Source organism: Carcharhinus amblyrhynchos, chromosome 12 (assembly GCF_965287045.1).
Source record: "Carcharhinus amblyrhynchos chromosome 12, sCarAmb.v2.hapA, whole genome shotgun sequence".
Classification (NCBI taxonomy): domain Eukaryota; kingdom Metazoa; phylum Chordata; class Chondrichthyes; order Carcharhiniformes; family Carcharhinidae; genus Carcharhinus; species Carcharhinus amblyrhynchos.
In genome coordinates this window covers 57,408,072-57,696,429 of record NC_137335.1, presented here as the reverse complement: position 1 = coordinate 57,696,429, position 288,358 = coordinate 57,408,072, and the positions used below count along the sequence as shown (strand labels likewise).

Genomic DNA, 288,358 nt, shown 5'->3' with positions numbered 1-288,358 from the left:
AATCTTCTTTTAGTCAATGTTCAATTCAAAGCATGTCTGTTCTCGCTGAGAAGTTAAGCAAAGTGGGCATGAGAAATCAGCTGATGAAAATTGAGTCCCTTCAGTCCAGCGATCAGCTCCCCTGTGTGTTACAATTACAGTCCTGGTCACCGAGAAACACTTAAGAAGCATGCCTAGTTGGATAACACGTCAAGTCTATAGGGTGTCCTGATTTGGTGGTAAAATGCTCACACACAAAGCAGTCACTATTAATCGACCGTGACCTGCCAGCATTATTCAGACACTTGAACCACTGTGAAACGACTCCTCTAAGCCTATAAATGCAACGCTATTGCTGTGATATTAATGCAAGAAGTGGGATTTTGTAATATCGTAAGGAAGCCATCCCTGGCTTCAACTGAAATAAAACTGTTTCTTAAATCAATGAAACCCTGGTATTAAAGCACAGAGCATGTGCTGGCAGCTTGAGGCTTTAGATTAAGGATGAGTGGACAGGGTGTCTGAACCGTATGGAACACGGTAGTGCCCTCATTGGGGGGGGGGCAAACTGTTTTTCTAGAAACTATTTAATTTTCAGAAACTGCATACCTGATTTTAATTGCAAGTGGATTGGTTTTGAGTGAATTAAAATCATAGAATCCTTCCAGTGCAGAAGCCCACCATCCTATTGAGTCTGCATCGACAAGAATCCCAACCCATACCCTCACATATTTATCATGCTAATCTCCTTGACACTAAGGGACAACTTAGCATGGCCAACCCACCTAATCTTTGGAGTGTGGGAGGAAACCAGAGCACCCAGAGGAAACCTACACAGACATGGGGAGAATGTGCAAGCACCACACGGAGAGTCACCCAAAGTAGGAATTGAACCTGTGGTTCCAGCACTGTGAGTCAGCAGTTCTAAACACTATGCCACTGTTCCATCCATTAAAACCCCACCCCCAGTGTTTCTAGCTCAGATCAAGCAATTCATTGATAATTTGTTCACATTGAGCAGAATTTGATGCCCGCTTCCATGGTGAGTTTGATGACAAGAGCACCTAATGCCAATTTCCACCTGCTGCCACTGCCCCGATTAAGTCCCTGGCAGGAAGGCCCATGGAGAGCCTTCCAGCTTCACTGCCAATTGAGGCCATTAAGTGAACAATTTTCACTTAAGGGCTTCATCCCACTGCCACTGGTATTCATTCAGCAGACTCACCAAGTCTACCCAAAGAGAAATCCCTGGCGTGTTTGCTGGCTTACATTTCTGGGGATGGGTGGGAATGGGTGAGGGGTGTGGGGTTGGGGGGTGTCCAACTTTCAAGGATACTGAGTACATGATCGAGGGACCCAACATTGCAAAGGGAGGGCCCACTGAGAGACATCCTGACCACCGCAACCCCCCCCCCCACCCGTGCTTCCCCTGTTGCCAATCTCCCCCCCTACTCCTTTCCTATGACTCCCATCCTGCGAGTCACTCACCTGTACCTGAGTCCATTCTAGGCTGAGGGTGGGCAAAGTACAGGCAGTTGTCACTGTCTCCCCAGTGGTGCTGGCCAATCAATGAGGGCTGCTGGCTGAGTATCTGACATCTCTTGGCGGAACATATTCCCCAAAGATCCCTTATCTGGGAAAGGGCTGCTGCCGCCCAGTTATGTGCCTAACAATGGGCTGAATGACCTCCATCTGCATTGTAAGGACTCTGTGATAAGTGAAGATTTATATAAGTTCAATATGATGATGAAACCATGGGAGACTTACTGTATAGGAGTTGTTTAGCAGAGTGGAACAAAGAAGACTTTATAAGCTAGATTGGCAGACCTTTTAAGAGATAGAAAATATTGCATATACAATAAATACTTCACTAAGGGATTACCTCTTTTTACAGGGTCCTGACATGTTCCAAATCATATTACAAGTTATTTATTTCATGTTTTTCAACGAGTTGCTTTGTAAATTCAACTGTAACAGATTTGATTTTCCAAATAAGCTGTGATTGACTAAGACTGGTTTGTACCAAAATATTTCAGTCCTGATCTCATCATTCCTGGACAAATGGCAAATGAAAACCAGATTAATACAGAGAGCATTCCTAAGAATTCTGTTTGTCTTAACATCCACAACAGTGAAAAAGAAAACATGCTGTGAATTCCCACTGAAAATAATGGAAATTCCTGAAAACATGTGGGTGGGAATGGGTTTTGAAAAGGGAACTTGTATTGAAATGGGCTGTGGATTTGTGATGTCATCAAAAGGGGTTCCTGCCATTTAATTGAATCAGTCGAATAAGTGACATTAAGAGGCAAAGCTGATCAGAAATCCATCATAGCTACTGTTGAATTCCACCTAAGAATCCATCTCGCTTCTAATTCAGCGAATTTAGTCTCCCCAATCCTGATACATGTGATAATCCATGCTTTTTAAGCTGTAATTATTATGGCTTTCCTTATTGTTCTACCCTAAACCAAGATCTTCCTTGTTCTAGATTTGAAGGTAATATCCTAACTGCAATGTTTAAGCAAAAGAGGAACTGAGAGCACCTAGCTGCTTTGCAGTTGCCTTCAGCTGTCTTAGAGGAACTGAGAGCACCTAACTGCTTTGCAGTTGCCTTCAGCTGTCTAGGGTCCACTACGCCATGTCCAGGATGCCCAGGACCAGCACCAAAGCCCACCTGGTGCAGATCCCAGTGGGGAGATGGGTGAATGATGAGAGGGCTTTGAATCAGGCTTCAAGCCGTTAATTACATTTAAATTGACAGTTCTGCGTAATCAATATGATCCCACCTGGTCTGTTTGGGAAACTGATCGGGGCTGGCGGGATGAAGATTTGACACCCGTCAGGAATCCTGTTTCAGCATCAATGCCCCATTCAGCAGGACATCAGGATTCCTGCCAGCGGTGAGCAGGGCCAGTGAATTTCACCACCCCCACCACCATCCCTCACCAACACCTTACACAATTGCAGCAAAGTATCCCTATCCCTATACTCAAATCCTCCTTGCTATGAAGGTCAACATACAATCTGCCTTCTTTACTGCCTGCTATACGTACGCACTTACTTTCTGACTCAGGGGTCAGTGTGCCGCTGACACTGGTGGAGCCACTGCTCCTGATACTGTTCTCAAGCTGGCATCTTCTCCTTTGTTAAGGGTTGGACATCAGTTCAGAGCAGGAACTCTGGTCAAAATGTGCGTTGCTAAGGGTCATTGGCATAAATGGTACAATTTTGTGATCTGTACAATCCCTAGCCACTGTGGCCTTGTCAAGAGCAGCTGAAGCAGAATGTGCTAAGTATTGAACCTGGAACTCCGCTACTGCGAATGATTCTGAATCACATTGAACCATCAAATTCCTACAGTGCAGCAGGAGACTATTCAGCCCATCAAGTCTGCATTGACTTTCCAAAAGAACATCTTACCCAGGCCCAACTCCCCACCCCATCACCATAACCTTGTGCATTTACCACGGCTAATCCAGCTAACCTGCATTTCTTTGGAGTGTGGGAGGAAACTGGAGCACCTGGAGGAAACCCTTGTGAGACACAGAGAGAACATGCAAACTCCATACCGACAGTCACCCAAGGCCAGAATTGAACTTGGGCCCCTAGCACCGCAAGGCTGCAGAGCTTCCCACTGTACCATCGTGCCACCCAAGTCAAGGTACCTTTTCTTTCTGAGTCTTTTGGGCAACTATCCACCCATTATTCTGCATCATTTAAACAGGTACAGTCAGTTACCATCAGTAGAAATAGAGGTTTGTGAGCGAAGCTGACATTTGGGTCACAACATTAAAAGTTGGGGTGGTGGGATTGTGTCCAGAAGCCCAATAATGGACAGCACACCAAGAAAGTTTGGAACAGTGGGGTGCTGCCAATCCTAATGGCAAGATCTCACTCAAATAGAAGTTCCAGTCATTGGATTTCACATTGAGCCAGAATCACTGCCTGGATAGCAGGTGGGGGCAAGAACATGACAGCAAGAAACTCTAGCCAGTGATACACAGGAACTGGGGTGGAAGGTACATTCTCACAAAATGCTATTGGATGAGCTGCTCTCAAAGAACTCTGGCAATGAGGGAGTCCAGCAATCAATGCTCTGATGTTTCAGGGAGAATCACAGCTCTCTGCAGCCTGAGTTCCTTGCAGGAGTATGCGTCAAATCTGAAGGAAGTTAAGCTGGGGTTGTTCTCCTTAGAGCAGAAAAGGCTGAGGTGTACAAAATTACAAGGGACATTAATAGGGTACATAAGAAGACACCTTTCTCCTTAGTAGAGGGGTCAATAACCACAGGGCATAGATTTAAGGTAAGGAGCAGAAGGTTTAGAGGGGATTGGAGGAAAAGTTTTTATCCAGAGACTGATGGGTGTCTGGAACTCAATGCCTAAAAGTGTGGTAGAGTCGGCAACCCTCGCAACATTTAAGAAGGATTTAGATGAGCACTTGAAACAGTACACAAGGCTGTGGGCACAGTGGCACAGTGGTTAGCACTGCTGCCTCACAGTGCCAAGAGTTCAATTCCAGCCCCAGGTCACTGTGTGGAGTTTGCACATTCTTCCTATGTCTGTGTGGGTTTCCTCCAGGTGCTCCGGTTTCCTACCACAGTCCAAAGATACACAGGTTGGGTGGATTGGCCATGCTAAATTGACTCTAGTGTCAGGGGATTAGCAGGCCAAATATGTGGGGTTATGGGGATAGGGCCTGGGTGCAGTTGTGGTCAGTGCAGACTCAATGAGCCAAGTGGCCTCCTTCTGCACTGTAGGGATTCTATGATTCTTCTATTCTAAGGCTACAGACCAAGTGCTGGATTAAGAGATAGGTGCTTGATGGCCAGCACAGGCAAGAGGGGCCAAAGGACCTCTTTTTCTGTTGCAAAATTCTGTGACTCTATGAGATAAATCTTGTCACCAGGTAATCTGTCTGTCTGTGGCTTGACAATCTGGTCAGAATACAGAGAGCATGGAGGGCTGTTAGAGGATGAATGAATGAATCATCACATTGCCAACAAATAGAGCAGCTTGATTAATGCCTACAGTCATTAACAAACTGCATGTTGAAGCGTGGAATCCATTTCTATTCAGAAAAATGCCAGTGCAGTAATGAGAAGCACACATTGCAAGGGGGCAGTATTCTAATGCATGTTAGACTCTGGGGAAATCTGCAGCACACTTAAAGCCAAAAGATCTCTCATCCTAATACTCTATTTGTTGGGAAAGCAATGTCCCTCTTATTACTAGCATCGAGAACCTTGGTTACATCCCTAATGCCACAGTGAACAGCAAATGGGGGGATGTCAGAGACAGCTTGTGACAGACACAGATATTACTATCAATGGGAATTCTGACAGAAAGCAGCTTTGTCCATCTGTTTTGAGGCTTCAGTTGTGGTTCTGCATCCAGTGGCATAGCCCAGTGATAGTCTCCAGTGGTGTAACTCTGTGACAACCTCCGTACTGGTGTGAAGGTATATCGCAATTCACTCCTTAGTAGAGCCAAGAGAGAAAAAATGCTCTCTGAAAATATACTGTGGGTCTGACATTCTGAGCCATGCCCCACTCCTGCCCGCTGTTCCCAATCACTGCTGTTTTCTTCTAATGTCCTGGCTTCATTCCCTCAAACTGCAGCCTGAACAACATTCAGGCCCCATCAGCTCACCTATGTGAAGGCAGACGAAAGCTGTCCTACAGCAGCAAAATGTTGTTGGCAGAAGTGGGGAATCAGTCGCAGAAAGCAGGAAATAGCACCCAGAAATTAGTCAGCATCCTAAAAAAGGACAAACCGACCTGCACATAGTGATCTCTTCAGATAGCTCTGCTTACTGATGCCATCACTTGCACATCGAGCTTGTACATGATGTGTTGGGCACTGGGATCAATTGATTTTACAAAATAGGCATAGTGTTTTTAATTTAGTAATTAAAGAATAAAGCTTTTTCATACTTAAGTTTAAATTTATTTATTTGTCACAAGTAGACTCATATTAACACTGCAATGAAGTTAATGTGAAAATGCTCTAGTTGCCACACTCTGGTGCCTGTTCAGATACACTGAGGGAGAATTTAGCATGGCCAATTCACCTAACTGGCACGTCTTTCAGTCTGTGGGAGGAAACCGGAGGAAACCTGTGGGAGGAAACCCGAGGAAACCCATTCTGACACAATGGGAAAAGGTGCAAACTCCACACAGACAGTGACCCAAGCCAGGAATCAGACCCAGGTCCCTGGTGCTGTGAGGCAGCAGTGCTAACCACTGTGCCACCCTGCCGCCCTACATAAGACATGTACTCTGAATGTCTATAGAGAAGCCCAACCAAGATGGTAGGCAATGCACATCCAGTATGGAATTAATCCACATACACCGTTTTGTAGCATTAGACACCTATCATTCACCTGAATTTCTAGGCTTGTGTCTCCAAGGTGGTGGGAATTACTTTGGAGAAAACTGACAGTCGTAGTTAATGCAGAAGATTTATATTTGCTGTAACAGGGAAAAAAAATGATTCATGGCCAGTTTTGGAAAGAAATTGTTTAAATTATTAAGGACACGTCGGGTTCCTATAAATATTGATCACCATCACTGATCAGATTTCACGGCTGCTAAAATGTTAAAAAGGATAACAGCAAACTCAAAGGGTGCTGTCCATCATGTGTTTAAATTTTTCAAACACTGGGTCACATAAATGAGATTTACAGTGATACCATTGCCCCCAGCTTTAGACTCGGTTTCCTGTGGAGACCGCAAGCTTTTTGAGTTACAAAGCTGATTATGCATAAACACATTCTTCAGATTTTTCTGATTTAATATTGGCCTTCATTTGGGTTAGATTAAAAAGCCAACCTACTGAAACAAATAACTAAATTAAAAAGGAGGATGCAGCGTTTGATGTCAAAGTGGCTCACATTTCTCAAATAATTAGCAACAGACAATTGCAATCTACTATTTATTTACACAGTACTTTGCCCTTTGAAAAGGCCCTTCAGATCTGGGTGTGCAGAAGGTTGAGTGGGTTTGGTTTATTTAATGCGAGCTCGTAGGTCTGTATGACTCAGATTGGATAGGTTATTACAGAGTTCACAAGGTTATCTTGTTTTCCCCCTTCTTTTCTCCCCAATCCCCAATTTAAATCTATAAACGCTCTCCTTTTTATTTATCCATCAATACCAAGCTCAGCGCCATCTAGAGAATTACTCAGGTGAGGGGAATCGATGTTCAGAGAACGCAAAATTCTGACTGAAAGCTTTTAATATTCAATCATGTTTGGTTACAAACAACTGTTTCCAGTTTTCCCAGACAACAGGAAGGCCAACCATTCCCAGCTTTGGTCACTCTTGGTGTGGAGTTTGCACATTCTCCCCGTGTCTGTGTGGGTTCCCTCCGGGTGCTCTGGTTTCCTCCCATAGTCCAAAGATGTGCAGGTTTGGTGAATTGGCCAAGCTAAATTCTCCCTCAGTGTACCCAAACAGGTGCTGGAGTGTGGCAACTAGCGGATTTTCACAATAACTTCATTGCAGTGTTAACGTAAGCCTACTTGTGATACTAATAAATGGACGTCACTTTTACTTAAGAACAGAGTATATCGCTTGCAGGGTATACAGCACCTTATCATGTCAAAGACATAATGAATGGCATTTAGAATGCAATCGCTATTGTTATTGGGACAAGCATACATGAGAGGGGAATTTGCAATTGTAAAAATTATATGGAAAAAATGCTTCACTCACACAATGAAGTGTTAGCAAGAATGTCTCAAGTAAGGTATTAGAAGGGAAAAATAACAGGCTTTCACAAATCACATTATAAATGCCATATTGGAATACTGGATGGATTCCAGGAAGGAATTTCCATGGGCCAAATCATTGCATCTCAGTCTGCAATGCCCTTTTTTTCAAAAGGCGAAGCCCATAGGTAATAAAAGGGCAATGTACAGGTGTTGGCCCATCAGATCTGAAAGTATGAATCCTATTTGAACAAACAATGGTGAATTGTTTGGTGAAGAAACCTTTTGGAGGTCAGTGCATCTATAAAGATTGGGAAAGAGAACAGAACAAGTGATGAATAGCATATTAAGTGGAAAGTCGGTGCTCTTCAGAATGCGTATAAAATTAGATTGCTGCTTAGGTACAAGTGTTAATATACATGTGCAGTGATAATACAATGCCTAAATAGACAAAATGTACATATGTACTCATGATGTGACATTAGCTATGCTTATAGACCACTGAGAACACAACAGAGCACCCGTCTCACCCACAAAAGACCACACAACTAAGGATCTTTTGTGACCACTGTTACTTAAGCAGGCACTAACATGTACTGCAGGGCATGAAACTATCAGTGAAGATTACAAAACATAGGACAAGGTAGTGAATGATGAATGGCCAGCTGACACAGGGGCAAAGGTTTGGAATACCATATGCTCCGGGAAAGGTGCATGGAAGTACAGATTTGCGTTCAGAGGGATTCTGTTATAGCTACAGCAGCAGATTCATATTCATGAGTTTCTTACATCCCTTGAGCATCCTTCGTTGGGCATCAGGAGGGTCAATTTAGGTAGGAACATGTAAGATAGTGGGGACTTATACTGTCATTGATAGTGCAAAGAGTTAGCTGTCTTTGCAAGTCCACATGGATAAGAGGATATAGTTCAGTGACAACTGCCTTGGTGAACACCAATATCACCAAGCATTGCTTGAATGCAAAGTAATTTATTCCAATGCAGCAGATTTGCTGAATAGCTTAGTGCATTTCGCCATTCATACTGTGCCCCATCTCCCTGAGTCGTCTTCTCTTCAATCACCACAGTCTGCTCAACAATGGTCACGATAATATAATTTTAGCAAAAATGTTCGGAGCATTGACCACTCATAACCTTTGTTACGCTCACCAATGGGGTTACGGGGTAGAGCCTGGGTGAGATTGTGGTTGGTGCAGACTCAATGGGCCCACTGGTCTCATTCTGCACTGTAGGAGTCTATGATTCTATAACCCCAGGGCTGATTTTAGGTTGCCTTTCAAGGCACAGCCAAGACTGAGGAAAACTGTGCAAATTCCTCATCGAAGTTTTAACATGTTACAGTGGTCTATTTTACTTCAGTTTTTGCTTATGTATTTTACCACTGTTTTTGAGTAATAGAAATGCCCAGAGAAAATCCATGGATGTTTAACACTTCTGTGCTTTGTCCCAACAATCTAAGGCCCTACTCACATTTCACCTTGCATTAAAATTCAAAAAAAAAGCTCCTCGAGTCATCAAAGTCATTGAGACTTTGGACACTGATGATTATCTTTAGAATTGTTAGTTAGTAAAGGGTGATTTGATTTTGATTTGATTTGATTTATTACTGTCACATGTATTAGTATATAGTGAAAAGTATTGTTTTGTGCATGCTATACAGACAAGGTAGGAAAGGAGAGAAGGAAAGGAGTGCAGAATGCAGTGTTACAGTCAAAGGTAGAATGTAGAGAAAGATCAATTTAGTACAAGGCAGATCCATTCAACCTAATGCAAAATTCAAAAGTCTGACAGCGGCAGGGAAGAAGCTGTTCTTGAGTCGGTTGGTACGTGACCTCAGACTTTTGTATCTTTTTCCCAACAGAAGAAGTTGGAAAAGAGAATGTCCAGGGAGTATGAGGTCCTTAATTATGCTGGCTGCTTTTCTGAGGCAATAGGAATGTAGACAGGGTCAATGGATGGGAGAATGGTTTATGTGATGGATTGGGCTTCGTTTGTGACCTTTTGTAGCTCCTTGCAGTCTAGGGCAGAGCAGGAGCCATACCAAGCTGTGATACAACCAAAAAGAATGCTTTCCATGGTGCATCTGTAGAAGTTGGTGAGAGTCATAGCTGACATGCCAAATTTCCTTAAGTTCACTGGGGCTGATGGGAGGGTGGCAGTGGTGCTGAAGAGGAAGCTGCCAACATCTTGATCTGACATGTGAAGAGTTGAAGCTGCCTTTATTGACAGGATTGGTTGTAAACAAAGCTTTGGGAGGTTCGACTGTATTTCTTCTTTCAGCAGAGGGAAACAACTCTGATAATAAACCTCCTGAATCAAGCTTAATGGTCAGTTTACCCCCAAGCTCCCATTAGTCCATCCTTTAGCCTGGCCAAGAATAGTTACAATTATTTGATCAGGATAGCCAAGTTCTAATTTGACCGAAAGCTGGGATTCTGATGGGGATTTGAATGCTCGACTGCTGCAATCACTGGACTCTCGTGCCCCCCTGTGTCCTGTGCAAGTACTGCTCTCAGCTGGCCATTCAATACCATATAACCGTCAATGTGTAATGTACAAGTTCAAAGCAGGATTGATGGCTTATTTGCTGACTAGCTTTTAAGACAATGTGTAAAACTAGTTCATTCTCAATCATCCCTTCTTCTTCAGCTAAAAATACTTAACATCACCCCTCTCTCACCATGACAGTAACAGCTCAGTTGGTAGCACTCTCACCTGAGGCACAAGGCGGTGGGTTCAAGTCTCACATTGGGACATGACCACAAAACTCAAGGCTGATGTTCCAATGCAGTACTGAGAGAATGCTGCCCTGTCAGAGGCTCCAAACTTTGGATGAAACCTTAAACCAATCTGTGGTCTCAGGTGGATGCAGAATATTCCATGGCACTATTTCAAAGAACAGTTGAGTTCTCCACAGTGTCCTGCCTGGCCAATATATATCCCTCAATTAACACCATAAAAATAGATAATCAGGCCATTGTCACATTCCTGCTGTGGGAGCTTGCTGCGTGCAAATTGGTTGCCTTGTTTTCTAAATTACAACAGTTACTACACTTCAAAAGTATTAAATTGACAGTAAAATGTATTGGAACATCTTAAGAGGCTCGATATCAGGTTATAAAGTTTATCTATTGATTGTTGTCACAAGCAGGCTTACTGTGAAAATCCCCTAGTCACCACACTCCGACGCCTCTTCGGATACACTGAGGGAGAATTTTGCATGGCCAACGTACCCAACCAGTACATCTTTTGGCTGTGGGAGGAAACTGGGACACGCGGAGGAAACCCACGCAGACACAGAGAGAATGTCCAAACTCCACACAGACAGTGACCCAAGTCAGGATTGAACCTGGGTTCCTGGCGCTGTGAGATAGCAGTGCTAGCTACTGTGCCGCCCTTAGGCAACTTAGGCTAGTGAGTCGGAATATGAATAAGATTGAATACACGCTGAATATTTCATAACGTTATGGAAAATGCTTAATCAGCCTAATGTTAATAGAAGTATCAACTCCAAGTTGTATAAACAAAATAAATACTTACTGTTTGGACACAGGAAGCACATGACTCTCACAGTCAATGTTGTGTACAATCAGTAAGCACCTCGCTTCATGCATCCTTTCTTTATGTGCCTATCACTTCAATCACACTGGTAGAAAAAATCTACGCAGACAGAAATTAGCGGATGTGGCAACTCTGCGCATGGACAACAGTCAACAAAATGTCTTGTAGGCCACACACAGAATCCAGATGGGCCACAGGTTGCCCACCACTGCTTTGTATAAATGCAAGTCTTTCTTTCTTTTCCTTGCCAGTCAATGCAACAGTATCACAAAACAGAAGGAAAGGTCATCCATCATTCCTGCTCGGAAGAAAAATCGGGAATTGACATAAGTCCAGGGATTTGAGTCGAGGCTTGAGGCCTGTCTTCCTGGAAACTTCAGAATATTGGAAATTAAATGTACAGAAACATTGGCCATTGGGTTTGGCTATTTTTGCCTCAGCTTCAGTTCATGATGCCTAAGGAGCAACTGCTCATCTGGACGGTGATTGTGAAACGGGAAGGAGAGGAAACAAATCGGTTCATTCGCCCACTTGAAACAAATGCCCATTTCTTTACCAGCAATAGCACCAAAGATGCACAGTGAAACATGTCATTGTATTTTGCCCATGCTGCACAGGGTTACTGTGGTAACAACACAGCGAAAGAGCCATCTCGTAGTTTGTGCTTCTGCAGCCAGTTTTGAAACCTCGGTAAAGGAACCTCAGTTTAAGCAGCCCTTCAGCTTTCAATCTTGATGGTGACTTATTGGCTTTTGTGTATCAACTTTCCCTGATAATCTGCCACAGTGATTAGCACTGCTGCCTCACAGCACCAGGGACCTAGGTTCGATTCCCAGTTTGGGTCTGTGTCTGTATGGAGTTTGCACATTCTCCCCGTGTCTGCATCAGTTTCCTCAGGGTGCTCCAGTTTCCTCCCACTGTCTGAAAGATGTGCTGGTTAGGTGCATTAGTCATACAAAAATTCTCCCTCAGTGAACCCAAACAGGTGCCACAATTTGGCGACTAGGGGAATTTCACAGTAACTTCATTACAGTGTTAAGCCTATTTGTGACTAATAAATAAAAACTTAAACTTAAGCTTGACGTAATCAGGGATTATGTCTTTATTCCAATTGCCCTGGCAATCAAGTCCATACCAAAATTGAAATGTCAGTTTAGTCTGATGTTCTTTGGCACTGTGCATGCAAAGTGTCCATACTAAATGCCATTGAGGAATCAATCCCAGTTCTCCTGTTAGTTGTTTGGTGATGATTTCAAGAAAAGGTAGTTGAAATTGGAATTCAGAAGTCACCTGAAGCCAAGGAATGAGATGAGATTGAGCTCAAATTCCAATAATTCTTTGGGAGATGATCCTCTTCCCCATTCCCTCCCCCCACCAATGCCACCCCATCCCCCACCAACCCTCCCCCACACTCATTCCCCCCTCCTTTACCCTACCACCCATCCTTCTCCATGTTCAAAATTGCTTTGCTCATAACAAGACCTAGAAAGACCTCAATTTCCTACCACATGCCATTTTCATGCCACAGGAATAATTCTGGCACCCCCTAGCAAAGCCCCACACCGGCCAAGAGGACAAGACAACGAGGTGCAGCTGCAGGCTTTGTAGGCCTGATGGAATTTGGCAGCCAAAATTCCGAATGATGATCCTGGTGGATATTTTCAGGATGGTGATTGCTACCGCTGACTCTCGAAAGCCCACCGTTACTGAACGGTCACTTGAGCATTGATTGGCAGTGGGTGAGACTTCCAATCAGATTAGCCAGTAGCTCTCCAACCCAGCCAGGTACAGTGCCACAGTGGCCAGAAGCGGTAATGCAGTGCTCCGCCTGGAATGAAGTCCGCGGACAATTACAAAGTTAAGTTCCTGGGGGTCCCGGGGACAGGAAGGGAGAGAATACCCTCGGACAGTGGCAGGGCTGGAGTTCCAATGTCCCGGTGGACAGGACAACCTAAATCTGAACGGGCCTTCAAATTGGTTCCCCTCCCCTGCCTGTCTGAGATGGAGGAAAGTTTTTTTTCTCTGTTTCCCACCCGACTCACACCCACTTCCACCAGCCTAAAACTTGAGGTGAAATTAATAGATGAAAGAACAGGTTTCCCACCTGGGGTCCCTGACTGCCCAACTGTGAAATTGCATCTGGGTTGAGGTGGGTGGGTGGGATTCCTGTTGAATTTTACACTTCCTCCCTGTCTCAGAACCTCCCTCCCGCTTGGGGAGAGCTTAAGATGCTGTCAAATGATGGTCGTATTTGAAGCTTTTTGCCTGACCTTGGGAGTCCCTGCGCAGATTGTCCAGTTAGCAAGATCCAGCCCAGGTGGCAGCACTTTGTCAGTGTACCTGTACCTTAGAGTGTCCATGTAATGACCTCAGTGAGGCCTAAGGCTGGGCTCTTGGAGTATGAGCTCTTGGAGTATTAGCTTTGCTAATTTATGTTAGATTTTCTACTTCTTCTAAGATGATTCTTCTTTTCGTTACCTCCATCCACATTCATTGGAATCTCTTGAGAAAACCTTTCTGCAGAGAATCTTTCATTGCCATTTCTGGTCTGTTTCTTCCCCTCCTTGCATGTGACAGCTCTGCTTTTCCTTTTGACAGCAATGCCACTAAACATGATGAATGGGCAACAATTAATGTGCATGAAAATCAACAACAGAAGCAAACACTGCTCAGCTACTGTCAGGCACCACTGGCTCAGTCCAGCCCCGACTCACAATTTATTCTGTGCCCATCGTGACGAACCACCTATAAGATGCACGTGAAACAATATTTAAAGTTTTGTCAAAAACAGCTTTTGCACTTTTGTTATTTTCCAATATGGGAGAACACACAGGGAATATTCCCATCCTGCCCACCACAGGAATCATAGCAGGCTGGACATGGATCATGCAACAGTCTGTGGACCTCAGGTGGGGTTTTCAGGTCTTGGGGTGAGTACAGCCAGAATATCCCACCCACAATCTCTGAACCATTGCTTCACTTCATTATTTACCTCATGATCTTTCCTCTCTTTTGTCAAGATCACTCGTTCGATTTCTTCCATCCCGTCATTTATAACGCGCATTGCTTGGCAAATGTTTATGCTTAGACATGGTGAAAGCCTACCTGTCAAAGAAATGGAGCTATCTATTGTACGAGACCAAATAACAAAGAACAGCACAGCATAGGAACAGGCTCTTGGGCCATCAAGTCTGTGCCTACACAGTTGCTCTCTAATATTTTCTTGCCTCTAAGTGGTTCATATCTCTGCTTCCACCACCTCCTCCGGCAGCACGTTCCAGGCATCCTCCACTGTCTCTGTGAAAAACTTGCTCCTCACGTCTCTTTTAAACTTCCCCCTTCTTATTTTCAATCTATACCCCCGAGTAATTGATTCTTCGACCCTGGGAAAAAGACTTTTACTGTCCATTCTATCCAAGCCTGTCATAATATTGTAAACCTTTATCAGATTCCCCCTCATCCTAAAACACTCCAATGAAAATAATGCAAGTTTGTTCAACCTTTCTTCATAGTCCATATCCTCCAAACCAGGCAACATCCTGGTGAATCTCTTCTGCATCCTTTCCAATGCCTCAACATCCTTCTGGTAATCCTTCTGCAACTTTATAAGACCCTTGTCAGGCCTCATTCGGAGTACTGTGTGCAGTTCTGGTCGCCTCACTATAGGAAAGACGTAGAAGTTATTGAAAGGGTACAGAGGAGATTTACAAGGATGTTGCCTGGACTGGGAGGCAGGCCTTATGAAGTTCGGCTGAGGGAGCTGGGACTCTTCTCCCTGGAGAGACGAAGGTTGAGAGGCGACCTGATAGAAGTTTATAAAATGTTGAGAGGAATAGATAGGGTGGATTCTCAGAGGCTATTTCCCCGGGTTGAAATGGTCGCTACGAGAGGACACAGATTTAAGGTGCGGGGAGGAAAGTACAGAAGTGATGTTAGGGGTAAGTTTTTCACTCAGAGGGTGGTGAGTGAATGGAATCGGCTGCCGTCAGTGGTGGTGGAGGCGAACTCGCTGGGGTCTTTTAAAAGACTTCTGGATGAGTATATGGGGTTTAATGGGATTGGGGGTTATAGATAGGTCTATAGATTGGTAGGTGTTGATGTGATCGGCGCAACTCGTGGGCCGAAGGGCCTGTTTGTGCTGTAGTGTTCTATGTTCTATGTTCTAATGTGGCTACCAGAATTGTACACAATACTCTAAATGTGGCCTAACCAAAGTCTTATACAGCTGCAACATGGTTTTCCATTTCCTATACTCAATGCCCCGACCGATAAAGGCCAGCATGACATATGCCTCCTTGACCTGGGTTGACACCTTCAGGGAACTGTGGATCTACACACCTAAATCTCTCTATATGCTCATATTTCTAAGGGCGCTACCATTTACTGTATACTTTCCTTCTGCAGTAGACCTTCCAAATTGCACACCCTCACATTTGTCCAGTTTAAGTTCCATCTGCCATCTTTTGGCCCAAGTCTCCACCCAATTCATATCCTGCTGTATCCTCTGACAATCCTCACCATCACCAAAGCTTTGACAAAGGGTTATCTGGATTCGAGACATCAGCTCTTTTCTCTCCTTACAGATGCTGCCAGATCTGCTGAGATTTTCCAGCATTTCCTCTTTTGGGCTCACTGCTGTAATTTGCAAAAGGCTGAACCAGCACAGCGGATCTGGTGTTGGACCTCCTGGTCACTGGTGGCTTTTTGAGGCAGATGGCTGCTGAAGTATAGGAAGTTCTCAACATAGTCCAAGTGTTTCCTTCAGAATCCATGGGAGCTGGAATGTTTGGCTGAGTGGGTTTCTGTTAATATGTGAGTTTTGTTTAATGAGGCAGCACACTGGAAGAGGAGGAAAGAATAGAAGGCAAATCCAACAATCTGGATCCCACCAACTCATGGGCTATGCTTTCGCAAAGGTCTGCAGACCAGGAATCGGCCTGTTCAGTCATGTGCGGACCCATGGCAAAGGCTCCAGAACCTAAGTAGACATCTTCCCCAAACTGCAGTACAGACACTTGCTCAATGCCTTCCCAGAATGGCACAGTTGAGATCAGCAACCATATGGTATGGCTGACAAAAGGCATGAACCTACATTTCACGACTTTGCGATGCTTCTAATAGCATCGAGAATGGAACAGTTGTGCAAAGCCTCTTTGTGATTTCTCCAGGTGGAAATGCCAATGTGATACCAAATAGTATCAAATAATGGACATATTCATGGGTGAGTCAATTGAAAATGTGCTTCAAACTTTGTCACTCTTTTCTCTTAAGGTTTTTGCAGCAAAGAAATGAAGTTTCCACTCCATCGAGATAATTATTTACTTTCTATCATGACCAATACTATTTTCAGCATTTAATGGTGATAGTCTTTACAGATGTCCCTTTGCCTAGGTTTGCATTTTTGTTCATGATGTATAACCAACTTGGGAAAACAGCTACACAGAGCACACTCCTCCGTGTAAAGGCCCATCTCCAAACTTCTGGGAACATAGCCAACGTTAACAGCAGGCCATATAATTTTAAAATGCATTATCTCTATAAAGTTTCATATTTCATATAAATATTACAGCTATTCCTGTTATACACATGGTCCTCTCTATGTTATGCAGACTAGGAGACTATTTTGCTGACTACTTCGGTTTTCATCGCATGTGCAAAGCCTTTGGTTCACCGCTATATTTCCCCCTTCCATTTCTACCCTAGCTTCCTTGTCATTAACCTCAGACAGAATATTACCGGCACACCTGCCCCTATTCCAAGGGTGGACAAGGCTCGGAGAACGACATTCTCCATTAGTCTCAGGCAGGATCATACGACCTTTGGGTGAACGTGCTGGTAAAATTCCACACTCAGTTCCAAAAATGTTAATGCAAACTTCAAGAAGTATCCTTCTCCTAGACACCATTCAACTCCTGAAAGATTTAATTTATAATTGACTAAATTCATGGACTAAATGTTTAATTACCTTGGACTGAGGAAATTGATAATTGCCATTTGTATGAAAGAGCTTAAAGGAGGAGGGATGTGGTAATTGTCCCTTTAAGAATCCATCTACAGGGTAAGGATCACATGACCCAGGGAACCAATCAGAGAGTAGGGAGTAGGATCATCCTGCTGAGCTTGGGTTTCTGTTCCAGAACCTTCTCGGGAGTTTCCTGGCAGCCATAGGGCTGCAAGCCTCTGTATTATGGCTAAGGTCTTGAATAACTTTTTTGTTTCTGTCTTCACGGAGGAGGACGTGAATAATTTGCCGGGTGTTAGCGATGGAAAGGTGGTAGGACTGGAGGGTCTTAATGACATTACTGTTACTAGAGAGGTGGTGCTCGACAGACTGGAGGGGCTGATTGTGGACAAGTCGCCAGGACCGGATGGAATGCATCCGAGGGTTCTGAAAGAAATGGCGGAGGTTATAGTGGATGCCTTGGTGGTTATTTTCCAGACGTCGCTGGATTCCGGGGAAGTGCCGGAAGATTGGAAAACGGCTAATGTTACACCGTTGTTTAAGAAGGGTGCCAGGCAAAAGGCGGGGAATTATAGGCCGGTTAGTTTAACGTCTGTGGTAGGTAAAATGTTAGAATCCGTCATTAAGGAGGAAATTGCGAGGCATCTTGAAGGGAATTGCTTGATAGGGCAGACGCAACACGGTTTCATTAAAGGGAAGTCGTGTCTGACAAATTTACTGGAGTTCTATGAGGATGTGTCTAGGGCAGTGGATAGAGGAGAGCCGGTGGATGTGGTCTTTCTGGATTTTCAGAAGGCGTTTGACAAGGTACCTCACAAGAGGTTATTGCAGAAGGTCAGGGGACATGGAGTTGGGGGTAGGGTGTTAGCGTGGATAGAGGATTGGTTGTCAAATAGGAGGCAGAGAGTGGGGGTCAATGGGTGCTATTCGGATTGGCGGTTGGTGACTAGTGGGGTGCCCCAGGGGTCGGTGCTGGGGCCTCAGCTATTTACCATTTATATAGATGATCTGGAGGAGGGAACCGAGTGTATGGTGTCGAAATTTGCTGATGACACCAAGATTGGGGGAACGGCAAATTGTGCGGAGGGTGTGGAGAGTCTGCAGAAGGATCTAGATAGGCTGGGCGAATGGGCCAGGAAATGGCAAATGGAATTTAATGTTGGCAAGTGTGAGGTGGTCCACTTTGGTAGGAAAAATGGTAGGAAGGACTATTGCTTACGAGGCGAAAAACTGCAGCAGGCGACGGTGCAGAGGGACCTCGGGGTCCTTGTGCATGAGTCGCAAAAACCCAGCTAGCAGGTGCAGCAGGTGGTCAGGAAGGTGAATGGGATGCTGGCCTTCATAGCGAGGGGGATTGAATATAAAAGTAGGGAGGTCTTGCTGCAGCTGTATAGGGCATTGGTGAGGCCGCAGCTGGAGTACTGTGTGCAGTTTTGGGCGCCGCACCTGCGCAAGGATATTTTGGCCCTGGAGGGAGTGCAGAGGAGGTTTACTAGGCTGATACCGGAGTTGAGGGGATTGAGCTATGAGGAGAGGCTGAATAAACTAGGCTTGTACTCGTTAGAGTTTAGAAGAATGAGGGGAGATCTCATTGAGACGTATAAGATGATGAATGGGATGGATAGGATAGAGGTGGAGAGACTCTTCCCGCTCAAAAAAGACAGTAGGACTAGGGGGCACAGACTCAAGATAAAGGGGAGGCGGTTTAGAACGGAGTTGAGGAGGAACTTCTTCACTCAAAGGGTGGTGAATCTCTGGAATTCTCTGCCCGTTGAAGTGGTGGAGGCTGCCTCGCTAAATATTTTTAAGAAGCGGGTTGATGGGTTCTTGATAAGAGAGGGGATTAAGGGTTATGGGGAGAGGGCGGGAAAGTGGAACTGAGCCATGACAGATCAGCCATGATCTTATTGAATGGCGGGGCAGGCTCGAGGGGCTGGATGGCCTACTCCTGCTCCTATTTCTTATGTTCTTATGTTCTTATATTATAATTATATATATATAAACATTGCAGTTGTTATTTAACCTAACAAGTGAACAAGAATTATAACACCATGTACATTATAACGAGGGAGGCAGTGGCACAGTGGAATTATCACGAGAGACCCAGGGTAATGCCCTGGCAACCTGGGTTTGAATCTCACCACAACAGATGGTGAAATTCGAATTCAATGAAAATCTGGAAGTAAAAGTCCAATGATGACCATGAAACCATTGTTGATTATACAAAAAGTAACCCAATTGGTTCACTAATGTCCATTCGGGAAGGAAATCTGCTGTCCATACCTGGTCTGGCCAACATGTGACTCCAGACCCAGAGCAATGTGGTTGACTCTCAGATGCCCTCTGAAATGGAGGGCAGTTAAGAATGGGCAATAAATGCTGGTCTAGCCAGTGAAGCCCAAATCCCTTAAAAATGAATGAAACAAAATGTAAGCCTGGGGATATATTTTTTAAGATTTTTCATCTCATCAGGGCTTCAATCTCATTTCTGTTCATATTTTGATTTGTGTCTTGGTGCTGTTTTTGTGGGCGGGCATTTGCTTACATCCTTGGAAGACACAAATCAAAATATGAATAGATTGAAGTCCTGACAAGCTGAAAGAACTTAAAAAATATATCCCCAGGCTTACATTTTTTTAAGTTCACTTATCTGTAAATGTTCCAAATGTTTACTATTTTGGGCTAGTTCTCAGTTTCAAGACATATTAATTTTTGAGCGTTCTTATCTCTTTGTCAGTCTATTATAGGACTGAAAACAATATTTTTTTTCTGATTATATTTTACCTCTGCAGATCAGCTTGTTTGTATCTTCCTGCAGGATTTGTGGAGGGAATCTGTTTCTCTTTGTGTCACGTTTATATGTTTGTTAACCTAAATATTTGATTCGATTTATTATTGTCACATGTATTAATATACAGTGAAAATTATTGTCTCTTGCATGCTATACAGACAAAGCATAACGTTCATCGAGAAGGAAAGGAGACCGTGCAAAATGTAGTGTTACAGTCATAGCTAGGGCACAGAGAAAGATCAACTTAATGCAAGGTAGTCCATTCAAAAGTCTGATGGCAGCAGGAAAGCATTGTTAGAGAGTTTAAAAGAGTTAGAGTGAAGTTTTAGAAGCATTGAACAAGAGTAAAAGATAGAATTAGAATGTATGCTGGGCACAGCTCACAAGAAGGCAACTTGCTCCAGTGCCACATAGTTAATTAAGGTCCATTTTGAGGAGATGATGCTGGCCTTCATTGGGATGCCTGTCATGATGAACAGAGTGCCAAAGATTGGGAAGTTGGGAATTTGAAAATGCCATCGTAAGTAAATTGGGAGAATTTTTTTCTCCAGGAAAAAATGCAGAAAGAAAGAGAATTAGGAGGAAAGGGCGCAGGAATGCGATTGTGGCTGCATAACAACAGAAGCAAATGATCAGACAGGGCCGTATCTATGATTGATGTAATGGTAGTATCAAGAAAACGTGAGAACGGAAGGTCCAGGTGTGTCTGTGGATATGCAGAGAGAGAGATTAAGCAGGCTAATGGAGCAATGAAGTCAGAGGAGAGAGAAGATGATGCATTAAGGTGGAGGTTGTAATGACTGCGGATGAGATATCACTGGGTGCAGACACTGAGGGAGTAAAGCAGTGAAGGTACCTCGGACAGAAGACTGGCATGGTGTTTGGATGGAGTTGTGGGGAAGGAGCGGCGGGTTAGAGAACAAGGATTTTAAATAAGAGACGAGGGGGTGGAACAAGGTGATATGCCAAAAGAGGAGAACATGCCAGGTGTGTAAGGGGACAGCTAGGTGAGATTTGGAGAGGAGATTGGCAAATTTAGCCCCCATTCTTGCACTGGGCAGGAAGGGCAGTGAAAGAGAGTGGGAGGTGTATTGGGATTGCTGCTGATCAAGAGAAAGTGACAAGTGCCTGGATGGAGGATACCAAGAGAGGCACTGAGGCAAGCTGTCAGCTTATATCAGAGGGAATCAAAATGGGAAGGCAATAGGAGTAAAGGATGGCTCATCAGTGCAGAAGGGTTAAGGTATGGCTTTGAGGCAGCAGACTGGCTTTGAGAAAAGACATGAAAAGTAAACATGGCTAACAGACAGAGACACCAAAGAGGCTGAAAAGAAGTAACAAAAGGGAGGCAGAAACTGGAAATGGATATGATGAGCTTGGCTCTGGACAGGCAGTCAAAATGTGACTGTAAATGGATTCAGTGAAAACTCAAGTTACATAGGCCTGATTACACAGCAATTATTAGGATGCACGTAAAAACTCTTGGTCGTAAACATAGAAAAGTTCATCCCCACAGTCACTTTCACAGACACTGGCAGTGCAGTCCTGCCCTAAGGTAGCTATTGTGGCTGAAGCAGGCAGCAGATTTCAGTGAGAATGTCCTTCTTAAGTGCGGACATCTGATGCACTGTTTCTCCCTGAGGTCAGGCTGGAGAAATCCTCCCTGAAGACCTGTAGGTATGGATGGCCTCCTGCTCAGAGCCCATCTCCCCTTTTTCCTTCTTCTTCTTTCAGCTGTTTGTCCTGCTCTATGAAGCCTCTGCTCATTCACTCTAAATCACGCGATATTTCAAGAAAAATGCTGGCTAATGCAGCCATAACTGAGAGAAACTGGCTTGCACCAAAACCTTGAAGTCAGCAAAAAACAGTCCGTCAGCACCTACCACACCATTTCCTGTAGACTTGTAAATTGGAACAACTTTAGAAAAACACTGTAAGAATTGTAGAAAGGCAGAGAAAATGAACCAGCAACTAACTTCTAGATAGTTAATGATCCTGTAAATAGTACGAATGCAAGGGTAGAGTGAGTCTTTCCAGTCCCTGAATACTTGTTCAATTGTGCGAGGTTAAGGAGTGGCACTAGTGAAGTACTGAGCTCCAAAATGACAGCATTGGTGTTAAATTAGCATTGCATAACGATGGCGGTCATAATCCACCTGCCCTGCATGTTTCCAGTGGATGTTCATATACGGGTATGGTGTCTGACACGATTCATCTCACAAGTATACACACACACCATGTACGCCATTATGGAACTCACACTGGCACTCACGAAACAGATGACAACTCTTCCTTTATACCTTTTAAATGAATTATAGAAATCCAGACAAATTACATGAAGGTTGATTTGTGATATTGCTTTCAGACAGGAGTCATATGACACCTAGTGGCGATTGAAGGTAGTACCATGCAGTGACTTCTTCCCAAGTTAACAAATGAGTCAGGTTTTGTTTACACTCAATTCTTAAATCAGCGGCAAAAGTGTTGTTCAATTCAGAATACACCACACGGAAATGTTTCCTAATTTGCAAGGTACATTTTATGATTTGCCCTAAAAATAATACTAATGGTTAAGGCATTCACTGTTATTTATTTATGAGCAAGTGCAAGGACAAGAACAGTAGATGCATGGGAACATTCACCACCTGCAGGTTTTTCTCCAAGTCACACACCATCCTAACTTGGAAGGATATTGCTTTTCCATCAATGTCTCCTCTATGGGTTAAAATCCTAGAATTCTGTTCCTAACATTGTTACCTGCACAACAAAGACTGCAGCAGTTCAAATAGATGGATCATTGCTATTTTCTCATGGGCAATTAGGGATATACAATAAATGCTGCTATTACTAGAAATGCTCACATCCCTTGAATGAGCAAAAATTATCTCTGAGACAAGAGAACCAAGAAGCTCAAAGGGAGACCCACTGAGCTTATCTTGTGGGAAATAGCATATCAGCAGATTCAGGTTAATAACCGAATACTTATGCTTTGCATCCCTGCCAACCACATCAGATACCATCTTCTTGAACCACTGCAGTCTTTGTTTCCACAGGGATCTTAGTCCTCCATAAGCAGCCAAATACTTCTAGCAATTCTGTACCTATAAGAGTACGAGGTGACAGAAACATGTTATCACCCGAGGAAAGTGTTAGGAAAGTGTAGGCTCACTTTGTACTGCTATCACAATATATTCCAATGTTAACTGATGTTGCACCACTATTCTTAGATATTAAGAGTCATATAGGCAAGGGTGACTTATTCAATCAAGTGCTAACTATTAGCCAACTATTGGCTCAATCGTGTACATAAGAACGTAAGAAATAGGAGCAGGAGTAGGCCATCTAGCCCTTCGAGCCTGCCCCGCCATTCAATAAGATCATGGCTGATCTGTCATGGCTCAGTTCCACATTCCCGCCCTCTCCCCATAACCCTTAATCCCCTCGCTTATCAAAAACCCATCAACCCGCGTCTTCAAAATATTTAGCGAGGCAGCCTCCACCACCTCAACGGGCAGAGAATTCCAGAGATTCACCACCCTTTGAGTGAAGAAGTTCCTCCTCAACTCCGTTCTAAACCGCCCCCCCTTTATCTTGAGGCTATGCCCCCTCGTCCTACTGTCCTTTCTGAGCAGGAAGACTCTCTCCACCTCTATCCTATCCATCCCATTCATCATCTTATATGTCTCAATGAGATCTCCTCTCATTCTTCTAAACTCTAACGAGTACAAGCCTAGTTTATTCAGCCTCTCCTCATAGCTCAATCCCCTCAACTCCGGCATCAGCCTAGTAAACCTCCTCTGCACTCCCTCCAAGGCCAAAATATCCTTACGTAAGTGCGGCGACCAAAACTGCACACAGTACTCCAGCTGCGGCCTCACCAGTGCCCTACACAGCTGCAGCAAGACCTCCCTACTTTTATATTCAATCCCCCTCGCTATGAAGGCCAGCATCCCATTAGCCTTCCTGACCACCTGCTGCACCTGCAGGCTGGGTTTTTGCGACTCATGCACAAGGACCCCGAGGTCCCTCTGCACCGTCGCCTGCTGCAGTTTTTCGCCACGTAATAGTCCTTCCTACCATTATTCCTACCAAAGTGGACCACCTCGCATTTGCCAACATTAAATTCCATTTGCCAGCTCCTGGCCCATTTGCCCAGCCTATCTAGATCCTTCTGCAGACTCTCCACACCCTCCGCACAATTTGCCGTTCCACCAATCTTGGTGTCATCAGCAAATTTCGACACCATACACTCGGTTCCCTCCTCCAGATCATCTATATAAATGGTAAATAGCTGAGGCCCCAGCATTGACCCCTGGGGCACTCCACTAGTCACCAACTGCCAATCCGAATAGCACCCATTGACCCCCACTCTCTGCCTCCTATTAGACAGCCAATCCTCTATCCATGCTAACACCCTACCCCCAACTCCATGCCCCCTTACCTTCTGCAATAACTTCTTGTGAGGTACCTTGTCAAATGCCTTCTGAAAATTAAGAAATACCACATCCACCAGCTCTCCTCTATCCACCACCCTAGACACATCCTCATAGAACTCCAATAAATTCGTCAGACACGACTTCCCCTTAATGAAACCATGCTGCGTCTGCTCTATCAAGCAATTCCCCTCAAGATGCCTCGCTATTTCCTCCTTGATGACGGATTCTAACATTTTACCTACAACAGACGTTAAACTAACCGGCCTATGATTCCCTGCCTTTTGCCTGCCACCCTTCTTAAACAATGGCGTAACATTAGCAGTTTTCCAATCTTCCGGCACTTCCCTGGAATCCAGCAACGTTTGGAAAATAACCACCCAGGCATCCACTATCATCTCCGCCATTTCTTTCAGAACCCTTGGATGCATTCCATCCGGTCCTGGGGACTTGTCCACAATCAGTCCCTCCAGTCTGTCGAGCACCACCTCTCTAGTAACAATAATGTCATTGAGACCCTCCAGTCCTACCATCTTTCCATCGCTAACACCTGGCAAATTATTCACGTCCTCCTCCGTGAAGACCGAAACAAAAAAGTTATTCAAGGCCTCAGCCATTTCCCCATCCCCTACCACTAAATCCCCCCTCTCATGCTCTAAGGGTCCAACGTTCACCCTAGCCAGTCTCTTCCTTTTTATATATTTATAAAAACTCTTGCTATCCTTTTTTATATTAAGCGCTAGCCCAGCTTCATAGTTTATCCTACCCTTGTTTATCTCTTTGTCAATCTTTGTTGATCCTTCCTAAACACTTGGATACCCCTGGACATTCAGCTCCCAGTCCCTGTCACCTTGCAGCCACATCTCTGTAATGGCCACCAGATCATATCCATTTGTGCTGATCTGCGCCACCAGCTCATCCACTTTATTCCGAATGCTTCGTGCATTTAGATAAAGTGCCTTCATCCCAGCCTTCACCTGGACCCTATTTGCCAGAACGCCACCAACCATACTCACGCCCCCTACTCCCTTTATTATTGGGACATCCTCGGCCTCTTCCCTTACCTGTACCCTCTCCTTAACTTTAGGCCCCGTAATGTCACCTACTCTCGCACCCTCCCCCCCCTAATTAGTTTAAAGCCCTACCTACAGTCCTATTTACACGATTCGCCAGGACTCTGGTCCCAGCACAGTTCAGACCAACCCCATCCCACCCGAACAGGTCCCACCTACCCCAATACTGATGCCAATGCCCCATAAATTCAAACTCATTCCTCCCACACCAATCCCTGAGCCACCCATTCACTTCCTTAATCTTATCAACCCTACGCCCGTCTGCACACGGTTCAGGTAGTAATCCAGAGATAACCACCTTGTCGGTTCTACTTTTTAATTCCATTCCCAGCTTTTCATACTCCCTCCCCAGATCCTCAGTTTGCATTTTGCCTACGTCGTTGGCACCCACATGTACTACAACGACCGGATTCTCACCCTCCCACTCCAGGTTCCTCTGCAGCCCGGATGTGACATCCTGGACCCGAGCACCAGGCAGACAACACACCCTTCTGTGCACTTTGTCATTGTGACACAGGACAGTGTCAATACCCTTAACTCCACTTTCCCCAATTACGACTATGTTCCTTATCACCTTCTCTTTGCCTATATCCTGCGTCTGCATCACTGTACTGTGTGCAGTTTGCTCACCAACCTCACCTCCCTCGTTCTCGTCCAGATTGGAAGCAAGAATCTCAAACCTGTTATGTAGATTGAGAGGCTGAGGCATCCAGTCCCCACCCTCCTTCCTCCTCTCAGCAGCCCCCTCTTGTTCCTGACCCTTAGAGTTAGCCAGTCTAGGGGGGGTGGATGTCTCTTGCACCCCATTGACAATGGCACCCTCTCTCCCCCTGATGAGCTCAGTGTCTGAAGCTCAGACGCCAGCTCATCTACCTTGAGCTGGAGCTCCTCCAGCAACCTGCACTTACTGCAGACATGGTCACTGGGAAGGTAGAAAGAGGCTGATGCAGGAGCACCCAGAAGACCTAACAGTGATTCTAAATGGTGATTAGGCTTACTTTCTTGCACACTCTAGCCCACCTTTGGGTGAGTGCTGCCTGGCTGTGAGGAGTGCTTTTGGAATTGGGTGAAAACAGAGTTAGGTGAAATAGACAGCAGAGGCCACAAGGGAGAGTGCTGATTGGTCAGTAAGAGTGTGCTGATTGGTCAGTAATGGAGAGTGCTGATTGGTCAGTAGTGGAGAGTGCTGATTGGTCAGTAGAGTGCTGATTGGTCAGTAAGTGTTATTCTTGATTCTCTGAAACTGACAGCAAATTCGGACTAAAAAAAACTAAAATTGACATCACTGGAGAGCTATGATTTGATTGGCTAATAGGGAGCTAAATTTGAAAATCCATTTAAATTACTGGTTGGAAATTGTGTTGAGACTGAGGTAATAAGATATATAACAAAAAAAAGTAAATTTTAAAAATTAAAAATTCATTATAATAGAGATGGAGTGTCAGGTGATGTGTTGTTCATGCATGATACGGGATCTAGTGGACTCCATTGTAGTTTCCAGTGAGCATGTCTGTGTTGGTTGCTTGAGGAATTCCGGCTCAGAGTGGATGAGCTGGATTCTGAGCTTCGGATGCTAAGACACATCAGGGAGGCAGGAAGATACCTGGACACTACGGGCAGTCACACCCCTCAGATTAAATATCTTGAATTCGGCCAGTGGACAGGGACAGGAGGTTGTGGCTGCAAGAGAAGTAGAGGGATCCAAGAGTTGCACGAGCCTCAGTCCCTGAACTTGTCCAATAGGTTCAAGATTCTTGCTCCCTGTGTGGACAGGAACAGATACTGTAGGGAGGATGAGCAAACTGACCACGATGCCAAGGTATAGGGAGCCATTCAAGTGGAGGGAGAAAAAAGAAATGTAGTCATAATTGGGGATAGTATAGTTACGGGCAATGGATCAAGAATCCCGAAAATTGTGTTGCCTGCCTGGTGGTCAGTTTTGGGATATTTCATCTGGGCTGCAAAGGAACTTGGAGTGGGAGGGTAAAGACCCAGCTGTCGTGGTCCACATAGGTACCAATGACATAGGCAGAAAAGGGACAAAGGTTCTGTTACGGGAGTATGAACAGTTAGGAGCTAAATTAAAAAGCAGAACCAAAAAAGACAATAATCTCTGGGTTACTACCTGAGCTACGGACTAATTGGAATAGGGTCAATAAGATTAAGGAGGTAGCATGGCTCAAAGATTGGTGTGGGAGGAATGAGTTTGAATTCATGGGACACTGGCACCAGTATTGGGGAAAAGGGGACCTGTTCTGATGGTACAGTCTTCATCTGAATAACGTTGGGACTAGATTCCAGCAAATCATATAACGAGGGTTGTAGATAGGGCTTTAAATTAAATAGTGGGGGGTGGGGTTCAATTGTATGGGGAATTAGAAAATCAAGTTAAAGGAGAAGTGCAGATTAATGATGAGGACTTTCAACTAGTTAAAGGAGCTGAGGGCTCAGGAGAGGTAAGTAAAGTTTCCAGACCACATAATAGAACAGAGAGTATAAAAGATGGCAGGAATCTAAATGCGGGCAGAGCAAAAAGGGTGACAAATATGAGATGGGAGGTGGTCAATGCAGGACTGAGGGTGTTATACCTAAATGCGCGGAATACAGAACAAGGTAAATGAGTTTGTTGCACACATTGAAATTGGCCAGTACGATGTTGTGGGCATCACAGAGACATGGCTGCAAGGGAATCATGGCTGGTATCTAAATATACAAGGATGGTAGGTTGATACTGCATGGTAGCTTGCTGCATAAGGTTAAATCTCACGGAATCTAGGGTGAGGTAGCTAAATGGATAGAAAATTGGCTTGATGACAGAAGACAGAGGGTGGTTGTAGAGGGTTCTTTTTCAAACTGGAGGGCTGTGACCAGCAGTATGCCTCAAGAATCAGTGTTGGGTCCACTGTTATTTATCATTTATATTAATGATTTGGACGAGAATATAGGAGAAATGGTTAGTAAGTTTGCAAATGACACCAAGATTGATGACATTGAGTACTGTGAAGAAGGTTATCTCAGATTGCAATGGGATCTTGGTCAATTGGGCCAGTGGGCTGATGAATGGCAGATGGAGTTTAATTTAGATAAATGCGAGGTGATGCATTTTGGTAGATTGAACCAGGGGCAGGACTTACTCAGTTAATGATAAGGCATTGGGGAGAGTTACAGAATAAAGAGATCTAGGGGTACGGGTTCATAGCTCCTTGAAAGTGGAGTCACAGGTAGACAGAGTAGACTATCTCATCTGTGCCCCTTACTATTTTATAGACTTCTATAAGATCACCCCTCAGCCTTCTACACTCCAGAGAAAAAAGTCCCAGTCTATCCAGCCTCTCCGTATAACTGAATCCATCAAGTCCCAATAGCACCCTAGTAAATCTCTTCTGCGCTCTTTCTAGTTTAATAATATCCTTTTTATAATAGGATGACCAGAACTGTACACAGTATTCCAAGTGTGACCTTACTAATGTCTCGTACAACTTCAACAAGATGTCCCAACTCCTGCATTCAATGTTCTGATCAATGAAACCAAGCATGCTCTATGTTTTCTTCACCACTCTGTCCACTTTTGACTCCACTTTCAAGGAGCTATAAATCTGTACCCCTAGATCTCTTTGTTCTGTAACTTCCCCCAACACCTTACCATTAACTGTGTAAGTCCTGCCCTGGTTCAATCTACTGAAATGCATCACCTCACATTTATCTTAATTAAACTCCATCTGCCATTTGTCAGCCCACTGGTCAGTTCTGCTCCTGTCTTAAAGCATGCTTTCCAGGTCAGTATTCATTTTGCAGCAGTTTCTGCTGCAATACAGTACAAAGTGGGTGCTGCAATGTCATAGCATGTTTTTAGATGAGGTACTAAATGAAACCTAATTTGTTTCTTCAAATGGATGTAAAATTTCCTAATGCACCACTCAAAGAACAGAGGGTGGCTTCTGGTTCACAGTTATCAAGCAAACCACACCAGCAAAACAAATTCACTGATCATTTATCTCACTGTTCTTTTGAAACTGATGTTTGTGCTTCACAATATAGAAACATGCACAGTACCCGTCACAAGTCTGCAGAATTTAAATTGTAGAAAATATATTAGACTTACTTCTAGAAAGCACCAGCAATTAAGAGACCATGCAGCAAAACATGATATGCATCAGGAATCGGTAACCTGTACAAGCAAAATCTTGCCATTCAATGTGATTTTTACAAAATGAAAAATGTTGATCCATAATAGTTCATTTGCCAATTTAATTAATGGTTTGTAGTTGTTTATAAGCAGAAGAAAGATTCAAAGTGAGTTGATTGACTAATAAAAAGAATTAATTCCATCTGGCAGGCAGATTGACTATATTATGAAAACAGAGGCAGGTTAAAAATACCAATAAAGAAACTGAGGAGAAAAATTAAAAGCAAATTGACTGATAAATAAAGAGGATTATTAGACAGGATTAATGAATTTGCAGCACAGAATAGACCTTTTTTTATTCATTTGTGGGACATGGGCATCACTGGCTGGCCAGCATTTATTGCCCATACCTAATTGCCCTTGAGAAGGTGGTGGTGAGCTGCCTTCTTGAATCGCCGGAGTCCACGTGGTATGGGCTGACCAACAATGCAGTTAGGGAGAGAATTCCAAGATTTCAACTCAGGGAATGGCAATATATTTTCAATTCAGAATGGTGAGTGGCTCGGAAGAGAAGTTGCAGGTGATGGTGTTCCCATGTATCTGCCACTCTTTGACCTTCTAAATGGAAGGGTTGTGGGTTTGGAAGGTGCCGTCTCAGGATTTTTGGTGAATTATTGCATTGCATTATGTAGATAGTATACACTGCTGCTACTGAGCATCAGTAGTGGAAGAAATGGATGTTTGTGGATGTGGTGCCAATCAAGCAGGCTGCTTTGTCCTGGATGGTGTCAAGCTTCTTGAGTACTGTTGGAGCTACATTTGTCCAGGCAAAAACAATAGTTATGCTCAACACGCTTCCTCTCACCCTATGTCATCTAACTCTATCAGCATATCTTTCTGTTCAGTTACCTCTCATGTATTATCTTGCTTTCTCTTACATGCATCAAGAGCAACTCACCTCAAGTATTCCATGTGGGAGTACCACTATTAGGGTAAATAAAATTCTCCTGAATTTCTTCCTGGATTTATTAGTGACTATCTTATATTTCTGACACCTAACTATCTTTTCCAAGTTTATGCCATCAAAGCTCTTCAAAATTTTAAATATTTTCACTGGCATGAAGATATTGTAGGCATGGAGCCTAGGTGTGATAGGTGAGCACTGCCATCTTCTACTTCTGAATCTCCGTTGTTATATAAAAATATGAACTTGGTTTACTTTCAAAGAAAATAATCTTTACTCCCTTGGCCAGTAGCATAGGCCTTCTGGTTCCTCAGTTAAGTATATTACTGTACTAAAAAAAGTCTGTAGCAACAGAGCACTGGAATTAATCAGTCATTATAGTGCGTTTGGATTGTAAATTGTTGGTTGATATTTGTTTAAGACTCTTAATGCATGCAACTGTAAAATTAAGCAGGAGTTCAGAGCTACTGGAGCATTAATCTTGAAGTGACCCCTGGATTGGTATGGCTTCTGTAAGTGGAATTTATGCAACTATACAAATTGCAACACTCGTGAACAAGGCTATTAATTTACATTGTTAAATGTCTCACTTTATTCTAATCTGAGAAAAACATTTCAGTGTTTGCTTTTTTGTTGACAGCTGGTTGCAAAAACTCTAGTTTATTATTAGAATATTTAAGTCACTAAATAATGCTTATTAGTTTTTATATCATGCAGCATAAAATGGAATAAAGAACTAAGCTCCTGCCAAAGCCAATTGTGGTATTAAGTTGCTCAAGGGTGAAAGGTACATCTAATCAGATTACTTCCCTTATGTCCAATAACACTTTGACAGATAGTGCAGGGATGTAGCTGTTAAAGGAAAACGTGCTGTCGTGTCCACCAACCGTGAAGCTATCATTGGAATCTTTAGGATAGGCCTGCATTTGGGTAAAACACTGGATGTCCAATTCTGATTTAAGCTAATTAAATGTGCTCTTTCATGTTTGGCATTTACATAATGTATCTATGGAGTAAATCAGATAATAACTTAGTTGTACATTTTGCTTTTTCAGTTCAAATTAAAAATCAGGAGGAAATCACTTGCTATTTACACATTAAACTATTGCATAAAGACCTGTTCCCCTGTGACTCGCTCAACTGACAATTTAAAATTTGAGATTAATAGCTTTTTGTTTGGCAAAAGTACTAAGCCTTAATAATTAAGGGTTGCAGAACCAAGGCAGGTAGATGAAATTAAGATATAAATCAGCCATGATGTAACTGAATGGTGGAATAGGCTTGAGGGGCTGACTCATCCACTCCTTTTCTGTTAAGTTGTACATAAGAACTTGTATTCATATACAGCTTTTCACAGCCTCAGGTTGTCTCAAAGTACTTTACAACCAACACAGCATTTTTGAAGTGTAAAGTTGTATGCTGAAAACCTCTGATCTTGTCCACAGCTGGGGGTTCTCCGACGCCACTGCAGTGAATGGAGTTTTGGCTAAGCACCAAATTTTCCATTCTCGCTGGCAGTGCAGATAGTACGGATGAGATCGGAGAATCCGCCCAAATTGTGGAAAACACAGCAACCAATTAGAACACAGTAAGGTCTCATAAACAGCAGAGACAGTGATCAGATAATAACTATGTTGATTAAAGGATAGATGTCAGCAGGAAAACACCTTTACTTCAAAGAGTGCCACAAGGTTTTTTATATCTGCTTAGAAAAATTGGAAGTTTTCATCTTATCCATAAGGCATCATCTGCAACAGTGCAACGCTCCTTCAATACTGCACCAAAACATTTGCTTGGATTTAGGCTGGAGCGGAATTTGAACTCATTACCCTTTGAATCAGTCAAGAACGTTATTGCTGAAACAAGTCTACACCACGGTTTGCATTTCCAAATATATTGGAGCGGGATTGGAGGTTGGTCGGAGAGCAATTTCATGCCACCAGCCTCTCTGCTGGTTCCGCACCACTCTCCTGCTTTAAATCATTTTCAATGTGGGGTTTCTGGGTCAGATAGTCCTGCCAGGAAATGGTTGGCAGTCAATTTGGAGTGAGGAAGTTGTCCTGACCAATAATTATCTCTTATGCAACAGTTATCTGGTCACTGTCTCTATTAGATATGAGATTTTACTGCATACAAATTGGTTGCTATGAAATACTTTAACACATCCTGGGACTGAAAAGCTGTATGTAAATGTTCTAGTCAGGCTAATTAATCTTAATTATAGAGCCTATTAAGGTCCCAACTTAAGATTTATCGTCAGCAATGTGGGCACTCTGTATGTCAGACCAAGGGTTTATGGTAAGAAATGAAGTGTTGGCCTATTGGAGTATGAACTCCCTGATTAAGGATCCAATTGATGGGCCAATCAGGGAGTGTTTGCCTTGTATTTAACCAGGAGTGTCAATTCTTCTGACACCCCTGGAGTAGACTGCTAATAGCACTCAGTGTACTGCTGTTAGAGTGGTGAATAAAGGGATTTTGTTGAAGGGACTTCTGCCTCCGGAGACTTATTGGAAGAGGGGGGGGGGGCGGCGCAATGGATCCCTTCTCCTCTCCATAGTGAATCTGCAGCTCTCCCCTCAGTTAGTGGGGCTGTTGAAGTGTCATAACGACATGGTCTCCCACTGGCCCTCCAGTCTCTGGAGCCCACCCACCATCCTTAATTGGACCATGAGCTAATCCTTTAAATATCCTGGTGGGCAAGTCTAAAACACATTTTTGGGTCCCTAAAATCTTGGTCCACAATGCAGTCTATGCTGTAATTTGAAGGCAACATGATTCTTGCCCCTTTAAGTTGCTGTAAACATTTGAATTCTGCAACAGCACATAATTTTTCCTCCCCCAGAGCACACCCATATTTTAAATAAATTGCACTCAGCATTGACACTGTCTGCCTCATCATGGGCAAAAATCACATACCTTGGATAATAACCAGTTGCAAAATTTAGGCTAGGAATTAGAAAGCAACAGCTGCTTTCTATCCCATTCACTGTTAATGGGCAGTTACTACTTCTGAAAAAAGTAGTCTTTGCACTCTTCAGGACAATTCACAATACCATGAGAAGAGGAAACCAACGATTTATAATATATGAAAAGAGAATGCTGATTGGTTGGTAAGTGGATTCTGATTTGTAGAGGCATTGCCATGGAGAATGTGCCAGTTGATAGTGACTGACAGTTAACTGCCAAGCACTGTTTGAAATTTAAACTAGACAGCTTGACCTTGATTGGTCAAGGCATTGCCCTGGCGAACGTATCAGCAAATGGCTGTCACTTATTTTATTTAGCTGAAACAGGCACAACGTGTGTACATTTTTTTTCCAGCTGCAAAGAACATGGCTGTGTGTATTAATATATAAGAACATAAGAACATAAGAAATAGGAGCAGGAGTAGGCCATCTAGCCCTTCGAGCCTGCCCCGCCATTCAATAAGATCATGGCTGATCTGTCGTGGCTCAGTTCCACTTTCCCGCCCTCTCCCCATAACCCTTAATCCCCTCTCTTATCAAGAACCCATCAACCTGCTTCTTAAAAATATTTAGCAAGGCAGCCTCCACCACTTCAACGGGCAGAGAATTCCAGAGATTCACCACCCTTTGAGTGAAGAAGTTCCTCCTCAACTCCGTTCTAAACCGCCTCCCCTTTATCTTGAGGCTGTGCCCCCTAGTCCTACTGTCTTTTTTGAGCGGGAAGAGTCTCTCCACCTCTATCCTATCCATCCCATTCATCATCTTATACGTCTCAATGAGATCTCCCCTCATTCTTCTAAACTCTAACGAGTACAAGCCTAGTTTATTCAGCCTCTCCTCATAGCTCAATCCCCTCAACTCCGGTATCAGCCTAGTAAACCTCCTCTGCACTCCCTCCAGGGCCAAAATATCCTTGCGCAGGTGTGGCGCCCAAAACTGCACACAGTACTCCAGCTGCGGCCTCACCAATGCCCTATACAGCTGCAGCAAGACCTCCCTACTTTTATATTCAATCCCCCTCGCTATGAAGGCCAGCATCCCATTCGCCTTCCTGACCACCTGCTGCACCTGCAAGCTGGGTTTTTGCGACTCATGCGCAAGGACCCCGAGGTAGCTTGCAGTAGACACAAATGTGCCACACTGTGATCATAAACCAGTTGTCATCCTCAGTACACTGAAGGCTATTTAGAAAATGTTGTCCTATCACTGAATTGCATTTAATGTATGACACTGTGTTTTGTGTTTTGCAAGCATAGGCTAGTTGGGTATTTTGCCCTTTGCAAACAGCAGATGGGTCATATTGTTTGATACAATCTGGCAATATTTGGGATGCATACATAGCATCACACTGCACTGAATATACTACATTACTTAATTAGTGTGATGGGCAGAATATCTTTTTGCCTTGATGGCAGCATCCTGTTAATGGAAAATACCTCATATGTTGCTGCTGTATAGCAGCAGCAGCATGAAACAACAAGCTTCACCAGTTGCTGGAAGGACAAGGTATCTCACAAATTTGTGCAAAGAGTGAGCTAACTGTTTTACATTACTATCGCTAATTAATCTATTTGCTGATTCATTCCCTGGGGCAATGCTTTGACCAATCAGGGGCAAAGTCTTGACCAATCAAGGTCAAACTGCCTGGTTTAAATTTCAAAAGATGCTTGGCAGTTATCTGCAAGTTACCATCAACTGGTGCATTCTCCATGGAAAAACCTTTACCAGTCACAGTCCACCTGCCAACCAATCTGCATTCTCTTCTCATGCAATATAAATTGTTTTCCTCTTACACTAGTATTCTTGTGAAGAGCCCTGATGAGCACAAGACGAAAAGCCCCAACCTTTTTTCAGCAATGACTAGTTATTACTTCCCTGTGCCCTCATTCTATTTTCATACACCTTACAGATGGTATAAGAGCATAAGCAACTTAAAAATCCATCACAGAAATTCAAATCATGATAATGAAATGTGTACTATATTTTGTTATCTGCAATTAATAAAAACTTAAGAAATAGAAGTGAATCACACAGCCTTGGAGCCTGTTTTACCATCCAAAAGACATTTGATAAGGTGTCATGCAGTTGGGAGTAATGTATTAGCATGGATAGAGGATTGATTAACAGATTGAAAACAGAGTATGCATAAATGGAGCTTTTCATTGGCAGGCAGTAAATAGTGGACTGCCACAGGGATTAGTGCTGGGGCCTAAGTTATTTACAATCTTTATTAGTAATTTAGATGAAGAGAGAATAACATATCTAAATTTGCTGATGAGACCAAGCAAGGTGGAAAAGTAAACTGCAGGGAGGACACAGAGACTGCAAAGATATATAGACACATTAGATGAGTGGGCAACAAGATGGCAGAAGGGGGAATTATTCACTTTGGTTGTAAGAATAAAAAAGTGAACATTTTAGAAAAGGTGAGAAACTTGTGTTTATATTCAAAGAGACTTGGGTGTGCTTATACAAGGAACAAAAAGTTAATATGCAGATGCAGCAAAGAGTATGGAAGATGAATAAAATGTTGGCCTCTGTTGCAAAGGGATTGGAGTACAATAATAAATTAGGCTTGCTAGTTGCAAAGGGTTTTGGTGAGACCATATCTGGAGTACTGCATGCAGTTTTGGTTTAAGAAAGAAAGAGACGGTACAATAAAATTGGTGTCAGGGATGAGGGGATTGCCCTATTTTTTTTTAGCTCATTCATCAGATCTGGACATTACTCTCTGGCTCAGTATTTACTGCCCATCCCTAATTCCCTTGAACTGAGTGGATTTCAGAGAACACTTAAGAATCAACCATATTGCTGTCGATATGGAATCACATGTAGGTCAAACCAGGTAAGAATGGCAAATCTTCCTTCCCTGAAAGATGAGTGAATCAAATGGGTTTTTACAATGTTGTTGGTATAATAAAATAACACAAAGGACAGCGGCTTTAATACAAAAGCTTTTAGGAGAAGCCGGTTCCTAAAGGGATCTGCCAGACTTCTCCCCAAATTCAAGTAAGTGTGGATACTTATACATTATGGTTCCCAGTCCCACTCACAACGCAGTCCCCAGCTCCAGTCACAATCGCAGTTCTTCCGACTCTAGTCACAATCGCAGTTCCTGGGTCCAGTCATGATTGCAGTTCTTCCAGCTGTGTAACTTGTGTGGTCGCAGGCTTTCTCAGTACTGTTCCTCCTTTCAACTAACCGTTATTACATTTCAACATCTGCAATTGTTTAGCTATGTTTAGCTAGCACACAAGCCTGCACAAAGATAAGGTTTGCAGTGCTCTTGCACAAAATTCATTAACTCTTTCCCTTCTTCAACAATAATGATTATCATTAAATTTTTTTATTCCAGATTTTTACTGACTTCAAATTTCTCCATCTGCTGTGGCAGGATTCGAATCGCAGTTCCCAGAGCATTACCTTGCATCTCTAGGTTATTGATCAAGTGACAATACCACTCCACCATCACCTTCCCAGGGAAGTTGAATAAATTGAGCTTTGGAGCTCAGAAGAATGAGAGGTGATCTCATTGCAACCTACAGAAGTCTGAAGGGGCTTGATAGGGTGGAAGCTGAGAGATTTGATTCCATTGTCAGGAAATCCAAAATACAGGAGCACAATCCCAGGATAAGAGGTGAATCATTTAGGACTGACTACTTGACTCAAGAAGATAATAATCTTTGAAATTCTCGATCCCAGAGGGTTGTGGATGCTCCAAAATTGAATTCTTTTAAGGCTGGAATAGACGGATTTTTGATCTCTGAGGCAATCAAAGTTTATAAGGAGCAGGCAGGAAAAAGGAGTTGAAGCTCAAAATCATCCATGATTGTACTGAAACACGGTTTGATATCCATTTGTTGCATATATCTTCACCCATTTCTTGTGTTGTTATATAATCATGGCTGAACGTCTGCCCCAAATCCACTTTCCCCATGTGCTACCTACAATCCTTTGATTCGTGACATACCAAAGTCTGCCCTGTCAAGTCCCTTCAGATTCTTGGATGATTCAATTAGATCACTTCTCATTTTTCTAAGCTCCCTAGAGGCCCAATTTATTCGGCCTCTCATTGCAGGAAACTCATCCCAGGAAGCAACTTAGTTGTTCTCCCTGTGTCTGTGTGGGTTTCCTCCAAGTGCTCCTGTTTCCTCCCAGTCCAAAGATGTGCAGGTTATGTGGCTTAGTCACGTTATCTGCACAGGGTTACAGGGATAGGGCTCAGAATTAGTGCAAGCTCTATAGGCTGAATGGCTTCCTTCTCCACTGTAAGAATTCTATAGTTCTGAGGGTTGTCAATGCTGTGCAGCAACATTTTAGTACAATGATATCTTTGTGGCCTTGCTGAATTTCTGTTGCTATTCTACTCTACTATGAATTAGAATATCATAAAATATTTTTTCATTGAAACTTCACTTGACATTAAAGTTCCATAAATGAAGTGTTCTTCATAAATGAATTTATAAATAAAGTGTTCCATAAATGAATTGTCTACCTGATACGCTGCAGGAAAGGATGTCCCAAAGCATGGTACATTGGGGAGACCATGCAGACGCTTCGACAACGGATGAATGAACACCACTCGAAAATCACCAGGCAAGACTGTTCTCTTCCTGTTGGTGAACACTTCAGCGGTCACGGGCATTCGGCATCTGATCTTCAGGCAGCCTTCACGACACACGACAGCACAGAGTCGCTGAGCAGAGACTGATAGCAAGTTCGGCACACATGAGGATGGCCTCAACCGGGATCTTGGGTTCATGTCACACTATTTGTAATTCCCATGACTTGCCTGGGCTTACAACATCTCACTTGTTGTCCTGTCTGGAGACAACACACATCTCTTTAACCAATGCTTAATGCTATCTCCACTCACATTGTCTGCACCTTTAAGACTTGATTAGCTGTAAAGACTCGCATTCTAATCAGTATTTTGTAAACTGCGTGTGCACTTTTATATGCCCTGCTTATGATCAGAACTCCCCACTCACCTGATGAAGGAGCAGCGCTCCGAAAGCTAGTGGCATTTGCTACAAAATAAATCTGTTGGACTCTAACCTGGTGTTGTGAGACTTCTTACACTGATCCAGTATACCAGTGGTTTACCTTAATTCTAATCTAAAATTGTTTTCAACAGCAAATATTACAAAACATAATTCAAATTTCTCCCCTCTCCTCCAAGGAAAGTGAATCAGGCTATCCACATATATTGGCCAGTCACCAGTAGTCAATTTTCACACCAAACCTGGAAAGCAATGATTGGAAGGTTGTTCAAATTAGAAGATGAACTCGGTCTCTACAGCCACAGCATACTTTCCAGCAACAGTTATCAGATACATTCAAGTATGGAAACCTGCTGGATTTTATTACTCTCCTTAGTATGAAAGAACTGAAGCCACTTATAAAATGCTTGTCGTCAACACAGTGGAGAATCATTTCTGATCTGTGCTGCATTAACCAAACTCGGGAATGTCCTGGTCTGCATGGTTCAGGAGAACAAATCAGGAATGTAATTACCCACTGAACCATTAGGCAGCCTAGCCGTAGCTGAAGTGTCATTCTTTAGATTTCAAGTTGCTTTCTCAACAGTGTTCTTACATTAACTCCAAAAATATTTAACATTTCCAAACAAAATTCACATGAATGGGGATTTTATCAATTTAATAATCAATGAAGCATGCCTTTTTCTTAGTTTATTGTCTTTAAGGCTGGGGATTCAACTCAAGGACTCTTGTTACTTCGTGTTTACAAATCTTCAATTTGCTAACCTTAAAAATACATGACAAAAATTAAGAAGGTTTCATCTTTGGCAGGACAGCAGTTAAATAACTGTTCACAAAGCATACTTCCTTTTATCAGAAATAAACCCCACATCTCAAAACATTTTATGCCAATCTTCTGCCATCATTTAAGAATTCAAAGATTCTTACTGTTACCGTCTAGGAATATCTATCACAGACTCAGTTACTTCTCGTGCAAAGAATATCAAAATAAATAATTACAACACAATATTCAAATAAACTGTAATATTGAGAAATGGTGGCCACTAGCCTGCAGTGCTACAAATTTGAATACACAGATAATCTTCAATAAATTAAAAGAAAAGTTCAACACAAATTGGTTTTGTTGAATTCTTTGGCTCATTTGACAAGTTGATTCAGTGTTTTGTTAGCATCCAACTAAAATACCTTTTAATAATTCATTCAGATCACGTTTTACCATGCTTTATATATCGGTACTGAACCAACATAACAAAAATAACTTTGACATTTCCTTTTTCTTTTTTTTACAAAAAATCTTTATAAATATTTTAAAAATGTGTACAAAGCATTTCTAAGGAGGACCAAAGCTGGACGCTACACAAATCAGAAAATTTAAAGCAAAAAACGCTGTACCATTTAATCCATAAGTGACATTTTCTTCTTGTGAAGTCAGTTTGTAAGGCCTCACTGATCTAATGGTGTACTTTGTGCTCCTCACTTATGCACAAAAGCTTACTGCTGCGTGTGCAAGACAAAATAATAAGTCTGCAAAATGGGAATGCAATCATCATTTCTTAGATCTAGAATCTAATGGATCACAATATGGCCATCCACACTGTGCCTTCTACTTAGGCCTTTAAGACCTAAAGCAGCCTTCCTTAAATAATCATACTTAGTGGTATTAAAAATGGAAAATGAATAATGAAGTGGTTTTCACTTCAAACTGTTCCAGTTTTAAATTTTGATTTAAATGGGAATGTTGCTCATCACCTATTCAAAAATTAACTTATTGGCACTCGATTTTCAAAAAGTCTTACATAAAATGAAAGACAAAAGGAACCAAAAAAATAACACTTACACATTAAAGTATGAATAAAAACATGAATTACTACCACAAACTGAAAAGCACTCTTGAAATTGAAGAGTACATTTTACATGAAATTAGAGCTTTCAAAACAAAACTCAATAAAATTAAATATATCTTAACAACTTTTAAACAAAAGACTTAATGTGCACCTTGTGCCACCATAATTATTTTCAAAGTACAAACTACAATGGACCTTCCTAAGCTCAAACTAGTTTGCTTCAAAATAAATCTATATCCTAGTTTCTACTCCATTTATCCTCTTTCCAGGAACACTAACTGTGCCTGTTCTCAATACCGAGGAACATGTTACTTTATCCCTATAAATTGTCAACACAGCTGACAATCATTTCTGTTCCTTCATGGTCACATTATCAACATTCCAGTATGCTATTTACTGCTGCTTCTAAGATGGAGTCTGTTTCTCTGATGCCCTCATTATGATCTGGGATACATTTTTCTATATAGTTCTCCACAGGAGCTAAGGCTGAAAAATGAGGAGTTTCAACTTCAGGCGGGTTATTTTTGATGACAGCACTATCAGAAGGTTTCTGAGCCTGTTGTAAATCCAAAATGCTATTGATTGCACTCTCCAAATGTTCATGGAGTGATGTGTCACAATGTGCTTCTTTTGCATCTTTAGTCTGCATACATGCAAAGTCTTGCTGTTGAGAATTTTTAGCACTTTTCTCTTGTGACTGGTCATGCCAAGGCAACTGTGAGTCATTCTCCTTATGTTCCAATTTAATGGGATTACTAATTTGATTCAATGCTTCCTTCATTAGGCCTTCAACAGTGACTTTATCACAAGAATTACGGTGCATTTCTTCAACATTAGACATACTTTCTTCTCCTTCACATCCATGGACAGTTCCAACAACAGGTTCACAAACATTTGTGCTTTGAATCTGTACGTAACCAGATGTGGGACCAGTAGTAATTTTACCACCTTGGTTTCCAGTATCTGACTGATCTTGAGTTTTTGAAGATTTACTTTGTGTTCCAGCTCCATAAGCCGTCTCCGGATGGATCGTTAGTTTGAGCCCTTTGCTGCTGCTGTAGGATTTAGCCGTGCATGGGCTGGTCGTGGAAGAGTTTGTGGTTGCTTTGACTCCACTTGCCACAGATGAAGATAAATGAACCAATTTTGACGATTCGTTTTTCTGGTTGATAGTACTTGCTGGTGCAGACTCCTTGCTACTACTTCCTGCAGTCTTATGTGGCATCATATCTGTAGTTAGTGGCTGTGTTTCAGCTACTTGTTTTGCAAAAACAATTGAGGAACAACAAAACTTTGCCAAATAGCCATCTAAATAAAAGGAAAAAATAAAGAATGATGTGGATTACTGCAGAATAAAATTTAATTGTCACTGGATGGTAATGCACAACATTACAACCCATTTACCGATAGAGCCTTTTAGATTGTTTAATAAAAGATAAAAATGTGCATGACTTTGATTTATAGTGTTAAATCAGCCATTCCTAAGTAACACTAAAATTAGAATAGCATGGCGAATAGCCTCTGGAAATGGCCCTACATTTTTTTAAAAACTGAAAAGATTATCTTAGTCTATATAAGCAAATTGCTTTACAATTGTTTAGCCCATGGTGGCTTCTTAAATGTTCAATACTACCCTTACTGCCATTGCAATCCTAAACATCAAAAATACATTCTTAGTGTCCAGTGTTATTAGAATGCATATGACAGGAAGGATGTCATATGATAATAAATTGTCACTTATGATTAGTGTAAATATATTTGCCCATGTAACACACACATATACACACTTCACTCCTGATAAGAAATCCAGATGTAATCCAGAGGGAAGTGGCAGGGAGTCAACTTATCACCCTTGTCTGCCAAAATAGGCTCAACTTTCTAATTTTTCATTAAACTAATCTATCCATTAAATTTGTACTTAATTTCATAAAGGAAACATAATATTATAATAAACTGATAAAATGGTTAATTAGAAAGTCTAATAAAAATACATTGTTCTATTTATCAAGTCATCTTAACTACACCCCGGTAAATGGCTACTAATGTTTTTAGAGTTGGAATATCTAGGTCTGTGTTGTTAATTATACATTCACTTGTTCCCCAAGATCTTCATTATGATTTTCTACTAACATACTTTCTTTATAGATGAGGAATGTTTTGCCTCTCTTCAGTAATTCTCAGTTAAAAAGGACTAGCCAGATACTTAGCAGAATTTTACAAATTGAGAATGCTATGATATATATCATAAAATATATGAACTTGCAGGAAAATTGACAAATTTATTGTTAAAAAATTATCAGATCTGAGTATGTTAAAAATGATTTTTATTTCAGATCATTTTACGAAAATCTAGTGATCAAGACTATTATAGTACTCACCAGAATCCTCCAAAGAAAAGCGCTTGTCCTGGATAAGGGTTGCTTTCTCATCCTGATTGAATACTCGGTCAATCATCACCATTTCAGCAGAAGGATTTACTCGCTAAAGCCAAACAAATTAAGATTACTGCAATTTATCAAAAATATGCTCACCTTCTCATTTATCAGCACACTAAAAAGTATGTCTTCGATATGATTACATTCATTTCAAAGCTAATTATAATACAATTTATATTTCCTATGATTTACGCATCCAATTGCGGAAATCTATTATTTTCCACATGCTTATAGATTACATATGTAGTGTAACCACATGTGTGTGTTAAGTTTCTAAATTCTCAAATGTCTCCTTATGACAGTTAACTACTCATTAGATGCTTACCATTGCATCGTCCAATAACAGTCTTCTATACTTGCTGAGCATCATCTGAGTGCGTTTTAGCAACTGCACTGAGACAGTTTCAAACTCATTATCCACTAGTTTTAAAAAAAATAGAATTAGTATCAAATGCCAACATTAAAGCATTGCAAATAACAAAATATTGATTATTATTCTGTCTTTCAAAATTATTGCTAGAACCAATCCCCATATACAGGTTTTGTTTTTGTGTAGCCTGAGATGTGCACAATTGGACCAACCTGATGCATATAATTAATAGGTTAATCATTTCTACTCTCTCCTTCAGGCTTGCAGAGAATTTTTGCAGTATCACCTGCTGACCTGAAATATCTGGATATGGAGATACATAAAACTACATTGCTAATGTTACTGAAAGCATCTTGAAAACATTTTGGGCCTATTCACCAAACTCCTCAGACAGCCAGTAGGAATCCCAATGTCCCTTTAAAAATGGTGCCCCAATCTCAGGACAGCGAGGCTAGTGGGTTTCCCAAAATTATCTCATTAGCATATTTCAGATGGGTGAATTCCACCTGACAGATGCTCCCAGTGCCAGCAAGAAAGCCTTCTTTTCTCCCCACCCCTTATGTGGCTCTGCCTTGTTAATATTTGACTTTCCACTAATTGAAAGTGCCCATTTCAATATCGGTGAAATGTCTGCTCCATAAAACAAACCACTGACCGACAATGAAAAAGATACACAGTCATATTTCCAGCATAGAGTTGTAGAGGTTTACAGCATGGAAACAGGCCCTTCGGCCCAACTTGTCCATGCCACGCTTTTTTTTAAAACCCTTAAGTGAATCCCAATTGCCCGCATTTGGCCCATATCCCTCAACACCCATCATACCCACGTAACTATCTAAATGCTTTTTAAAAGACAAAATTGTACCCGCCTTTACTTCTACCTCTGGCAGCTTGTTCCAGACACTCATCACCCTCAGTGTGAAACAATTACTCCTCTGACACGTTTGTATCTCTCCCCTCTCACTTTAAACCTATGCACTCTAGTTTTAGACTTCCCTACCTTTGGGAAAAGATATTGACTAGCTGATCTGTGTCCCTCATTATTTTATAGACCTCTATAAGAACATCTGACCATTTTCCAAAGAAAGGAATTCAGGTTTTACAATAATATTTGTTAACACTTGTTTAAAAGCATATTGTATTTACACAAGTTTTTTTAATAGTTATTTCACATCTCAGATTTAAGGTATGCAGTCATGGGAGCATCATTATGAAGTAAATGCCTTCATTGAGCTACAGCGAGAAAGTTTCTCCCCACCCCTTATGTGGCTCTGCCTTGTTACTTTTTGACTTTCCACTAATTGAAAGTGCCCATTTTAACGTCAGTGAAATGTCTGCTCCATAAAATAAATCACTGACTGAGGATGAAAAAGATAAACAGTCATATTTCCAGCATGGAGGTTTACAGCATGGCTCTCATAGGGTTAAATTCAAAGAAAGCTAGATAGTAAGTACTGATTAAATTTCAGATAAGGTGCTTCAACCAGTGTGGCAGAGAATGAAACGGTTTCACAGCTCCAGGGACCTGGGTTTGATTTCCAGCTTGGGTCACTGTCTGTGTGGAGTTTGCACATTTTCCTCATGTCTGCATGTGTTTCCTCCGGGTACTCTGGTTTCCTCCCACAGTCCAAAGATATGCGGGTTAGGTTGATTGGCCATGCTAAAATTACCCCTTAGTGTCCTGAGATGCATCGGTTAGAGGGATTAGTGGGTGAATATGTAGGGATATGGGGGTAGGGCCTGGGTGGGATTGTAGTCGGTGCAGACTCGATGGGCCAAATGGCCTCTTTCTGCACTATAGGGGTTCTATGGTTATCATTAACACTCTCCTACAACAATGCTTCATTTGAATTCAGAAGTCATTACCAATTTGGTCTGATGGATTGCTCCATATGAGGTTGAAGGAGTGGTGGAGCATAAAGAGGATGACACTGAATTTAGGTTTTTTTAAAACAGAAAGCTGTGGAAGCATGTGGTCAATCAGCAAAGGAAGAAAGATGTCTTGCAAGAAAAAGGAATTTGAAAATGAGTTTTTGTGTCATTCACCAAGACAAGTTATGCTGTAAACCTCTATGACTATTAAAAAGCATTATATAGTTACATGGGTATGATGGATATGGAGGCATATGGGCCAAATGCGTGCAACTGGGATTAGTTCAGAGGTTATAAAAAAAGGGCAGCATGGACAGGTTGGGCTGAAAGGCCTGTTTCCATGCTGTAAGCCTCTATGACTCTAAGTTACATTTGATAGAAATAATTAATTCAATCAGAAGTTTTGTTCTGTGAGTACAATTGTTAGAAAATAAAGCAATTTAATGATTTGTATGAAGTCTCTTCTCACCAATAGTCCAGTCAGTCTGCCTTCAGACAAGAAATACACATATGTGAACCATCAGTATTTGGTTCAGATCACATGAACCTTATTACCTTACAAGGTTAAGCTGGATACAGGTTGTAGAGGCCAATGTGAATTATCACCCATAAAAGATGCTCAAAACATTTAGGGAGTGACTGAACCTGAGAGAGACTACTACTGAACAACTGAATTTTCAACAGTAAAATTTATTTATTAATGTCACAAGTATGCTTACATTAACATTGCAATTAAGTTGCTGTGAAAATCCCCTAGTCGCCACACTCTGGCACCTGTTCGGGTACACTGAGGAAGAATATAGCACGGCCAATGCATGTAACCAGCGTGTCTTTCGGACTGTAGGATGAAACCAGAGAACCTGGAGGAAACCCACGCAGACTCCACATAGACAGTGTGGCTGGGAATCAAACCCGGGTCCCTGGCGCTGTGAGGCGACAGTGCTAACCAATGTGCCACTGTGCCCCCCTCAGATCCTGAAGATCTAGGCCATGATTTAGCAGCAGCATTAGCCATGGGCTCAAATGACCATTAAATCTCGCGAGAGGGCCAAAAACAGGATTTAAGTCAGTGTGATTTCAGAATGTGATCATCCCAGCTCCCCAGGAAGGGTGCAAATCTATTAAGACCAGAGCTGCTGAAGGTTACAGTGCAAGACTTTCTGCAGCATCTCCTACTGGCAAGGCCATCCGCAGGCTCTCCTATTGAAAGCAGCTGTCTTCCACCAGCCATGCTGCAGTTACAGAGGTCTTACAGTATCAGAGTCCTCAGGCAAAGGCATATAGAAGACTAAAGGAATGCAGAAGGGTAATTAGTTTATGTTTGTTGCAATATGGCAAAGCTTGATAGATAAATTTGTTTGGAATGTTTATTTTGTGGTGGTTTTTATTTTTTCATTGCCACAAAGCGAACACTGTGATGGCCAACATTTCCTCCTCACTTTCTCCTCCTCCTCCTTGCCACAGCTGGTTGCCATGTAGCTGGTGACAAGGGCTGTCTCCTCATAATGCAAGAGGATGATACATGCAGCAGATCACCACAAATCCTGCCACCTGCTCTACTATTGCAGTGTTTCACTCCAAAGTCTGGAGATATGTTGTTAAAGAATAGGCTTTTTCTCCCAGTAGCTAATCTCTGGTTTGCCATGGTGGGCTCAGATGCAGATGTTTGGCAGACTGCCATAGAATAATAGCATCATGGCTGTTTCCAGGATACCTGATATTAACTTGTGTTGTATACAGTTGCACAACAGTTGAACATTAAGGGAGTTGAAGCCCTTCTGAATAGGGGACATCTCAGAGTTAACATGCAGTGCTTGGAAAGATGAAAGTGCAGTGACACCTTGCACCATGGGTGCATTTCAATCTTTGCGAAGCTAGGTGTTCAGTCCACCTGCTTTTCTGTGGCAAAAGAAAATGGAATGTACTCAGCTCTCTTGCAACACAGAGCCTCAGTGACTTAGAACATAGAATATTACAGCGCCCCTTCGGCCCTCGATGTTGCGCTGACCTGTGAAACCAATCTAAAGCCCATCTAACCAACACTATTCCAATATCATCCATATGTTTATCCAATGGCCATTTAAATGCCCTTAATGTTGGTGAATCCACTACAGTTGCAGGCAGGGCATTCCACACTCTGAGTAAAGAATCTACCTCTGACATCTGTCCTATATCTATCACCCTCAATTTAAAGCTATGTCCTCTTGTGTTAGCCATCTCCATCCAAGGAAAAAGGCTCTTACTGTCCATTTTATCTAATCCTCTGATCATCATATATGCCTCTATTAAGTCACCTTTTAACCTCCTTCTCTCTAACGAAAACAGCCTCAAGTTCCTCAGCCTTTCCTCATAAGACCTTCCCACCATACCAGGCAACATCTTAGTAAATCTCCTCTGCGCCCTTTACAACGCTTCCACATCCTTCCTATAATGCAGCGACCAAAACTGTATGCAATACTCCAACTGCGACTACACCAGAGTTTTGTACAGCTGCAACATGACCTCATGGCTCCTGAACTCAATCCTTCTACCAATAAAAGCTAACACACAATACGCCTTCTTAACAACCCTATCAACCTGGGTGCCAACTTTCAGGGACCTATGCATATGGACACCGAGATCTCTCTGCTCAACCACACTACAAAGTAACTTAACATTAGCCCAGTACTCTGTATTCTTGTTACTCCTTCCAAAGTGAATCATCTCACACTTTTCCACATTAAACTCCATTTGCCACCTCTCAGCCCATCACTGCAGCTTATCTACGTCCCTCTGTAACCTGCAACATCGTTCCACACTGTCCACAACTCCACCGATTTTAGTGTCATCCGCAAATTTACTAACCCATCCTCCTACGCCCTCATCCAGGTTATTTATAAAAATGACAAACAGCAGTGGCCCAAAACAGATCCTTGCGGTACACCATTAGTAATTGAACTCCAGGATGAACATTTCCCATCAACCACCACTCTCTGTCTTCTTGTAGTTAGCCAATTTCTGATCCAAATCACTAAATCACCCTCAATCCCATGCCTCCGTATCTTCTGCAATAGCTTACCGTGGGAAACCTTATCAAATGCTTTACTGAAATCCATGTACACCATATCAACTGCTTTACCCTATTCCACCTCTTTGGTCACCATCTCAAAGAACGCAATAAGGTTTGTGACGCACGACCTACCATACACAAAACCGTGCTGACTATCCCTAATCAGATTATTCCTTTCTCGATTATAAATCCCTTTCCAAAACTTTGCCCACAACAGAAGTAAGGCTCACTGTTCTATAATTACCAGGGTTGTCTCTACCCCCTTTCTTGAACAAGGGGACAACATTTGCTATCCTCCAGACTTCTGGCACTGTTCCTATAGACAATGACAACTTAAAGATCAAAGCCAAAGGCTCTGCAATCTCCTCCCAAGCCTCCCTGAAAACCCTTGGGTAAATCCCACCCAGCCCAGGGGACTTATCTATTTTCATACTTTCCAGAATTGCTAACTCTGTCTCCTTATGAATCTCAATCCCGTCTAGTCTAATAGCCTGTATCTCAGTATTCTCCTCAACAACACTGTCTTTTTCTTGTGTGAACACTGACGAAAAATATTCATTTAGCGCCTCTCCAATGTTTTCTGACTCCATGCACAACTTCCCACTACAGTCCTTGACTGCCCCTAATCTTACCCTAGTCATTCTCTTATTCCTGACATACCTATAGAAAGCTTTAGGGTTTTCCTTGATCCTACCTGCCAAAGACTTCTCATGTCCCGTCCTGGCTCTTCTTAGCTCTCTCTTTAGGGCCTTTTCGGAGACATGGATAGAGCAAGGACAGGAATGCCACATCTCCCCCTCTTTTACCACTTTCTCTGATCTTACTGAAGCATGTAAACCACAGAAGCTGCAACAACCATTCCTGTCCCTGCTCTATCCATGTCTCCGAAATGGCCACAACATCGAAGTCACAGGCTGCAAGTTCACCCACCTTATTCCAGATGCTCCTGGCATTGAAGTAGACACATCTCAAACCACCTTCCTGCTTGCCTGTACACTCCTGCGACCTTGAAACCTTATTCATGACCTCACCACTCTCAACCTCCTGTATACTGGAGCTACAATTCAGGCTCCCATCCCCCTGCTGAATTAGTTTAAACCCTCCCGAAGAGCTTTAGCAAATTTCACCCCCCCTCCCCCAGGGTATCGGTATCTCTCAGGTTCAGGTGTAGACCGTCCCGTTTGTAGAGATCCCACCTACCCTAGAATGACCCCCAAGGTGGATGACAACAGGGAGATATTGCAATATCACCTGCTCCAGTCTAGAATGAGCCAAACATATAAAAGTTCACTGAACAGCTGTCGCCACAGATACTGAGAGTGCTGTCCTTGCCCTGTTCTAAGACTGCAACAGATGGCAGATTTCAGCGAGGACATCCTTAGAGGAAGCATCAGACACCTCATTCCCCTCTGAGGTTGAAGTAAAAGATTGTCTTCTTGCCAGAGCCCTCAGAAACACAGAATTCCTACAGTATAGAAGGAGGCCATTTGGCCATCATGTCCGCACCGATAGTCCGACAGAGCAGCTCCGAAGTGGCTAAGAGTAAATAATTTCCAATGATTGCACATTACAATATTGTTGAAGTTTTATATGAAACTAGATAAAAAATATAGCTTAATACATCTGATACAAGAATGTTAAATACCTTTCCGAAATTCCTCTTGGGAAGGCAGATTCCCTTGAAACACGTGATATGGAAGAAGCCGTTGCATGGCATCATCCAGTGAACTGAAGGGTGTTTTATAGTCAGGTTGCAGAACATTTCTTTGTTCTTCTTGCAATTGTTGAAGAATCCTTACACAGAAACATAAAAAGGAATTATCAAGATAAGGCTACTTGTCAATCATGCAGTTTTTAAAAACTTGCTCATTTTAAACAGTTAATATAAAACAATAACTAGAATAATCCTATGTGCTTTAGCTGTTCAGATGGCAACTATATGCCTACAAAACAACTATTAGAAATGCATTTTACTCACAGGCTGGGGAGAGGGGCAATAGAGGTTAAAATAGGCCCCTTAGCTTTTTATACAATACATATTGAAGAGATACATGACATATTAAAGATATACATCTGTATACTCAAGCCATACTTCTTGGAAAAGGATTGTCACAGCATAATGAATCAAATTATTAAAAGGTGGTGGCATTGAATAGCACAATGTTAACACTATGCCCCTGTTACCTCTGAGACATGTGTCTGAATTCAACTATACTGATTGACTGAAGGTCCCATCTATCTCTTGTGGGCATTGTTCTATAAAGAATCCCATGATTAATCTGACCAAGTTCTGTAACCATGGACCCATAACAGAAAATCTTAAATCTCAAAAGTTTCATCCATAATTAAGGCTGATACAGAAAGTGAAACACTAAGAGACTGTTGTATGAGGAATTTTCAGTACTATTGATACGCACTGCATAAAATATTTGAACAGTAATTTCTTGATTAGTCCTCCTCAACCAAAACTGTGGTGACACCAAGAGCAAGCACAGATAGGGTTAGAGTTACATAGTATATACAGTGCTAAAGGCAAGTTGGAAATCAAAGCAAAGTCATTCAAATGGCAAGTGGCTAAAGAGGTGGGCACTGAAATAACTTCACAATATTTTGAGGGATCTTAGAAAAGCTGAGTTTACAGGTGGAAGTTGAGCGGTGAGAGGATGGAAGACTTGAGTGGGTTTTTTCAAGTGGGATGATGAAAGCATTTTTGAAAGAGGGGCACAAGGTCTGAAGTAAGGAAAGATTAAGCAAGTATTGATGCAACAAATAATAGTAGGCTGTGAGGATCTGGGACAGGACAGAAAGGTGCTGGGACATTACAGTAGACAAGCAGCCAACGAAAGAAGGAAGAGGCTGAAGCTGTGCAACAGTGGAGAAGGGAAGTTTGCAAGAATGAAACTGGATTTAACCACAAAACATGAGAAGCAATGTAGCTTGAACTAGTTTAGTCAAATCTGGAACGGACAACCAGACTGATCATGTGGTAGGTGCACACGAGCCTGATGTTCATATTTGAAAATGTAAAGGTACCAAACTGCATTTGATCATTTGGGAGAAATAAGTTCCATGAAGGATCTGATGTAGCTAAAGGTATCAAAAGCAGAGGCAAAATAGTAATGGAGCAAAGCAATAGAAGCAATTGTGGGTGATGGTGGTCCAGTGGAAAGGCAGTTAGAGAAAATATTAGTTGGGGAAAGACATCAAAATTCTTAAAACATGGTACACAGCTCAACAAATATACATACAAACTTTCTTTAGTAAGTTGCTTTGGTGCAGGTCTCTTCTGTCCCACATTTTGGCCTTCGAACTAGAATGAAATAAACTAATGATATAAAACTATATACATATACATTAGAAATAATACAGGTACTATACAGCAACTTTACCAACATGTCTACAGATGTGGGCCTTACCTATCTAGCAGATCAGAATATTAATGGCAGGTGTGGCATTGTGGAACAGTTCACACTAATTTGTTTGCATAATGCCACGCCAAGTGACATTATTCCAAACTACTGGTAACAAATGAGAAATAACCAAATTGCAGTTTCCCAAACAATAACAAAATGACCAAGACGGTGCTCAATGCAAAGAAAAACTTGCTCTCTAATATTTGAATGTTTACCAAGTTTGACTGAACTAGCAAAGAACCTATTCATTCCCCTGCTAGCAATACCAAATTTTAGACCTGGTCAGTTTTACAGTGTTGCGCAAAACTCAGCCTTTTGGCTAAGATCAAGCGTAACATTGGCATACCATGCTTGGTTGAAGTCATTAGGTTACATTTCAGCTTCATTTGAAACAATTTTTAAAAGCAGCATCTTGGCCTTTTGGCTAAGATGCAAATGAGATCAAACTTAGGAGGAGGAGCTATCCTAATCCAATCAGCTTGGATCATGTAGATCAAGCCCAAGGCAGGAGGTAAGATTCAAGTCTTGTCAGCTTGGATCAGGAATGTCTCAACTTGTTGAGACTCTGAATGGGACTTGATTGGATTGAATTGGAATAAAAACAAAAAAAAAACAATTTATGCCAACATACTACTACTTGAAGGTGCTCCACTGGAGCAAATGAGTATTTGCATATTGCATGCTACATTAGAAAATATTTATCTTAAATAGCTCAAATGGTTTGCAAATTCACAATCATTCTAAATATATTTGTTTCACATTCTCATTGATTTTTTCAATATACTTTGTAGTCATCAAAATAAGTATACTTTTACTACACATCTTGTACAGAAATTTTTTTTCAGATTTCTTGATCCAATCTTGCAAAACAGATACACAGAAAAAACATTCACTGAGTTACATTTTTGAAATATGAGAAGGATCCCTTCAATGTAACATTGTCATATAAAATTGAAGCATGAATATATTGCAGGATCTTATTTAGGATATATAGAATCTATTTTACTGATTGTGGCTTTGTAAAAATTGACATTTACTTTTTGAAGTAAAAATTTAAGTTTAAAATAATATTAACTACATTTTAAGTTCTAATATTCATACAACAAATTCATCATAACCTTACTGCATCCCCTGGAATAGTTGTTTACAATTTCTTTAATTATTAAAATTCATAATTGAGAGCCACACTAGAAGTTACTTTGGTAAACTAAATGGCAAAGCATTTTAATTAGAACTTTATTTTGGACAGGAAACCACAGACACCATAAAAGCAGCAAACCTACATGAGAAGTTTTCTGTATCTCTGGCTGTCCTATCATTTTATCCTGCAGTCCCATGTGATGTTGTGAAGTACCAACATTTTTGTGAAGTTGACTGTCGCTCATTTGCACAGCTGCAATATACAAATGTAAAGAACATAACTTTATAAAAGATATTAAAGAAATAGATTCATTTAAACGTTAAGATAAAATTTTATCATTTAAAGCAGGTTAAATTTGATTGTTTACTAAAGAAATAGCAAGTGTGTCTTTAATTAGCTGTTCAACTTTTAACTAATTTAATTCCAGGGAATTGTATTTTTCTTGAGTTGGTAAAATCTGTACACTGTTGCAGAAAATCTCTAAGACATTTAGCACGTTGGGTGCTTAACATATTTTTTCATGTAGCTAATTTTTTAAAAAGTAACAAAAAGCTTTCATGTCTCCGGATCACATTGTTCATTAAAAAAATATATATTGTGAATTGTTATGTCAATCTGTCTCAACTCAGCTGAAATTCAGCATCTTGAGTTAAGAGGCAACAGCAATATCATGTAACCTTCATATTTATTCCTATTACATCTTCTGCCACAATTCTCAAATCACAGCCAAAGTGCCCCCCATGCCAGCAGAAAAACTGCAATGCTTCCCGCTGACACTGGCAGTGCCTGTGAGAATGTAACTTTATAATGGATGTAATATGGCCAATGGGAACAAGATGTAAGTGTCAGCTGACCCATCAAACCATAGAATCAATTGACCAGCTGATTCACTATAAATAAGGAACTATGTAGAATTGTGGGGAGCTTGGAGTGGCCCAAGGTGTGGCCCCAAGTTTGGAGTAATGATGTTTCTTTATTAAACCCTTTCTTTGATTTATAAGTTGGAATAAGTTTTGTTGTATTTTCATTAGCTACATTTTGAAGAGTTCCTTGTCAGGTAGGATTCACCCACCTGATAGATGTAAATTCATGCATCTCAGGAAACCCACTGGCCAGCTTGGGCTGTCGATAGTAGTCATGATGTGGGTATGCCGGCGTTGGACTGGCGTAAAATATCGACACCGCAAACTGCCGGATCCAAGTGGAGAGGATCTCCAAGAAGATTGCGCATATCGACACAGACATCAAGTTTTTACAGAGATGTAAGAAAGCAGACAAGATACCAAAAGGACTACAGGTCACGAACCCACTCAGGGCAACCTATAACACAGACTACGCTGAGAGACTTTGCCGTCGCACCTCTCTCACACTTCTCTCTGTAACCTGTGATCAGTGCTCCTTCCACTCACATTGTCAGCCACTTCAGGTCTTGAACAGCAGGTTAGGTGTAAGGATTCGCATTCTAATCAGTAATCTCTAAACTGTCTGTGCTTTATATGCTCTGTCTGAGGCCAGAACTCTCCATTCACCTGACGAAGGGACTAACCCCGAAAGCTTGTGCGTTTACTATCAAATAAATCGGTTGGACTAAAACCTGGTGTTGTCAGACTTTTTACTGAGCTTGGGCTGCTCAGAGATCGGGCACCATTTTTAAAGAGCACCCTAATCTCCACATTGGCAGATAGCACCCCCCCCCCCCTCACCGATGCTGACAAAGGGAGCACCATCAATTCCTCAGCAAAGAGGTGCATCCACCTGCCCCATCATTGAAATAACAGGTCATCCCCCCCCACCCTACTCCCCAGGAGGGAATGAAAGTGACCGCCTAGCTTCCCCACCCCCTCAGAGAGCTTGTGGTCATAGCTACAAGAAACTTCAAAGCAGCTAAATGCTTTTTCATTCCTCTCTTGCACAAACATTCCAGTTACGAACTGAATTGGGAGGGGGGGTACTTGGGATGCATTCAAGCATGAAGAGAAAGGTAAATAAACACAGTTGACGGCATGCTGAGTAAAAGCCATTAAGCTGTATATCAAAAGAGAATTAAAAAGACTGGACAGCAATTAAATGGAAACAAAGGTTTTCAAAGGGTTTGAATATATATGAAGGCTCAGAGACATGAAATAAATGCTGTGTCAAAACAATGGATCTGAGTAAACAGCTGTAAAGAAGAGTAATCCGCCCTTGTGGAAATGTGACTTCTGTCAGTCTAAGGACTTGAAAGAGATCTTCTCACAGCTTCCTAGAGAGAAAAAGGTGAATCCCTTCTGCTGAATGGAGTGCTGCAGTGTTTTGGAAGCCTTCCAGCTATCCAGGGCGCACGAAGATTGGAGTGACCAGGGATATTTCAAAGCTTTTAGAGGACAGAGACAATAGGCCTGATTTTACAATCAAGTTGCACCCGTTTTCGGGTGCGAAAACTTGGTAAAGTCCAGCTTAAGGCGAGTAGCGCAATCCGCATGCCTCTGCGCCGGTTCCCCCTTTACAAAGACCTGAAAATGGCCACGATCGGGACCTCACCCAAAAAAATTGACTTAATTGGTTGTACGCCCATTACCAGCACGTTCCCCTTTACCACTGCATTCACCCATCCACAATCATCGCGAAAAGTCTGATTCAGGTGCTCCCGTTCAAGACGCATTAAGAGACGAGTGTCCGACAGCTCTTTGCCTGAGATCGAGGGGAGGGGGTCTGATGGCTCTCTGCCCAAGATAGAGAAGAAGGGGTTTGACGGCTCTCTGCTCAAGATCGAGGGAAGGAGATCTGACAATCTGACAGCTCTCTGCTTGAGATTGTGGGGTGGGGGCAGGGCAGAAGAAGGCGTATCTGTTACCACTCTTCCTGAGATCAGTGAGAGGAAAGAGGGGAATCCATTGCCATTCTGCCTGAGATCAGTGAGGGGAAGGGGAGATCTGCTGCCACTCTGCCTGAGATTAGTGAGGGGGAAGGGGGGTTCCACTACCAGTCTGCTTGAGATCAATGAGGTGGAAAAGGGGTTCCACTGCCACTCTGCCTGAGATAAGGGGATCAGTAATATTGTGGGGGTGGGGTAGTGTCTGTGGGGCCAGGAGGAGGCATTATCTGGCCCAGGAGCAACGTGGCAGGGGAGCCACATTCTATCATTTTTATTTCTGCACATGCACGATTGGAGGCCCTCCATTCCCGCCCCCCCCCATCCTAGGGAAGAGTGGTGAGGTCAACCCCATGCCCCCAGCCCAAGCTCACCCTGCAGGAGTTCAGGTGTGTTAAGCTCCGCCCACAAGCATCTGCAGCGCTATTCGGAATTGCTGATAATTTTTCAGGCAGAGTGCATGTGGAGGCACCTGAGAATGGATCTAAAAGTTGAATCTGAAACACTCCCAGTTTCACTGTCCACCCAGTCCTTAGAATCAAAATGGCAAAATAGGGCCCAATGAGTATTTTATCCCAGGATGGTGTCCAAATTCACCACCCAGAAATTGAAGAGCACCTTTCCCAGGCCTAAAAGGGGCACTCCAGACATGAGATCCCCCTCCATCCTCCCCCATCCTAGGGAAGAGTGGTGAGGTCAACCCCATGCCCCCAGCCCATGCTCACCCAACCACTAGGACACTTGGAGGACCCACCCTCTGCAGCCTGGCAGCAGCACTTGGGCACTGTACCCACCTTCTTTCCCTCTCTCAGGGTCCAACACGGCAGGTCCACATTGGTCATGACCAACACCAAAGAACACCCGGTGCAGTTACCTCTGGAGAGGTGGGGTAATAGTGTGAGACCACTGAATAGGCCACCCAGCCCACTAATTATATTTAAACAAGGAGTTTTACATAATTATCAGTTCCAGCCTGTTCTGGGCGGAAATCCAATTGGGGCCAGTGGGGCGAGCCGAGTGAATTCGAAATGCATTCATGACTGGTGGGAATCCCATTTTTGGTCCAACACCCCATTCAGCAGGCGATCGGGATTTCCCTCAGCAATGAACAGGGGCAGTGAATCCACCCCCCCTTCCCCCATCTATGAAATTGTGTTATTGTTTAAGTGGGTTAAAATAAACAGCTACAATTCATTCTGTTCACCTACGTCAAAAAGCATTCCTATGCTTCCAGAAATGATTGAATAAGTTAGATACATGTATATTGTAAATTGGAAGACGTTACTGCTATAAATTGCTATGCCGATAGATTTTTATTAATGCACACTACAATCAGAAAGAAAGAAAACATGTAACTAGAAAAAGCCATTTGGTACAGCAAACTTTTCTTCCCACACAGCAGGTAAAGTAGATTAACAAGTGAAGTATTTTTCCCTAATCCGCCCTGCAACAAAGGGAAGTAAAAATCCAGAATGCCTAATTAGTCTTACAACAAGTTGTGTTCATAAAAGAAACCTTTAACATAATACAGGTTCCAAGGTATCATAGAAGAAATGGAATCTTACACTACATAGCCTAGACAACTGCCTTTCTTGTCATTTTCAGTAAATCAAAAGCCAAGATATTCCACATAAATACAATTACTGTATATGCTTGTGTAAAAGCCAAGTTTCTAAGATTACATTTTTAGCCAAAAAGTAGGAGTCAACTTTTTCATGTTGAAATCCATCATCACTATGACAGGATTGCCAGATCAGAGACTGTTCCCACCAATCCCGCCTACAAAAGGAGGCAAGAAGTATTTTTATTATTGAATATTTATTTATTAAAAATAAACCTCCAAGGAGACGGATGTTAAATGTATAACTACATTCATCAAATGTGTCAGGTCATCAAAAATAAAAACCATATATATAAAAATTTATACAATTTCATTCAGTTTTCTCATGGCCAATTGTCTTCCTTAAAACGGTTTTGTCTCCAATCTTGCTCAGCGTTTGACCGGCAAATTCTTGGGAGTCTCATGCATGTTCCCAATACAGGCATTCTTTTGTTGATGTTTTATTATAAATTGCTGAAATGTGAAAAGCCTGTCACACCAAGTTCTGCTGGAAAATGTTGTGAAATTTTGGGCCAGAATTTTCTTGTCACCAAGGTCTTTTGGATCCACCAAAAGTCAAACTTTTGGCTTGCCCGCCACATCCCCCACAGCAGGGCCAGTCATGGCAGGGCAGGTAAATTCCAGCCTGGGTCTTCTGGCACAGTACAAATTTGTTTATCCTCGTAAACCTGCTACACCATCCAAGACTGGCTCTGAAATCTGAGTGCCTAATTTTATTACTTGACTCAAAGCAAAAATTACGACAGATTCACAAGAAATTGAGATTCCATTCTGGCAAGTTTCATTGAAGTGTTTTGTAACTTAATTTTCCAACCATAGCAACATGCCAAGATGTGTTTGCACATTTATTCTTCGGCATTTGCTAAGCTGTGTTCAGAGCTTCTCTCAAATTCTAATGTTCTTCTTCAGTATCTTGAATTTTCAAACTGCCATACGATTATTTGTCTATTCTACCTCATCCACATCAAATTTGAACTGGGCTGTGCATTTGCTTTCCTTCCAGTTTCCAGATTAGAAGGCTGGACTGCGGGAACGCAGCACAAACCAGTGAGGTGGTAGCCTTGACAGCATGTGTTGAAGTGCATAGACACAAGGAACTGAACAACCAACTTTGATGGTGCGACATTCTATGATTCCATCACTGAGGAGGTTTGCATGAGGGCAGGTTTGACTTCAGTGGCGTGCAGTACAAAGAGTTTGGAGTTTTCGCCAAAAGTCAGGGATCAAATTATACATGAGGTATATGATAAATAAATGATTTTTTTCACAAAGGTTCAGGTATTGACCTTTACGTGAGATCAACCATTACTTGAGTACATACGGTATTTGTTTATGTGCATTTTTACAAATCTCAATTTGCTTTGAACTAGATATTGATCAGCGCCTGTTCATTTAAAAAGTATCAATTATTTATATGCAACTATTGCTTTGAACCACAAGTCCTTAGGATTCTTAATTTTATCCTCATGTCTGAACTTGCAAATTAAATAATTGCTTCAATTTACATGTTCAATTTAAAGGTAGGTATTGTCAGTTTACATTTTTTTTAAAGTTCTTGCATATGTTGTTTGCCCTTGGTTTTACTTCAGTATTATTGAAAAACGTAGCCAATTTGAGTTCTCATGCAGGCTTCACGCCGGAAACATAGTTCCAAATCTTCCAATCAGGATTGCTGACCCTGATCAGACAAAAAAAATACACATTTACCTTCCTCCATTTTTTTTGGCCAATCTTCCAATGGAGGATCCTTCCAAACTGACTCAGCGCAGGAAACGTTGGTAGGAGCAGCAGACAGAAGCGACGCACAAGCCACAGAGCCCTTTCTATAGCACTAGCTGCCATGTTCTGATAAGTAGAGTTTAAATGTCCCAAAGCTTCTTTGAAAAGCTACAGAGAGAATGTTAATACAAGGATGTAAGGGGTTAGGATGAGTAAGGTACATGGCCACTTTCAGGGCTAAGGTTTTAGGGTGAATAAGGAGGCAAAGTAAATAGTTATGGTAAGTGGGTTAAGAGGGTGGATAAAATAAGTGGATTAGAGCAACTAGAGCAAACTTGTTCCAACATTTCCTGGGTAACTATCTAGGTAAGTCAGAACCACCCAAAGTCTCTGATTAACTCACTGTAGGAGACCTTTTCAGAGGATCCAGAGGGATTGGACGTTCAAACTTACTGGGCAATTTCCACGGAATCATTATGTTGGGACTTCTAGGGGATTCTGTAGCACATCTTTGGGATTGGGGACGGGGGACGGGGGGACCTACGTCTCGTCTCTGACTATCCACACTCATGTTTTCTCTATTCAGGCACTCCATAGGATATACACTGTTTGCAGATTTGAAGCATTTTTATTTCTTTTACATCTACTTAATTTCTAGGTGACTCACTACAACACTACTACAATACATTTGATACACATGGGTACACCGTATGCAAATATTTCAAGACCCATTCCTAACACAGTAGAAATACAAGAATGAATACACTGAAAAATTACCTTACCCAGACATGTAGCTTTGCCCAGAATTCCTCCACTGTTCAATATGCTTGGTATATGGGGCTGTCGTACACCATCAGCAGAATGAGCCTTTGGAACAGAAGTGGACAGAGTCTGACTACCAAAGAGAGAAGCCGAAACTTGATTGGAGAGTTGTCCCAAGCTAGCCAAAGAGTGACTAGTGACCGGTTGGTGCTTACTTGTTGTCATAATCTTCTTTGGAGCCTACAATCATGTTATTTTATGAATAAAATTACACAATGAATTCATCTAAGTAGCCAACTGAACAATTTACACAATTACACAATGGCTTAAGTTGGCCCACTTTGGAAATTTAATCAATTTATCAATTAATAGAACTACAATTCTGATATACTAGTTTACAAATATATATTTTAATAAATTTGAAAAAAGTAAATGTTTGAAACAAATTCTGGAATAGTTAGTGAAAATTCTTTGTAACGAATTAGATAATATTTGTGGTCTTGTTATGGCTTAACTGCAATAATTATTAATTCCAGTGCGCTGAGTATCAACATACCACAAATAAACTTGACTTTGAAATTAAAAGGTCAATTTTCCACAGCAATTTATCATTAAAAATATATTTTGTTGGCTTGTAAAATGCAGTTTGAAAATGAGTATCAGCACCACAAGACATGTTGGCTGAGAAATTCGATGACTTCCTGAAACAGGGGCAGAAATCACGTGCTTGATTAATCTCTGCCCATTGCTTCCCATGCATATGGAGACCCAACTTCATGCTGCCTATTCATTACTATGATTGCAGCCTGCACCAATTGTGCTGTTGAGTAGCTGCATGTCTCAGCAGGGGTCCTAAAATTGTGAGAGGCTAGCACAAATTAAATTTAGTCCACACTTCTTAAACAGGAGGTGCACTGTGGCTGCAGCCGGTGCTGGATATTATTTCACAACTGATTTTGACCAAGGAAGAAGCATGGCATGACATTCAAAAGAGCAGGGTGCCAGAATTCCAGATCTTGTACTAGAAGCCTTGGTAGAGGAGGAATGTGACCTATTTGCTGGGTTCAAGAGATTCTCAAGGCAAACTATGAAACAGCAAAGGCAGCAATGCAAAGTGATATGGAAGAGTCCAGCACCAAATTGGCACAGGATTTTAAATGGAGCTTGAAGTCCTTCCTTACCAACATGAACATGGCAGCCAACCATATTAGCACATTGCTAAATTCAACCATGCAATATTAGATAGCCAATACCGCAGCTTTATTACAGCACCTGCAGCGAACAGTCGACATGTTGAACTGCCATAAAAGCTCAGACTTCTGCCATCATTACTATTCAGAGAAACTTGCAGGGTGCCACAGGCATCTAGCATTCCATTCTCTAGAATTGTAAATTATTATAATTGTTGAGAATCTGCCTGGGGGAGTGGCAGTGGTTCTTGAAGCACAAACTTATCTTCACTCAGGAACAGTATTCGTCATTTCAGCACTGTGGCCCCTGCTGTTGAATATCAGCCAATCAGCTCAAATAGCTGCCACCCATGCTGACGTGGTACGGGACTTTCCAGTCCATTTAGTCTCCCTTACTGAAAGCATTTTAAAGTTTATTCATTAGTCACAAGTAAGGCTCACGTTAACATTGCACTGAAGTCACTGTGAAATTCCGAGTCCAGTTCATACTGCAGCCACTGGTATATATTATATACATATATAATATCGAAGGATGATTAGTTGAATTCTGTGTCATATGGCATGGTTTGAATCATTAATTTGGTTTTAAATATTTATATTGTAGTGCCATTTATTTTTGCATTATAACCAACTCGACGCTGAGATGGTTAGCGATAGAGGGAATGGAAGGTGTAGGACTACTGTTGAATGAGAAATTGGGTTGCACTAACTGGTATTGCAATTGGAAGAGATGTTCGTGTTCAGCCAACCAAAAAGAGGCTATGTATGTTCCATCCTACTCCTCCTATCTTCAGCTGCTCAAAGTATAGATGAGCCCTTACCATGATGAGTTTGTGCAGCATACATAAGGCTACCTCGAATTTTGATCGGTAGTCTGCCAAGAACTGCGGGGGTCTTCCAAGGCTTTCATTGTATGCATACCGTCTACTTATAAATGAGCTGTGCATCAATCATTGAAGTCATGTCAACAGCGGAAAGCCCTGGATTTATCATGGTGACTCAAATGCAGTAAGAATAGCAGATTGCCACAAAATTAAGTATCATGACTGTTGCCAGGATATTGGGCCATCGACCAGCACAATTTGCTGCATAGGGGCACATACCAACACGAGGGAATGGGATCTCATTCAGTTGCAGTATATACCTCAGAGTTGGCATGTGATGTCCATAAAGTGACATGCTTGTAGTCAATGATACCTTACACCAGGGAGGTCTGCAATCCTAATTTGCTGTTGTTTGGCAAGAGAGAATAAAAATGAAGTCAGCTCTGTTTGCTTAGAGAGTGCCAGTGACCTCCAGTACACAGCAGTGGACAACAAATTGTAATGTTGCAAATATCTTTTGATTCAGCCTGGAAGAAGCCAGAAACAATCACCTGCACAGTCAGTGGCAATGCAGTACTTGTCCAGCTCTAAGGTGCAGTTGTGGCTGCAACAGTTGGCAGATTTCAGTGTGGAAGCCATTAGTGAGGCACAGGTATTTCACACGTGCTCCTCTCTGAAATTCACATAGATTGCCCTGGGGAGCTGTCCTCCCTTTCCAAACAGATTGCTTGCTTTGTGTTTCTCTGTTCATTCTCCAAGTCAAGCAGTATTGCAATGAAAATGTCAAGAACTGCACTCGTGTGGGAACAACTGGTTTGTGCAGAAGCCTTACAGTCAAGACCAACTCCATCGTCACATGCCACATTACCTCCTCTAGACTCTAAGAACTTACTGAACAAAACACTTGCACAATCACAGCAAGTCTATAGAAATCAATCCAAAATAAACCTGCAAGTAGTTTCCCTTAAAATAGTGTTGGTGGGGCTTGCCAAAGGATGTTTTTTGCTGCTGAATGCATGTTCAATCATATATGATTAAGAGATAGAATTAGCTCAAGTATTGAGCTATAAGTTGACAGCTCTGGCATCAAATCAACATTATACACCAACTGATATCATCACCTGTCCATCTGTGTACTTTCAGCTGATACTCATTGTACACACACTAACACCTCCTCAATCTGGCATTCAGCATGACTGTCACTAGAATTGCAGTGTGTTGTATTTTAGAGCTTTAAGGCCACTTATCACCCAAAATATGTGCAGTTCACATCAATTTTGTGCATTTTATGCAAACCTAATGGCAAAATTCAACTTTAACTGGAACACAAAATGAGAAGTAGGAAATCAATCGTCCATTATACATCCGCTGTTTCATTACCAGCTGCGTTGCACCCTCACCGACATTGAATTTTACCTCCCTTTCTTTTTAGATCTATTTGCATCCAACAAGAGTAAATTACCTGCTTTAGATAATGGAGTCAGGCAAATGAATTCTTGGTTAAGCATAATTACATTATCACAATTCTGTCAGAGAATTGCATGGAACAGTCAGGTGTCAGATTGGTTAGGCACAAGTTGAAACTTGGAAAAACTAAAAAGAAAATGTGAAGAAAAACTCCAGAAACAAATTTTAGAAAAGAAGTAAGAAGTGGTTTCCATGTGAAAGACAACAGTATATAGTAAAAATTAAGTTGGTATAAAGCTGAGCAACAATATAATAAAAACAGCACATTAAAAAGGTCTATGTTATTCTCACTCGTAAGATACAGTCAATGTGAAAATAGAAATACTGGTTGAAATTCCCAAAAAACAACTAAGTGTCAAAATGGTGAGAAATCTGCACCCCCTCCCTCCCCCTACAGACATCGCCCCACCTCCCCCGCCCCCATTGGCGGCATGTTCTCCCACTGGGTTGCCAGCAACGGGCCCTTCCGATGAGGCCCCCCCCCACCAACCCCCAACAGGCTCCTCCCATCGCGACCTCCAACATGCCCCCCCCACATTGTGGTCCCTCAACATGTCCTCCCTGTCATGACTCCCATTGTGACCCCTGACATGCGCCGCATAACCTGTGACTTCCCCCTCCCCATCATGACCTCCACCCGAAATGATCCACCCACACCTTGGCCCCCACTCAGACCCCGCTCCTTTGGCCCCAGCACACTGGCACTGTAAAACTGGCACTGCCAGGGTGCCTGATGGACACTGCCGGGGTGTCCAGTGGGCACTACGCAGCCATGCCTCCGACCACTCAAGAGCTTCAATGGCCTATAAGACCCCGTGCTTTTCACACCAGGTCTCCACCAAAGATGACCAGTAGTGATTCTCGCCGTTCTTGCACTGCGCCCATAGGTCCCACATGATGGGAGTTGAATAGGCTATGCACATTTAAATACTATTTTAAATATGCTTATCGGCCTCGCACCCTTTTTGGGCATGATCCAGTTTGCGCCATTGGAAAGGGACCGAGACAATTCCAAACTGTTTTGAACAGGGTACAAAGCCGATTTTTTAGGTACATATGCTATTTCCAGGATTGGCATGATCTGCGCCAGGCATGGCGAGGTCGGAAAATCACCCCCATTAAATTGTTCTAATTTATATTGAAAGACAATATATAATATATTTCAGAAGTGGGGTCCAGTTAAAGGCATGTTGCGAATACTCCGTGTTTACAGTAAATGACCCATATTTATCATGTAGTCTAATAAGTAAAGATTTCACAGACTTGGTTGGAGTCATCTGGTAAGGTGAGATTTGAATTTATCGGAAGTCCAGAAAGTAATCAAGCCTTGAAAAATATTTCCGTTTATACTCATTTTGGGTCAAATAATTTATTAAAATGTTCCTTAGATCTTCCCTATTTCTAGTTTTAAAAGTGTATGTGTATGGAACTTTGAACAATTATAGTCAACAAATTATCGTATACACTTTTCAATGCTGTACTATAGAATACCTCAGACAATATGATGACAAGGACTTTTATTTTATATAACATTCTACTTCTTTGAACTTTATCATTAACAAATTTTGTACATTGATTCATCACTTACTTGCGAGTACAGAAATTGCTGTTGATTGCTGGTCTGCGTTACTGGCATCTCCATCCGGTTAAATACGACCTGTCGTGAGGGTTGCATTACACTTGCATTTTGGTGATAAGGATTGGAAATCCGGTAAATTTGATTCATACCCAATTGTTGCTGGCAATGTGGTTGCTGCTGTGCAGACTGTACGGTCACAAGAGACTGCTCTCCCTGACAAACCATTACAATGTTACTGCTAGAACAGGTTTGTGTGACATGGTCACCAGTGCTTGCTGATGATATTATAGGTTGTACTGTAGACACGTAGTTGGAGCACATTGAATTAGGCGTATTTGAAACAGTAAGCTGGTTTTGCATTGACCTTCCTCGGGCTGCATTATGCCCAGATTGTTTAAATATGCCTGCATTAGTGCTTGAGCCAGCACTGGGTTGCAAGCCTTGACTGGTTGGAAGATTAAAAACCATCTGTGAAGCCTGATGGAGTGGAACCTGCCCTGTAACTAGCTGTGGTGAACCATGGTTTGTTAGTAGCTGTCCTCCTGAAGAATTAACAACTTGCTCCATGCTACCCTGACCAGAAACCAACTGTCCAGCAGAGTTCTGATTATTTAAGAATTGTCCTGAAAAAGACTGGGTAGCCAGCATTGTACCAGAAGAATTCTGATTTGTTAAAACACATTCAGAACCTACTTGGCTAGAGACCAATTGGGTGGGTACTGTTCGATTTTGAAGAATCTGTCCATTTGCAGTCTGAAGGTGTTGAACAGATGAATTCATATTTAATGCTAGGCTCGTAGGAATGAAAAACTGGTTCTGGGATACAAGAGGTTCATGCTGCCCAATAGGAGGACGAATTACGATGCTGCTTCCAGTTTGATTTAAAACTTGTGGTCTACCTGACTTTCTAGGTACCTGCTGTTTTGCAATATTGACACCCAGTGCTGGACCCACTGATGAACTCTGAGAAGAGTTTGTGGAGCAAAATGGAAGGCCGTGCTGCATTTGCTGTTGTTGTAATGCAACTTCATTTTGGAGTTTGAATGCTGTCTGCAATTCCAAGTTGTTGACATTGTAAACTGTTTGTTGCTGATTTATCTGTGCAGGCTTGGGTTGAATGCTAAGTGAAATTTTAGGCTGGCTTGGTACAGGCCCTCTTTGAATGATAATATTATGCAAAGGCAGTGCTGTTTGAATATTATTACCACTGAAGTGAACAGACATAGGTTGTGGTACCTGACCAATGTTAGAGGTTCCATAGTAAGTGTTTCCATTAAGTGCTGTCACTCGTCTCTGAAGCAACAATCCACCAGTCTCATTTAAGCCAGATGAACTTAAAGACATTTGTTGCTGATTGGGAAGAGATGACATATTATAACCACCTAGAGGCACTGAGTTTAGAGCAGTTGGCTGTCCGCTGCTCTTTGATATAAACTGAGACCCTTCAAGGTGATTAAGAGTCATTACAGGCTGCTGAGCATCTAATGAGCTAATCAGTTGAATTGGTCCAATACCACCAGCTTGGTTGCTACTGGGTACATGCTGAATGGCAACACTGTTGATGCCCATTTGTTGGAAAAATCCAGGTTGTACATTAGCTTCATTATTTACAAAGGGAGTTCGCAAAACCTGCTGCAAAATGGGAGCCGGTGTTACATTCATCTGCTGCTGTGTCAGGCCTCTTACTGCTGAAGTGCCAGAAGATAACTGTGAAACCTGAGAAAAGGAAGCAGCATGAAGCTGAGTTTGAGAACACTCCTGGGTGGAAGTAATACCGGCTGCCAAATCTGCTTCCTCCTGTAAGGTTTGTTGAGTGATATTGGCCTCCTGAAGAGACTTCTGCAGAATATCAAAAGGCTGGTCCCCATTTAAGTTTGAAAGAGGTGAAGAGGTATCCAGTTCCTCCAAAACATTAAGACCACTTGCTAATTGCAGTCTCGAGTTGGATTCTTCTCCAATATGGTTATGTGTATCTTTAGTAGAAGAGGTAGGGTCAGCACTCTGAAAAATAAAAGTTGAAACATAACATTAGATGTCCATCAAACTGATATAATCTTGGATGAAACAAACAATTGGGCTAATTTTTCTTTTGAGAAATTGAGTTTTGGACAGAATTAGAAACGTTTCACAAATAGTTGTTAGCAAAAGTTAGCATGAGATGTCATTCTAAGGTTCTAGATCTACCTATGGTACAGTGGACTTCCCAGGGTATGCACCCAAAACTACATCTCACATCATAAGGTTGTTATCCATGCCATAATTTAGAGTTCAGGAGCAAATGGGGGTGGGCCACCCGCACCTAAAGGTACTCTTTAGAAGCATTTGCATGGCTTTGCCAATGGAAGTCAGAATGGTTCTTATGCACTCTACAATACTTCAAAGTGTGGGAAGGAACAAAGAACCAAGTGAGCTTATTTTTGTTAAGATCTTTAAAAAGTAAAATACAATATTCTTAAAGATAATCAGTCCAATTCTTTGCTTTGGCAGTCACTGAATCATTAATAACAATCTCAAAGGAACTCATGGCAGTTCTCTTCAGTTGGGTCAAATAAGAGCATAATTAGCAGAATTCCTGGCATAACACAGGAATATTTCCAGTTACGCTCCCAAACTAGTAATCCTTCAACTGGAATAGACGAGAAAAAGGGCAGAAATATAGATCTGTCCCACCCCAAATTCCTGCTCCCAAGATAGAATTCTTATTTTCTGTCTAGTCCCAGTTCAAAAACTTAGGTACCATATTATTTATGTAACACCGTCTGGGAATTTCCTTGAAGCTATTTCCATTGGGCTTCCATCAAACAGATCACCAGGGGTCCAGAAAGCCCAAGGAATTTTTCTTTGAGATACAGGGCTTTACTGGCTTCCTGACAGCTTCATAAATGCATGATAGATGTAACATTATTAACATACAACTCTTGAATCTTCCAGGGCATTGCTCATGCAATGAAATATCAGTGCCAAACTAATGTTTTTACTACTAGCATTTGTTCCATGTTATTCAGGTTTGGTTGAATGATATGCTGCTTTCTCAACGCAATGTTTAAGGCCAGAAAGTATAATTTCTATTGAGGAAATCTTCGGTCTTCAATTTATCACTCTGCCTTTCTTCTTTTTACTAGCAGAGGTTACAAACACTCAGAATCCCATGCCAAACAATATTTTATTCTTCACACATTCCTTCATATGTAACACAGGAATTTTAGTTTGAGGTATGGCAGACAAGAAATGTGCACAAGGTGCACCTTATGTATCTCTTATTATTGACAGTAGAAGACATTGGGATTTGGAAATGAGGGGAGGCACATTCAACTGAAAAAAAACTGGAAATAAAAAAAAGTAAGAAATCATCCCAAAAATTGTGACGTAAATGTTCTTTCAACATGAAGTAAATAAAAATTGTTCCTCACATATTACAGTAAAACAAATACATTTCTGCACACAATTTGGAGAAGCAGCTCTTTATTGATACTGCCATTTATTTAGGATATGGCTTTTTGTAGCAAAACTGTAAAATTGATCAAGTTCAGTGTTCTTATTTGCACGTTTTCTGCTTTACTGATTAGCTCTGATACAATACTTAATGCACTTAAACAGAAACTCTTGATAAAAATATCTTAAATTCAAGATTTCTATTCATTATCTCCCTGTAAATGTAAATAATTATTGGCAGAAACTCTGGATTATTACATTAGAATGCTGTGTCAAAGGATGGGTTGGAACTTATTTACAATTACGCTGCAAAAAAGACTATGAAAAGTTTTTTCAAAAAAATGCAATTTAAACAGTTTCCAACACACTACCCCTATACTTTACTCTCACAACTCTCTCTCCCCTTCACACTCTCAAATCCATCCTTGATTCCTCCCACCTTTCACTAGTCTACTTCCCTTGCCCTCCTTTCACTCTGGGGAATACAGCAACTTTTATGCTTCAAAATGGGATCACAGCAGGAAGGGTCTAGGAGGCATTGTTTTAGATTGCACATAGTGCAACCCAAGTGTGCTGATGGATGCAGTCACAAGGATGTGTCTATGTCCTGGATATGTCAAGCTTCTTCAATATTTTTGGCACTGTGCCCATTTAGAAAACTGTCTATTCCAGAACTTTGAACTTCAGCTTTGCAGATGGTAATTAAGTTTTTTTCGGTATGGTGATAAACTATTTGTCACAGAATAGTCAATCTATCTTTAATCATTTCAGCTGTCTGGTCAACAATCTTCCTGCTTTCTTTCCTCAATCAAATAACTTTTGCCTATCCTGAAGCAACACAAATTCCATTTGCTCTGTCAACACAAAATTGGGATTGCATTTTTTTTAATGCCAGCACTGGTTCAGTGGAAGTTGGGTTGGCACTTCCGTGCAGAACTGAGGGAAAGCTGCACTATTCTAAGTATCATGTTTTGAATGAGGTATTAAGGCAGGGCCCAGCTGCCCACTCTAATGAATATAAGATAACCCACGGCACTAATCAACCATTGCATTATATTTTCTCAGGCCAGCACTTGTTTTCTATAAATATTTTTTAATTATTATCTCTAGCTTTGGAATGGCAGTGAAGTTGAACTTATTCTTCAATTGTCATGGTGAAAACTTCCTAATCTCAGAAAAAGGACTAATTGTGAGGGAGACTGCATGAAGCTCTTAGAACACTGTAGGATCAACATCTGCAGCTACTGATGGCTCAATTAACTTATGATCCCCAAAAGTTCATTCTTAAGCATACTTCTTCACATGGAGAATGCTAGATGTAATCCCAAGTGGAATGGGGTTTAGTCTCCACACATGTAGGCCTATTTTGCTGCCAAATATTAAGAACATGCCTTGGCACCAAGTACTTATCCATCTTCCAAGGACGATGACTAGCTTATCTGAAAAAGATTCAAATTATGACCTATAGTCAAAAGAAGCTAAAGTTACTCTGCAACTTAAGAAAAAAAATTTCCACAAGGTGTGTCTGATATATGACAAACAGGATAACCTAGCTATTGGTAAGCAAACTTAAAACAACTTGTAACTATTCAGTGCCTTTAGCACAAAATAACAACATACCAAGCTGATTCACAGAGACATAATCAAGACAAAGAAGGATGGGTAATTAAAGGGTTGGTCAAAGAAGTGAGCTCTCCAAAATAAGAAGACAAATATAATATAAAACTGACATTGAAGTGACTGGTCTTTTTTTAAAAAATTGCAACATGTCACATTTATAGTAATCTTACTGTGAATATAACCTTTTTAAATTTGATACTTCTTTCGAATTTCAGTACTTACAATGGCATCGGCAAAAAGTGAATTAGAGTTGTCAATAGTGCAGGCTGAACCGAGCAAATCATCCTCATCTATCTGTGAAAACCAAAGATCCAAGATCGAATTGTACTAAATAACATAAATGGCATTTATAAAGCACCTATAATTTATCATGATGCACCAAAGTGTTTCACAGGAGCAATTATCAAAGAAAATTTGATGTTAAGCCACATGGAGAGATGGCCAAACGTTTTCTTTTATTCACTGACAGAATGTAGGCACTTTGTCAAATACAAACCTCAGAATGTTGACAATGGAGGCTTCGACAATGATAATGCCATTGATTGTCATGAGGAGGTGATTAGGTACTCTTGTTGGAGATGATCACTCGATGGTGCGTGGCACAAATGTTACTTAGCCACTTATCAGTCCAAGCCTAGATACTGTGCAAGTCGTTCTGCATGTGGGCATGGACCACTTCATTTTCTGAGGAATTGAGAACGAAACTGATCAAAAAGGTAGTTTCAAGGAGGATCCTAAACCAGAAAATGAGTTTTTCATTTCTGCTTGCACCATTGGAAGAATGCCCTTTCAAACGGCCAGCCTCTTAAAAAATTAATTTGTGGGTAGTGAATTTGTGGAATTATTTATCAGAGGGCTGTAGAGGCTGAGTCGTTAAATATGTTCAAGACTGAGATAGACAGATTTTTAATCAGTATGAGAACAAAATATTATGGGGATAAGGCAGGAATGTGAATTGAGGATTATCATATCAGATCAATCATGATCTCACTGAATGGTGGAGCAGGCTCAATGGGCCGAATGTTCGACTTCTGTTCCTACGTCTTACAGAACGTGGACGTCACTGGCTAGGCCAGTATTTATTGCCCACTCCTAAGAACCCTTGAGAAGGTGGTCGTGAGCCACTTTCTTGAGCCACTGCAGTCCTTGTGGTGCAGGTACACCCACAACGCTATTAAAAAGGGAGTTCCTGGATCTTAACCCAGCGACCATGAAGAAACTGCAATATGATTGCAAGTCATGATGACGTGTGACTTGGAATGGAACCTGCAGGTAGTGGTATTTCCATGCATCTGCTGTCCTTACCCTTCTAGATGGTACAGGCTGCAAGTTTCGAAGGTGCTGTCAAAGGAGCCATGGTGAGTTGCTGCATTGCATCTTGCAGCAGGTACACACTGCTGCCACTGTGCATCAGTGGTGGTGGAAGTGAATGTTTTATGTAGTTGATGAGTTCCAATCAAGTGAGCTACTTTGTCCTAGATGGTGTTAAGTTTCTTGAGTGTAGTTGGAGTTGACATGTTATCAAATGGCCCTTACTCAGCAATAGCTTGCTCACTGATGCTCAGCTTGGGTTCTGCCAGGGCAACTCAGCTCCTGACCTCATTAGCCTTAGTCCAAACATGGACAAAAGAGCAGATCTCCAGAGATGAGCAGAGAGTGATTGCCCTTGACACCAAAGCCGCACTTGGTCGAGTGTAATATCAAGGAAGAAGGGGCAAATTCTCCACTACTTGGGAGTCATATCTAGCACAAAGGAAGATGGTATGGTTGTTGGATTTCAATCATCTTAGTGCAGGACATCACTAAAGGAGTTCCTCTGGATAGTGTCCTAGGCCCAGTCATTTTCAACTGCTTCAAAAATGAGCTTCCCTCCTTCGTAAGGTTAGAAGTGGGAATGTTTGCTGATGATTGCACAAGGTTCAGCACTATTCAGCACTCCTCAGATATTGAAGCAGTCCATGCCCATATGCAGCATGACTTGGACAACATTCAAGTATGGGCTGCCAAGTGACAAGTAATACTCACAGCATACAAATGTCAGGTAATGGCCATCTCCAACAAAAGAGAATCCAATTATCTCCCCATGACATTCATCTCCCCATGCCACTGCTGACTCCCCCACGATCAATACCTTGGGAACTACCTTTGACCAGAAACCAAACTGACTATAAATATTGTAACTTCTCAAAGGCTGAGATTTCTGCTGCAAGTGTCTCACCTCCTAAAGTCTCAAAGCCTGGGCAATATCTACAAGGCACAAATCAGGATTGTGATAGTACTCTCCAATTGCCTGGATGAGTGTAGGTTAAGGCTGTCAGCATCATCTCCCAGCTGTCAGCATCATTGCACACCATCTTCATGTCTCACTTGCAAATGACCTTGTAGTAGAGATATGGATGTCCAGGAGGTCCAGATCCAGTGGCCAGTTCACAGTACAGAAGGTCTTTGGATGCACAGTTGTTACCGATCCAATGATTGTGGTTGAGACAGCGCAGACATCATTCATTTAGTTACAAGTGTATGTTGCATAATCCAGAACCTCCAAATTAGTGATCCAGTCTGGCCAAGACATGTGAAGGATAAACCAGGAAAGTGAAGATGAAAATTTCAACCTTTTCTCCTGCCTAGCATATGTCATCTATATATCAGTACTGGAGACAGGTGCAGTGAGAATGCAGGCTTTGTTGGCACACAGTTTGGTATTTTCATCAGATTGTTGTCGTCCCACACTCTTACTTTGCTTGGGCATGACAGCTGCAGCTTTTGCAATGCCTGTATTGATTTCAGCATCAAATGACAGAGTTCTGCTAACAGTGTCACATTAACAATGCTGACTGATAGTGGTAGGACAACCATACAATAGACATGACTAGGCCCATGATATTTGTCTTCCTGATACTGATGGTCGAATCAAATTCTTTAAATATGAATCTGTTCATTTGCTGCTGAAGGTGCTCCTCAGTATGGAACGCTGACGCAAACGTCAGAGTAGAGCAACTGTCTAATGAAGACTTGGCACACTTTTTTCTTGGATCGCAGGGCAATTTGGTTGAACAGCTTTCCATCAGTTCTGGTATGTAAGCAGACAGCTTCTGTAGGTGACCTGAAGACATATGACAACGGCAAAGAGAAGAGAATGTGTCAAAAAATGCCAGTTCCAGAACACAATCCTGTTTGACCCTACTATAGAACTCAAAAGGTTCAGATGCTGTTCAGTCCTTACCAATAATATTGGTATGGAAAGACAAGATCATACTGAGTAGCTTCAGCAGGCAGCCAGTTTTCCCAGCAGCTTTAATAGATCCCTGCTTACATGGTGAAATGTGTTGGTGGAATCAAAGAAGGCAATACATAGTGCTTTCCTTTGTTCTCTTGCAGCTGCCAGACTGAGAAGATCATGTCAATTGTATATCTTCCGGTTCTGAAACCGCATGAATTTAGGACTCAGCCAGGATTTGCAGTCTGAGAAGAGTAACATGGGCAAATACTTCTCCCACACTGCTCAACAGAGAGATGCCATGATAGCTGTTGCAATTGTTGTGGTGGTCTTGATTCTTGGACTAGGTCATGATCTTTGCATCATGCAAATCTGAGGCAATGCCCCCTTTCTCCAGAAGAGACAGAAGTTTGTGCACATGCTGCAGGGATGCCAATTTCTCATACTTGATCAGTTCAGTATGTATAACGCAAGCTTTCCCCATTACAGATGAATTAATAGCTTTTCTAAGTTTCTCCACTGTGAACTTGAAATCCAGCTCTGCCATGACAGATGGGCTTTCTAAGATGTTTAGAGCTTCCTCCATAACAGTGTTCTCTCTAGAGTTCAAATCAAGATAGTGTTTCATACATCTCTCCTACTGTTTACTGCAATCAGTGATGACCCTGCATTTGTTCCCAACTGAACCATTTTCTTTGCTGATTACCTATTTTTTTTGATCCCTTCATACATTTCTCTAGCATTCCATGTGTCAAAAGGTATCTGGATATTCATGCAAAGTTGCAACCAGTAGTTAGTTATGCATCATCTGTTAGACTCTACCTCGAGACTGTTACTGCATTCAGGGTCGTCTTGCTCGATCGCTCGTGTAATTAATGAGAACATTAGCCTCAAAGCAGTCAGCAATTCTATCTGTTGATACTGCAGTATTGTGAATGCTTCTCAAAATATGTTCCATTTTGCTTCTGCACTCTCTGTGGGAATGCCAGCCACATTGAGGAACTGTTGCTTTTTTTATCTGGGTAGGTAGTATAGTTAACACTGATACAAGGACAGCATTTATGCTTTGAATGAAAATCTTTAATCTGCTCTGGTGCACACAAAGATATGATCCGTATCACAGACGGTGTTCCCACACGTAAATGTGATGTGTCTAGTGTGTAGACAAAGAGAGTTAGCATGCTTTTTTTGTATGCTTGGCTGTGCTTCTCATTCTCAACCTACACCACCATACACTGCTGCCTAGCAACAATGCAAAAAAGAGAGCCGAATGTGTAAGTCTTTCCCTGTCAGTACAAAACCTCTCCATTGGCAAGTCATCAGCTGTGCCTCCTCATGGTGCCACATGGAAAATGACCCTTGTGACCCTTGGCTCCCAAATATGCAGTGTGAAAGCTCATCAGCATTTGGACATGCCCTGGCATCCATGAACCAAACTTCCAAGTATGGGCAAAAAGCTCCAGCACCTTACAGATACCTTGGGAAAGTTGAAGGCCAAGGGATTGAACCCCTACAAAAAATCCCAACTGGAGCTCAAAGGCAGAATGACGTCCAAATGTGTTTTCTTTCCAACTTTTGCAAGTAAGCTGGTACCAAAGGCAATGCTTTGCATTCCTCTGGGTTCATCTGGGGAGGCCAAGAGGGGGACCTCGACATTTGGGCAGTCCTGGGTTTCCATAAATTTTCCCCAGGTTTGCATCCTGCAGAGGGCACTGCAGTTTCATGGCAAAGCATTAACACAATATAGGAGACAGCAGTTACAAGTGCTAAGTCCAACTTGACTAGGTTGGAGAACATGTGCCTGGGCAGTTTCCAACAGTAGAAGGGACAATGTATCCTACTAGTGAGCCATCGCCCACCTCAAGTCAGAAAGCTTCCAAAAAAATGGCTTGGGGGTATGATGATGCCAGCAAACTAAGCAATGAAGCAAAGTTACACCTCTGCCCATCTCACTAGTAAGGTGCTGATCTGCCACGGTCCAACTGCTTCAAATGGAGCTTGGAGCTTGAGTCTCTGCTCAACACATGGGTAGAATCCATTGCATCAGACAAACTAACAAAACAAAAATAAAGATAACAACTCTTCAGTTGACAAGCTGGAGCATCAAGATCACGACAGACAGCTTGAAGCTGGCTGATAACATGTGCAAGACAGTTGTAATCAACATGGAACTTCATAGGCTAACAGAGTTTCCCTACTAGAGACCTGGCTCACTGAGAGTAGATCACTGAAAGAAAAACATTACATGCCCATTTGGCAGGGGGAGAATTCAGAGGAAACATGAGCATAGTGTAGACTGGGTATGATGCTCTTTCTGAGAGTCGTTGCAGACTCAATGGACCAAATGGGCTCTTTCTGTCCTGCAGACATTTAATGGCTCTATTCTAACTATCTATGCGCCAACACTATGCTTCAAAGTAGGGGGCCAACATTTCGACAGTTGGGAATGTGAAAATGCAGTTGTAAGTAACTTGGGAGACAGTTAATGCCAAAGAGCAACCAGTAGATAAAAGATTCCCACTGAACACAAGTGTAAGTCAGCACTGAGTTATTTACAGTTATTATGTATACCCTATGGTTGAGAGCTGTCTGTACTGTTTTGGATGTTAAAGCTCTCAAAAACTTAGGAAATCTTTGCTAGAGACTTTGCTGAACTGAAATGAAATCTGCCACTTATTAAAATACAGAACAGCTTTGAATTGCTGTACAAATTGCACTGGCTATTTGAACAGCCTACTAGATACTGCTTCCTTTTGAAACATGGCAACATATTGTTATCATTTCATCTTTAATCCTGTTACTATTAAATTATCCTATTGATCAGAAAAAAAACACATAGACATAACAAGTTGTCAATTCTGCTTGGTCCAGGATTACTTTCGCTTTGAAATTTTATGTTAGGTACGTTTAATATAAGTCTATTTGATAAAGAAATCAATAAAATTGCCATTGATGTATTGTTAATTTAGAAGCATTAAGATTTAAGCAGTAATACCTACTTCTTGACTAGCAGGTCCATGAAGAAAATCATTCAATGCCTGTACATCACTATAAAAAGAAATAGTAATCAATGAAATCATATTAATTCTTTAAGCACAATGCAAATTACAAACAATTTGCAGAATGAAAAAAGTTGATGTTTAAAATTACAAAGCTGACTAAAAGTTTTTTTTCAAATCAACTATAGCACGAATTGTAATTAACCACTAACTGCACAATGTACATACAGTGTCACAATGTGAACTGCAATGTTTATCCTGTTACTACTGAAGATCTAAGTATAGTAGTTTATTTTTGTTTTGAAGTAGATTGCCAATTTAATGTAAAGTTTTCTGCATAAGTGGTCCGATAAACCCCATACTAACACCAGAGTCAAGGCTTTCATCAAAGAATTACTAACAGGAAATCTGAAGTCTGAACCAGGCTGTAGTGCGACTACTTTGGTAGCTGCAGTTACAAAAACCAGCACTTTGACTACGTTTGAGATCAGCAGCAGGGCTCCATGTTTTGGGTCAGGACCCCGATGTTGGGGCCAAATATAGGTCTATGGGTCCTGAACTGCACTGTGTCAGAAACAGCAGTCCAACAGCCATTTTGCCAAAGTTGTCCAATTATTGACCAAAGAGTATACTCACTTTCAAATCAAGATTCTGTAAGGTAGAGACCCAATAGGAGGTCCTCCAGCATGGCGCTGTCATTGTCTTTTAATTAACTCAACTTGCTATCCACCACTTGTGGACAGGTAGAAGTACTGCCTCCAATCAAGCTTCCAAGAAAATGGCTTGGGGGTATGATGATGCCAGCAAACTGAGCAATGAAGCAAAGTTACACCTCTGCCCATCTCAATTTCTGCCCCCACATCAGGGCCAAAATCCTATCCAGGGTTAAGAGACCAGAATGATTGTTTGGATTCACTGCAAAATGGATGGTTATATTGCAACTGAATGCAGGTCTACCTCAAATAAGTCAGAAATGTGACACAAGTAAGACCAAATGGTCTTTAAATATTCAGGCTACTTCATAGAAATTGCATTCAAAGGAAGCTTAAAACAAAGAAAACAAAGGGCAAAAAAGAGTTTAATTTTGTTTTTCAAAAAAAAATTTCTCATAACATACATTGGTGATAAAGGCCATGAAGGCATGATGGTATACCAGTTACAAGCCTTTAAATAGGGTACTGAATAATTAGCTACTATAAGTTTGGAAGAACAAAATTGGGATGCCTTCCAATTTTCCCCACATTTTGTGCAAAAATTCTCACCTCTACTGAATAACACCCACCCACCTCTCCCCTTACTTTTACGTCTCAGAAATCAGGAACACCTTGGGGAATTTCACAAGTACAAACCCTTATTGTGACATGGTATAATGGTACAGTAATCTACTGTCATCAAGATTCCAAGAAACAAAGATCCGAAACACACAGAAAGGAATTAAGGGTGTGAGGAATAGGACACAAAAAGAATTGCAGATGATAAAGAGACAAACAGACACAAGTAGAAAAAGTTACAGAAAAAGATAAAAAGAATAATTGAATTACAGAGCTGTTACAGCAGAAAAGGAGCCCGTTTAACCTACCATGTCCGTGCGGCAAGAGCAACTCATATAGTCCCACTATCTTGCAAATCTTTTTTCTCCAAATTATTGTCCAATACTCTTGAAAACTGAGACTGAATTTGAATTGACTCAGCAGTGCATTCCAATCCTAACCACTCACCACATAAAATTGCCTTCCCTCGTGTCATCTCTGGTTCTCATCCATGACCCAGGCAAATCACCTTTACTGGTGGAGAGAACTAACCTAACTAAATTTTGAAACTTAAGCCCCTCCCCATCATTTAAGTGCCTGCTAGTAAATAGAAAATTTGACCTGATGATGGAGCAGTGCTACAAAAGTGCATGAATCCAAATAAACCTGTTGGACTTTAACCTGGTGTTGTGAGACTTCTTACTGTAAATAGAAAAGGCAGACTGGGGGCAAAGCTTTTGTAGGTGAGAACAGATGCAGGTGGACACGTAATTTGGTATCAGTTTGCCGACACCATCCCACCTTCAGCTGTTTTCCTGCAAGCCAGTTCCAAAACGGAATAGTCACCCACAAGTGGCAGATCCAAAACAGAACAGTTACCTACAAGTGGCAGATAATGTAACATAATTCAGAGGCCAATGATCAGAGACAGGCTAGAATTTCAGTCACAGGCCACCATACCCCTCCCTCCTCCACACTTATGGTTGCCATTTTTTATTAAAAGGGTTTAAAAAGTGCTCAGAGGATGCTTTGTAAAAGTGACATTTGAAATGTAATTACTCATTTTTATAATACTGCTACTGTACCACACTAGAAAGAATATGTATTTATCTAGCATTTTTCATGTCCAATGAGGATCTTGGCACATTCACAGCTATATGCTCCCAATGCAATTACGCAACAAAGAGGTGGACAATTGCTTCTAGTCAGGACCCACAAACAGTGAATGAATGTGTGCATGTACACAATGTGCAAATGAACAAACGAATATTAAATATTGGTAGTTGTTGAGGTGACAAATGCTGGCTAGGCACAAGGGAGAAACCCATCTTCCTCAAAACATGCTATGGGAATCTTTAACATCCATCTAACTGGATGAACTTTCAGCTTAACATATCATCAAACAGATATCACCTCCAACATTATAGTGCTCCCTCAGTTTTGCACTGGAGGTTATATATTCAATTGCTGCAGTGGTCTTTAAACCGTAAAACCTTCTGGACCAAGCAGACACATTATATATAAATTAAATTACAAATTGATTTGTATAATTTTACAAAGAGAATACTTACCCTATAACATCTCGCAGATCACGGTCATCATCATCATCCATGACAACTGCAAAAGACAAGATTAGAATAATACTTTTGCCTTCTACTAGCAATTACCAAATTAGAATTCAGAATTTTACATTACCATAAATAAGCAAACAAAACAGGCTGAATATAAATCCTGCTATCGCGGCTTCCACAGGATCAGCAATTTCTAGGGTTAATAATTTTCTCTGAAACTATTTGATACTGTTTATGTCAAGCACTTCAATTCAAGGCTGCTACTATCAGGTAAGTTGACTTAGAGGATTGTGACTCTTGGGAATTTTCAACAGAAGATGGCTGTGGATGCACCACGGAGTATATTAAGAGTTTGGACAGATATATTTTTCTATCTCTCAGCAAATGAAGCGACAAGAGAATAAGGTGAGAATGTGGAATTGAGGCCATAAAAGCTATCAAAATATCCCCAGCCCTGAAAGTGACTGTAATTATGCATAATAATTTTGTTAAATGTAGAAATGAGGTGCTGAAGGCTAGAATACTGATCCAATACTAGTTTGTGCAGTCACAATATGTATATGTGTAGTCACAAGATGTAAAAGCTATAGTGTTGTGCAAGAATTACCAATCAACACATGAAAGCTGATTGGCTTAATGATCAACCACATATAACAAATTGTATATGGTGAGATTGCCTTACTTGCAGGTAAATACATGCTTAATCAGGCTATAGTCCTACTCAACCTCTTACAAAGAGCTTCTAATAGCAGATGGTAGGATTTAAATAGAAGTATTTATTCTTAAAGAGTTCCAAACCGTAAAAATAATTAGGATTTATTTTTGGGCCCCATAACATCAGGAACAGAGGCACACAGGCCCGAATGTTATGAGACCGACCAGCATGCCAGATTCCCGACCCTATCCTAATGTTGGTCATTTTGACTCTGAAGCCTGAAGGTTGCTCACTTCCACAAGTTAGCAATTAAGTTAATTAAGAACCATGTGATATGTAAGTTGACTCGGACTTTTCAGTCAGCCTTCATCTTGGCTAAGATGAAGCATTAGATCAAGCCCAGGAGGTGGTGCAATGCCTCTTCCTGTCAGCTTGGAGCTTGTTTGATCGAGCCTGAGATGGGATGCAATGTCTTGACAACTTGGATCTTGTTGTCCCTCATGTGGACACCATGATTGGACTTAATTTGAATTGTTTCTTTTTTGATTAGAAATAAAGTACTGAAAGGTACCAAAAGAAAATTCAGTTTTCCAACAGGCTAGAGTACCAGCACTCTTGGTAGGTCTACAGGGTAAGGTACAATCATTCCGTCGAGAGGCTTCACCACAGCCATTCCCTCCCCTGACAGTGGTGGCCTGGTTGCCTTTTGTTTTTTTTTAATTAACTTTTTGCCAAAACCTTCAAAGATTATAAATTGAAAGTCTGAGGTGGAGTTGAGATTTTTCTTTGCAGGTACAAGCACAAACATTGATCTGGATTTGTTCCATGACACATTGTTTTTCATTTTTAAAATGCTTCCTTACTTTATTTTTTTTAAAATGCAATTCCACTGCACTCTTACTTTTTCCAATCATGCCACTTTCACTTATTAGTTTATCTTTAAAAATTTATAGAACATATTCCCTAATCCACCAGGCAGGATGTTGCTATTATTATGACTGCACTGATACATGCAGAGGCAGCCAGGGTAAAATGGAACAAGAAGTTGACAAGAAAAACTGTCGTGGAACAATGGATGTTCTTCAAGGAAAAGACACTAGCTGCATTCCAACAAGGGTGAAAGGGAAGGGAGCGAAAAACATGGATGATGAGGGTAATAGAGATCATGATGGAACAAAAAAGAGGATGCACATTGCATGTCAGGTGAGAGAGAAAACCAAGTCAAATACAACTGTGGGGGGGAGGTGAACAGGAAAATAAGGCTAGCAAAGAGATCTTACGAAAATAGAAATTCAGATAACATAAAAGGGAACCCAAAATTCTTCTACCAGCATGTAAATAATAAACTGGCAGAAAGAGCTGGAGTGGTTCCTTTAAGGGAGTGATATATACTTAGAGGTGCAAGGCAAGGCTAGAAAACTTAAGTTATTTGTATGTATGTGTACAAAGGAGCAGGAATCTGACAAAATATCTGTAGAAACGGAGATTGTGAAGACTATGGATGGTACGAAAATTGAAAGGGAGCAGGTAGCGAAAAGGTCGACAATGCTTAAGGTAGATTTGTCATCTGGTCAGGGTGGTCTGCATCCCAGGTTGCTAAAAGAAATCAGAGTGGAGATAATGGAAAGGCTTGCCTTAATTTGTCAAGCTTCCCTAGATATGGGGAAGGTGCCAAAGGATTTAAGCATGGCAAACGTGATACCCTTCTTCAAAAAAGGTGTACAAGGTCAGTCCGAGCATCCACTGGCCAATTAGTCTGACATCAATAATGGATAAGGTTTGGGGGGAAAAAACTGGCAAAAATCAATCAACAAGCACTTGTAGAGATTTAAGAAATTAAAGAGAGCGAGCATGGATTTGTAAAACACAGGCTGTGCTTGACTAATTTAATTGAACTATTTGATTAAGTAACAGAAGGCTGATGAAGGGAATGCAGCGAATGTTGTTTATGTGGATTTTAAAGAAAGCATTTGATAAGGTATCATAAAAAAGGCTGGTGAACAACATTGAAGCTTTAAAAAAGGAAGGTCAGTGTGTAATCAAATGAAATAAAAATCAAATGAAGTATAGAGAGCAGTAAGACATGGTGGATGGTTGTTTTTCAGGTTAGAGGGTGGCTGACAGTGGTTTCCCCAAGGATCACTGTTACAATCACTGCTTCTTTTACAATATATAAATTACTTGGATCTTGAAATATGGAGTTAAATTTCAAAATTTACCAACTACACCAAACTTGGAGAAGGGACAATCAGTGATATTGATATGAATATTGATAGGCTTAGCAGAATGGGCAAATGGAAGGTGCAGTCTAATGCAGAGAAGTGTGAAGTGTTGCACTTTGGCAGATAGGATAGGGAGAGGTAATGTAGACTTAATAGCATAATTCTAAAGTTTGTGCAAAAACAAAGGGACCTGAGGGTGCAAATGTATCGATCTTAGCAAGTGGCAGGACATACTGAGAGAGTGGTTAGTAAAGCATATGGGATTAAAGCAAATTACTTTGGACAAAGGGTCATCTGGACTCGAAATGTCAGCTCTTTTCTCTCTTACAGGTACTGCCAGACCTGCTGAGATTTTCCAGCATTTTCTCTTTTGGAAGCATATGGGATGTTGGGCTTCATAAATACAGGCATCGAGTATAGAAGCAGGAAAGGCATGCTGAACCTATATAAATCTTTGGTTAGGCCCCAAATAAGAGTATTGCATGCAGTTCTAATCACCGTACTTTTAAATAATAAGAGGAGTATCACTGAGAGTGCAGAGATTTATAAGAATGGCTTGAGGATGGAGTTAAGTTACAAGGTTAGGATGAGGTTAAGTTACAAGGTTAGGTTGGAAAGGTGGGTGTTGTTCTCCTTGGAGAAAAGGAGATTGAGGGGAGATTTAATAGAGATATGCAAGATAATGACAGGCTTAGTTATGGCAGACAAGGAAAATCTCTTCCCATTAGTTGATTGTACAAGGGCAAGGGGACACAGAATTTAAGATTTTTGGAAAGAGATATAAGGGAATATGAGAAAGAACTACTTAATGCTGCGAATGGTAATAACCTAGAATTCACTGCCCATGAGGGTGATGGTTCCAAAAACAATTAATGATTTCAGAAGGAAGTTAGATGAGATTTGAAGGAAATAAACTTGCAGGACTATGAGGACCAGGCAAGGGAATGGGATTAACTGGATTGCTTTGTGGAGATACAGCATGGACTTATGGACCGAATTCCCCTTGTTCTGAGCAGTAAATAGCTCCATAACTCTATCAACTCCCTCTGGTTTTGCAGCATCAACAGATGCTGCCAAAGTCGAAAAAAACGTTTGTGCAGTCATTTCTCTAGAGACCTTGCAAAAAGCTTATATGGCCATCAATGCACAAATATGGTTAGAATAGCAAAAACAATAAAATCCTGGACCCAATTGCCTATAATGAAGTATTAACTGCAAGTTAAGGACATCTTCTTTGTCTTTCCAAATGGCTACACGAAAATGGAGCTTCTTAAAGTCCATGGCTATTATGAAAGGATGTCAGCTTGGTTACTCTGTGCCCTCAAACCGGCACCCGCATACTTGCAAATTCAAACAAAGGGAATGTAATTTACAAAGAAAATTACAGCACAGGAACAGGCCCTTTAGCCCACAAAGTCTGCACCGACCATGCTGCCCAACTGAACTAAAACCCTTTACCCTTCCATGGACCATATCCCTCTAGTCCTATCCTATTCATATATTTGTCAAGACGCCCCTTAGAAGTCACTATGTATCTGTTTTCTCTACCACCCCCAGCAGCGAGGTCCAGGAACCCATCACCCTGTCTGTAAAAAACTTGCCTTGTACATCTCCTTTAAACCTCGCCACTCGCACCTTAAACCTATGTCCCCTAGTAAATGATTCTTCCACTCTGGGAAAAAGTAGCTGACTTTCCACTCTGTCCACGTCCCTCAAAATGTTGTAGACTTCTATCAGGTCGCCCCTTAACCTCTGTCGTTCCAGTGAGAACAAACCAAGTTTCTTGAACCTCTCCTCATAGCTAATGCCATCCATACCAGGCAACATCCTGGTAAATCTTGCCTGTACCCTCTCCAAAGCCTTCACATTCTTCTGGTACTGCGACCAAAATTGAATACTATATTCCAAGTGGGGCAACTAAGGTTCTACAAAGCTGCAACATGACTTTCCAATTTTTAAACACAGTGCCCCAGCCGACGAAGGCAAGCATGCCATATGCCTTTGTGATTACCTTCTCCACCTGTATTGCCACCTTCAGTGACCTGTGTACCTGTACACCCAGATCTCTATGCCTATCAATACTCTTAAGGGTTCTGCCATTCCTGCATATTTTCCATCTGTATTGGACCTTCCAAAATGCATTATCTCACATTTGTCTGGATTAAACTCCATCTGCCATCTCTCTGCCCAAGTCTCCAACTAATCTATATGCTGCTGTATACTCTGACAGTCCTCATCGCTACCTACAATTCCACTAACCTTTGTGCCATCCACAAACTTACCAATCAAACCAGTTACATTTTCCTCCAAATCATTTATATACATTAGAAACAGCAGAGGATCCAGTACTAATATCTGACGAACACCACTTGTCACAGCCTTCCATTCAGAAACGCACCCTTCCACTGCTACCCTCAGTCTTCTATGACCGAGCCAGCTCACCTCTGATCCCGTGCGACTTCACCTTCTGTACCAGTCTGCCACAAGGGACCTTGTCAAAGGCCTTACTGAAGTCCATGTAAACAACATCCACTGCCTTACTCTCAACAATCGTCTCTGTCACTTCCTCGCAAAACTCGATCAAGTTAATGAGACACAACCTCCCTTTCACAAAACCATGTTGCCTCACGCTAAAATGTCTACTTATTTCCAAATGGGAGTAAATCTTGCCTTGAAGAATCCTCTCCAATAATTTCCCTACCACTGATGTAAGGCTCACCGACCTTGGCAGGCAAATATTAAAGCTGGATGCTCTTCTTCTCATAAGAAATGGGGACAACAGACCTGACATTCTGCTATCAGTGACACAGCATGAAAGAAAGCATGCAGGAAGACCAACAATAGGGTCTCTTGACCAGTCATTCTCATCAAATTGGCACCATTTTGCAGGGCTTGGCACACTGAATGACGTTACATCATCTTCTCAGGATCTGATCAGCAGAGAGGTAGATGCAGAGTTGTAGCACAGCAGTGCTGTGAAACTTGGCTCCACCTCCTTGCAAACATACTACAACGCTGATTAATGGAGATGGAGCACAATGTTCTACATGCAGCCACTTCATGCAACTATTGATCTAACTAATTTAATATCTGCTGAAATTGAGATGATTTTGAGGTGTTCAGTCACAAACCTGTAGATTCATGTTGGGTTCCTTTTCTGTTCATTTTTGCATGTCTCTTCTTAGTCCCCTACTTCTTCAGCCTTTACAAAGACTGGTAATGGATTGAAATGCTTCTTAGGGCTCTCCATAACATTAAAATATTCTTCTTTGTCACCTGCCAATTACTTTATATGCAATTTTTAAATTGCACATGAGTATGCTCCCTAGACTCATCATTTGAAGTTCTGCTAATTAAGTGACCTCAAGGGACTATGTACAAAAAGTGCACTTCCACTTGACTCTACTTAAAATTCATTTTGACATAATAATGACAATACTGGAAGATCTGGGCTGTGATTTCTTAAAACTTAGCTGAGAACAAGTGTTTTCTGGAGGCATCTAGTACTACTCTTGCATATGTTTTAGATAATAACATAGCAACATAAGAAATAGCAGGAATAGGCCATTCAGTCTCTTGAACCAGCTCTGCCATACAACAGAGCAGAGGCCTCATGGCTTCAACTCCACTTTCCTGTCAGCTCCCCATAACTCACTCCTGTGTAAATCAAATATCTATTAGTCTCAGCTTTGAATATATTGAATGGCCCAGCATCCACTGCTCTTTATAGAAAAGACGCCTAAGATTAGCAACTCTCCAAGGAATTCAATGGGCAGAATTGGGTGGAGGCTGCAGGGATCTCTACCACCTACTGGAGAACCAGCAAGAACCCCATGTTACCTCTTTTAAGGAAGGTCTGCCTCAGGCATTGAACAGGCCAGCAGCAGACTTTCCCCTAGGATCACGGGCTGGGAGAAGGGGAGCCCCACCTTCTGAGAGATGACTGCCAATCAGGGGCTCACAGTTCTTCAGCACTCAGTAATGCCATCAGGGAGGTAGGTGGTGGCTGCTGTCAGTATTATATCCTCTGAAAGCCTTGGATCAATGAGGGGCCCAGATACAGGTGAGTGATGTCAGGAAGAGGGTAGCAGCAATGGCATGGGGATGATTATCAGCAACACCCCTCATCCCTCTCTTAATACCAGATCACTTGATCAGACAAAGAGCACTGGATGCTGTATCATTCAATATATTCAAAGCTGAGATTAATAGATGTTTGATCTAAAAGGGAGTGAGTTATGAGGAGCAGATAGGAAAGTAGAGTTGAGGCCATAATCACGTTGAATGGCAGAGCAGGTTCAAGAGACTGAATGGCCTACTCCTGCTCCTATTTATGTTGCTATGTTATTATGTAAAACAGATGTGAGAGTAGTACTAGGTGCTTTGTTGCAGAAAACACTTGTTCTCAGCTAAGTTTTAAGAAATCACAGCCCAGATCTTCCAGTATTGTCATTATTATGTCAAAATGAATTTTAAGTAGAGTCAAGTGGAAGTGCACTTTTTGTACATAGTCCCTTGAGGTCACTTAATTAGCAGAACTTCAAATGATGAGTCTAGGGAGCGTACTCATGTGCAATTTAAAAATTGCATATAAAGTAATTGGCAGGTGACAAAGAAGAATATTTTAATGTTATGGAGAGCCCTAAGAGGCATCTCAGTCCATTACCAGATCAAATGTCTTTGAATAAGGGGCTTGGTGGGTTAGGACTAGCGGTGCCAGTTGCAGAGATGATGACATTGTGGTAATGTCACTGGACTAGTAATCCAAAAATTTAAGCTCATACTCTGGGGTCAATGATTCAAATCCACTATGGCAAATGGTAGAATTTAAATTCAATGATAAATATGGAATATAAAGTTTGCTCAATAATGCTGGCCATGACAGCTAATATTGATTGTCATAAAAACCCATCTCATTCATTAATTCCCCTTATCTGTTCTGGCTTATGTGAGACTCAGATCCTCAGCAATGTGGTTGAATCTTAGCTGCTGGCCTTGTAGATAATGTCCAAATCCCATGAAAGAAAATAAAAGTGCGATGAGGCCCTTAAGTGGACATTAATTTCCCACTTTAAGGCCTCAGCTGATGGTGAGACTGGAAGGACATCCAAGTGCACCAGACTTAAATGGGATGGAAGGGATAAGAGTTCCCTACCTGCCATCTTCTCACATATTAAATGCCCCTCCCACGACCATATGCACTACAGGGGAAGGCACAAGATTCCACCTCTCATCTTCATCTTAAATACGAGATCCTTTATTAAGAAACTGTGCCCTAGTGCTAGATTCCCCCATGAGAGGAAACATCTTCTCAGTATCTACCCTATCAAGCTCCCTCAGTATAAGATCACGTCCCATTCTTCTAAACTCCTATAAGCATAGGTCCAAACTGTTCAATCTTTCCTCATAAAGCAACCCATTCATACCAAGACCTTCGCTAAACTGCTTCCAAGGCAAATAAGGAAACCAAAACTGTATGCTGTACTCTGTGTGTCACAATGCCATACACAATTGCACCTTGACTTCCCTACTTTTATATTCCATTCCCCTTACAATAAAGGCCAAAATTACATCTGCCTTCCGAATTTCTTGCAAGCTAACTTTTTGTAATTCATGTACAGAAACCCAGATTCCTCTGTATCACAGCATTCTGCAGTCATTCTCCATTTAAATAAACTCTGCTTCTCTAATCTTCCTACCAAAATGAATACTCCCAACATTTTCTTCATTAAACTCCATATGCCACATTTTGCCCACATTTAACCTAACTATATCACTGCACACTTTTGTGTCTCACTCACAAATTGCTTTCCACTATGCTTTGTATCATCAGCAAATTTAGCTACAATACATTCCATCCTTTCATCCAAGTCATTAATATAAATTGTAAATAGTTCAGACCCTTGCAGCACTCCACTAGCTACTGTACCAACCTGAAAACCCTTTGCTTCCTGCTAGTTAGCGAATGCTCTACCCATACTAATAATGCTAAAGTACTCTTTCCTATACTAAGCCCTAATGTTATGACCTTTTGTCTTGTGACACCTTATCAAATGCCTTTTGGAAAACGAAATACACTGCATCTATTGTTTCCCTTTACCCGTCATGCTTATTACATCCTCAAAGAATTCTATTAAATTTGTCAAACACAATTTTCCCTCCATAAAACCATGTTGACACTGCTGATTGTACTACATAAGACCATACGACATAGGAGCAGAATTAGGCCACTCAACCCATTGAGTCTGTTCCACCATTTAATCATGACTGATTATTTTTTCCTCATCCCCATTCTCCTGCCTTTTCCCCATAACCCCTGATCCCCTACATGTCCGACTACTTCTTCCTTAATAATGTCCCTGTGATGCAGCGGCAGAGTGTATTGTAGCCAAATTTACTGACGATACAAAAATTAGTGAGAAACAATTTGTGAAGAAAACACAAAGATGTTGCAAAGGAATATAGATAGGTTAAGTGAGTGGGTACAAATATGGCAAATAGAGTATAATGAAGGAAAATGACAGATACTAGCTAATTGGCCTCGAGTTTTCTGCTTTCCGGTTCCTTTTTTTGAATCGGGTTTTTCAATCTACTGGGATTTATGCAGAACCCAAGAAATTTTGGAAGATTGCAAGCCAAACATCCACCACCTCTGCAGCCACTTATTTTAAGATCCTAGAATGAAAGCCATCAGATCAGAAGCTGGTTTAGAACTCTCAGGTTTGTTTTTCTAAAGGAGATGAGATGACTGAAACTAATGGATGAATTTACAACATCTAGAGAGTATTGCTGTGAGGCCACTTAGTATCCAGCTTGACTTGCTGGGTCTGGAGTCACACATAGGCCAGATGTGACTTGCTAAACCACTCCTTCTACCCACACAGTACAAAAGGGCAACAGGAGATATGCTGCTTCCACCTTAGGTTGTGGCTCATCCAAGGAGTTACTACTGTTTGAAGTAATCCATGAGTTGCAGGACTGACTTCAACCTACTGACCACAACATTTCTTAATTTGTGTTAGAATTGTACAAATGGGCAGGTTTGATCTAATTGTCATTACAAGACATGGCTGTAGGGTGACCAGGGCTGGCAACTGAAAGTTCAAGGGTATTCAGCATTTAGAAAGATAGGGAAAGAGGAAAAGAAGATGGATCGCACTGTTAATAGAGGATGGAATCAGTACATTAGTGAGATGGGAACCTAGGTTGAAAAATCGTAGTGTTCAGTTTAGGTGGAGTTATCAAATAGCAAGGGACAGCAAACTTTGGAAGGAGTTGTTTATAGGCCACCAGATAGTAAAGCTAAGGTAGGGTATAATATAAATCAGGCAATTATAGATGCATGTCATAGGAGTAATACAGTAATCATGACGGTCTTCAATTTACATATAGTCCATAATAAACATAATTTGGACTGATGCTGTGGAGGACAAATTCCTAGAATGTATATAAGATGCTTTTCTAGAACAGTATGTTGAGGAACCAACCAGGGAATGGGCTATTTTAGATCCAGTATTGTGCAATGAGAAAAGTCTTATTAATAATCTTGTGAAGAAACCTGCAGAGAAGAGTGATCATAATATGATAGAATTTTGAAATATGAGTGGAATTTTAAGAGATTTTTTTCTAAGTGTTGGCTGGTCTGAAAATGGGAGAGTTCCAGATCCATTTTTTGGGCGAGTCCTATGCACTCTGTCGCTTCTCGGCCTTTTGGCTAAGATCAAGTGTAGTATTGACATGCTGTGCTTGGTTGAAGTCATTAGGTTACATTTCAGCTTTATTTGAAGCAATTTTTAAAAGAAGCACCTCAGCCTTTTGGCTAAGATGCAAATGAGATCAAGCCTTAGAGGAGGAGCTATGCCTACTCCAATCAGTTTGGATCATGTAGATCAAGCCCAAGACAGGAGGTGAGAGCCCTGTCTTGTCAGCTTGGATTGGGAATGTCTCAACTTGTTGAGACTCTGAATTGGACTTGATTTGATTGAATTGGAATAAAAAAAACAAAAAAAAACTATCATTGAAAAGATGGGCTAGTCAATTTCCAAAGAGACTGTGGGTGGGGCTTAACTCACCAAACAACCTGCAGAAGGAGGTACTGCAGATGTGCAAACCTCTGATGCTGCACACGCACATTATCAGTAACAGAGGTCTGACAGAGAGAGAGCTTTCAGGCCCCTGCTACCACAGGCAGCCTCAACCAGTTGCTCCCACCCACAATTGCGGGGGCCTGTTGCCTGGGATGCAGGCCCCCCCCCCCCCCCACCCACCCACCCACCCCCGCCCCCACCCCCGGCATGAAAATAGGCGCCATTCTTGCTAGTCACCTCATGCCCTATTTTACAACATTTTCCTGCCTTTTACGACATTTTCCCATTGCAAAATCAGTATAAACTGGTCATAAAATTCCGCTCATGAAGATTGAAAGTGATGTAGTTTAAATAGAAATGTGGGTCTTTAATCTAAACAAAGGAAAACTATAAAAGGTATGAGGGGCAAGTTGGCAGAGGTAAACACAAGAACTATATTAAGAGGTATGATGGTAGACAGGAATTCTACAGGTTCTGGAATTGTGCCTATAGATTGGAAGGTAGTAAATGTAACCCTGCTGTAATGATGCACACTTACATACTTTGTCAGGAACATTTATTTAAGAACATAAGAACATAAGAAATAGGAGCAGGAGTAGGCCATCTGGCCCTTCGAGCCTGCCCCGCCATTCAATAAGATCATGGCTGATCTGTCGTGGCTCAGTTCCACTTTCCCGCCCTCTCCCCATAACCCTTAATCCCCTCTCTTATCAAAAACCCATCAACCCGCTTCTTAAAAATATTTAGCGAGGCAGCCTCCACCACTTCAACGGGCAGAGAATTCCAGAGATTCACCACCCTTTGAGTGAAGAAGTTCCTCCTCAACTCCGTTCTGAACTGCCCCCCCTTTATCTTGAGGCTGTGCCCCCTAGTCCTACTGTCTTTTTTGAGCGGGAAGAGTCTTTCCACCTCTATCCTATCCATCCCATTCATCATCTTATACGTCTCAATGAGATCTCCCCTCATTCTTCTAAACTCTAACGAGTACAAGCCTAGTTTATTCAGCCTCTCCTCATAGCTCAACCCCCTCAACTCCGGTATCAGCCTAGTAAACCTCCTCTGCACTCCCTCCAAGGCCAAAATATCCTTGCGCAGGTGCGGCGCCCAAAACTGCACACAGTACTCCAGCTGCGGCCTCACCAATGCCCTATACAGCTGCAGCAAGACCTCCCTACTTTTATATTCAATCCCCCTCGCTATGAAGGCCAGCATCCCATTCGCCTTCCTGACCACCTGCTGCACCTGCAGGCTGGGTTTTTGCGACTCATGCACAAGGACCCCGAGGTCCCTCTGCACCGTCGCCTGCTGCAGTTTTTCGCCACGTAAGTAATAGTCCTTCCTACCATTCTTCCTACCAAAGTGGACCACCTCACACTTGCCAACATTAAATTCCATTTGCCATTTCCTGGCCCATTCGCCCAGCCTATCTAGATCCTTCTGCAGACTCTCCACACCCTCCGCACAATTTGCCTTTCCCCCAATCTTGGTGTCATCAGCAAATTTCGACACCCTACACTCGGTTCCCTCCTCCAGATCATCTATATAAATGGTAAATGGTGTCATCTATATAAATGGTAAATGGTAAATTTATTTTTCAAACAGTACAGAGGTTAGCAGTGCCCCTTTCCCAGCTGTCCTAGGGTAGCCCACCAGCTGCCCCAATTCCTACATGTCTTCTTCATGTATTCCACCCAAGATAGGGCTCTACCCCTTGAGGTGATTACCCACTCTCAGTCCCAACAAGTCCCTCAGGCCAGGTGATCCTCTTCTGCTGCATTGCCCTGAAATACATAATCACCACATTCCTCCCCATTTAACAACTTAATGCAATCTTCAATCGCCAAGTTACTTAGTTTTAAACCCTAAGTTAACATTATATTCATGAGTTGGACAATTATAAATCAACTTTTTAAGGGGGTTTTCTGTTTCTTGTAGAGAAGTGTAATTTTGTAATCTGAAATGCTTCCACCAGATCAACATTAACAGGAACTGCAAATAATGGGTACTTCTTCTGACACAGGCATTTCATTACTACTTGCTTCTGACTGTACTGACCAATCCAGGCTCATTCTACATCCATCCTTCAAGATCTGGCAATATCTTAACATCTCACTGGATCTTTTAGCTCAAAGACAGGCATACAGGTGAATACTTCTTCAGACTTTCATTAAAACAGGATACTCACAGGCTTTGGACACAGGCAGTGTCACCAATAGTCAATCTCACCCTTGTCACCAATGGAATGATGCGTACACAAACTTCATCAGGAACACAAGGAGTATTTATTAATAAGGAAAAACTGTACAGATCTAGAATCAAGGGGCACAGTCTCAGAATAAGAGTTAGGCCATTTCAAATTGACAGGAGGAGGAATTTCTTCAGAAGGTGATTAATCTTTGGAATTCTCTATTCTAGAGACTCACTCATAGAGTATATTCAAAGGAGAGGTCAATAGACTTCGAGAAACCAATGATATCAAGGGATAGGAAGATAGGCAAGAAGATAACATTGAGTTAGAAGGTAAGCCATGATCAAAATGGCAGAGTGGCCTTGAAGAGCCAAATGGCCCATTCCTGGCCCTGCATTCCTACTTGTTGGTGTAGTACATTGCAAGATCTGAGCATTTTGTTTTATTGCCTCTGTTGGGGAGGCATACATAAGTTATTCAATGATGGTTACCCGCATATGCGTTAGTCTTAGAAAGGTGGCGATGAAGCTAGGATAGAAATTTCTCAAATGAAACGTAAAAGAAAATCAGGACTGAAGAGCATTGTAACACATTTTGGAGCTCGTGAAGTTGAATTTGAGGAACTTTGAGCAATTTAAAAGATTGTTCCATACACACAGCATATGAGTTAGCACCTTATCCAACTGAAAAAATGGTACTGAAGGCACATTTGAGGACAATGATGGAATCCAACCCCAACTAACAAAGAGGATTGGTATAATTACAAACTAAGGTTACTCATTTGGCTGAAAGTGAACAAAATAAGAAAGAGAATAAATGTTTTCCTCCTCATGATGGGGCCAGATGCTCCTGAGATGGTGTCTAACCAATGTTCTCCTCAAGACTCCAGTACTGTGGACTATTCTGAAATTAGTGAGATTCTGCACTCATATTACGGCACAACTAAGGATGATATTGCAGTCAGACTGGCATTCTATGAATGGAAGCAGTTGGCAAATGTGACCTTTGTTGATTCCATTCTCAAAATAAATAAACTTATCACTATGGGTATTGTGTGAACCTCACAGACATGTTTGCAGGAGGCCTAAAAACAATAAAATCCAAGCAAAGTTTTTGAAGCAAAGGCAATAAGCTAATACAAAAGGAGGCCTATGATGAGGCTACAGCACAGAAATGGCAGAAAAAGATGCAGATTGCATGCAAGTTATTTTCCTGAGCTGGCGGCGATTCAGTGAGATCCAGGCAATGGGAAGCGAAGTTCAAAGTCTCAGAGTCAGAAATTTAGATGCTGTTGCCACGCTAGCCACCAACCATTTAAATGTCCACTTTCCAGTCAAAGTGCTGTGCCTGTGGGAACATTGATCATATCTAGAAGGCACCAGTAATACTCCAGGTTGCAATAAAACACCAAGTTACTGCCATGCACCAAGTCGAGGATGTGGCATATCTAAAGCTCATACAGGAGTCTGGAAGTTCTTGAATGAACATATGATTAACATGGAAACAGAAATTGGTGTAATTGAACAAGAAGATCAAGAGTTGTACTCAAAGCAGGAAAAACAGTATGTACAGCTCAAAGTAAAAGAGTTGATTCCAGCACCTAGAGTAAAAACAAATGTCAGAGATCCATGTTTTCTGCATTGATAGAGCTGTAGCAGGTATCTGTTATCTTAGAAAGACAGTACAAGATATCCTTAAGACAAATTCCCTCACACAAAACTGGCATGAAAGTGACTACTTATTAAAATAATTGTATTCCAATGTTGGAAGTAGTTAGTGTCAGAGTGGAATACAATGATCAATCTAATTACTCACTAATAGGAGAAGGGAACAAAGTCCTGATAAGAAGGATTTGGTTAAAGAAAATAGGGTTAAGGTGGTCTGAGTTATCACCAGCAGGGATCAGCAAGATGAAGGCACTGGTGAAGTGCTAAAAGAGCACAAAATGACCGATGAACAAGGAGGCCCAGAAGATAAACATAGGAATGACAAGATGGGGAGGCATGGTGTTACAGTGGTTACCACTGCTGCCTTAAAATGCCAGGGACTTGGGTTCAATTCCAGCTTTGGGTGACAGTGTAGAGTTTGCACATTCTTCCCGTGTCTGCATGGGTTTCCTCTGGGTGCTCCGGTTTCCTCCCACAGACCAAAAATGTGCAGGTTAGATGGATTGACCATGCTAAATTGTCCCCAAGATGTGTTGTTTAGGGGAATTAGTCATGGTAAATGCACGGGGTTACAGGCTGGGAGTGGGCCTGGGTAAGATATTCTATCGGACCATCGGATAGATTAGAAAGAACGAGGATAATTAAGAAGAGTGCTGAGTGGGCCACACCCATTGTGGTAGTTCAAATAATAGATGGATCCATTCAACTTTGTGCAGGCTAAAGTGAGAGAGAATTATACATACTCACTGCCTATCAGTGACTACCTGTTTTCCAACTTAGGCAATGGAAAGGTTTTTAGTAAAGTGGATTTTCAAATGCATATTGTGATTAGAACTAACAGACAAGAACAAGAACCACTTACCATTCATACACACAAAATGTGTTACTATTAAATATGAAGTGGTAGAATGGCTCCCCTCTTTTTCCACTCCTTGATTACATGCAACGTGTTTTTTTTTGCTTACCAATACATTGAGTGTTTACATGATTAAGTGCCGTGACTAAATTTCTCTTTTCCCAATACAGAGTTCACACACTGGACTCTGTCTTTGTTGGGTGTGCTTGGTCCAGTAGATATAGGAACCCCAGACATCAGGATTCCCTCCGCAGTGCCTAGAGTTTTAATTCCACAATGTTAGTGAGACGTTGCCAAATATTTCCGCACCCCAAAACCCAGCCTGACTAATGGGCTTGCCTTCCAGTCGGGCAGGGAGCTCGTCTGTGAAGGCCACAGACCAGCTAACTCCATGGGGGTGGGGGGTGCTCTGTATTGGATGGGTGGCCAAATGCTCGGGAGAAATTGGAATCCTCCTGGGTCCCAACACTCAGGAAACCTGGCCAACCTGGGACAAAGTTGAAAAATTGATTGATAGAGTGGCTGGCAGCTTCATTATCATTTTTAACATTCCAACCCACCTCCTTGGAACGGGGTAATTGGTCACCTACCCACTCCCAATCTCGTTAAAACCAGAATTAGGAAGATTTGGGTTATGAATAGATTTTTCAGACTTTAACCTCACCAGCCAGACCCATACCACCTCTTTCTTAGGTTAACATTCAACTCATTCTTCCTCTCTCTAATTATAGGCACACCCCATTTATGTCCATCCAGAGAGTTTATATGGAAATTGGAAATAAACTGTCCACATTGGTTCCACTGGTTGGCACAACATCGAGGGCCGAAGGGCCTGTACTGCGCTGTAACGTTCTATGTTTTAAATGACACAAGAAAACCTGTGAGAGCTTTTAAAAGAACAAGGAATAGTATTTATTGTACTTTAAAACTCAATCTAAATAAAGCAAACATTCTCACACACACATACATTCAAGAGCACACAAACACAGGTAAATTACAACATACAAAGATGAGTTAAATGGTTTAAGAGTCAAAGAAGTGGATTGTATACAGATCCTGTACATTGATGACTCGAATGGTTCGATGATTTTTCTAGATTCTGCATCAGGATGATTTGAAGATGTTGACAGAAGATTTATCTCTTTTGTTCTGGGGTCAGCAGCGGTTCGGTTCATTTTTGACAATGCTGTCCGCAATATGTGACTGGGTAAACAACAGACAAGAACCAAGCTTGCAGGATGGCTGGAGAGACTGCCCTAACAAGATTTTCCTGTTTTCACATTCTAGATTGCCTCTCTTCTTCTGATTGAGGCTGGAGAAAAGCAGTTCTTTAACACAAAAAGGGGCAACTGGTTCGTCACATGATTTCCCCTTGCAAACTTACCAGTTATCCAAACATGATCATGGCAAGTCGAAGAGTGCAGGTTGGCATGCCAGGCGTACCTCAGAGTGAGGTGTCAACTGGTGAAGCTACAGGACTATTGAATGCCGAACAGCGTAAGCAGCAAGTGATAGACAGAGTTAAGTGATTCCACAACCAACAGATCAAATCTAATCTCTGCAGTCCTGCCACATCCAGTTATGAGACAATTAAACAACTCACTGCAGCAGGAGGCTCCACAAATGCCCCGATTCAGATCAGTGCAAAAGGCTGAAGTATTTGCAACCATCTTCAGCCAGATGTGCCAACTGGATGGTCCATCTTTGCCTCCTCTGGAGATTGCCAGCATCACAGATGTCTGTCTTCAGCCAATTTTATTCATTTTACATGATATCAAAAAACAGCTGGAGGCACTTAATACTGCAAAGGCTATGGGCCCTGACAATGTTCCAGCAACAGTACTGAAGACTTGTGCTCCAGAACTTGCAGCACCTCTCATCAAGCTGTTCCAGGACAGCGACACCACTGGCATCTAAGTATCAAAATGGGAAATTGCCCAAATATGTTCTGTACACAAAAAGCAGGACCAATCCAACCCAGCCAATTATCGCCCCATCACTATGCTCTCAATCTTCACTAAAGTGATAGAGGGGTTATCAATAGTGCTATCAAGCAGTATTTGCTTAGCAATAGCCTACTCACTGTTTAGGTTCCGCCAGGATCGCTCAGCTCCTAACCTTATTACAGCCTTCGTTCATACATGGACAAAAGAACTGAATTCGAGAGGCAAGGTGAGTGACTGTCCTTGACATCAAGGCAGCTTTTTCTCCCCATCTGGATCAAGATTGTAACAAAGATTGGAGCTGAGTAGCCCTGATGAAATCCAAACTGAGCACTAGTGAGCAAATTCCACTTGTAATATTGTCAATGACCCCTTCTACCACTTCATTGATGATTGAGAATTGGTTGATGGGTGGTAATTGATCAAGTTGGATTTATTCTGCTTTTTATGGATGACACGTATCTGGCCAATTTTCCACATTTTTGAATAGATATCAGTGTTGTAATTATATTGGGACAGCTTGAACATAAGGATACATTAAGTGCACTCTCCATGTTATCTATCAAACTATCTCCGCCTCTCCTTCAGTCTCTAATTGGTGATCCCAACAATTTCAATTTGAGTACACATCTATCCCAGCACTAAAATTAGGGCCCTCCTTCAAGTATTTCTAGATCTGTAATTCTGTTTCTATAACCCATGTTGTCCTGTACTCACTGCTCCCTACAGTACTCCAAAATACCCAACTTCACTACTCCTACAACTCAGTATCATGTTCTTTGCATTGCCAAATACAGAACCATCCTACTGTTGCCATACCCTAACAAACTATTCCCACTGGACTCAGGCCACACAAATACCTTCTCACTGTTCACAACTTCTTGACATCCTCATTTTAAGACCACAGTTCCCAAGCCCTAGAACTGCAAAGCATATGACAGAACTTTTATTTCTCCCCACTCCTCCCACCCATTTACTCGTACTGAATATCCTCACTGACTTGCAATCTGAACGATCTTCATACGTATTTTGGCTTTAAAAAAAGTATAACTCCCGACATAACTGATTCCCAATCTTGGTCCTCCAAGTTCTTATTATACTTGAACTATACCTGCAACAGACCACAAAATTAACAGAAAAAGGAGCTTCTATTTACATGGCACCTTTCATAGCCTTGGGACAGCACTTAAGAATTTCGAATCAGGAAATCATTTCCATTTTTAATATGATTTATAAAATGGAAGAAACTGAAAATAGACTGTGATTTTCTTTTAAATGTTAAGTAAAATTTCACCAGAAAAATTACGGCTTCCAACTGCACCCGAAAACATGCCCTTAATTGAAAGAGCTTAGGAGTAAAGTGCACTCTCAGGAATCTTGCTTAAAAGGTTCTGTAACCTGTGTTAGGATCATAATTATGGAGAAGCATTAGACAATTACAAAAAAGGAAATTCAGGGGGAATGCATAACGTATTAACTCTCAAAATTCTGCAATTCTTAACAGTGATTCTCCCATTTAATTTTTTGGCGGGTCGGGCTGGGAGATTCAAGCCTGAGCCAATTTGCGGGATTCACGCATGTGTTTCTGACGTGCACGCATCTCCCAACGACAGATATCTGGCGTGGTTGAGGCCACACAGGAAACCGGCAGAAACAGCAGGTAAGTAATTTTAATTTTTTTTAATGTGAGTTGAATGTGATTATCAGGCTCGGGACTGAATTCTCTGGGACCGATAACATTTCCCAGCCCACCAGCACAATTTCATTCTGGCAGGGTTTAGAGTAGCTCCCCACTTTCGGGAACTAGCGGGAGACCCCGCTGGAGTGAAAGGGAGGAAGGGGCAATCAGGGCCCCCCAGGGGTTCGGATAGTGGGGGGTGGTGTTCATCGTCATCCTGGCAGTGCCAGCCTGTGCCCCCAGTTTTGCCCAAGGGGCAAAATGCCCATGCCAAGGGGGCATCTTGGCATTGGCCACAGGGCATCGTGCAGTGCCAAGACAGCAGAGCCTATTGAGGGCAGGGCTTATGGGGCGGGGCCGAGTGGGCGACTGGTGGGGATAGGAGGGTCCCGTTGTCATTCTGCCATTTTGATCAATTGGGGCTGGAGGATGGCCAGTAAACGGAGTGGTCTGCCTTGTGGGACAGCTCTACCGAGGCAGGGCAAGGGGGAATGGAGGGTCTGCCGGGGTGACGGTGGGTCTGCAGGGCAAGGTGGTCTGCCCGTGGGGGGGGGGGGGGTTGTCACTGCTGGAGCGTGAGGAGGGAGGGTTGCTAGTGATCGGGGTGCTCCTGGACAGGGGGGGGAGGTTTGGGGCTGGCCCCGAAATGCTCATAGGGACTGTGATCGGGCCATGGACGCAGTGGGTAGGGATGGATGCTGGAGGGGCAGTACTGCAAGTGTTCCAGGCTGGCAGTGATCAAGCTCGGCTAGCAAAATGCAGGCTGACAGTTCGAGGCCATTGCGCATGGCAGAGTTCCAGAACTATCAGACTCTGGTGTGAATGCCTACACCAACCAGCGCCCCCCAACCCCCCACCCTCCTGAGTTTTTAATGATATTTGCGATTGTGACCTCTGCAGTGTACAGAGTGTGGGAGCTTTGAGTGTGAATTCCCATTGAAAAAGTAATCTTGATTTACACAACTTTTTCCCACGAATTCAGCACTTACAACTTTTTTGTACGTTTGTACCCAGTACGTTTGAATTGCATTCATAGTGCAAATCTTTAGGTGCAAAAGTGAGCAACCTTCAAGTCCAAGAATCCACATGTACAATTTGTAGCCTTTTATGGTAGATTGCTCCTTTGCTGTCTCCGATTCATCACAATCAATATCACAGGAAAGTCACTGAAATACTTATTAAATAATAGTACACATAACACGCACATCCTTTCCATCATCTATCAAACGACATACTTGCAAAAGACAGTACTATATAAACAAAAGAACTAATTTGCAATGTATAAAGATTCTTAGCAATTGAATACACTTTAATTGACACAACTACATATGTGACCCCTGACCAATTTTACCAATCTCGCTTTTTAAAAATGTGCATTATTCAGAGTATGATACAAACAGAATAGATGAACAGAACTAATGTGTATGTAATCATATGGTCTTTTTATGTTACACACTATGAAATACACTCTTGCACACCATGTAAAAGTGATTTTTCCCTTTTAATTGTAATTGAACAACTTCAATGAAAATCTGCAAGAGAAGTTGTGGATATCACTTATATTTCACTTGTAACTTTATCATCACAATTGGTTTGCAGCTTGTAAAAACAGTGCTACTAACAAAGCAAGATCAGTGGAAATCCAGTCAGCGCCATATCACATTGCTGTTGCTTTTAACTTGCAGTAAAATGTTGTACTTTATAACATGATGAATTTAACCTCCACCTACTCTGTAAAGCTTCTGCCATACAAATTCAGAGGCCACTGCATACATTGTTGGAGCTGCATAATGTATATACTATAACGAAACAAATAAAGCCACAAATGAACAAGACTTAATACTTCAGCTGATGAACGTATTTCAGATTTGTGCTTCTTTAAATGATTACTGAATATAACATTGCTCTTGGACTATTGTATCTGTTTCAGAAGGAGTGTTTGACTTTGTTTCAGAAGGAATGTTTGATTATGTATGTTTCAGTCACCTTTTCATATCATTAAGGATTTTGCTGTTCACTTCGCTATTTCCACATACTTAACTTTTATGTAAATAAAGCAAGGTATGGAGACAGATCTATATTTTTTATACATCTACCACACCAACAACATGCATATATAGTGCCTTTACCATAGTAAAATTTCCCACACTATTTCATAGAAACATTATCAAACAAACTTGACACCAAAAAACATAAGATGTGAGGACAGATAAGAAAAAGGCTTTAAGGCCTTAAAGAGGTACATCAGGCAGCGAGGTTTAGGGACTGAATTTCAGAACTTACTGCCTCAGCAGCTATAGGCACAGCAGTCAATGATGGATTAATCTAAATTGGGTGTGTTAAAAGCCCAGAATCGCAGAAGGTTCAAGGTATGCTGGAATGAGTACAATGGGATATTGGGTGAACAGGAACGACACAGTGCACAGAAAGTGATAGGCCTGCTAAACAAACACTAGGATAACATAGTCTGGAGATCTGAAGCCCAAAAAAGAATTTAAACAGCCTACGGGTCAAGGCAAGGCTGAGACTGACAATGTAATAGAGTCACAGAGATTTACAGCATGGATGAAGGTGGAGATGTGTGATCTTGATGACGGAGACAGTATGGAACTAGAAGTTCTGTTCAGGATCAGACTGGATGCCATGGTTGCCAATACTCTGGTTCAATGTCAATGTCATTTGTGCCTTTGATAAGGGTTGATTCATTGTGTTAGGAGCAGAAACTTGAGTGTCAGTTTATACAACTTAGAAAATTTATAATATTTGCTTCCCACTTGGTCACATGTTAGTCCATAACTCATTTATAAATGACAATAATTTAATCATACAGTTTTGCATAATTTTTGAAAATGCTAGGTGCAAAATAATAAAATCCTACCCTAATTCAACATTTGATAACTGATTTTTTAAAAAAATATACAACACTGGAACTCCATACAAATTTGAGCATTAATTCTAAAAATGGACCTATTCAACATGAAGATATATTCTGTTCTCGAGGTCTGTTTGTCATTTGAGCCCTGAATTCATAGAACATAGAACATAGAACATAGAACATTACAGCGCGGAACAGGCCCTTCGGCCCACAATGTTGCGCCGACCAGTCTTATTTTTAAAAAAAACATTGACCCACTAATCTAAACCACTCCTTTTTCGTCCATAAACCTATCCACCAATCTCTTAAACGCCCCCAAACTAGGCGCATTTACAACTGCAGCAGGCAGGGCATTCCAGTCCCTCACCACCCTCTGGGTAAAGAACCTGCCCCTGACATCCGTCCTATAACTACCCCCCCTTAATTTAAAGCCATGCCCCCTCGTGCTAGATTTCTCCATCCGAGGAAACAGGCTATCACCATCCACCCTATCTAAACCTCTAATCATCTTATATGTTTCTATAAGATCCCCTCTTAGCCGCCTTCTTTCCAGTGAAAACAACCCCAAATCCCTCAGTCTCTCCTCATAGGACCTCCCCTGCATACCAGGCAACATCCTGGTAAACCTCCTCTGCACCCTCTCCAAAGCCTCCACATCCTTCCTGTAATGTGGGGACCAGAACTGCACACAGTACTCCAAGTGCGGCCGCACCAGAGTTGTGTACAGTTGCAACATGACGCTGCGACTCCTAAATTCAATCCCCCTACCAATAAACGCCAAGACACCGTATGCCTTCTTAACAACCTTATCTACTTGATTCCCAACTTTCAGGGATCTATGTACACATACACCTAGATCCCTCTGCTCCTCCACTCTATTCAAAGTCCTCCCGTTAGCCCTATACTCAACACATCTGTTATTCCTACCGAAATGGATTACCTCACACTTCTCCGCATTAAACTCCATCCGCCACCTCGCGGCCCAGCTCTGCAACCTGTCCAAGTCACCCTGCAAACTTCGACACCCTTCCTCACAATCTACCACACCTCCGACTTTGGTGTCATCAGCAAACTTACTAATCCACCCAACTATACCCTCATCCAGATCATTAATAAAGATTACGAACAGCAGTGGCCCCAAAACAGATCCCTGAGGCACACCACTCGTAACCGAACTCCATGATGAATAATTACCATCAACCACCACCCTCCGTCTCCTATCTGCTAACCAATTCCTGATCCAAGTACCTAAATTACCACCAATCCCATACATCTGCATTTTCTGCAGAAGCATACCATGGTGAACCTTATCAAACGCCTTACTAAAATCCATATATACCACATCTACTGCCTTACCCCTATCCACCTCTTTGGTCACCTTCTCAAAGAACTCAATAAGGTTAGTAAGGCACGACCTTCCCGCTACAAAACCATGCTGACTATCTCTAATCAATTCATTACTCTCCAAATAACTATAAATCCTATCCCTAATAATTCTTTCTAAAACCTTGCCCACTACAGAAGTAAGACTCACTGGTCTATAATTCCCAGGGAAGTCTCTGCTCCCCTTCTTAAACAATGGGACAACATTCGCTGTCCTCCAATCATCCGGTACTATACCAGAGACCAACGACGACCTGAAGATCAGAGCCAGTGGCTCTGCAATCACCTCTCTTGCCTCCCATAGAATCCTAGGGTAAATCCCGTCAGGACCAGGGGACTTATCTATTTTCAACCCTTCTAGAATATCCAACACATCCTCTGTATCAACTACAATACTTTCTATTTTACACCCCTTCACCCCAGTGACCTCCTCAGCTACATTCATATCGTCCTGTGTGAACACCGAAGAGAAATAATGGTTCAATGCCTCTCCAATCTCTTCCGGTTCCACACACAACTTCCCCCTACTGTCTGTAACTGGCCCTAATCTTGCCCTGACCAACCTTCTATTCTTGACATACCTATAGAACGCCTTAGGATTCTCCTTAATCCTATCAGCCAAAGTCATCTCATGCCCTCTTCTAGCCCTTCTTAACTCCCTCTTCAACTCCCTCCTAGCCAATCTAAAGCTTTCTACTGCACTACCCGAGCCCTCAAGCCTCATCCGAACATAAGCCTCCTTCTTCTTCCTAACCAACAAATCAACTTTTTTCGTGCACCACGGTTCCCTAGCCCTACCAATTCCTCCTTGCCTGACAGGGACATACCTATCACAGACCCACAGTAGCTGCTCCTTGAACAAACTCCACATTTCAGACGTTCCTAGTCCCTGTAATCTCCTAGTCCAACCAATGCTTCCTAATTCTCTCCTAATGGCCTCATAGTTACCCTTCCCCCAGCTAAAACTACTGACCCGAGGTTCATGCCTATCCCTTTCCATCACTAAGGTGAACGTAACCGAATTGTGGTCACTATCACCAAAAAGCACACCAACTTCCAAGTCTAGCACCTGGTCTGGCTCATTTCCCAGCACCAAGTCCAATATAGCCTCACCTCTAGTTGGCCTATCTACATATTGAGTTAAAAAACCTTCCTGCACACTTTGAACAAAAACTGACCCCTCTAACGAGCTAGAGCTATAGCTATTCCAATCAATGTTAGTAAAGTTAAAATCCCCCATAACAATTACCCTATTACTTTCACTCCTAACCAGGATCGTCTCTGCAATCCTTTCCTCAACCTCTCTAGAACTTTTTGGAGGTCTATAAAAGACTCCCAACAGGGTGACCTCTCCTCTCCTATTTCTAATTTCTGCCCATACTACCTCAACAGACAAATCCTCATTAAACTTCCTCTCTGACACTGTGATATAGTCCTTGACCAATAATGCTACTCCACCCCCCCTTCTACCTCCTTCTCTACTCCGACTAAAGCACTTGTACCCTGGCACCTGCAACATCCATTCCTGACCCTGCTCTATCCACGTCTCTGAAATGGCCACAACATCAAAGTCCCAGGTACTGGTCCACGCTGCAAGTTCATCCACCTTATTGCGAATACTCCTCGCGTTAAAGTATATACATTTCAAACCTCGCTCCGCCCCACCCTCACAATGCCGTGCAATGCCATCCTCTTCTATGCCCCCCTCACTTTCACCCCCTCTACCCAGGATCCCACCCCCCCTCTGAATCAGTTTAAACCACTCCGCATAGCCTTCACAAATTTACCCCCCAGGATATTTGTTCCCCTCTGGTTCAGATGTATACCATCACTCTTATAGAGATCCCATCTTCCCCAGAATGTGCCCCAATTGCTCAAGTAATTAAACCCCTCCCTCCTGCACCATCCCCTCAGCCACAAGTTCAAACTTTCCCTCTCCCTATTCCTCTCTAAACTATCCCGTGGCACAGGCAAGAGTCCAGAGATAACCACTCTGTTTGACTTGGCCTTTAGTTTCCATCCCAACTCCATGAAACTCTGCTTAATATCCCCTTCCCTTAGCCTCCCTTCATTCCAATCTAAGATCACAATTTTACTGGAATGATGACGATCTTCCTCTAGCACAAGAATATATGTAAATTACAGAACGACTGTTGTTTCACGCTCCAGACTTTGCATAATCTCTGTATATCAAGCAAACTTTTAACAGTTAAATATATACTTCTGACACTTCCCTTCCCTTCCTTGACCGCTCTGTCTCCAGAGGGTGGCGAACCTGTAGAACTCATTGCCACAGAGGGCTGTGGAAGCCAGGTCATTGAGCGTCTTTAAGTCAGAGACAGATAGTTCTTGACCAATAAGGTGATCAAGGGTTGCTGGTAGGAGAATCATATCAGCCATGAGTGAATGACAGAGCAGACTCAATGGGCTGAGTGGCCTAATTCTGCACCTATAGCTTATGGTCTCCATTTTTGGTGATAAACTGTCCACAAGTATCCATTACAAGCCCACCGACTCCCACAACTACCTGACTACAGCTCTTCACGCCCCAAATCCTGTAAGAACTCCACCCCATTCTCTCAATTCCTTTGCTTCTGCCGCATCTGATGATGCCACTTTCCAAAACAGTGCTGCCGATGTGTCTTCCTTCATCCTCAATTGTGGTTTTCCACCCACAATGGTTGACAGGTCAACCGCATCCAATCCATCTCCCGGCACCTGCTCTCTCCCGCTCCCTCCTTTCCAGAACCAGGATAGGGTCCCCCTTGTCCTCACTTTTCTTCTCACCAGTCTCTAAGTTCAAAGGATCATCGTCCACTATTTCTGTCAGCTCCAGCACGATGCCACTACTCAACACATCTCATCCCCCAGCCCGTCAGCGTTCTGCAGGGACCGTTCCCTCCCGGACACCATGGTCCACTCCTCCATCATAAAATCCCTACAGTGCAGGAGGCGGCCATTCGGCTCATCAAGTCTGCACCAATCACAATCCCACCCAGACCCTATTCCTGTACCCCACATATTTACCCTGTTAATCCCGACACTAGGGTCAATTTAGCACAGCAAATCAACCTAACCCGCACATCTTTGGACTGTGGGAGGAAACCAAAGCACTGCAGACACATGCAAACGCCACAGAGACAGTCACTCAAGCCAGTAATTGAAGCCGGGTCCCTGGCGCTGTGAAGCAGCAGTGCTAACCACCGTGCTGCCCATCATTCAACACCTCACCTCCTGCTACAGCACCTTCCCATGCAATCATAGAAAGTGCAACACCTTGCCTCTTTACCTCCTCCCTGCTCACTGCCCCAGGTCCTAAACACCCCTTTCAGGTGAAGCAGCGCTTCACATGCACCTCCTTCAATCTGGTCTATTGCATTTGTTGCTCCCAATGTGATATAATCTATATCGGAGAGACCAAATGCAGACTGAGTGACCACTTTGCTGAACACCTTCGGTACATCCACAAGCAGGACCTAGACCTTTCTGTCGCTTGCCACTTCAACACACCACCCTGCTCTCCTATCCCATATGTCCGTCCTTGGCCTTTCACAATGTTCTAGCGAACCCCAACGCAAACTGCAGAAATAGCACCTCATCTCCCGATTGAGCACTTTACAGCCTTCTGGACTGAACATTGAGTTCATCAACTTCAGAGCATGAACTCTTTCCTCCACCTTCACCCCATTTCCATTTATTTAATCTCATTCATCCATTTTATCATCCTTCTTTCTCACTTTAATTTTTCCACTTCTCCGTTTCAGCTCTCCCTCTTACCCCCTTCCCCAGCCTCAGCGAAACTACCATAACCCTCAGGCAATGCCTTAACCATCTGTACCTGTTCTGCCATTCACACATTCTGATCATTTAATGGACACTTTTAGCACCTCCTCTGCCTTTTTATCCTTATTTATATTCCCTCCACCACTCCACACTCATAATATACACCTCTGCTAGTTCTCTTTGCTCTGAGGAAAGATCATATGGACTTGAAGCGTTGGCTCTATTCTCTCCCCAGATGCTGTCAGAGCTATGAGATTTTTCGGCATTTTCCAGTTTTTGTTTCAGATTCTAGCATCCGTTTAGATACCTGTTACTATATATCTATACGTATATACACACTATCAGGAAAATTTTTAGTATATACTCTGAAATACTGGCAGCAACTTCCAAAATGTTGGTGCATCAAATAAATGTAGGCCAATTAATTATTAGTTGGCCAACTTACTTTTATTTGCGCTTTAATAAAATCCTCGCAATTCCCATAAAATCTTATTCTGGACAGTATTAAAACTGCAACTAAGAGATAAAGTACTTTAAGGGACCTCACTGCATTCAGATTTCAAGCAAATTTAATGGTTGCAATACCCAACAAAGGCACACAAGTACTTACGTTGTTTTATTATATTAATAATGTGCAGAGTGCAAGATACCATGCTAGATTTGTTGTTAGAAAAGTACATTTTATCAGACCGCATTATGATCTTGCAAATAGAACGAAATTCTAACTTATAAAATGTTTGTAAAAAAGAAATGCTCGGCAGCTACAAGCAGCTAAAATGGCGCCGCCACAGCGATTTTAAACTGCGCAACCAGTGTTGGCACAACGCCAGCACGACCAACTCCCGGAGTGGAGCGACACAACACACCATTTCCTACTCGAAAATTTAGCCGTTTATTGCATACATGGTCGGTAGAAAGAAATATTGATTTTTAAAAACTTTTTCAGTGAAAACAAGCAAATGGAGATGGGTAGGGAGAGAAAGAGACGCTTTGAGGCCTGTAAAATAAAGGGTCAGAAAACTGCCACAACCACGAAGGCCAAGGAAAAAAGACGTTTTTTAAAAAAGAAAAAAAACGAAGGCCGGTCAACCAGTTTTGTTGATTTATTTTTTTAAAAAAAATTGGGTTGAAACCGAACTAAAAATGTCTTCAAAATCCCGCCCACAGATGCAGCAGTTAAAACATTTTCCACAAGTAAAAAAAATCGAACCGTGTTATTTTTCACCCCCACCCCCCCATCAACTTTAGTAGTTGGGCGTCGAATAGAATAGAAGGAAAGAAAAGATTTCTCTCTTTGAAGGAAGAACAGCTCCAGCAAGATAGTAGATGGAAGGAAAACTGCAAAGCTGGAAAAAGGACATCAACACCGAACTGATAACCCGATGCTGGGGTTCTGAAATGCGTCTTAAATAGAGGTTGTGTTTGTTTTTTTTAATGTGGAATCGCAATCAAACCAGTAAAAGTTTTTTTTTTGTAATTTACTTAGTATTTCCTTTCCGTCCAACTAAGATCATATTGTTTTGCGAAAACAGCAACCATATATTCCTTTTTATTTTATAGAAGTTTTAGTTAGGAAAAACCTCGAAAATCAGATGAAAATGAGTCAAACGCTAGCAGGAGGGGAAGAGAGAGAAACTAAAAGTCTGAAAATAAAACCAAAGATCGACCTCCAATCCCGCCCATCGCCATGAACGGGAGGAGCGGAACAAACGGTTTCTTAAGTTTTTTTTCTAGCGGCGTCGGGTTTAAGGTTTATTTTATTTTAAGCCGCTGAGGGGGAAGCATCTGCTTGGGATAACGCTGGTGATCGGCGGATTGGTGGGGTTTTTTAACGGAGAAAAACCTAAAGCGCCGGGAGTGAGTGCTGAACCTGACTTCATCCATCTTTGGTCGGATTTTTTCCCCCACCACACCCGGCCTCCCTCTCTCCCTTCGTCGACGACAAAAGTGGGGGAGAGAAAGAAAAGCGGGCAGGGAAAATCGACCGAGAGAATCTAGAACCGCCGCTTTAAAAAAAACCCTGTGAGGGTCCATTTGCCAAATGGCGCTGGCAAACAGCCGCCCGCCACTTCAGACAAAACCGCTTAGAAAGCAGGGGAAAAAAAAGAGGGAGGGATCTGGGACGATTATTTCTCTCCCTCTCCCTGGGTCTATTTTTTTGCGTTGTGTGTGTCTGTGAGGGTGTGTGAGGAGAGGGAGGGGGGTAAAAAAAACACTCGTGGTGATCACGGGGGCGGAAAGAAAAACTATATTTTCCAACAGTTTTCTCTCTCGGTACACCATCAATGACTCATTTAGTTTGCGGGGTGAGGCTGGAGATGAAAGAGGAGGGCGGTGGAGTTTTGGGTTGGGGGGTGGAAGAGAGGGGGAAAAGACAGAAGAGTATATTTTCTAAAGAAGTGGCCGCTGAATTAGTTTGTTTTTCCTTTGGTGGTGGTGGTGGTGATGGGTGATTATTTTTTTCTTCTCCCATCCGCTTTCTGCTGCTGTTGCTAAAAGACGTGGTACTGGGGGGGAGGAGGAGGAGGTGACTTTTTTTTCGATTCCCCCAAAAAATATATATTTTCCCTTGGACCCTATTTTTTTTCCTTTCTCTCTTCTCTTCCCCCCCACCACCACCCCACCCCTCCCTCCCCGAAGGAGTTGTTTTTTTTCCTTGAAAATTTTATCACAAAATTATAATACACTGAAGGAACTCACCGTCATGAAGCGTGCCTTGTCAACGGGGTTTCCTCGCCATCAAATCAGGGGCGAGATGACCAAAGAGACAAAAAAAAATTCCCAACTCCACACACACTGAAAAGTAAGAGCTGTTCAGGGCATTTTCCTGTAAGGAAAAAGTACACTCTTTTTACACACATGCAATAAATTAACGTTTTTTATTTTAAAATCGCCGTCTTTATATTCTTTTTTTAAAAAAACTTTTAAAAACTCGTAGCTTTCAATTTTATTTGAACCTGTTTATTTCGTGTTTTTTTAAATTTGTCTGGAAGGCGAACATGTTTGAAACTACTTATTTAAAAAAATGTCAGAACGGGGTTTTTTTCCCCTCCCCCTTCAAGAGTTTTACCCCCTTAAAAAAAATTAAAGTGTGCTTTTGGTTGAGTAAGACCTGCCATTGTGGAAGGGGTTTTTCTTTTGTTTTTTTGTAAAGTAGGTTGCCCTCCGCCACACCCGGGGGGAGGAACTAGAGAAGTTGATTTTAAAATCGATTTAAATGTTTTGTCATTGGGGTTTAATGGCATGGTGTTGTTGTTCTGGTGCCCCCCATCACATGACACAACCGTTTTCTAAAGAGTAAATAATTGACTGACAGGGGTTTGAAGATTTAAGTCTCGGTTTTCCTCACATATGATGTAGCTATGTTTTATTTTTAAAAAATAAGAAAATGCTGTCTTCGGACATTTTTGAGAAAGATGAAGTGAAATGGTTTCCAGGGGTCCCCCCCCCCCAGGAGCCGCACCGCCTGAGCCGGGGTCCTTGCCCTGAACAAACAGACGCGCGTACGGCCAACCGCCCCCCACAGCCCATTGGCTCACAGGAAAGGCCCCGCCCATGGAATGCACCAGTCTTATTGGTGGCTACTCTGTCCCCTCCCCTTCCCCGCAATCAGCCTTTGGGGGGTGGCGGGAGGCGGCTGATGTGACCCAGGTCGCTGCAGTTTCACAGCTCCGGGTGGACTTGTGTGTGTTATATCTTGAATGAGACCGATCTTTTTGAAAATAGCTCTTTTACATACATGTATGGGGAAAGGAAATTTGCAACACCGATCTTTCCCTGAGTGCATTAGAGTGATGCAAATTTAGTCTGAACTTCTTGTATTGGAATTGCTGAATTCTACTTTTATACGACCGAGCGTATCTACGACATGGAGTAGAACATCCTAGTGTGTAGAAAATAGTTTACTGTAACTTATTTTGACATTAGAACTCTCCCATTTAATTACTGTTCAGAAATCAACTTTGCTGTTGATATAGCAGTCCACGTTTTGATACGCACAAATATTTGATACGATTCTTTTAAAAATTGTATTGAACCCCACTTTGAATAATTGCGTGAACTGTACAATAATTTTAAATAGGAGTAACTAATTCAGCGACGCTATTTTAGTTTGTTTAATCTGGAAACCACCAATTTCTGCAACAGTCTGAAACTTAATTTCCTGTTTCTGTGTAAAGACCTATTATATTTTAGAGGTTAGATGAATATAGTAGTGTTGATGCTAAGAACTTTATGAGGCACTTCTGTGACAAGCGAAATATCAAATTCAGTTGTAACTTTCTGCATACAGTTCAATTTAAATTCAAAATATTGTTCTTTCAATTATACTCGAGTCCACTCCCTCAACTTTTATATCTGTATGTGAATGTTATGTTGTCAAATAACCGCTTATTATGAACGAAGTGTATAACAAGTACTCTTTCTTGTAAATGTCTGTTGATTGTAAACATAAATGTATTTTTTCCGATGTACTTAAACATTTTTTAAAATCCATAAAGGTATTGTATATTCTGCTATTTCACAATTTGTTCACTTCAGAAAACATGGAATTGTGTCTTGAAACAAAATTTGTTTTATTGAAAGAGCAATTCAGATAACTATATTTTATGTTTAATGTTTAGAAAAGAGATATAGTAACAATCTTTTCCCTAACCAATGTATTTTAAACATCTGCCCAGTCATTCAATCTATCCTCGCCCATACAGAAACTTTTAGAAGAATAATAACAGACTTGTACGATTTTCGATACACCGACGTCCATAGAAAGTACAACGGCCTCAGTGTTTCAGTTGCAGTGGTCTCATAAGATTTTGATGTTTAATCTAAGGATAACTTTGGTAAATGACAATAACTATTAGAGGGAATGTGCACGCCATTATTAACAGTACATGAAAAGTGCAATTATTTCCATTTCCTGGTTATCAAATACCTTTGGGTATATTTGTACTATCTTAAATTTCAAGTAAAATTTGCACCACTTTAGTTGGGAAGTAATAATTATAATTGTGAGGAGTTCATGTATGGAACAAAACTTGTCTTATTGAAAGTGATTAGTGTTAGATTTAATGTTTAAAAAATATAGTAACAATCTTATAATTTTGACTAAGCAAGGTATGGTACACATTATCTGCCTAGTCATGTTCAAAATTTATACCTTTAAAGATTAAGAAATTACAGATTTGTTACTATGGATATTTCTGCTTTGGTATATTTTATTTCAACCCTTTGGCGTGGCTGGAAGTTGTCCTAGAATATATGCATCACTTGACATAAATGTTTCTTCAACTGGCTTTAGTTTGCAGACTTTGCTTCAGCCTCACTTATTGAAGTACCTGGGCCATGGACTAGAAATTATAATAGGCTCTGTTGATGACTAAGTCCACAAACCCACCCCCTGTGATCTATAAATGATTTCCTGACTGATCCAGGATCTCAACTTTCAACAATAACCCTTGTCCAAATTTTAACTCCGATTCTGAAAATGGTATGTCCAAGTCCTTTAATTATTAATTCAAAGACTTTGCAAGAATAAGTTGGAATGCAATCATAAACTAAAATTGGACTACTATTTTTGGAGAATAACTATTTACTTTGGAATTTGGCCTGCTTTTGAATAGTCACCTACTGTCAGCTTCATTATTTCCCAGCACATATACAACTATCTACCGAATAAATTGGTATGCATGCATTTGTTAATACTGTGTGACTTATTTGAAAATATATAATGGAGAACATTTTCAGAGAAACTGTAACTCTGTCTCATTAGAATGGTCTAACACAATTTACTGCTTCTTCATTCCAACTGGAACGGTAAGATATGCTTTATCCCTTTACACTGTAGAAATTTGACATAGTTTGGAGATGTAAAGCGAAGACCATTGCCTAAAATTAGTTCTGGTAAAGAGTGATGTTGAAAAAATTCTTTGTGTACTCAACACATTATTTTGGATGGTACATTATTGTTACTCAGCTCCAGTATCCAGCTAAACATCACAACCAGACCCCAGAATACTTAATCAATGCTTTGGAGATTTGTAGAAATAAGAACATTTCATAAGTGGAACAATAACCAATGTCAGTCTATTTCTATGGTATTGAAAATCAAACCCAATGACTAGCAGTTAGATTATCTTGAGAAAATGGATAATCACATAGCACTTGGTCACTGTGTATCTTGGTGAGGGTTTTCAAGTATACAGTACTAACATGGGTTTCATTAGAAGCATGCAGTACTTCATCTTGATAACTGATAATTATTTGGAATACTTCATATCAAGTAGGCTTCTTCCAGATTATTTCATCCTTTTTCCTGAGTTCATTCTGATTTGTCAAGTTTTGCAATATGAAATGCAAGTCTTGCGATAAATATTTCTTTAAGTGTACATTCACAGATTTGTTCTTGATGTTCCTGGAAGATTTCATAAACTGAGTTATATTTAACTGCCTTCATGTGTCAAAAGGATAGTAACTATGATACTGTTCTCAGATTTTCTACCCTTCAGGTATAAACCATCAGCATTTTACTTGCTAGATTTATACATTTTATCACAATAATAAACTGACTACAACCCTCTTTGCAGTGTGGAACAGCTACAACTCGAATCCCTCTTTTTGGCTCCAGTATGTGTGTGGCCTACTATTACTGGCTTCCTGCCCTATAGATCTTGGTAAAATCTGCATAGACCAGTTCTGATAACTGATGCTGTCTTTCCTATCTCTTTTCATATATGTCGATGACCAATATGCATATCCTACTAGAATTTCTGCTACCCCTTGAAAAAAACATATGTTAGACATCTAACAGCCGCATGACCATTTTGGTAGAAACATTGACAGTTACAACTACAGAAACACTGCCCTTACAACAAAGTAGTTTCATTCCAAAGTATACCTTTAAAGGTAACAAATTCAAAATGAACTTTCACCTCAAAGTTAGTAGTTCAAAAAAGACATCTCTCTTATTTCCACAAGATGCGTCCAAGATGACAATTTATTGCAACATAATAGACATCTATGAATCTGAAGCAAGTCTCAGAAGAAAGGTCATATATTGTTTTCTTTCATAAGTCATAGAAATCTAACAGCTGAAGAACAATTTGAAGGGCAGCCTGGTGGCACAGTGGTTAGCGCTACCTCACAGCACTGGGGACTCGGGTTCAATTCCCAGCTTGGGTCACTGTTTGTGTGGAGTTTGCACATTCTTCTGTGTCTGCATGGGTTTCCTCCGGGTGCTCCGGTTTCCTCCCACAGTCCAAAGATGTGTGGGTTAGGTGGATTGGCCACACTAAATTGCCCCTTCGTATCAGGGGGATTAGTTAGGGTAAATGCATGGGGTTGTTGGGAAAGGGCCTGGGCGGGATTGTGGTCGGTGCAGATTTGATGGGCCAAAAGGCCTTCTGTACTGTAGGATTCTATATGTACAGAATTATGCATTTATCTGTACCCACCTTCCTGGTCATCCACATAACATCCCTGTATGCACTAATCATTATAAAACATAGGGTTTTGGAATTTATGAGGAGGTGATTTTAAATTTTTTTTATAGTTGGCTTAAAGTTGCTTAATTTGAGTTTTTTAAATTATATGCTTGAACCAAACTTCTCCAAATTCATTGATGTGATTTCAAATGAGTGAATCATAATTTTTTTATGAAAAACAATTTCAAGTTATCAGGAGTAAACTACTGGTGCCATCCTTAAGACACAACTGATGGAGTCTGTCTTATGTGGCTCTTCAGGCTTGGGTATCAGATATTGAATATCAAAACCATGATATAATTACATCAGAATCTTAGCTTACTCTGAGTATGCTACCTCTTTGATTATTCTATACATTTTCTCAGTTTATCAAAATTTTTGATTTATAAAGCATATATGATACATTTTGAATTAAAGAATTTTTAGTGTCTGGTCCTTTATTATTAATTTAACCTCTGACACATAGAACATACAACATTACAGCGCAGAACAGGCCCTTCGGCCCACGATGTTGCGCCGACCAGTTAAAAAACAATGACCGTCTAACCTAAACCAATTCCTTTCCATCCATAAACCTATCCTTATGTTCTTATCCACGGATCTCTTAAACGCCCCCAAACTAGGCGCATTTACAACTGCAGCAGGCAGGGCATTCCAATCCCTCACCACCCTCTGGGTAAAGAACCTACCCCTGACATCCGTCCTATAACTACCCCCCCTTAATTTAAAGCCATGCCCCCTCGTGCTAGCTTTCTCCATCCGAGGAAAAAGGCTATCACTGTCCACCCTATCTAAACCTCTAATCATCTTATATGCTTCAATAAGATCCCCTCTTAGCCACCTTCTTTCTAATGAAAACAACCCCAAATCCCTCAGTCTCTCCTCATAGGACCTCCCCTCCATACCAGGCAACATCCTGGTAAACCTCCTCTGCACCCTCTCCAAAGCCTCCACATCCTTCCTATAATGTGGGGACCAGAACTGCACACAGTACTCCAAGTGCGGCCGCACCAGAGTTGTGTACAGTTGCAACATGACGCTGCGACTCCTAAATTCAATCCCCCTACCAATAAACGCCAAGACACTTGTATGCCTTCTTAACAACCTTATCTACTTGATTCCCAACTTGCAGGGATCTATGTACACATACACCTAGATCCCTCTGTTCATCCACACTATTCAGAGTCCTCCCATTAGCCCTATACTCGACACATCTGTTATTCCTGCCAAAGTGAATTACCTCACGTTTCTCCGTATTAAACTCCATCCGCCACCTCTCGGCCCAGCTCTGCAACCTGTCCAAGTCTCCCTGCAAACTATGACACCCTTCCTCACTATCTACCACACCTCCGACTTTGGTGTCATCAGCAAATTTACTAATCCACCCAACTATACCCTCATCCAGATCATTAATAAAAATTACAAACAGCAGTGGCCCCAAAACAGATCCCTGAGGCACACCACTTGTAACTGAACTCCATGACGAATACTTACCATCAACCACCACCCTCTGTGTCCTATCTGCTAGCCAATTCCTGATCCAATTACCTAGATTACCCCCAATCCCATACATCTGCATTTTCTGCAGAAGCCTTCCATGGTGAACCTTATCAAACGCCTTACTAAAGTCCATATATACGTCAACTGCCTTACCCCCATCCACCTCTTTGGTCACTTTCTCAAAAAACTCAATAAGGTTAGTAAGGCACGACCTACCCATTACAAAACCATGCTGACTATCTCCAATCAATTCATTACTCTCCAAATAACTATAAATCCTATCCCTAATAATTTTTTCTAAAACCTTGCCCACAACAGAAGTAAGATTCACCGGTCTATAATTCCCGGGGAAGTCTCTGTTCCCCTTCTTAAACAATGGGACAACATTCGCTATCCTCCAATCTTCCAGCACTATACCTGAGACCAATGACGACCTGAAGATCAGAGCCAGAGGCTCTGCAATCACCTCTCTTGCCTCCCAGAGAATCCTAGGATAAATCCCATCCGGCCCAGGGGACTTATCTATTTTCAAACCCTCAAGAATATCCAGCACATCCCCCCTATCAACTGCAATACTGTCTAGTTTACACCCCTGTAACCCAGTGTTCTCCTCAGCTACATTTATGTCCCCCTGCGTGAACACCGAAGAGAAATATTGGTTCAATGCCTCTCCAATCTCTTCCGGTTCCACACACAACTTCCCTCTGCTGTCTGTAACTGGCCCTAATCTTGCCCTAACCAACCTTCTGTTCTTAATATATCTATAGAACGCCTTAGGATTCTCCTTAATCCTATCAGCCAAAGTCTTCTCATGTCCTCTTTTAGCCGTTCTTAACTCACTCTTCAACTCCCTCCTAGCCAATCTAAAGCTTTCTAGTGCACTACCTGAGCCCTCAAGTCTCATCCAAACATAAGCCTCCTTTTTCTTTTTAACCAGCGAATCAACTTTTTTAGTGCACCACGGTTCCCTAGCTCGACCAATTCCTCCTTGCCTGACAGGGACATACCTATCAAGGACTCGCAGTAGCTGCTCCTTGAAAAAACTCCACATTTCGGACGTTCCCAGTCCCTGTAGTCTCCTAGTCCAACCTATGCTTCCTAATTCTCTCCTAATAGCCTCATAATTACCCTTCCCCCAGCTAAAACTACTGACCCGAGGTTCATGCCTATCCCTTTCCATCACTAACCGAACGTAACCGAATTGTGGTCACTATCACCAAAATGCACACCAACTTCCAAGTCTAGCACCTGGTCCGGCTCATTTCCCAGCACCAAATCCAATATAGCCTCACCTCTAGTTGGCCTATCTACATAGTCTGTATTATCAAGAAAAGCATACTTACATAATAGTTCTGTAATGATAGGGCAGGATTTTGCAGTCCCACTGAAAATCAGTGGACTCATCTAATTTTCAGGTTCTAAATTGACATTCAATATATGCTATTCATCTATGTGCAGATCCACAAGAGACGAGTGAGATCCTAAATGAATATTTCTCATCAGTATTTACTGTTGAGAAAGGTATGGATGTTAGGGGAACTTTCTGAAATAAATAGTTATGGTTGAGGTGTGTACATGTTACAGACAAGGAGGTGCTGGAAGTTTTGAAGTGTATCAAAGTAGATAAATCCCCAGGACCTGGTGAAGTGTATCCCAGGATGTTGTAGGAGGCTAGGGAAGAAATTGTGGCTCCCCTAACAGATATTTGGAACATCGACAGCTCCAGGTGAGGTGCCTAAAGACTGGAAGGTGGCAAATGTTGTGCCTTTGTTTGAGGGCTTCAGGGAAAAGCCTGGGAACTATAGGCCAGTGAGCCTGACATCTGTAGTGGGTAAGTTGTTGGAAGATATTCTGAGACCAAATCTACAGGCATTTAGAGAGGCAAGGACTGATTTGGGACAGCATAGCTTTGTGAGTGGAAAATCATGTCTCACAAATTTAATTGAGTTTTTTGAAGGGGTAGCCAAGAAGGTCGATTAGGGCAGTGCAGTCAACGTTGTTTACATGGACGTGAACTCAAGATCCCGGTTGAAGTCATCCTCGTGTGCGGAACTTGGCTATCACGTAACCCCCATCACACCAACTGGGTTTGCAAAATCCTACAAACTCTCCTGGCTTGGGAGAATTCACACCTCTCTAACCAGTGATTATCCCTCTGTCCACGCACACTGTTTGTACCTGTAGACTCGTATTCCAACCATTCTTCACACTCCAATCTGTAATTATCTTGCAATTGTGTCTTTGCCAATATATACCATGTTTGTGAACCTACTTCCACTGATCTGATGAAGGAGCAGCCTTCCGAAAGCTCATGATTCCAAATAAACCTGTTGAACTTTAACCAGGTGTTATGAAATTTCTTACTGTTTTCACTAGAAAGATGGAGGCAGGGGGGAGATGTGATTGAGGTCTACAAAATTATGAGAAGCATAGACAGGGTGGATAGTGTGAGGCTTTTTCCCAGGGTGGAAGTGTCAATTACAAGGAGGCACAGGTTCAAGGTGAGAGGGGGAAGTTTTTCAAGCAGATGGTAGGTGCCTGGAACGTGCTGCCATAAGGTGTGGTGGAAGCAGGCATATTAGTAATATTTAAGAGGTATCTGGATGGGTACAAGTACAGGGAGGAAATAGAGGGATATGGACCAAGTAAGGGCGGAAGGCACAGGCTTGGAGGGCTGAAGGGCCTGTTCCTGTGCTGTACTTTTCTTTGTTCTTTGAATGTTGGGCTCATTAAACCAATAAAATTGGGGGCACTGGAAGTAGAACCCCTTTGAGGGAATGGTGTTGGGGAGCATTTGATTCAATCATTCTTAAGCCCACCAAAAAAGAAAACGTGGCACACACAGGAAGCAGACTGAAGAACGTAGCTCTATCTCTATACTGAGATAAGTGTCTCAGTAAATATTATTGGCTGCAAGGGAACTTGGATCCATGACTTGATGAATTGACAAAAGTCTTTAATACTACGTAGTTTTGCAGAGCTGATTTTTTTGATTCAGCTGTATTCTGACACTTCGGCTTTCCATCCAGACCTGACTGTACCCAGAGTATTGAGAAAATATGAGAATTTGGCTGGGATTTCAATGAGACTGGCACACCAGGGGAGCAACAGCAAAAGAAAGCATAGCATCACAAACCTGCAGATTCGCAAAAGAAAATGAGCGACGGAAGTATCTCATATGTATATACCTCAGTTATCACTCTGCTGTAGCTTACCTGGATAGTTTTCTGTCACTCAGGTATCAGTTACATTTTCAAATGTCATTGTAGTCTCTGGAATGCACCACACCTCTGTCCCAACAAATGGTCCCTTTGGAGCAAGGGGGTAAGGAATTGATGGTTACAATGGTAGATTTCGATGGAAAAAGATAAGACCGCGTGTAGCCTGTAATGTTTCCAATCCTATGTAAAAATAATAAGACATGGCCACTGAAGCAACAAATATAAATTAAATTGTAAGATCATGAGTGTCCAAAATACATTCCCTGCCCTGTGGTGCCCATCAATTATAGTATCAAGCACATTTATAACAGGTGATGGGTGTATTCATTTCAGTACTTTATTTACAATACAGTAATGCAATTATTTTAATATAGAATTATAGAATGATATTGCACAAATGGAGACCATTTGGCCCATTGCAGCTGTATCAGCTCTTTATCAGCAATCCAATTAGTATTGCTTCTGCTCACCCATCCTTTCCCAACCCCATCACTGCTCTTTCTCTATACCACTCCAATTTTTCCCACCAATCTATTTCCCTTTTTGAAAGTTATTATTGAATCTGCTTGCATCATCCTTCCAACAATGCATTCCAAATCATAAGTATTTGTTGTAGAAAAAATGTTTCTCTCACATCACAATTGGTTCCTTTGCCAATTTAACTGTTCCCTAGTTACTGACCCTTCTGTGACTTCCAACAGTTTCTCCTATTTAATCTTAAAATCATTCATGGTTTTGAACAGCACAATCAAACCTTTATTTCAGCTTCTTTGCTGTGAGGAGAATAATACCAGTCTTTCTACTCATTATATAACTGAAAATTTTCATCCTTGTTATTTATGATCTTAGTAAATCTCCTCTTCCCCCTCTCTAAGACCGTGACAGTCTTCCTGAGGTATGGTGTCCGGAATGGGACACAGCAAGCCAGCTGGGTCCAGCCAGAATTCACAAAATATATCCAAACTTAATAGGTCTACCACCTCTTAGAGTATAACAAGTTGGAAAATCATAGGCTACGGCCAGAATTTTCCAGCCATTCACACCAGTGGGATTCTTTGGTCCCACTGCAGTCTATAGAGATTTGGCTGAGCGCTAAATTCTCCATCCTTGTTCGCAGCATTGGTGGAATACGAACAGCCAGAAAATTCCAGCCTGTGATTGCTTTGCAGATGTTGAAAATCCCATTATCTGCAACTTACATTCATGGCTAAGGTGGTGCTTAGACATGGTGCTGCAGCTATTGTGTTCAGCTAGCTGGATGACATGGGTGGCAAGTTCCTGCTTGCTGGATGTAGGAGTTATGGGCACTACAGCAACATCAATTTGTGTTAACTTCAATGTAATAAAACATCCCAAGGGGCTTCTGACAACTTATAAAGCAAAATTAGACACAAAATATCTGTGGCAGATGGCCAAAAGTTTACTCAGAGAGGCAGGTTTTAAGTAGTGTCTTAAAGGAGGGAAGAGAGGAAGGGATTCCAAAGCTTAAACTCTAGACAATAAAGACACTGTCACCTGACACTGTCATTTATGATGGAGTCATTGAAATTGGGGACATGCAAGAAGCCAGGATTTGATAAATGCAAATATCTTGGAGAATTGTGGAGCTGGCAAAGTTTACAGAGACATCAAGGGACTTGAAAAGGAGGATCAGCCATCTAAAATCAAAGTATTGCATGACCAAGAGTCAAGATTAGTCAGCAAGCACAGGGTTGATGAGTGAATGGTTTATCCCAGAGTTAGAAGAAGTTAGACGTGTTGGCTTGGGTCACTGCGTATGCAGAGTCTGCACATTCTCCCCATATTGCATGGGTTCTCTCAGAGTGCTGAAGACACGAAGATAAGTGGAAAAGCAAATTGTGCGGAGGGTGTGGAAAGTCTGCAGAGGGATCTAGATAGGCTGACCGAGTGGGCGAGGACCTGGCAGATGGAGTACAATGTTAGCAAGTGTGAGGTTATCCACTTTGGCAGGAATAATAGTAGGAGGGATTACTATTTAAAGGGCGAAAAGCTGCAGCATGCTACGGTGCAGAGGGACCTGGGGGTCCTTGTGCATGAGTCGCAAAAACCCAGTCTGCAGGTGCAGCAGGTGATCAGGAAGGCGAATGGGATGCTGGCCTTTATAGCGAAGGGGATAGAATATAAAAGCCGGGAGGACTTGCTGCGACTGTACAGGGCACTGGTGAGGCCGCAGCTGGAGTACTGTGTGCAGTTTTGGTCGCCGCACTTGCGCAAGGATATTTTGGCCTTGGAGGGAGTGAAGAGGAGGTTCACTAGGCTGATACCGGAGATGAGGGGGTTGGACTATGAAGAGAGGCTGAATAGACTGGGTCTGTACTCGTTGGAGTTTAGAAGGATGAGGGGGGATCTTATAGAGGCGTGTAAGATAATGAAGGGGATGGATAGGGTAGAGGTCAAGAGATTCTTCCCACTCAGAAAGGACAGCAGGACTAGAGGGCACAGCCTCAAGATAAAGGGGGAGCAGTTTAGAACGGAGTTGAGGAGGAACTTCTTCACTCAAAAGGTGGTGAATCTCTGGAATTCTCTGCCCGTTGAAGTGGTGGAGGCTACCTCGCTAAATATATTTAAGACACGGGTAGATAGGTTTTTGGTAGGCAAGGGAATTAAGGGTTATGAGGAGAAAGCGGGAAACTGGAACTGAGCCACTACAGATCAACCATGATCTTATTTAATGGTGGGGCAGGCTCGAACGGCTAGATGGCCCACTCCTGCTCCTATTTCTTATGTGCTCTGGTTTCCTTCCACAGTCCAAAAGACATGCTGGTTAGGTGCATTGGCTATGCTAAATTCTCCCTCAGTGTACCTGAACAGGCCAGTGTGTGGTAACTAGTGATTGGCACAGCAAGTTCATTGCAGTGTTAATGTAAGCCCTCTTGTGCAGTGTTATTGTAAGCTATGTTGTGACACGAGTAAATAAACCTTTCTTCCTTCAGTTCCAATGTCCTCAGTTCTCAACTCATCAATCTGCAACGTTAGGTCTATATGGAACTCCCACCCACCTGACGAAGGAACAGCCAGTTCCGAAAGCTAGTGGCGTCTGCTACAAATAAACCTGTTGGACTTTAACCTGGTGTTGTGAGACTTTTTACTGTGTCTATTCTCTCCCCACAGATGCTGTGGGACCTGATGCGTTTTCCAAGCATTTTCTGTGTTGGTTACAAAATCCAGCATTCACGGTATTTTGCCTTCAAGGCTGAATTGTTCACTGGTTTTTCTCTCTCTCTATAGACACAGACTTCGTACTGTTGCCACCATTTTCTATCTCCACCTCACACCCTACACTGGAACTCTGCAGTATACAATGTCCCTATTGGTCAGATTCCAGCTTATTACCTGCAGAGCCCCACCCCCTCGGCCTCTGAACCAAGATATCGCCCAATCAGAATGCACGGTACAAGGGGGCACCTGCTCGAGTCCAGACCAATAGAGTGGCCGCTTGTTGAGTGTTCGGTTGGAAACGGTTCAAGATGGCGCTGGTGGGGGAGAGCGAGAATCTAACGGAAGAAATCCCCGAATATGACCGGCGGAAAGAGAAGATGGTGGAGATCCTGCAGCGCCGAGACCTGGAGAGGCAGCAGGGGGTGGAGAGGAGGAAAATGGCCAAAGATGTGACCAGCGTTAAGGAGGAAAAGGCCAACTTCTTCACCGCCGCCTTTTCTGAGGAGAAGGCGGAGATCGAGGCGCTGCTGGAGAGCTGCGGCGGCAGCGACAGGATCGCGCTGAGCAGCCGTTTCGAGGAGATCTCGCTGAAGATGCAGCAGCTGCAGAAGTTCGTGAACGACAGCATGATGTTCCTGTCGGCCTACGAGCTGCGCCAGGCCCAGGACGCCGTGCAGAGGCTGCAGGGAGCGGTGGTGGAGAAGAGGGAGGAGTATCTGCCCAAGAAGAAATTCGCTTTCAAATCCCGCAAAAAGGAAGGTGCCGGCCCGAAAGAAGTCAAACCCGCCGATTCCCCGTCGGAGAAGAAATCCAGCGATCCTATCGTAATCGAGGAAAATCTCTGCGGCTTTTCGGACGTTGACTCTCAGGTGTTGGTCCGGCGGGCGGACGAGATCACCGGGAAAGATGTGTTGTTGACCAGGTTGTCCAACTGCGTGGTGAAGCTACTAGGTTCACCCAACACACTCCATGTCAAGGATGTCACCAACTCCAAGGTGTTGTGCGGACCTGTGTCTACCTCCGTGTTCATCGATCAGTCTATCGGCTGTACTTTTGCCTTCGCTTGTCAGCAACTGCGAACCCATAATACTAAGGATGCAAATGTGTATTTGCATGTGACCAGTAGAGCCATCGTCGAAGATTGTACTGGCGTTTCCTTTGCCCCCTTTAACTGGAAGTACGAAGGCATTGAGAAGGATTTTGAGCTAGCAGGCTTAGACAAAACGAAAAACAATTGGAACATTATTGACGATTTCAATTGGCTCGCGTCTGATCATTCTCCTAACTGGAGTATTTTGGCTGAAGAATCTCGAATAACTGACTGGGATGAAATCTTAGCGCCATAAATGTATCAGATATGCAATCGCAAGATACCGTGACTTAATTGCAACTGTTCCTATACTTGAATATGAAAATAGAATAAACTTCATGGACTGAAAGAAAGTCAACTCATTTAATTTTTGGTTTTATTTATTTGTAGGACAGTCCTTGGAATGCGTTAAGGTTCAACTGGTCACGTTTGCATGTTCTATTGTGAAGTGTCTTGTATGTGACAATTGTCAACATTTTCTTAAGTGTTTGCGTTTCTATTAACGTGTTCTAATTGAAATTAAAGTCTTCTGTCATTTAGTGTTTCTGGCCATCTTTAACTAGCTTGTTTTGAATTTTCTATTGGGTCCATATTTACTTAAATCTGAAATCGTCCCTTGCTGACTCAAACTTACAAGGGTTTAAATTTGTGCTTATTCCCCATCTGCATGACGAGGAAACCAATCTGAATAAGTGAAAGTGGTCGAACACTCTTTTATGTTCTATATGTTTTTCTGCCAATATCCTAATAAAAAGCCAAAGATTGGCAGAGTTGTGCCATGCAAGCTCTGACTGGTTTTGTATTTCCAGTTCTACAACAGTCTAACACATTGCACTTTAAAGGAACTGGCAGATGTGATTTCAACAGTAAGATTGTTTTCATGTAGAACTGAGATTAGGAGCAGTGGTTAGGCCACTAGCAGCATTGCTCTGCTTTCTCCAGGCCCACCTGGGAGCTTGGCTATCACAGTAGCCTGAAATTGATCTCTTGTCAGAGTTAATAAAATAAGGCTCAATATCACTCACTGAAGGTGACCAGTTCAGGTATGAGGCCCTGTGTTCACTGTGACTGGTTCACTTTGCCTTACGAGTATGAATGAATTCTATTGCATTTTAGTTTCTACTTGAGAGAAGCTCTCTAACTAGTTTTCACCTACTATGGTGAAATTGTGATGGGGAAAGGTGACGAGGAAGGAGGGAAATATTAATTTCATCCTATGAGGCTCCTTTGCATTTGGTATTGTAAATACAATAATTCTAAACTATGAAAGCTAAATAGCTAATAATTTTATATCAAATGTCATCAAATTATCATCTTTTGAATCTATTTAAATTTCATCACTTTATTTCTGCTTTACTGATCTCTTCCATTTAAGTCAGCTCTGCAATTTCTTTTAATCAGTCAAATGGTAAACAACTGCCTGAAATCCTTTGACAGATGCACCATAGAAAGCATTCTTATGTCACAGCTTGGTATGACTTCTCTTCTGCCCAACACTGCAAGAAACTACAAATGGTTGAGAATGAAGCCCAGTCCATCGTGCAATCCAGCATCCCATCCATTAATACTGACGACACTGCTCTGGAAAAGCAGCCAGCATAATGAAGGACCCCCCACACATTCTTCCATTGGGAAAAAGATACAAAAGTTTGCAGTCGCGTACCAACCAACTCAAGAACATCTTCCCTGCAACCATCAGACTTTCGAATGGACCTACTTGCACTAAATTGATCTGCACCTTAGCTATGACTGTAACATTAGATTTTGCACTCTCTCCTCTATGAATGGTATGCTTTGTCTATATAGCATACAAAAAACAATACTTCTCCCTGTACACTAATACACATGACATTAAATCAAAACTGACATATAGGAAAGTTTTAAAGCTCTTAAAGCAGAAACTGTTTACTTTTACTGTCTCTCAAACTAACTCTACTTTGTTGTTTTGGTTTGGATCTGTTCTGAACCTATACAGTCCTCAATAGTGCAATGCTCAGATGACCTGGAATAGTCAATATGAATAAAAATGCTTCATACTTGATTTTCACACTTGCCTTTACTGGATGCTATTTGCTGGATTGTTTAGACATTCTGAAAGGTGGGGCAAGGGGGTGAAGAAGAATCAAAGAACAAATAGGCCCTTCAGCCCTCCAAGCCTGCACCAACCATGCTGTCCGACTGAACTAAAACCTCCTTCTGTTCCAGGAACTGTATCCCTCTATTCCCATGCTATTTATGTATTCATCAAGATGCTCCTTAAAAGTCACTACCGTATCTGCTTCCATTATCTCCCTTAGCAGTGAGTTCCAGATACCCACCACCTGCGTAAAAAACATGCCTCGTAAATCTTTAAACCTTGCCCCTTGCACCTTACATCTATGCCCCCTATAATTGATTCTTCCACCCTTTGAAAAAGCTGCTATCTGTCCATGCTTCTCATAATCTTTTAGATTTCTATCAGGTCACCCCTCAACCTCCATTGTTCTAGTGATAACAAACCAAGTTTCTCCACCTTCTCATAGCTGATGGTCTCCATACCAGGCAACATCCTGGTAAATCTTTTCTGTAGCCTCTCCAAAACCACCACATCCTTCTGGTAGTGTGGTGACCAGAACTGAATATTCCAAGTGTGGCCTAACTAAAGGTTCTATAAATTTGCAACATGACTGGCCAATTGTTAAACTCAATACCTCAGCCAATGAAAACAAGCATGCCATATGCCTTCTTAACTCCTGAATTGTGTACTTGTACCTAGATCCCTCTGCCTATCAATACTCTTAAGGTTTCTGCCATTTACTGTATGGAAAGAGTTTCCCATTTGAACTTAACACAAGTGAGGTCTGTCTGCAAAGATGTGGGATGACTGAAGTGAATCTTATTTGGGAAGAATAAAAGAACAAAAATGTGAAATCTATATGTACAGGGTGAAACCAGTCAGAATTGTGCCTAGAGTTTTGGTCTGCTTATTTAAGGAGAGCTGTACTTACGTTGGAGATAATTTGAAGGAAGTTTTCTTGGCTGATTCCTGGGACGAGGGTCTTATACTCATTGAAGTTTAGAAGAATGAGAGATGATTTTGAAACATAAGATTTTGAGAGGGCTTGGAAGGGAGATGTTGAGAGGATGTTTCACCTCGTGAGGGAACCTAGAATTATGGCCACAATTTCAAAATAAGGGATCTCACATTTAAAATGGAGATGAGGTTTTCATTCCTCAGGGGTTACTAATCTTTGGAATTCTTTATCCCAGGACAGCAACAACTGGTTCATTGAATATATACAGTAAGAAGTCTCACAGCACCAGGTTAAAGTCCAACAGGTCATCTGATGAAGGGGCAGCACTTTGAAAATTAGTGGATTTTGCTACCAGATAAACCTATTGGATTTTAACCTTGTGTTTTGAGACTTCTTACTGTGTTCAGCCCAGTCTAACGCTGGCATCTCTACATCATTGAATATATTCCAGGCTGAGTTGAATTTTAAGAGTTATGGAGGACAGACAGGAAAGGGTTACAGTCATGTTCAGATCAGATGTTGTCTTACTGAATGGAGGAACAGGCGGTGTGAGCTGAATGGTCCATTCCTGTTCTTGTATATTGTTTGTGTTTAGAAATAACCAATCATAATCATGGTCAAAATAAAATCTGTTTTCATTGATTTACTTCACTTAAATTTGAGGACACACCCATTTATTTCCCATTCTGATTGCTTTTTAATAATTAATAAAGTAAAAAGGTGTGTATAAATCCACATAGCATCTTCATCAGATAACAAACAACAAGTTAATTTTACTAAAGGAGAATGGAAATTTAGATTTATGAACAGTGACATAATTTTCAGTCAGCTGTTACAACAGGGGGCTAGATTTTCCCGACCCTTTGGAGGTGGGATTTTGAGGCAGGGAACTGGAATAATAGTGGGGCGTTATATCGGGCAGGTTTCCCAATGTGTTCTCGCCCCTAGGGGAACTTCCTAGACACAGATTGGGAAAGAAATTGTCTCTCCACCCCACAGAGGCAGACAGCAGATCAGAGTAATTAGGGGCATTGCTGGGTATGGCTCACCAGTAAAGCAGTCTTCTGCCAAGTGTGAAGGCCATCAGCTCACTGGGGGCTGCAGGCGAAACCAGGCCAGCGAAACCATGTTGAAGCTCCTTCGTGGAACCCTGTGGGCCTTCAAACTTGGGTGCTTGCCACTGTCTTTTATAAGTATTTTACCCATCTTGTTCAGCACAAATATGTGTAGGTTTTCAAAATATCTTAGTTATGTAGCTATCCCCCTTTAAAAAAAATCAAAGTTCTGCAGATCTAGTTAAAACACTTAGTAGGGTAGGCAGCATCTGTGGAGAAAGAAGACCGAGTTGACTTTCCCATATCATATTCTTTTGTCAGAGTCATAACCCACTTAACCTTGCTGTTTCAGGAGAGGAAACCAAAGAGAGACTGGACGATAAAAAGAAATTTGCAAATGTCAAAGAATCCTATAACACATTGGTTTACTAGTAGTGTAAATGAACTACTGATACCTCACTAAAGTGGTGATAAAAATAGGATATCGAAGATGACAGCCAATCGACAAGTGCTATTTTCATGATTGTTCAATACATGCTATCATAGAACAGTGCTGCATTCACTCATTTTCAGTCTGATCTCAATTAAAAGCTTGTGGAGACGTCATAAACATTCTAAAATGATCCCATACCAATAGGGAATTTCAAAGAAAAGTCATCCCCAGTATATTTTTGCAAAGGTCCAAGCCACTGGTTCAAGGTGGAACAGTGGCACAGTGGTTATTAGTGCCACCTTACAGCACCAATCACCTGAGTCAATTCCGGTCTTGGGTGAGTGTCTGTGTGGAGTTTGCACGTTCTCCCCATTTCTGCAAGGGTTTCCTCTAGGTGCTCTGGTTTCCTCCCACAGATGTGGATGTGCCGGCATTGGACTGGGGTAAACACAGTAAAAAGTCTAACAACACCAGGTTTTAGTCGGTTGGACTAAAACCTGGTGTTGTCAGACTTTTTACTGTGTTCCTCCCACAGTCCAAAGATCTGCAGGTTAGGTGGATTGGTCATGTTAACTTATCCCTTTGTGTCCCGAGGTGTGTAGGTTAGGAGGATTAGCAAGGTAAATACATGGGTTATGACAATAGGGCCTGGTTGGGATGATCTGGTGGAGAGTTGCTGCAGATCCAATGGACTGAATGGTTTCCTTCTGCACTGTAGGGATTCTATGATTCTAAGGTAGCTTTAGTGGGGGGGTCTCTCTGCTACATTAATATCATTAGCAAGTTTGGGCAGCTTCACTAAAGCAGATAGTCTGCCCTGCAATTTTCTGCTTTAGTGCAGTGGTCCTTGAATAAATTGACAATACTGCATTCCCCTACTCACTGAAGCATAATTATTAATTAAAGGGTTCAAATTTCTAGGTATTCGGGGCCAGGATGGATAAACTTGCCCTAGAAGGATTACAAAATATTAATTCGATTAGTTCCTAGGTAGGGGGAATTGTCTGATCGAGGAGAGATCTTGTAGACCAGGTCTATATCCCCTGGAGCTTCGAAGAGAGGGTATCTAACTGAAACAGAAAATTCTTAAGCAGTTTGTCGGAGTAGTTGCTGAGAAAAAATTTCCCCTAGGTGGGCCAGATAGAGAACAGATTCACTGAATCAGAATAAGGAGTCAGCCAATTAGGCCTGAGATGAAAAGAAACTTCTTTACTTAAAGAGTTGTAAATCTTTAAAAATCACTATCTACAATGAGTGTGATGTTTAATCATTGAGTATCAGTATCTGTCATTTGTGGGCAGGATGTTACTTGCTACTTACGAGCCTAAGCCTAAATGTTGTCCAGGCTTTACTTCTTGGGGGTACAAACTGCTTAAATATTTGAGAAGACACAAATGTATTAAACACCATGCAATTATCAATGAACATCCCCAGCTCTGACCTTGCAATGGAGCCAAGGTGATTGATGAAGCAGCTGAAGATGATTGAGCCCAGGATGCTACCTTGAAGAACTCCTGCAGCAATGTCTCAAGGCTGAGAAGATTGGCCTCCAATAATCATAATCATCTTTCTTTGAGCTAAGTATGAATCCAACCAGTGGAGAGGTTTCCCCCTGAATCCCATTCACTTCAAATTTTCTAAGGCTCATTGATACCTCACTTGGTCAAATTCTACCTTGATGTTAAGCACAGTCACTCTCACTTCACAACTGGAATTCAGTTCATTTGTCCATCACTGAACCAGTATTATAGTGAGATCTGGAGCTGAGTGGTCCTGGCAGATCCCAAATTGAGCATATGTGGACTGGCTATTGTTGTTTAAGTGCCACTTGATAGCAATGTCAATGACAATCAGTTTGATGATAGGTGAGAGTAGACTGATGGGGCAGTAATAGGCGGTAAATGATTTGTCCTGTCTTTTTTGGACAGGGCATACCTGGGCAATTTTCCACATTGTCAGGTAGATGCCAATGTTATAGCACTACTGGGACAAATTGTTTGGGGACATGGCTGCTTCTGGAGTACAAGACTGGCCTGCAGACCTTGAAATTTGAACCCTCCAAACCTACAGCAATTATGTGGTCATGCATCTAGCTTCCCTAATCTGATCATTTGGTTAAATCTAGATGTGCGAGAGGTTCAAACTCTTACTCTTGTTACAGCATCAGCTCTGGATTTTAAGACTGTGTTAGCTTAACACAAAGGTTAGCACTGTTTTCTCACAGCAGCAGGGACATAGGTTCAATTCCACCCTTGGGTAACTGTCTGTGTGGAGTTTGCAAGTTGTCTGAGTGGGTTTCCTCCAACACTCCAAAGATGTGCAGGTTAGGTGCATTGGCCATGTTAAATTGTCCCTTAGCATCCAAAGGTCAGGTGGATTAACCACGGTAATTGTGCAGGGTTATGGGGATAGGAAGGAGAGGAGGGCTTGAGTGGAATTCTCTTTCAGAGAGTTGGTGCAAACTTGATGGGCTGAATGGTCTTTTTCTGCACTTTAGGGATTGTATGATTCTGTGCTAATATTCCATTTGACTCTTTTACAGACTTTCTTCTTAATCTGCCTCCTTACTCATGGAATTTGTTTTGCAAGATCTGAATCTTACTTATTTTAAAATCATTGGCGCTGACATAAACTGCAACTTTTGCCTAATGTCTGTCTTTCTCCAAGAATTTCTGCACCAGTTCCATTGTGTTTCTTATGTTGGCACCAGGAAGACAACTCACCATTTCAGGTTGGATATGATAGTAAAAGGCTGCCAGCTGAAAAATGTGCATACCTTCGCTAGGTGAGGTAAAGTTATAACTGACCTTCACTTCCAGTGATATGGTTCAGCAATGCACATATCACCTGATAAATCAGTTATGGCTCCTTTGATCACTCCAACCGTTACTCAGATAACTGTGGTAATTCTAGATCTAATATATGCAAACAAGTGTTGACCCATGCTGGGGATGCATGCATTTATCAAACCAAAATCAATCCGGGCTCACCTGGCAGCTTTGGTGACTCTGGATAATCTCAGGCCAATTGCATATCCTCGTGATGGTGACAACTCATTCGAATGCCTATTAACTTTTGATGGTACTATCTGTGCCTACCATGGTGGCCACAGGTAGCAGGGAATCAGGGTTCTAATTCAGAGAGGGAGTCTGAGAAACAGCTGCCACATCCAAGGAAAGCAGTAGGTGCACAAATTACTGATTCGGGGAGGTAATGATGTAAAATAACAATGCAGGACACTTTTGAGGAGAAAAAAATGGACAGCACGGTGGTATAATGGTTAGCACCACTGCCTCCCAGCACTAGGGACCCAGGCTGGAGCCGTGGGTGACGGTCTGTGTGAAGTTTGCATGTTCTCCCCAAGTCTGTGTGAGTTTCCTCTGGATGCTCCAGTTTCCTCCCGCAGTCCTAAGATGTGTGAGTTAGGTGGATTGGTGGGGCTAAATTGCCCCTTAGTATCCTAAGATATGTAGGTTAGATGGATGATCCATGGTGAATGTGTGGGGTCATGGGGACAGGGCGGGGAAAATGGCCTAGGTAAGATACTCTGTCAGAGATAAGGTGCAGGCTCACTGGGCTGAAAGGCTTTCTTCTGCACTGTAGGGATTCTATGATTCAAGGGGATCTCTGCCTCAGCTCTAATCTCAGCCTAAGGTCAGGGCAGATCAATAAAAGACCGACACCACCCATGCCCAGTACTCCCATGGAGTCCGAGGTCCCACCATTATGTTAAGTAGCATGTTCTATGTTATTAAAATCTTAATAGGGATAGTAGGTCATGCTGGTTGCAGTCTTTTCAATATACTGTATTGAGGGATAAAGAGAGATAAGGTCATTATTAATACTGAGTGCTCCCCCACCGATTACTCCTGAGGACTAATATTTCACTGTGCCTTGGGAAGATTTACTAATACCAAGGCGTTATATAAATATTGTGCATCACTGTTTTGGAGAGGGGAGTGGAAATTGAAGCTAAAACTCTAGAAGTATAAGGATTGAGAAATTAACATATCCTGAACCTTAAACCCAACATCAACCCCCTCCAAGCATAACATTTCGTGTGGAACATAATCCGCAGCACAGCTTTATAAAGAGGCGGACTGGTATATATCTATTTATGTTTGATCTCAATGTTCATTCCAGGGCATTGACCTATATTTAAGCTTACTTAGCCTATTAAGTTGGAGCTGTTTTGCTTTGCTTTCATTATATTGCACAGGACTAACCCTGAGGCACACGAGGATAATCACTCGGTAACAAACAATCCATCAAGTTTCGAAACAATTTTTAGTGAACACCGTGGCCCCGCTTTCAAACGCAGGGAAAGTTCCAGGTGAAGGTGCAACCACTGAGAAGTTGAGGGCAAAGCAATTACACGGTAAAAATACGGATTAATTTCAATCGCTCATCTGGGGCAGAGCTTTCTCTGAATGATTAGTGATAAAACCTATTACTGCTTTCAAGGTGACGTCTCTTAGCCTCAGATTTTCTCTAGTGCATTCTGGAAGAGGCATCGCCCGCGCTTGGGGACAGGAGCTGAAAGGTTAGGTTTAGACAGGGACCGTTACCCCCACCCCCCTTCCTCTCCCCTCCCTCCCCCTCCACTCTGGCTTTGGCACATAGTTGTGTGTCAATTTGTAGATCTGTTTTTTTTTTAAATTTAGGGCTGGTCAGTATGGAGGGGCACAAGGTTGAGTTAATCTCAGGCGAACTGTCTCCTGTCCTTTCTGCTCCCATGCCCAAATCTTACTGAATCACCCACTCTTCCAATTCCAACCCAGTTGTGATAGAAAGCAAAAAAAAAAAACCATGGCCATTCTGAAAATCAAGTTCAACTTGCAGAAACGGGTCAAGTTGGCTCAGGGACTGTGGCTCCTAAACTGGTTCTGTGTCCTGGCTGGGATCATTGTCTTTGGGATGGGGTTGTTCCTGAAGGTCGAGCTCAGGAAACGCAGCGAGGTGATGGATAACGAGGAGAGCCACTTGGTACCCAATTCCCTGATCCTGGTGGGAGTCCTGGCTTGTGCCATCAACTGCTTCGGAGGCAAGTTTAGCTACGATTCCCTGGACCCGGCTAAATATGCCCGCTGGAAATCCCTGCTCAAGTTCTACCTGGCCGCCTGCCTCTTCTTCACTTTCCTGACCTTCCTCACCGTGGTGTTGTGTTTCGTGATGAGGATTTACCTGGAGGACACTCTGGCCAAGGGGCTGAAGAACGGGATGAAATATTACCGAGACACCGACACCCCGGGTCGGTGCTTTATGAAAAAAACCATGGACCATCTCCAGATCGAATTTCGCTGCTGCGGAAACAATGGATTCCGAGACTGGTTTGAGATCCAGTGGATCAGCAACAGATACCTGGACTTCAGCTCCAAGGAGGTGAAAGAGTAAGTAGGAAAAGGGGGCCAGAACACTAGGGTTGTGGCGGGACGGTGGATCAGATGAAATGTGCAAGGTATGGCATGTCTTAACCTTAGCCTTAAGTCATGTTTCTTTTTGCCTTTTTGTGTTAAGGACCTTATAGAATGTCCCTGGTTTTGCTGTACAGGTTGAGTTTTAAACCCTAAACGCCGTTCCACCATCTCTTGGGCGGCACAGTGGTTAGCACTGCTGCCCAGTGGCTTTAATTCCCGGCTTGGGTGACTGTCTGTGTGGAGTTTGCACAGTCTCCCTGTGTCTGCATGGGTTTCCTTTGGCTGCTCCGGTTTTCTCCCACAGTCTGAAAGACGTGCTGGTTAGGTGCATTGACCCGAACATGTGCCCGAATGTGGCGACTAGGTGAATTTCACAGTAACTTCACTGCAGTGTTAAAGTAAGCCTTACTAGTGACTAATAAATAAACTTTTCCCCCCCTCACAGCCGCATTAGGAGCAATGTTGATGGAAAGTACCTGACGGATGGGGTCCCATTTAGTTGCTGCAATCCAGCCTCTCCACGACCCTGTATCCAGCACCAGATCACCAACAACTCAGCCCATTACAGCTACGAATTCCAGACTGAAGAGCTGAACCTGTGGACCCGGGGCTGTAGGCAAGCCCTCCTCAATTATTACACCAACATGATGCATTCCATGGGAGGACTGGTGTTATTTGTTTGGGTGTTAGAGGTAAGAAAGCCAATGATTACAACAAGCTCAAACAAAAACTGCAGCCGGTTTGTAAACGTGACAAAGGATAAAATGTTCTTGCCAAATGCTTCCTGTAAATGTTTTTGCTTAACTGTGAAGATGTGTCTATCAAGCAATAAATAGGGGATAGTTATTACATATGTTTAATGATAAATGACAAAAATCCTTTTGCCATATAAACTTGTTGGATTTTAATCCTGTTGTTATGAGACATCTTACTTTGTGACCAGAGCTCACTGTGGGCAAAGCTATCATTTTCCATTAGGAGAATTCTTTCTGAAAGGTAGAAACATCAACATGAATGAAGACAGCATTTTCTGTTTGTATTTCAGACTTCCAGCATCCGCAGTATTTTGCTTTTGTATTACTGATGTTTTGAATATTTCAAAATGGCCAATGAACTCGACTCCTCTGTATAATGTATGCATAAGGCCTTTAAGTCAGAAAATATTTCTGAGATTCAGCACAGATATTAAATGAACAAACAACTTAAGAGCAAAAGCAAGCTTTTAGTTCTGATGAGTTTATGGTGGCAGCCCACATGTGGCATATTGATTTAAGTGGCTAGAGGGTTTCAATTGTTACCTCTATATTACTTATTACATTCATTACATACAATCACAACTTAACCCGCAGCATCGATATGGATTGGATTATGTTATACAAATTGCAGTAATAGGCTCTGCATAATAGAAATTCTATGGAAGCTGGAAATCAGAAATAAAATTAGATAATGCTGAATACACTCAGCAGGCCAGGCAACATCTGATTGGAGAGAAAGTTAACCCTTTCCTCTCTCAACAGATGCTGCCTGACCTGCATTACCTTTGTACCATCAAGTCCAGTTCACACTTCGAGGATGAATTGATATTGTTTCTCGGTGGCTGTCAATGAATTGTTGAATAGTTTTGTGGGGTTTTATTGCATTAAAGTAAACTTGTTTCACAAATGGCATACATGTTTGATCTTAAACATCTGTTTTCTAAAGCACGGTTGTTAGGTGGAATTAGCTGTGGAGTATATGTGGTTTTTATACTCACCTGTCTCCATAACATGCTGATGTTGAGTTATTCACATTGAAGTAGACTGCTGGTGCAAAATCCTTCTGGGGCAGGCTGAAATCCACATCTACCTAAGGTCCCTGAGCATCTGTATTCTAGTCAATAGTTTAAGAAATGCGCTTTATTAATGTAATAGGGTAAACTATTCGATTTTCTTGGATGTTATGCTTTGGGGAGTAACTTTATTTGGTAGTTACAAAAAAGTTATTTAAACATATTTTGTTGCATTTGAAAACAACAGATATGTGAGCTTTTTTAAATAAAAGTAATCTATACTAAGACAAGATGAGGTTATTCTACCTTCAGTCAGCATAAGTAAGTGCTGAGATGCAATATTAAAACAAATCTTGACAAAAGTTTTCTTTGGATTATTGTTGCTGGCTTGGGATGGATCATGTCTTAATGTCTTGATAGATTTGAGCTTTTGTAATCTTTAAACAGTGCCAGTCTTTGCTCAGTTGGTAGCACTCTTGCCTTTGAATCAGAAAATCCTGGTTGCATGTTCCACCTTAGAGTCTGGAAGATACAATCTAATCTGATACTTCAGTTGCAGTACTGAAGAAGCAATGCACTGTCAAAAGTGTCATCTTTCAGATGCCACATTAAATCAAGGTGTAACTCCTCAGATAGACATTAAAGTTTCCGTACCAATGGTAACAGCAGGAAAGCTTTCGTGGCTATTATCTGTTCCTCAACTAACACCACAGAAACAAGTATCTGGCCCTTTTGTCTCAACTATTTATGGGTCTTGATTTATGTAAGCTACTGCCATGTTTTCCTGTAGAACAACAAAGAGTTAATGAAGCTCTTCTCAATAGTAAAGTGTTTTTGGATGTCTTAAGTTGTAAAAGTTGCACTATAAATGTGAGCTTCTCCTCCATTATACGCTATGATTATACACCTTTGAAGGATTCAGGTTGTATTCAGTACTTCTGGATAACCTGTATGAGACTCCATACACAAACTCAGATCCCAATATGTACATGTGCTGGGCGGGGAGAGGGAAAACATAAAGAATAGAAACACAAGTAGGCCATTCATTCTCCCCGCGTCTGCGTGGGTTTCCTTTGGGTGCTTCAGTTTCCTCCCACAGACCAAAGATGTGCAGGTTAGGTGTATTGGCCGTGCTAAATTGCCCCTTAGTGTCAGGGGCATTAGCTAGAGTAAATGTATGGGGTTATGAGTATAGGGGAGGGTGGAATTGTGTTTGGTGCAGACTTGATGGACCAAAATGACCTACTTCTGCACTATAGGGATTCTATGACCCATCGAGACATCCAATATGGCAATGGTTGATATTTGATTATGGCCTTTTACTCCAATTTCCTGCCTGTCTCTCATAACCTTTTACTCTATTGTAGATCAAAACTCCATCAAACTCAGTCTTGAATATATCAGCCTCCGTTTACTGGGGAAGATTACCAACCCTCAGAAAGAAAATTCCTCTTCAACTAAATGGAAGATCCCTTATTTTTAAAACTATGCCTCCTAGTTCCAGCCTCTCAGTATCTACCCTGTCAAGCCCCCAGATCAACACTCATTTTTCTAGACACCAATATATATATAGGCCCAACTCCATGCAACCATTCCTCATTAGACATCCCCTTCATCCCAGAAGAAAGACAGCATTCCTTGTAATCCACGCAGAGAAGCGGGGAGAATGGAGAGGGAAATCATTGGCAAAGATGTAGAAAGACTATGAAAGGATAATCATACATGAACTTTGGATGAGGCTCATTTGGTGGGCCATGTTGCCTTTTCTTACTTGATGTGTATGATTGTCAGATAATTTAAGCAAAGTAAACTGATGTCACAGTTACAAGTAGTTCCACATATTGTTGCATTGCCCTAAGATCCAGATCATCTGCTATCACAAAGTAAACCCAGTATGGAGATATCTTTCCTACCTTCCCACCCAGATAATATTATGCTCTGATATCCACGTGCTAGAGGAACCTCAAAAGCAAATACAAATAAAGCAAAGAGGTAAAAATTGAACCAGTTAAATATTGTGTTGCCCTGTAATCACAGAATCCCTGCAGTGCAGAATGAGACCATTCAGGTCATCAAGCCTGCACTGACAACTATCCCTCCAGGCCCTATCCCTGTAACTCCAAGTATTTACCCTGCTAATCCCCCTGACACTAAGGGTCAATTTAGCACGATCAACCAACCTAACCCACACATCTCTGGACTCAGAGAATCATAGAAACCCTACAGTGCAGAAAGAGGGCATTTGGCCCATTGAATCTGCACTGACCACAATCCCACCCGGGCCCTACCCTCATATCCCTACATATTTACCCACTAATCCCTCTAACTGTGCATCTCAGGACACTAAGGGACAGTTTAGCATGGCCAATCAACCTAACCCGCACATCTTTGGAGTGTGGGAGGATACCGGAGCACCCGGAGGAAATCCATGCAGACAGTCACCCAAGGCTGGAATTGAATCCAGGTCCCTGGCACTATGAGGCAGCAGTGCTAACCACTGTGCCACCCTTTAATGTGTAAATGATACACCAAAGATACTTATCATGGCCATACAGTCATGGTTACAATCTCATCTGAATCAGAGGGGGTGATTTTCTGGCCTCACCATACCTGCACAGATCACACTAATCCAGGGAAATTGCGTGCAGGCCTAGAAACGGATTTTGCGCCCAACGCCAATTGGTTTGTAATTGTCACAGTCTCTTGCTACTGGCGCAAACCAGATCTCACCCAGAAAAGGCTTGAAGCTGATTAGCATATTTAAAGTAGCATTTAATACGCTTAGCCCGTTCGATGCTGGATTCTCTCAGCTCCTGGGATTTTCTGACCCTCGGGCATGGCATGAACCCAGTGAGAATCACTGGAGAACAGCTGTGATGGCCATGCCAGTGACCTTGGAGGCCATTGAAGTCCCTGGGTGGTTGGTGACATGGCTGCGTAATACCCATTTGGCAGTGCCAACCTGGTACATTGGCACTGCCAGATGGCCATTGCCATGGGATACTACCAGGGCCAGTGCCAAGGAAGCAGGGCCTAAGTGGGCATGGGGCCTGAGTTGGGGGAGCATGTCAGGGGTTAAGGGAAACCCAATAGGAGGGCCCAATGCCCCAGTGCCACTGATCCTTGTTGGGGAGGGTGTGGGGAAACATGCTGCCAATGAGAGGGAGATCCCAATGTCTGTGTGGGGGAGGGTGGGGGTCTTTCAGTGCACTGCGAGATCAGGGTGTCCTTTCAAAATGGCACCTAATCACTTTGCAGCCAGGCTCACCAATGTGTTCAGACCCCATCATTCCCAGGACTGGTGCACAACTCACCACTCTCCCAAAAAAAAGACTAAGTGTGGGACAATTGCGGTGTACAACTGGTGCAGTTCAGTCAGGTTTTCTCGCCCTATGACACTTAATCATTTTTTGGGGGGAATTACCACCCAGAATGTTATGAGATCAAGTGCCACTTTACAGACACAAGCTTAAAATGTAGGTTGACACTCCTAAGCAATACTGAGGAGCGCTGCATGATCTGAGTTGGCAACTTTCAGTTAAGTTGTTAAACCTAAGTTGTGTCGACCCATTCAAATGAATATTAAAGATGTGACGATACTATTCAAAAATGTGCAGAGTAGTCCTCCCTGATATTAAACAATAAAAATATTAAAAATACTTGAGGTTTGGAAATACGTATGGAGAGAAAAATACAGTTAAAGTTTCATGTGGATGACCATTCATCAGAAATCAGTCTGATAAAAGATCATTGACTTGAAATATGTACTCTGCTTCTTTCTCAACAGATGCTGCCAGACCTGCTGAGAATTTCCAGCATTTTCTGACTTAATATCAGATTTCCAGCATTTTCTGACTTAATATCGGATTTCCAGCATCTGCTTAGCTTTTGTGCTACTTTTCACTGATGTCGTGGCTGATATCTAGCTTACAACCAGAGCCAGTAAAACCAGATTCCTGTCAGTATCCCCAGTCCTAAAAGTGGGACCTCAGTGTGTGTGCAAGTTGATAAGCACGTTTCTGCAAGTATTTAACTGGCTAGAAAGTGCTTTGGATTGTCTGGAAGTTGAAAAGGGAGCTAAATAAATGCAAGTCTTTCATTCTGTGCTTAAAAATTGCAATTACATACAGTTTTGAATAAGCTTTTGGAACTAATTTTTATAAAAAAAACGTAAGAACATAAGAACTAGGAGCAGGAATAGGCCATCTGGCCCCTCGAGCCTGCTCCGCCATTCAATAAAATTGTGGCTGATCTTTTTGTGGACTCAGCTCCACTTATCCGCCCGCTCACCATAACCCTTAATTCCTTTACTGTTCAAAAATTTATCTATCCTTGCCTTAAAAACATTCAACTGCTTCACTGGGCAGGAAAATTCCACAGAATCACAATCCTGTGAAGAAATTCCTCCTCAACTCAGTCTTAAATCTGCTTCCCCTTATTTTGAGGCCATGCCACTCGTTCTAGTTTCAGCTGCCAGTGGAAACAAGTTCCCTGTTTCTATCTTATCTGTTCCCTTCATAATATGTTTCTATAAGATCCCCCTCATATCTCTGATGATCTCCTGAATAGGAACAACAGTAATGAGGGTAACATGATGCCTTCATAGAAGTTAACGAGTGGGGAGATGTGGGGGCGTGGGAGCGCGGGGGGTGGGGGTGGTGTGCGAGGAAGGAAGAAAAACTCTTCAACCAAAGTCAGTGCCAATATTTTGTTTTTAAACATTGAAATCAATTATAATGGGAAAACTTAATATGCCAATAAGTGTAGAAAACTTATAATATTAAAAAGTTACGGAGCAATTTATTGGAATACACTTATCCTTCAAGAGACCATAAATCCTACACTTCAGTTGTACAAAGCTTCCTGAACTGAATGTTATTGTGTGAGATAATGAGTTGTAGCAGTTTATCCACATGTTTGCCCATTTCAGAGCTTGAACATTAATCCTTGGAAGCGATCATGGTGAGTCAATGTCTGACTTTGAATTTGGAAAAAAATTTGGTGCAGTTACAGCTGTGTTGACATGCCATTATAACAGGAGTTTCAGATAATGGCAGAAACCAAGACAATGAGATGGTGTATTTATTATCTTCTGTGTTCAGGGAGATTGGCACCAAAGCAATCTAATTCTCAATACTGATTGAACTATACTGCTGCCTTGTTCTGGTTTCCTTCCTGGCCTTTTGGAGGCTGTTGCAGGGCAGATCTGTCAAATCAGGTTGTGTGATAATTGCAAGCAGTGAACAAGTCAGGGAGCTTCACATTTTCAATCTGTTACTACAGTTGTTACATAGCGAGGGCATTGTTCCTGGAGCTTACATGTGCCGACAAAGAGCATTTTTAAGTTTCTTGCTGTGTGTCCAACCAGAACTACTTCACAGAATTGGTATAGTGCAAAAGCAGGACGTTTGGCCCATCATGTCTGCACCTGCTCTCCGAATGAGCAACTTTCTAGTTCCATTGTCCAATCTTCTCCACATAACCCTGCACATGCTCTCTTTTCAAATAACAGTCTAATTCCCTCTTGAGTGTTTCAATTGAGTCTGCCACCACCATGCTCTCAGGCAGAGCATTCCAGACCCAAACCATTCACTGTGTGAAAATATTTTCCCTCATATCATGATTGTTCCTTTTACTAATTACTTTGAACCTGTGCCCTCTCATCTCACTCATTTCACAAGTGGAAACAGCTTCTCCCTATCTACTCTTTCCAGACCCCTCATGATTTTGAATACCTCGATCAAATCTCCTCCCAGCCTTCTTTTCTCCAAGGAAAACAGTCTCAATCCAATCTGTCTTCATAACTGAAGTTCCTCAGGAACCATTCTTGTGAATCTTTTCTGCATGCTGTCTACTGCCTTCACATTCTTCCTGAAATGCAGCACCCAGAACTGGACACAACTCTCCAGCTGAGGCTGAACAAATGGCTTGTACAAGTTCAACATAACCTCCTTACTCTTGTACTCTATGCCCCCATTAATAAAGCCCAGGATGCTGTATGCTTTATTAACCATTCTATTTGTACACAGATACATTCATGCCCCTCTGCTCCTGCATCCCCTTTGCCCATAAATCTGTCATGTAGCACTGCACCAAATACCTTTAGTGAGTCTATGTACACCAGATGAACAGCATTGCCCTCACCAACCCTATTATCTCCTCAGAAAACTCCAGTGAGTTAGATAACCATGATTTTCCCTTAAGAAATCCATGCTGGCTTTCCTTAATTAACCTGCATTTGTCCATGTGACTATTAACTTTGTATCAAATTATTGTTTCTCTAAGTTTCCCCAACATTACACTCATTGGCCCATAGTTGCTGGGCATATCCCGACAATTTTTTTGAACAAGTGTGTAATATTTGCAATTCTCCAGTCCTCTGGCACTACCCAAGTTGAAGGACGTCTGAAAGATTATGACCAACGCCGCCGCAATTTCCACACTCGCTTGCGGTAGCATCCTTGGGTGCGTCTCATTCAGCCCTGGTACCTTACTAACCTTAAGCACATTTAATCTATCTAATACCTCCACTTTTTCAATTTAAAACTCTTCCAGTGGTGGCACCGTGACACCGTGGTTAGCACGGCTGCCTCACTGCGCCAGGGTTTGATTCCCAACTTGGGTCACTGTCTGTGTGTGGAGTTTGCACATTCTCCCTGTGTCTGCATGGATCTCCTCCAGGTGCTTCAGTTTCCTCCCACATTCAAAGATATGTGGATTGGATGGGTTGGCCACTCTAAATTGCGCCTTAGTGTCGGGGGACTAATTAGGGGTTATGGGGAAAAGGCCTGGGTGGGAACGTGGTCACTGTAGACTCGATGGGCTGAATGGCCTCCTTCTGCACTGTAGGATTCTATGATTTTAGCGTTTGAAATACCTCCGCTTTTACCATGGCCTGGGTCACATCTTCTTCCTGTTCAAACATGGACCTGATTATCCTGAACCAAGGGAGAAGACCAATCCAATCCCAGTGACATAATTATCCCTCAAGGCTGTCTGATCATTCACTAGGTGCCTCGATTATCAAGGGCCATCTGGCTCAGATATCAAAATGCAAGGTTCCATTCATCTATCAACAGATATGTCTCATGTTGGAATTAACAGAATTTCAGAGCAGCGTTTACCTATGGAGGAAGTTTGCTAGTTGACTATTAGACAAATGGCAATGAGGTAATGTTCCTCTCAAAAGCAACTCTTGTTTCCCATTTGCAGCAAATATAATTCGCAAAATACATTGGCAGACCACTTTCTATTAATAAACCAAGTTGCTTACTTGAACAAAGGCTTTCCTGTGTGTGAATACCACTGATCCGGGTAACTGGCTCACTGTTTTCTACCTGTTCTTTAGGTGGCTGTGATGGTTGGTGTCCAATATTTGCATACATCCCTGGATAGCATTGCAAATCCTGAAGATCCTGAGTGCGAGAGTGAGGGTTGGTTATTGGAGAAAAGCGTGAAGGAAACATTTAAATCCCTGCTGGAAAGCATTAAAGAGCTGGGTAAGTTCAATCAGGTAGCTACAGCCGAAGAGGGGCAAACTGAAGAGGGGAAAGCTGAAGAGGGCAAGACCGTCGCCACAGTCAGCTGAGGAGACTGCAAAAACCACTGGGGGTGGTGGGTGGGTAAGGGGAGTAACAATTTGGGACTCTGAAGGAAATGAAAACGAAAGAAATGTACAATACAAAACCAGATAAATAATTCCTTTATTGTATAATATATATCACATGTACCCAAAGAAGGATTTTATTCTCCTGTATTTTGTATTTGTACTCCATCATGTGATGTAAGCCATCTACCACCAACCATATTATGTAATTCACCTATTTACACCTGGATTGTCAATTTATATTATGTTAAATTGATTTTGACAATTTGTGCACTACTCAATCAGCAGGAATCTCTTCCATGCTTTGTACTATATAAAGTGGTAAATATAACCAACGTGTCTGACTCTGGAAATATGGATTGTGTGACAACGGTACTTATGTAAAACACTCCTGCCATCTTTAATGTAGCTTAAATGCTATGTGAAGTTATATAGTATATATGCTGTTACAACATAGGGTTCAATATTAAAAGCATCTTCCAAGAAAAAGGACATTTTTCATTAAGTGAAGATTTCCATTCATATTTCAGGTACTTCAAAACTTCACCTAGGGAATCCAAAACAAGATCAAATAAATGTAACAACTCTAACTTACGGATAGAACTAGAATGTTCTCTCTTACAAGCAGGGCTGCTATTAAAAGCAAATAACATGGATGGGAAATTCAAGATGAAAGTTGGTTCAGATTTTAGAAAACACACATGATGTACAAACTTAGGCAATATGGTATTCCCCAATAGTTCCTAAAATCAGCTTCACAAACATGAGGAAATCCTTGTCTGACCCGTAAAGCCCCCCAACAATTGTCTGCAGTGATTCAGTTGGGTAGGAGATGCAGTTAAAAATTAACAACCCCTCAAGTGTACAAAGAGTTATTTTTCAAGATTTTGTACAGCAATTACTTTTTCATATCCAATTGAAGCTAAACCGTGGCATGGTTTGTTCATTAAATGTGATTTTTAAAAATAAATAGCTTTGCAGTCGCTGCCGAAATGTTAGTTTTATTTAGGATAGACTCTGTGTAATTGAATCGCTTATAATATACTAGTTGAAAATTGCTACATAGCCTTTCAATTCAGGCAGTCTGAAATCCTTTTGAAGATGCAGTGTAATTTGAAACAGCTTCAAAAGAAGTCTCATAAACCAATGTCCTTCTTGATTACTTGAAGCATTTCTCTGTGTTAGCAGTTTGACATGCAACTGTCCACTGCAGCTTGAAGGATAAAAGTGCTTAACACCAGTTTACAGGATTAACTTCTGTAATTCTTTTCAAAGGAAAGACAACTAATTCATCCTGACATCTAAATGCACACAGGAATGTAATAAATACAAGAGGACATTGTCCCGTATGGTGCCATAGGCAGCACGGTGGCACAATGGTTAGCACTGCTATCTCACAGCACCAGGGACCTGGTTTCACTTCCTAACTTGGGTTTAGTGTCTGTGTGCGGTCTGCTCGTTCCCCTAGTGTCTGCGTGGGTTTCCTCCGGGTGTTCCAGGTTCCTCCCACAGTCCAGAAGATGTGCTGGTTAGGTGAATTGGCTATGCTAAATTCTCCCTCATTGTACCCAAACAGATGCCAGAGTGTGGTGACTATGGGATTTTCACAGTAACTTCATTGCAGTGTTAATGTAAGCCTACTTGTAACACTAGTAAATAAACTTAAAACATAAATGTACAATGCTCAACATAGTGTGTAGAAAGTTGACATGAATTGTGATGGAGGCATCACTGGTAAATTAGCATTTATTGTTTATCCCTTATTTCCCTGGAGATGATGATGGTGTCTTGCTGAGATACAACCACAACGCTGGTTGTCTCATACAAGCCAGTAGATCCTCTTCTTTATAACACATTATAGTACTGGAAGTGTTTTTAGTGACGATTGGTAATTACTTGGTCTTTTGTTCCAGAATTATGTAAGCAATTGAATTTAAATTTCCCAGCTACTGAGGTGGGATTTGAACGGAAGACTCCAGATCATTAGTAGCTGGATTATCAGCCCAGGAACATAACCACTTGGCTACTCTTCCTAAACTAGCAATAATTCCTTGCACCAGCAGAATATCTTGTCATGAAATATCTCAGGACACTTCACAAGGAAACAGATGAAATAGAATCAGGACAGTGAAAAGGATACATTCAGAGAAAGCTTTCAGAGGCAAAGAACAAAACAGTGAAGTAAAGCAAAGGCATTTAGTGAGCAAGTTCTCATTGGACACCTGCATGGAAGCTTCGGATGAATTATAAGCAGTTGGGAAGAGAAGGAGGATAGACAGCAAGTCAGAGTCAAGTCTCTCAACCTTCTCATTGAGAATTTTATTTATTCGTTCATGGGTTGTGGGCATCGCTACCTAGGCCAGCATCTATTGCCCTTAAGGTGCAGTGAGTTTCCTCGTATTTTGTTCCGTGATTTTGACCCAGTGACAGTCCAAATCAGGTTGGTGTGTGGCTTGGAGAGCGTCTTCTCATGCATCTGCTGCCCTTGTCCTTCTCTAGGGGGTAGTGGTCAAAAGCTCATCCAATACGGAGTGTTTTTCCCTGCAGAAACCCTTATCCATCCTTTTGTTGCTTTATAGCTTAACTTTCTTCACCGGTGTTCAAAACTCATTAATACACAAATTCAAACTTGAGAGTATTATTAGAATTTCGGGCTGTGTGACAATCTCTGCTTCCCTTTCCAAATTCCATCAGTTTTTGTTTCCTAAAGCACTGAATTGAAAATCCTAGTGTGGATTTATCAATGTCTTTGTGGCCTTATGCCACGTTACTTCTACAAAATCTTCCAGCCTGTGCTTTAAAGACATTGGATTTCAAATTCAGTGCATCAGGAAACCACTGGAAGTCATCTCAACAGTAATGATTGTCAAGCAGACTTAGTATGGGCATTAGTGTTGGGTTCCACAGCAGTTTGGAAGGGGCTGACGAAAGTTAGCCATGAGGTAACAGAAATATTGATAACAGATTCAGCAGGAGGAAGTACTCAGATGATGGACAGACTTATCAGTTGAAAGATTGGGAGAGCCCAGGACATGAATGCATTGATTACAATTGATGCAACTCCTCGATAAATCTAGCAATAGACAGAGTGGCCATTGTGAACGTCCCTCCTCACTTCTTCAGATACTTCTAACAAGGCATGCATTCTCCAGTGCAAAGCTTGATTTTGTTAGTGATAAACATTTATCTTAATTTCCTGGATGTGAGTGAAAGGTTTTAGTATTGCTTTTATGCTTTGCTCAGTTTCTGTTTCATGATGTTGAATCCTCAAATGAATTTTGACAAAAGTGAAGTGTTGTATTTTGTTGAAATGTTAATTTGGAGGCAGTGACGTATTTTGAAAGGATTGACAAGCTAAGTGTTAAAACACAATCCTTCTCAGAAAATAATAAACATACTCAAATTGTAATATCTCTTGAATGGAAAATACTTCTCTAGCATGTACTGCTGCACGTGACTACAAATTCACATTTTGTTAAAGACTTGCACTCAAGGTCCATAAGCAGTGGTTGCTCTAATGAGTTAGATGAACTTAAGGTTTTTCAGAAGAGACTTGTTCCTGGCCCTTCGAATCTCAAACCTTTTCTTTGAACTTAAATAGCAATTCTCATAACACTTGTATTCCACACGTGCTTTTCCATGACATAACACGTGAGGGGTCTGTATGTGCAAGGGTAGATACGCATAATTGAATAAGGGAGTATGCATGGAAGGCAAGCTGGCTGCAAATTAGTATTTGAACACTGGCGCCGAGAGTGAAGATAAAGACAGACAAACTAATGGATTGTGTTGTGAAAACAATTAAAATGTTGAACACATTTTTTTAAAATGCAGTGATTGCTAGTGCATGAACAAACTTCAGCTATATACCAACAATCAAATAAAGTTTAGAATTAACAGGTATAAGAAGTTAAATGCTAACAGACTCTACTATGGATATTAATCATGCATCTGGCTTCACTAGCACAAGTTGATGACATTTTATGGACTTCCCAGTTAGACAGAGTGAAGATCATCTCCCACAGGTGAGTTCCGACTGCGAACTGAGGGAAAGTTTTCATTTTAAAACAGAGGCAGAACTCTAAGAAAATGAGAAATTCAGAAAATGTATCACAGAAAAGAGAACAGATCAGTTGATTCTTGATTTTCCAAATGTAATTTATTTTAAAACTGGAAGAATGGAAAATAATCCATATAATTTACAAGCTGTAAATACGCAGTATTGAAAATTCCTTGTTCTTCTCACTGGCTAGAATAATCTGCACCATCAATTTTTCTAACTAGCCCTTTGTCAACATAAAATAGGTGATTTTAGGGTGTTTGTGTTTTTCTTAAAAAATAGAGCTGTTCTTAACATGTATTCTGGCCCAATTTCATAAAATATTGTGAGCAGTGAATATCCTTAAACACGGAAAGCAGGCACAGTTATTAGTCCAACAGGTTTATTTGGTCACACAAGCTTTTGGATAACTGCTCCTTCATCAGGTGAGTCTCACCTGAGGAAGGAACAGCACTCTGAAAGCTTGTGCTACCAAATAAACCTGTTGGACTTTAACCTGGTGTTGTGAGACTTCTTACTGTGCCTACCCCAGTTCAACGCTGGCATCTCCACACTAGAGAGAGGGTGAGGTGACGGTGTTTGGAGCAGGTTGAGGGGGGGGGGGGGGGGGGGGGGGGGGTGGGGGAGGTGCACAACACCCAGGAACATTACAAACAGATCACTGATTGGTGTTGTATGTTTTACTTCCATCTGGGATTTTGGTAAAAGCTTGTCAATGATTTATGTAGCCAGGCTTATTCACAACAATATAAAGGCAACAAACTCCAACAAACTTCCTTTCAGGGAAGGGCGATTAACTCATGCTGCAATGCTTTCAGTGAAAGAATAACACATCAATGTCATCTACCTCTCAACTTCTGGCCAACAAATTGAGTAAAACCACAATCGGAACAGTTACTGAGATTACACTTCTTCATGTATACCAAAGCCCGAGATGGAATTGTGCAGTTTTTGCCAAATTACAATGGGATCTCTCTACAATTGGTCTTTTTTTCAACGACCAATACTATCAATCAATAACTGGTTAATAGATTACTGATAAAGATAGATTATTGATAAAGAAGGGTAGGAGAAACTATGCAGCTGGGCTAGCGCTTAATATAAAAAAGGACAGCAAGAGTTTTTATAAATATATAAAAAGGAAGAGGCTGGCTAGGGTGAACGTTGGACCCTTAGAGGATGAGAGGGGGGACTTAGTGGTAGGGGATGGGGAAATGGCTGAGGTCTTGAATAACTTTTTTGTTTCGGTCTTCACGGAGGAAGACGTGAATAATTTGCCGGGTGTTAGCGATGGAAAGGTGGTAGGACTGGAGGGTCTCAATGACATTATTGTTACTAGAGAGGCGGTGCTCGACAGACTAGAGGGACTGATAGTGGACAAGTCCCCAGGACCGGATGGAATGCATCCGAGGGTTCTGAAAGAAATGGCGGAGGTGATAGTGGATGCCTTGGTGGTTATTTTCCAAACGTCGCTGGATTCCGGGAAGTGCCGGAAGACTGGAAAACGGCTAATGTTACGCCGTTGTTTAAGAAGGGTGGCAGGCAAAAGACAGGGAATTATAGGCCGGTTAGTTTAACGTCTGTTGTGGGTAAAATGTTAGAATCCGTTATCAAGGAGGAAATAGCGAGGCATCTTGAGGGGAATTGCTTGATAGAGCAGACGCAGCACGGTTTCGTTAAGGGGAAGTCGTGTCTGACAAATTTATTGGAGTTCTATGAGGATGTGTCTAGGGCGGTGGATAGAGGAGAGCCGGTGGATGTGGTCTTTCTTGATTTTCAGAAGGCGTTTGACAAGGTGCCTCACAAGAGGTTATTGCAGAAGGTAAGGGGGCATGGAGTTGGGGGTAGGGTGTTAGCGTGGATAGAGGATTGGTTGTTAAATAGGAGGCAGAGAGTGGGGGTTAATGGGTGCTATTCGGATTGGCGGTTGGTGACTAGTGGAGTGCCCCAGGGGTTGGTGCTGGGGCCTCAGCTATTTACCATTTATATAGATGATCTGGAGGAGGGAACCGAGTGTATGGTGTCGAAATTTGCTGATGACACCAAGATTGGTGGAACGGCAAATTGGGCGGAGGGTGTGGAGAGTCTGCAGAAGGATCTAGATAGGCTGGGCGAATGGGCCAGGAAATGGCAAATGGAATTTAATGTTGGCAAGTGCGAGGTGGTCCACTTTGGTAGGAATAATGGTAGGAAGGACTATTACTTACGTGGCGAAAAACTGCAGCAGGTGACGGTGCAGAGGGACCTTGGGGTCCTTGTGCATGAGTCGCAAAAACCCAGCCTGCAGGTGCAGCAGGTGGTCAGGAAGGCTAATGGGATGCTGGCCTTCATAGCGAGGGGGATTGAATATAAAAGTAGGGAGGTCTTGCTGCGGCTGTATAGGGCATTGGTGAGACCGCAGCTGGAGTACTGTGTGCAGCTTTGGTCGCCGTACTTACGCAAGGATATTTTGGCCTTGGAGGGAGTGCAGAGGAGGTTTACTAGGCTGATACCGGAGTTGAGGGGGTTGAGCTATGAGGAGAGGCTGAATAAACTAGGCTTGTACTCGTTAGAGTTTAGAAGAACGAGGGGAGATCTCATTGAGACATATATGATGATGAATGGGATGGATAGGATAGAGGTGGAGAGACTCTTCCCGCTCAGAAAGGACAGTAAGACTAGGGGGCACAGCCTCAAGATAAAGGGGGGGCGGTTTAGAATGGAGTTGAGGAGGAACTTCTTCACTCAAAGGGTGGTGAATCTCTGGAATTCTCTGCCCGTTGAGGTGGTGGAGGCTGCCTCGCTAAATATTTTTAAGATGCGGGTTGATGGGTTTTTGATAAGTGAGGGGATTAAGGGTTACGGGGAGAGGGCGGGAATGTGGAACTGAGCCACGACAGATCAGCCATGATCTTATTGAATGGCGGGGCGGGCTCGAAGGGCTAGATGGCCTACTCCTGCTCCTATTTCTTATGTTCTTATTATGATATACATTCAGTATCCTTCACGTATTTGCTTAACTCAGCAAAAAAAAAGGTAGCTTTTCTTTCCACTTCTCTGTATCTCTGTTGTGAAAATACTGGCCAGAGACTGATGTATAGAAGTACTGTGCTAATAATGAACAGAGCATATACTATGATTTTAACAAAAATGACTCACAAGGAGAACACCTATGAAAACAAAAGGGTTGAATGGGGAAGTTTTGCAAGCTCTCAAGCTCTTCCCTCCTTTACGTTGCTTTTTTAATAAAAACGTTACTTCAATTTTCCCTCTCTTAAAGAGAACTCATACCAAGGAACTCCATAGGAGGAACAGCCCTGCTATACTCAGTTTGAATGGCTTTTCTTGAGTGAGAGAGAACCTGATTCTGAGTAGGTGATTTCTATCATTGACACAATCACATCTAAACTTTACCTATCCTCATCAGCATCCACATGTACTTTCAGTAGAGGTTCTCAGAGAAAGACCATACAAGAACAGCATGATTAGTTTTTGATTTGTAGCTCAAGAAATTAAGAATAGCCACAGAATTCTTGTACTGTTGCAGTTGAGAAGCTAAACTCAGGGCAACCCAGAAATCAAAACAAAAGTTATTTTAACATGAAAGACTCGACCCATACCATATATTTTACACATTGGAATGACTATTTTATGATTAGATTTGACCAGACAAATCAAACTATATTTGTACTAAATACCAAAATGGATAAATTTGTAGTGCCCCTTGTGTCAAGAGTGCACATCTATGTATCCAATTGAGAAAAATATTTGGAAAGGATAAAGTTAATACCGCCAAATGCTCAGAACATGGATTCTATAATGCAATAAATACTAGCGAAAGTTAATCCACAGGATGGAGTAAGTGGTGGTTTTTTAACAAGTGATACAATCTTTCTAGTTACAAGATGCTTTTAATCAAAAAAAAACACATGCATATTACAAACTAATTTGAAGCAGTCTCCAAATTACTAAATATATGCAGCTCAGTTATTTTATTAATGCCACAGAATTTTCATTTACTTTCTGTACCTTGTAACGTCTTCAAATGTTACTTCAAGGTGGAGTAAATAGGATTAAAGGCTAATAAGATAATCATCTTAATCTCAAGATATCATTAAAAACTGCAGCTGCAAGCTATCCAGGAATTACAGAAATATGGTAAGCTTACAACTGACAGATCTGGGCCACTAAAGGACAAGGGACTTCGGTTATGTGGAGCAACTAGAGGTAATGAGGTTGTTCTCCTCAGAGCAGGGAAGGTTAAAGGAAGATCTAAATTGGAGGCACTCAAGATTGAGGGATTTTCTGATGAGTAAAAAAGGGGAAACTGTTTTTATTGGTAGGAGGGAAACCAGAAAATACTGATTTATAAATAGCAATAAGGAAAATGTTTTTTTAATGCAATGAGTTAATGATCTGAAATGCACTTACAAAAGGGAAAGCAGATTCAACAGCAACTTGCAAAGCGTAATTAGAAATGTACTTTAAAAAGAAAAAGTTGCAGCACAATGGGTAAAAAAATACAGGGGCTATACTAATTGAATATCACATTCAAAGAACTGACATAGGCTGGGTGCACAAATAGTCTCTTTCTGTCCTGTGAATAAAGCTTGGAGTAAGATTTTTTTTCCCCCACAGGTTGCAGACGAGAAATGTCTCTGAACCCTAATTCTCCTTCAAAAGGAAGTTCTTGCGTTCTCTAAAAATCAATTAGAAAATGGTTTCTCTGATTAATAGCTGCTAAAATATGAGGGACCTCAGTAATGTGGAGCAACAAAAAAGCGCTACAGTAAGTTTGGGGAACTGTTTTTAAGGATAAGTGTAAAGTTCTGTCAATGACCTTAGAGTTAAATGCACACTCTATTCAAAAAACTAAATTTGGCGCCTATTCTGTGCTAAATTACCTTTGCACATGTATGTGTTCCCTTTGGTTTCAGTGACCCTGGAAAGGAGATAGTGATGCAGTTCTTCAGAGTTATCCAGCATGACTATCAGCTGAGGGCACAATCAGTCTCAGGTTTTATGCCTCCCAAAACCAACACTGCCCAAATCAATGGAAATGTGCCTCAATGCTGGTCACCACCTCAGATAAAAGGGAATATGAAATAGATGTAGGGGTGTGGGAATTTTGAAAAATAGCTACAGATTTTGTTTCAATGAACTGTAGATTATACATTTTTGTTGATACAGTAATACATAAAACTATTAGAAGTTGAATGAACTCTCCATTAAGAAAAATACTGCATGGCACCACAATTTAGAGATCACATTCAGAAAATATTTGAAGCAATAGCTCCTCAAGAGCATACATTGAAAATGTTTTCAATGATCTGCTATTTTGCAGGCATTTTCAGGGTTTTCTTCATTTGAATGAATCCAACAGTAGCTTAAGGAACAATAGATTTTGCAAGAAAATTGGGGGGGGGGGGCAGGGGCGGGTCAGCTTAGGGCTAATGGGTCAATCATTCCAAATGTGCCAAATAATTTCTAGCTTTTAGCTTTGGCTGCATCCATTTCCTTCAATGTTGGGCTTCAGTAACATCCAATCATGTTTCTAGTGTTTCCTTGCTATTAAACAAACATGCTTAAATTCCTTTCCCCCTCATGGAATCTTAAAAGTTATTAATTAGAATCCACTCCCTCATCTCCATTTGATGTCCTTAACTGCAGTAAAACTTTTACTTCCCTCCACTCTGACTGTGCACTATATTGTTGCTCCCTCAAGTCCAACAGATGCAATCTAGAGTATATGCAATGCACAACTGATTGAGCCATCCATCACCAGATCTAGCAGATCACATCAGGTCTCAATATGTCAAAACCGTCCATTTCTCCAACACTTTGTAATGCAAAAATAACAACTTCTCCACTGCAAACATCTCCTCTCCTCAACTTATTCTACTCTCCTTTGCAACAAATGTGAAGAGTTTATGAATTCCTTAATCACCAAGATTAAAACAATCAATAGCTGCTGCAGCTTCTCCTCCACATCCCCCCCCCACCCCGCCTCTCCCACCACCGCGGCCAACCCCAAAGCAAAAGCTCCCCAGATATTATCCTCTTGCTTCACTATTTCCCTCCGTCTCAATCTGTCTAAACTCATCTCATTCCTGAGACTCAGGCACCTGCTACATTGGTACCATTCCCACTAAGTCGGCTGTTGACCTAACTTCCTTTTTTGACCCATTCTAGCTAAATTGTAAATAACTCCTAATCCTGAGGTACTATTCTCACCCCTTAAGGTAGCATCAGTACCTACCCCCTCAAAAACTATACCTTTGATCCCTGTCCTTGCAAACCACATCCATCTCCCCCAAATTCCTTTTCCTCTCCAAAATGTCCAAAGATGTGCCAGTTAGGATGATTGGCCAAGCTAAATTTCCCCTTAGTGTCCCAGGATGTGTAGGTTAGGGGGATTAGTGGGTAAATATGGAGGGATACAGGGATAGGGCCTGGGTGGGATTGTTGTCGGTGCAGACTCAATGGGCCAAATGGCCTCTTTCTGCACTGTAGGGTTTCTATGGTGGTTTCTAAAATACTTTAAACACAATTGTTTCTCAAATCCGTCACCAACCTTTCCACAAGCTGTCCGGTTGGGTTTGTCTCTATCCCACAGGACTGGAGTAACTCTAACTGAAGTAGTTTAGTAATGCAGAACCAGAACTTGAGTATTGCTGAAAAATGAAATATGTCACAGATTCTGGTCTTGCACTCATCAGGAAGCTTCACAAGAACTCCAGTATAAGGGGAAAACAGCAATTTATACCCTATAAGAGAATGCTAATTGTTTGGCAAATGGGTTGATTGGGAGAGGCATTGCCATGGAAAATGCACCAGTTGATGGCAACTGATAGATAACTGCCAAGCATTGTTTGGAATTTAAATCTGGCAACCTGACCCTAATTGGTCAAGGCATTGACCTGGAGAATAAATCAGCAAATGGCTGTCACTTATTTTGTTTAGCTGCAACAAGGGTAACATGTACACATATTTGTTCTGCCTGCAGAGAACAGGGCACTATATATGTAGCTTCCAGTACATGCAAACGTACCACACTGAGCCTGACTGACAACCCTAAATTGGTTGTCAGCACAATTCTTAACACAGAGGATTATTCAACAAATATTTCCAACCATGGAATCACATTTAATGTTCATCACTGTTTTACAAGTATGGGCTCTTTGGGTGCAATCTGTTTCTTGCCTGTTGTAGCAGCAGCTGGGACATGCTGATTGATTGGGACATACAGTCTACATACCTAGTGTCACACTGGCACTTGAATTAATATACAATACTCATCTGCGAGAGAGGTAAGATGTCTTTTTCGCTTGACGGTAGCATCCTGTTAGTGGTGAATACCACTCGTGTTGCTACTGCACAGTAGCAGTGCAAAACAGCTGATTACACCTGTTGTTAAAATTGAGAAACTTTGCCCTTCCAGGGTAATCCAAGGTAGACTGGGTACTTTCCAGGCCAAAAGTGATGGCTTTAGGCCCGTTATGATTGTGTGATATACAGCACTAAGTGATTTGTTCAGGGTAGCCATTCCCTGCAGAATGTTTTGGCAATGCCTCTATCAGACTCCACATGCCAATCACTCAGCATTCTTTTCTCATACAGTATAAATTGTTGTCTTCTCTTGTACTGGTATTCTTACAATGTGTCCTAATGAGAACAAGACCAAAAGCTTTGACATGTTTCTTATTTCAGCAATACTAATCGAACTAAAGCTACAAACAGCATTTGCACGTTTTGGCTTACCTCCATGCTTGAAAATATCCTCCTTCAATGCTTCTGTTGTGTACCTCAATGGGCTGTCTTTCATTGGTTTCACAATTGTATCATGTTTAGTTGTAGCAGTTAATTTCCAGTAATGGCTTCACTTTCTATCTTGCAGTTCTACTCTCAAGCCTCCATGGATCTATCTTTGGCATTTCTCACCAACACGCCATCCCTCATTAACATCCAAAAAGATGGGGTTAGCTTTCACATGTATACACACAGACACAAAGCTTTAACTCTCCACCACCTTTGTCAGTTCAACTGTTTCAGTGTTGTCACTCTCCTCGTTCAGACTTGGACAAGCTACAATTTCCTTCCGTGATATATTGGGAAAACCAAAGAGTTTGTCCTCAGCCATAGTCAAATATTGAAACATTTATTCCTAATCTTAGCATACTATTCAACCCAGAATTGAGGCTCCAACCCCATATGCTCATCATAACAACGGCCTATTTCTCCAGGGAAGGCAGAGGCATTGTGGTATTGTCATTGGACTAGTAATCCAGAGACCCAAGGTAATGCACTGGGGACCCAGGCTCAAATCTCACCACAGCAGATGAATTCAATTAAAAAATCTGGAATTAAAAGTCTAACGATGATGATGAAACCATTGTCAAATGTCGTAAAAATCCGATCTGGTTCACTTTTTTTTTTAGGGAAGTAAATCTGCCATCCTTACCTGGTCTGGTCTACATGTGACTCCAGACCAAGAATAATGTGGTTGACTCTTAAAGTCCTGTCAGGAATGGATAATAAATGCTGGCCTAGCCAACGATGCCCACTTCCAATGAACAAATAAAAAACATCACTTAGTGAAACTGTCATCCATGCTTTTGCCACCTCCAGAGAAATCCAGTGGTGCTTGGCATTGTGGACATCTGGCAGCAACACTGCAGGCTGGATAATTTTATCAGAAAATGCATTAGTAACAGGAAAGAAATGCATTTGACTATGGGAAGAAATACTATTACACAACTTCTCTGACTGAAAATTGACATTATTTCCAAGACTTTCCTTGCACAATGACAAACTCCAAATGCTCCAAAATTCAAACAATGACTCTTGTTACTGAAGGCACTGAAGTTCTCTATGCATTCTGTTTTGGATGACACGCTTCTGTTAAAATATGTTGGCCTTCCAGAAGACGCAGTCCAGATTCATCAGCATGCCAGCATTAAAGGATTAAAATATCACATGTGTAAATTAGGCTTGCATTCCCTTGAGGTTGGAAAGTCTGGGGTAAGCTCACCAAGGATTTAAAATGATCAAAGGAGTCAATATGGTAGATAGAGAAATTATTTGTTTCGGCAAGGAATTCCGGAACAAGAAAAGAATCTTAAAATTACAGCAAGGCCGTTTAGGAATAAAATCCCAAAGTTTTGTTGCACATAAAGTCAAGTGGAAAATTGGGTCAGAATTGTCAGGTAAAGATATCACATGACATGGAACAAAAGCAGATAAATAGAGCCATGATACAAATTAGCCATAAACTAATTAAATATCTGGACAGAGTTAGAGTTAAATTAACTGCTCCCACTCCAAAAACAGCAAGTACAAAGTCACGAGCACACAACGACAGGGGATCCAATTTTTACCATGCCATTTGCAAACTGTGGACAATGCTGTGTTAATCAGATGTCATGTAATTAGATGTCGCGTGATGAACTCTCCAAAAGTCGGTCAAACAAGAGCTGGCAAATCTGCCATGTAATGGAAAGCAAATCAGGATAACCTACCAACAGGTTTCCTAAATGTCCCTCTGGCAAACAATCCAGTCTCTCCTCAGCTACTCCCCTGAAAAAAAATGCTAAGCTATGACCTGCATGTTTAAGCCCTCAGAAATGGGCAATAAATGCTATCTTACTACAAAAGTAACATCTGGTTTGAATTGCTATGGCCAACCAATTGGACATGGTACTTCACAATCAGGACTAATTCTTGTACAATTTCCACATGTTCTTTTCTCACTGACCAGCCTAAATAATGCAGAGAAAATTAATTTCACCAGAATGATCTAAAAGAAAGTCTCTATAGATTAAAAAGATCTCCAGAAACATCAAAAATCTCATGTGACAAATACTCATTTGGCATGACATACATTATGAAGGATGAACAAAAAAGTTCAACACCAAAAGCATTTATTTTTAATCTGGAGCGGTTTTGTTTTTACATATAGTACATAGTACCAATTATACATGAATTCAACATATATTAACAGCCCATTTATTACAAGTATTCTCCCAAATACCGAAAGTATTCCTGTTTTATAAACATTTCTACAATGAATGCAAATACATGCTAAATAGTTTCATGAAAGGAGATTGCACAATACAAGAGAATGTGGTTAATTTAAGGTATCAACAGGACAAGTATAAGGAAAAGAAGTGGGTGTGCTCTCCATTTCAGCAATATGTACATTAGTTCAAAACTAAAGATTATGAGTTTATTCAGCCTTGTCAGGCTTTTCATTTATATCCATAAACTGGGTCAGCCAACAGTGGGAAAACAGAACAGCCTCACTTTCACAACAAACTGTAGTTAACTGAAAAGAAAATTATCTGGAAGACCCAGTGTAATCTAATGTTATATTCAAGTTGCAGCACCTGTGAATTTTCATGTTTATTCAAGCATTAAAAAATTCTTCCTCGACACTTATGTAAAATAGAAAAAAAATCCCCCAAAACGGACCTTCCATTTTAAATGGGTGCAGTACTGTACATGGGGTTGTATCTACTATTGTACCAATACACAAATCTAGTTTATTTACTTCATATACCAGTAACATGAGCTCTGTTCAACATCAAATTCTTTTGTAGCCTGCTAATCTTTACATGGAAATAATATTAAATTGTGTTTGCTAATCTCAACAAAACATGGTCAAAGCAACACAAGCAGAGTGAAAAATCTTTTCCAACAAGAGAATATATTGTAAGTATTATTAATTATAACACAACAAGTGTGTTCAGGTGTTGATGGAACAGTAATGTTGCTAGAGAATGAAATGGCATAATCTCAAGCTTAATTTAACTTAGTTTAAAAAAAAACAAATGGTGTGTTAGGTTTATATGGTAATCTCCAACTTGAGTTTAACATTTTAATAGACAGCTTCATTCCAAGCACTGTAAAATATTCCAATTTAGTCAATTAATACATAAAATATTTGACTGATAAGAAACGCATGTTTCAAGTTATTATCCATATTGGAGGGCAAACAACAATGGCTATGCTCTAAAATCAACTTAGAAACCAAAATGTTGCAGTGCTACTTGCAATAAAGCAAATTACTGGAGAATCAGGAGTTGACTCTCTCATTCTCGCCAACAGAGACCATTAAAAAAGATGAACTAGAGATGTCCTCATGCTCATTTCCAACCATGAGGACTTGAGGCTCAAGACAATGCAGCAAAAGAGTAGTTTTAAGTTATAGGTAAAGACTTTGCTTTTCAAGACAGAAGAAGTTAACTGAGAGGGAATATTGGCTAATTGGTATTGAAAAGATAGCTCTAGAATACTACCTCAAAATAAAGCACAACAATTGGACTTTGGGCATATGGTCAGACTGATAAGAAGCAAATTTGTTGTCAAGAAGTCTGTAAGAAGCAAATACCAAAATTGAATGGATTACTAGTTAGAGGATGCAAAAATATTGAATTCATTTGAGAAACATTTGGATGCTGTGATGCAAGAACAGTAGAATCTTTCTAGAATGGTTTTCTTCATCTGTATCTATCATCTGTGATGAACATAATCAGGATGAAAGGGAACTGGAACTAGTATTGTAGCTTGAAATCAAGTTATCAGCATTGAATATAACTGACAATAGAAATAAACAAACATTCCCTCATCAGACATGTAGGAAAGTTAATAAAGGCAGAAAATGTTGGAAAAACTCAGCAGATCTGGCAGCATTGGAGGAGAGAGAAAACAGAATTAATGCTTCATGTCCTTGTAACATTTCTTCAGAGTGCAGAAAGAGTCCTCTGGACTCAAAACATTAACTCCACAAATGCTGTCAAATCTACTGAGTTTTTTCAGCATTTTGTTATTAGTTTAAATTTCCAGCATCCAGAGTAATTTGCTTTGACTGTGTTGGAAAGTTATCTTCCTTAGAGATTAACTTTAAGTTTTGGCAAATCTATCACTGAAGTTAGTTAAAATTCAGTAAAATATTTATTATTTTTATTCACTAGATCCAACTGTTATATTGCGCTCAGCGTTACATGTCCAGAATTGTCTTTTTATCTTATTTAATTCCAGACAGTTACAAACAGAATTGTTAAAAATCATTCACAGTATGTTTTGTGCTGAAAAATGCAATCATGCCATGTGGATCAACAGTTCCCTTTTAAATAAATGAGTATTAACATTTGCTCAGTAGTACAGAACTCAATATTGCAAAAAAAAACACATGCTGCCAAAGTCCTGCTCATCAGAACACAGTAAGAAGTCTGCATCAGAACAGACAAGAATGCCAAAGTCCAAAGGCCACAACAAATTATACTATGAGAAAAGGTACTATTTATTTGGCAAGTTGTCTCTGATTAGTTAAGGCATCGTCATAGAGAATGCACCAGGAACTCTGTGTCCCATGCATTTGTTTAAATTTTAGGTGCAATGTCTAGACATGCTATTTTTGCCTCCAGAGCAGAGGTCTCTCTGCACTTGAATATATACATATATAGCTTAAAGCAGGAGCCATATATCAAACTTTTAAATTGGCAATTAATGTAATTCTGAGCAGACTCAGGATTGTTCAGCAAATGATGTCCAATTGTATAATCACATCTAATGGGAGACATGATGTTCTGAGTTTTGCAATCATGGGCTAGCACTTTCTACCTCCCACCCAAACAAATTTTAGTGCCGATGTAATGCCAAGTATGTAAGCCATTAATCCCAACAGCTGGCAAATCGTATCAAAAAGCATGTCCCTTTGACTGTTCATAACAAACAGAGTGCTGACCATACCCAACCAGCCCATGCTTGCAAAATTCAGAACATATGATTACGTGAGCGAATGGCATTTGTTGAACAACCTGGGTGTACTCAGAATTACGTTAAAAAACAATTTAATATGAACAGTTGGGATTACAATGTGATTCATTAATGCTTAGTAGAAGCTATATATATTCATATGCTGGTGTAGGCATTTTACTTTTTTCTGAATTAAAATTAAGTGCATGGGACAATAATTTCCTGGTGCACTCTCCAAGGCAATGCCTCCATCAATCAGCATCAACTTACCAGCCAAAGAGCACCCTTTTTTCATGTAGTATAAACTGTTGCTCCCTTTAAATTAGGCATTCTTGCAACTAACCTGATGAGTACAAGATGAAAATCTTCAACATGTCTCTTCTCAGCAATACGATATAGCAATAGTCTCCACCCCACCCCCACCTCTGCTTTATTTAAATTCACCACATCTCAATTTTTATGGATTGAGTGAAAATCCTAAGAAAAGAATTACTGTAGCACAAGTCAAGCATTTTCATATAATGACTGCTCCATTGTCACCCTGAACTGGAAAGATGTCAGCCAGAATCCTCAACTTTCCCATATAATTGAAGGTAATACTTGAAGGTCTTCCTCTCTGTGATCAATTTGCTTATTTTTTGTACATAAAGCTCTACAGTTAAGAACTTGTTAATAACATGACACAGCACATTTGTATATTAAAATCTTATACTGCAACTGCAACAGAAGCAGAAGACTCCACTGATGTTTAGCAAACGTAGTTACAAAGTGCATTTGCTCCTTTTTGTAAGCAAAATTACTTTAAAGCCAGGTTAGTCTGGCCATTGAAATTAATCAACTCTAGTACCACATATTCACAAAATAAAGATAGGAACTGAATTGAATCCATATTTTGCCACATTGTATGAAGACCAAACATAGTTATTCAAAAGTATTAACATTCCATTAGCTCATTTTACCATACCCTCAACAAAAACAAAAACAAATATGGGTTATTGATGGATATGGGGCAAGATGCTCAAGAATGCTGTGCAGACTATTTTCCCTAAGACATGACTTCAGTCATCCTACTCATTTTCATATTGTTTCAGAGAGCTTTCTTCGTTGACCTCCCTAAAACAATATCTGAAACAATCCATGATCAACTCCAGCCAGAGAACAACAGAAGTTTTGAATTTTGCATGGTAGGTGTTAAGAAGTATGCTGACAGGAAAGTCAGAACTCAAATTTTAAGTGAATAATGGAATGCTTCAGATAAGCGAATACAAGAAAATGAAAACTAAAAGCATTTCCTCTTTGCCTACCGTCATTCCTATGATCAGTATATTTCAAGAAGAAACTTCTTGCCAATTCTTGCTGTTAAAAAAAATCAAGTTAACTGCCCTGATTACAGCCATTGTTTGCATCGTATAGCTGTTTTGTTTAAAAATAATTTTATAATAAACTGCTAGTTATAAAATAGCTTTATATATCCTTTAAATGCATTTTACAATATATTTTCTTACAAAGCACAAATAGTAAGATTTTTAACACAAATAGAACAGTGACGAACTGCTTTTTTAGTCAAGGGAATCTTTTCTTGTATCAGTGACCACTGAACTCAATTTCTGATTAGCTGACTGAAACCAGATGCACACCTTAAGGAATCACATTCACAAATCGGTGTAAAGTTAGTTAAACTACTAAAGGAAACGAGGGAAAGCAAGAATTAAAAATAAAATGCTTCCATCCGAAGACCAGCAAACTTTAACATATTTGACCCAAACTTGTTCATTAGACATCACTAACTAGAGCACAGAAACACACTTTGGATGTCCATATCGTATTAGTCCAACACCTGATAAATAATTCAGATTCAAAGAAAGATCAGCTACTTTGAAGATGTGGGTTTTATTATCCCAAAATGTTCCATCTTTGTGGAGAAGATTTCAAGTGCAAATAAAGTGAAATAACATCTCCTTAAAATATGCACTTCACATGCAATCCACATTTTCTTAATGACAGGTGAACAGTTGTACAACCTTTCTTTTTAAATTACTGTAATTCAGGAGCAAGTGTTCCAAAATGGATAGCCTGAGGTGTATTTCATTTAACCTGATCCTCTGACTTCCCTCAAGAGGATATTTTTTGCTTCAGGATGAGGCGAGTGTCTACAGTTCTATTAGAAACTAATCACAAGTGCTGCCAGTCGATGCCAACTAGCGTCTGATTTGCTTCTTGCGCGTGGCCAATCTCCTCTGTGATGCTATGTTGCTGCCACAGTTTCTGCAGCTTCCTGTATCGCTCTTTGCAGAGATGAAGGGGGTTCCCTCGTCTGAAAAATGCAATTCAATAAGATTACCAATGTCAATTGTTTATCTTTGTATATCAACTTTCTTCACCACAAGAAGAAATACAAACATAACGACCAAGAGATGAGCAGCTATCAATAGAGTACAGTATCAGCAAATTCATTCAAGTTAAAACTGGTGTGGAGCGAAATCCATAAATTAATATAACTATTCTACAAAATATTATTCCAGCTCTATGTACTATGTTAAATACAGTTGAAGCTAACTTCTCAGAACGGGCAAGAACTTCCAACATTCAATGCAGCTATATCTGATACTTCCAAGACTGTTGCAATCCACACAAAGGGGCACGTATAGTGAGAGAAAAAATATTTTTTCTGGCACTATGATCAGAAAACTGATAGCCTAAACAAAATAATTCACAAGAAATAACAGTTACACAAATAATCACAAAATAAATGCAGGGAACCTTCAGAACAATGAATATAAAATATCAACTTGTGCTTATTCTTTGACTGAAATGCAGTCTAAATATATGAAATATTTTAATTTGTTACCTCAGTCCCTGATCTGTCTCCCCATAGTCATCAAGATAGGGTGGTGGATAAAAGCATCCTTTTGTCTTTCCAGCCAGGAACAATACTTGACTTTCTCGAACTCTGAAAATGTACAATGACCATAAGAATGAATATTTACATGCTTATTTTAAAAAGCACTGAATTAAGGGTCAATTTCTCGTGCACCCCCCTCCCCCAGAGAACAGAAAATCAAATAATCAGATATTCTTATAATTTAGCTGTCTGAACAAAATTGATGAAATGATGCCACTTGAGATGAGCGTCAGAAGTCAGCTAGGATTCAAGTGCCATCTTGAAGCAAAAGATTTCAGGCTCCACACTCTATAGTCACCAGCCATGCTCAATTCTGAGTTAACTTCCACCATAATTACAATGATTCGTACCTTAATGTGACTGTTATTTGTGGACCTAACTAACATGGAAGTGGCTACAAAGGGTTGCAGTAATAAGATAAAGGTTTTAACTCACCGCAGAAAAATTCCAACTCCACACCCACACGTATAGGTATGAGCAGTGCAAGCCCCAACATCTTTTCCTTCCAGCTCTGTCTGACAGCAATAGCTCTGAGAACACAGCATTCCCCCACACACCAAACAGAGAGTTGGTGCTCGACTTTTATCCCCACCTGATTTTGGACATCTATTTCAAAATACGAAGAAAAAAGTAAACTGTTTCATTCAAAATACATGAAACTCACTTATTACAAATTTGATGAGGCCTGCAAAATGTTATTTGCTCCTTATAAAAGGAGGTATCTGCAGTTTCAGTACTATTTTATGATTCCCTACTTAGGGTAACAAATTGGTCTGGTGTTAATTCCCACTGCTTATAACAAGCATTTTACCATGATTGCAATTAGCGTGCTACAAGCCGTGGATGATGCGTTGCCTCTTAGGAACACCCTGAGAAGAAGGAAGAAAGAAAGAAGAAAATGGTTGACAAGATCCAAATCTGTTCACATATTCAGTAGATTGTTTGCCTGACATCTAATCCAAAGATTTTCCAATGTTTCTAAATTGCCAGCTGAAGAATGAGAAGCTGGTAAAATCCAGAAGGGACAAAATTTGTTCAATTTCACCATCAAATTCTAATAAATGAGCAACAGATGAGGATCTAGATCAGGATAAATGATTAACAGACACAAAAATGATCTACAAAGGTTTTGAAATATAAGTGTGATATTGAGATGCAAAGAACTTATTGAACAGCCCAATATTGCTGTAAGAATTAACAGCAACTATTTGTAACTGAGTCCAGAATTTATTGCCCATTTCTATTTGCCCTTAAAATGATGATTGTGATCCATTATCTGAACCACTGCAGTCAGGCAGTAAAGTTATTTCCACAGAGCTGTTAGACAGGCAGTACCAGGATTTTGCACCAGCAATGATGAATAGCAATATATTACTAAGTTAGGATGAAGTGAGATTCGTACAGGAAATAGATGTTGCTTCCTGTTGCCTTTTCCTGTTAGGTGACAGAGGTCTTGGGTTTAGGAGATGCTGTCAAAGAAGCCTTGGTGAACTGCAGCAATGAATTTTGTTGATGGTATGCAAAGGAAGTGAATGTTGAAGGTGGTGGATGCTAGGCTAATCAAGCAGGGGTTTTGTCCTGGAAAACTTAAGCTTCTTGAGAGTTGAAGTTGAACCCATCAGAGCAAGGGAGAGTATGCAATCACACTCTTGAATTGTGCCTTATAGGAATAAGGTGAGTTAATCACTGCAGATACTGTCCTACTGTTATAACCAAAGTATTTGTGGCTGGTTCATTTAATCAATGGTGACTTCCAGGATGTCAACCATGGGAAATTCAATGATGGCAATGTCATTCAACATCATGGGGAGGTGGCTAGAGTCTCTCTTTTAGGAGATGGTCACTGTGTGGCACTTATGTGGCCTGAATGTTGTTTGCCACTAATCAGCCCAAATCTCCTAAGCTTGAAAGTTCAGATCTTGCCACGTCAGAATGAATTGCTTCACTACTTGCAAATAGAACTGAGAACTGTGTAATCATCATTGAACTTTACATTTTATGATCTGATACAGTGCAAGTCATTAATAACATTCATTAATAATGAACAGACAGTTGGGGCTAATACACCACCTAAGGAACTTCTGCAAAGATGGACTGGGTTGGAGATGGTTGACTTCCAACAATCATCTTCCTTTGTGCTAGGTATGACTCCAGCCAGTGCAGAATATTCTCCAATTTCATTGACTTCAATTTTGCGAGAGCTCTTTGATATCACACTTAGGTAAATGCTGCCTAAGTGCTTAGATACACCTGGTCCTGTTCTTGACATACTCCTCAATATTCATACATTATGAGCAAATTGAGGCTCAAAATAGACTTGAGATGAAGTACGTGGCCACAACTCCTTGATTTTATGGTTCAAAAGTAGAAGTGTACACACAACAACTGTCCTTTAACACCACAATAATAATGCTGCATGATTTTAAATGTAATAAAATCAAGGTCAGCAATTCATGATTCAGTGTACAACAGATCACTTAAATATAAAAAGATGAAATTTCAAAGATCTTTTGTGTACTCACGTAAAACAAGATGCCCTGTTTATGAGGCAACTGTAATCATCAGGAAGTTCTATCAATTTATTTGACTCCCGAGGATAGCTAGAATAGGGTTACAGAGAAGAAAATAGAAGCTTAAATCAGAAGAACAGAAATAATCAATTTAACAAATAAACAACTACTAAACCAAAAGTTGTAAGCTTACCTAATAGCTGTTCTCTCCCCCTTCACAAAACTCTGCACTTCTGCAACACCACACCATCTACAATTTCAAGTTTTTACACAGGTATGTTAATTTGCAACAATCACTGTATTAACATATGCAAAGAATCATTAGAACAGCATAACATTGGATTACTTTTATAACTGAATTTGATTTTTTACTGAAGAGAAAGCACGTAACATTTTGAAAGAATTTTTCACGTTATTGTGAAATAGCACATTTAAATAAGCAAGCATACAAGTTCAAGTTTCAGAATGGTGAATTATTTTCCCTCAAATGAAACACAGTCCTGCAACATTTTTTTTCAGCACCAAGAACCATACTGTTTATGGAATGTATAAGCATTTCTGCTTCAGGGTTTTTACCTCTGCATCAAAGGTTCAATTGTATCACTCTCGGTTTGGAAAAGTCTCATTAGGTTTGCTGGGAGGGAAAGATAGCGACACAACAGTTCAAAGTGGTGTGGTCCATTCTCTGAAAATGAATAGAATCAGGATCATTAAATTCCTCTGAGCAATACATATCAAACACGGTAGAAATATTTGAGAATATTTGCTCCATTAGCATCAGAGTTTCATAAAAGCTACAAAAAACTTTTCCATCTTTTCTATAAAAAGCTACAATTTTAGCAGTTTTGGCAAGTACTTGCACATACAAAAATGTTTTGGCACAAGTTATAAACTGTACAACTTACAATCAAAAATTAAAGTTCTTCTGTTTGTGATTTAACAGTATCTTTTGTTTGCTTGGTAAAGAATAAAAAGCTTTGAGAAAATGGGTTGTTTTGGTGTTTTTTTCTAAAATAATTTTGCAGTGCTTACCCTAGAAAGGATGGAAAACATATCCTAATAATAAGTTTCAATGCACACACTGCTTCAAGATTTAATTTTGTATTCAGAAATAAATTACCTTGCAGTTCAACTGGTACTGGTACACTATTGAGATAGTGAAAGAATAAAGCAGAACATCGTAGATAGGGCATTATTCCAGTCTTGATATATCGCCACACATGCCAACCTGAGGACATGGAATTCAAGGCACTACAGGAGGAAAACAGAGTTCATAAAGATTTGACTCTTCTAAGGGATGCATATTAACTTGAGAGTAATTCACCAGTACTTCATAAAGGTCCAATATAGCATACTGCATACAAATCTTAATCCAGGGATAGTCACTGATAGCCATTTCTGCCGTGATGATCCAATCCAATTTCAATTTTTCAAAGGGGATTTTCTTAGTTTAAATTGTATTGAAATCTGTTTTAAAGGATATCCGCCTTTCCAAATGTCAACAATGGCTCACATAAGTAACAATAATTTCCTGTTATTCACTATTTGATGCAAATCCAATTGGTTAATGCAACAGACAGATTTCTCCACTAATTGTCAGGGCTCCGCTAGAACGTTTTATTCAATTTAATTCAAGTTCCACATGCAATATGCAGCCTCTTCAAAATCTAGCCCGAATAATATCCTTCATTATATGAGTCTGGGTGACAAGTGATGGCAGAATGTTGTGATGAAGCTGAGGTTTCACAGGCTATCACAATGAATGAAATATATGCATTTCCAAAAGGGTCTTTGTACAATGAGCAGATGCAGGAATCTAGAGTGGTTTCCCTCTCCCAAGCTCAGAAAAAGTTAAGACCAACTGCAGGGCCTCCATCACTATCTTAGCCAAGTTCATTACACTCAGCACTTATACCATTGAGATTTCATACGCATTTCCTAAAATTATTTTATCATTAAGTAACTAAAGAATGAATGATGACCATTTATCAGCCATGTTAAATTACTGGAACAATGCACACATTAAACTAGATGATAATAAACCTTCACAATACCAAACTCAGTATCTCAAGAAATAAGAAATGTTCTTAAAGTAGTTTTTAAAAAAATGATATTTCAATTTCACACCAAAAGTATATCTACCTCCCAACCAGAAGTCCATCTTTTAACCAACTAATTAAACTAAAGTTAATTTGAGGGACAAATTAAAAGGGCAGCCCCAAACAGAAGAGGGCTATCCAAAACAAAAAAAGGAAAGAAAACATAAAACATCAAACTAAAGCATGATCAAAGGTGTTGATAATACACCCCGGCCCCTGCGGCACCCAACTAGGAGTCAGGGCTGGGGATTCCCTTCACTTAAGCCTCCTAATAAGAAGTCTTATTTATTTTCTTGTCTAAACCACTAGATGGAGCATGTCATCAAGTCAGGGGGAAGCTCCATGTCTCTAAACAAGTCAGAAGCCTCCTAATTCATAACTCTAATTTACCAAATTAAAATCGTCAGTTCCAATGTTTCGAAGAGTACACACAGTGCCAAACTATGTGGGTCCAACAGTCCTGTGAAACATCTTAGAACTTCTTACGAAGTTAAAGCCATTGTACAAGCAATTTATCATTGGTATTATAAGGTAGCACACACGCACTTTAATTTTTGAATTCAGTTTGCAAAAATATTTAGACCAATTTTGCAATAAGATCTGAAACCAAGTGTGTCTGATGGAAACCTAACTAAATACATGGTATACCTGGATCCTGGAAATTACTAGGCTGAGATGCTGAAGACCTGTGCTCAGAGCTAGCCACATCTTTGAGCTTGAGTAATTACCTTTCAATGCCACTGTTGAAGACTGTCGGTGATTCTAGCAGTTTATTTATTAGTCGCAAGTAGACTTACATTAATGCTGCAGTGAAGTCACTGTGAAAACCTGCAAAATCTACCAATGATTAAGAGTAATTGGTTGATAGTCCTGCTGCGGACAAAACATAGCGGAACAAATTTCCTACACTGTTAGATAGATGCCAGTGTTGCAGCTGTACAGAAACAGCTTATTTAAAAGGTGCAGCTTGTATTGGAGAGGGGTCTTTGGCACTACAGCAGGTTATTGCAATGGCCCATGACTATTAACTTGACCAGTATGATTAGCTGTTTCTTAACATCACTTGTACAGTGAATTGAACGGGCGAATTAACAGTTGTGATGATGGACTCACAGGTGGAGGCCAACAAAGGTCATTTACAGATCACTGGTTGAAGACGGTTGTAAATATTTCAAGCTTCTACTTTTACATTCACATGTTGGATTTCACTATTATAAAGGATGGAGATGTTTTTGAGATGCTGTTCGGTGCTGAAGTGTTCATCACCATTCATGACTTGATGTGATATGACTCCTGAACTTTGCCATGACCTAATAATTTCACAGTCGCTAAGTCTTTCTACAACATGCTGCTTTCGCTGTGTAGCACTTCATTATTCATTTTCAAGTACACCTGGCACTGCTCCTGGCATGCTCTTTCTTCATTCACCCAATATTGGGCATTTGGCTGGTTGGTGATATGTTGGACCATGAGGCTCAGATTGCAATGCAATTCAGTTTAGGTCATTTCCAGTAGTTCAATGGAACTGAGTGGCTCGCTGGGCAGTTAAGAGTCACCCATGTTGGTATAGAACTGGAGTCACACTCAAAACCATGGTCAAAATGAGAGCAGGTTTCCTTCCCTTAAGAGTTTTATTGAACCAGTTTGACTTCTGCAATAATCCAACAGCTTCATGATCACTTCCTATTTGTGGCCAGATGGTCCACAGCTTGAATTTTAGGCCCAATGGGCAATTGGACATGTGAAATTGCTGTAGCAAATGGCTCCTACAGCAAGAATTGCTGGGAACCTGGATGAGCCAAGGCCAAAACAATACAGGTCAGGGCAAACCGGGGTATGCCCCAGGAGCTGGAGATGAGAAGGATTAAATCCTAACCGTATTTGCCAGATCGTTTGTGCATTCCCTGGTTTCGGCTGAATTCTCTGGTGAGGCACCGCCACTAATTACTTGGAAAGGGGGTATATGGAATATGCAAATCTGGCGATGGTTCCCTGGGGTGCATCTAGCATCCTCCAAATAAGGGATCTGCCAGGTGACTACATTGGCTGGAAGCTTCCAGAAGGACGCAGAGGAAGGGGATAAGAGATGATCCCTGGATGCCATTAGAAGCAAAGACTGCATGACCTGCAGCAATGACAGCTACAGACAAGGGTCGGCGGCAAACCAGGGGTGCGTTATATACGCTCGGAACAGCGTGTACAAGAACTACTTTTGATGACGAGGACCCTGAAATGGCAGAGGTTCAGAGAATTGAGATGGCGGTTTGGTCAAATTCGTCGGCATGGCTAGTATTAGAATCTTCGACAAATAGGGTTAAGATAATTTTAGAACAGTAACTGAGTGTTAATATTTACTGAACTTGTTAATAAAATTGTGTTGGACCATGAACTGAGTATGGTCCTTGTGTTCATCTTGTAAATAAGGGGGCCAGGGTAAAACGTTTCAGATATACAAACTGGTCAAAGTGTCTGTCTGCAATTCACAAACAAAATAATGGTACCAGCCTTTATTTGATAAATGTTTTGCTTTTAAAATTGAATTCAAATTCTCAAGGTGCTATTGTGGATTTGAACTTGTGTTCTTGATTATCATCTAAACAAGAAACTGTTATCAGACTGCAAAGTTACAAAAAGAAACAAAACATTAATATATACAAAGAGAAGACAGAAGTTCTCAGTTTTCTTTCTGATCCACAACATATTTATATAACAGCTTTGACTTAATGAAACATCCCATGGCACTTAAATTTGCATTATTTCCAGCTTTGCTTGTCACAACCTGGAAAGGTCTTCAGCATGATGCTCCTCAACAAATTGAAAACTAAAGTAGAAAATAACCTTTGTGACAGAAAGGCAGGTCTCGGTGTGGCAGAACATGCTGTGAGCAGATCTTTATGTTCAGGAACAATATACAACAGAACTTACAGTATCAGAAGTCACTTGTTGTCAACTTCTTTGATTTCAAAAAGGCTTTTGATAGCATCCATTGGCAGTCACTCTGGTACATTGCAAGGCAGAACAGTATCTCAGAGTGGTATATTAACATTGTCAAAGCCTTATACCGCAACTCAGGCTGCTGCCACAATACCAACATGGGCATCACAGATACCTTTAGTACCACATGGGTACGACAAGGCTGTGTACTCTCTCCATTCCTTCTCCTCTTGGTTACTGATTTCATCAAGAGGAAGGTAATGGTGAGTGCAGATTTTGGCATCTGTTCAACACCAATGGCTGATGGGCCTGGATTTTGCAGATGACATCGTCTTGCAGGTCAAAGAATCACCTGCGCTGCAAGACATCACCACCAGTTTCGAGAGGAGGAGTGCCAAAATGGGGCTATGTGTCAGCTGCAAGATGACCAAGAGGTGTTGGATGGCAAAAAAGTCCCTCCCATTACCACTGGGAAACAGACATCTCCAGGGAGAGTGATGTAGAGATGTAGAGATTATCATCCAATGATTATCATCCAATGAATTGGTGAAGCAGTATCAGTCTTCCAATGATTCTCTTGACATTTAACACCATTAACACATCCACGAAGCTGCAACTTGACATTTCCACTGTATTTTCAACTGCAATCTATGCAAGCTAGATATGGAAAAGAACTGCAATGGTATCATACAAGTTAGACAGCTTTCTTCATTGTTGCCTATGTGAGCTCCTGGGTATCATATGGGGGACAATGTCACCAAGAAAGAAGCATTACTGAGAACTGGTCAGAAGAGCCTGTGGCACATAAAACAGCAAACAGATGATGGAAACATAGGAGGACATTTAATTCACTTCCCAGCCACAAAGTGACAGTGGAAGCGACATTGCCAAATGGAAAATGACTATGGGACTACTCAAAGACAACTTGATTGATGTATATTTAAGAAAAGCCTTCAAGAATGGGACACCAACTGGGCTGAAGAGAAAAAATTGGAGCGATGGACCACAGTCTTGCTGCCCATTGTCCTGCACAGGATCAGAGGGACAAAGACTAAGTGAGTTTCCCCATTTTAAATGGCAGAACTTCCATTTTTCTTTTCAACATATAAAGCCATAGATTACTTGTTTTGCATCTTACCTTCCTGAGTATTGCCTGAGTTTGTCATACACTATTAAGGCAGCAGCCTCTTCATCGCCATCAGTACTCTCCTGGTCCATATTATTTTCCTCTGGAAGCAATAAACCGCTGGATTCAAAACACTCATTTAAACATGCAAAAGTGAAGTTTTGCTAGTATTTCTAATGTAATTTAACTGCTAACAATTTAATTAAACTAGGTTTACTTTTCTCCCAAAAAAGTAATTACCATGCATTGAGGATTGATTAATGGCCAGAAAATACAATAGGAATAAATGGGTTATTTGTGTTTTGATAGGGGGCTGTAACTACATTGCAAGGATCAGTGCTTCGGCTTCAGCTTTTTACAATATATATCAATGACTTATTGGGGGGGGGGGGGGGGGGGGGGGGGTTAAGTATAATGTATCCAAGTTTGCTGATGACACATGATCATGTGGGAAACTGAGAATGCAAAGAGCCTGCAAGGGATGATATCGACAAGCTAAAAAGTGTGGAAAGAGCATGATAGATGGAATATAAAGTGGGAAAATATGAAGGATTCACTTTGAAAGGAAAACAGAAAAGTAGAATATGTTTCAAATGGAGAGACACAGGAAAATGTCAGTATTCAAAAAGGCAAGATGTCCATACTTATTCATCACAGGAAGTTAACTTGCAGGTCTAACAAACAATTAGAAAAGCAAATAATATGTCAGCCTTTTTACAAAGGAATCACAGTTATAAATGAATAATTTTACTGCAATTGCATAGGGCCTTGGTCAGGCAATACCTGTGTAATTTTAGTCTCTTTACTTAAGGAAGGATATACCAACCTTGAAGGGGAGTGCAATAAAGGTTCACAAGACTAATCCCCGGGACGACAGGATGTCAATAAAGATAGCTGGGGCAGACAGGGACCATACTGACTGAAATTTAGAATGAGAGTTGATCCCATTGAAACATAAGATTCAAAAGGAGTTTGATGGAGTAGATGCTCGAAGTATTTTTTTCCCCTGCTCGAGGAATACAAAACTAGGGATCACTGTCTCAGACTGAACTGAGATGAAAGGTTTCTTCACTTGAAGGATTGTGGATCTTGAAAAATCACTCCCTGAGCGTACTGCGGATACTCAGTTGTTGAACATATTCAAAACATAGATCGATAGATTTTTGAACACCGAGGGGAGTACAGAACATGGGGATAGTGTAGGAAGGTGTATTTGGAGTAGGTCAGCTGTGATTGTATTGAATGGCACAGCTGGCTACTCCTATTTCTTCTTTCTTATATAAATAGTACCTGCCACATTGTTTATACACATGAACACACAAGAACACAAGAAATAGAAGCAGGAGTAGGCCACCAGGCCCTTCAAGCTGCCCCGCCACTCAATATGATCATGGCCAATCCATGCCAGCCTTAACTCCTTTTCTGTTCCATTTCCCCACAGCCTACTATTTCTGAATCTATCAAATATTTATCTATCTCCACCTTAAATACTTCTAACGATCCAGCCTCCACTACCCTTTGGGGCAGAGAATTGTAGAGATACACTACTCACTGTGAAATGAAATTTCTATGCACCTCAGTTTTAAATGACCGGCCCTTTACCTTGTAGCTATGTCCTCTTGTTTGAAACTCTCCCACTAGTGAAAAGATCTCACAATCCATTCTGTCAAGCCCTTTCAGGATTTATATGTTTGATATACAGATACAGACTATTTAGTCTCTCTTGATAGGACAACCTCTCCTCCCAGGAATTAGCCTGGTAAATCTCCTTTGGACTGCCTCCAATGTTCTTGTAGCCTCTTTTCGGTAAGGGGACGAAAACTGTATGAGGTACTTCAGGTGAGACCTCACCAACACCTTGTAACGATTGCAACTAAACCTCCCTGTTTTTAAACTCCAACCCTTTTACAATGAAGGACAAAAGGCCTTTGCCTTCTTAACTAATTGTTGAACCTGCTTGCTAGTTTTTTGGGATTCATGCACTAAAACACCTAGATCCTTCTGCACTTCACTCAACTGCAGTCTTTCTTCATTTAGATAATACTTTGCCTAGTAGAGTACATGACCTCACACTGCTCCACATTAAACTTCATTTGCCAGGTTTTCCCCCAGTCACCCAACCTATATATATCTCATTGCACAATCACAATATCCTCAGCACAACACACCCTTCCACCTATCTTTGTGTCATCAGCAAATTGGAAGCCTTACATTCTCTTCCATCCTCCAGGTCATAAAGATAAATAGTGAGCAATTGCAGGCCAAGAACTGATGCCTGCTGCACTCCACTAGTTACATCATTCTACCTGTAAAGGTCCCATTTATGCCAACTCTCCGTTTTCTATCTGACAGCCAGTTTTCAATTCATGCTAACACACTTCCTCCAATTCCATGGGTTTTTACCTTATGCACCAGCCTCTTGTGTGGCACCCTGTCAAATGTTTTTTGGAAATCTAAATGCACTACAAGTTCCCCTCTATCTATTCTCCCTGTTACATCCTTAAAGAATTTGAGCAAATTTATAAAAAAAAACTCATCTTTCATAAAACCATGATAGGACAACCTCTCATCCTAGGAAATAGCCTGGTAAATCTTCTTTGGACTGCCTCCAATGTTATTATAGCCCTTTTTCGGTAAGGGGACGAAAACTGTATGAGGTATTTCAGGTGAGACCTCACCAACACCTTGTAATGATTGCAACTAAACCTCCCTGTTTTTAAACTCCAACCCTCTTACAATGAAGGACAAAAGGCCTTTGCCTTCTTAATTGTTGAACCTGCTTGCTAGTTTTTTGGGATTTTCCCAACCTTATTATCAACCCAAATCAGGATCAATTATTTTTGAGTTAGAATGATTTATAAATTACCTGTTGAATATGTAAGCAAAATCTGTACAATATGTGCCATGGTAACCAGATGGAAGAGATGAAGATGACCAACAGCTAAGCTAACTCCAGTGAAATCATGACAATGCAGAGCTGGGAAAGACAGTACGAGGCTCACCTGTAGGGAGAATAGCAGGTCTGTCAAATTGCACTCGTCAGTAACAAAAAATACTACAGGAACACTATTTGATATTGCGAGATGGAAAAAAATGAGGTAGAATTTTGAACAACAAAGTTAAACATAACATCTTACACAAGTATTTAGAGATAGTTGGCTGTACAATGGGAAGCTGCCAAAATAGAATATGTTTTTAAAATGATGACACAAGGACAAGGGATTTCAGATTTAATGTTTTGGCAAGAGATGTATGGGCAAGACAAGGCATACCCTTTTTTAAAGCAGCGAGTGGCAATGACCTGGAATTCACTGCATACAGAGGGTGGTGGACACAGAATCACTGAATTCAAAAGGAAATTGGATGGACACTTGACAGAAATAAACTTGTAGGGCTACAGGGCTATACTGGGGGAATGAGACTGATTGAACTGCTCAAGTCTACAGGGAACTGGCACAGAATTGATCAATTAAAAAGTCTCCTTCTGTACTTGAGTGAGTCTATGACTCTATTTGGTCTCACCAAACCTGTAAGAATACAATGGCTCGATAAGTGGATTGTATTTGAAAAAAAGTCAGTTCAAGTATTTCAATGAAAATCTCTAAAGTCAAATGCTGAAGTATACAATTCTCATACATGTTTAGTTCCAAAATTATGTTGCCCCTCTTCCATCAAATATTCTTGTGGTTAGCATAGGCTAACAAATAATATAAAGTAGGGTGACTAATTCAACTCAAGATCTTTTAGTGGAACAAAATTAAGCAAAAAAGAAAAAGCAACAAGATAATAAACCTTTTGAGATTATAAACTTTCTTAAGCAAATTATATTTGTAGGAACATAAAAGATATGCCCCAAATAAGTTAGGATACAAATGTACTTGAACATGTGTTTCAACACTGAGGTGGTATTTTATGAATCGCTTATTTTCTTGACTTCCTACAATAGAAAAAAAAACTTTTGTTTTCTGAAATGAATGTTACAACTGAAGTGATTGATGTTCCAATGTTAAATGTTAGTTGAAATGGGATGTAGTCACTTTCAACTTCATAAAAAACTATACCTTGGATGCATGAAAGTGCCACTTGTACATACTTTTACATCACAACCAAGAAGCCAACTCAAAATTATTCATTTATCAAGCATCATCTCACTGTACAATTTGAAAGTCATCACAAAAATGAGAAATCATTAAAAGAGTAAAATAGTTTGATCACCTACCAATAAGTGGAACATGTCAACATCAAGAATGGATGGAGGAATCTGAGTTTTATCACCATCAGATATCAGAACTGAGAAAGGGAAAAAATATACATGCTCCATTTTACAAAACCAAATACTGCACAACAATTCATTAAAATTACCATTTTAGTCTCTGTTCATTTAACGTCAAACCTGGCAAATTGGCTTGTAAGAAGGCCTTTTGTAGATATAATGATAGGTACATAAAATCATAATCAAGAACTCATGCTACACAACACACAAACCTGATAACAGTTGAGCATATTGCTTCTGAATCACAGTCAAAGAACTCACAGTCCACTGTGATGCAGCAAATCGGGTTAATGCCTTCAGACAGTCATCCTAAAAGACACAATTATAGCTATAGAAAAACAACTGAAAACTTGGCTTATAAAGCGTGAAATAATTTGCATTATATAATGCTTTTCATAATCTTTGGACATCTTAAAGAACTTCACAGCCAATAAATGATACCAGTGGTAGGAGTGTTAGAGTTATAATGGTAACATGCATAATTTCTGGAACAATTATAAATATGTCAATTCTTTACATTAATCCAAATTACAATTATCAATATTATAAAGATGACAAGCAAAGTAACTTAGACTGAGACTAAACTACATATATCTCCCTTATAATAAAGCCAGTATCATGGTTGATGCCATTTCAGTCTTTACGAATTAACAGAACATTCTTCCAGAAAATATTTCAGTAGCAGTGTAAATTTTCCATTGCAATCCCATTATTGAAAACCAAAATCTGAAACACTTTTTCAACAGCCTTTATAATGAATATAATTATAATTAATAATATAATAATTAATCATTCCTACCTGCCTACATGGCAGGTGACCAAATAGTGGCTTTTCTTCGTCTGCCAGGAAACGTTCTGGAAAGTTAAATATAAAATAGTTCTAAAAGCTTAGTTTAGTCTTGTTCACACTGATAAATTTCAGTTCTCCATATAACATAGCGCACAACTTGGTCAAATTTAACACAAGGTAAAACTCTTCATTAATTGGAAAATGAAACCAACAAGGTTTGAAGTAATTACAGAGACAACAGCTTACTTAACAAATATACAGGCTTTTAAAAAATAATTTTACATAACTTTATGTTAGTTTGGCTCTTAAGTAAGCATCCTGAAAGTAAATACAGCACTGCATTCACTGTGACCCACCTATTGCTTGTATTGTGTATGCACAGCTTCCTCGGCACATTATAGGCACCCGTGGGTCCTGTTCATTGGGATGGACCTTGAGACCCACTTTGTATGTTGCTGTAGCCAAGGTTGTAAGCATCTCCTTGATGCTATCCGAATAAGGATTCCTGAGAAAAGAAATAAAGCACTATTGCAAGAAACACCCAAGCAACAATTGTGTCTCAACAAGTAGCACAGCCACATGCAACATATAGCGAGAAAATGGTTCTTTTGAAATAACTGGCAAGGCTCTGTATCTGGCCTACTATACTTCAAGGAGCATCAAATGGGTGAATTAAACAAAATTACTGTATCCACAACGTAGTGAATGTGTTTGCTCAGCAATCAAATTTCCAGCATCTCCATTATCATGTTAGAGATACCAAGAGGAATTCATGGCTGTGCTACTGATGTCATCTTTGCATCTGGTATCAGCTTTAAGGCCCTGAGTCAGTTATTGTATAGGAAATTTCAAAGACAAAAGAAATCTATGCATTTTAATTCTCCAAAATAGAATATCGTATCTGATATGATATACTGAGCTATTTAATTTATCATTTCATGACAAATAGCAAAGCAAACAAAGACTACAATGCAATGTTTAAAATTGTTAAATGATCAGAATACACACTTTGGTTTTACATCAGGTTGAAACCCTTCAGGAACTTCAATTCCTTCTAGATTGGCATTGGAGAGGTTATCTGAAAAAAGAAACATTTATTGATATACTGAAATTAATACAGCTGATATTTAAAAAGATCAACAAAGCTTTTTTAAACATGAATGTTATGAATTAATGAAAGTACAGAAAATCATGAGCATGAGAGGTACAAATACAATTTAATAGAAATTGAGTAAAATTGGAGGTAGGAATTAAGAAAACCACTTACACAATAGCCCTTTTTTTAACAGAACGCATTATCTTAAAATTAGCATCAGCAGACAATGAGCAAAGAACCAGCCTTTTGGCAGAGCACACACGAATGAATAAACTTTTTAAAATTATGTCTTTACATTTATTTCAAGCTAAACAAGATCACTTAAGGTTAAGTACTTGCACTGATGCGCACATTAGATTCAGCATTTAGGCACTTGTTAATCCAGAAAATTGGAGTCCAATGTTTACCATTAAGATGACCAAATTTCTCATGTCAAGGGGACAGAAAACTTAAGTTAATTTGCTTCCCTCAATGCTGTTTGACTGTGGACCACAAATGGATGCCATAGAAAAGTTTTGGCCAAACCATTCCACCCGATAATTGGATACAAGATAGGACAAAACTGTCTACAGAAGGTCAAATCAAGAGCTAAAATGTTACCAGAGGTTAGTATTGTATTTCAATTTGTACTCCTGTATTAAATCCAGTAAATTTATAAACTAGTCATTTGATTGTACAATGGAGCAGCAAAAACTCAAATCAAGATGTCAAAATAAAATTTCAATCTACTAGTGAAACTGAAAACTTATACTTCTTTTATAAAAAGAGTTTTTAGCAAAGCCCTAACATATAAAAAGTACTTCAATGTAATTACAGAAGCCACTGAAGTTGGAAGCTCTCAAGTTAATCATTAATTGCATTTTGCTTTCATGTTAGTCTGATCTTTAAGGTACACACAATTCACTTCCACAATGCCCAATGACAGCAGTTGTGACATCAGCAATGAAGCTCTTCAGATTATTCACAAGATTCTCCTAACTTCACACATCACTTCAGATCACTTTACAGTGCAGGATTTTAATGCAATTTAAAGCATTTTCATGTATCAGTGAGAATTCAACTCACCTTCTTTCCAATGAAAGAATTGTAGTTTAACCTTAGTGGCACCTGTTAAGAGGTATACAGTAATCATCCAATAATTCTGAACATAACCCAGAATTAAAAGGATAAATTGTTAGTCTGGAGGCAAGCTAGATTACGTTCACCTACACAGCAGATTAAGTTAGGGATTGTAAGAGGTGTAAGCCTGCTTATAAAAGCTGTCTTATGATGAGCATGAGGAAGGAATTAAGAGACATCCTGACGTTTTCATTACTTCTACTCTACTTCTCCAACAACAGTTTCATTTTGAAAGGACAATAGAAATGTCTGTTCATATTCAACAATTGACTCTGCTCAATTCAGTATCATATAATTATAAATAATGTTCACTGTTAAAGATTTGCCTAACAACGATAGTAATGCGGCATTCTGAAACAAGGCATTTTTCACTTTTACTGTCATACTATATGCATAATAACAGAAAGCTAACAAAGATAAAGTATAAAACTGAATTTCCTTTATCTTGTATTTACCAGGTACTGTCTGCTTTTCCTGGATTTTCTTCAGGACATTCAACTGTTGCAATGTATACTTTAGCCAACAGGATAAATCAGGAAAACCTGCACAGTTTTTTGAACTGTCACTAAGAGAAAAACACAGGTTATCATGGTTAATGAAAATAACACCTGAGCCTTGCCCACTTACTCTTAAAATGAGAACTAATATTCTGCTCCAGTAATGTTTCTGGAGACTGACTCAAAAATAAAATTCAACAACTGCATTTTTAAAAATCCATACACCAACTTCTCAAGAGATCAACAATCACTTAAATAATAAGTGTTCAGTTTAGAAACATCAATCCTGAGGATCTTTCTATTAAGTGGGGACTTCATAGTCTTGTGCTTTACTTCCTGAAGTTCTCGATCAACAAATGCAGTATTAAACTGTCTAATGATGACATTTATTCAAGATAGTTACAAAGTGCAACACAAAGGGTAGAGTGTCATAAGTCTATTTCTATAATACAATAGGGACATTATTCCATAGTAACAAAATGTCTCTGAACCATGGATATGCCCAAAAAGATAAACTGTTTTTATTACAAATCAAATATAGAAAAACTAATAGAAGAATTGTAAATGATGAAGAAAATGAAAATTGAAAGACCTGGCCGAGAAGGAACCAGCAAGGAGTACAAGAATTGAGTTATATTGCTCTAACGATATAGCTGCTTTGCAGGACTGTAGAAATAAGGCAAGGATGTACAACGTGAGCAAAAGAAATTGGAAAAAAGTTTAACATTTCTATTCTGAGACATAAGCAAGTATTTTTTTTCACAATAACGACTTATTAATTACAACTTAACATAACTATGTCTGCTCTACAAACGAAGAACATTGATTCTGTGATCAGAAGAAAAATATGTAGCTATCCCTTTGTGTCTGAGTTTAAAAATGAAAATATTAATCTTCATGCACATTTATTATAATAGAAGCAATAGATGCAACCATTCCCCTGTGCATACATGTAATTCTCTCACCTGTCCTTTTGAAATATAACGAGCAGTTATATAGCATCTTTAACATAGGTGGGATTAGCGATGGGCTTTAGTAGGTTACAATTCTTTACACTTGCTTATAGAGATTAGCAGTGGGTTTTAGGAGGTTACGATTCTTTACACTCGTTTATAGAGATTAGCAGTGGGTTTTATTAGGTTACGATTCTTTACACACGTTTATAGAGATTTATAGTGTAACAAAGTGTGATGGAAAAAACTACATCCTAAATGTATTAAATTTATTTCATTACATTAGAAGACAACAAAAATACAGATGGTAGACATCTCACTTGAAGAAAGATGAGCAAAATCATTAAGATTGTAAATGGAGAGAGAGACGGTGGTAAATTTAAAAAGGAGGATTGTGCCTGATGACACGAGTTACACTTTCAGCCATTCCGGGGCCAGAAGGTTATTGGGAATGGGTTTGAGGGGGTAGGTTTCATGGCTGAGACAAGCATGAGGGAACAATGATCAAGCAACCAGAGAGGAATTCAGAATTCTGTGTGTGGGAAGATTTGATGTACAAGGGGAAAAAGAGAAAGCAACATAAAGTTATGAATGGGAGGTTACTATCTTAATGACAAAAGAACAAATAACAGTTGGAGGTGTGGGGTGGACTCGGGGAGAACAGTGAAATTTAAGGAAATAATTGATTATAGAGAAAATGGTATGCAAGTAATTTTTTTTGCCCTTCAGAATGCTCACGTAGTGTTGGTGCATTTGTAAAGGAGAAATGTGGGAAACTATAGACGTAGCATAAACAGGCAAATTAATGGCAGCTTTAATAGTGAAGTGAGTAAGTTAAGAGCTTTTGATCTAGCAGGTATGAGGAACTTAGGATTGGAGGAGACTATTGTCTTAGATATTTAAATAAACCCACCTGTTCAGTGGGCTTCGAGGTGAAGGAAGTAAAGGAATAACAGTGTTGCTCAAACATTCACACAGCGGACAAAGAAATTCTCCATTCTCCACATCATAGCTTGTGTGAACCCTTAATCTTTGCTGTCTCCGCTGCTCTTTCGCTTGAACTGCATCAAAATAACTGGCAGGTAAGAAGAAATACGTTTAATCTGACAATTCTTCATATAAATAAACAGTTCATGGAACACACACACTGCATATAAAAGTTGACAGAAGTTAGGTGATCTTTTGAATTTAAGCACTGAACATCAACATTTTGATAACTGCTTGTGTGCAAGAAAAATTACTTTCAGAATTGAAGGTTGCACAGGTCCACAATATCAAGTTAATGTCCGACAGAACTGCTGAAAATTAGCAAACTGTCCTTACTTTGGTAACAGAAAGCCTACATGGTATATGCAAGGGAGAAACCTGGCACTGCAACAAAATGTTACCATATACGTACATACATTCATTCGGCATTAAGCTCTGAACATTTAAACGCCATTATTGATTGGTAGAAAAACAGGTGGGGAGTCTGGAACTAAAGGACACAGTTTAACAATTAGGAGATTCCTATTTAATATTGAGATTCTTTTTGCCTCACAAGGGTTGTTAGTCTGGAATTGTCTTCCCAGAGTGTAGTGGAGGGTGGGTTATTAAATATATCCAAGGCTGAGTTAAATAGATTTCTGACTGACAAGGGAGTCAAGGGTTTTGAAGGCAGACAAGAACGTAGAGTTGAGGCCACAACCAGATAAGCTATGATTTTATGAAATGACAGGAGGGGCTTGAGGAGCTGAATGATCTATTCCTGCTCCAAATGATCATATTCATGAGTGGAACGAGGTGAATTGCTCTTGCATGGAGCTGACACAGATGCAATGAACCAGAGGCCTCTTTTTGAGCAATGACCATTCTGTGACTAGAATCATCACAGAATTAGCGCAGGATGCTACCACTTGGCCTCATGTGTCTGCACCAGCTCTCCAAATGAGCATGACTGAGTGCCATTCCCTTGCCTTTTCCCAGGACACCTGCACATTCTTTCTATCCAAATAATCATAAAATGCCCTCTTGAATGCCTCGATTGATCTGGTCTCCACCATGTGCCAGATGATGCATTCCAGACTCGAACCACTTGCTGTGCGGAAAGGTTTTTTTCTCACATCATATTTGTTTCTTTTGCAAATCATTTTAAAACTGTGCTACCTTGTTCTTGGTCCTTTAACGAGTGGGAACAGTTTCTTCCGATCTATACTATCTGGCCCCTCATGATTTTGAGCATCTCTATGGAATCTCCTCTTTGCCTTCTTCTCTCCAAGGAGAATAGTCTCAACCTGGCCAATCTATCCCCAAAACTGAAGATTTTCATCTCTGGAATCATTCTTGTAAATCTCTTCTGCATTTTCTCCAACATGTTCACATGCATACCATAGTGTGGTGTCCCAGAACTAAATGCAATATTCCAGCTGAGATCTAACTAGTGTTTTGCACAAGTTCAACATAACCTCCTTGCTCTTATGCCCCTATCAATAAAGTCCAGGATACGAAATGCTTTAGTAACTGCTCTTTTCACCTGTCCTGCCACTTACAATTATCTACGCATGTACATCCAGGTCTGCTTTCCCTCCCTTGAGAATTTTACCCCTTATTTTGTATTCTCTTTCCCCTAACCTTCCTACCAAAATGCACACTGCTCTGAATTGAAGTTTGTCTGCACCCCACCGCTTGCTTAGTCCTTCTCAAGTTTGACACAATCCTCTTCACAGTTTACAATGCTTCTAAGTTTAGTGTCATCTGCAAACTTTGAAACTGTCCCCTGTACACCAAGGTTGCGATCACTAATATACATCAGGAAAAGCAAGGGTCCCAATACTGTGTCAAGGAAACACCGTGACAAACCATAGAGTCCCTATAGTACAGAAGGAGGCCATTCGACCCATCAAGTCTGCATCATTATTCTCTGCTGTCAATTTATCAGCCAATTTTGTATCCACATTGCCACTGTCCCTTTTATTCCATAAGTTCAAATTTTTCTCACAAGTCTGTTGTGTGGTATTGTGTTGAATGCCTTTTGAAAGTCCACATACACCACATCACTAACATTACCCTTATTGACCCTTTCTGTTACCGCTTCAAAAAACTCCAGCAAGTCTCTTAAACACAATTTTTCCTTTAGAAAACTATACTGACTCTTCCAAATCGACCTACATTTTCCCATGTGGCAACTAATTCTTTCCTGAATAATTATTTCTAGAGCTTGGCCACACATCTGTTAAAGTGACTAGTCTGTAATTGCTGGGGATAACCTTACACCCTTTTTTTGGACAATTTTTGATCATTTGCAATTATCCAGTCCTCTGGCACCTCTCCTGAATCTGGAGAAAATTGAAGATTATGGCCTGCATCCCTGCAATTTCCATTCTCACTTCCTTCACTATGTTTGGATGCATCTCATCCAGTCCCAATGCTTTGTCAACTTTAAGTACTAGCAGTCTTTTCAACACTTTTTCCTTATCAATTTCAAATCCTTCTACGAACAAGAGTTTCCTCTGTCACCATGGCTTGTATAGCATCTACCTCCTTGGTAAAAACAGATGCAAAGTACTCACTTTATATTTTAGCCATGCCCCCTGCCTCCATTACAAATGATCATTTCAGTCCCTAAGCAGTCGACTTCTGCCTTTTTTTTCATTCATTCATGGGACATGAGTGTCACTAGCTGGCCAGCATTTGGAAATGACAACGCAGAATTGCTGAGCAGAAATTGATAGTTAAATTCCACACACATGCGGCTGGCCTCAACTGGGATCTTGGGTTTACGTCACACCATCTATAACCCCCACGACTTGCAAAATCTCACTAACTGTCCTGGCTGGAGACAAAACACATCTCTTTAACCTGTGCTTAACCCGCTCTCCATTCACATGGTCTGTACCTTTAAGGCTTGATTACCTGTAAAGATTCACATTCCAACCATTATTTTGTAAATTGAGTTTGTGTCTTTATATGCCCTGTTTGTGAACAGAACTCCCACTCACCTGATGAAAGAACAGCATTCTGAAAGCTTGTGGCTTGAGCTACCGAATGAGCTTGTTGGACTTTAACCTGGTGTTGTGAGACTTCTTACTGTGCTTACCCCAGTCTAATGCCAGCATCTCCACATCACAGCATTCATTGCCCATCACAAGTTTCCCTTGAGAAGGTGGTGGTGAGCCTTCTTGAATCACTGCAGTCCCTGTTCTGCGAGTTGACCCACAATGCTGTTAGGGAGGGAATTCCAGGATTTTGACCCAGTGGCTGTGAAGGAATGGCAATATATTTCCAAGTCAGGATGGTGGGTGGCTTTGAGGGAAATTTGCAGGTGGTGGTAGTGTTCCCATATATCTGCTACACTTGTCCTTCGAGATGGAAGCGGTCGTGGGTTTGGAAGGTGCTGTCTAAGAATCTTTGGCGAATTGCTGCAACACATCTTGTAGATTGTACACACTGCTGCTCCTGAGCATCAGTGGTGGAGGGAGTGGATGTTTGTGGATGTGGTGCCAATCACATGGATGGTGTCAAGCTTCGAGTGTTGTTGGAACTGCACTCATCCAGGAAAGTGGGCAGTATTCCAACACACTCCTGACTTGTGCCTTGTAGATGATGGATAGGAGGTGAGTTACCCGCCACAGTATTCCTAGCCTCTGACCTGCTCTTGTAGCCAGTGTGCTTCTGTGGTGAGTCCAATTGAGTTTGTGCTCAACAGTAACTCCAAGGATGTTAACAGCGCAGAATTCAGTAATGGCAACACCACTGAATGTCAAGGTGATTATTGGTGATGGTCATTGCCTGGCATTTGTGTGGCATGAATGTTACTTGCCAGCTCAAGCTTGAATATTGTCCAGATCTTGCTGTATTTGAACGTGGACTGCTTCAATACCTAAGGAGTCACGGTGCTAAACATTGTGCAATCATCGACAAACAGCCCCACTTCCGACCTTATGACAGAGGGAAGGTCATTGAAGAAGCAGCTGAAGATTGTTGGGCCTAGGACTCTACCCAAGGGACTCCTATAGATAGACATGTCCTGGGGCTGAGATGACTGACCCTTCACAACCATCTTCTTACGAACCAGGCATGACTGCAACCAGCAGAGTGTTTGCCCCGATGCCCATCAATTCCAGATTTGCTGAGGCTCCAGTTTTCCACATTGTTGGGTAGATGCCGGGGGTGGGGTGGGGGGGGGGGGGGGGGGGGTGTGTGTGTGTGTGTGTGTGTGTGTGTGTGTGTGTGTGTGTGTGTGTGTGTGAGAGAGAGAGAGAGAGAGAGTGAGTGAGTGAGTGTGTGTGAGTGAGTGTGGGGAAGAGAGACAGAGAGAGAGTGTGAGAGACAGACAGGACTGGCACGCTGGAGGTGGTCAAGATGGATCATCCACTTGGCACTTCTTGCTGAAGATTGCTGCAAATACTTCAGCCTTAACTTTTGCACTCATGCGCTGGGCTCCTCCATCATTGAGGATTGGGAAATTTGCAGAACGTCCTCCTCCACTGAGTTGTTCAATTGTCTATCACCATTCACAACTGGATGTGGAAGGGCTGCTGAGCTTAGATCTGATCCATTAATTGTGGGATTCCTTAGTTTTATCCATTACTTGCTGTTTATGCTGTTTGGCATGCAAGTAGTCCTGTTCGGCGGCTTCACCAGGTTTACACCTCATTTTTAGGTATGCCTGGTGCTGCTCCTGGCATGCCCTCCTGCACTCTCCATTGAACCAGGATTTACCACCCATTACTATTTACGTGCCTAAAGACGACTTCTGGATTCCCCTTTGAGCCAGTCTTTTGTCATAATCCCTCTTCACTTCTCTTCTGTGCTTTTTCACCTCCTCTGTGAACCTGAGCTTTATTTTCTATCTGATGATTGTCAGAAGCACATTTTTTTTCTTTATCTTAATTTCTATCTCCTTTTCATTCATGGTGCTCTGGATTTGTTTGCTCTGTCTTTTCCTCTTATGGGAACATAACCAAACTAAACCTGGACCATTTTCATTTTGAAAGTTACCCATTGTTCAGTTATAGCTTTTCCTACCAACCTTTCATTCCAGTCTAATCAACCCAGTTCCATTCTTGCCCCATTGAAGTCAGCTATCCCCAGTTAATTATTTTTACTCTGGATTGCCATTTTCCTTTCCTATCAGCATTCTAAACCTTACAATAAAATGATCAATGTCTGCTAAATCCCCATTGACAATTGATCTACTTGACCCATCTCATTTCCAAGGATCAAGTCCAACAGTGCATTCTATCTTGATGGACTGGATACACGTTGCTGTAGAAAATTGTCCTGAACACAATCCAGCAACTTTTGTCCCTCTCTGCCATTTACACTGCCACTGTCCCAGACTACATGTGGGTAATTGAAGTCCCCCACCATAATTACACTATAATGTTTGCACCTCTCCATAATTTCCCTGCAGTTGGCAGTCAAAAGACTATACCTGGAATGTAAATTCACCCCTCTTGTTCCTTTCGCTCTAGCCAAATTGATTTGGTCCTTGAATCCTCTGTAATATTTTCTATCTCCAACACTGCAAAACTCTCCTTAACCAATACAGCCACTCCTCCTTTCCAATCTTTTCTAAATACCTTGTACCCAGAAATATTGAACACCCAGTCCTGTGCTCCATTTAGTCAGGTCCCTGTTATTGCTACAACATCATATTTTCATATCACAATATGTGCCTACAACACCCCAATTCACGAATACAAATCATATTTATAAATGTGGTTTGTAAGTGCTCAAGAAACTCTTACGTCAAAAAGAGGACAAAGCATACTAAAGCAACAGCAACATTCACAGTTTCAACAATTATTTTGCAGTTACAATAGATTAAATTGTTTCCAAGAATAATTTTAAGGTACAATAAGTGATTGCTAATTACAGACATTAGCATGGTAGCTGACTGTTCATTTCTTATAATTTGTGTATGCATCATTTACAGAAAAGTAATTAGATTAGACAATACCAGCAGCTTATATAGTGGTGAAGGGGTCTACATTTGTTATTTCTATTTGGTACTCACCTCTGCCAACAGTGGGCGTGCATGATATGTCCACAGCTGCCTATGTGAGTGCCACAGGCCAAATCTGGATGCATGAACAATGGATCATGGTTGTCTGATGAGGGGAAGAGAAACATAATGAATGAAAGAAACATAATGAATGAAAAAAAATTTATTCAATTCAAAATTGAGCAAGAACATTTTCTAAACCTTGTTACTCAATTTCAGCCATTAAAATAACATGGGAAAGAATACCTTTCTGTGGGGCCTTTTTAGACAACAGACAATATTATGCCACTTAACATTATGTTACAATACTAAAATATATATTTGCCAATCAGAATGAATAGTGCTTTGGTACAGATACATATTTGTTCAAATTCCATTGTCTCATGAAAAAAACATTAAGATCTGTCAATTTTTCAAGCCTTGCCAAATGGGGAAAACATAAAACAAATTATAGAGGTCCAACTTTACAATATCATAATTTAGCTACTTCAGCTTTCACTGTAGAATAAATCAAAACTAATAGAATCATAAACATCAGTACGAAATGTCACCTGGATCCTGAATGGTTCTTGTTCTGTTTTTGGATAAGACTGTTGACCTTTGAACAAATGACGCCAAAACCATTGCTTTGTTGTTCATTCTAATCTCTTGCTCCTCCTGGCACAAAATGCATGTAACAACTTGCTTTTTCTCAAAAACTCTTGTTTGCCTGGGACCTAAAGCAATCAATGCTGCATCAGGAACTACAGGGCTGGAGATAAAACAAGACAAAATTAGCAACACATGAACATATTCTACAGGATCCTCCTACTGATGAGTTATTATCTAGGTATAGCAATTGTACTATATCATCTGGGATTACACATCAGAGTATTCAACTGGCACTTTGGGACAGCAAAGTTGTGAAAGGTGTAATATAAATGCACTTTATACTGTAACTTGAAAATTAGATACATTCACTTGAAACTTAATTATTTTTACCTCTTGTTCTAGCACATGGAATATACTATCAGACAAAGTGCTTGAGATTGGTCTTTATTTTAATACCTTCAGTTGGTGACAGAAATAATGTTCTTTTTGGAATCAGGCTTCTAGAAATTCATGTCCTGGACTTGAGGACTTAGCTCAGATAACAAAGCAACCCCTGCTCAAATCTTGCAACTTGAAACAGAGTTGCTCCAGTGATCCAGTCTTAAATGCTGAATTACACATAAAAGCACTTGATATACAGAGAACCTGTGACTGACACTTGACAAACACATTCATCAAAATACTCAAGGACCAAAGTGTCAAGAAATGAGAACAAAAATTGATGCACATCTTCCACTTATTTTTCTCATGGACTTGTGAATCAACTCAAGCACTCTAGTCAGCAATGTTCATAATTCATGAAATACACTGCTGTTAGACTACACAGTGGTTAGCACTGCTGCCTCACAACGACAGGCACCTGGGTTCCATTCCTGGCTTGGGTCACTGTCTGTGCGGAGTCTGCACATTCTCCAAGTGTCTTTATGGGTTTCCTCTGGGTGCTCTGGTTCCCTCCTACAGTCTGAAAGACATGCAGGTTAGGTGGATTGGCTATGCTATATTTTCCTTCAGTGTACCTGAACAGGCGCCGGAGTGTGGCAACTTGGGGACAAGTATTAGCCTACTTGAGACTAATAAATGAATAAACTTTTAGACTTCATTCTGCCACATGGTGGGGTCTCTTAATTATCCTGCGCTGCTTTCATTACCGACAGCTTAGTCACTGGGAAATTGTTTTCATTGTTCTCCTGGTCACTAAATGTACTGACTTGATCTGCTAGCCTCAGAGTCACACCTTATTGATCAAACTGGTCATCCATCAGATGTTACATATACTGCAAAATTCATTTCAGTAGATCCACTAAGGAATTCACTTAATTACTTCAAGGAGTGTTCAAGGTTAGATGCATCGGCAGCTGATTTCCTCTGCCTCCATATTGATACTCAATCTATTGCTACATTGGCTGGTCATATTCAACCAGCAGCTGTTGATGGTCTGTGGAATGACAAGATTAAGTAGCAATCAGTTTGCTCAAGTCCAACTGCAACTCTAGAATTGCACTGAAGGTTATCATAAAGCACTTAAGGAGACTAATAAGATACTTAACCTGAAAATTACTGAACACATCAACATTATACAACTGCACTTTTGATGTTCTTGCGAATCAAGTCAAATATTCCATGAAGATGGGTAATTTAGTTAATAGACTAAGCCTATAGACTTTTAGAATTTTTTGATCCCATCGAAGCACATAGAAAACAGTTGCACAAATTGAAACATTGGTTTCAATTACCCAATGATGAAGGGAACAAGCTTTTCACTGCTTCCTAAATTCACAAAGCAAATAATTTTTATCATATCTTGTCACTTGCATATGCCTCTGGAGAAAAGCAGGAAATCATCAGACAGCATATACCATCACTAAGTGCCATATGACTCTTATTTTGTTGAATCCTTTGATGTTTTTATTTCAGATACTCATTTATTTGCATGTGGTTTGAAGTCTTGTATGCTCCATTGTTAGGGCATCAACTACCTTTGTTGCTAGGAGATAGCCAATGATAATAGCAATTAGGCATTTAGCATGACCAATCTAAATCAGATGGCTGGGATGTAGTACACAATTTTAGTTATAGGTCTCTGTTACAACACTTCTGTTAATCATTCTTGTGCAAGAATGACAGGGAGTTGTTCTGTGATAATGTTTTCCTTTGCCTTTCCATAAGCCATAGCCTGTAGCATCACCATTTTCTTCTATGCACATTCTTGACTTTTAACACCATCTCTCTCATCAAGGTGAAGGCTATATATCAGATATGGAAGTGTCCACAGAGTGATCTTGTTGCAAGTTAATTCAGGTACACCAAACATCAAAAACAGAAAGAGGTACCCAGAAAAGAATATCAATTTAATTTGTTCCTGATAATAATAAAAATCCAACCAACCCTAATCAATTACGATAACATAGTTTACAAATAGTACATTGGTAATCCCTGCAGCACTTTAAACAGTGAGCGGGATTCTCTGGCATCCTACCTGTGTGTCTCTTGGCAGTGACATGCTGTTCGCTAGTGGCAGGACTCTCTGGTCCTGCCACTGTCAATGAGATTTCTCACTGAAGCCACTCCACACCACTGGGAAACCCACGCGTGGGGGTGCATTGCCGGCAGGACAGAGAATTCCACTGGCATGAATGCCCAGAGAATTCAGGCCATAGTATTTGAAATATTGTTTCTACTTTGACAGCATCCATACTTGCAACCCATTCAACTCACAATTAGCTAGGTAGCTAACTAGAACTAGGCAAAAAAAAAGTAGTCCCACTCTTCCGAACAATGGAGGAGATACGTTGGGTGAAGATAGTGGGCCTAATTCTGTTATAGGCTGTAGTCATGTCGTGAAGAACAGTTTACCACTGTCAGAGAGGATCCAATTTGTAAATCTGATATGAGATGTTCAAATGTGGAATTACTAGAAAGATGGGCAGAGATTTGGGAGATGACAAGCTGCTCAAGGGGTTTGGACAGAAAGGGAGACTGCAGCTTGGCTCTCAATTTTCAATAGCAGAGGGGCACAGGTGGATTTTTTTTTTGAAAGGCTTGTGGTGACAACAAATTTGAAGAGATGGCCAACAGTATCAGATGAGGTGAACTACTAACAATACCAGGAAACACAGGGTACAGAAAGGGAAGGAAGGTGGTCAGCAGTTTAATGGGAATTGAGTCAAAGGAGAAGAAGGTGAACACATGGCAGGATTGGCTGAGAGAGGGGATATCATGAAACAGAAAAGAAACATGAGAAAAGTGAGTTGGAACAGGAGAGAAATCTCACAAGATGCTTGGCTCAGGGAAGCAAAAGCAGCATCAGTGGCAGTTCAATGAGTGGCCTTAATGTTAGAGAAAATAAATTCATGAACTCCTCTCATTTGCTGTTGGGCTTGAAAGTGGAGGATGTAGGAGAGAGGGGCTTTTGCCATGAAGCAGCAAGACTTAGGGTTATCTTTGAAAGTTCATTTGGCTATGGAATAGTGAGCAGTTTGGATTGAGGAGAGCAGCATCCAGGAGCTCTTAACATCAGACCTGGTGACGAATTCATAAATTCAGTTTCCTCCATAAACCTTTATATCTCCATCTCTTGGACTTCACAGAGAAAAATGAGGGTGATACCTCGAGTCCAACCAGGGGATTGTGTGTGGAATTCTTTTTGGAACAAGGGCAAAGGCGGAGGTGAAAGTGTAATTGAGCTACAGGAATGCTATTGCAAATTAGAGAGGAAAATGTTTCTCCGTACATTTAGGTTAAACCAAATGTATAACTTTTCCATTGAGTAAAAATAACTAGGCTCTTGTATGTCATTGGATTAGAGACAAGTTACTGTGTGTTATTTGCTTCCTGGAATGGGAGGACCGACATACGAAGAGAGACGGGATCTTCTGGGCTTGTACTCATTGGAATTTAGAAGAATGAGAAGGGATCTCACAGAAACAGATAAAATCCTGATGGAAGTGGACAGGCTTAGTCTGGGAAGAATGTTCCTGATGTTGGGGAAGTCCAGAGGGATCACAGTCTAAGAATAAGGGGTAAACCAATCAGGATTCAGATAAAGAAGAACCTCTTCACTCAGAGTTGTGATCCCATGGAATTTTCTACCACAAAAAGCTGTTAGGGCCAGATCGTTAGATATGGTCAAGAGAGAGCTGGATGTGACCCTTGCAGCTAAAGGAAAGAAAAGGAGAGAAAAGGGAGTGGGATACACAAAGTGCAGAATCAGCCAAGATCATATGAAATGGTGGTACAAGTTCAAAGTGCCAAATGGCTTACATTTTCTATGCTTCTATGTATAATAGCATGTTATAGCTACAAGTGAAGGTTAGACACATTGAATATAGTTACACTTCAGAATGACAATCACTTTTATTTTCCAACAATTCTTGGGTTCACATCAGTCCCTGGTAGAGGATAGTAGACAATTGACTCACAGGTCTCAGTCAATGATACTTTGAAAATACCAATCAGAAATGCTTAAAAGTACTCAGCATTTTATTTGCTCTGAAAACAAAAGCAAATTACTGTGGATGCTGAATATGTAAAATAAAAACAAAAAATGCCGAATGAACTCTGGAGGTCTGGGAACATCTCTGGTCACAGAAAGTGAGCTATCATTTCAAGTCCAATATGATTACTTCAGAACCAAGGACTGTGCTTCTCTCTCCACAGACACTGCCAGGTCTGAGTATTTCCAGCATTTCTCTTTTGAATTCATATCATCTTTATTTCTTTTCTTGTCTCATTTTGTCATGAAATATTTGAGTTTTGAAACTCTCAATTATGGCGCTGACATTATGTCACTAAAGGGAATGTGACAGAATATAGACAAAAACAGTTCAAAATTTGCAAAGATTTCCAGAATAATAGACGAAAGTCTGATGTAAAGACCCTTTTGTCTTACCTGTTGTCAGGTGTAGAGGAAGATGAAGCTTCTAGTTCTTCTAATGTCTGTTGAAACAACTCCCTGTTTTCATCTATAAAGTGCCTCTGCATTTCAGACATCTGGGCCAATATTTTCTCTCTTCGCAGCCGGGCAATTTCAGCTTTCCGCTTTCGATCTGCTTTATCTTTATCTCGTATACACTACAAAAGGGACAGTTAACAGTACGACATAGTACAAAACATTAATAGTTATTTAAGTCTCCAAGAGAATTGGGATGGGGGGTATGAAAGAGAGAGAACATGACAATAAAGGCTCATAACAAGCATGTTAAACATTCGTATACCACATTGTAAAATGATTCAGTTAGAAAACAAAGCAGCTGGTTATTTCACATAATTCAATATCCTTTCACTGTTAGCATTATTAAGGACACAAATTACAATTTTAACTAAGTTTAAAGAAATTATATTGCTCCCTGATGTCCATCAATAATAATTGTACTAAATTTAAAATCGAGCAATTTAGTCAATTTAGACTTTAAATCACCCTCCCTTCAATGGTTCAGCCAATTTAGCAAGGAATAGATTAGGCAAGAGTACTTCAAGGATTTCAACATCACTTGTGGCTTTTGCTCAATTAGCTCATGTCAGTAGTAGGATGTTGCTATTGGTTGCACAGTCTAGAGTTACAGAGGACAAAATGTCAGGCTTCCCACTCCAGACCACAACCTAGTGAACACCACTCTAAATACAATTTGTAGATAGAATCATTACAGTGCAGAAGGCAGCCATTCAACTCATTGAGCCTGCATCCACAACAATCCCACCTGGTCCTATCCCCGAATCCCATGTATTTACTCCTGCCAGTCCTCCTGATACTAAGCGGCATTTTAGTGTGGTCAATCCGCCTAACCCTTTGGGGTGTGGGAAGAAACCCACGCAGACACAGGGACAACATGCGAACTCCAGACAATCATCCAAGGTTGGAGTGGAGCCCGGGTCCCTGGCGCTGAGAGTCAACAGTGCTAACCACTGTTCCACGCAGTATCAGGTATGCTGCAATAATGCCCGCAAACTAATACCCTGCTGATGTGCCATCACAAAATCAAAGTACACACAAGTAAAGAGATACTTAGATTAAACAGTGGCTATTGGCAATGGTAAAGATCCTATCACAAGGAGCCAATGCTTTCAGCAGAGAGGAAGAGTGGAGAAGGAAGAGGAAAAAAGTAACTTAAAACAAAAATTCAAAACATTAATTTAATATTTGATGGATGGACAAGGAAAACTTAAACTAGATCCTATTATTCATAAAATATAATACAAAATGTCTGTCTCAGACCACCTAAAATTGCAAATAATACAAAATAATTTTGCAATACAATAATTTTCTACTTTCTAAGATATTCTGTAAGATATTTATCAGCCATCTTAAAATTTAAATATACAGTTGTATGAAGTTAATCTCTCTATCAGAAAAGATTTCAAATAGTTTTGCACTCATTTTATATCTTACCTCCTCCACAGTATGTCCTTCTGTTTCCACAACTGGAGCTGAATTAGTCCGTTCTCTCATTTTTTTAATAACACCAAAAAGCTTGAAAGCAAGAATTAGCCTTTTAAGATTTGACTATAAATTAACAATCCATTTAATTAGTGTTACAATGACATTTTCATCAATTCTTGCCTTCCAGGTTCCATAAAATTATGTAATCATCGATAAAGACCACTGGTGTTCATTTGAGACCTTTGAGTACACAGGCCACTTATTTAAGCTAAAAATTAATTGAAATTAGTTGTTCAAAATGAACTTTCAGAATTAAATCTCATCTTTTCATACCAATGTCATAAGTTGGCCAGTGAAACAGTATATAAAATATATTCAAGTGTGAGGGGAAGATATTAAAATAACTAGCTTAAGAAATAAGTCTGAGAATGAAAGAAAATTGTGTATATGTAATTAATTTAATACGTATTTAATACGTACTTAATTTTAACTTTGCATTGATAGCTTTTGCACTTTTTGAATTTGGGGTATCTAAAGTAACAATTTTTCCCCAATTTTTTTTTGTTTTTATTCCAATTCAATCAAGTTCATTTTTTTACAGATGTAACAAAGCTTACAATACTGTAGGCCACTGTTTAGCAGAATATCTGTACTATTGTTTTTCTACTTTGATTTATGGTGATTTAGCAACAATTCTTACTATTGGCCCATGCATTCATTTCAGAATGTACTACAAATTACAAATGACATTCCAATCCATTAGATAACTCAAAATACACTGTGGTGGGTGGGGCAATTCTCCCATAAAAGTTCTATTCTTGGTAAAATTGGTAAATTTAGTAAAAACTGGAGTAAATCATGTTTCAAACTGAATCTTGCAAACTCTGCAATGCAGAGTGCACCAGTGTAAATCCTGTTGAAGATCAGTGTGCAGCGCCTATTCCTGCTGGAGAGGCACAGTGCTGAGCAGGCCACTGTGCATACACTGATCTGTCAGTGCCAAGATCAGCACATGCGTAATGCTCCGCACTGCTGGCCTGCCAAACATGCCCAGCTTTGATCCATCCCCACACACCCCTAAATTGCTGGCCTCCCTCCTGCAGAGCAGCCTATGTTCGATTCTCCTGGCCTGCAATGTTATAAAAGCAGAGTAACGGGATGGGAGAATCACCCCCGTGATCTTTGTGCAAAGTTGACACACCATCAGCAAACAGCAACATATGCGGCAAATTTGATAATTGCATGATGCAAGTAACTAAAATGCTCTCTTTCAATGGGTAATAAATATTTATTGAAAAAATAATATTCAATTTTTATAAAAGCAAAATACTGCAGATGCTGGAAATATGAAATAACACAAACAGCTGGAAATGTGAGCAGCTCTGGCAGCAGCTGTGGAGAAAGAAACAGAGTTAATGTTTTCAGTCGAGTATGCGTTCTGAAGTAGGAAAACATTAACATCTCCCCATGGCTGCTGCCAGACCTGTTGAGTTATTCCATTTTACGTAGGGCTTGAAAGACTGGGACTAGTAGTATTGCAAAACAGAGCATCTTTTCTTTAAAGTTTGCAAGATGTCTTGGAATACACTAGATACATTAAATAATGCACAAAACCCTTAGTTTCTACAATAGCCACAGAAATCACAATGACAAGAATTACAAATTGCTAAAAACAATAAAAAGAATCAATTATAAGTTTTATTTTTAATGTATTTCTTGACTTGGGTCGCTACCTTACACAAAGAGCGAAATTTTAAGGTTTGCGACAGGGCTCTTGCTCATCTATTGGAGAACAGGTGGGAGCCATGCACTGCCTCCGTTCTGGAAGTCCTGTTAGAATTAAGTGCCCCTTCACAGTGATTTAGGAGGATTTACACCCCTCTGGGGTAGAGTATTTCTGAAGTTTCAGAACTGACTAATCAAAGGTGGCATGATTTAGTCTGGGAGAATGGAAATCTTCCCAGCAAGGGGACAAAGCTCTCCTTTCATTTGTTCTCAAGCTTTGGGAAAAGCTGTATTTATTGTCCAGCCTCCAATGTGAGGCACAGATAGGGTAGATGGCAAGAATCTCTTTCCCATGGCAAAAGTATCTAAGATGTGGGTATCTAAGATCAGAGGACATAGGTTTAAGGTGAGGAGTAAGTGATTTAGAGAAGACCCGAGGGAAAGTTTTTCACCCAAAGGGTGATGGCAATATTGAACATGCTGCCTGAGAGTGGTGGAGGCAGGTACTCTTGCAACATTTAAGAATCATCTGGACTAGCACTCAAATTGCCAAGGTATAGTAGGTTATGGTCCAAGTATTGATAAATGGGATTAGGATAGATTGTGATGGTCAGCATAGACATGGTGGGTCAAAGGACCAGTCTCTGTGCTGTAGGACTCTTTGACTCCATGGCCCTGACAAGATGATGGTACAGTTGTTGAGCTGATAGTGGAGTCATTGTGACGGTGACTAGCAACAATGAAGAAATATGGCATATGTCCTTCTGAATCATGTGTGACTAAAAGGGGAACCTGAAAATCATGGTTTTCCCTCAAAATTGCTGTATACAGCTTCAGCATCAAGAAATCCAGACGAAGTGTGAAGCAACAGAACATATAAAGTTCTTTTTACTCTGTTCCAGCAACACACCTCAGCCTAGACCTGAGCAACATTTGTTTTTTCCTATTTCCTTACAATGGCCATCCCAAAACAGTTTATTCCAAGGGCCCACCCAAACTAGGAAACTGAATGAGATTTAATAAAATCACTTCAGGCAAGGTTCTTCTAGCCAGCCAATGGAGCAAACCTTTACTCAATAAATCTCTTCTGAATCCAAATACTGAACACAGATGACCACTGGTTAATTCACTGGTGGCTTTGCTTGAAATACAACTTCATATTTGAATGGTGTTACATCCATAAACTGGTGCTCTACTCAACAGTATGATACCCAAGCAGTGCAAGACTGCACCAGGAACAGTCCTCACATTTCTAGGCTTAATAGCATTCCTGTCAGACTGGGGCCCATTTCCAATATTACATTGCCAATCTTGCTTCAGTTTGTGCTTGATAATTTATTTCTTACTGGTGCAAATAAGATAACTACAGTCATTTGTGGTTAGTATTTGGATTCAGAGGAGATCTATTGAGTAAAAGTTTGCTCTAGTTGGCTAGCTGGAAGAATCTTGCCTGAAGTAGTTTTGTTAAATCTCATTCAGTTTCCTGCTGAGCTGCTGCAACAGAGTAAAAATAACTTAATCTGTTCTGTTGCTTCACACTTCATCTAGATTTCTTGATGCTAGACAGAAGTTGCAATTGAGAATGTTCAATAAACTATATTTTGTCAGCAGCATGGTAACTCTGCAAATGAATGAGAAAAAAATACAATTTCTCATACACTCACAAAAGAGACAGAAGCAGGATCAGAGACAACTGTATATTGAAAACAGGGGTCAATGAGAGTCAATAATACTCTTCCAAAACATACCTACTTCAATGCAAGTTTGTATTCTAACAACATTGAACAAGACCAACTGAAAAAAAGAAAATTAAACTCATAAGTACCATAGGTATATACCTTAAGTATCCATTTGATCATATCCTTATAAACCTCCAAATGAGGAGAATTTTGCAAGGTTTCTAGCATTGCCAAAATACTCGGTGTATTTTCTGGAGCCTCACCAGGACCTGTCAAATGATTCCAATGTAAATTAAAATACACAAATAACACAGGAATTTGTATAAATTTATTCTGATCATAACATTTGCAGATTGTTCTGAAAGAAAAATGCCTGCCCTTAAGAAGCATTCCTCAAATCAGAGTGAGACAAATTATTTTTTCGCTTCTGCAGACTACATAAAATACATGTTCTTGAAAATCAATGTAAAAAAAGTACAAAATATTGAGGTGGGGGGGAGGGGGCTGGCAAGTCAGAATTTGACAGTTTCTTCTGAAACAGACATTCAGGAGGAAAATGTATTCTCACTACAAATTGGAGGGAACATAATCCAAGCCTTGAAAACAATTAAGGGCTTCAATGTAAATGTAACAAAAAAGAAGTTTCATCTAAGGCTTACAAAAGCCAGTGATTCAGCAGTCAGACTGTACAAGAAGATGTATTAAGTTTCATCAGCAGGAAATCAAGAGATGGGAATCAGGAGTAGGCCAGCAGGATTAAGGAAAATCCCAAGGCTTTTTACACATATATAAAGAGCAACAGGGTAGCCAGGGAGAGGGTTGGCCCACTCAAGGACAGGGGAGGAAATCTATGTGTGGAGCCAGAGCAAATGGTGAGGTATTAAATGAATACTTTGTATCACCAGAGAGGACTTGGTGGATGTATAGATAGTTTGGGTCCTGTCAAGATCAAAAAGATGGTGGTATTGGGGTTCTTTTGAGAAACAGTAAGGTAGACAAGTCCCAGGGCCTGATGGGGTATACCCCACAATGTTGAGAGAGAGGCAAGGAAATTGCTGGGGCCTTGAGAGAAATCTTTGTCTCCTCACTGGCTAAAAGGGAGGTTCCAAAGGATTGGAGAATAGCCAATGTTGTTCCTTCATTTAAGAAGAGTAGCAAGGATAATCCAGGTAATTACAGGTCAGAGAGTCTTACATTAGTGGTTGGAAAATTATTGGAGAGGATTCTTCGACACTGGATTTATTCCCACTTGGAAATGAGTGGACATTTTAGTGAGGGGCAACATGGTTTTGTAATGGGCACGTCCTGTCTCACTAACTTCATTGAGTTTTTCAAGGAATAGACAAAGATAATTGATGAGGGTAGGTTAGGGGATATTGTCTTCATGGACTTCAGTGAGACCTTTGACAAGGTCCCTCATGGCAGACTGGTACAGAAGGTGAAGTCGCACAGGATCAGAGATGAGCTGGCAAGATGGATACAAAGCTGGCTCGGTCAAAGAAGATAGAGGGTAGCAGTAGAAGGCCGCATTTCCGAATGGAAGGCTGTGATAAGTGGCGTTCCTCAAGGATCAGTGCTGGGACATTTGCTGTTTGTAATATATATAAATAAATAAATGATTTGGAGGAAAATGTAACTGGTTTGATTCGTAAGTTTGGGGACAACACAAAGGTTGGTGGATTTGCGGACCATCAGAGGACATAAATCGGTTGGAGACTTGGGCAGAGAGGTGGCAGTTGGTTTAATCCAGACAAATGTGAGATAATGCATTTTAGAATGTCTAATACAGACAGTAAATATACAGTAAATGGCAGAACCCTTAAGAGCATTGATAGGCAAAGAGATCTAGGTGTAGAGGTACTTAGGTCACTCAAAGTGACAATGCAGGTGGAGAAAGTAGTCAAGAAGGCATATGGCATGCTTGCCTTCATTGGCTGGGGCACTGAGTTTAAAAATTGCCAAATCATGTTACTGCTTTATCGAACTTTAGCTCGGCCACACTTGGAATATAGTGTTCAATTCTGGTCGCCACAGTACCAGAAGGATGTGGAGGTTTTGGAGACGGTACAGAAAAGATATACCAGGATGCTGCCTGGTATGGAGGGCATAAGCTATGAGGAAAGATTGGAGAAACTTGGTTTGTTATCGCTTGAATGACAGAGGTTGAGGGGCGACCTCATAGAAGTCTACAAGATTATGAGGGGCATGGACAGAGTGGCTAGTCAGAAGCTTCTTCCTCAAGAGTGGAAGAGTCAATTACTAGCGGGCATAGGTTTAAGGTGCGAGGGGCAAGGTTTAAAGGAGATGTATGAGGCAAGTTTTCTTCTAAACCACAAAGGTTAGTGGATGCCTGGAACTGCCTGCCGGGGGAGGTAGTGGAAGCAAATACGATGGTGACTTTTAAGGGGCATCTTGACAAATACATGAATAGGATGGAAATAGAGGGATAAAGTCCCTGGAAGGGTAGGGGGTTTTAGTTTGATCAGGCAGCATTGTCAGTGCAGGTTTGGAGGGCTGACGGGCCTGCTCCTGTGCTATAATTTTCTTTATTCTTTGAAAGTGAAAAATCCTGAATGACAGCTCAAAGTAAATGTGTGACACCTGTTTCATTTCTGCATTTATTTACCAATTTATACAATTTTTGAGAGAAATCATACATACGTGAAAATTTTGATGTGAAGTTAAAAGTAAAATCACTGTCTGCACTTGCACTTTCTATTTGTTGTTTCTCTTCTTGTAACGCCATTGCAATCAAGTGTAAAACCTAGGTGAACAGGATTATGATATTATGAAAACCCATCTTTACCAAGATCTATAAAAACGAATCAGACTTGAACATTTATGGAAGAAACAAGGTTTGGTGCCATGATGTAAAGTACCAATAAGCCAAGGTCTTAAGATTGGTCTCACACACATAACTCTTCACTGATTTCTCAAGCTCTGTGGTGAATTCATAGGAGGTACCAAGCAAAAACATAAGAACATAAGAACATAAGAAATAGGAGCAGGAGTAGGCCATCTGGCCCTTCGAGCCTGCCCCGCCATTCAATAAGATCATGGCTGATCTGTCGTGGCTCAGTTCCACTTTCCCGCCCTCTCCCCATAACCCTTAATCCCCTCTCTTATCAAAAACCCATCAACCCGCTTCTTAAAAATATTTAGCGAGGCAGCCTCCACCACTTCAACGGGCAGAGAATTCCAGAGATTCACCACCCTTTGAGTGAAGAAGTTCCTCCTCAACTCCGTTCTGAACTGCCCCCCCTTTATCTTGAGGCTGTGCCCCCTAGTCCTACTGTCTTTTTTGAGCGGGAAGAGTCTTTCCACCTCTATCCTATCCATCCCATTCATCATCTTATACGTCTCAATGAGATCTCCCCTCATTCTTCTAAACTCTAACGAGTACAAGCCTAGTTTATTCAGCCTCTCCTCATAGCTCAACCCCCTCAACTCCGGTATCAGCCTAGTAAACCTCCTCTGCACTCCCTCCAAGGCCAAAATATCCTTGCGCAGGTGCGGCGCCCAAAACTGCACACAGTACTCCAGCTGCGGCCTCACCAATGCCCTATACAGCTGCAGCAAGACCTCCCTACTTTTATATTCAATCCCCCTCGCTATGAAGGCCAGCATCCCATTCGCCTTCCTGACCACCTGCTGCACCTGCAGGCTGGGTTTTTGCGACTCATGCACAAGGACCCCGAGGTCCCTCTGCACCGTCGCCTGCTGCAGTTTTTCGCCACGTAAGTAATAGTCCTTCCTACCATTCTTCCTACCAAAGTGGACCACCTCACACTTGCCAACATTAAATTCCATTTGCCATTTCCTGGCCCATTCGCCCAGCCTATCTAGATCCTTCTGCAGACTCTCCACACCCTCCGCACAATTTGCCTTTCCCCCAATCTTGGTGTCATCAGCAAATTTCGACACCCTACACTCGGTTCCCTCCTCCAGATCATCTATATAAATGGTAAATAGCTGAGGCCCCAGCACCGACCCCTGGGGCACTCCACTAGTCACCAACCGCCAATCCGAATAGCACCCATTGACCCCCACTCTCTGCCTCCTATTTGACAACCAATCCTCTATCCACGCTAACACCCTACCCCCAACTCCATGTCCTCTGACCTTCTGCAGTAACCTCTTGTGAGGTACCTTATCAAACGCCTTCTGAAAATCCAGAAAGACCACATCCACCGGCTCTCCTCTATCCACCGCCCTAGACACATCCTCATAGAACTCCAGTAAATTTGTCAGACACGACTTCCCTTTAATGAAACCGTGTTGCGTCTGCCCTATCAAGCAATTGCCTTCAAGATGCCTCGCAATTTCCTCCTTAATGACGGATTCTAACATTTTACCTACCACAGACGTTAAACTAACCGGCCTGTAATTCCCCGCCTTTTGCCTGGCACCCTTCTTAAACAACGGCGTAACATTAGCCGTTTTCCAATCCTCCGGCACTTCCCCGGAATCCAGCGACGTCTGGAAAATAACCACCAGGGCATCCACTATCACCTCCGCCATTTCTTTCAGAACCCTCGGATGCATTCCATCCGGTCCTGGGGACTTGTCCACAATCAGCCCCTCCAGTCTGTCGCGCACCACCTCGCTAGTAACAATAATGTCATTAAGACCCTCCAGTCCTACCACCTTTCCATCGCTAACACCCGGCAAATTATTCACGTCCTCCTCCGTGAAGACAGAAACAAAAAAGTTATTCAAGACCTTAGCCATATCCCCATCCCCTACCACTAGGTCCCCTTTCTCATCCGCTAAGGGACCAACGTTCACCCTAGCCAGCCTCTTCCTTTTTATATATTTATAAAAACTCTTGCTATCCTTTTTTATATTAAGTGCTAGCCCAGCTTCATAGCTTCTTCTACCCTCCTTTATCAACTTTTTTGTCAATCTTTGTTGACATTTAAACCTCTCCCAATCCTCTTCTCGCCCACTGCTCTTAGCTACTCTAAATTCCTCCGCTTTTAATTTAACACTTTCCTTCACCTCCTTCGTTATCCACGGCTTATTACCTCTCTTCCTACTGTCCTTTTTGACCATCGGAATAAATTTCTGCTGAGCACCAAGAAAGATCTCCTTAAAGATCCTCCACTGCTCCTCAGCAGACCTACCTTCCAACGCGCTCCCCCAGTCCACATTCGCCAATTCTTCTCTCATCCTACCATACTCCCCTCTATTCAAACAAAGGACACGTGTCCGGGAACCCACTTTCTCCTCCTCCATCTGCAACAGAAACTCCACCATACAATGATCACTCTCTCCAAGAGGATCCTTCACCTCAAGGTCCCTAATTCTACCCGCCTCATTACATAGCACCAGATCCAAGATAGCTCGCTCCCTCGTCGGCTCCAACACACACTGTTCCAGGAAACTATCCCGGCAGCATTCCAAGAACTCCTCCTCGAGCCCACCTCGTCCAACATGGGTCGACCAATCAATATGCAGATTGAAATCCCCCATAACTACTGCCGTCCCATTCCTGCACGCCGCACTTATTTGCGCGTTAACAGCCCGCCCCACCTCCAGATCATTATTCGGGGGCCTATAGACGACACCCACCAGCGTCTTCCTCCCTTTGCTGTTCCTAATCTCCACCCACAACGATTCCACTTTCTGCTCTTTGGCTCCGATATCATCCCTTGCTACCACCTTGATGCTGTCCTTAATCAGCAGAGCTACGCCACCCCCTCTTTCCTCCTGCCTATCCTTCCTAAACACTTGATAGCCCTGTACATTCATCTCCCAGTCCCTGTCACCTTGCAGCCACGTCTCTGTAATGGCCACCAGATCGTATCCATTTGTGTCGATCTGCGCCACCAGCTCATCCACTTTATTCCGAATGCTTCGTGCATTCAGATAAAGCGCTTTCATCCCAGCCTTCTTCTGGACCCTATTTGCCGTAACGCCACCACTTGGGACATCCTCAGCCTCTTCCCTTACCTGTACCCTATCCTTAACTGTAGACCTCCTAACATCACCTACCCTCGCACCCTCCCCCCCCCTAATTAGTTTAAAGCCCTGTCTACAGTTCTCTTTACTCGATTCGCCAGCACTCTGGTCCCAGCACGATTCAGACCAACCCCATCCTGCCCGAACAAGTCCCACCTACCCCAATACTGGTGCCAATGCCCCATAAATTCGATCCCATTCCTCCCACACCAATCTCTGAGCCACCCATTCACTTCCTTTATCCTGTCAACCCTACGCCCGTCTGCACTCGGTTCAGGCAGTAGCCCAGAGAAGACCACTTTGTCGGTTCTACTTTTTAATTCCATTCCCAGCTTCTCATACTCCCTCCCCAGATCCTCAGTCCGCACTTTGCCTACGTCGCTGGCACCCACATGTACCACAACGACTGGATTCTCACCCTCCCACTCCAGGTTCCTCTGCAGCCCAGCTGCGACATCCTGTACCCGAGCACCAGGCAGACAACACACCCTTCTGTGCACTTTGTCATTGTGACAAAGGACAGTGTCAATACCCTTCACCCCACTATCTCCAATCACTACTACGTTCCTTTTCCCCTTCTCTTTGCCTATGTCCTGCTGCATCACTGTACCGTGTGCAGTTTGCTCACCAACCTCACCTGCCTCGTCCTCTTCCAGACTGGAAGCAAGAACCTCAAACCTGTTATGCAGATTAAGAGGCTGAGGCCTCCGCTCCTCACCCCCCTTCCTCCTCCCAGCAGCCCCCTTTTGTTCCTGACCCTTAGATTTAGACAGTCTAGGGGGGGTGGATGTCACTTGCACCCCATTGACAATGACACCCTCTCTCCCCCTGATGAGCCTCAGTGTCTGTAGCTCAGAGGCCAGCTCATCCACCTTGAGCTGGAGCTCCTCCAGCAACCTGCACTTACTGCAGACATGACACAAACACTTCCCTAAAATAACAAAAGAATGCAATGCACTTGAGGCTATGTTCCAACAGCTCATAGCTGCCGGCTTCGACAGAATGTCATACAAGTGTACTGATCTGTGAATTTATCTAACAGTAAGTGATCAAAGATAAACTTAGGTAACCTTTTTAGTGTCATCGCATCAAACAATCCAAAGGAGCTTTTTTTTTTAAGCACAAATAACGACTGACTTGACACTAAAGTATATCCCAGAAGTCTGTTTCAAACAAAAGATTAGCTAGGTATGAAGTGATATTCTTGAACAAGGATTTTCATTCCAAACTGACGTTCATATCAGCATGTACATAATACATCAGCATTATTTGAAATCTGGGGACAGACAGGCAAATCAGCCCCTCAAACTTGTTTCATTATAGCTTACTTAACACCATTAACCTGTTTTTTCTGTCAAGCCAAATCTGGAAAAAGTCAATCATTTTCTGATGGTGCAAAATGAAAATAACCTTATATCAATGTTAAATTGGCTGGCAACAGTACCCTAGAAAAATTAAGTATCTGAGAAAAACAGATGATACTCATAATCTTATAGCTATTTTGTTTATGATAACAACATTAAAGGTCAGAGACAGTTTTAAAATATTTAGGAGCAGCATGATGGCACAGTGGCCAGCATAGCTGGGTTCGACTTCAGTCTTGGGTGACTGTCTGTGTGGAGCTTGCATGTTCTTCTGATGTCTGCGTGGGTTTCCCCTGGGTTTCCAGTTTCTTCCCACAGTCCAATGATTTGCAGATTAGGTGGAATAGGCATGCTAAATTGTTTCAAATTAGCGGGATAAACATGCGGCATTACAGGGATAGGGTCTTATGGTGTACTCTGTCGGAGAGACAGTGCTGACTCGATGGGCCAAATGGCCTCCTTCTGCATCATACAGATTCTATGATAGCAGATTAAAATGCAATTCCATTTTCGATGAGAGGGTAACAAAGTTCAATAGATGAAAAGGAAATATAAAAATCAAAGTTATCATGAAAATCTTTCTAACAACGATTCTCATGATTGCGACAGTGCTTTTTGGAAAATTTCCTACCTCTTCCTTTCATTTCAAACATGATATTCAGCTCCTTTGATGTGAAATTCTATTTATTCCAACACCATACCTGACGTTTTAATGCAGGAAGACATTATTTTAGAGAAGTCAAATGATTTCCCTCCATTTTGTTACCTCAAAACAAAGACCTAACTTAACAAGTGCATATTTTTTGCTGTTTTGAAGAGACTACCAGATAAATTCTAAACAGTGAATACATCTGACTTTGGAACATAGAGAAATTGGTAAAGCTTACCCTTTGTAGCATACTCTCAGTCCAAGCATGTCCATTTGGTTCCACAACCCACTGCAACACCGTTCTCAGGATATACACATAAACATCTGACTGAAGGATGTTTACCAGGCTGGCAAACAGTGGACAAAAATGAGGAAGTACAGGAGGTGGAAGGGCTGAAATAAAGAACTATTTATGAATATCGTAATTGCATGAAGGCTCAAATTTCTATTCTTTGTATTGAACATATTAAGGTATTCACATCGAATTCTCCATCCTTGAACATGATTTACAACCTCAGCATCCATCTTGACAAAGGTTCTCAGTTCAAACCTGAGGCAATCAGGGGCTTGTGTTTCTCAGTTTGAACATGAGGAACACTTGCACTGAATCCTGAGCAACAAATTAGAAGGATTTAGAACACAAGTACATACTCAGCAAGCTCTACTTCATTAATCAAATATCATCGTCACTGAAGATTTTTTTTAAACCCTGTTCTGTCCTTCAAATAAACAAAACAACCATACAACCGAGCAGCCACACTCAACAGTGCAAAAAGCCATGGAACGTCAATCCGGAGGCATTCTTCAGCAAATTTATAATAAAAGCAATATACTGCGGTTGCTGGAAATCTGAACAAAAAACAGAAAATGCTGGAAAGGCTCAGCAGGTCCGGCAGCATCTGTGGAAAGAGAAACAGATAATGTTTTGAATCCATCTGACTCTTCTTCACAGTCATTCAGGCTCGAAACATTAACTCTATTTCTCTCCCTAAAGATGCTGCCAGAACTGAGCTTTCCCAGCATTTGTTGTTTTTCAGAAAATCTATGTTGCATTGAATATCTCATTTCACGTAACTGTTGGATAAACTGCTCACTCTCCATTTTTCCTTCCAACTGACATCATCACCAGAAAGCGTTTGTTAAAATTACTTCACTGTCTTGACTGAAGTGAGTAATGGTATGGTGCAAGTGTATGTCTGTACACACAACTGAAAATCATTACACCTTGTTGGTTATGCCTGCAATTCAAATTGCAGTTTAGTTGTGCAATTTGCAAAATGATATATTAATCTGTTAACAAGCTAAATATGTCAACATTCATTTCTCTTAATCCTGTGATCCATTGGAAAGAATGTGGAATACCCAAGCTGATATTGCATCTAATTTGACATGTTAACAATTCTGAATTGTCAAATATGGAATACAGTGAATTGAAGTGATGCACAAACCGAAGAGATATAAAAATAATGGAGCCACAGAGCCAGATTGATTGGCAATGATGAGAGCAGACCACTTCCAAATTAGAAATGTAAAAAGCGAAGAACGTCTAACATACCAGTGTCTTCTCCATTCTGCTTCCTTAACTTTCTTTGGGCTTCTTCAGCCTAAAGAAAATTAAAACTCATTAATATGAAATGACTTTTAGTTATTGCATTGTTTTGCGAGAAAGGTTATTGTTGAAAAAGCTTTTCAAACCTTCACAAAATATTTAAAGAAAATGTGAAAACTTGAATAAGTATGCTTTCTATGTGTTGAAGAAGTTGTTTGTGAAGGTGTCTCAAGAGAGACAAAATCTGGAATATTAATCAAACTGCTACTGTACATAAGAGGTCAACAAATTCGCTATTCAAGTAAGCAGATTAGAAAGCGATGGGATAATTAGACATTGGGAAGGAAGGGAAAGAGTGGTGGTAGTGCATAAATGATGGAATGGGCAGTGAGGAACAAGGACATACAAAGAAAGGATTCTCTTTGTGTTCAGCAACTCTTGCCAACTCTTTTCTGACACTGCACATTTTCAAAAATATGGCCATTTTCTCTTAGTCCCCAGAGACCATTAAGTAGTCAGCAAAAATAACTGACAGGCAACGTCAGCAAACAGTTCCAAAGTGGACACTACAAAGTTATAGCCTTTTACTTCCTGAGACAATTGAGTCACAGAACTTCACATTTCTGCTGCAAATATCCAAGATTTGAAAAGATGCCTGTTTGCAACTGACTAGCTGCAGTTTGTCATCAATAGGTCCCAAAAATGCTGTGTTTTCAGAGGAAGGGACAATTAATATTAAAAGTTACAAAAGCCAATAAATGGCAAAAAAAACTTTCTTCGAGTTTGAGATGTGGACAGGATGCATGAGTTAGAAGAGGGAAATTGCTTGTGATGAGAAGTACAGGCTTCGATCTTTGTCTTTTCCCCTTTCATGTTCCTATTTTGGATTTAGTATTCAAGACAATATTTAACTTACACAACTTAATACCATCAATTAGCATATAATATTCAAGCACAGATAAAGTGTGTACTCAATATCAAACCTTAATTTTTGTTTAACTATAATTTACCTTAGATTGATCAGCCCGAGAATAATGGTAGAAGAAAACATTAAATTCCTTGGTGCATTCAGGTTTTAGTTCATAAAGCCCTCTTCCTGTTAAACCTGGCTTCCTGTGATGGAAAAATAAAGGAATTAACGTGCCAGTGGACATGCAAGGTCTATCCAACTAATGCAGTATTTCACTTAAAGTTCTATACTTACTTAAAAGAAGCTACTGATTCAATAACCTTTTCCATCCCAGTCTCTTTGTTCTCCTAAGAGAAAAAAGAATCAGCAGAATATGTAGAACTGATTAAGAAAAAAACAAAAACAAGGGCAATAGATTGTATTGGGATTAGGTTAACATGTTTTACCCGCTGAGTTTCTGAATCTGCACAATTTCATTTGGCAGCATAAAAAGAGACAAATCCATACCTCAAATACTCTTGCGTGTGGTTATCTTATATATTTTGGAAAGATTCAATATTAAATTATACAGCTCAGAAGAGGCCCTTCAGCCCATCGAGTCCACGTGGAAACACCTGAACTCCCGCCTCATCCTATCTGCCAGCACTTAGCCCGTAGCCCTGAATGTTATATTTTGCCAAGTGCTCAGCCAGGTACTTTTTTTGAAAGGATGTGAGACACCCTACCTTCACCACCCTCCCAGGCAGTGCATTCCAGGCCGTCACCACCCTCTGGGTAAAAAAAGTTTTCCCTACATTCCCCTTGAATCTCCTGTCCCTCACTCCGTCCATATCTCTCATCATTTTGTACACCTCCATCACATCGCCCCTCAGTCTTTTCTGCTCCAATGAAAACAACCCAAGCTTATCCAACTTCTCTTTGTAACTTAAATGTTCCATCCCAGGCAGTATCCTGGCAAATCTCCCCTGCACCCCCTCCAGTGCACTTACATTCTTCCAATGATATGGCGACCAGAACTGCATACAGTACTTGAGCTGTGGTTTCACCAAAGTTCTATACGATTCCAACATGACTTCCCTGCTTTTGTAATCTATGGTTCGATTGATAAAGGCAAGTGTGTTATATGTCTTTTTCATCACCCGACTAACATGCCCTTCTGCTTTCAGAGACCAGTGGACGAATACACAAGGTCCCTTGGTTCGTCAGAGATTTCTAGTGACCGACCATTCATTGAGTACTTCCCTGTCAAATTACTCCTTCCAAAGTGAATCACCTCACACTTTTCAGGGTTAAATTCCATTTACCACTTATCTGTCTGTTCCATCAATATATTTTTGGAGCCCAAGACACTCCGCCTCACTGTTAACCACCTGGCCAATCTTAACGTCATCCGCAAACTTACTAATCCTACCCCCCAAAGAGTCATCAATGTCATCTTTGTAAATGATAAATAATGAAGGGGCCCAACACAGATCTGTGTGGTATCCCACTGGACACTGGCTTCTCATCACTAAAGCAGCCTTCTGTCATCACCCTCTCTCCTACAACTGAGCCAATTTTGAAATGAATTATCAAATTACCCTGCATCCCATGTGAATTTATCTTCTTTACAAGACTCCCATGTGGGACATTGTCAAAAGCTTTACTGAAATCCATATAAACTATGTCATCTAACCTCGTCTATACACTTGACCGCCTCCTCAAAAAAATTCAAACAAATTTGTTAGGCATGACTTTTCTCTGATGCAGCCGTGCTGATGATCCATGATCAAGCTTTGCCTCTCCAAGTGGTCCCCATGGTCTCTGATGCTCCCCTTCAGAAGTTTCTCTAATACTTTCCCTACCACTGATATGAGACTCATTGGTTCGTAGTTTCCTAGTTTATCACAACAACCCTTCTTAAATAGCAGAACTACATTAGCTGTTCTCCAATCATCTGATGTGTCCTCTGTGGCTAGAAAGGAATTGAAAATTTGGGTCAGAGCCCCTGCAATCTCCTCCCTTGCCTCCCACAGCAGCCTTGGCACAAATCGTCTGGCTCTGAAGATTTATCCACTTTTAAGGCTGCAAACACCTCCAATACCTTGTCCTTCCCGATTCACTCAATTTGCTCAAGGGCCTCAGTCTCTCAGCCTGAATTGCATACCATCATCCTCATTCTCTTGGTGAAGATGGATGTGAAGTATTCATTCAACACTCTACCAATGTCATCTGGCACTATCCACAGATTGCCCCCTACATCCCTAATGGGCCCTACTCTTTCCCTGGTTATCCTGTTCCTATTTACACACTTATAGAATATCTTGGGATTTTCCCTACTTTTATCAGCCAGAACTTGTTCATATTTCTTCTCTGCATTTTTAATTGCTTTCTTGAGCTCCACCTTGCACTTTCAATATCTCACTAATGCCTCCACTGAATTGTTCCCCTTCTACTTTTTAAAAGCCTTTCTGTTCCTTCTCATTGTATCCTAAATATCTCTGGTCATCCATGGCTCCATAGGCTTGTTATTCATACCTATCACTCTAGAGGAAACATGCTGGGCTTGCAACCTTCCTATTTCCTTTTTGAGTGCCCTCAAACTGCTCTTCTGTAGGTTGTCCCGCTAGTAGCTGCTCCCAGTACACCTTGGCCAGATCCTGTCTGATGTTACTAAAATCCACTCTTCCCCAATTTTGCAGTTTGACTATTTTCTTGTCCATAACAAGCTTAAATTGTGCCATGTTATGATCACTATCACTAAAAATGCTCCCCCACCACTAGTTCAACCATCTGTCCAACTTCATTCCCCTGATTCAGGTCCAACACAGCTCCCTTCCTTGCTAGAACCTCCATGTTTTGATTTAAAAAGTTCTCCTGTACACATTTCAAGAAATCTACTCCTTCCAAGCCCTTAACATGAAGTATATCCCAATATAAATATATTGGGAAAGTTGAAACCACCTAATATAGTAATTCTATTTTTATTGTTTTTACACATCTCCACAAACTGAGCATATATTTGTTCCTCAATATCGCACTATCTGGGGGTCCATAATAAATATCGAACAATGCCTATTTCTTTTTATTCCTAAGCTCTACCCACAAAGCTTCATTTGATGCCCCCTCCAATATATCATCTCTTTTTCCTGCAGTAACTGACTCCTTAATGAATAATGCATGCCTCCTCCTCTTTTACCTTCTCCCCTGAAGATTGTATATCCTGAATGTTGAGTTGCCAATCCTGTCCTTCCTTCAACCATGTCTCTGTGATGCTACTACCACATGTCAATTATTGCCCTCAACTCAACTTTACCTGCAATATCTTGGCATTAAAATTGAAGCCATGCAGCCTGGCCTCACTCCTTTGTAACATAATACAGCTGCACTCCCTTTGATTTGTTTGTTTGCTGTATGATTCCGTGCCCTTATTTTGCTAAGTCTGTGTCCCCTCCCACTGCCAAATTAGTTTAAACTCCTCCCAACAGCACTAACAAAACATCCCACAAGGATGTTGGCCCCATACTGATTCAGATGTAGACCAGCCAGTTTGTACAGGTCCCAGCTTCCCCTGAAATGGCCCTGTGATCCAGGAATCTAAAGCCCTCTCTCCTGCACGAACTCTTAAGCCATGCATCTACACAATCCTCCTGTTTCTGTGCTCGCTAGCATGTGGCACTGGGAGTAATCCCGAGATTACAACCTAAGACGTCTTTTCGGTCTACTGCCCAACTCCCTGAATTCTTGATGCAAGACCTCATCCCTCTTTTTATCTGTGTCATTGGTACCATGACCTCTGCCTCATCACTCTCCCCTTCAGAATGCCCAACTGCCATTCAGTGACATCCTGGACTCGTGCACCAGGGAGGCAACATACCTTCGTAGAGTCATGTTGACAGCAAGCTTAGCCTATCTACACTCCCTGGAGGAACTAACACCTTCCAAATCAGCCTCCAAAATGGAATACCAATTTGTGAGCAAGACCCCAGGGGACTACTTAACTACCAGCCTACATCATTTGGATTGCCTGGTGGTCACCCACTCCCTTCCATCCTCGTCCCTTCAGCTGCGATGTGACCACCTCCCTAAATATGCTATCCACAATGCTCTCAGAGTCATGGACGCTCCACAGTATCCCCAGCCTCTGTTCCAGATCTGAAATTCAAGCTTCTAGGAGCTACTGTCGGACAGATTTCCTGCACATATGCTGGCCCTGGGCACTGGAAACTTGTCCAGCCTCCCATATGAAACACAACCCAACTACAGCTTTGGAGCTCTCCTGCCATGACTAAACCCTTTAAGTTTAAAAGCTTTTAAGATATTTTAGAAAAAAAAATAAAGCAAATAGTTCCCTACTCTTGCCTAAACAATGAGTTTCAATTTAATATGGTTTGGAAATATGATGATTGTATATACTAAATGGATCATTGCAGAATGATTCGCGTAGCATCAAAAGCACACAGCACAGTAGCAGTGGGATGAAACACCTGGTGTCAGTGACTTCTGGCTCGCATCTGGAGCAACAAATCTGGGCTCCCATTCTTCAGTGGTATACAGTAGCCATGCAAAATATGCTTATATGTGGAATACCTGAGAATTGAGTGTCACTGATTTGTTACTGCCGCTACAGTTGAATACGAAAAATTTAATGCTACAGTATAACGAAGAAGAACAGGGAGAATTTGGAAGGAAAACTGGTAAACAAAAACCAAAAGTCAACGACAGGAGTTGTTCATGGAATGATGTTAGTTGCATTGTTTAGCACCAAAACAACAGAACACTTTCAATATCTTTTCAATATCATCCCAGAAAGAAGAAAGAATGTTGGGCCGAGTTAATGCACAGTATGGTCAATATTATCAACTACTGGGTAAAAATTACACTCACATCTTCAGGCAATGCTTTAACCAGTTCACTGTGTGCCATTGGTCTTATACAAAGCTGATGAATAATTTCACGTTTGAGTTCATCCTCAGCAGACACATGACCCACTCCAGCAGTATATCTTTCTCCTGAGAGGCAAAGAAAAACACAATGCAAGTTCAAGAGGCCAAAACTGCAACAAAAAACATGCACATTTCAATGCTAGGCACTAAACTCATTTTCTTTCTGTTGCAAAACCCTACTTAGCTATTTCACACCAGATAGCATTCCCCAAGAGTAAACATGCAAGCATTCTGCTCAATATTCACTAATGTCATCTTATCTAACAGAAGTTATGCAGGGGCAGTCAGTGATCACCTCCAGATTATCCCTTCTATCATTAATGATGTAAGGCTGATTAAACAGACAACATATCATGCCAAATTTGAGAAAACAGTGATTTGAAAAAAATCTGTGCCTTACCAACTACCATCATGATCAGATGAAGCATTTCCTCTATCAGAGTATTGTTTTGTTGAAGAACATCCTGTACATGTAAAGTTTATGGAGAATGCAGAACAATTAGTCTCATCTATAAACTTCCAATGTAATATTGCAAATTTCTTTGGGAAACAGCCTTATTCTGACTTTTACACTTTGAACAAATTCAAACTTTGAAAAGAAATACAATGATCTCAGACTTCTTTTGGAAAACAAGACTTTCCCACTTCACCTTGTTGGTGTGCTCAGCATTAAACCACTTGCCATAGTCAGGGCTATTAAATATGTGGTACAACTCAAATCGACAAAGCATAATCATGAGAAAATGGTTTGGATCCATCATTGAAGCTCCTGCCTGAAAAATACAAAATTTATCATGTAATTTTCAATAATTTTACAACACCCATTAATATCATTAAAAAACTCCAGGTATGCATGTGTAGTATAAATCAAATGCATTTATATGTAACAGTATCATAGAATAAATGGGAACTAATGTTACGTTTAGCATGCTATTCAAAAAATTAGTACAGGAGCTGAGAAAATAACACTACTGCCCAAGGTTACGTATATTAAGAACAGAAATGGTTTGTGAAGATGTCTCTGAAAGCAGCACAATAAAAAGAATCCATCTTTGACATTTAAAATAGAGGAAAGATCAGTTTCTTGGATCACAGGCAAGCAAAACCATTCAAATCATCCTTTGCAGATCAGGAAAGCTGTTTGAATGGTGCGCGTTGGTACAAACCATCTCAGTAATACAAAAAGTTAGTGCCACCAACCATTAGATGCGATTCATGACCTTAAATGATTCCATTTCAGTTACTGATGAAACCTAAGTTCTTTCCAAATAACTACACAAGATCAAAGATAGAATCCCTATAGAACAGAAAGAGCCATTCAGCCCATCGAATCTGTGCTGACCACTGTCACGCCCAGGCCCCTTTTCCATCACCCTCATTTATCCTGTTAATCTCCTTGACACGAGGGTCAATTCAGCATGGCCAATCAACCTATTTTTGGAGATGCAATCTCAAAGCATAACTGTTTGAATGCTTCCATCTTTGTACAACAAGTGTGCATACTTCAGCTGGGATGAAGTTTCTTACCTGGAGCATTATTAAATCTTTATCATACATTTCAACTCTGCATTTCACGTTGTGATAATAATAGATCTGGAGGAGAACAAAAAAAGTTAAATATTTGGCAATATTTTGGTTTGATGACTCAAATAGCATTTCCATATCGATGCCAATGAAAAGGATTTTGTTCTTTATTTAGGAAACACACTATTTCTTTCAAAGGTCCATATCTATAAAAACATTTAAAATCTTTAACTGCACAGTAGGAATCTATGACCACTGTCATATTAAAATGCACCTACTGTTTCAATGCCATAGGAGAAACATTACCACAGAAATCACATATTGCATAACATGGTACCTGAATACTTATTTCTTGAAGGGGACATGGAAAATAATTGAAGACGCTCTCATGTTGATAAGCTTCTATCTAAGCTAATTATTTTTTGCATTGAATTGAAGTGAATAAATTAGTCATGCTAGTGATATGAATTTGTAACACTAGAACAGTAGAAAACGCAGCTTCTTCGAAATAAACCACCTGTTATGTTCATTTGTAAAAAGACAGTTATTATTCTGTTGGGCACCATTAATATTTAAATACCCAATCATGAATTGACAGAACTACACAAAATTCCACTTTCTAAAAAGGTAAAGCAAATTTTATTTCATATAAAAAATTTAAACAAACTAAACAACACAAACCTAATACTATAGCTTATGAAGACTAGTCTTATGAACTCAGTGCTACTTTTAACCTCTCCCAGGAACTGCCATTTCTAACAAAATGTTTTAAGTTCATTCAGTTTTCCTGGGACGAACTCAAAAGGTAAATCACAAACCTCTGAAATTCACCCTGATTTCTTTTCAGTGATCGATCTTTCCATTAGCTTTTAAACTTTCAGCTGATCATTATTCAATGATCAGGAACAACTTCAGTAATCTGCAACAGTGGCGAGGCACTTTTGCAGTGTCATTCATCGAATTAAACTTGCAAACCATTATTTCACAACAGTATTGCATTTCTGCCATGGATATAAATTTAGGTGCAGTGTTACACTTCATAAGTTTGTGACAATAATGCATCCATGTAGACCACAGAGGTACTTCTAGTTATGAAGTTTTCAAGGAGAATAAAGATTGAAAATAAAGTAATCTGATGCAGCATATGCTGTTAAACGTGAAGTGCTAACAGAAGATTCTGAAATGTGTAAACACTTTTAGATGTTATAGCAAATAGTTTTTCTCCAGTAAGAATGTTTCTTTGCTTAGAGATCCAAGGAAAGTTTGTTAGCAGAACGATCCTCAGAACATAACAAAGAGTAGCAGAAAACCATACAGCCCCTCAAGCTTGCACCACTAGTCAATATGATCATGGCTCATTTGGGGTTTCAACACCACTTTCCCACCTACTCCTCATATCCTTTGATTCCCTAAAAAACCAGAACTACCTCAGCTTCAAGTGCATTCAATGATCGAGTATCCTCAACCCTGTGGAGCAGAGAATTACAAAGATTCACAACTCTTTGAGTGAAGAAATTTCTCCTCATCTCTTTCCTGAACAACTCTTGATCCTTAAACTATGTCTTTTTTTAGATTACCCAAATAGGAGAAGCAATGTCTGTTTCTAACCTGTTATGCACCTTCCTAACTCTGAATGGTTCAATTAAGTAATCTCTCATTCTTCCAAACTCCAGAGAATATAGATTCAATTTACTCTGTCTTATCCCAGGGACCAATCCAGTGAATCTTCATTGCACTGCCTCCAATCCAGTTCAAGTATATTCTTCATAAATATGGAGACCAAAGTTGCTGTGTTCCAGGTGTGGTCTTACCAAAGCTCCACGCAATTGAGGCAAAAATTCTTTATTCATGTACTCCGATCCCATTGCAATAATGGCCAACATGCCATTTGCTTTCCTAATTTCTTGTTCTACCCACATGCTGACTTATTTGAGTACCCCCAGCCCCTCAGAACACCAACATTTAGAAGTTTGATGCCGTTTTAAAAATATTCTGCTTTTCTGTTCTTGGAAAGCAGCCAAGGCAGTTTTTTAAAAAATGCAGCTATTATGCAAATAGCTTGATACGGCAAGTGCATTTATGACATTAGTATAACTGTATTTATCATATCAGTTAAATATAAAAGTTGAAACATGCTTATTATTGTGCAGCTGAAATATAAGTAGCCATTACAAAATATTCTACGTATGATTGCAAAATATTCTACGTATGGTACCGGAAATTACAATCTAAATAATGTTACAATCAACATTTACCTGATTAACTAGGGAGAATCCATTTCTCCTCCACATTCCAGCATGTACTTGTGCACACAGTACCATGCAGTGAAGAGGATGTTCTATTAACAATGGTGGGCTCAATTCGCTCTGTGGACAATTGGTTTAAAAAGGTCAGCTACTGAAGTACAAATAAATGATCAAGTATTAAATGACAGCTGAAGAATAAGCATATACAGATTTCTGCTGATTCAAGTAAAGCAAAACAAATACACTACAATAGGCTGAGAATCCAACTTGTACCATTTTATTTTGTCCATACAGGAATATCAGCTTTGGTGTTCAACCTGTCCTAGGGAGCTGCACAAAACAGAAAGCATCAAAGACTAAATTTCTGTGTCATTCAAGATCCCTTTATAGCCTCAAACAAGTGGATAATTATTTACCTCACATGTACTGGGATCTGTAACATAGCTATGTTTTCAGGGAAAATTAGTACACAAAATCTAAAGGTATTTTGAAGAAATGTGGGCAAAAGCCTTCCCCATTTTAGTACTAAGGCTCATAAGACAAAACAAGATGATTTAGAAATGCATTACGTTTGTTCTGGCTCATATAGCTATCAGCTAATAGTTGCTTCCAACCGTTACATTATTGGGAAAGTGGGAGAATTTGAATGGAGAAAACATCCCAACTTCAGGAGCTTTGCTAAGTTGACTAATAGGACAACGTACCTGTAGGACACGACAATTCCCAGCTTGTCTCCCCTTCCAACTTTAAATCAAGCAATTCATAGCCCATTATGGGCAGCAAAGCTCAAAAATTAACTGGAGTCACAGACACTGTTCAACAGTTATCATATTGTTACATGCTCAACCATTGGCAACCTAAAATTAATACTGAGTTGCTCAACAGCCAAAATGTATTTCAAAACTGTTATCAGATTAATTTCAAACCAGAACAACAACAATGAAAGTTTGCACTGCTATTTTTGCACATCTGATTCACACACAAAACTCTGTCATATATATAATAAAATATGCACCAAAAGAATCTTGACAGGTCCCCATGAACTTAGATGGGCGCCTCTGAGTAGCTAATGCATATCTATTGAGAGTAGGAGGCCATGTGGCACAGTGGTAGCGCCCCTACCACTGCGGCCAGAAGCTCTGGGTTTGAGTTAAATACAGTAAGAAGGTATCACAACATCAGGTTATAGTCCAACCAGTTTATTTGATAGTAATCCCACAAGCTTTTGGAAACGGTGTTCCTTTGTCAGGTGTATGGAAGGTTCTGATCAGAGAAGGGCATATAGAGTCACACACAGTTTACAGAAAACTGATTAGAACGTAAGAAATAGGTGCAGGAGTAGGCCATCTAGCCCTTCGAGCCTGCCCCGCCATTCAATAAGATCATGGCTGATCTGTCGTGGCTCAGTTCCACATTCCTGCCCTCTCCCCATAACCCTTAATCCCCTCGCTTATCAAAAACCCATCATGTTTGAATTTATGGGGCATTGGCACCAGTATTGGGGTAGGTGGGACCTGTTCGGGCGGGATGGGGTTGGTGTGAACCGTGCTGGGACCAGAGTGCTGGTGTGAGTATGGTTGGTGGCGTTACGGCAAATAGGGTCCAGGTGAAGGCTGGGATGAAAGCGCTTTATCTGAATGCACGAAGCATTCGGAATAAAGTGGATGAGCTGGTGGCGCAGATCGACACAAATGGTTACGATCTGGTGGCCATTACAGAGACGTGGCTGCAAGGTGACAGGGACTGGCAGCTGAATGTCCAGGGGTATCAAGTGTTTAGGAAGGATAGGCAGGAGGAAAGAGGGGGTGGCGTAGCTCTGCTGATTAAGGATAGCATCAAGGTGGTAGCAAGGGATGATATCGGAGCCAAAGAGCAGAAAGTGGAATCGTTGTGGGTGGAGATTAGGAACAGCAAAGGGAGGAAGACGCTGGTGGGTGTCGTCTATAGGCCCCCAATAATGATCTGGAGGTGGGGCGGGCTGTTAACGCGCAAATAAGTGCGGCGTGCAGGAATGGGACAGCCGTAGTTATGGGGGGATTTCAATCTGCATATTGATTGGTCGACCCATGTTGGACGCGGTGGGCTCGAGGAGGAGTTCTTGGAATGCTGCAGGGATAATTTCCTTGAACAGTGTGTGTTGGGGCCGACGAGGGAGCGAGCTATCTTGGATCTGGTGCTATGTAATGAGGCGGGTAGAATCAGGGACCTTGCGGTGAAGGATCCTCTTGGAGAGAGTGATCATTGTATGGTGGAGTTTCTGGTGCAGATGGAGGAGGAGAAAGTGGGTTCCCGGACGCGCGTCCTTTGTTTGAATAGCGGGGAGTACGGTAGGATGAGAGAAGAATTGGCGAATGTTGACTGGGGGAGCGCGTTGGAGGGAGGGTCTGCTGAGGAGCAGTGGAGGATCTTTAAGGAGATCTTTCTTGGTGCTCAGCAGAAATTTATTCCGATGGTCAAAAAGGACCGTAGGAGGAGACATAATAAGCCGTGGATAACGAAGGAGGTGAAGGAAAGTGTTAAATTAAAAGCGGAGGCGTTTAGAGTACCTAAGAGTAGTGGGCGAGAAGAGGATTGGGAGAGGTTTAAATGTCAACAAAGATTGACAAAGTTGATAAAGGAGGGTAGGAGAAACTATGAAGCTGGGCTAGCGCTTAATATAAAAAAGGATAGCAAGAGTTTTTATAAATATATAAAAAGGAAGAGGCTGGCTAGGGTGAAAGTTGATCCTTTAGAGGATGAGAAAGGGGACCTAGTGGTAGGGGATGGGGATATAGCTAAGGTATTGAATAAATTTTTTGTTTCTGTCTTCACGGAGGAGGACGTGAATAATTTGCCGGGTGTTAGCGATGGAAAGGTGGTAGGACTGGAGGGTCTCAATGACATTATTGTTACTAGAGAGGCGGTGCTCGACAGACTGGAGGGGCTGATTGTGGACAAGTCCCCAGGACCGGATGGAATGCATCCGAGGGTTCTGAAAGAAATGGCGGAGGTGATACTGGATGCCTTGGTGGTTATTTTCCAGACGTCGCTGGATTCCGGGGAAGTGCCGGAAGATTGGAAAACGGCTAATGTTACGCCGTTGTTTAAGAAGGGTGCCAGGCAAAAGGCGGGGAATTATAGGCCGGTTAGTTTAATGTCTGTGGTAGGTAAAATGTTAGAATCCGTCATTAAGGAGGAAATTGCGAGGCATCTTGAAGGGAATTGCTTGATAGAGCAGACGCAGCACGGTTTCATTAAAGGGAAGTCGTGTCTGACAAATTTACTGGAGTTCTATGAGGATGTGTCTAGGGCGGTGGATGTGGTCTTTCTGGATTTTCAGAAGGCATTTGACAAAGTACTTCACAAGAGGTTATTGCAGAAGGTAAGGGGACATGGAGTTGGGGGTAGGGTGTTAGTGTGGATAGAGGATTGGTTGTCAAATAGGAGGCAGAGAGTGGGGGTCAATGGGTGCTATTCGGATTGGCGGATGGTGACTACTGGAGTGCCCCAGGGGTCGGTGCTGGGGCCTCAGCTTTTTACCATTTATATAGATGATCTGGAGGAGGGAACCGAGTGTAGGGTGTCGAAATTTGCTGATGACACCAAGATTGGGGGAACGGCAAATTGTGCGGAGGGTGTGGAGAGTCTGCAGAAGGATCTAGATAGGCTGGGCGAATGGGCCAGGAAATGGCAAATGGAATTTAATGTTGGCAAGTGTGAGGTGGTCCACTTTGGTAGGAAGAATGGTAGGAAGGACTACTACCTACGTGGCGAAAAACTGCAGCAGGCGACGGTGCAGAGGGACCTCGGGGTCCTTGCGCGTGTGTCGCAAAAACCCAACTTGCAGGTGCAGCAGGTGGTCAGGAAGGCGAATGGGATGCTGGCCTTCATAGCGAGGGGGATTGAATATAAAAGTAGGGAGGTCTTGCTGCAGCTGTATAGGGCATTGGTGAGGCCGCAGCTGGAGTACTGTCTGCAGTTTTGGGCGCCACACCTGCGCAAAGATATTTTGGCCTTGGAGGGAGTGCAGAGGAGGTTTACTAGGCTGATACCAGAGTTGAGGGGGTTGAGCTATGAGGAGAGGCTGAATAAACTAGGCTTGTACTCGTTAGAGTTTAGAAGAATGAGGGGAGATCTCATTGAGACGTATAAGATGATGAATGGGATGGATAGGATAGAGGTGGAGAGACTCTTCCCGCTCAGACAGGACAGTAGGACTAGGGGGCACAGCCTCAAGATAAAGGGGGGGCGGTTTAGAACGGAGTTGAGGAGGAACTTCTTCACTCAAAGGGTGGTGAATCTCTGGAATTCTCTGCCCGTTGAAGTGGTGGAGGCTGCCTCGCTAAATATTTTTAAGACGCGGGTTGATGGGTTTTTGATAAGAGAGGGGATTAAGGGTTATGGGGAGAGGGTGGGAAAGTGGAACTGAGCCACGACAGATCAGCCATGATCTTATTGAATGGCGGGGCAGGCTCGAAGGGCTAGATGGCCTACTCCTGCTCCTATTTCTTATGTTCTTATGTAACCCGCGTCTTAAAAATATTTAGCGAGGCAGCCTCCACCACTTCAACGGGCAGAGAATTCCAGAGATTCACCACCCTTTGAGTGAAGAAGTTCCTCCTCAACTCTGTTCTAAACAGCGCCCCCCCACTTTATTTCGAGGCTGTGCCCCCTAGTCCTACTGTCCTTTCTGAGCGGGAAGAGTCTCTCCACCTCTATCCTATCCATCCCATTCATCATCTTATATGTCTCAATGAGATCTCCCCTCATTCTTCTAAACTCTAACGAGTACAAGCCTAGTTTATTCAGCCTCTCCTCACAGCTCAACCCCCTCAACTCCGGCATCAGCCTAGTAAACCTCCTCTGTACTCCCTCCAAGGCCAAAATATCCTTGCGTAAGTGCGGCAACCAAAACTGCACACAGTACTCCAGCTGCGGCCTCACCAGTGCCCTATACAGCTGCAGCAAGACCTCCCTACTTTTATATTCAATCCCCCTCGCTATGAAGGCCAACATCCCACTAGCCTTCCTGACCACCTGCTGCACCTGCAAGCTGGGTTTCTGCGACTCATGCACAAGGACCCCGAGGTCCCTCTGCACTGTCGCATGCTGCAGTTTTTCGCCACGTAAGTAATAGTCCTTCCTACCATTATTCCTACCAAAGTGGACCACCTCGCACTTGCCAACATTAAATTCCATTTGCCAGCTCCGGGCCCATTCACCCAGCCTATCTAGATCCTTCTGCAGACTCTCCACACCCTCCACACAATTTGCCGTTCCCCCAATCTTGGTGTCATCAGCAAATTTCGACACCCTACACTCGGTTCCCTCCTCCAGATCATCTATATAAATGGTAAATAGCTGAGGCCCCAGCACCGACCCCTGGGGCACTCCACTAGTCACCAACCGCCAATCCGAATAGCACCCATTGACCCCCACTCTCTGCCTTCTATTTGACAGCCAATCCTCTATCCACGCTAACACCCTACCCCCAACTCTATGCCCCCTTACCTTCTGCAATAACCTCTTGTGAGGTACCTTGTCAAACGCCTTCTGAAAATCAAGAAAGACCACATCCACCGGCTCTCCTCTATCCACTGCCCTAGACACATCCTCATAGAACTCCAATAAATTTTTCAGACACGACTTCCCCTTAACGAAACCGTGCTGCGTCTGCTCTATCAAGCAATTCCCCTCAAGATGCCTCGCTATTTCCTCCTTGATGACGGATTCTAACATTTTATCTACAACAGACGTTAAACTAACCGGCCTATAATTCCCTGCCTTTTGCCTGCCACCCTTCTTAAACAATGGCGTAACATTAGCCGTTTTCCAATCTTATGGCACTTCCCCGGAATCCAGCGACATTTGGAAAATAACCACCAAGGCATCCACTATCACCTCCGCCATTTCTTTCAGAACCCTCGGATGCATTCCATCCGGTCCTGGGGACTTGTCCACAATCAGTCCCTCCAGTCTGTCGAGCACCGCCTCTCTAGTAACAATAATGTCATTGAGACCCTCCAGCCCTACCACCTTTCCATCACTAACACCCGGCAAATTATTCACGTCCTCCTCCGTGAAGACCAAAACAAAAAAGTTATTCAAGGCCTCAGCCATTTCCCCATCCCCTACCACTAAGTCCCCCTCTCATCCTCTAAGGGTCCAACGTTCACCCTAGCCAGCCTTAGACTTGCATTAGAATGCAAGTCTTTCCAGCTAACCTGCTATTCAAGTCTTAAAGATGCAGATTCTGTAAACTGTGTGTGACTCTATATGCCCTTCTCTGATATCTCTACATCTTTGAGTTAAACAGCAGGAATTGTTGTCCACAGCAGGAGTATTCAACACGTTCAACAGGCTGATAATAAGCTCTGAATTCCTTCCCCCACTTCTCCCGCTATTCTCCAAAGGGTAAAAACCGGTATGGGTGTGAAGGTACATGAGCAACAACAACAACCCACTGAGAAGACCAGTTTGTACTAAAATAATTAAACTTAGCAGCACCAAGAGATTACAGCTGGTCTTGGCATCTCTGTGGATGGAAGGGGAAAGGAAAATACATTTTGGCATGGGCTCTGCTCCTTGGTGCTGAACAGCAATTTTCCCATTGGGTTTTACACAGCTAGTACCTGGTGCACTGCTCATTAGAAAAGCATGGGCTAAACATCCATCATTAATTAATTTCAAACATCGCTTTAGAAAAAGATACTTCAATGTACAGACTTATTGTTAAAGTCAAAGAATATCACTTATTTTGGTTTATCCCAGGGAAGAAGGTTAAAAATCTGGAAACAATCAACTTAAAAGAATTAAAAAGATCAAGTTTCAAATTCTGGAAAATGATAGCATCTCCAAACAGATCTGAAATTACTAATTTGAAAAGTTCAGGGAGTAAAAAGCAAATGAAAGAAGAGATAGCATGAGCAGAGTGTGGAGGTTAACAAAAAAGGGAATCCAAAAGTCTTTTCTCGGCATGTAAATTGTAAAATAGTGCCAAGAGAAGGAGCAAGGCAATTTAGAGTACAAAAAGGAAATTTACACATGCAAGTGAAGCATTAAATGAATACTTTGTATCTGTCTTTACCAAGGACGATGATGTTGCACAGATCATAGTGAAAAAGGAGGTAATTCAGACACAAGGCTAAAATGGATAAAGAGGTGATATTAGGGAGGCTGAGTGTATTTGAAGATGATAAAGCACCAAGAGTGAATGAGATGCATTCTAGCATACAGGAAGAAATGAAAGTAAAATTACACTGGCCATAATTTTCCAGTTTTGCTAGACTCAAGGGTGGTGTCAGATGACTGGACAATTGCAAATGTTACATCCTTGTTCAGAAAAGGACTTAAAAATAAACCCAGCAACTACATTAGTCAATTTAACTTCATTGGTGAGGAAGCTTCTAGAAACCTGAATTTAGGACAAAATTAATCAATAAAATGGACAAATGAGAGTTAATTAAGGAAAGCATAGTTGTTTTCCTGGTCAAGTCTTGTTTAACTCACTTGCTTGTTTTTGATGAGGTAACAAAGAGCATTGATCAGGCAAAAGCTGCTGATGTGGTATATGTGGACTTTCAAAAGACAACTGATAAAGTGCCACTCAACAGACTTAGTTATAGCTCATGCAATAAAAGGCAAAGTAGCAACATGGATACAAAATTTGCTGAGTGACTGCAAACAGAATCATGGCTAATGGATTAGCAAACTGGAAAAAGGTCTGTAGTGGAAAAATCCTGAGGTTGATGTTAGAACTCATGCTTTGCCTGAGACATATTTATCTAGACCTTGATGTACGGGACACAATTTCAAAACTAGCAGACAATAAAAAAACTTGAAGTATTAAAAACCATGAGGAGGGTAGTGTAGAACTTCAATAGGACACAGACATGTTAGAATGGACAGATGAGCAACAGATGAAATTCAATGCAGAAAATTTTTAAGTGTTTATTTTGGTAGGAAAAAAGCAGAGAGGCAATACAAAATAAAGGGCACAATTATAAAGAGTGTGTAGGAGCAAAGGTACCTGGGTGCATTCATGCATAAATAATTGAAGCCGGCAGCATAGATTGAGAACCAGGTTAGATAAAGTAGACGGCGTGCTGGACTTTATCAATTGAGGTACAGAATATAAAAACAAGCAAGTTATATTAAAGCTGTAAAAAATACTGGTTCAGCCTTAACTGGAAAGTTAAATCCAGTTTTGGACACCATACTTTGAGAAGGGTATGAAAGCATTAGAGCGTGTGCAAGAAAAATTCACAAGAGCGGTCCAGGTACGAAGAACTTAAGTTACCTAGCCAAATGAAAAGTTGGGACTGTTCCCTTATAAAAGAGATGTTTGAAATGAGATTTGATAGAGGTGTTCAAAAATCATGAGAGCTCTGAACAGAGTAGCTAAGAAGAAACTGTTCCTATTGGTGGCAATAAGTAACAGGCAAAACAAGCAAAGGTGACACAAAAACTTCTTCAGACAGTGAATGGTTGGGATCTGGAATGCACTGCCTGAGGCGGTCGGAGATAGGTTCAATCAAGGCATTCAAGAGGGCGCTGAGTTATCTGAAAAGGAAGAACATATAGGGCAACTGGGAGAAGGTGCACCTTCAGAGAGTCAGCAAGGACATGAATGGCCATGTAACTATTTTTTGATTCTATGACTAATGTATGTCCAGGTGTAGAATTTGTTTTGGTCTGTTATCTCTTCAGTTAACTTAAAAATGAACTTTATTAAATATCAAAATACACATTATACTCACAAGGGGCAACAACTCTGGAAACCTGTAAGCCACTCCAGTTTTGCTTAAAAGTACATGTAGACCTGAAAAGAAAAAGTGAAATAATCCTGATCACTCTTCTTCGACCACAGCTATCTCGCTGAATTGTGAGCTTTAATGAAAACAAGTGATTCAAGATTCAACAAGTGCTTTGAAAACTGTCCCAGTTTTGTCTACAAAAATTATGTAACAATATAATTCACCATCACATATATTACAGAACTGACTCAACACTGGAGCACCTGGATAACAAAGACATCTATGTTAAACTCCTATTTACTGACTACAGCTCAGCCTTCAATACCATTATTGCTACAAACCGGCATGGCCTGATGCTAGGCTCTTCCCTATGTGACTGGATTCTTGACTTCCTAACTCAAAGACCACAATCAGTAAGGATAAGCAACAACCACCTCCTCCATGATCGTTCTCAACACCGGGTCCCATAAGGCTGTGTCCTCAGCCCCTTACTATATTCGTGTACCTCCATGATTGTGTGGCCAAATTCCCCTCCAACTTTATTTTCAAGTTTGCTAATGACACCATTTTGGGTCGGATCTCAAGCAACGATCCAAAGGTGTGCAGGTTATGTTGACTGGCCATGCTAGAAAATTGCCCCTTAGTGTCCTGGGATGCATATGTTAGAGGGATTGGTGGGTAAAATATGTAGGGATATGAGGGTAGAGCCTGGGTGGGATTGTGTTCGGTGCAGACTCGATGGGCTGAAGGGCCTCTTTCTGCACTGTAGGGTTCTATGATCTATGAATGATGAGATGGAGCACAGGACAGAAAAAGAGAATCTGGCGAACTGGTGACACAACAATAATCTCTCCCTCAATGTCAACAAAACTAAGAAGATAGTCATCAATTTCAGGAAGCCTGGTGGAGGACATGTCTGCCTACATCAACAGGGGACAAAGTGGAAATGGTCAAACGCTTCAAGTTTCTCGGACACGAATAGCCTGTCCTGGTTCCTCCTTGCCAACACTATAGTTAAGAAAGCCCAGCAACACCTCTACTTTCTCAGGAGGCTAAGGAAATCTAACATTTCTGCTACCACTCTCATCAATTTTTACAGATGCACCATAAAAAACATTCTTTCCGGATGTAAGGCTCCTGCTCTGTCCAAAACTGCAAAAAACTACAAAGGGTCATAAATGAAGTTAAGTCCATCACTAAAATAAAGTTCATTTATTAGTCACAAGTAAGGCTTACATGAACACTGAAACAAAGTTACTGTGAAATTCATGCAAACCAGCCTCCCATCCATTGACTCTGTCGACACTTCCCGCAGCCTCAGAAAAGCAGCTAGTATAATTGAAGACTCTGTTGACCCTGGACATACTCTCTTCCACCTTCTATCAGGAAAAAGACAAAAGTCTGAGGACGCATACCAAACGACTCAAGATCATCTTCTCTGTTGCCATCAGAGTTTTGAATGGACCTACCGCATATTAAGTTCATCTTTCTCTACACCCTAGTTATGACTGTAACACTACATTCGGTATCATCTCCTTTCCTTCTGTGTGTACGCTTTGTTTGTATAGGACACAAGAAATAATACTTTCCACTGTATACTAATACATGTGACAATAATAAATCAAATCAAATTTAACTAGAAGATGTTGACGCTCATCAGGGCCAATCTTCACAGCAACAAGCCATCAAAGAAGGTTCAGATGCCTTTCTTTTGACATTCATTGGCACCTGTATTATCAAGCCCCCATCATCAATATCCTGGAATCACAACTGACCAGACATTGGAAATGAATCAAAGCCTATCCATTACCTAAAAGACTGTATCAAGGAAATATTGGGTTCTGGTTGTGTCACTGTTGTACCAGAACAGCTGGAGTGGAAGGAGATTTAAATATAGTTTCCAGAGGATCATGGCACATTTATAGGTGGTCCCTCCATAAATAAATAATCTTAACATTGAGGTATCTTCTAAGATAATTCTTGGGAAAATAAGTAAACCAAGTGCATAACATATATAGTTTAAAAACCATTTTATGATGTTAACAGCGCTTGCCCTGGTCCAGCTTAAAGTTAAAAGTTTATTTATTTATTAGTCACATGTAGGCTTACATTCACACTGCAATGAAGTTACTGTGAAAATCCCGTAGTTTGCCACACTCTGGTGCCTGTTCAGGTATACTGAGGAAGAATTTAGCATCGCCAATTCACCTAACATGCACACTTTAGGATTGTGGAAGGAAACCGGAGCACCCAGAGGAAACCTACACAGACACAGGGATAATGTGCAAACTCCACACACGACCCACGCCAGGAATCAAACGCAGGTCCCTGGCACTGTGAGGCAGCACTGTTAACCACTGTGTCACCATGCCGCCCTGTCGATTCTTTTATGCGCAAAGTTTTATGTGCAATAAAGTTTTATTTTATAAAGGGAAATCTTCTGGCATAGTTCTTTTCAATAAAACTTATCTTAAAATGCTAATCAATCAGAAAAACAACCCAAAATGACTAACATGTTCGTGCAAGATCGCAGCTGCTCCTTTGGGGGATGTTTGGCTGCCTCAACTGCAAATAACATTTGATGATTTTTTGGAAAACATTTCTTGGAATTTCAACTGCCTTGGGTCCACCATTTAGTTATTGTTAAGTTATTAATGTTAGAAAGATGAAATTTGCCCATTCTAATGCCCATGCTAAAACTGACCATTCTTGGCAAAACATTCTATGCATCATGACCATGTAAACAAAAGGCCAGAAATGTTTTCAGTTCATTATTTACCGTACTCATCTATGTGCCATTTGTTTTACTTAATTTGTTCATAGACCAGCAACTGCAGTATTCATGGATGAAACAGTTCTCCTGAAACTGAAATCAGCAGATTCAAAAAAGCTTCACTTTTCAAACAGGCTACAGAATTCATTGCTTGCTGGATCTATTTCTGAGTAATTAAAAAATCCAGCCAGATCCAAGCCTTTTCAAATATATGAGCAGGATGAAAGGTTAACTGTGCATCACTTTCCATACACTCCGCATGGCCAGATGAATATTTCCAGCATTTTTTTTATTTCAACTTTGTGCTCTCCTTTTCAAGTGTGCATAATTACCTGAAAACAATCGTGAAACTGGTAAATGGATGCTGACTTGATGCTGAGATACACGATACTGCACACTTTCCAATGTATGTCCACACATGCTCAAAGTGATAGGCTGCTCTCCATCACAAGGCCCACTTTGACACTGCAATAGAACAATCAAACACTTCCTGTAGGCTTCAATTAGAACCCTTTCCTGGAATATAAAGGAAATAAAACAAGATTAGTTTTAGTCAAGTATTAAAAATACATCACAGATATACTGATGAACGGAACTGTGATGTCTTCAGTTTCATATAAACAGTATCTAACAGCATGAAGAGTTTGGCTGGGATCACAAAGTAGCAAAAACTAATTTCAGGCGCAATGCAGAAATGTTTGCGAAAGCAGATTGGCTTATGATGACTTGAAGCTGCAACCAAAAAACATAGAGCTAACATTCTATATGGTGTTGAGATAGTGTTAATAATATTGTACACACTGCAACTTCTGCAGATATCTCCTATTCTGTAACTAACCACACAGGAAGTAAGAGTATTTGCCAATGATAAAAATGGTTTCCACCAGCTGTCAGCCATGAAGACAAAATTACCATAATTTTTGGACTATGGTTCAGTGGAGCATCCTATTGTAAGCACTGAATCAATATTGCAAATGTTGACATCCATGAGCCAACAACACCTGAACAATGTCAAACCACAATGCTAAATGATTCAAGATAGAAACTCAATACCTCCTGTGCACGAGAGCTTTAAAAACATATAATCTCAACATAAACTACCAAAACTTTCAACAATGAAGTAAAATCAATATGTATTTATATACAAACTTCTGTGAAGATATATTTTGGGGGTCTATTGTGTTATTCTATGATGCAGCCTTCTGTGAAACTAATTGAATTAAACTGGATAGGATTGTCTGAGGGTTTGAGGCATGAGAGGAGTCTAGATGTTAAAGGTGTTGATTTGAAGTAGGTATGGCCAAGCGAATTTTCTGTAAGTAAAGAAGCAGTGGGTACAAATTTTCATGCAGAGGTAAGTAAAGTTTGAATTTAGCTATTAACTTTCCAAGTAAAAGGTTTTATTCAATTTGAAAAAGATCATAAATAAATAAACAAAAGTACTTAAATTTTATTTGACCCCGAAACTAGGGCAGTAGGGAGAACATCAAAGATTTTATTTTGGGAAAGTTAGTTCCAAAAAGCACCAAGGACAATGGAATTTAAGATGAAAGAGAAAACAGATATTTAAAGTGAGGTGCTGAGTTGTGTTGGGGATGGCTATGTGAGACCTTCTGGGGTACAGTGCTGTACTGGGAAAAGAGCTGTCAACAGGCCAAATTTGAAACAGCCATTCCAGCCAAGCTAGAAAAGTGTCTATTTTCCAGAAAGCAGGGTTTTGTTTTTGAAGTTGCTTGAATTTCCACGAGTGGAGGTGAGGTTAAAAAATTGTGTGAGATGCTTTCATATAGCAGCAGCGCATTTGCGTTGGGGTACTATTAATGGAACTTTTTTGTTAAGCATCTATAAGGGAGTGTTCGCCTGTGTGTCTAACCAAGTGAGGTTCTTTTGAGGAATGCCCAGTGAAGCAAATTTTAACGGTATAACTGTAATCTTGCATGCTTAAGTTTTCTTTTCATAACAAATGCTTTAACTTAATATTTTAAATTCCAAAAGTGTCCCTGGAATTGGCAGGTTATGAATTCAGTAGACTTTTTCTCCCATTGTGTACAAACAAAAAGGTTGTGATACGTCAGCCAAGCTTCCCTGTGGAATTTGGTTCCACATCTGCTGGATCATAACATATCTTAAAATGGAATTGTGACTGCCTAATATTGAAGTTTCAAGTACTTAATCCTGGAAATGGTTAGTAAGAATGTGAAAAAAGTTCTACTCGTTCAGGCTATGTGAACTGGATTACCTCAATCAAAAATGGTGACTGGAAGAATGCAGAAAAAAAGGAGCTTCAGAATTCAGATCCATTTGTTGCAGCTTTGAAGGGTTCAGGTGTTTGTCAAGTTTCACAATTTATATATAGGCAAACAAGGCAAATCCAGTTTTGTGCATAAGAATAAATTTAACTATTTCATATAAATATAAGCCTCAAGTAACTAATGCAACAAGAGCTTCATAAAATACCACAAGCTTACTGAAGGTGATTGGGGGATTTAGAATGAGGGGACATGGATACAAGATTAATTGGAAGAAATTTAGAATAGTGAGCAAATAAAATGTTTACATAGGGCATGGTGATACTATGGAATGCCTAATAATTGAAACAAAAGCCATGCTGATATCTAAGAATAGGATAGAGAAGCAAATAAACGGAAAAAGGAATAAAGGGTTACAGGGCGGGCAAACGTATTAAGCTTGCTAACCAGATGGACATAGGCTGAAGGAATTGAAGGATCTGTTTCCAAGTTAGAATTTCTAAACAGTAATACGAATAGCAATAAGCACCTGCAAGTTTGCTGTAAATCACATGGTATGCTTCAGTCTGCAATCAAGCATTCCATACAAAAAATAAATCTCAACTTTGTTAGAGCTAAAACAATACTATGCAATTTAAGACATTCAAAATAAATTTAATAGTTGACTTCTATTAATGTTATACAAGTTGAACAGCCTTGATTTAAGACTAAAATTGAACAGAGATCTAAATTTATGAGATTAAGTTGGATATTTGAGCAACAAAGTTTTCTTACAGATATGTACAAAGCATAAGTTTGACTTGACATGGAGAGAAAGAAAACATAAAATTTCTTGAGTCACATGAATAATGGTTCAAATGGAAATATTTTTCTCTATTAAGGGCATCAATTGATTTGCCCAAACAACGTGCTGGCAACCAAGTTATTTGTATGAATTAATCAGATCAGGGAATTACATTCCTAAACACGAGTGAACTATTGCACCACGACACCATTTAAAAGTTGTGCAATGATTTCAATTGATTAAAGAGTTTTAGATCAATGTTCAACACCCATAAACATTAACTTGAATACCTGGACCATATTATGCCTTGTCTCCTGAATTAGCAAGGAATTCAACTTTAAGACAGAGGTGAGGAAAAACTTTTTCTCCCTTTGGTGTGTGGAATTTTCTTCCAGAAAGCTGCATATTTGAATTTATTCAAAGCAGAGCTGAAGAGATTTTTGTTTGGCAAGGGTTATGCGAAGCAAATAGGAAAGTGAAGTTGAGGCCACGTCAGTCATGATCTTATTGAATGGTGGAGTAAACTCAAAGGGTCAAATGGTCTATTAATACTCCGAGATTTAAGTCAGATGTCAGTCATTTAGATCTTCTTAATAAAACATTTTAAATATTTCCCATAAGAAACATTGCAAAAGATGAAGTGCGATATTGATCTGGGACTTACATCTGAGGCACACCATTCTTGGATCATAGAAATTATATGTGTGAGCTTCATCTGTAAGGTAAATGCTGCCTCCCACTCTGGTTCCATCTCTATGTGTTGACCCACTTGTCTTGTTACTGGATCCATTCCCTGCAAAAGACAATATGAAAAAAATTATGCTAGCCATAAACGTTCATGCAAAATTATTGAACGCATAAAGCTATTTCAAGTTAAGCAAAATGGATCATAAGTTAAAAAACAATAATGACTTGTGATGGCACAATACCTTTAACGTAACATATCCTAAGTGTTTCAAAGGAGCATTCTAAATCAAAACATGGTACTGAGCCATATGCGGTAATATTAAAGTCAGATGACCAAATGTTGAGTCATAGAGGTAGGTTTTAAGAAGCATGAGAAATCGGAAAGTGAATTAGTTTAGGGAGGAAACTCCAGAGCCAAGGCAGCTGAAAGTATGGCCACCAGCAACAGAAAAATTAAAATTGGAGATGCTCAAGAAGCTGGAATTAGATGAGCATAGATATCTCAGAGGATTGGACAAGATTTCAGAGATACATAGGAGTAAGACATAAGAATAAGGAGCAAGAGTAGGCCATCAGGCTCTTTGAGAATGCTCTGCCATTCCATAAGATCATGGTTGATCTTTCCATGGACTCAGCTCCATTCCCTTAATTGAAACCATACAAGGATTTGCAAAAGAAGATGAGAATTTTAAAATTAATGTATTGTTTAACAGATGTTATGAAGATAAAAACAGGAGATCTCAATGGTGACACAGAAACGTAGACTTGAGCTAAGTTTCTGACAAATTCATCACCAAAGTTGCGAACATTTCAACTCAGCCTCAGGAGGTATGGAACAGAGTTTGGGCAACAATTTAAAGAAAACAATTGATAAGAACAAAAGTAGTTTTGGAGTAAGAGTACATCATCAAGTCCTTCAAGCCTGCTCTGCCCCTCAATCCAATCACGGCTAATCTTTTGCCTCAACGCCATGTTTCTGCCTGCTCCCGTAAGGCTAAATTCCCTTATAAATCAAAATTCAAGATTAAATATATTAAAACATAAGGTATCATTTTGAAATGGATGTTTTTATTAAAATCTTGTATGTAAAACAATCACCGTTTGTGTTTTCTTTCCACTGCTGTGAAGACAGCATCAAAACAGGGCTTATCAAATACCCAGAAACAAGAGTTCAGCTAAATGTCTTACCCAAGATTAAAACCAAGCTTTCACAGTGAAAATGTAACTGCAGGCCAAAGAGTCCAATTCAAGATATTTGTTAAGTTTATGTTTTGTCAGTTCAGTCTCGACATTGAAATTTTGCAATCAAAGTTTTGGTTTGAAATAAAGTACCACATATATTCACAGCACCACTGCACCTCTCATACTAGAGGAATAAAAAAACGTAACAGAGGACACTTGACCTCTGCAACTATTTATGCAGATTACGTAAAAACAACTCCACCAATTTAAGTGTGAAAATACACCATTTGTTTGAAGAAGTCAGTAAAGTCTTGTCAATTCTTTGAACATAATTCACCTTCCATACAATAGCAGAATAAACCAACGTAACCAAAGAAAGCTTAAAAACCCTCCATTAAGAGGTGTTTTTGTTAACATCAGTGGCAGTGCAAAAGAGGAGGCTTTCCTAGGCATCAAACCTTACATGCAGAAACATACAATAAGTTTATGATCACAAACCCACTGTTCAAAAAGAAATGGACCACAGCCAGTTAGATGGACTGCAGCCACTTAGAATGCATATTAAGTGAAATAGACAATGCTGGAAATGATCAAATCTGTAGAAAGAGAAACCAAATGAATGTGTGCAACCTACGTCTGAGATTATTTATATTTATAAAACCTTATTAACTTTACAATACAAGGAATTCCATTTTCCATCTCTACTGCACCATATTTAATAAACAAAAATTCTCGTGCACTACAAACACAAGAAGAGGATGCCTGTCCTTTTCAATGAGAAGACCAAATTCAGAAATTGGCCACAAAATAAGCAAATCCTAACTAGAAATATTAAAAGGTGTTTTTTGTCATTATCCGAAGCCAAATTAACAAAGGCTCCCAACATGTTCAAAATGGGTCCAAGCAGCTAAGTCTCCCAATGATGAGCATTGTTATATCAGAAGAATGCAGTACCTCCAAAGGTATGTGCCAAAATTCTTCACATCATCACCCAAAATAATGATTTGATCAAGTGATCATTATGCTCCTCCAAACATACTCCTTCTGCTCAAGTCACATCAGGAGGACATGTTAACCTCCATTCTGTACAAATCCACCATGAAAGAAAAGACAAGCAACTGATTTTGTTGGCTCATATACAGTTGGTGTCAGTTTTAAGGACTTCAAAGCCATATGTTCTCAAAAACCATGGAAGGTGAAGAAAGCTGACTGCAACAAAAATTACTTTTTTCAGTAGCGACTCATAAATCTGAGCAATGTAACTCATGGTATAAAAGCATTCTTTTCCAACACAAGTCTCAAAGCACTGTATTTGAAAAATAATTTTTAAATGAACATAAATACAAGTTGAATACATATGAAGAGGGAAATATCTGTCCCTTAGCAGCATAAATGTAACGGAATGTACAATTCTATGCTCATTATCCTCTCTATTACATTTGGTTATGCATTCCCACTTTTCAAACTGTTAAAAAGTACCTCGTACATGTAAAACATTTCCAGCTTTTCCACTTAAAAACAAATTCTTGTCTTTATTGTGCATGCCATCCAAGATTGAACTTTTAGTGCCAGTCCTCCCACCTCTTCCATTCACTCCCTCCTTCCAAGACTCTTGGTCAGTAACATTTTTCAAAAAAATGTAATTTAGTATTTTCATATCAAATTGGCAATCAAGACAAATTGGCTTCTGAAGGCTGAGCTCTGAAAGGAATTAATCTAAAGCCCAAATATTGGCGTGCGCCTGATGGGTTATTCTGTAATCTTGTTTACCTGGATTTGCTTAAGCTACTCAGGCAATGGAAATTTTACAGAAGTTGGGCTTATATGTTTGCATTAAAAGATTAAGGAAGGCAATTCAATGGTAATTGTAATCCATTTCAAAGAGCATTTACATTAATATGAAATTGTTTGCTTTCAGAATAAACCACTTTTTTATTGCCCTGACTTTTTTCAGAAGTGAAAATTCTAAACCAACCTGCATGCGTTTTAATAACTGCAAGAACATCTCAAAACCCTCCAGGAATTTCTCCCTCAGTTTGTCAGTCCACTCTGTGGGTTTGCTAACCAATACATATCTGTGAAAAGAGCATGATGTTAGATGCAGAATTTTTAGAACTATTTTCATAATGTAAAACAGGAACTTCTACTCCATTTCAATGCCAAAAATATGAATACATTATTCCAGTTTTATCATTATCAACTGAGTGTGGGTACAAACTCTAGCAAAAATACTGTATAAGCACAGCAATCAGTAAAGTAAAATTGTATATGCATGGAATCTGTTGGTGGAATATGTTACATGTTCATGAATTTAAACAAAGACATTTCCACTAATTTTATCATCAAGCACTAAATTAGATTCCAAATATGTAAAGTTTCATTCGGTCCTCGTGGAACTACTTAACTAAACAAAGAAAAACCCCTACAGGGAATCCATTTGTGCCACCCCGACGAAGTGATGTTAGAAAACTGGGAGCAAATCACCAGTTCATCGCCATTGAGCAAAATAAGTACAGAAGATTTTCTTTGTGCAGAAGTGTACAGAAAAAGTATCTTGCATTTATATAGTACTTGATCACATCATCGGGAGATCTCCAGGCAAAATCAAAGCCAGCTGCAAATAAAGGTGCACAAAGCAGCAATAAAATGCATTTTAAGTTCATTTTGTTAATGAGCTAAGAATTCTGGCCAAGGTATCCGGAGGATGCCATTTTTCTCTCAATGTGAATCACCTCAATTTGATTTTACATCCGAAAACATAAATTCCAAAAATCTACACCCTCAATATTCCACTAAGTTGCCAGCCTAAATTGAGAGATCAAATCCTGGAAAGCCACTGAAAAGCAAGACACTTCTACATTGAGCCAAGCTAAGACACATTTTTACAAATCTGTGGATCACAATATATCTCAAAAGCATCATTAAGTATGGGGTTTATCAAAAACTAACTTGTTGCTACTTATTGACTTGCCTGATAATCAACAGATATGCCTTAATAGTGTTGGCATGCTGGGTCACTAGTTACCTAAAGAGGCCTAAGTCACCTCATAGACTCTTAGAATCCTTATTGCGCAAAAGGATGCCATTCAGCCCAGCAAGAACGCACCAACAAAATCCCACCCAAGCCCTAATTCTGGAACCCTACATATTTACCCTGTCAACCCACCTGACACGAAGGGACAATTTAGGATAGCCAATCCACCGAAGCTGCATATATCTTTGGAGTGTGGGAGGAAATGGAGCACCTGGAGGAAATCTATGCAGACAAGGGGAGAATGTACAAACTCACAGTTACCCGAGGCCAGAGTTGAATCCAGGTCCGTGACGCTGAGAGGCAGCAGCACTAACCACTGTGCCACCTGCCTCCTTTACATTTGTTTTCTTTGAAAATATAGAATTTGTCCTCTCAAGTAGGTGAAGTTAAATCAATTTTGAATGATACTTTAAATTAAAAGCATTTTGTTCAGTGTATTATTCTCATTTTAAACATTTTGCTCAAAAAACATTCAATATGCCATGGATTCCCAATTCTATCCAGGAGGTGTTACTGTGCATCATTTACTACTCCATTGCAATGTTATGCATTCAAAGTGCCATTACATTCTGCAGTCTCCATACCCCGAAACCAACCACTCACTGAACCCATCAGTCACTCTGTTACAAATAACCAATTTTACTCGCTTTATTTTTAACTGAGAAATGCAGATGCAGATCATGGCACATGCAATAAGGGCATGTTCTCAGGCTAAATACATGTGTGATAAACTGACATGCAGCGATTCATTACTGCAAAACTTGGGTTTTAATATTCCTAAAATTGTATAATTGCAGAAGTTTCATACATTGACAAAAAATACAAAGTAGGAAGAAAACACCAACTATAATCAGTACCTTTCTGAGAATGATCCAAAGATCACACATACTGATGTCACTGTAATTTTTTTTATCAGTAGCACCAACTATACAACAGGCACATCTTAATATATGACTTCCAGTGTGAATGCATCTGTCACTTTGCCCACTTCCCATCACTGTCAGATTTGAGTGCATGTCTGTAGATCACACTTCACGGCTAAATCCAAGCTAAAGAATTTCAGTACAATGGAGGAAAGGTCGTGTACTGCTGCTCACACTGTCTTGGCGATTTTCGCACAATCCCAGAAGCAAGGAGGATCCAAGATGTTTAGGTAACTTGCCAGCTGCAGTGGATGGCTAGTACAGCTGTTTGTGCTTTTGCCTTATGCCACAGTCTACACAGTTACAATTATTCCTTATCTGCTGGAAGTACCAAATACTTGTTGGTGTTGCTATCCAAGCTGCAACAGACTTTGCTGCACCCTTTCAACATCTGTCCCTCCACTGTGAGATACAGTTTAATGATTCACCATGAGAAGGGGTGAAAATGTCTTGAGATGAGAGGCTGTAGATCCAGAGATGACTTGAGATGAGAAATCAGCTTCCTTTTCACTAATAAAGCATTCGCCAGGACCCATCTAGTAAATCAAGAGTCGCCCCACAACATCTTAATAGAACACTGCATATAACTAAAATACAGATTAAAGTAAGTTACAGCTAGCAGTTTGCTACCAAAATATTTAGTTCAATTATGAAGTACCAGATTTATACAAATTGAAAAGGTCTCTGATTAAAAGTTAATTCCCATAATATCACTGCATTGTCAGACATAATGGTTGGGTTACGAAAACTGACAATTATACCATAACATTCTTAAGAATTGTCTGCAGTAATGTTGTTGTCAAATTGAAAAAATGAATTACGTTTCATCTTTTAGCTACTTCTTAGATAACTTTAATACAACCATTACGTTCAGTGATGAACAAATCAGACGAGACAGTTTGTAGGTACTCTTAAAGCTATTTCTACAAAGCACAACTTCAAACTAAGTTAAATTTTCACACTTACTTTAGATCACCAATGAGATTTTGCACCCTCCTGAATTTGAAGGCCTGTATGGTTGTATATCTTTCAAACTGAAACCTGCCATGAGAATCCCGCTGTCTCATCAGATGATCCATGAAAGTTTGAATTATGATTGTCATGAGGTTTTCATCAGTTATCAGCATGCGAGCCTGAAATGCAATCATATTAATTATAATAGTGCAGTGATATTTTCCCCATATAGCTATGAGCCAAAGAAGCAGCATTGAACCTCAGCTCTCCCGCTCCTAAACAAAATATTTTGCCATAATACCATTATAAAATATAGGAATTAAGTCAAAATGTGATGAGAAACTGAACAAAGACAGAAATGTTTTGATCAGCACGTTGATCTTTGCTTCTTTCAAAGCAGTGTTTGTCGCAGAAAGATACAAATCAAAATACTCAATAAATTATGTAAGAGAAAAATTGAATAGTGCATTCACAATGCATCTTTGCAGATTGTTTGGATTTGGCAGACATTCTCACAGTCACATATTTTTTAAATTCATGGGTGAAGAAACAAGCAGAGATTTTACAACCTCCATCCCAAATGAAAAATCAAGTCAGGCCATCCTTCACTACTTTTGTACATTTCAGAGTTTGTTGACTCATTTACGGGATCTGGGCTTAGTTGCCTTGGCCAATATTTAGTACACATCCCAACTTGCCCTGAAAGAGGTGATGGTGAGTTGCTTTCTTGGACCACTGACGTTCTACAGTATTGTTACATCCACAATGCTATCAGGGGTGAACTGCAGAATTTTGACCCAGCATCAGTGAAGGAATAGTGATATATTTCCAAGTCAGGGTTATGTGCATGTTTTGGAGGAAATCTTCACCATGAGTTGTGTTCCCATGCAGCACTGCCCTTGCTTTCAAACTGGGCAGATTCCCTGTCTAGTTTGGAAACAAGATATGATAACAGAAGAATAGTTTTTGAGTACATCCAATTCAAATGTTATATATTTAAGTGGTTACATATTTAAGAACTGGTCACATGATTTGATGATGAGGTCATTGGGGTGTTTCCCAGGCTTCTGTCTTAGCTTTATTTTCTGTGCTGTGCAGAGGACATCTCTTACAACAAACCTGCTGTCTGTTACTTTGAATCTACACGTGCAAACCACATCTTTTACCTTTTGGTTAAAACCTGCAGCCCCAAACATGGTTCGGGCACTACATAAAGAAAATCGGCAATGAGTTAGGATTTTGCTTCATTGATAAAAGACCTTAAGTAGAGAACAAAAAACACTGCAGGTCCTCACATTTTGGTTATGAGAAGGCTGGGGAAAATCAACAATTTTGAAGACAGAATATGCTTCAGTTTCATACACAAGATAGGATTTTATTTTCTTGACAGAAAGCTGTGCACAAATTTATTGAAGCCAAAGACTGCAGGGTAACAGGGGCAGTTCCGCAAAGAACTGGCACAGCCACAAGCCAATTGGCAACTTCTGCAACACAAACTTCTTTCAGTGCACTATTATGAAGCGGAAGTGCTCTTGCTTGGCCTATATCCAGAATACTGCCATAAAAAGTGATCTTGCTGGCAAAGATGGCATATCCATTCTTTAATACAACCAAATTTAACACACTATAGAAAACAAATCATATGAGGGGGCTTTTTTTTTAAAAAGCAGGCTGATGCAGCGATCTTGGTTTTTCCTTTTAAATTTTATGCCACACGTAGAAGATTAGAAATAGGAAGAATACAAGAAAATTATTCCCTAATTGAGCATTGCACAAGGAGTAAGATTCTTATTTAATTCAACTCGGGGAACAAATCTCATAGCTGACTAATAACAGAAAAAGCATCTTCCCGTATAGGGACAGAAAGAGATTGTGTTGGAAACATTGGCAGACTTTTGCTTTACACAGCAGATGGTAGAATGTGAATGCACTTAACAATATATTTTAGATAGTTTTCCAGACATTTCAATTCAAACTGCAATATCAAATTTTACAAGTACAATAGAAAGAATTTAAATTCCATAAGCTAATTACATTTAAAAGCTTTTCAATAGAGAACAAAACATTTTGCTTCCACTGCGGCCAGCTAATAAATTTTCAAGTTAACTGCCAAATAGCCAAATTGATACACCACACCATGAAAACTCTGGAGTCAGTACAAGTCATTTAAAGTACAATATATCCATGACAGTCACGCAGAGGACCTGCCTGATCGGCATAATAACCAGTTAGCACTCTATTCATGATCATCTTGCCAGAGTCACCCCTATTGTTTGGTGCTCATTGCTGATTCTACCATAAAATACAAACAAAATACACAAGTGCTACATGTACATTGGCTGAACTGAGTGGCTGTAATACAACATTTATGGATTAGCTCAGTTGGCAAGATGGCTACTGTGTGGATCAGATTTACACCACCTGCACAGCCAACAGGCTGTTCCAACCAAAAAGACATGGGACCTACCTGTCTGCCCTACCTGTAGTTAAAAAAAAAATCATGGCACTAGTTCACCAAATAATCAAAGACGAGCCTTTGGGGGAAAAAGAACTCAAAAAGAATACACAAGGTTTCTATATTTTATCGAGGAAATTTATTATTTACTTCCACTACAAAGGCAATAGAGTTGTACAACGCTCAGAACATTGTAAAACTGTGAGTGATTTGTATCAGCATTAAACTACCATGTGCCTGCATTATGTCTCAATCCTCATGTGATCAGAAAACCCTCAATCACATCCCTTGAAAGCATCAGTAACTCACCCCAAAAATAAGGTGCTCACATTAAGCTAACAAAATTTTAATCACAAAGTGCAATCACAGGCCACAGAAAGAGATTTGCTTTCCATTTATTTGCCTGGTTTATACCAGAGTACAAGACAAGAACCCCACTGCTCTATCAATGAGTGGGAAAAGGCCAGTTAAACCATCTGGCACACAATTCAGACTTCCTACATTATCTTCTCCAATCAATTTGCAGCAGTTAGACCCACAATTTTCAAATCTGTAGCTCCAGAAAAAATTGCAGTTCCTTCTTCCACCACACACAAAATAGTTAAGGGTAAATTATGCAAAATTACAGTTCAAGAGCTGTACAATCACTTGTGCTGAATCAGACAAAAAGAAACATGGCACAATCACCCTCCAGAGAGCAAATGAGTAGAGAAACAGTGAACATAGACTGTTTAAGAGCTTGAGTGCACCAACAGTCCTCATTCTATGCGTTCTCATACTTACTTTTATATTTGAGTTAGATATTACACAGTGCAATTGGTGAAAGTCACTGCACAGCATAGGAATCGGAGTAGCCCATTTAGCCACATATGCATACCCCAAATTAATTACACATGTTCTGTTCATTAAGCAAAGGAATGCAGGACTTTTTTTGAAACAGTCTATAGACAGATGAATCAACACATAACAGGCTGGGACAATTTTGGTTTTACAGTCCTTAGAGGACTGATGCACTGTATTGAGCTCACAAGCAGAGTAACAGAAAGCCAAGAGTACCAATAAGTGCATTATTTTCTGGTTTGCAAACTGACTCACGGAGTGCCACAGGAACTAATGCTGAGGCCTCAATGATTTACCATCAATAAAAATGAGTTGGCTAAATCTGCTGATGACAAAAATAGGTAGGAAAATAAGTTATCAAGAGGACATAAAGTATAAAACATATCAGTCACTTTAGCAGATGATAATGCTGGAAATTGTGAAGTTGTCTGTTTTGGCAGGATGAATAGAAAAGTAGTACATTATTTAAAAGGACAGAAACTGCTGCACATCGTGATCTGGGTATCTTGGTGTAAATCTCAAGAAGTGAACATACAGGTGCAGCAACAAATTAGAAAGGCAAATGAAATGTCAGTATTACCATAAGGGGCATAAAGTACTAAAGAAGCAGAGTGTTGTTCCAGCAGTGAGCTCACATCCAGAGTACTTTTTACAGGTTTCGTCTCCTTACTTAAGACCGGATATAACTACATTAGAAGCAGTTCAGAGAAGGCTCACACGACTGATTCTTGGGATGAAGGGAATATCTTTTGAGGCAAGTTTCAGCACCCTGGGTCTAAACCCACTGGAGCCAAGAAAAACAAGAGTGATCTCATCGAAACATACAAGATCCTGAGGGAACTTGATTAGTGAATGTTGAACGGCTGTTTCCATTTATGGAGGAGTCCAGAACGAGGGGACAGAGTCTAAAAATTAGGGATCTCCTATTTAAGGCTGAGATGAGGAGGAATTTCTTCTCTCAGAGCATATTTGTCTGTGGAATTCTCTTCCTTAGAGAGGCTGAGTTGGACTGATTTTTAATCAACAAAAATGTTAAATGTTAACGGAAGTAGGCTGGAGTGGAGTTGAGGCTACTATAAGATCAGCCACTGAATGGTGGAGCAGGCTTGAGGACCTAAATGACCCACTCCTGCTCCTAATTGGTACATGTGCTGCTGCACAAGAATGAACCAATGTCGTACCTTCAAAGGAGGAAAAGAAAGTCTCACATTGCTTCACAAAATGTTTCACAAGCATGTCCAGTAGAATTAGGAGAGAGAACCAAATGGACATATTTTCAAAAGGTTTAGAAAAGGTGGAGAGGAAATGCTTACCAATGAAGCTTAGGTGATGAGATTAGATTAAGAATAATCAGAATTCCAACTCATTTTTTTTCTCAGCTCTCTTTGAGGTCTTGCATCATTACTAAAGTTTGCTTCCATCTGCAAACTGTACTTGGTGTAATTGATGGTTCTTGAAATGTGACTCCAATGGCCACTAACAGGGGTTATGAAAAATGACACCAATCCTACACACACCAATGGATTTCACACAAGAGACCACTGAATAATACCACTGTTGACTTGCCACCCTCACACAGAATCAACAAATCCTCAGTGTAACCTGCTACTTCAACTGACGCCAGTTCCAACACAACAGACCAGTTGCAAACCTGGAACCTTCCTGATCACTACGGCTCAAAATTCTCCTTAACCTGCTGCCCCACTGAGAAGCGCCCCAGAAAACCAATTTCCATACAGTATTGTCAGCAAAGCATGTGTGTCCTTGGTCAAATTCAAATTACTACTCACCAAGGAAGGTACTGTGAATATTTGCACTGAAAGGTCGGTAACCGAGAATTCTCTGTCGTGGTCATCATTCACATAGTCAGTCTGCAACCTCTCATAGTTCTAATGAAAAGGCAGAGAAGAAGCAAGGTGGTGGACAAATGAATCAAATGAAAACATATTATACTCACCAAAGTTGGGACAGTGAAGAGCTGGACAGACAGAGCGGTCACTGACACTACCCGCTCGTGATCATCCTCCATAAAATCTCTCTGCAACTGTGGGTAATTCTAAACAACAAGATAAATTCACCTCCAGGTCATGTCCAGACTGTCCTCACAATTCAACATTGATTCTATTTCTAACTACTAAATTTCCTGAAAAGGTGGAGGGCAAACATTCTTTGGTACAGATTTTATTAGGGGTAAGCACAAAAGAAGTAACTTTCACCCCTGCTGACGAATGAATTTACTTGGTCCAAATTCATGAAATTTAAGAAAATGTATCACTTTTCACAGGTCTCAATTTTAAACTTAATACTTGTCGGTTTAACAAATATGCAGTCATGAGAAGATATCTTTTTGGATAAGTGTGAGGGCATTTTTGACTTTAGTATGAGTCATGGTTAGGTTGTAGAAAAATGTCACTGCTGGAAGACAATGTATTTGATTAACTATTATCACCGCAGTCACGGGTCAGGATCAAGCTGTTACAAGATTGGCTATGCATGCCCAGGTATCATGTCAAACATAACTTCATTCAAGAAACTATTTTCTCCTGAGCCCACTGCACTTACACTATGGAATTTTGTGATCTGCCCTACAATAATGATTCTGAATGAGACTGCCAACCTGGCCCAGAATAGTTGTGAGTTTTGTGCTGAAACTGAATTATCAGTCATCGCATGAATATTTGACTGCAACAGCCATGAGTGAGCACGTTCTTTCAATCCATCTGTCTGGCTGGACTCAAATTCAAGTCCAAGAGATGCAAGGACAGGGCACAACACCTGAAATTCCCTCACACTCCAAGAGTGGCTATTTCTAACGAGAATACTAATTTTGATCCTTTGAGGTTAAGTTCATAAATTTTTTAAACAAATCAGTTACAGAAGAAAACAATAAAATGGAGCAATGTTACCATAATTATCAACAATTATTAAACTGAAAACATAAATCATAACAATTGTAGCCTGATTTAGCTAGTTGTTGTACAAAAACATTATTCATAGATAAATGAAGTTTTAAACGCATCTTGATCATCTGTTTCTGTGTAAACTTAACACTAAGTTATTACTTCGACATATATACAGGAAATTAAAAAGTTAAAAACATCAAGTTACCTATTTATTACCACCAAAAAAGATGCATAGCTTATTTTACACACTGCAGCAGTGGCTCACAGCACCAGGGGCCTGGATTCAATTTCTGCATTGAGTGACTGTCTGTGTGCAGTTTGCACTTTCTCCCAGTGTCTGTATGGGTTTCCTCTGGGCGCTCCGGTCTCCTCCCACAGTCTAAAGATGTGCAGGTTAGGTGGAGTGGCCATGCCAAATTGTCCCTTCGTATCTCAAGAGGAGTACATTAGAGGGATTATCAGGGTAAACAGGTGGGGTTAAGAGGATAGGACCTAGATGAGATGGTCTGTCAGAGAGTCAGTTCAGACTCGATATGCCAAATGGCCACCTTCTGCACTCTAGGGAGTCTATGATTCTATGATACCTTTCATGGCAGTGAATGTTATTAAAGCAGTAAGAAAACAGCAGCATCAAAACAGTTAATGCCACAAATTAAAAATACAATTAACATTGATCAAGATAAAGCCAGATAGATAATATGAAGACAAAGAATTAATAAGCTTTTCAGTTAATGAATCAAAGCAATGCAAATCATAAACTATGCAACCATACTTCACTTACTTTTGCAAATCGAATTGCAAAAAGCTTTTTGCTTTTCAGATCCATCAAGAGGCTGCTCATAAACAACTGGTGATAGATGTTCCGTGCTCCTATTGAATAAAGAGGTGTAATCATTCTTCTGGGAGCAAGGAGAAAACATAAAAGATACAGTATTGCAATGAGAAATTTTTTTCCACAATAATAGACACTTGGCAAATTTGTGGGCTCAGCAGATAACTCACTGGATGAAGGTCAGGGCTGCAAATACCCTGTCTGATTTTTCTCCCAAGAACCATTTTGCTGTGGCTGAAACTGGACAAAAATCGGAACTGAATGGAAATCAAATTAAGAACATAAGAAATAGGAGCAGGAGTAGGCCATCTGGCCCTTCAAGCCTGCCCCGCCATTCAATAAGATCATGGCTGATCTGTCGTGGCTCAGTTCCACTTTCCGGCCCTCTCCCCATAACCCTTAATCCCCTCTCTTATCAAAAACCCGTCAACCCGCTTCTTGAAAATATTTAGCGAGGCAGCCTCCACCACTTCAACGGATAGAGAATTCCAGAGATTCACCACCCTTTGAGTGAAGAAGTTCCTCCTCAACTCTGTTCTAAAACGCCCCCCCTTTATCTTGAGGCTGTGCCCCCTAGTCCTACTGTCTTTTTTGAGCGGGAAGAGTCTCTCCACCTCTATCCTATCCATCCCATTCATCATCTTATACGTCTCAATGAGATCTCCCCTCATTCTTCTAAACTCCAACGAGTACAAGCCTAGTTTATTCAGCCTCTCCTCATAGTTCAACCCCCTCAACTCCGGTATCAGCCTAGTAAACCTCCTCTGCACTCCCTCCAAGGCCAAAATATCTTTGCGCAGGTGCGGCGCCCAAAACTGCACACATTGAGACCTGTCTAATCAGTATGGATATGTTGGCCAATAGATAACCTCATTCGATATCGCAGAGCTTCAAAATAATTTTAGAATATATGGAATGTTTCATCCTAAAAGGCGCATCATGCTGGTTGTCTGTGGAAATTTGTGCATAGCTCATTTATCTGTGTGGAACACTGTCATCTGAGTTTGGAACGGAAGTGGGGGGAGGGGAGGGCTGTGGAAGAAAACTAGTTATGATCCATAGAACCAACAAGAGAATAAAGACCATGAAGTAAATCCCTCTAAGGGAGCATCGAGAGCCAAGTGCTAAATTAACCAAAACCTCAAGGCTGGTAGCCTCCAGATTACTATACAAGCCACTTTCTAACTGAAGACATAAACAGGTTCGGAAAAGTAAAATACTTTGTTGGAAGACTGATGTGGAAAGCAATTTCAATTTCATACGACAGTAGGAACTGGAACAGAAGACAGCTGCGCTGCTCGACAAGTTCCACCTGCACTGGGTTGGAAGATATAAAGAACTGTCAAGACGATTTTAAATCAGTCAGTTAGGAGATGGTGCAAATAGCAGCAACATAAAGATAAAAAATCAAGAGGGATTAAGTGCAAAAGTTAGAGTACATAAAAAGATAAAGACAATATAAATAATCAAGGAACAGAGAAAACTACAGAAATATCTGCAATGTATAATAGTGACAAAAAAAAGACCATATTAGATTGCCTGAATAACCACATAAATGTAAAGATCATAAGCAAAAAATCTTAAGTCAAACAGTGAGAGAAAAACATCAAGACACATGGGAAAGGCTGGCAAGCATGGCACATAAATGCAAGTAGCATAATAAGAGATGAGTTTGAAACATCAATTCAAAACTTGTGTCCAGGTGATCTGCTGGGAATAAATCCTGAAATCTCTTTTTTGTTGAATTCACCCTATGCTGAATTCAGCATGAATTCATGCTCAACCTGCACTCTGCATCTCTCTTGGCTTCTACACATCTTAACTGAACAACTTCTCATCATTGACGATTCTAGCCATTGTGCACTCTCTCCTGAGTACACGGCTCTTTGATCTTTCTTCAAGTAACCTCCCCAACCCAATCCATTGGTTTTGCCATCTCACATGGTCTTATTTGCCCTATCACAGATAAGGCTAACTCTCATCAATTCTTTGTATCACGCTCCACCCACACTTCCTTCCCATGCCTCAAACTTCCCTCCTTTGTGTCTGCTGCTGGAAAGAATCAATCCTACAATTTACTTAAAACTGCGCCGTCAAAATCCTAACCTTTGGCCCTCCATTTGTCACAACATTACTGCCCCAGCATGACCCTCATGTCAAATTGCTCAAGTCCAAGTGACACAGATTTGAAAGGACATAACTGATAATTAGTTTAATTAGTGGATCACATAAAAATACTATTGGGTCCAGCTCTTGCCTGCGAAAACTGCTCACTAATCTTGAATAATCCCAGGTGGCAAAGGTCAATCTCAAAAGGTACAGCAAGAAATTAGGAAAGTTAATTGATGGCCATTGTTTACTGTGAGGAGAATTAATTACAGAAGTAGAGAGGTTATGTTTCAGTTGCACAAGGCATTGGTGAAACCACATCTGAAGTATTTCATACAGTATAGGTCTCCTTATTTAAAGAAAGTTGTAAACGTGTTAGAAGCAGTTCCAAGAAGGTTTACTAGACGAATTCCAGGAATGAGCAGGTTGTCTGATGAGGAAAGGTCAGAGAGGTTAAATTTGAATCCACTAACGTTTAGCAGAGTAACAGACAATTTGATCAAAACCCTTAATATGATAGAATCCTTACAGTGCAGGAGGCCTTTAGGCCCATTGAGTCTGCACCGACCACAATCCCACCTAAGTCCCATCCTCACAACCCTATGCATTTACTCTAGCTAGTCCCCCTGACACTAATGGGCAATTTAGCATGGCCAATCCACCTAACCCACACATCTTCGGACTGTGGGAGGAAACCCAAGCACCCGGAGGAAATCCACACAGAGACAGGGAGAACGTGCAAAGTCTACACAGACAATGACCCAAGCCGGGAATCAAACCCAGGTCCCTGGCGCGATGAGGCAGCAGTGCTAACTACTGAGCCACCATGCCACCTCAGTGTGCTGAGGGATATTGAGAGGGTAGACATGGAGATTATGTTTCCACATGTCGGAAAATCTAGAACTCAGGGCCACTGCTCAGGCATTTGAGACAAAAATTAGGTAAAATTATCTCTCCGAGGGTCATGACTCTCTGGAACTCTCTTCCTGAGAAGGAAGTGGAAGTTGACTCTGCATATTTTTAAGGTAGAGCTTGATTGATTTTTGGTTAACATGGGGATATTAGGCTCTCAGGTTATCAGAGTAGGTAAGAATGTGAAGTTTAGATCACAATCAAATCAGCCATGATCTTACTGAATGGTGGAGCATGCTCAAGGGGCTGAACAGCCTACTCCTGCTCCTAATTCGTATGTTCCACTAACACACTGGAATAAAAATGCACCAAAACTGCATCCCTCACAATTAGGCTTGAATCCTTATCTTGCGCTATTTTCTGTCCTATCTTCCATCATCCTCTTTCTGAGCTCACCTTGTCCACAAGGGCCACCTCTTACTCTCTTGACCTTATTGGCTTGAAACCACTGACCATCCAATTCTCCAGTTGGCCACCATGTTAGTTGATACTATTAATCTCTATCTTCATGTGTTGTGCCTCTTTCCTTTAAATCTGCTGTATCACTCTCTGTTCAAAACAACCTATCATTCCTTGCAGCCTACACCTCCAATCTCCCTTCCCTTTCTCAAGTCTTTGAATGTGTCATCACCTCCAAAATCCATGCCCATCTTCCCAGAACTCTATGTTTGAATCACTTCAATCAGGTTTCCACCCTGCAACAATACCAAAACAAAAAAAGGCAACTTTAGATTGAGAGCAATGTCATGTTAAGAATTCCCTTGAAGCACCATTAACCCTCATCTGTATGTTCAATTCCCTCCAAACAGTTCAGAAAAGATTCACAAGAGAGGTACCAGGGATGAGGAATTTCAGTTATGAAGATAGATTGGAGAAATTAGGATTGCTTCCCTTCGTCACAAAAAGGCAGAGAGAAAAGTTGATTGAAGTATTCAAAATCATGAGAGGTCTGCACAGAGTTGATAGATCAAAATCATTCCCACTCAAGAAGGATCAAGAATGGGAGGGCACATAATTAAAGTAACTGGAAAAAGAAACAAAAATGATGAGGGAAAAACACTCATTACAAATGACATTCCATACAATTGTGACAGAAGTAAACTCTCTCTAATTAGTCTTCTCAACCTGTCCTTAGACCTCTGACAAAGTTGACGGCCATTCTCTTCCTATGCCCTTCCACGTCATCCAGATGGTTGGGACCACTCTCACCTGGTTCCGTTCTTAGCCATCTAATCACAGTGAGAGTAGTACGTGCAATGTCTTTCTTCCTGTTATATCTGATATCTGGGTCTTTCCTATTTCTCATTTGGCATCATACTTGTATGCTGATGACGCCCAGCTATATCTCATCACCAGCTCTCACAACTCCATCAATATTGCTGAAGTACTAGCCTGCCTATCCAACATAGAGTATACGAGCAAAAATTTGCTCCAATTAAATACCGGGAAGATTGAAATCACTGTCTCTGGTCCCCACTTCAAACTCCATTACTTTACTGCCAGCTCCATACCTCTTCCTGGAAACAGGAAACAAATCTGTTCACAAATTTTGTGTCACATTTATTCCCAAGTTAATTTTTGACCACACAATTATGCCATCAGCAGACTGCCAGAGAACCATAGAATCCCGGCTATGCAGAAAGAAGCCATTCAGCCCATCAAGTCTGCCCCAACTCTCTGAAAGAGCATCCCACCCAGACTCTCTTCTCCATCCTATCCCTGTAACTCTGCACCTTGACCATAGCTAGTCTATCGAACCTACACATTTTCGACTTTGGGAGGAAGCTGGAGCACCCAAAGGAAACCCAGCAGACATGAAGAGAATGTGCAAACACCACACAGTCATCCTTCAAGTCACTCACCATCCTGACATGGAAATATATTTCCATTCCTTCACTGTCGCTGGGTCAAAAGTCTTAAATTCCCTCCCTAACAGCACTATAGGAGTACCGACACCTTAGGGCCTGCAGTGGTTCAAGGCGGCAGCTCATCATCACTTTCTCAGGGGCAACCAGAAATGGGCAATAAATGCTAGCCTAGCCAGCCCACTTCCCATAAACGAACTTAAAACAAGATTTTGCTACAAGCGCCACACATCAAGTTATCAACTGTCATTGTGGGTTAATATTTTCAGTGTTAGCATCTCACAGTCATCGAATTTTACAGCTCAGAAAAAAGTCCTTCAGCCCACTGTCTCTGCAGTGGCAAAAACCACAGTACTCTAATCCCATTTACTAGCACTTGGTCTGTAGCCTTGTATGCTGTGACATTTCAAGTACTCATCGAAATACTTCTGTTGCCAACATACTTCTTTGGCCTAACATCACCTTACATGACTCAGTGTTGTGTATTATTTTATAATGCTCCTGCAAAGCACCTTGGAAAGTTTTATTATGCTGAGGCACTACATAAACGCAAGCTGTTAAAGGGCATGATGCCAGAGCAATTTTGAGACATGGGTAAAGGTTGGCCATAACTGGGAGCTAAATAATTTTAACTGTAGGATCTTTAGAAAGGACAGGGTAAGAAGAACCACATGAATAACAGTTCAAGTCCAGCAGTAGAAAGGATTTCAAGAAGGGTTCAGACAGCTACAATACAACACCTTGAACAAAGGAACAACAGAAAATAAAAGCCTCTGTTGGGGATGATCATTAATGGTGTAGTAGTGGAATGTATAAATATGGATAATAGGGATGCAAGCAACGAAAGCTTAGTTATAATGGAAGATTTTCATTTAACATTTAGGGAAAGGCAGAACAGCTTTAAATGAAAAAGCAATTAATTTGTAGTTTGCATTCAGAAATCTTCCCAACCAACATCTTTTAAAACCAACAGGAGAACATGCCATATTAGAATTATTGATGAGGATCAAGCAAGAGGTAATTAATCCACCAAAGGTACTAACTTGCAATATATGACATTATTAGTGAATTTAGTGTTAGATTTGAGGAGAATGGAGAGTTGCAAACCAAGGCTTTAAATTTAAGTAAGGCAACCTTCAAATGGATGAGAAATAACAAAGTATTGTGGATGCAACATGCTTCAAAGAGTTCAATTCATATATTCCTGAAATTTTTCGAACAAAACATTACCTTTCCATAGTTTGGAGTCACAAAGCATCAGTTTATCAATGAGAGAAGAATTCTCCTCTTCTGATCTTTGTTGTAATCCCACTTCACACAATATTCGCCTCAATCCACCTTTATGAGGCAAAAAAAGGTTGAATAAATTCCAGTTGCTTATCTGAACACAAGATGAAGAGGTTATAATGCTACCTGATTTGGTAGCACCCGACATACATCCTACCAGCTGCTCCGCACAAGCTGACTTGCAAATATTTCCCCTTTGAGAATTTTCCCCTTTCCAGCGCAAGGTACAGGTTTAATATATGAAGTTTAAGTAAAAGGTCAAATTCTGAACTAGTTGTATACATCAGTCACATCATAAAAATTAAGCCTACAAGCTAAAACCCAAGTAAAATTATTGGTAAAAGATATGTCATCAGAATGACAGGTGGTGAGCAGTCATCTTCTTGAACTATTGGTGTTTTGACAATGACTTGATTTGATATCAAGTGTGGTGTTTCAGAATTTTGACAAAGCAATTATGATGTTCTTACTTTAAATGTTCCAAGTTAAGCTGATGCTGCAATGCTTTCCTTCAGTCTTAATAGACACATGCAAAAGCACAATAATGACTGCACTAAAAATAAGTGTCATACTCTTCAAATAAAGCTACTCAGCATCTAATGATACACGGTCACTTTCAAGTACCTTAAAAAATCAATTTTCTTCCCTGACAAACTTAACAACCTTCCTCTCCTGAAGATGTTAATTCAAGTCAGAATAGTTTATAGATCCCATCAACTCTCTGGTTTTTCACCCCAGTGACAGTTTCTTGAATGAGTTGAGACATTAAGCAGCAACTGCTGCCTATTTCAATGTGAAGAACACAACCAAACTCAACTTCCACCACCTGTATTTCCCAGTGAGTGATTGTTTCATATGCCACAATGCAATGTACAAACATCCAACAAATCAAGCACAGAATTCTGTTTTACTTAAGCTATTAGAAATTAGTAAACCAGTGGAGTTAGAGACCGCACAGCAGAAATAATTCTGAGTATTTGTTCTTTTTTCAGAAAAAGGGAGAAAGTAAGAATAGTTCATATGCCTCTTTGAACCTGCTCCACCATTCATTACAATCATGGCCAATCATCCAATCAATAGCCTGATCCTGCCTTCTCCCTTTATTCTTTCATTCCTTTCACACCAACTGCTATGTCTAGTGTTTCCTTCTTGAAAGCAGGGAATGTCTTGACCTCAACTGCTTCCTGTGGTAACAAAGTCCACAAGCTTACCAGGTGAAGAAATTTCTCCGAATTTCAGTCCTAAAAGCATTAGTCTGTATCCTCAGATTGTGACCCCTGGTTCTGGACAAACCTACTATTGGGAACATCCTTTCTGCACCTACCCTGTCTAGTTCTGTTGGAATTTTGTATGTTCTATGAGATCCCTCCTCATTCTACTAAACTCCAGCGAATACATTCCTAACCGACTCAAGCTTTCTTCATGTCAGTCCCGCCATCTCAAGAATCAATCTGGCAAGCCTTTGCTGCATATCATCTATAGCAAGAACATTCTTCCTCAGATAAGGAGACCAAAACTGGCTGGGGTCCTAATACTGATCCCTGAAGTATCCCAGTAGTCACTGCCTGCCATTCAGAAAATGACCCATTTATTTCTACTTTATTTCCTGTCAGCTAAAGGTTTTAGTTATACATAAAATAATTCCACAACCAGTTATGTTCTTGGTGAAGACTAGTAAAGTGTTTATTTTATAAATTGGTGAAAGGGGAGATTTCTAACCAGTTATATGGCAATATTTTAAAGTATTTTCAATACTGTAGGCATCATTGTCTACTTCAATCGAAAGTAGGCCAGAAGGCATGATGGTAAAAGTGAATAGTTCAGAACCAAGGGCCTGGGAACCCTGCAATTAGCAAAATTCATTTCAAAGTTTCTTATGCAAGAACACACATTGCAGCAGATATGAATAGGTGTATTCATTGTCTAGACTTAAGGTGGAAATGTGCCCGGACATAGGATCACACGTTTCTCCAGTTTGGCAATAATCCAGTGGGAACTTCCACCCTGACCCTTGTCATGAGCATCTACGGTAATCAGCCAATGAGGAAGTGACTTTAACCAAGATGGACGAATGCAATATCATTATGCTGAATGGTGGAATGCAATTGCCTAAGGCGAACGTCAGGAATTATTATTGTTGTATGTATCCTAAACGTAATTGATTTTAAGCTAATTTAAGGTGGGAATTATTAAGAAGAAAAATTGTAATTGATCTGTTTTTGATTGTATAGACAGATTCATCAGAGAGATTCTTTCGCTTTCAGAGCCACTTAACCTTTTTGGTGTTCTCCTTGCAGCAGCATGTTTTCTTTTAAGTAAATGTTATGTCTTTATACAGAGATATCTGCCTCATGAGTTTTGTATTTTCTAAAGTTAAGACAGTATCAGTCATCACAATTTACTCCACAACAATTACAAATCCAAAAATCCAGATATTTACTCAAAGAACAAAGCCATAAGGTTTATGGTTGAAATCAAAATAACTTTACTACACAAAAATTGAAAAACATGAATATTGTTGGCTGCTGACTATTTAAGATAGAGGACAGAATCCTCCATGTATTCTCTCCTCAGCAGCCAGGTTGTTCTGAACGCCAAAATCTTGCTTGCAACAGAACCACACCAAGGGATCTACTTACCCCTATAATTAACACCTGGCTGACCATTATTTTTCTACTGTTTATGACCCCACCAGCTTGATTACATGATTATTTACTGGAAGCCAGCTGCTTTTTAAAAGAATTTTTTTTTCAGAGAAACTGGAAGGAACATCTTCCAAACAAAAAAAAACCTTCATTGCTCCCACGGCCCCACTCCTCAGGACCATCACAGGGTCCCTGTCGAGTGAAAAAAGCTTTAAATATAGCTTTCTACTTAACCATTTAAAATTTGTAAAGTTTACTTAAAGTTCCCTTACACATCACCATCAATTTAGCAACTGTCTGATTTCATACAACAGGTGCACGGGCCTCATCATAGTTTAATCAAAACTTAAATGTCAAAAAGTTATGATCTCAGATCCTTGATCAAAAGGTGGATACCAGGCTTGCCCAAACTCTGGGCCACGGGGAATGACCCAGTCCCGGAGCCACTTCATCCGTCCCTGCACCAAGCAAGACGGCCTGTGCTGAGCAAGTCAGCCTGGAGGTCCCTGCACCGAGTGAGCCAGCGAGGCCAAGACCCTGAGCCTGGGAGAGAATCATACCCATCCCCTCCCAAAAAAACTATCCACATAAGAACATAAGAAATAGGAGCAGGAGTAGGCCATCTAGCCCATCGAGCCTGCCCCGCCATTCAATCAATCAATCAATCCATAAAGCAAGCCAGGAGAAAAGTCGAGGCTAAAAGGCACCTATTTCTAACCCCATTTTCAAATGAATTCTGCTGAGGTCATCTCAGAATGTATGTTACCAGAGACAACTGCAAGGTCAGTATTAGTTAAATCCAACAACTCAGCACCTGTCAGTACCTCTTTGCTACTGACCAGGACTTGGAGCCATGCCTGCCTCCCCAGCTCTGCTTCTTAAGTGACATGGGAAAAAGACTGGGGTCTGTTGCTCAGCATTTTAGGTACTCTTCTTTTTCATAATTATCAACTTTTTGCTTTGACAGTGATTTTGAAATTCATGTTTAATGCTGTGTCAAACCTCATCTTGCTAGCATTTGCTCAACGGCCCCTGGAAAAAAACTGAAATGTGGCCCTTCAGACATGAACAGGTTTGGTGCATTCTTGATTGCAAAGGGCATCACTTGACATCGTAACACCTGGTCATTAAAACAAAAGCAGGATTCACATCCTACTATTTATTTAAAAAAAACTATTCCTACACAAATCATCACATTGCAAGACAGAATAAGCAATACTAATGGCAATTTTTCTGGATATGAAATGACAATTTTTTTAAATTAAACCATTTATATGTAATTGTCAAAGCTACATATCACAAGGTCAACTGGGAATTATTTTTAAAACAATGCTTACCTGAGTAACCAACCACCTGACTCAGCCAAATTAATAATTTTAAGGCAAAGTTCTGATGTGCAACTACAGATGAATGCATCACTTGCACCTTCAGCGGCTTTGTTTGTCGGCTAGTACTCCGCTAGAGCAAATCAAACGTTGAAAAAAATTGTCAAGGACAGGAGAATATAAAGTAACATGGCAACCACTAACTATTTTTATTAACACATGTACATTTTATTTCAAATAGAGAAGGAAATTCTCACCACTATGACTGTTTTTGCCTGCTCACAAAACTGGAAGTCACCATAACGAACTGATCTACGACCCTGAAAACGTCAGAAAATGAGGTATTTTACTAAAAAAACTTTTGCAACCTGACTCAAAGAAACTCTAGATCAAGAGAAGTTATCAGCATTATAAACCAAAATGTCTACACAAAATCCAATATTCCTCAAGAGATTTTGTTTGATCTTCTGCACTGCTACTTCATGTTAGAATATACGTCTGCAGTTGTAACTATCCATATAGTAAGTTACTAACTTCAGTTGCAAGCCTCTGTCGTATGAGAGAGAGAGAATCATACCTTCAGCTTTTTCAAGCACTTTCTGATGACCTGCTATTTTCAGAAACTGTCAACAGTCCAAGAATAGTTTCACTGACTAAGGCATATATGTGACAAAACAAAAAGTAGAATACATCCCCAGACCCATCCATTACCGAATCAAGACATCAGTTACATCGCACCACAAAAATAAAAAGCAGAGTTTCATGCACTTGTCAAATTTTGGAAAATGACAAGTTCTGCTTCCAGTTGCTGTATCATAGCAATATAAACACTCACAAGACAGTACAATAATGTAGACCTTCCATGCATGAATTCTGTACAGAATTTCGAATTGAGAAGCCATGGAGTCATTCCATGACTGAGTTTTTCTCACTGTGTAATTGGACCACGTTTGCAGAATTGCAGTTCAGCATTTTTTAAACGCTCCTTTTTCTGTAATTGTTTTTAGTGACCTCACAAAATGTATGTGGAAAATATTACAAATATAACTCACATCTCTATCCACAGTGGTCGCAAAGCTGACAGCTTCCTTCTGTGTACAGTTCACAGCCTTCTGCAAGGTGAAAATCACTTGCTCGTATGTATGGACTTCATCATTAAATAACATACAATAGTAAGTATCTTCCTTTTCCCTGAAGAGAAAATAATCACAAGTACTTAAGATTTCCTTCACTGCCTTAGTTGATCAAAACTCAAATGCTTCAAAATAAAATTGACTGGCAAAAGAAGCAATGGTGACATGAACAAAATATTTTTGCACTGCAAATGCTTAGGTTATGGAATGCACTTCCTGAGACTGTGGGAGAGGCATATTCAATCATGGCTTGCTTAGGGAAATTGAATATCTGGAAAGAAAAATATGTGCAGAGCTATGGATGAAGCACAGGAGTGGGACTAGCTGAGTAGCTCTTACATAGAGCCATCACATACACAATGGGTGAATGCCCGGATTCTGTGACTGTGAATACATAATGATTCTACAAAAGCCACATCTCTAATTTAGAAGGAACACCAAAATACCCAAGTGGTTTTAACAAAAACAAAACACAAAATTGATCTTCTAAACCTACATCACACTCCCTAAGCAGCAATGAAGCAGTTATAGCTACAGTATAAGAACTGCACATGATTCATGATGGAGGCACAGCTTTTGGTGTTACAATACACTTTGGGATCTGTGATTCTGTGTAGGATCTTTCCCAAGTCATATGCCCCTCACTTGGAAAGAAATACAGTGCAGAGGCCAATCAATTCCTCATGCAAAAAGTCTGGGGATCATTCTGATGTGTAATTGCAAATACACATGCAAGGGTTCCACCTCTTGTCTACCATCGAGAAAACCTCTGCTAAAACTCAGTCACTTGTAGAGAGGTCCAAGCTCAGCTCTCATGAAGCCAACAGCTGAGAAGCCCAAGACCATTTACTGATCAGACACAAAAGTAGACAGATTACTTCATCAGGGTTTTTGTCCTGTCTTCTGTGGAATGCGTGCATGTGTTGCCCAACCTCAACTGCCCTCGGGAAAGTGCTGTTGGGCCACCTTCCTGAACTGCTACAGTCTATCTGAATGAGGGGCATCAATGTTAGGAATGGAGTTCCAGGATTTTGACCCAGCAACTATGAAACTATGTTGTTTAAAGCCAGGATGGTGATGGGAGGGAAATTTGCAAGTGGTGATGATGTTCCAACAAATCTGTTTACCTTGCCCTTTTAGGCGGTGTAGGTCACAGTTTGGAAGGTGCTGTGAAGGAACCTTCAAGTTGCTTCCACCAACAGAGAAAATGCTGGAAAATCTCAGCAGGTTTGGCAGCATCTGTAAGGAGAGAGAAGAGCTGACATTTCAGCTTTGACAAAGGGTCATCTGGACTTGAAACGTCAGCTCTTTTCTCTCCTTACAGATGCTGCTAGACATGCTGAGATTTTCCAGCATTTTCTCTTTTGGTTTCAGATTCCAGCATCTGCAGTAACTTGCTTTTATCTTCAAGATGCTGCTGTGTAGCCTGAACATGGTACATACTGTTAATATCGTGCATTGGTAATTGAGGAAGCGATGGTGGTGGATAGGGTACCAGTTAAATGGCCTGCTTTGTCCTGAATGGTATCAAGCTTCTTGAATATGGTTGGATCTGTAATCATCCAAACGAGCGGAAAGTATTCCATCCCACTCCTGACATGTGCCTTGTAGTTGGTAAAAGACTTTTGGGAATCAGAAATTGAGTTACTTATTGCAGAATTCCAGCTTCTGACCTGCTCTTGCAAGCACAGTATTTATATCGCTGGTCCAGTTCATTTTATGATCAATGTTGAACCCAAGAAAGTTGATGGTGGGGATTCAGCAATGGCAGTGCTATTGAAAAGGGACAGGGCTTGACTCTCTCTTGTTGGAGGTAGTCGTTGCTTGAAGATTGTGTGGCATAAACGTGTGTTGCCACCTGTCAGCTCAAGACTGAATGTGGTTGAGGTCTAGATGCATTATGGACACAGACCTCTTCAGTACCTGAGGAGTTGCAAATGGCCCAGAGCAATTATCAGCGAACTATTAAGTCAGGAAATAATTAGGCGATGCTCTGATGCTGTCCAAGTGGTAAAGTACACCAAAGTTGTGCAGTTGACAAATGGAAATACATTTGCGGTGATGGCATTAGTAACAATAACTGTATCTATATAGCACATTAACAACACAACAAAATGTCCCAAGGAACTTCAGAAACTAAGTCTGACACAGAATTACATAATGCATAATTACATAAAGACACGTGACCAAAATCTTGTTCAAAGAGGTAGGCTTTAAGGAGCATCTTAAGATGAAAGTGTGTGAGGGGAGAGAACAGATTTGAGGACAGAGCTTAGGGCTGAGGCAGCAGAAGGCACACCACCACTGCTGGAACATTAATAGAAGTATTGGAGAAGAGCACAGAGATACAGAGGAGCAAAGCGAGGGAGGGACCCAATAACACAAGTTTTAAAATCAAAGCATTTCCTATCTGGGAGCTAATGCAGGCTCAGGGAGTGACGAGAGTAAGGGCATGGACAGCAGAATTTTGGATGGAGTAGTTTATGGAGGGACAATGTTGGAATCAGCCAGAAGTCTGTTGGAAGAGTCAAGTTTAAAGACGAGGGTTTCAGCAGCTCAGGCAAGAGTCATGTCAGACAATGTTCAGGAACTGGAAATAGACGATTTGAATGACACCATGTAGGTGGTCGAAGCAAGGCTGCAAACAATTTGACTCAGTTTCAGCCAGTTGCCAAGGAAAGAAAGTGAACCAACAGCAAGGGAATGAATTGTTAGTGAGATTGAAGACAACAGTTTCAATCTTTTCAATTTTAATTGGAGGAAAATTCTGGTTATTCAGTCCTAAATTTCAGAAAAGCAACCAGAGAATGTAGCAACTGTGGAGAAGTCAAGAAAAGTGGGGTAAAAGTGGGTGGTGAAAACTGAGCGTGTTTTTGAGAACCACACCTTGGAATTTTCTTTCTGAAGGTAGAATTAAAGAAAAAAACGTAAAATAATTTAGACTTTGATGTTCTGCATTTATTCCACTGGCACAGAAGGCTCCCTAAATTAAATGTTCAAGACAAACTAACAAAAGCATCAATTATTTTAAACTGCAACACTAAGCCCCACGCAACTTGAAATTCAATTTTAAACAGCCATTTCTACAAATACAAAAACAAAACATAATTCCTCTCAGCAAGAAGGTAATAACAGCCCGTCAGTGTAGGAAGATGTTGGGTGGGTGGGGATTTCTTCTTACAGCACCTTTCAAGGATGCGTCATCCAGCAAAATGGCAATTTCTACAATCTATACCAGAAACTGGGAAACTGTGGTGGTGCAGCAGAGCTGAGTTCAAAAGGAGGATCTCAGAAAAAAAATTAGCAAAAAATTTTCAACCGAGTATTCTTTTAGGAAATCTGCATCAATTTACAATCATTTGTCCATATAATTACTGTCTGTAACATTAATAATTCATACTTACAGAGGTTCTAAACCAGAAGGTAGTCTATCTTCCTCTACCCAAGTCAGCATATCTACAGCGTATTTGAATGCAATTGCAAAAATGTTATAGGCGCGTCCAATCATATCCTCAGACAAATGTGCCATTGGATCCTATGAAAATAAGAGCAAAATAAAGCTCAACACAATTACAACAGAAGAAACCACAATGGTTAGCAACCTAAACAAACAAGCTATAATGTAGAGGTATCTGTAACTAAGCTGGAGAAACTATTTACTCAACTGATTTGTATCCCAGAGCTAACTACTTCAATCTATCTAATAAACAACAGATATGGTTTTCCCAATCAGACCAGAACGTGGCATTTCCCGCAGCATCACAGCACGCCCACAATCCCTTTGGAGGGTAGGGAAAACCATCTTGACACGGTCATCATTGACCATCCCCAAGTAAGGAGTGATGCTGCTCATTTGATTATTTCCTACAATTTCATGCCCATTCATTACAACTTCAATACAGAAGCATCTATGCCATCTACAACAATGATAGCCATGACGTGGAGATGCCAGCGTTGGACTGGGGTAAACACAGTAAGAAGTGTCACAACACCAGATTAATGTCCATCAGGTTTATTTGGTAGCAAAAGTCACCAGTTTTCAGAGCGGGCTCCTTCGTCAGCTAAGTCTGACAAAGGAGCAGCGCTCCAAAAGCTCATGGTTTTTGCGACCAAATAAACCTGTTACACTTTAACCTGGTATTGTGAGACTTCTTACTGTATCAACAACAACACCAGCACAAATGTCAGGTAGGCAAGAGGCTTACACCACCCAATAACAAGTATGAGAAACAAATGGGATCAAATTAATTTGGACAAGGAATAGGCCAATAAGCCGCTCAAGCCTGCTTTGCTGTTCAATATCACGGGAAATCAAATTCTAACATCTACATCACATTCCTACCTACCCCGATAAACTTTAATACCCTTGCTTATTACAAATCTACCTCTGCCATTAAGATAGTCAAAGATTCTGTTTCCACTGCCTATAAAGTCAAGGCAACAACCATATCTTCATTTTGGAAATTGTGCCACAGACTGCAATGTTTACATCTCTATTCAAGAAATAAAAAGGAGTGTACCATTAAATTTTAGACCAATTACTTTCACTGCAGCTGCAGGTCAATTTTCAAGGATCTATGATATGGAATGAAATTCTGGAAGAATTGGAAAGATATGGGTTAATTATGCAAAATCAGCTAGGATCTGTAACTGGTTTGACTACAGCAAATTGGTTTCTGTTGGCTAAAAGACACGATACTTAAATAAAAGGAGATATATTGATTTACAAAAGTTAAGATGCCTTACAAGACTCATGGTACAAATATTAAGATACGTGTTTTGAGAGAGAATTAAACCATGAGTGGAAATGGCTCAAGGAAAGAGAATAAAGAGTGATGATAAATTAGTCTTTAGCACCTTGAAGAGGTGTGGGTTATTCAGCGCCCAGGGATTTCAGTTGCAACGTCTCATCTTCAATGTATATCTATGTACGTAAATAACTTGGACAAAGACAGATAAAAAACCTCAATGAGGCAAATCTGCAATAAATATTTATTTATAAGCTTGTTGAACGGAATAAGCAAGCTAATAAGTGAGCAGATAGGTACCAGATGCATTTCAATGCAGAGCAATGTGAAATAGCACATTTTGGGAAAAGCAACCATGGAAAGTAAAGCCAGTGGAAAAGTGCATGAACAGATATGTAGATCTTTCAAAGTGCAAATGGCAGGGAGTAAAAAGTAAATAATGTTTTTCTCAAACAATAAAGCAGTAGAATTCTGTTGGATAAAGACAGTAGTCTTCCAGAATTGAGAAAACTGTCCTGTTCAGGTGACCCCTCTAAAGAAATATTAATGACGTGGAAATCAAATAGCTAAAATTCTTGAGAATTATACCAAAAATAAAGGGAATGAAAATTTGGATCCTCTACATGAGCAAATAAAGTTGAGGATCTAACAGAGGTTGTCAAATTAAGAAAGGTTTTGAGAACAAATAGAGCATTATTAATTCTACAGATGTTTGAATCAATATTAATTGGGTCAAAGACTCAATTATTTTTTCAAAAATGAAGGGGAAAACAAAATAAATGGTTATACAAATATGGTGATTAGCACAAAGAATCATGAGTGTGCGCAACATAATGGAAGTTTAATAACTGTTTGAAATAAAAGGATAAGAAAATTGCAAAGAAACAAAACAAAACAAAACAGCTAAAAAGAGAATTAATGCCTGCACTACTTAATGAGACCAATTCTGCCCTGTAATTTACTGAACTGTACGGTCTTCCACATTATAAATGCATTCAGCTCACTTGGCTGGATAGTGATGCAGATCAATGCCAGCAGCATGGGTTCAATTCCCATACCAACTGAGGTTATTCATGAAGACCCGCCTTCTTAAACTTGTCCTTTGCCCGGAATGTGGTGAACTTCAGATTAAATCACCACCAGCTGGTTCTTCCCCTTCAAAGAGGACAGCAGCCTGTGGTCATTTGGGAATTATGGTAACTTCATCTTTTTAAATTACACACTCATGAATCTGTCTATAATATACTGAATTTACAACTTGAGGATGTAAAGCTATGCCCTTTGTGAAAATGTCGTTTTTCCCTATTTCCAATAAGTTGCTTGATTCAAGGAGAAAATGACTGTAACCCAACAGGGATTATCGTACAAACTGTGAAGACTTTGAAACATCAGAGTGCAATTCAGACAATGAATTGTGTGGCATTAATAGTAACATCAAGAACATGTGAGGAAATACTGCGATAATAAGTTATAGCGATGTAGAGGCTATGTTACTGGACAAGGAGCCCAGAAACCTGGACTAATAATCCAGTCAAAGTATATATTCTACCCAGCCGTTTTGAAAATTTGAATTCTGCTCAAAAACAAATCTGGAAATAAAAAGCTGCCATCAATTGACATATTCATACAGCTATTAAGATTATCAAAACTCAGTGAATTTACCATTTAACTTTTGGGAAAAAGTCATTCTGACCTACACCAACCTGGTTAACTCTTAATTGACCTCAGAATTGGCCCAGCGGGTGAAGTTCAATGAATACTGGATTTACCAGCAACGGCCACATGCCACAAATATGAAAAAAACGATACAATAAGCATGCAATTTTAAATAACTGATGAAGAAAACATACCTCCTCCATTGCTCCTGAGACAGTCGGTTTATGTTTCAAGCAATATGGGCCTTGTTTCCAAGCTTCAGTGTCTCCACAGTCACAGAAACCCCCTCCACCTGAAGTAGTCATCTAGATTAAAAACAAGCATAGTCATACTAAAATTCAAATCCCAATTACTGCAAATTAGGGAAGAAATTCAAAGGAGAAAAATGGTTGTGCCTGATGAATGTCATTATGCAATTACAAACAAGCTAGTCATGATCACATAATTTGGATCCATTTATCAACATTCATAATTTTGGATCATTTTAGATGGCAAAACATGGGCAGCTCTGTTCACATGTCGTATCAGCCTATCCTGCCAAGTGCAATAAAACTTAATTTTACAGTGAATAAAATCACAATTACAATGTTCCAGAGCTCTGAAGTTACAGGACATGTTTTCATAATTAAGTATCGTATCTCCCAACAAGAAAAGGCAGCACAAGGCACAGTTCAAGAAATAGGCTTATGGAGACTTCTCAAAGGGAAAGGAAAACTAACAAGAATTTATGAAGACAACAAAACAGTATAAAGATGGCTGAAAGGTCGACCAATGATAGTTGGGTTGGAGGAAGAAAAATTCAAATGAATTAGAGCTATAAGAAGAAAGGAAACAGCAAGGTTATGGAGCAGCAAAGTTATGGGAGAACCTGCAGACGATGATAAAGTTTATTAAATTAATATGCTGAGGGATGGGAAACTGAGGGAGGTTGAGAAGAATAGGGGAAATACATGAGCAGAGCTTGGCAGAGACAGAATACAGGTTTGTAGACTCCAGATTTACTGAAAATTATCAAGGGATAAAACTAACAAAACTGCATTGAAGAAATTAACAAAGACATGAACAAGGATTTCAGCAGCACAGGAGGCAAGGTGAGAGTGGGTATGCAAAGATACTAAGTGCCAAGTCTCCACAATTTGTAATCCATCAGGGAAACAGGATCAGATATACTCCAGTAATAGTGTATCTCGTGTAAAAGTCAATCCCCTGCTTTTGACCGAAAAATTCCCTTTCTATACACCACCCACTCTCTGCTTCTCCTGCAGGCTAACTCTGACTCCAAATTGAGATTCTGCCACTCGCTGTATTCTGTCCTGAAGCCCTACTGTGAGCAAGGACTCAGGACAGAGGTGACAAAAGGTAGGAAATGAGCACAGGAGAGGCATGAGGAATAGAACAGGTCCATTCCAAAATGGTGCCAATCAGGTCACCAACACTACTTTGGTCCCAGAACAAAATAACAGTGAAGGGAAAGCCCTGAATCACACCATACCAAAGAATATGGATGGCTTTCAACCCCTCGAAGACAGGACTCACATATAAGCTAACCTCCTAACATTTTGCCTAGAATTTGGGCTTAAAGATCAACTTTTACATGGGTATATGTTGTCTATTTCATTTCCACATTGTCAAACAAAAGTATTCCATTTATTTTCATCCAGTAGCAATATGGTAAGCATTGAACAAGATGCGAACAAGAAACTAAATACAAACAGTGATAGTACATAAACAACCTACCCTATATCGATGAGCTCTGTGCACGCTGGCCAAGAAGCATTCCATGCATAGTACACAGGTTGGATCGACTGCACAATCCCTTTAATAAAAGGAACAAAGACTTCATATTAGGTTTGGGTATAATGTGTTTTTTTATACAAAAGGAATTTTTATTCCAGAATGAATCTTAACTGAATATGTTTTTAAGTGTTAATAAATCACTTCACATTATTTAAACATACCCTCTGGAAACCCATTCACTGATCCCACAGCTCAAGCCTTCCAAACTCCCAGTGAAGGAAGAAGTGGAAGGCCAAAATTATTGGGGATTTTCTTCATTTTTAAAATACTAAGTCAAATAAGGTGTCAAAGTACAACAATAAGATGAATCCTTTTTTCTGCAGTCCCACCAGATATAAATTGCCAATGAGTATAAAAAGCAACTACTCCTTACTACAATACTACTGTGGTTAGCACTGCTACTTCACAGCTCCAGGGTTCCTGGGTTCGATTCCCGCTTGGGTCGCTGTCTGTGTGGAGTTTGCACATTCTCCTCGAGTCTGCATGGGTTTCCTCCAGGTGCTCTAGTTTCCTCCCACAGTCCAAAGATGTGCAGGGTAGGTTAACTGGCCATGCTTACATTGCCCTTTGTGTCCTGAGATGTGTAGGTTTGAGGAATTCATGGGTCAAGTATGTAGGGAGAGAGGGGTAGGGCCTGGGTGGGATTGTGGTCGGTGCAAACTCGATGGGCCAAACGGCCTCTTTCTGTACTGTAGGGTTTCTATGATTTTTTATGAATACAGTTCTAAAGACATTAGTCACCCCATGTTTGCCCAAATGACCTCAGTTGAGCAAACAGAAGGGAACAGCAACAACAGGGATCTTATAAAATAAAAGGATAGAAACAGCAATGTTCATATACTCCAATCACAAATGACATTCTGCACCTTCTAGTTTGTTCCTCCACGAAGCTCCTGAGTTTTGTTCTATGGTTCTGCAGCTACCAGCAGCCATCCAGTATTCACATGAGTGACCAGTCTTTTTACATAGTTTTCCTCAGGCAGCAGGTCATCACATTTCATTCTAAATGTTTTCCTGTGCCATGTTCCCACATGTATCCAAGCAAAAAAAAGGTACTTGAAATTATGCAAAAATCACATCTGTTCTAAATTACTGTGTGTGAGGTGCTGTAAGTACGGCAAGTTCCATAGGCAAACATGGCGAAATTCCAATGAACAAATATCAGTCGATGTTTTGAGTGATATTTTCCGAGGAAGCAATGTACCCAGGATACCAGGAGCTGTTGCTTTCCACATAACAGATTCCAATGTAGTACCGATTGAGATGAATGAAACAAGCCCAACATTAAACATCCCATCAGGCACACACCTTTTACCATGCAGTAGTCTCAGAGCTGAACAAGACTGACTTTTTATCTGAAACTCCAAATGTGAAAGTCTACAGGCTTCTGACCCTAAAGATGAAAGTACTGTCAACAATGCAAGGTGACTCCTAGGTTGTATCTTCAATGTTACTGGAATCACATGTAAAGCTAAGATGAAGGCTAGCTGCTCATCGCAAAGAAACGGAGTTGAACACTGCAGCAGTTGATCTGCCAATTCATTCTTAACCTTAAAATTCACAAGATTAAAAAAGACTTGTCTGTAAACTTAATGGTACAAAACCAACGATTGTGGTATCAAATCTAAGGTTGCAGAACAGGCAGCAAACAATACATGGACAACTTGCACTGCTCTTGATGGATATAAGATCCCAGGTGTAAATCATACCTGTGCAAGCCACTCGAGATAACATATCACACTTCAATTTGGCCTGAATTCTCTACTAATTCATATTTAGCATCAGGAGTTCAACACAGAGGACAAGTAGAGCACAGGCGCATACACAGCATTGGCAGTAAAACTGATTTTCTTGAACGTAGAATCAGTTTATCACCACAGCGAAGACAGTGAGAGCCTCTTAATCACAGTCTGGTATCGTGTCACTCAAATCTAACCTGGTTCCTGCACTTTTGGCATTTGTCTTTACAAACAGTGAAAAATTACAGACACAAAGATCTACGTATTATCCAGTTGTTCCAGAAAATTAAGATGCTTCTTGTCCACGCTCTTTTATTCTGCATCACAATGCGTACAACTCCCCAACCAGAGTTATGTAATTTCCTGGGACCGACAAATAGTCCCATGAAAACAAAGTCAATTCAAAGAGAAAGATAAAACCTAAAAAATCCTCTGTCTTTCAACCCTTTCGCACCTTTCATCAGTCTGTCTGTCGTGGAAATCTTCAGATTATGAAGTACAAACCAAAGGTTCTAACCACATTTTTTTTTTAAAGAAACGCTATAAATTTCCCTGAATAAAGCTTCTGATATACATCCACTTGTTTTTAATTCAAATAATTTGAATAAATTGTACTTAAACTGAAATTAAAAAGAAAACTCGTACTCAGGTAATTGTGTACTTGACACGCACAAATTCCAAATTCAGCTCAGAGTACCTTATCTCCAGTCAGAAATGCCAAGTTCACACCAAGAATTAAAGTACAGCATGATTGCTGCCAAAGCGAACAGGTCATTGAAAGACTCAAAAGTTACATCACACCAGTAGCAGTATATTCTGAGAAATGCCTGTTATGACATAATTAATGAGGCCTTCAATAAAATGGAATTGCTCAGGTTTGACTTGAGGAACGGACTTAAATATTGGGACTTCTGCCCAGAAGGCAAATTCGACATAAGGTATTTCTCCCTCTTCAGAAAGGAGTCAGGAGCAATTTTAGTTTTCAAATCCTCTTTTCTATCATCATTGTGCTGAGAAAACAGCAGCACCATCAAGCCTACCAGGAATACAATCAGAGAATAGACATCTTGCAACTCACTCAACATATTAACACTGATTTTATTTTCTTTTGTTGTGAAACGTGCAAGTCAAAAGCTAGAGCATTCTGAATTATAATTTGTGACTACCTGCACAAATACTGTCACATGGTAGACTTGGCTATTCCAATGTATTTCTGGATACCATCCACCTTCTTCCTGGAAATTTGATGTCATGTAGAACTCTGCTGCCATTGACCTAACTTGCACCAAGTCCCATTAACCCTATGCCCCTGAACTCACTCACCCACATAAGTTGATGGTTAAGCAATACCTCAATCCTTGTTTGCAAATTCCCCCATGGTCTCCTTGCTCCCCACTGCTTTAATCTCCTCTAGCTCGACAACATTGTGAAATGTCTGTTCTCCGCTGGTCTCAAGCATCCTTGATTTTTAATGGTTCGGTCATTGGTGGCCATGATTTCAGTTGCCTGGGCCCTAACAGCGGGAATTCTGTTCCAAAGTTTCTGCACCTCTCAAAGTCCATGTAGTTCAGCAAGCTGAACTGCACTATATAAAAACCAAATCTAAACATGCTGAAACCGTGGGGTAATTTGAAAACGAGATAGCAAATTCTAAAATCAAGACTAATACTAGTGAATGTGTATGGCTATGGATGCATACACATTCACTGGTATTCGTCTTGATTTTAGAATTTGCTATCTCGTTTTCAAATTACCCCACGGCTTCAGCATGTTTAGATTTGGTTTTTATATAGTGCTTTCAACATAGTACAACAGTGCAAGACATTTCAAAGAAACAGAGGCAGAGAACACTGATCAAATCACAAATCACAAAAGGAGATATCACAGATGACCAAAAGCTTGATCAAAGAAGTAGCTTCTTTGGTAAAGGCAGTATGAAAAGCAGTGAGGTGGAGATGTTTAGCAAGAGGAAGAGGTTTAGAGAGTGCATTCCAGAGCTGGAGCCCTAGCAGCTACCAATCGTGTAGTGATTGAAAATCTGGAATTCTCAAGAAGCCAAACAACCCTCTGGCTCTGAAAATCTAAGTTTACAAATGTGCAATCTTGCTCTTACATAATGCAATCACTACTGGAAGATCTTTTTCAAAGTTAAAATACTTTTTAAACAGTCCTGTCTATCTCTTTTATATATCTCTCAATTTTTTTAACCTCAATCTTTGTTTATTTTTGGTACATGATTTAAATCTAATTCAATTATATTCTAATTCCTGATTTATAGTTCCTCATTTAAGCACAACATATTTCAGTGAGGATTCATCAATCTGACTGGTTCAAGAGCCTTGTTATTTCCTTGTCCTGCTCTCACACAACAGATTCCACCAAGGGTGGCACAATGGGTCAGACAATTCTAATACATGTCTCCACTCAAAAGCCTGCTAAAACTCTGAGCAATTGTTAGTACAGTGAATATTTGGCACCTTTCCATAATGGCAATATTCTGACCAAGCCAAAATTAAAACAACACTGATATTACAGCATGATTCAAACACTTTTGTCATTATTAATACTTGTCACAATAACAAACATAAATACACGGAAACAACATGCTCCTTGTTGGAAGTTCTGTACCTGCAAGAGTAGGTAGGCTCTCCAATTTTGAAAACACGCCCACAGAGCTGTGATGACTTGTTTGCCTTTTCAAGTTTAGTTATTCCCACAGCAGGATCCTCTCCATACAGGTACCATTCCATTGGCCCCAACAGTATTTGCTGTGCTGACATTTCTTCATGAAGTGGATTAGGGTTAGAGCCTCTACAATAAATCTTTGGTATATAATAGGCAAGGTGCTGGTACACATCCCTGGTTAAATCTGATGCTTGAAGCCAGTTCTAAGAAAGAAGACAGTGCAATACATTAGTATTAGATTCTTGTAATAGATGTGTAAAATACATTCACAATCAAAATAAATCAAATTTGCAAAACATAATCTCAGCAATTTCATCAGAAATGCAGAAAGCAGCCGTCTCAGGGCAAAGAGACAAAATTTTGCAAGCTGCATTTTTGATTTGATTTACTGTCACATGTATGAGTATACAGTGAAAAGTATTGTTTCTTGCATACTATACAAACAAAGCATACCATACTTAAAGTAGGAGAGAATACAGAATGTGTTACAGTCATAGCTAGGGTGTAGCTAAAGATCAACTTAATACAAGGTAGGTTCGTTCAAAGGTCTGATGGCAGCAGGGGAGGAGCTGTTCTTGAGTCGGTTGGTACGTGTGCTCAGACTTTTGTATTTTTTTCCCCAACAGAAGAAGATGGAAGAGTGTGTCTGGGGTGCATGGAGTCCTTGATTTTGCTGGCTCCTTTAATAAAGCAGTCAGAAGTGTAGACAGAATCAATGGATAGGAGGCTGGTTTGCGTGATACATTGAGCTTCATTCACAACCCTTTGTAGTTTTTTGCAGTCTTGGACAGAGCAGAAGCCACACTATGCTGTGATACAACCAGAAAGAACGCTTTCTGTGGTGCAATCAATAAAAGTTGGTGAAAGCCATAGCAGATGTGCCAAATTTCCTTAGCTTCTTGAGAAAGTAGAGGCATTGGTGGGCTTTTTTAACTACAGCATCGGCATGGAGGGATCAGGACTCGATGTTGGTGATCTGGATACCTAGAAACTCGAACCTCTCAAACACTTCCACTTAGTTGATGTAGACAGGGGTATGTCCTCCATTACACTTCCTGAAGTCGATGACTATCTCCTTCATTTTATTGACATTGATGGAGGGATTATTGTTGTCTCACCAGATTCTCTATCTCTTTTCTATACTCCGTCTCATCATTGTTTGAAATCCAAACCTGAAAATCGAGTTGAAGGGGAATTTGGCGACACAGTCGTCAGTGTGAAAGGAATACAGCAAGGGGCTGATGACACCTTGTGGGGCACCCTATTGAGGATCATCATGGAGATGGTGTTGTCACCTATCCTTACTGATTGCAATCTACAGGTTAGGAAGTCAAGGATCCAATCGCAGAGAGAGGACCTGAGCCCCAGGCCATGGAGGTTGGAGATGAGTTTTATGGATTAACGATGTTGAAGACTGAGCTGTAGTCAATAAATAGGAGTCTGACATAGGTGATTTTGTTACCGAGGGGTTCCAGAGTTCAGTGTAGGGCCAGGGAAATGGCATCTGCTGTGGACCTGTTGCAGCAATAGGCAAACTGTAGTGGATCCAGGCAGTCTGGGAGGCCGGAACTGATTTGTGCCATGACTAGCCTTTCGAAGCACTTCGTTATGATGGATGTCAGAGCCACTGAAAGATAGTAATTAAGGCATGCTGTCTTGCCTTTCTTTGGTACTATTATGATGGTCATCTTCTTGAAGCAGATGGGGACTTCAGATTGGTGGAAGGAGAGGTTAGAAAATATTTACAGCTAATCAACCAATATTCAATGGATGCAAGTTCTGTTGTGGTGGATAGCTTAAGGAAGCCAAAAGCAAAATGCAGGACTGCAATAGTCTCTATTCTTTCATGGGATATGGACATTGTTGGCAAAGCAGACATCTGTTGCCCATCTCTAATTACCTGTGAAGTGAGCAGCTTGCTAGGCCATTTCAGAAAGTGGTTAAGAATCAACCACATTGAGTCAGACCAAGAAAGGATGGCAGTTCCTTCCCTAAAAAATATTAGTGAGCCAGATGGGTTTTTACAAGAATCCACGATCGTTGTCATGGTCACCATTACTGAGACCGGCTCTTTTTTCCCGATTCATTAACTGAACTCAAATTCCACCAACTGTTTTGGTTGGATTTGAGTATTAGCCAAAGCATCGCTAGAAAATGAAGTTACCACGACATCATCACCTCCCCTAATCATAAAATTAACAAGATCTTAGAATTTTTTGCTTCTTGCCACCTCTATGGAGCACCTCAAAATATGAGCCTAAGTAAAAGGTACAATATGAATCATAAATAGTACAGCAAAGGAGATTGTAACTTGGCCCCAGTTTCACCTGGCTCTCTCAAAATCAAACAGAATTTGATTCTTTCCTCTGTTCTTTTCTCATTTCACAACAACTTTTTTCTTCAAGCGTTTATCTCTAGGCTAATGCTGAACCTGCATTCACTACCTTATCAGCCATTATATCCTAGCCTCAAACGACTCTTTGCATAAAGAAGCATTCAAGTCATTTTTTGTTATCTGACCAATCATCTTAAATCTGTGCGCTCTGGTTCTCAACCTTTCAGCCATTAGAAACCTTTTTTACCTACTTAGCCTATCTAAGCATAATACTTTTAAACGCCCATATGAAGTCTTCTCAGCCATCTTTGAGCCATTTCTTCTCTGAAGAAGAACAAGCCATCTTCTAGCATTGTTCTAGTCAAATCTGTATACTCAACCTGTAACAGTGCAAATTGCATCAAAAACTCTGGCATTAGCAGATTGTATCATCAAGTAACTCGTTCAGAAAATTAAAAGCTGCCAGAAAATTAAGTGTCTGCAGAATTATTATGAGGCATACAAGGGAAACAATACCACAGCCCAGGGTTTTCAGAACCTCAGGAAAAGACCTGTTGCAAAATGAATTGGTGTAAGTGAAGGCATATTTGCATGTTGATTTTCATTAGTCACATAAATTTTACAGAATTTTGACTTGAGAGATAATTCAATTGGATGGAATTCAAAGTTAAACACTTGTGGTAAAACTGGCTTGATAGGCTAAATGGCATTTTCTCCCTCTTGACATTTTGTTCTGGACATCTCCCCCTGCAAAAGGTAAAAGAACAATGAAGCTGCTTTTTAAAAAATCTATTGATTTAATCCACAATTATTGTTACAAAAGAGATCCAATCTTCTTTTGCTATCAACAACTGTTACCATGCTTTAATTATCACTTAGATAAAGCATCAGAATATGCTATTGTGTTGCCTATATTACCAGAGCAAACACACTTCACGAATACTAGGGTTGTTAACTAACCATTTAATACTAGTTATTTTCTTCCCAAGATAAAAGCCACTGACTAGGCAAATCAATTTTCTTATCAAGGCAATTTACGACTTAGTGCTATCAGAACTAAGATCAAGATCAAGTTAGCTATCCAACGGGGCAGCAGCCATAAGAACAGTCCTTTCAAAGACCCCCATCCATAACATTCCAATATTTTATTGCCAGTACCAGCCCATCTTAGCTTACTGTAACCAGGGAGCCTGAAATTCATCAACTAAAATTTACTTCAGTCTCACAACACCAGGTTAAAGTCCAGTAGGTTTATTTGGTATCACTAGCTTTCAGAGCACCGCTCCTTGATCAGGTGAATGAAATACAAATACAAATTATGGTTCATAAATACTTGTCAACTATCTCAAGTTCTTAAACTTGATCAGGAACAAATGTAATACATATACTTTTCATTTTTTTTTGGAAAATAATGAACAATCCACAGGTCTTGGTCACTGGCAACTCAGAGAAGCTACTTTTTTAAAATTATGCAGTGTTCCTCAGCAATATTTTTTTTAAATCTGTTCATGTGGTTGAAAGCACATTTCCAATTCAGTTAAGAAATATTATAAAGGATTCAAAGTCATGAGCTCTGATCGTTAATTGAACATAAGAACATAAGAAATAGGAGCAGGAGTAGGCCATCAAGCCCTTCGAGCCTGCCCCGCCATTCAATAAGATCATGGCTGATCTGTCGTGGCTCAGTTCCACTTTCCCGCCCTCTCCCCATAACCCTTAATCCCCTCTCTTATCAAGAACCCATCAACCCGCTTCTTAAAAATATTTAGCGAGGCAGCCTCCACCACTTCAACGGGCAGAGAATTCCAGAGATTCACCACCCTTTGAGTGAAGAAGTTCCTCCTCAACTCCGTTCTAAACCGCCTCCCCTTTATCTTGAGGCTGTGCCCCCTAGTCTTACTGTCTTTTTTGAGCGGGAAGAGTCTCTCCACCTCTATCCTATCCATCCCATTCATCATCTTATACATCTCAATGAGATCTCCCCTCATTCTTCTAAACTCTAACGAGTACAAGCCTAGTTTATTCAGCCTCTCCTCATAGCTCAACCCCCTCAACTCCGGTATCAGCCTAGTAAACCTCCTCTGCACTCCCTCCAAGGCCAAAATATCTTTGCGCAGGTGCGGCACCCAAAACTGCACACAGTACTCCAGCTGCGGCCTCACCAATGCCCTATACAGCTGCAGCAAGACCTCCCTACTTTTATATTCAATCCCCCTCGCTATGAAGGCCAGCATCCCATTCGCCTTCCTGACCACCTGCTGCACCTGCAAGCTGGGTTTTTGCGACTCATGCACAAGGACCCCGAGGTCCCTCTGCACCGTCGCCTGCTGCAGTTTTTCGCCCCGTAAGTAATAGTCCTTCCTACCATTCTTCCTACCAAAGTGGACCACCTCACACTTGCCAACATTAAATTCCATTTGCCATTTCCTGGCCCATTCGCCCAGCCTATCTAGATCCTTCTGCAGTCTTTATATCATAAATCAAAGATTTCCAGCATCTATAGTCGTTTGCTTTTGTGTCAATGCATTTTATTTACTTTTTTTTCATTGAAAATATATAATGCACTTTGTTACTAGTCAACTTCAAGAGCTTCAGCTGGTGAAACAATGCAAGGCAAAGGTCCAGGGAGAGAAGACAAAAGAGATCCAGCAAAAATGCAACCACCAATGAACAACTTAACTAAACAGAGAGAGACACAAGCACCATGTCTGAGCAGGTCAGTGGATCTCACTCCCTCATCCAAGGTATAAACCTGCAGATGACAAAAATGGATTAATCAGCTCCAAATGCAAAGGGCACTGATAAAACAAAATCAATAAATGTGTTCTCTTGTTTGGGTTGTTGTTAGAAAAACAATGGGAAGGCTAACTGGCTCCCTAACATCCTTTGTGGAAAGGAATCTGCCAGCTCTAGCTGACCTGGCCTTCAAGGAATTCTCTCTTACTTTGATTTTGTTTATATATGTCCATTTAGGCTACTGGTCAACTCAAAAATCCCACTGATCAAATGCATTCTAAACATTAAGTCAAAAAATAGTGGTCACTTGCATGTTTTTTTTTGCTCCTTTGACACACACACACACACACACACACACACACACACACACACACACACAACGACGACTCTGGAATAAATAGCAGAGGTGAATGAAAATAGTTGCAGAAAAATGAATAATGAAAATTGAACTGCATTCAAACAATAATATCTTTGAGGAACTGCATAATAAATAAGAATGATTTATAATCATACAAATCTCAGTACTGTAACGTGCAACAAGACAGAACATACCCTCAAGATACACTACTAATATCAATCATCATGTCTACTGATTGTGCTTCATCAACAGAAATGCATACAAAGTGATTTTACAAATGTTCTAATAAAGATTTGTGATAAATTCAGAGACAATCTATTAAGCATCACAAACAGAAAAGTGCAGAAATTCCTTAAGTGCAGCACCAGAAATGTGGGCAAGAACACGCTTTATCCAAAATGCCACTCAATGGAAACACAAATACTGCGAGGGCGAGAGAGAGGAAAATTTAAGGGTTACATCTGCTCTTAATGTGCTCTACAGTCTTCTAAAAGGAAAAGAGGTATTTAGTGTAGGTGAGGTCTTTTTCTTTGGAGGGAAATATAGCAACTAATTTATACACAGCAAGGTCCCACAAGGTCCCCAGCATCTCAAATGTCTATCCTCAGTCAATTCAATTCAATTCACTCCATGTGATATCAATGCTGAAAGCACATGATGGGCAACAGATACTTGCCTTGTCAGCAAAGACCATATCTTATGAAAGAATAGAAAAATTAAACGTCCAATTAATCTCTTCTGGGAGTGTTGGTGAGTGAATATCAGCGTGGGCACCGGAGGGTGACTGGCATCAGGAATTCATTGTCTACATTGGTGGTTGCAGCTGAAATGTTCAACTCATTTACAAGATACCAGATTCCGCCTGTGAAGTGCTGTAACCTGAAAGGCTATGGACCAGGATGCTGGAAAGTGGAATTAAAATAAGTAGCTAGTTTATTTTTTGGCCAGAGCCAAATGAATAGTCTGAATGGCCTCTTCCTGCACCATAACTTCTCTGTGCTTTTAAGAAATCAAATATTTACTTATATACATGATTGAAATGGGTGTGCCTGCTTTTCACTGAAGAGTCAGTCTCGATCCTTCGGCTGCAGACTTCGCCATTTGCCTTGTGACATCATATGGGACTTTTAATCATATAGTTGAGCACCTTAAGCAGCAGCTGGCAGTACCAAGTGGCTCTGTCACACCAAGATGAGATCCAAGCCCTGATCACAATAACGTGAGCCATTAGGTGGGCTCAGCTCTATAAACACTAAGATTCTTTTATAGACCAGTTCCTCCACCACCCCCACAACACCCCACTCCCTCCCCAATATTCCCCAACTCAGAATCTCTTCAGAGCCCAGTTTGAGAACCGCTGCTCTACACACAACATTCACATTTTTCAAATAATACCCCAACTACAGTACAAAGTGTTCAATAATGTGTTCACCTTCACCGATACTTCATCCTCTAAAATCCCATTTCCCCTCTATTCCAGCATTTCTTTTCAATCTTCTCCATTCACCTCCTCACAGAATTTATAATGACAACAAAATCCCCCCATACCCCTTCAATGTGCATGCTAGGGAGTACCAAGGGACAATCTGGCAACGCTGCTCTCACATCTAAATCAGTTTCCTCAACAGGTATAAACAGGCTTTCCAGCAGGGATCAGTTATAAACAATCAACCACAAAAAACTAGGTTCTTATAGTGTCCTGATATTGTATCTCTGTCTACATACTTAAATAGGTAAACTATAGATATCGGTTGCTCTGAAAAATATTACGAACCCAACATTTAAGTGACAGCCTTAGAACTAAATACAACTTTAAAAATATACACAGCTTTATCGTGTAAATTTGTTTTTTGGTTCCTGTTTTGTACTGGTAGGCACCAAGTGTTTAAATCCAGTATTTAAATCCATCTACTCATCATAATTCAGTCATATTTTTCATCAAAAATATTGCATTATTCCTATCAATTTTTGATTTATATTTGCCACCTGTGAATAGGTTCAACATTCTAATGGCATTGCTGTAGATAGAGCCGTGAGGATCATGGTAAGTGACCAGTCAAGTACAGTGAGATTCCACTAATATTAAGTTACACTGGACACCGCCATGTCCTCCTACAGATATTGGTCTGCCAAACTGACTTCAAATCCAAATACTTGCTGAGTCTATGGGCACTGACTCTCCATTACTAATTTAAAACCTAAGATCTTACTGATCCGGCGAATAACATTCAGCTTTTGGTTCCACAATGTAATTGGGTATTGGCTTTTTTTCCCCCCACTGTTCTTTCACAAGGTGTGGGCATCACTGGCTAGGCCAGCATTTATTAGAACATAAGAACATAAGAAATAGGAGGAGTAGGCCATCTAGCCCTTCGAGCCTGCCCCGCCATTCAATAAGATCATGGCTGATCTGTCGCTGCTCAGTTCCACTTTCCCGCTTTCTCCCCATAACCCTTAATCCCCTCTCTTATCAAAAACCCATCAACCCACGTCTTAAAAATATTTAACGAGGCAGCCTCCACCACTTCAACGGGCAGAGAATTCCAGAGATTCACCACCCTTTGAGCGAAGAAGTTCCTCCTCAACTCCGTTCTAAACCGCCCCCCTTTTATCTTGAGGCTGTGCCCCCTAGTCCTACTGTCTTTTTTGAGCGGGAAGAGTCTCTCCACCTCTATCCTATCCATCCCATTCATCATCTTATACGTCTCAATGAGATCTCCCCTCATTCTTCTAAACTCTAACGAGTACAAGCCCAGTTTATTCAGCCTCTCCTCATAGCTCAACCCCCTCAACTCCGGTATCAGCCTAGTAAACCTCCTCTGCACTCCCTCCAAGGCCAAAATATCTTTGCGCAGGTGCGGCGCCCAAAACTGCACACAGTACTCCAGCTGCGGCCTCACCAATGCCCTATACAGCTGCAGCAAGACCTCCCTACTTTTATATTCAATCCCCCTCGCTATGAAGGCCAGCATCCCATTCGCCTTCCTGACCACATGCTGCACCTGCAACCTGGGTTTTTGCGACTCATGCACAAGGACCCCGAGGTCCCTCTGCACCGTCGCCTGCTGCAGTTTTTCGCCACGTAAGTAATAGTCCTTCCTACCATTCTTCCTACCAAAGTGGACCACCTCACACTTGCCAACATTAAATTCCATTTGCCATTTCCTGGCCCATTCGCCCAGCCTATCTAGATCCTTCTGCAGACTCTCCACACCCTCCGCACAATTTGCCGTTCCCCCAATCTTGGTGTCATCAGCAAATTTCGACACCCGTCACTCGGTTCCCTTCTCCAGATCATCTATATAAATGGTAAAAAGCTGAGGCCCCAGCACCGACCCCTGGGGCACTCCACTAGTCACCATCCGCCAATCCGAATAGCACCCGTTGACCCCCACTCTCTGCCTCCTATTTGACAACCAATCCTCTATCCACGCTAACACCCTACCCCCAACTCCATGTCCCTCGACCTTCTGCAATAACCTCGAGGTACTTTGTCAAACGCCTTCTGAAAATCTAGAAAGACCACATCCACCGGCTCTCCTCTATCCACCGCAATTGCCTGTTCCTAACTGGCCAACATTTCTTCCGCATTTGAAACAAGTATAACTTGCTTCACCTCATTCCTATCTCGTCATTAGGTGACATTTTAGCTTCATTTGAAGCAATTTTTAAAAGTGGCATCTCAGCCTTTTGGCTAAGATGCAAATGAGATCAAGCCTTGGAGGAGGAGCTATACCAACATGGATCATGTAGATCAAGCCCAAGACAGGAGGTGAGAGCCCTGTCTTGTCAGCTTGGATCGGGAATGTCTCAACTTGTTGAGACTCTGCATTGGACTTGATTGGATTGAATTGGAATAAAAACAAAAAACAATTCTTCGAGGCATTAACAGAGATACTCCCCGATTTTATGACTTTTAGGCAACCAAATTCATCCTAGAAATAGTCTTCCTTGCTTCAAGAATATCAAACACATCAATTGTAGTCTCTTGGCCACAAGAATGTGAAAGAAATTGGAACAAGTGACAATGTTTATTGAACTGCTTTGATAATGGCAGTTGCTGCAGCATGGAGTGCAAAAGAATAGTGGCAATTATTGTAGAGCTGCAGTCTTGAGGCAAGAGAGTAGCTATTCTTATCAGAAGTGAGGTCAAAGAGCAAACACGTGATGCCAAAGTGATGGAGGAGTACCCGTACGAGCGCTCTGGTCCTGCACAGACCAACTGCCGAGTGTATTCGAAGACATCTTCAACCTCTCTACATCAATTTAAGGTCTACCTGCTTCAAGAAAATGACCTTCGTCCAAGTACCAAAGAAAAGCCACGCAACACGCCTTAATGACTATCATCCAGTGGCTATGACATTTATCATGAAGTGCTTCGGATGGTTAGTCATGGCACAAATCAATTTCTGCCTACCAGACTGCCCGGATCCACTAACAGTTCGCCTATCGCCGCAACAGGTCCAGAGCAGACGCCATTTCCTTGGCCCTACACTCAACCCTGGATACCGAAATAACAAAGACACCTATGTTAGACTCTTATTCATAGACTACAGCTCAGCCTTTAACACCGCTATTCCTATGAGATTCATCTCCAAACTTCATGGCTTGATTCTACACTCCTCCCTCCGCAACAGGATCCCAGACTGAAGTCAATAAGCATGGGCAACAACACCTCCTCCACAATCGTCCTCAACACCAGTGCTCTGCAAGGCTGTGTCCTCAGCCCCTTACTATACCCCTTATACACCTTTGACTGTGTGGCCAAATTCCCCTCCAACTCAATTTTCAAGTTTGCTGATGACACCAACATTGTGGGGTGGATCTCAAACAATGACATGATACAGCACAGGAAAGAGATAGAGAATCTGGTGAACTGGTATGACAACAATAATCTCCCTCAATGTTGACAAAACAAAGGAGCCAGTCATCGACTTTAGGAAGCACAGTGGGAGGACACGCCCCTGTCTACATCAATGGGAACAAAGTAGAACTGGTCGAGAGCTTCAAGTTTTTACGTATTCAAATCACCAACAACCTGTCCTGGTCCTTCCATGCTGATGCTATAATTAAGAAATCCCACCAACGCTTCTACTTTCTCAGGAGACGAAGGAAATTCAGCATGTCCACTACGACTCTCACCGACTTTTACAGATGTACCACGGAAAGCATTCTTTCTGGCTGTATCACAGCTTTGTATGGTTCCTGCTCTGTTCAAGACTGCAAGAAACTACAAAGGATCATGAATGAAGCCCAGCCCATCACGCAAACCAACCTCCCATCGACTGACACTGTCTACACTTCCCTCTGCCTCAGAAAAGCATAATCAAAGGCCCCACGCACCCGGACCTACTCTCTTCCACCTTCTGCCTTCGGTAAAAAGATACAAAAGTCTGAGATTACTTATCAACCAACACAAGAACAGCTTCTTCCTAGCTGAATGGTCCTATTTCGCATTAATTTGATCTTTCTCTACATCCTAGCTAAGACTGTAACACTACATTCAGCACTCTCTCCTTTCCTTCCCTATGTATGGTATGCTTTGTCTGTATAGCACGCAAGAAACAATTTTTTTCACTGTATACTCATACATGTGACAATAATAAATCAAATAAAAAAGTAGGCAGACTTGGCTGTGAGAACATCTGGAGTTTGCACACCAGTTCAGGGCTGAACAGAACCTCCCAAGTTGCAAAATTTCTGGTTTAACGTGAGGTAGAAATGAGGGACAGAAACAAAATTTGAATCCCAATGGCACATCCAAATTGCCAGATTCAAGTTCAGCTTGCCAAATTTCTGGCTTTTGATTTTAATCTGATTCCAGAAAAGCAATCTGATGACACGGAGATGGTTGTGAAGTGGAAATCTGCATATATTTAGTCTATCGGTGGTGAAATAGACAATAGCACTGAGGAGTCCCACTCAACAAAGAAAACATAAGAACACAGAGTATGCCAGCAGTCAGATTGCACGACAGCATCAGGAAAAGAAGCTATTGCTTGAAATGTGGGAGTCAAACTGATTAAAGTAAGTCTGTTTATGTAAACATAAAGGTCATGGAGGACAATATGATCAATTGTGTCAATGCGGACAAAAAAGGAAGGAAAACACCAGGGTAACATAAAAAGATATTATTGTTGAGTTGCTGTGGTCTGATGAAAGCTGGACTGGAGGAATTCAAATAGGGAAACGATCAGCATGACAATGGGTGACTTCAATTATCTCAAAAGACATTTGATAACATGTACAATAAAGTTCAGAGATACTCTCTTGACTCTCAGATTTGTTCTGAAGTCAACCAAATTCTGACTCAAGATTGACATTACAATTAATAAATGTCAGTACAAAGTGAGGGGACATTTGTTGCATAAGTATCTGCTTGGCTCACAGCTAGCACTTATCTGATTGAAAATATTATAGATCTGGGGTCTTCTCCACAATTGACACTAAAAATGACAAGGTTATTTTAAATCTTGGGTCTGGTGAAACATCCTGGCATTTGCATGGACCATATTCAACACACAGGGGTAGTCTTTAGAATGCATTTTATCAATTTGAGTGTAAAACTGGAACATATAGCAAATTCTGGGCCTGATAACCTGTGCCCTATTAGTCCTTAGTTCTTTGAAGCATTCCTGGAGGCCTCATGAAATCAGCAATTTAATGTCAACCAGGGTGTAAAGTTTGTTTCAGGACCTGCTTCAGAATGCTTGAAAAATTATGTAAGTTTCAACAGCTTTTCCAGTACTGTAGGTCACCACCATCCTGGTCCTTGGATTATACAAGTCACAAGACAGAGCAGCACTGGAGTAGGCCCGCATTTGATCCCCAAAGTTGAGCAATCTGCCTTTGGAGGGACTACATCTTATCGAAATGAGGCCTGACACATTAATTGCAGATGTGGCTGAGGCACCAGCTTCTGACATGCATTCAAATTTCCACTCCACTATTTTTGCAGATTTCAGCATGCAGTTACACAAAGATTTTCCTTCAAAATGATTTTAATGAGATAGCTATTTCATAGGTAATCATACCCATTTCTTAACAACATAAGGATGAATATTACCAGATAATGCAGTGTTTAATGGTGGTGCTAATTCAGAAATACATCTTTAGGTAACTTTCCTGTGCATTTACTGTATTTCAAAGTAGTGTTTACTTCAGTGTTTGAGAATCTTTTATTTTTCTCCACTATGACTACCTATTGCTACCATAATGGCTTTCATATTCACAGCCACAAAGATACAAAATTAATCTTATCATTCACATGAATGTTCTGGTCATTTACTTAATTGGCATCAACTGTGTTCTGGATTACTAACTGTACAGTTTAAGAGGGGAGAACATAAATTATAGTGAAGACAATTGTCAAAACTTAAACCATAATTATGCTTTAAGTTAAAATTTCTTCTGAGAGAAAGGCACTGAAGCTGCTATTGTTTTTCCTCTGATTTATTAACATTGTACTAACTTATTATTGTGTTCATTTACATAATACAAATGCATAATACTACTTCCATGTTTAAATTAAAACATTGAATATCACATTTGTCATTACCATTACAAAGTAATAGACGGAAATTTTTAAACATTGTAAATTTATGCATGGATGCATCTGCCTCTCCCAAGGTTTTTGGATTTGGATGACATTAAAATTCGAGCCATCAGAACAACCTTCCTATCCAATCCCATCTTTCCACTATACCCTTGGGTGAGAAATTCACCACGCTTACGAAATCATAACAGTGTGATCCAAGCAAAATCAACAAGTAGCATTTTTGTTTCAAACTACGAAGTGCAACTGCAACATTCTGTGTATTGATTGAGGTTTGTACTTGCATCTCGCTGGATTCTGTATCAAGAAGTGGGCTAATGAGTCACTCCCCAAATTATTTCAACTCTAATCTTTTCTGGATCATCTTATATTATGCACTCAAATTTTTATTATCCTACTTCTCTTCCACATCAAACAAAAATGGTTAGTGCCTAAGAGTGCAGTGTGTCGTTCTTCCAACACATAGTACATTGAACCAAAGCTAATTTGGCTTTCCAAGTAGGCTATACAGAATTAATGTTCACAGGAGATGAAAACAAAAACAAACCCATTAACATAGCATTTTGAAGAAAAAATATTCAACTCACCTGACTATTGTTCCAAACAGTTAAAATCAAAAGAATACATTGATGAGCAAGATGCTCATGATTATGAACAAGTCATTCAAAAATAATTTTGAAAAATAATTCCCAAAGCCAGGACAGTCAGTTTCAAACCTAATTCTTTAGCTGTTCTCCTTGTTGTTGATTGAATTTCAGTCTCAGATGAGAGGAACTGATATGCACAATATGGGATGTCAGGCTCACGGTTTGCTACCAAGAAAGGAATCAAAGAAGGGTGTGGCTACATCCCTCCTCATCCAACCCACCGTGACCTGCGACAGTTGAAGCTTGCAATGTACAATAGGGACATGCAGCAACAATCCCAGTCTTTATCCCCTTGTTTCCCATTCATCCATTACGAGAAACAATTGCATACTGTTTACCCAGAATATCAAGTGCCAGGCAATGACCATCTCTTACAAGAGAGAATCTAATCATCTCTCCATGACATTCAATGGCATGACCATACTTGAATTTTCCACTATCCTCACCGTGGGAGTTACAAATGACCAGAAACAGAACTAGATATGACAAGAACAAGTCAGAGACCGGGAATTCTGCATCAAGTAACTTAACTCCCGACTGCAGAGTCTGTGCACCATCCACAAAGCACAAGCAAAGAATATGATACAAATTTGCATGAATGCAGCTCCAACAACCATCAAGAAACTCAACACCATTCAGGATAACGCAAATCATTTGATTGGCATCACATCCACCACCTGAAAGTGAAATATTTAATTCCTCCACCTCTGACACACAGTGGCAGCAGTGTGTACCATCTAAAGATGAACTGCAGGAACTCAGCAAAACTCCTTCGACAGCACACTCAAAACGCATGACCACTACCAAGGATGAGAACAGTCAATGTATGGGAGTATCATTACCTCCAGGTTTCCTTCCAAGCCACACATCATCCTGACTTGAAACTACATTGCAATTCCTTCAACCATAGTGAGGTCAAAATCTTGGAAACCCCTTCTTATATTGTGGGTGTACCTTCACCCCATCGACTGCAGTGGTTAAGAAGACAGCTCATGGTTATCTTTTCAGGAGCAGTTAGGAATGGGCATTAAATGCTGACAAAATCCACACCCCATGAATGAATAAGGGAAAAAAAATCCCCCAAAGTTTTATTCACCCTTCACTCTCATCATCATCCCTCCCATTACTGTGTTACTGCTGCTTCAACCCAGTTGTGTCATGATAATCTCACGAGACTACAATCCGGGAGCCCAGGATAAAGCTCTGAGGCCAAGGGTTCAAATGTCAACATCATCCAGTTCACTAATGCTCTTGCGGAAAGGAAACCTGATGCTCTTAGATGTTTACATTCAATTCAGGACCCACAGCAATCTGGTTGTATCCTCTGAAATGGCAACTCAGTTGTGTCAAACCACTACGACGTATCAAAGGAATGAAAGCAAACAACACTGGCTGTCCCTAGTTGAAAGCAGTGACTCACAACTACCTTCTCAAAGAGAATTAAGGATGGGCAATAAACATCGGCTGACCCAATGTTGCTCACATCCTCAAAGAATAAAGACCTACAATACCCCAATCCCAGGAGCCACAACTTCCTCAAAGTCCTCAAATCTACCTCTGCCTCACCACGCGAGGAACCTGGGTTCAACTGCTGGCTTGGGTCGCTGTCTCTGTGGAGTTTGCATGTTCTACCCATATCTGTGTGGGTTTCCTCTGGGCTCTCCCACAGTCTGAAAGACATGCTGGTGAGGTTATTGGCCATGCTAAATTCTCTCTTGAACAGGTGCCAGAATGCGGCAACTAGGGGATTTTCACAATAACTTCATTGCAGTGTTAATGTAAGCCAACTTGTGACTAACAAATAAAATAAATAAACTTATCCCACCATTCCCCAAACGTTCTAATCTTGTGAATGAATCCCATCCTATTCAAGGAGTTCCTGTTCTTCCAAACCACTGCCCCTCAGCACAAGTCCCAATCTCCTGATCAGCTCTCCTTTAAATTTATTTATTAGTCACACATAGGCTTACATTAACACTGCAATGAAGTTACTGTGAAAATCCCCCAGTCGGCACAGTCTGGCGCCTGATCATGTCAATGCACTTATATCTTTCAGAATGTGGGAGAAAACTGGAGCACTTGGAGAAAACCCTTGTAGACAAGGGAGAATGTGAAAACTCCACACGCTGACCAAGCCCGGAATCGAACCCAGGTCCCTGGCACTGTGAAGCAGCAGCACTAACCACTGTGCTACCGTGCTGCCCCCTCTACTTGCCTGTCTTGGGAATCCCAAGCTATTGGTGGATTTTTCCCTCCACCTGAATCAACTTGTATCCTCCCTCTCAACAGTCCAAATCTCTCAAACGTACTCTCTCCCCAACGTATCTCCCAAAGCAGCCCAATTCTCAGGAATCTCAGACCCTGAGAAACAATGCCAGGGAGATCCACTTCCAATTCCATCAATCTTGACAACCCTAAGCACAGCACACCCACTGGCCAAATTAATCTCTTACATGGATAAGATTGACATCTTTGAGCAAGGTTGATATTTCTGGATTCTACTAGGGGAGTGCAACTGATTGGCATGAGTGCTGTGATTTAGACGAGAAGCTAAACTTAGGCCACCTACCTTGGCTTCTCGTCTCTGAGTCAAAAGATTGTTCAAGTCCCACTCCAGAGAGTTGAGCACTTTGGTGCTGAGGGAAGTTCTAAAGAGACTCGAAACAACTTTAAACTAAGACTTATATAATCTCCCAGATGTTGTAAAATATCCCAAGACACTATTAGAGAGCAGTATAGTTTTGCCTAACTCCTAGCTAATATTAATGCCTTAACTATCAACACTAAAACAGAAAATCTAGCTACAGATTTCACTGCCGTACACAAACTGACAGCTACATTTCCCGACATTGCAATAGTCGTTGAACTTCAAAAGTACTTAACTGGCTGCAATGCGCTTTGACATCCTGAGAGTCATGTCAAACTTTTCTTTCAGATATCGCTTTTCATATTTGGGGAATTAACCTCATTTCCTAGCCAACTCACCAAACTGGCTTAAATAAAAACAGAAGATCCTGGAAAGACTCACTGGATCTGGCAACATCTGTGGAGAAAGAAACAGAGGCAATGCTTGGGAGTCCCTATGACTCATCTTCAGAGCTGGCTGCTCTGGATCAAATTGGCTGCTATTTTTGCCTACCTTACAATGACTAGATGTCAAAATAACTATTCAGCACCCCAAGCGCACAAAGTCTTCCATTTATAAAACATTTAATTTTTCTTGTTTAGTTTGGAGAAAATGACACCCCACAAACAATGCAATATGTGGATCAAATTACTTGGCAGGCTTGCCAAGGTTTCAAGCCTTCTTCAAGGGCTAATGAAATTTCACTCAAAAATAAACTCTGCCTCACAACTGAAGTGCCTATTTATGACAGGTAACAATAGATTTAACTTATACACTACCAATATGCCATAACTAAGACACCTGGAGTGTGGCCAATTAACAGATAACAACAGCTGGTGTTTTTTTTAAATAATATTTTAACTCCTAAAGCTCTGTTGTGTTTATTTTCCCAGTCAACTTGCTCCTCGGGTTCCCGATTCGTGATATTTAAATATTGGGTTCCATATTATTATAGCGGATGACAAATTATTTGTTTCTGTCGAGGGGATAACTTCACGTCAACCAGCAGCAGCAGCAAGTGCTGAGTACGGCAAGCTAACAACAGGAATAGACCTCAATCAGACATTTAAAAAAAAGACGGACACAAGCCAAAAAATAAAATAACGATTATCCTCGAGTTTGGTGGAGATCTGCAAAACGAGCTTTTGCCGGTCTTTAACATCTGACCGGCGGACACCATGTCTCAGCAAATGCGAGGACAGCGCCGCAGGCCCGGGCGTGAGAGAGGTCTTTACATAGCAACCTCCCCCCCCCCTCCCCCCGCCGGTCTGAGGAATACAAACTGCTGCTTAACGCCCGGGAGGAGGGGGGGGTGCGAGGAAAAGAAATCAAGCTGAGCACCGCTTTCCCCGACCCGTGCGAGTGAGAGGGGAAATAAACAGAAAGCGCCTTATGTTTCGTACCAGGGCGATGTCCTTCGCCGAACAGTCCATTAACAACTTCGGGATGGACGGAACCTCTTCCGACTCCGGCGCCGCCATCTTGGATTTCTCGGCCTAAGAAACGGGAGCGGAAATGATCGTCACCAAGGCCAAACATCCGCTCCAGTGGGAGGCAGCAGCAGGCAGGCCTGGGTCCTCAACCCACCACACTCTGCTCCTGTCAGAACCATCATCAGCACACCAAAGTTCACACAAAACCATTTGTCGGTCACTTCCCTGCTAACTTTTAACTTCCAACAGGTTTATTTGGTAACAGAAGCCACGAGCTCCCCAAAAATGTTCTATTTTCCAATGCAGCAAAGCTGACAATTCCATTAGAATCCCAGTCAGTTGAGGGTGAGCCTGTCAAACATGCCATTACGAGCTCCCAAAAGCTTATGGCTTTTGCTACCAAATAAACTTGTTGGACTTTAATCTGGCGTTGTGAGACTTCTTAGTGTGTTTACCCCAGTCCAACATCTGCATCTCCACATTACAACTTTTAACTCGCCAGAAGAATTCCCTTGTTGACCAGTTCATATTTTATTTTATTGAACCCCCAGCTCCCCCACTTCTAGAGTTGATTTAGAATCCGTACAGTACACAAAGAGGCCACTTAGCCCATTGAGTCTGTACCAACCACCATCCCACCCAGGCCCTACTCCCATATCCCTACATATTTACCCACTAATTCCTCTAACCTCTGCATTTCAGGACACTAAGGGAAATTTTACCACAGCCATTCAACCTAACCGACACATCTTTGGACTGTGGGAGGAAACAGGAGCACCCGGAGGAAACCCACGCAGATGCAAGAAGAATGTGCAAACTCCACACAGTGACCCAAGCTGGGAATCGAACCCAGATCCCTGGAGCAATGAAGCAGCAGTGCTAACCACTGTGCTACCACGCCGCCGTGCAAGTGAGAGTTTATAGAGTGAGAAGGAATCTATTTGATTTATTATTGTCATAAGTATTAATATACACTGAAAAGTATTGTTTCTTGCATGCTGTACAGACAAAGCATACCATGTATAGGGAAGATGATGGCATTGGACTGGGGTGGGCACAGTGAGAACAACACCAGGGTTAAAGCCCAACAGGTTTATTCGGAATCACAAGCTTTCGGAGCGCTGCTCCTTCATCAGGTGAGTGATGTTCACCCAATGAAGGAGCAGCGCTCCAAAAAAAAGACTTTAACTGTGGTACATAGGGAAGGAAAGGAGAGAATGCAGAATCTAATAGAAACTTACAAAATTCCCACAGGGTTAGTCAGGGTAGATTTTTTTTTAAATGTTCCCAGTAGTGGCGAAGTCCCAGAAGTAGGGGTCCATAGTTTCAGGATGAGGGGTAAACCTTTTAGAACTGAGGTGAGGAGAAATTTCTTCACCCCAAGATTGGTGAATGTATGGAATTCACCACCACAACGTGTAGCTGAGGCCAAGAAGAAAGTAAATGTCGCTCTTGAGGGTGAAGAGGGATCAGGAAATTGAATTTGATGATCAAGGAGGAAATTGCGAGGCATCTTGAAGGGAATTGCTTGATAGGGCGGACGCAACACGGTTTCATTAAAGGGAAGTCGTGTCTGACAAATTTACTGGAGTTCTATGAGGATGTGTCTAGGGCAGTGGATAGAGGAGAGCCGGTGGATGTGGTCTTTCTGGATTTTCAGAAGGCGTTTGACAAGGTACCTCACAAGAGGTTATTGCAGAAGGTCAGGGGACATGGAGTTGGGGGTAGGGTGTTAGCGTGGATAGAGGATTGGTTGTCAAATAGGAGGCAGAGAGTGGGGGTCAATGGGTGCTATTCGGATTGGCGGTTGGTGACTAGTGGGGTGCCCCAGGGGTCGGTGCTGGGGCCTCAGCTATTTACCATTTATATAGATGATCTGGAGGAGGGAACCGAGTGCAGGGTGTCGAAATTTGCTGATGACACCAAGATTGGGGGAAAGGCAAATTGTGCGGAGGGTGTGGAGAGTCTGCAGAAGGATCTAGATAGGCTGGGCGAATGGGCCAGGAAATGGCAAATGGAATTTAATGTTGGCAAGTGTGAGGTGGTCCACTTTGGTAGGAAGAATGGTAGGAAGGACTATTACTTACGTGGCGAAAAACTGCAGCAGGCGACGGTGCAGAGGGACCTTGGGGTCCTTGTGCATGAGTCGCAAAAACCCAGCTTGCAGGTGCAGCAGGTGGTCAGGAAGGCGAATGGGATGCTGGCCTTCATAGCGAGGGGGATTGAATATAAAAGTAGGGAGGTCTTGCTGCAGCTGTATAGGGCATTGGTGAGGCCGCAGCTGGAGTACTGTGTGCAGTTTTGGGCGCCGCACCTGCACAAGGATATTTTGGCCCTGGAGGGAGTGCAGAGGAGGTTTACTAGGCTGATACCGGAGTTGAGGGGATTGAGCTATGAGGAGAGGCTGAATAAACTAGGCTTGTACTCGTTAGAGTTTAGAAGAATGAGGGGAGATCTCATTGAGACGTATAAGATGATGAATGGGATGGATAGGATAGAGGTGGAGAGACTCTTCCCGCTCAAAAAAGACAGTAGGACTAGGGGGCACAGCCTCAAGATAAAGGGGAGGCGGTTTAGAACGGAGTTGAGGAGGAACTTCTTCACTCAAAGGGTGGTGAATCTCTGGAATTCTCTGCCCGTTGAAGTGGTGGAGGCTGCCTCGCTAAATATTTTTAAGAAGCAGGTTGATGGGTTCTTGATAAGAGAGGGGATTAAGGGTTATGGGGAGAGGGCGGGAAAGTGGAACTGAGCCACGACAGATCAGCCATGATCTTATTGAATGGCGGGGCAGGCTCGAAGGGCTAGATGGCCTACTCCTGCTCCTATTTCTTATGTTAAAATGAAAGGCGGAGCAGATTGAAGAGCTGAAGGCCTACTCCTGCTTCTAGTTTCTATGTTTCCCTTTCCAAAATG

General features: G+C 40.9%; 4 protein-coding genes and 1 pseudogene across 11 annotated transcripts; 3 read left to right on the top strand and 2 right to left on the bottom strand.

Moving 5' to 3' along the window:
• Positions 1-39,275: 39,275 nt before the first annotated feature.
• Positions 39,276-114,051, bottom strand: bicral (BICRA like chromatin remodeling complex associated protein). Of its 3 annotated transcripts, XM_080200596.1 has the most exons (13): positions 109,115-114,050; positions 108,858-108,984; positions 78,821-78,866; positions 76,000-76,048; positions 70,006-70,077; positions 64,741-66,732; positions 59,692-59,911; positions 52,861-52,970; positions 51,413-51,474; positions 49,810-49,958; positions 43,199-43,293; positions 42,817-42,919; positions 39,276-41,746 (listed from the first exon to the last, which is right to left on the bottom strand). In XM_080200596.1, exons 3-13 carry the CDS (start codon positions 78,859-78,861, stop codon positions 40,812-40,814), a joined length of 3,828 nt encoding a protein of 1,275 aa, XP_080056722.1. In that variant the 5' UTR covers positions 78,862-78,866; positions 108,858-108,984; positions 109,115-114,050; the 3' UTR covers positions 39,276-40,811. The 3 variants fall into 3 exon arrangements, with proteins under 3 accessions (XP_080056722.1, XP_080056721.1, XP_080056723.1); XM_080200595.1 differs by having other exon boundaries at positions 108,858-114,050; XM_080200597.1 differs by lacking the exon at positions 70,006-70,077 and having other exon boundaries at positions 108,858-114,051.
• LOC145351222 (U2 spliceosomal RNA) lies at positions 89,392-89,543 on the top strand (annotated as a pseudogene).
• Positions 114,052-121,775: 7,724 nt separating the features above from the next.
• On the top strand, positions 121,776-123,185 carry tbcc (tubulin folding cofactor C). The gene has a single exon (XM_080199815.1). It carries the CDS (start codon positions 121,845-121,847, stop codon positions 122,880-122,882), a length of 1,038 nt encoding a protein of 345 aa, XP_080055941.1. The 5' UTR covers positions 121,776-121,844; the 3' UTR covers positions 122,883-123,185.
• An 8,155-nt stretch (positions 123,186-131,340) lies between these two features.
• On the top strand, positions 131,341-145,328 carry prph2a (peripherin 2a (retinal degeneration, slow)). The gene is made up of 3 exons (XM_080200594.1): positions 131,341-132,518; positions 132,991-133,237; positions 141,662-145,328. Exons 1-3 carry the CDS (start codon positions 131,938-131,940, stop codon positions 141,899-141,901), a joined length of 1,068 nt encoding a protein of 355 aa, XP_080056720.1. The 5' UTR covers positions 131,341-131,937; the 3' UTR covers positions 141,902-145,328.
• A 10,533-nt stretch (positions 145,329-155,861) lies between these two features.
• Positions 155,862-285,795, bottom strand: ubr2 (ubiquitin protein ligase E3 component n-recognin 2). 6 transcript variants are annotated; one of them, XM_080200589.1, is made up of 48 exons: positions 285,416-285,787; positions 267,699-267,958; positions 263,272-263,350; positions 261,729-261,839; positions 258,535-258,665; positions 255,050-255,188; positions 254,255-254,317; positions 254,010-254,130; positions 249,971-250,078; positions 243,804-243,892; positions 242,077-242,175; positions 236,837-237,003; positions 233,889-233,988; positions 230,709-230,837; positions 227,344-227,527; positions 224,242-224,303; positions 215,513-215,623; positions 213,261-213,326; positions 212,384-212,506; positions 212,134-212,197; positions 211,675-211,799; positions 207,103-207,155; positions 206,909-207,011; positions 205,905-205,953; positions 204,588-204,742; positions 199,034-199,136; positions 196,532-196,641; positions 192,978-193,058; positions 191,481-191,662; positions 186,553-186,752; positions 186,014-186,107; positions 179,927-180,088; positions 178,019-178,128; positions 177,510-177,551; positions 176,357-176,426; positions 175,705-175,853; positions 175,358-175,413; positions 174,771-174,867; positions 174,505-174,575; positions 173,152-173,287; positions 170,298-170,388; positions 165,247-165,377; positions 164,703-164,811; positions 164,320-164,376; positions 164,139-164,216; positions 162,052-162,222; positions 161,563-161,664; positions 155,862-161,028 (listed from the first exon to the last, which is right to left on the bottom strand). In XM_080200589.1, exons 1-48 carry the CDS (start codon positions 285,491-285,493, stop codon positions 160,887-160,889), a joined length of 5,313 nt encoding a protein of 1,770 aa, XP_080056715.1. In that variant the 5' UTR covers positions 285,494-285,787; the 3' UTR covers positions 155,862-160,886. The 6 variants fall into 6 exon arrangements, with proteins under 6 accessions (XP_080056715.1, XP_080056714.1, XP_080056717.1 ...); XM_080200588.1 differs by lacking the exon at positions 242,077-242,175 and adding an exon at positions 241,910-242,008; XM_080200591.1 differs by lacking the exon at positions 177,510-177,551.
• Between the last annotated feature and the right edge of the window lie 2,563 nt (positions 285,796-288,358).

Bases quoted from the DNA above. Each gene is read 5' to 3' on its own strand.
- ubr2 (XM_080200589.1), bottom strand. From the start codon at position 285,493: ATGGCGGCGCCGGAGTCGGAAGAGGTTCCGTCCATCCCGAAGTTGTTA. The intron at 267,959-285,415 runs GTACGAAACATA...CTTCTTTCTTAG, and splicing joins CGGCGAAGGACATCGCCCTG to AACTGGCTTCAAGCATCAGA. The intron at 161,665-162,051 runs GTGAGTTAAAAC...GTACATTTTCAG, and splicing joins GGAGTTGGAATTTTTCTGCG to AGTTCGAGAAAGTCAAGTAT.
- prph2a (XM_080200594.1), top strand. From the start codon at position 131,938: ATGGCCATTCTGAAAATCAAGTTCAACTTGCAGAAACGGGTCAAGTTG. The intron at 132,519-132,990 runs GTAAGTAGGAAA...CCCCCCTCACAG, and splicing joins AGCTCCAAGGAGGTGAAAGA to CCGCATTAGGAGCAATGTTG. The intron at 133,238-141,661 runs GTAAGAAAGCCA...CCTGTTCTTTAG, and splicing joins TATTTGTTTGGGTGTTAGAG to GTGGCTGTGATGGTTGGTGT.
- bicral (XM_080200595.1), bottom strand. From the start codon at position 78,861: ATGGATGATGATGATGACCGTGATCTGCGAGATGTTATAGG. The intron at 70,078-75,999 runs GTAGGTATTACT...TGGTTTTCACAG, and splicing joins ATGGACCTGCTAGTCAAGAA to ATAGATGAGGATGATTTGCT. The intron at 66,733-70,005 runs GTAAGTACTGAA...TTTATTTTTCAG, and splicing joins CACTTTTTGCCGATGCCATT to AGTGCTGACCCTACCTCTTC.
- tbcc (XM_080199815.1), top strand. From the start codon at position 121,845: ATGGCGCTGGTGGGGGAGAGCGAGAATCTAACGGAAGAAATCCCCGAA.